We start from the raw sequence: 264,425 nt of genomic DNA on the forward strand, positions 1-264,425 counted from the left end.
GGCAGAGAGGCAGGCAGGAGAGGGGAGGAGAAGAAGCAGGCTCCCTGCTTAGCAGAGAGCCTGATGCGGGGCTCAATCCCAGGACCCCGGGACCATGACCTGAGCTGAAGGCAGAGGCTTTAAACCACTGAGCCACCCAGGCGCCCCTGAATAGTTTTTGATAATTTTTTTTAAAATTTTTTAAAAAGATATTTATTTATTTATTTGAGAGCGAGAGAGCACAGAGGGAGAGAGAGAGTGGGAGAGGCAGACTCCCTGCTGAGCAGAGAGCCTGATGAGGGGCTTGATCCCAGGACCCTGGGATCATGACCTGAGCAGAAGGCAGACACTTAACCAACTGAGCCACCCAGGTGCCCCGATAATGATTTTTTTTTAAGATTTATTTAAAGAGAGAGCACAGGTGTGGGGAGGGGCAGAGGGAGAGAATCTTTCAGGCAGGCACTGAGACACACACACACACACACACACACACACACACACTGGGTCGAGATCAGAGTCCTCCTGGGGCTGGATCACACACACACACATACCCCACCCACCAACACACACACCCACACACACTGGGTTGAGATCAGAGCCCTACTGGGGCTGGATCCCAAGACCCATGAGATCATGATCTGAGGGGAAACAAGAATTGGACACTTAAATGACTGAGCCACTCAGACACCCCATAGTGATGTTTTTAAAAAATAACTTTGTTCGGGGGGCACCTAGGTGGCTCAGTGGGTTAAAGCTTCTGCCTTCCACTCAGGTCATGATCCCGGGGTCCTGAGATCGAGTTCTGCGTTGGGCTCTCTGCTCTGCAGGGATCCTGCTTCCTCCTCTCTCTCTCTGCCTGCCTCTCTGCCTACTTGTGATCTCTGTCAAATAAATAAATAAAATCTTTTTAAAATAAATAAATAAATAACTGTTGGGGGTGCCTGGGTGGCTCAGTGGGTTAAAGCCTCTGCCTTCAGCTCAGGTCATGATCCCAGGGTGCTGGGATCGAGCCCCACATGGGGCTTTCTGCTCCGTGGGGAGCCTGCTTCCCTTCCTCTCTCTCTGCCTGCCTCTCTGCCTACTCGTGATCTCTGTCAAACAAATAAAATCTTTAAAAATAATAATAATAATAACTTCATTCATTTGAAATAGTTTTCCACAAAGAAGCATATAATACAAGTGAGGGCTGTATCCTTACCGTAATGTTGTTTTTATTTTTCCTTATCACAGGAAGAACATTTTCTTTGGCTTCCAGGTGCTTTTATATTCATCTTAAGAAGAAAGCAAAAATCTGAACTCAGGATTTGGCAAGTGAGTAATAGGGGCTGATGCTTCCAGATTCTGTTCAAGCAGCTTGGAAAATAACTAGATGGAAGTAGAACAGTAAGTTTCAACAGAAAATGAACATCAAAAATGACTAGAAATTTGTTTTTAAGCTTTTATTTATTTGAGAGAGAGAGCAGTAGAGAGAGAGAAAGAGCAAGCACGAGAAGGGAGCAGAAGGAAAGGGAGAAGTAGGCTCCCTGTTTACATGGGACTCTGTCCCAGGACCCTGGGATCATGACCTGAGCCGAAGGCAGCTACTTTACCAACTGAACCTCGCAGGTATCCCATGACTAGAAATCATTTACATCTAAGCAAAATTTTATGTTTTCAACAAAAAGAGTGTATCAAGTATTTAAAAAGAACTTGATCATTTGCCCAAACCAGTAATTTTTATTGGATAAAGAAAAATGCTACAGATTTAATTAGATTAATGATCAAATGATAAAATATAAATGCTACTAGGCAAGTTTTAGAATATATTCACTTGTTTTAATTATAGATAAATACTGATATTTTAATCTTTAATTTCTAAAGCTTTCCAGTAACTTTTAATATTCCTAGGTTTTAGTCTATTCTATTCCAAGTGTTGCTATTTTCTGAATTTACCACAGATGTATGCTCCATTGCTCAAAGAGCAAAAGATAATACATGCTTTAATAATTGACAGTAACCTTATTTGTAAAATAGGGTTCATACTTACTATATTAGTTTCCTAGAGCTGCTGTAACAAACTGGGTGACTTAGAAGAAAAGAAATATATTGTCTCACAGCTTTGGAGATCAAACATCCAAAATCAAGGTGTTTGCAGGGCCATATTCCCTTTGAAGGTACTAGAGAAGGTTGTGTTTCAGGCCGTTTTTCTAACTTTTGGTAGTTGTTTGGCTTGTAGCAACATGACTCCAGTCTTCACATGGCATTCTCCTAGTGTGTCTGTGTCCTAAATTCTCTTTTATGAGAACACCAGTCAAGTTAGATTAGGGACCCACCCTGCTCCAGTATGACTTCCTTTTTACTAATTATATCTGCAATGACTCTATTAACTCTAATTCCAGATAAGGTCACATTTTGAGGTACTAGGGATTAGGACTTCAGTTTATGAATTTGGGGAGGACATAGTTCAACTCATAACATCTACTTAGTCATATACATTGATTATATTACGTGGAAATCAGTGTACAGCTGCTTTAAGAATTAAAATATTCTATACCACTTACAGAGGTACTTAAGAATAGTCAAAATCGGGGTGCCTGGGTGGCTCAGTGGGTTAAGGCTCTGCCTTTGGCTCAGGTCGTGGTTCAGGGTCCTGGGATTGAGCCCCACATCAGGCTCTCTGCTCAGCGGGGAGCATGCTTCCCCCTCTCTCTCTGCCTTCTGCTCTGCCTACTTGTGATCTCTTTCTGTGTGAAATAAATAAATAAAATCTTTAAAAAAAAAAGAATAGTCAATATCATAGAGACAAAAAGTAGGATGGTGATTACTAGGGGCTTCAGGAGGGGGATATTGGGAGTTACTATTTAATGGGGGCAGAGTTTCAGTTCTGCAAATGAAAAAAGTTCTGGAGGTAGAAGGCGGTGATACTTGCACAACAGTATGAATGAACTTAATACGACTGAACTGAACACTTAAAAAGGGTGAAGATGATAAATTTTATATTATGTGTATTTTAACACAATAAAGACAAATTTTAAGGGATGCCTGGGTGGCTCAGTTGATTGGACGACTGCCTTCGGCTCAGGTCATGATCCCGGAGTCCCAGGATCGAATCCCACATCGGGCTCCCAGTTCCGTGGGGAGTCTGCTTCTCTCTCTGACCTTCTCCTCGCTCATGCTCTCTCTCACTGTCTCTCTCTCTCTCAAATAAATAAATAAAATCTTTAAAAAATAAAAAAAAAAAAAAACAAATTTTAAGAAAAGGTAAGTAAAAATTTCCATCTATACAGACAGTCCCTGATTAATGATGGTTTGCCTTAATAATTTTATTTTTTTAAGATTTTATTTATTTATTTGACAGACAGAGATCACAAGCAGGCAGAGATGCAAGCAGAGAGTGGGGGAGGGAAGCAGACTCCCTGCTAAGCAGAGAGCCCAATGTGGCGCTTGATCCCAGGACCATGACCTGGGCCAAAGGCAGAGGTCTAACCCACTGAGCCACCCAGGCGCCCCTGCCTTAATGATTTTTTGCCTTTCCAATGCTGCGAAAGCAGTACACATTCAGCAGAAACCATATTTCGGTTTTTTTTTTTTAATTTTTTAAAAGATTTTATTTATTAATTTGACAGAGAGAGAGAGATCACAAGTAAGCAGAGAGGCAGACAGAGAGAGAGCGAAGGAAGCAGGCTCCCCACGGAGCAGAGAGCCTGACGAAGGACTTGATCCCAGAACCCCGAGATCATGACCTGAGCTGAAGAAAGAGGCTTAACCCACTGAGCCACCCAGGCGCCCCATATTTCAGCTTTTAAAGTTTCATCTTTTCCCTGGATAGCAGTATGTGGTGTGATGCTTTTTTTTTTTTTTTTTAAGATTTTATTTATTTATTTGACAGAGAGAGATCACAAGTAGGCAGAGAGGCAGGCAGAGAGAGAGAGGAGGAAGCAGGCTCCCCGCTGAACAGAGAGCCCGTTGCGGGACTCGATCCCAGGACCCTGAGATCATGACCTGAGCTGAAGGCAGTGGCTTAACCCACTGAGCCACCCAGGCGCCCCTGGTGTGATGCTTTTGTGGTGCTGGACACTGGAAGCAAGCCACAGCTGTAAGTCAGCCATGTGATCCACGAGGATAAACAGTCAGTACACATACAGCTGTTTTCTTACTTTCAGTACAATATTCAATAAACTATATGAGATATTCAAAAATTTATTATAAAATAGGCTTTGGATTAGATTATTTTGCTCAACTGTAGGCTAATGTAGTATTCTAACACATTTAAGGTATAAGCTATGAGGTTTGTAAGGTGAATTTTTATTTTATTTTATTTTATTTATTTATTTGTCAGAGAGAGAGAACAAGCAGAGAGAGTGAGAACAAGCAGAGGGAGTGACAGGCAGAAGAAGCAGCAGACTTCCCTGCTAAGTAGAAAGCCTGATGTGGGACTTGATCCCAAGACCCTGGGATCATGACCTGAGCTGAAGGCAGACACTTCACCAACTGAGCCACCCAGGCACCCCTAAGTTAGTTGTATTAAACCCATTTTTGGCTTAGGATATTTTCAATTTAGGATGGGTTTTTCAGATCATAAGGAAGATCTGTATTATGATATAGAAAAGGAAAGGAATAAAGAAAAGGAATAAAAGAAAAAAAAACTGCTGGGACAAATTCAGGTGCTAGAGTCTTTATCAGTATGCCTTTAGAACAGAGGCTTTGTTACTTGAATTTAGAACCTTAATTAAATCCACGTAGATAGAGGGCCTCTAGGTGGTGCAGTTGGTTAAGTGTCTAACTCTTGGTTTCAGTCTTGGCTCAGGTCCTGATCTCAGGGTCCTGAGATTGAGCCCCACATTGGGCATTGTGATGACTGAGATTCTCTCTCTTCCTCCTCCTAGTGTGTGTCATGTTACACGCACACTCTCTCAAATAAATAAATCTTTTAAAAAAATAAATAATCCAGGTAGATAGTAATAGAAACTTGACATTGGTATAGCACAGTATTGGTAACAATCTAAGTATGTATCTGCAGGGAACTGTTGTGAATAAATTTAGGTACTTCTGTATTTAAAGGGTATCTTTGGAACACCTGGGTCACTGAGTCGGTTAAGCGGCTCAGGTCATGATCCCAGAGTCCTGGAATTGAGCCCACGTTTGGATCCCTTCTCAGTGGGGAGTCTGCTTCTCTCTCCCCCTATGCCTCTCTTCCTACTCACACTTTCTCGCTTGCTGTCTCTCAAATAAATAAATAAAATCTTTTTTTTTTTAAGGTAGCTTTAATTCTGATACAGAATGATCACTAATATAATAAATAAAGGGAAAAGCAAGGTGTAGAACATAGTGTATAGTATACTTTCGTTTGTAGGGAGAAAATAAATCTACTTACACAGCTGTTATATAGCCATTGAATATCTAAAAGGATATGGAATTGGGTGATAGGCAGTAAGGAGCGCAGGTGATGTGATGAGCACTGGGTGTTATATGCAACTAATGAATTATTGGACTCTACATCTTAAACTAATGATGTACTATATGTTGGCTAATTTAATTGAAATAAAAGTAAATAAATAAAGGATATGGAAGAAACATTGTATATCCTATTGTACCTTTTCTTTTTATGTGCTTTATACCTGTTCAAGTAAATAATTTTAAAATTTTCAAAGAAAGGAAGCACTCAGTAAATGTTGAATGACTGAGAAGTTACATTTTTGCTCAGGCAGTGATTTTACATTAGTAGAGTTATCCATATCTGGGGGCAGAAACTCCAACAGGCCCAGCACTATTTTAATGAAACACTTAAAAACTTAACTGGAATGATAAGGATATCCATTGTGTTTTATAAAATGTGTTCTGGATTTGCATAGCAAAGTAAGGAGAATTTTTATTTTTTAAGAAAGGAGTAATTAGGGGCGCCTGGGGGGCTCAGTGGGTTAAGCCTCTGCCTTCAGCTCAGGTCATGATCCCAGCATCCTGGGATCGAGCCCCGCATGGGGCTCTCTGCTCAGCAGGGAGCCTGCTTCCCTCTCTCTCACTCTCTGCCTACTTGTGATCTCTCTCTCTCTCTCTGTCAAATAAATAAATAAATAAATATCTTTAAAATAAAGAAAGAAAGAAAGGAGCCATTCTGTCTGCCTGTGCTCGCTCTCTCCCCCTCTTTCTCTCTGATAAAAAAAAAAAAAAAAATCTTAAAAAAAAAAAAAAGAGGGCGCCTGGGTGGCTCAGTGGGTTAAGCCGCTGCCTTCGGCTCAGGTCATGATCTCAGGGTCCTGGGATCGAGTCCCGCGTCGGGCTCTCTGCTCGGCAGGGAGTCTGCTTCCTCCTCTCTCTCGCTCTGCCTGCCTCTCTGCCTACTTGTGATCTCTCTGTCAAATAAATAAATAAATAATCTTAAAAAAAAAAAAAAAAAAAAAAGAGTCGCATGCTCTATGGACTGAGACAGCCAGGATCCCCAAGATTGCCCTCACTTTAGAAGACAGCCACACTTCGGAGGATTCCCAGGCCTCCTGCACTTCTGATCAACTGGCTGCAAATTTAGGGGTTCTCACAACCCTGGTAGAACTGAATTTTGGTTTCATTGGTTTTCTCTCTTTTTTTGGTTCTGCTCTGATACCTGATACTTACTTTTTCCTTTGTTCTGGCTAGCTTTGGGTTTAGTTTATTCTTTCTCTAGTTCCTTAAGGTGTAAAGTTAGGTTGCTGATTTGAGATCTTTTTTATTTTAAGCATTTTTAGCTATAAATTTCCCTCTTAGCACTGCTTTGCTGCATCCCATAACTTTTGGTTTGTTGTGTTGTTTTCATTTATCTCAAGGTATTTTCTAATTCCCGTTGTCATTTTTCTCTTTGACCCATTAATTGTTTAGGACTCTTGTTTAATTTCTGCTGGCTCATTTACTGTAAATTCCAAGGATTTCGAGTTTCTCTCCCAGGACAAAGGCCAGTCACATTCTTTATCATACCCTGATTCATTGTTAGAGGAGACTACAGGAGGATGTGATTACCAGGAGGCCTGGGCATCCTTCTAAGGGTGGCTGTCTTCTAATGTGAGGGCAGTCATGGGGTTCCTGGCTGTCTCAGTCCATAGAGCATGCAACTCAACAAGAACTGGGGCCCGTCTTGGAAGCTGACTATACCCAGAGTCGTTTGAGGCAGGTCTGGTTAGCCTCAACTGTACATTAAAAATTCTGTTTTCAGGCGCCTGTCTGGCTCAGTGGTTAAAGCCTCTGCCTTCGGCTCGGGTCATGGTCTCAGGATCCTGGGATCGAGCCCCGCATCGGGCTCTCTGCTCAGCGGGAAGCCTGCTTCCTCCTCTCTCTCTGCCTGCCTCTCTGCCTACTTGTGATCTCTGTCTGTCAAATAAATAAATAAAATCTTTTAAAAAATTTATTAAAAAAATTAAAAATAAATAAAAATTCTGTTTTCCCTTTTTTTCCTCCCAGTAAGTTAGATTTTCTTTCTTTCTTTCTTTTTTTTTAAAGATTTTATTTATTTATTTGACAGATCACAAGCAGGCAGAGAGAGAGGAGGAAGCCGGTTCCCTGCTGAGCAGAGAGCCCAATGCGGGGCTCGATCCCAGGACCCTGAGATCATGACCGGAGCCGAAGGCAGAGGCTTTAACCCACTGAGCCACCCAGGCGCCCCTAAGTTAGATTTTCTAATACAAAGTTACTTTATTTGTATAATCAACAGCACTAAACAAGTGACCTCAAAGACCCAAAAGTGCTGTATGTAAGTCATCAACTTTATAAGGATATATTTGAAGATTTTGTAGATCAGTGTGTATAGTTTTGGTTTCATCACTTAACTTCAGAACCTATTTACATTTTAACTCTTGTTGGCTAAATGTATTTAACAGCCCTGCTCTTCATTCATTTATTCAACAAATTTTTATCAAGTAGTTACATGGGTCACATGCTAGTCTGGGTGCTTGGGATTCATTGGTGAACAAAACAGTTTCCTTCTGGATGACACTTACATGTTATGTTACATGTTATGTTCCGTTATATTAAGTTACATTATTTATTAAAGATTTTATTTTTATTATTTTTTTTTTTTAAGATTTTTTATTTATTTATTTGATAGACAGAGAGAGAGCACAAGTAGGCAGAGAGGCAGGCAGAGAGAGAGGGGGAAGCAGGCTCCCCGCCGGGCAGAGAGCCCGATGCGGGGCTCGATCCCAGGACCCTGAGATCATGACCTGAACCGAAGGCAGAGGCTTAAACCACTGAGCCACCCAGGTGCCCCAAAGATTTTATTTTTAAGTGATCTCTACACCCAGCATGATGCTCAGACTCATAACCCTGAGATCAAGAGTTGCATGCTTCACTGACCTTGCCAGCCACGCACCCCAGGAGCTTATATTTTAGGTAACACAGTAAATGAGAAACATAACAAATACCTTATGAAGTAGGTTAGTTAGTGTTACATGCCATGGATAAAAGAAAAAGTAGATAGGGTAAAGGGGAATGGTAGAAGTATGTCTGTGGGTGGGACTGAGGGACAGTATAATCTTAAACAGTGCTCAGGGTAGGCTTTACTGAGAAAATGACATTTAAGTTAAGACTTGAGGGAACTAGCTATGTGGATACCTGGTGAAGGGTCCTCACAAAGGGAGTATTAATTCCAAGGTTATGAGGTTGGAGAATGCCTGACATTCTAGGAAGAGCAAGGAGTCCAGTGTGGTTAGAGCACATGTTGGAAGAGGAGATAGAGATAGAGTTGGGGTCAAAAGAGATATGGTGGAAGGTGGTGTAGATCTTAGGGAGAATTGTAGGTCGAGGTCAGAACTATGGCTTTCGTACTAAGCTACTACTATTCATTCACTTTTCAGTAGGTTCTACAGTTGATGACCCATATTTGTGTTTAGAGTTAAAATTGAATGATGACTGAGTCTCCGTTTGAGCGCGGCCGAAGTGGCTGGCTCGCTTAAGATGAGGTTTCTGCTAGTTCTCCTGGTGGTGGCGGCAGCGGTGATCCGGAGCGATGCCTCGGCCAACCTGGGCGGCATGCCTAGAAAAGATTAAAGATGCAGTACGCCACGGGGCCGCTGCTGAAGTTCCAGATTTGTGTTTCCTGAGGTTATAGGCGGGTGTTTGAGGAGTACATGCGGGTTATAAGCCAGCGGTACCCAGACATCCGCATTGAAGGAGAAAATTACCTCCCTCAACCCATATATAGACACATAGCATCTTTCCTGTCAGTCTTCAAACTAGTATTAATAGGTTTAATAATTGTTGGCAAGGATCCTTTTGCTTTCTTTGGCATGCAAGCTCCTAGCATCTGGCAGTGGGGCCAAGAAAATAAGGTCTATGCATGTATGATGGTTTTCTTCTTGGGCAACATGATTGAGAACCAGTGTATGTCAACAGGTGCATTTGAGATAACTTTGAATGATGTGCCTGTGTGGTCTAAGCTGGAATCTGGTCACCTCCCATCCATGCAAGAGCTTGTTCAAATTCTGGACAATTAAATGAAACTTAATGTGCATATGGATTCAATCCCATATCTTAGATCATAGCCCCACCTATCAGCACTGAAAACTCTTTTATGTTAAGGGATTTTTTGCAAGAGCAGCGTGACTGACATTATGAAGGCCTGTACTGAAGACAGCAAGCTGTTAGTACAGACCAGATGCTTTTTTGGCAGGCTCGTTGTACCTCTTGAAAAACCTCAATGCAAGACAGTTTTTCAGTGCTGGCACATTTTGGAATTCTGCGCATTCGTGGAGTGCAATAATACTGTATAGCTTTTTTTTCTTTCCCAAATCCACTCAGTTAACAGTTTTTAAAAAATGTAGACATTGCCACTTGTACCGTTTTTTCCTTAGTCATATTTGGAAAAGTAGAAAATGGAGTTACAATTTGACTTTCTTTTCAAAGATGTCTGTTAAATCTGTTGTAATTTTATATGAATTTTCCCTTTTTATAGTTTAAAATTGATCTTTTTGGGAATACAGCTGAAGTTCCCAAATACTTTATAAGAGTATATCAGGCATCTTTAATTTGGTCATTTCCAATTTATAGTTTTCAAAATACTGCAGATTGTGAACAGTGCATTATATGAGATTATGGGGGGAAATCCTATATCCAGAGTACTCTACCAGTTTGTGTGTATGTGCATGTGTGCGTGTGTGATTACCAGAGAATTACTAAAAGACCAACTGCTTTTTAAATACTGTTATGTAGTTCAAGTGTCTTGCCTTGACCAATCTAATGAGTTGATTAACTGGGCCTTTATACTTAACTTAATAAAAAACTAAGCAGATGTAAGTTTAAAAAAAAAAATAATGAATGGTGACTGAGTGAATGTGAAACTGGTTATTTGGGTTGTGGGGTTTGTTTTTTTTTTTTTCTTAAGATTTTATTTATTTGAGAGAGGGAGACACGGTCTCCCCACTTAGCAGGGAGCCCAAAGTAGGACTTGATCCCAGCCCCCTGGGATCATGAGCTGAGCCAAAGGCAGACGCTTAACCGACTTAGTCACCCAGGCGCCTGAAATTAGGCCTTTTGAAGAGAAAACAGGCATATGATATTCTAGCATTATTGCCTAATATGAAGATATAGATTGGGGGGAAGGTGGGGTTTATATTATGATGAATGTATACATTTTTATTTGTAGGTATTGTTGAAGGAATTTGTTTGTAAGATAGTCTAAAAAGGTTCCCTTTTAGGAAAAGGTGCTCTTTCATGTTTATTTGGTTTACATAGAATTCTTTTAGCATATTTCCTCCTGGAAGGAACTAGTGTGTATCTTCTTTCCCCCTCAACATTACTGCGAGTTATCTTGCCCTTAGAATTGAACTGCAGGGGATACCTGGGTGGCTCAGTCCGCTAAGCAGCTACTTTCTGCTCAGGTCATGATTTCAGGATCCTCCTCAGCAGGGAGCCTGCTTCTCCCTCTCCCTCTGCTGCTCCCCCTGCTTGTGCTCTCTTGCTCTCCCTCTCTCAAATAAATAAAATCCTAAAATAATAATAATAATAATTGAGTTGCAGAACAGTCTAATGGCTGGTGCAAGCTTTGAATTGGCCTAAGTAAGGTTCTGTAATGAAACGGCTCTATTGCCCATGGTGTTTCTAAAGGCCCTTCTGTGGATCTTCTCTATTTTTTTACTCTAACTTCTGTTGCTTTTGCAACAAGTGCAAATTCTGTGATTCTCTTCCTCCTGGTTTGATTCTGAATTAGTTTACATTTGCCTTTACTTTAATTCAGGTATAGTTTACATAGTGTTATATTAGTTTTAGATATACAGTACAGTGATTCAGCAGTTCCATACATTACCAGGTGCTTATCACCATTATCCTCTTTAATCCCCATCACTTATTTTACCCATCCTGCCACCCACTTCTCCTCTGGTAGGCATCAGTTTGTTCTCTGTAGTTAAGAGTCTGCTTCTTGGTTTCTCTTTTTCCTTTGCTCATCTTTTTGTTTCTTAAATTTCACATATGAGTGAAATCATAATGTATTTGTCTTTCTCTGATTTATTTCACTTAACATTATACTCTTTTTTTTTTTTTTTTTGACAGAGCGAAATCACAAGTAGGCAGACAGGCAAACAGGGGGAGAGAGAGAGGGAAGCAGGCTTCCTGCCGAGCAGAGAGCCCGATACAGGACTCAATCCCAGGACCCTGAGATCATGACCTGAGCCGAAGGCAGAGGCTTAACCCACTGAGCCACCCAGGCGCCCTTACATTATACTCTTGAGCTCCATCCATGTTGCAGATGGCAAGATTTCATTCTTTTTGGCATGTTCAGCTTTTTGGCCTTTTGACTTTCATTCAGCTTATGGCTGAATAATATTCCATTGTGGGTATATATATACCATATCTTTATCCATTCTTCTATCAGTGAACACTTAGGCTGCTTCCTAATTGGGCTATTGTATATAATGTTGCTGTGCTATAAACATAGGGGTGCATATGTCCCTTTGAATTAGTGTTTTTGTATTTTATGGGTAGATATCTAGTAGTGCAATTACTGGATTACAGGGTAGTTTCATTTTTAACTTTTGAGGAACCTCCATACTGTTTTCCACAAAGGCTGTACCAGTTTGCATTCCTACCGACGGTGCAAGAAGGTTCCTTTTTTCTCCAAATCCTTGCCAACACCTGTTTCTTACATTTTTTTTTGGTCATTCTGACAGATGTGAAGTGATACCTCATTGTAGTTTTGATTTTTATTTCCCTGATTATGAGTGATGTTGAGCATCTTTTCATGTGTCTTTTTGCCATCTATATGTCATCTTTGGAGAAATGTCTGTTCATGTCTTCTGCCCATTTTTTAATTGGATTTTGGGGTTTTTTGGTGTTGAGCTGTATCAGTTCTTTATGTATTTTGGGTACTAACCCTTTATGGGTATGTCATTTGTAAATATATTCTCCCATTCAGTAGGTTGCCTTTTAGTTTTGTTGGTTGTTTCCTTCGCTGTACAGAAGCTTTTTGTATAGTATAGTCCCAATAATTTATTTCTGCTTTTATTTCCCTTGCTGTAAGAGACCTATCTAGAAAAATGTTACTGTGGCTGATGTCAGAGACATTACTGCCTGTGATCTCTTCTAGGATTTTTATGGTTTCGGTTCTCATATTTAGGTCTTTAATACATTTGAGTTTACTTTTGTTTACAGTGTAAGCAGGTTGTCCAGTTTCATTCTTTTGCATGTAGCTATCCTGTTTTCCCGACACCATTTATTGAAGAGACTATCTTTTTCTCATTGGAAAGTCTTTCCTGCTTTGTTGAAGATTAATTGACTGTATAATTGTGGGTTTATTTCTGGATTTTCTATTCTGTTCTGTTGACCTATGTGTCTTTTTTGTGCCTGTTTTGATTACTGCAGCTTTGTGATATTCTTTTTTTAAAGATTTATACATTTGAGAGAGAGAGTGCATGTGAGCATGTTGAGGGGCAGAGGGAGAGATAATTTCAAGCCGAATCAGTGCTGAGCCCGACATAGGGCTCTATCTCACAACCCTGAGATCATGACTGGATCTGAAATTGAGTCAGATGCCCTGACTGACTGAGCCACCCCGGAACCCTTGGACATGTGTATCTCTCATTTTATAATACAAGTTTTTACATAAATCTAACTTTTTTGTATTGTGCTTATATATTTTTTCTGACTGTTGCTGCTTTTCTGATGACAGTACTGAATTTGGTGTTATGATTGGACATTTTCTTTTTTTTTTTTTTTTTTAAAGATTTTATTTATTTATTTGACAGAGAGAAATCACAAGTAGATGGAGAGGCAGGCAGAGAGAGAGAGAGAGAGAGGGAAGCAGGCTCCCTGCTGAGCAGAGAGCCCGATGTGGGACACATACATCGATCCCAGGACCCCGAGATCATGACCTGAGCCAAAGGCAGCGGCTTAACCCACTGAGCCACCCAGGTGCCCAAGGACATTTTCTTTTAGGGAGTGTGTATCTAAAATATATTTAAAATATCTTTCCTTTCTATGTGTTTTTAAATATCATCTTTAAAAGTGAGCTCATGCAGAAGTACTTGTCTTAACCTCCCTGTTTTTAATTTATTTTTTATTTCCAGGTATTCTGTCTTGTCTCCTGGAGTAGGTAGTCGTTTTATCCAGCCACTTGTCCTATTCTTGAAATGTGGATATCTCTTCTCTACATGTTTTACCTCCATGGTTTGGATTGGAAAAGGCTGCTTTTTTTTGTTGTTCCTTTTCTCAGATTCAACATTGAGAGGCTCCTAGGATGCAGTTCTCTTGCCAAGTTCTCCAGAAAGAAAGAAGCAACTGATGTACATGTTCTGCTTTTTGCTTAATTACAAAGAAATTATTTTGGAAGCTGAAACTGATGCTTAATTTGAAACAGGTGCTTAGATGTTGGTGTATGTTAATACTTTACCTTTTGTTCCAAACAGGAAGACTAAATACAGAGCAAGTATGGATGGTTTCATGGGTTTTTTGTTGTTGGTTGGGTTTTTTTTTTTTTTTTTTTTTAATGTCTTCCATTTTCGGCCACTGTCATAAGCACAGTCAAATCTGCAAGGAGTACATTCCAAATATGTGTTCTAATATGAAATGAAAGAGATGCTTCAAAACTACAAATATTAAATATCTAAATCATGACTCATCCTTTGAAGTACATTTGCTGGAAAAGAACAAAAGCCCAATTTTGCAATAAAACCTTTGATGTGATAAAGAAGCATAAAGACAAAATGATTCAAGGTTAACAGAGTCTGTCAAATATACGTTTATATGTGCAAATCTACATTTTGGACGAGAAGCGGGATTTTTCTCCTAGAGAAGGAAGCTGTTGCTGGTTTCTGTCTTGAGAAGTCTTTGGACATTTCATATTTTTAAATGATTTTTCACTTTTCTAAGGAAGGACCACATTGTACATTTGCTAACCGAGTGAATGCATGGTTGAGTTTACTGAAAGTTCGGAAAAGGAAACAAAACAGCTTCAAGTCCAGTGATGGAACCCTGTTCACCTCCCTCAGATGAGAGACTCCTATATTGCAAATTACTCCATTCTTTTTTGTGGATTCTTACATAGCACTTGAGACATGGAAACATGCTGCTAAGCAGGAACAAGTGTGGCTTAAGTGGTTTTTCTGTTCAGAAAATATGGTGGATTCTCTATTATGACCTGCCTTCAACTTTGGGCATGGAGGAATGGGGAACAAAAACATACCCAGAGAATTCCTTTCTCCTGAGAAAAAAGCAGCAAAAATGCCTTATGCAGCTCCATCTGACTTTATGGCATCTTACATTCTGTAGCTCCTGTTTTCTAAAAACATAAATAACTTTGTTCCTTTGACCCAAGATGGGTACTCAGATGTTTGGTTTATTTTTTTAGGTGAGATGTAATGTTAGGCTGTAAAGACTGGGACTCAGGTAATATTGCCCAGTTGGAACTGAACTTACTCATCAGAGAATGGACTTCAGTAGCAATGTTCCCAAATTCGTGGTTGATTTAGAAGAAATTCAGGGTCTGGAAAACACCTCAAACAAGAAAAATAGTTCAATAAAAATACGGATCTTCCTCTTCTCTGTAAAGCTTACACCATGTGATGAACAGACTGTAATGTAAAGCTATTGCTTCCATATCAACAGAAGACCACTGTATGAATTGTCAGCTCTTTACATAAGAAGAAAACTGAGTCTTTGTGAGAAAAAATTTGAAACTTCTTAGATACAATTAAGAACAAATTGCCTTAGGTCATAATCTGTGATTTAGGGAATTTGCCTAGGGTCACTCATGCTGTGATACTAAAAACTTAGGGCAAATTTACCCTAAAAAATTTAGCAGTGACAGAAATGGCCAAAAGTGCTAATTATTGAGTACTTTTAGTGATTAAATTGGTCAACCTGTATGAATTGGCATAAGAAAGCTTTTTAGTAAAAATAATTACATAATATAGATAAAATTTCCTTTGAGGGCAAATACTGAGTGGTACAGCATAGAAATAACTTTGGATAAAGGTAACTTTTCTCTAAGTAACTTCTCAGTCAACTTCTTGATACTTGCTTTGACTATTTTGGAGTTCTTAAAGACAGAAAGGAACCTCCATACATGAGTCCCATTGGTATGTTGAGAATTTATATCTTTAGTTTCCTGTTATCCATCTTCCCCATGTCCTTTTTGCAGTGTTTTGGGTAAGATCATTTGGCAGGGGATAGGGACTTTATACTGTCAGCTCCAGTGAAACCATCTCTGTTCCATTTGTTTGAGTATATATCAGACTCATCTTCTCCAGTTGCTTTGTATTTTTTATTTCACAGCTAAAACCACTGTTAAATGCTCTCATTCAAGTTCTTTTGCATTTTTAGTGGTTGTCACCAGAAAGCATCTAACAAAATGGGTCTATGCCAGTTGTACTAGCCCAGTGTTTACTTAATATTCCTACATTTTCCCCTTGGGCTATTTTGTTCCCTTCTTGATGGGAAAAGCTGTAATTTTAGGCAGGACTACGCCTCCATCAGTAGCTGTGCCTACTTACTTCCCTTTCTTCATCCATGTCAGCTGGCAGTTTTTCTTTTAAAAAGTTAAAAACGGGATATGTGCAATAGAAATATATATATATGTATATTTTAATACTTGTGGACAAATGTTACAAGTTGTTTAAGAACAACAAAATCACCAATGTCTTCCATTTTGAGATGTGTATAGTTTTGTAAGCATTAGTGCTTGGTAGCATATTATAGTGCCATGTTAGGGGTTAGTGCATGAGCCTAGTAATAATTTAAACTCCAGGATGAATTATTGATAATAACCAATAGTGTAAAATGAGTGGAAAATCGAGACTTTTCTTTTATTCATAAATAGCAGAATCATGATATTCTCCCTGGGGAAAGGAGATTAAGGCCAAAAAGACTCATTTATGAATAGAACTGTGGGATCACAGTGTAAAATACCATGTCTGAGGAGAGTGAAGCTTTCTCTGAGGTAGCTGGAAACCAGCTGCCTTCGTGTCTTATGAAACCTCATATCAAAATGAGGCCCCATTTCATGATTCTGCTTTGTTCTCTTAGTTTGAGAGGAGATTGTTCTTACGCTGTTTTCACATGGTGTGTCTTGTAAGTAAAATTTATTATTTAATCCACTCCTTTTGCATCAAGAAATTATTTTTTATTTTGCATGTGTTACTGAGATGCTGTGTTAGTCACGTACTTTTCTAACCTGCAGACCATTTACATTTTCTGTCTGCAGCATGCTAATTGTTCTGGAAGAACGCTGGTCAGTAGTTCAGTGTCCTACATTAATTTGTCACAGGCTTTTCCTGTTTCACAACCTGAATTGTGTGTTGATGGGACTCCAGACCTTTTCATAAGAATTGGAATGTAGCTAGATGGAGCCTGAGCAGGTTGTCATGTAATAATCATGTAATAACTGTCTCTCTTGCTTGGTTATAGTAAGCCACCTCAGACAGCCTTCACTTTTTCCTGCTTGTAAAAATAAAAGTTGTTTTGTCCCGAAAGCACAAGATAGCTTTCTGTGGAAAAGAAATTCCTACCTCTAAAAGCTGCATTGAGAACTTGGAAAGAGCAGTTTTCTGAGGTGATTTTTAAATCTCAGTATTATGAGAGTTCAGGATTTATTGACACAGATTCTATAGTTACCATGATGAGACACAAAACTAACGTGTCTCCAGTACACAAGTAGCTCAAGCAAGTAGACTCTGTAGCAGCAGATATCCAGGGACCCCGGTTTAGATCAGAGTGTACTTAAAGTAGTTGTACTCTTGGCTCTAGTAGTTCAGCGCCTGGGAGAATCCATTTCCAAAAAAGCATTTAAATATTTTGAAAAATACCTCTGAAAAGATAATGAATGCAAAATAGCACAGTATATAGGAAAGGATATTTCCTGTTGCAAAAAAATAAAAAATAAAAGCCATAAAACGAATAATGATTTTCAAGAGGTAGAATCTTAGTAGCAATAACAGTTTTGCATGTATAGCAAATTGTATTAGCAATGTTGTACAATAGAAATAAATATTACTACTTGAGTTGGTGAAGCTCTGTGACCAGCAGAGTTGCACCAAAAGATGATGTTTTAGGCAAAGAACATATAAAAGGTACTTTAAAAACTGAATGTATATGAATATATCATTGTGTGAGAAATAGCAACTTCTGTTTAAGCTAAAGGTTAGAGACCCTATTTGTTTCCGAAAGCAGAGGGTTAGAGCCATTGAATGAAATTTTTCTAGTGGTTAATTAACCTGGAAACAAATGTACTCCTACTGATGTAGCCCCGTGGATGCCATCGAGTGGGGATTTTGCTTATGGTGTACTTTTCAGCAACAGGCGTTTATAGAAGAGCCTACTTTGGGCTCTGTCACCTTTTCTTTTCTCCTTTAGTTCTCTGGGTGCATTTTAAGAATGGAAAAGTTTGGGAGTGGTGTGTGTGTGTTTGGGTTAAAAACAAACCAAGAACTTGGATAGCTGGCTTTTCCTTGTATGCCTGTGGTTAGTTTAAGGGAGTTAGAATTTAAGGATGTAAAGCAGAGGATTGAACGAAACAGCCAAAGACAGCATGTTGGTTTTATAAACCTTGTCTGATATACATGTGCTGAGGATTTTGGTCTGTGACTCTTTATTTTAATAAGAGCCCAGCAAACTAGTGTTTTGATACAAGGAACCTCACATCTCCCATCAGGATATAATAGTAAAATGGAAGCTGACTTCTTACTCCCTTTTACCTTGTGTTCATTTTGGCCATTTAGCACCTTGAAGGTGCCTGAAAAGATTAGGTCTGTGTTCCCTTGTTTTCCAAGGGGAAAAAACTAAAAGTAGAATGAATCTTTTAAAATAGTGCCTCTTGAATATTTAATTCTTCTAAGGCAACTCCAGAGGATAGGGAGAAGGCTATTATATTAAATTGATTATAGCTCCTCTTTAAATGTCCTACGCCATCAGTTGGTGTTAGAGACATTGGAATAACCAAGCAATATTCAGTCATCTGCACGATCATGAGGACACCGCTGTGTATTATAGTGATGTCAACAATTTAGTTACTTAAAACAAAGACTACCCTTAACAGCCACGTTAATACTTGTAAATGCTAAAATGTGCTACAAGTTTTTGTAGTCTCTATGCGGTTATTACTTTTCAATGTTGTTGTAGTCTGATGTTTACTCTTTTGTGTACCTGTGATATGCAAAATATGAAGAGACCCTTGGCCTCCAGGAGTTTACATTCTCATGGTGCTGCTGGTGCAAGCAAATTGCTTCTAGTTTATTCAGAGCATTGCTTGGCTGTTAACCATACCCTATTTGGAAGAATCCCTTGGCGGATAGTTTTCAAAGCAGGAGTCCATGCTAAATTTCAGGGCATTGATTTTGAGTTTACATATATCAGCTCTGCTGTTCATAAACTACTTTTCCCCAGGGGCTGTGCAGATAAAGTTCATTAATGTGACTCAGAAATCATTCTGCGTAAGAGCATCTTCACCATCTTTACACAACCTGTGCTCTTCTATGCTATAGCTGTCAATAAATGGCCAAGAAAACTTACTGCTCCAAAAGACTGTACATCTCTCAATTCTCTTTCTTTTCCCAGAGTTTTTACATCATTCTCTACCCAAAAGGGCCAGCATTTGCAATTAAGCTTTTTGTAATTAAGTAGTGGTCCTCATTTTAACGTTTTTGTGCATGACTGTAACTCTATTCTGAAGCAGCATTGTGATGTGGAGCATCTGCCCTGCCTGCATTTCTAAGCAATCACTTTCTTAACCCACATTTTCAGTTGAAACTTGCATGAATCCTTGTTATTGCCCCTAATTCCTCTGAATCAGGGGGTCTTCTCTGCATGTTTATTAAAACTGGGTCTGAACAAAAGTGCAAGCAATAGTGGCAGGCCCAGAACTCCGATTTTAGAATACTGCTCTTCTAATGCATGGTTGAAAATGTCCAGTGTTACGTGGTGACTAGTAGATATATTTATGCATTTATTAATGAAGCAATAGAGACTTAAACCAATAGTCTGAATTTACTGTTTGGATTATTTTCATTTTCTAATTAAAGATTATCTTAACTTCCATTGAAAATGGAAGCTAGAAGATAAACAGGGGCAACCACAAGACATTCAAACTGTCAGGAATAGAGAGCATGACAGTGCTCACCCTCTAACCTCTTGCCTGGTTCCCTTATTCCCCAAGCATGTTAAAAAGCAAAACAAAGGCACAAACTAAGCATGTTAAATAAATAAGCTGCTATGGCTATATTAATCAGAAAGGTGCAGAGTTTCAGAAAGAGTATGAAAGTAGGGAATTAGCAGTGTAGAATATATAAAATAATGAAGTATGGGCTTTGTCTGATAAAATTTACGTGTCTTATGTTTGGATCTCTTAAAACTCATATCTTGGAAGTGAATGGAAGCAATACACACGTATTTCAGATGTTCCAGGATTTTCGGATAACCAGCCGACTCTTCAGGATGCTGCTGGTACCAACCAGCCCAGCCATGAAGGTTCCCTGCAGCAAAGGAGACTACTCCATTGTGTGGAAACAGTGCTAAAAATACCAACAAATCTTTGGTTTGGATTTTCTTTTGTTACTGTATTATAGAAATGTTTTGTTTTTAAAATTTTATAGCCAGGGGTTTATCCATGATATTTTTGCTCAGACTGCATAATTTGTTGCCTAATGCTTCTGATGCCAGGTAAACTGCGGGTTTTTCCACTTTTGAAAAAAGGAAAAACCTTGCCATTTATTTCCTTGCTTGATGAAGAAAATAGATCAATTTATTGTGATAGCTTAAGATTTTTTATTAGATTCCTGACTTTGAAAATAACCCTGTTAAGTGCAAATGATCACGACAAATAATATACAAATGGAATTCGTAGCTGAATGGCATAAACAGAAGATAATTCAGAGTTAGATCAGATGACTCATGCTAGGCCCCTCCCAGGTTTCATGTTCTCTGATTGAAAAATAATTTTTCTTAAGCCATTTTAACCTGTTCTCTTTGCTGTGGGATTTCACTCCAAATGCCTTTGGGAATATTGAAGTGTAAGTGGTAACTTTCTAGTAGTTCAGAACTGAATTAGACTTAAACGGTCATTGCAGTGTTTAGTGTCCACTTAAGTATAGGCTGTGAGATAATTATTTCCCATTTGTAAATTTGCTTCTTGTCACTTACTTATATCTGCCAACCAACAAAACCAGTAAAGATATAGGGAGGAGTTTCTCTCAGCTCTGTGCCCATTATTCCACAAAAGCATATAGTTAAAAAACCAAACATTACAGATTTCTCTAGGAACTTTTATGCCTAAACCTCCTTTAAAATCAAAATAGATATCGTAAAGTTACTGACAATTCAAAAAGTTTTTTTTTCTCCCTTGCTGATTGTATGCCGTGCCATCAGTTTTCCTCCCAGAGATAAGAATGGTATTCTGGCAATACATTATGGTCAGTCCTTAAATAACAGTAAGAGTCTTGGCACTTACCTTAAAATGACCTGTCACTTACAGAGTCCTACTATATTACAGTATCATTCACATACTTTTATTTAGCATCCTCCAAGTACAGTTGCTCACTATTTCTACTTGCTGTTCTGTATTTTCTTCATTACACCATTGGTATACAATGTTAAAAAGAATTTCACTGAATGTTTATAAAGTATTACAAAAGGCAGCTTTTTAATCTATGCATCCTTGGGACTTCAGAAATTTTATTCTTTGATGTAAAAGGAAACTGCTATACGAGTTGGAAACTCTGCACCTATGTGTGTGCGCGCGCGTGTGTGTGTATATATATTTTGGCAATAAAGCAGCATGGGCTGAGAATGCACTGAAACCACTGTGTTACTCATTACTTGGAATGGGTAATTTTTTTAAACTAATTTTTTAAAAGATTTTATTTATTCGTCAGAGAATGGGGAGAGAGCATAAGCAGGGGGAGAAGCAGGCTCCCCGCTGAGCAGGGAGCCTTATGCAGGACTTGATCAGAATGGGTAATTTCTTTTTTTTTTTTTTTTTTTTTTAAGATTTTATTTATTTATTTGACAGAGATCACAAGCAGGCAGAGAAGCAGGCAGAGAGAGAGGAGGAAGCAGAGAGCCCAATGCGGGGCTCGATCCCAGGACCCCGGGGTCACGACCCGAGCCGAAGGCAGAGGCTTTAACCCACTGAGCCACCCAGGCGCCCCATAGAATGGGTAATTTCTAATAATGCAGTAGATTATTGAGATGGGAGGAGCCAAACCAGAGATCTGGGGAGGTAGGCTCCAGATGTTAGGAAAGACTAAAGATCTGGGTGTTGATACCAAGTTGTAGCAATCTCTGCTGTAGACCAAGGGAAGTGGCATCCATGTGAACAAAGAGGCATTCCATTTAAGGTTAGGTCATGCCCTATTTTTTTTTTTTAACTTTTTTAGATACTTATTTATTCATTTGAGAGAGAGAGCACAAGCAGAGGGAGAGGCAGAGAGAGAGGGAGAAGCAGACTCCGCTGAGGGAGCCTGATGCGAGCTTGATCCCAGGACCCTGGTACCATGGCCTGAGCCGAGGGCAGACACCCAACCGACTGAGCCACCCCAGCATCCCTCATTCCCTGCCTTTAGAGCTAACCTTATACTAGGTATGAGCAAATGTTTAGTTTTTTTAAGATTTTATTTGAGAGAGAGAGCACAGTTGGTGGAGAGGCAGAGGGAGAAAAACTGCCCATTCAGCAGGGAACCTGACATGGGGCTTCATCCTGAGCCGAAGGCAGTCATTTAACTGAGCCACCCCAAATGTTTAGTTTTTGATAAGGAAATAGCTAAGTATAATAATGTTTAAGCTATTGCAGGGAATCCTTCCTATCTAAAATATATAAACCATTTTAAATGCTTTGTATTGAATATTAGCTATCTTTTTTTTTTTAAGATTTTATTTATTTATTTGACAGAGATCACAAGTAGGCAGAGAGGCAGGCAGAGAGAGAGGAGGAAGTAGGCTCCCCGCTGAGCAGAGAGCCCGATTCGGGCTCCGATTCGGTCCCCAGGACCCTGGGATCATGACCTGAGCCGAAGGCAGAGGCTTTAACCCACTGAGCCACCCAGGCGCCCCAGGGGAAAGTTTTTAAGTTTAAAGTAAGAAAGTACATGTTACAAACTTCCTTGGGATTGGCTCCTGTCAAGTAGAGAGGAACAAAAGCTATGTGGTTTTTGTAGTATGATTACTAATGTAATAATAGTTCCTTCCTGTGATTTATGACTAATCATTTAGCAAACACTAATATACTCCACTCCCAGGTACTGTGTTAGATGTTAGGGTTACAAAAATGGGGATAGTTTCTGCTGTTAACTCAGGAGTTTAAAAGTTTACAACTCAGGTAATTTTTTTTTTTTTAAGATTTTATTTATTTATTTGACAGAGATCACAAGTAGGCAGAGAGGCAGGAAGAGAGAGAGAGAGAGAGGAGGAAGCAGGCTCCCCGCTGAGCAGAGAGCCCCATGTGGGATTCGATCCCAGGACCCTGAGATCATGACCTGAGCCGAAGGCTGTGGCCTAACCCACTGAGCCACCCAGGCGCCCCTCAAAGTTTACAACTCAGGAAGAACTTAAGTATGCAGTTTTACTTTTCTTAAAACTATGGAATTTTTTTTTTTTTTTTTTAAGATTTTATTTATTTATTTGACAGACAGAGATCACCAGTAGACAGAGAGGCAGGCAGAGAGAGAGAGGAGGAAGCCGGCTCCCTGTGGAGCAGAGAGCCCCATGCGGGGCTCGATCCCAGGACCCTGCGATCATGACCCGAGCCGAAGGCAGAGGCTTTAACCCACTGAGCCACCCAGGCGCCCCAAAACTATGGAATTTTGAAAATGTTTTTATTCAACATATACACAGTGCCAAATTATTGCAAACTGTAGCAAAGTAGACTTAGTATCTGTTAGTATCAGTCAATCATTGATGTTTGAAAGACTTTCATAGGAACCCTTATACCACCTGAAGGCATCCTTTAAAAGGATTGTTTAAAAAGTCAACCATGTGTGAGACTATCAATTAGTCTCATAAATTAACATTTATGAAAGACATAATATCAGAATTATAAATGGACATGCCCTTTGACTTTTCCCACTGTAAGAATCACTCCTACAGAAATACCAGTACAGATCTGTAAAAATAGGTATAAGGATCCAATATAAGATGGTTATATTTTGATATATTCACTTCACTGAATCATGTAGGTAGTTTGTGTATTGGCTAGTATTGAAAATTGTGACATTTATTGTGTAAAATGCAGGTTGCAGAATAATATGAAAAATGGAATTGCTTTTATGTCTATCCATGTACATCCATATGCATAAAGATTATTATTTACTGAGCACCTAGTATGTGCTAAGCACTGCTGTAATTCTATTAGATGCATTCATTAATTCATTTAATCTTCACTATACCCGTTTTTTGGTTTTTGTTTTTTTAAGATTGATTTATTTCTCTCTGCACCCAATGCGGGGCTTGAACTCACAACCCTGAAATCAAAAGTTGCACTCTTTGAATTTATTATTATTCCAAGTAGCTTCATTTTTAAATTTAGCTTTCCAACTCTGTTTTTGTGCTTTCGACACTTTTGCAATGATTTTCTGCTCCTCACTAAGTAAATCACACTTGCTTCTGCACACGTGAAACTACTCCAGGCCCCGCTGATGTGTTTTCTCGTTCTAGACCACCTAGTAAAAACTGCAGGTCTCACTGAATTGGCCTTCCTGAAGTCAGCCTATGTATATCCCACATGTGGATTTAGGAGCTTTCGTAAAGATAAACGATTCTATTACCAGGGATTTGGGACAGCCTAGTTTTGTTAGAGGCTGTATTGTAGGACAGCCTTCAATGGTATGTCAAATGCTGCACCATTCTGAAAGCCTATGGATGCTGTCACCAGAAAAGTAGAAACCAACCCTAGTTGTCAATCCCTATTTTACAGGAAGAGTTGAAATAAATTCTTCATGTTCATGGCTAATATGTATCCAGACCACAAAGTGAATCCAAATAGTTTGGCTCCAGTGCCTGCTCGCTTCCCAGCATGCTCTCCTATGCCTTTCAAAGATGAAAAGGGAAGTGTACTTTGCACCCTTTATTTTGTCTGTCTTACATGTATGAAATTTTTTTCTAGAGTAAGCATGTAATTTCTATTTGGGGGGGGGCACTATTTAAAACCAGCCAGGTTAATTTGATGTTCAGTTTAAGCATTTAACTTTCCATTAAATTTTCTGACAAATCAGCAAATCCAGAGTTTAAGCAAAACAAGAACATACCCACAAGGGGAGCCCTCCTACACTGTTGGTGGGAATGCAAGCTGGTGCAACCACTCTGGAAAACAGCATGGAGGTTCCTCAAAATGTTGAAAATAGAGCTACCCTATGACCCAGCAATTGCACTACTGGGTATTTACCCTAAAGATACAAACGTAGTGATCCGAAGGGGCATGTGCACCCTAATGTTTATAGCAGCAATGTCTACAATAGCCAAACTATGGAAAGAACCTAGATGTCCATCAACAGATGAATGGATAAAGAAGATGTGGTATATATACACAATGGAATACTATGTAGCCATCAAAAGAAATGAAATCTTGCCATTTGAGACCACATGGTTGGAACTAGCAAAATAAGTCAATCGGAGAAAGACAACTATCATATTGATGAGGGAGCACGAGGCTGGCTGAAGACAAAACAAAAGCTGGCGCCTTGTGCCCCCCCCATCCGCTCCCCCTCAGTCCTATGTGTAGCATCCCTCAGGCAGCCCTGACTGCCATGAACAATAAGCAAATAGTTAACTTACAGAGCTCACAGTCCGGCTAGACAGGAGTCTCCCTTGGCTTAGAAATGTCCTAAATCTCACTAACAAAGACGATTGATAGCAGGATTGTGACAACCCACCAAAAAGTCTCCCAACTATCTTAATGTTAATGGCTGGTCTAAAGACATCATTGATCCAGCTGCAAGGGGTAGGCGGGGGACATCCTAGCACCTCCTAGGCCCTCGTTAGCATATGAAAACTCCATTGAAACCTCCCTTCCCCTCACCTTCCCCCAACCGCAGGGTACACAACCTGCTATCCCTCACAACCCGGGGTAGCAGCTCTTCCTGCCCATGGGTCCTGTCCCCGTGCTTTAATAAACCACTATTTTGCACCAAAGATGTCTCAAGAATTCTTTCTTGGTCATCGGCTCCGGACCTCAGCCCACCGAACCTCACCTAGGTTCTAGAACTTCATCAATATGATCTCCCTGATATAAGGAAGTGGAGATGCAACATGGGGGGGTTAAGGGGGTAGGAGAAGAATAAATGAAACAAGATGGGATTGATGAAGTTCTAGAACCTAGGTGAGGTTCGGTGGGCTGAGGTCCGGAGCTGATGACCAAGAAAGAATTCTTGAGACATCTTTGGTGCAAAATGGTGGTTTATTAAAGCACGGGGACAGGACCCATGGGCAGGAAGAGCTGCTGCCCCGGGTTATGAGGGTAGGCATGTTATATACCTTGCGGTTGGGGAAAGGTGAGGGGAAGGGATGGGAGTTTCAACAGAGTTTTTCACATGTTAAGGAGGGCCTACAAGGTGCGGGGGGGGGGGGGGGGGGGGGCGCTTGCCCTTATGGCTTGATCAATGTCATCTTTAGGTCAGGCATTAACATCAAGATAGTTGGGAGATTCTTGGTGGGGTATTATGATCCTGCTATCATTTACATTCCCTTCTACCTCAGCCTCCTCCAGTTTATGGGGGGGGAGAGAGACATTAGGGCTTCAGGAACTGAGAGTTATTTGCCTCTGGAAATTTGTGCTATTGATAAGGTAACCTCCCTGTTTAGATCTCTAGGACATCTGTAGAGCAAGGGAGATTCCTGTTCTGCAGGATTGTGATCCCTGCAAGTTAACTATTTATCGTTTTATGGCAGTCAGGGGTGCCTGAGGAATGCCACACATATTAGGGAAGGGAGTGGGTGGAGAGGGGGGTGCAAGGCGCCAGCTTTTGCTTTGTCTTCAGCCAGCCTCCTGCTCCCTCATCAGGATTGAGGGGGAGACAAACCATAAGTGACTCTTAATCTCACAAAACAAACTGAGGGTTGCTGGAGGGAGGGGGGTTGGGAGATGGGGGGTGGGGTTATGGACATTGGGGAGGGTATGTGCTATGGTGAGTGCTGTGAAGTGTGTAAACCTGGTGATTCACAGACCTGTACCCCTGGGGATAAAAATACATGTTTATAAAAAAAAAAAAAAAAAAAATTAAAAACAAAAAAACAAAACCCACAAAAACAAAGAACAAAAAAAAAGAAAGAACATACCCACAGACAATAAAAACCCCAATAGTATTAATTTATTAGGTCCATTCTTTAGGAGTAGAAAGTAAAAGTTCTTCTGGTACTGAGTCTTCACCCTTATTTATGGAATCAAATTTTGCAACTCAAAAGCATAAAGTAATTCAGAATTTACTTGTTTAAAATATTTTAAAGGGAAATGGCCTCAAGGCAGTATAAAGTGGAAAGAATGGAAATAAGAAAATGGCTCCTAGCTACATCTGCACCAAGTCCAGTTTTCTATGCACCAACACTTGGCTAGACCATGTCTGGATTGTGCTCTTGCCAGCCCCTCAGTGGTCTGCCTGCTGCCCCTATAAACCCATTCTCCACAACTGTTATGAAGTTCTACACAAGTGAAGCCAATCCTGCTGTAGGTGGTTGCCTCTAAAACTCTGCAAGGGCTTCCATTGTTCTTGGGATTAAAACATTCTTCAGGGGCGCCTGGGTGGCTCAGTGGGTTAAGCCACTGCCTTCGGCTCAGGTCATGATCTCAGGGTCCTGGGATCGAGTCCCGCATCGGGCTCTCTGCTCAGCAGGGAGCCTGCTTCCTTCTCTCTCTCTCTCTGCCTGCCTCTCAGTGTACTTGTAATTTCTCTCTGTCAAATAAATAAATAAAATCTTTAAAAAAAAAAAAAAAAAAAAATAAAACATTCTTCAGGAGGCCAGCAAGTCCTTGCACCCTCTGGTTTCTGGCCACTGGTGCACCTCCTGCACATCTTTTAAGGGCCTTTGCACAGGTTTCCCCCTCCATTCCCTAATCAACTCCTACTCTTTCAGACCAAGGCTGAAGTGTCACTTCCTCAAAACAGCCTTCCTGACCACTGCCCCCCAACCAGGTCTGTTACCTCCCATAAATGCTGGTAGCTCTATGTCCCTTTTCTTCAAGTCAGAGTAGTAATTTCACATGTATTCATGTGGTTATTTGAATGTCCACCTCTAATGAGATTATAAACTCTGTGCAGGTAGAGAGTGGCTCTTTTTGCTTTCTGTCTTTTATCCCCAGAAGTCAGTATACTTTAAATAGATAAATAATATGATAAGGTACTGAACCTAAGTGCTGCATAAAGCAAAACAGGAAAAAACAGCATTTTGGGAATGTTTGATGTTTGGCATTCCTCGCATTATCACCCAGTTACCTCTCATTGTCATTCCTCTCATTATTACCTACTTTAGAAATGAAAAGAGAAAGAGAAATTGTACATTATCCAGTTAGTTTATTGAGTATTATCTACAGAATAGGTATGTACCAATATTTTATGTAAGAAAAAATATGGTTTCTTGGTCTTCACCATAACAACTGCTCCATTTAGAAATAACAGTAGTCAACATTTTTTTTTTAAATCTATTTATTTAACAGACAGAGATTACAAGTAGGCAGAGAGACAGGCAGAGAGAGAAGAGGAAGCAGGCTCCCCACGGAGCAGAGAGCCCAATGCGGGGCTCGATCCCACAGGACCTGAGCCAAAGGCAGAGGCTTTAACCCACTGAGCCACCCAGGCGCCCCAACAGTAGTCAACATTAAATACAACTCTATTTTCCTAACAACCGTGCATCTTTATATCAGACCATTCACAGGACATTGCTTCCTAATCAATCTAAATTTGCAGTAAAATAGGTTTTCAGAAATAAGTACTTATGACATTGACAAGCTAATATGTTCGTAAGGCAAATAGCTATAAAATCTGGACAGAAGCTTCCTTAGTTTCTCATCTTAAGAAGCAGCTTCTCAAATCATTTGGAAAATGAGCCTAGAGGTAAGCACAATAAACCACAGTTCCCATCCCTTCTTGAAGCCGATCTTTCTTGAGAATTGATCAAATAGCACCCGTTGATAGAAGATAGTAAAAAGGCCTGAACCTGATACTTAAGCTTTAATTCTGGATCAGTTTTCTGACTTGGGCTGGTCCGGAGTTACTTCCTTCAGAATCTTCATCAGTGAATATAATTGAGTATGTGCTAACATTATCTTCTCTTTCAGCTGAGAAGGAAAATGAACAGGTATCAGCCATCTTTTTTTTTTTTTTTTTAAGATTTTATTATTTATTCATTTGACAGAGAGCAAGCACAAGTAGGCAGAGTCACAAGCAGAGGGAGATGGAGTTGCAGGCTCCCTGCTGAGCTGAGAGCAGATGTGGGGCTGGATTCTAAGATCCTGGGATCATGACTTGAGCCGAAGGCAGACACTCAACTGAGCCACACAGGTGTCCCTGCCACTTTTTTTTTTTTTTAAAGACTTTATCTATTTATTTGACAGACAGAGATCGCAAGTAGGCAGAGAGGCAGGCAGAGAGAGGAGGAAGCAGGCTCCCCGCTGAGCAGAGAGCCCGATGCGGGGCTTGATCCCAGGACTCTGGGATCATGACCCGAGCCGAAGGCAGAGGCTTTAACTCACTGAGCCACACAGGTGCCCCTCCCAGCCACTTTTTTTAAACTTGTGATTGAGAACTGGCAATGTCTGAACACATTACATAAATACACTTTTCCTATTTCTGAAAGAACTTCATGTAACAAATCCAGAGCACAGTAAGATCCTCAGATACAAAGTTTCATATGAAAAAAGACAGCCACTGCTGAGCATCACTGCTTCTGTCTCCTTCCTTCCTATGGCTTTTCACCACGTCTAAATGGCAAGTATTAGGAAGAAAGACAAGAATAAGGCAGGTAAGAACGTTTGTGGAGAGCAGCATCAACTAGTCTTCCCCTCCTTTTCTAGTAGCAAAAATCTAACTTTTTTCCTTCTTTGTTTACAGTAACAAATGCCTTTCTTCAATATTCTGCTAAAGGCCTTCAAAAGTAGCCCTGGTTGTTGGGTTAAGGACCTGTGTTTATTTGGGGGCCTGGGTGGCTCAGTGGGTTAAGCCGCTGCCTTCGGCTCAGGTCATGATCTCAGGGTCCTGGGATGGAGTCCCGCATCGGGCTCTCTGCTCAGCAGGGGAGCCTGCTTCCCTCTCTCTCTCTCTCTTTCTGCCTGCCTCTCCATCTACTTGTGATCTCTCTCTCTCTCAAATAAATAAATAAAAGCTTTAAGAAAAAAAAAAAAAAACCTGTTTATTAAAAAAAAAAAAAAGAACAACCTGTGTTTGTTGTAAATAGGTAATTTTCAATAATTCTATTGAACTATAATTCTGTTGAACTTTTGAACTATAGCTAGTTCTACTTAAATCAAGAACCAAACTTAATGGCATTTAGCATACAACATATGCTTAGGAAATAAAGTTATCACTGAATATAGAATTACGAATAACAATCTTATGTTGAAACCAGGTTAACAACAAAAAATCTTTTTTTTTTTTTTAAATTTTAAAGGTTTTATTTATTTATTTAACAGAGAGAGATCACAAGTAGGCAGAGAGGCAGGCAGAGAGAAGGGGAAGCAGGCTCCCCGCTAAGCAGACAGCCTGATTCGGGGCTCCATCCCATGTCCCTGGGACCATGGCCTGAGCCAAAGACAGAGGCTTAACCTACTGAGCCACCCAGGCACCTCCAAAAATCTTATTTCTGACATAATTGCACCATACACTAAATCTTTTTATTATCACACAGGATACAAAAATAAAATTCAAGAGATGCTGCTTAAATTAAATAGGTAACTCTAGAACCTCTTAGTCATATTGGAGTACCCCTGGATATGGTAAATCATTTCTCTGTTGCTTTTAAGATTTTGTTTCTTCCTCATTTTTACTATGATGTGTTGGGGTATGTATCTCTGTGTTTATCCTACATGGACTTGTTGAGGTTTTGGATATGTAAATTAATGTTTTTTCATCAAATCTGGGAATTTTTCTATTTTTTCTTTGAATATCCTTCTTACTTCTCTGTACTCCTTTGGTATGTATTCCTTTATCAAAGAATATTTAGGCATGCTTGATGGTGCCCAAGAGATGTCTTAAATTCAGTTCATCTTTCTTCATTCTTTTTTCTTCAGGTTCCATAATCTCATTAATCTATCTCCAGTTTACTCATTCTTTCTTCGGGCAACTCAAATCTGTTGTTGAGTCCCTCTAGTGAATTTGTCATTTTAGTTATAGTCCTTTTCAACTTCAGGATATCCAACTTTTTTAATTTTTATTTATTAAGATTTTATTTATTTAAGAGAGAGAGAATGAGAGAGAGCATGAGAAGGGGGAGGGTCAGAGAGAAAAGCAGACTCCCTGCTAAGCAGAGAGCCTGATGTGGGGCTCAATCCCAGGACTCCAGGATCATGACCTGAGCAGAAGGCAGATGCATAACCGAGCCATCCAGGTGCCCCAACTGGTGCTTTTTTTGTAATTTTTAACTCTTTAAGAATATCCTCTATTTGATGAGATATTGTCATCATACCTTCCTTGACTTCTTTAAGCAGTTTCCTTTAGTTTTTTGGACCTATTTCTGCTAAGTCCAATATCTGGACCCTTTCATAGGCAGTTTTAGATGCCTGCTTTTTATCTCATATATGGGTCATACTTTCCTCTTTGAGTGTTTTCTGATTTTTGAGTGTTTTCTCATTTTTTGTTGCAAACTGGATATTTGCAAAAAAAATTTTTTTTTTTACTATTTTAAGTAACCAGCATGGGGCTCAAGCCCACAAACCTAAGATCAAGAGTTACACATCCTCCAACTGAGCCAGCAAGGCACTCTGCAAACTGGACATTTTAAATAACTTATTACAGCAACTCTGGATACTAAATACCCATTCCTCAGCTTATTGTGTCTTCCTATCTGTTTCAGTGAGTGGGCTAGGCTATTCAGTGATACCTGTCTTCCCCACCATGTGAGACTGCTGTCAGTCCTCAGAGAACAGAACCTTAAGCATGTGCAGTCACCTGGAAGAACTTGGGTTCAGCAGGCTCTTTCCGTGTCTCCTTGATCTTCCCTGATCTGTGTCCAGCTATTCACCTTCACTAATTGCTGGACTGTTGCCCTGGAGCTTTTGACAATGCCTTGGGACAGAAACTGCTCAGTCTAATCCAATTAAATTCAGGACCTCCCTCCCCGCATTTGCAGGGGTAGTCTTTAAAAGATCCGGAGCCATTCTTTTTGTTACTGTTCTTACCCCAAGAGGGCTTTTCTTGGCTGTCTCTTCCCTGATTCTGTCCGGTAACCTTCTAACTAATCTATGGCTTAGCTTATTGCTATCATGGAACTATCAGCTTCCTCTTAATTGCTTACCTCAAAATCTCCACTGTTTTGGGCAGCAGTTTCCACCACAGCAGTGTGGTGGGGGAGCAGTTTTTACAATCTGCCTCTTAGCCTAGGAGTGTCTCTGGGAATGACACCCTCGCTTTACAAGCAGAGTGCTGGGTATAGGCGCCAACTTCTGTTCTTGGCTTACCTCGGCCATTGTGACACCTCTGCCCTATAAGTAACCTGAGGGAAGGGTGAATGGACTCCTAGTACTTAGCCTGCTGTGCCAGTGGTAGAACTTGCACCTGTTAAGCGGCCATTTTTGACAGGAACAGAGCGTCTGATGAGAATTACTGAGAGCCTGCCCCTCCTGGGAAGATATCACACCCCTCAGCTGGAAGCTAGAGTAAAAACCATCCCTGTGTTCTTGGCTACAGCTGCTCAGAGCCTCCATTCTTCTGAGATAGAGAGGCATAAGAGGGAGCAGGCTCAAATGCCACAGGTTTCACTATTCTTACAGAGGTTTTGTAGGTTTTCGTAAATAAATAAATATCTTTTCACTTGCTTTATGCCTTGAGGAAAATTTCTTAAGGCTTAAAATGGTTGTTTCCTTTGTAATTTTATTCAGTTACAGCAGTTTTGCTGGGGTGGAGTGGCCACAGAGTTCCTCAGGCTGCCCTTCTAGAAGTTATCTCCCATAACAATGAAAATAGTTCCTGACCCCTCTCATCAGGTTGGGTGCTTAGAGCGACAGTTGGCTCACGGTGACTGGATAACCTGCTGCCCATTTATGTAAATAAAGTTTTACTGCAACCCACCCACACTCATCTGTTTCTATATTGTCTGCAGCTGCTTTTGCACTACAAGGGCAGAGTTAAGTACTTGAGAATGAATGGTCACAAAGCTGAAAATATTTGTCATCTGGTCCTTTATAGAAAAAGTTTGGGGCACAGTCAGTTAAGCATCTGCCATCTGCTCAAGTCATGATCCCAAGGTCCTGGAATGGAGCCCCGCATTGCATCAGGCTCCCTGCTCAGCGGGAAGCCTACTTCTCCCTCTGACTGCCACTCCCCCTGATTGTGTTCCCTCTCTTGCTGTGTCTCTCCCTGTCAAATAAATAAATAAAATCTTTTTTTTTTTTTTTAAGATTTTATTTATTTATTTGACAGAGAGAGAGATCACAAATAGGCAGAGAGACAGACAGAGAGAGAGATGAGGAGAAGCAGGCTCCCTGCTGAGCAGAGAGCCCAATGCGGGACTCGATCCCAGGCCCCTGGGATCATGACCTGAGCCGAAGGCAGAGGCTTAACCCACTGAGCCACCCAGGCGCCCCAAATAAATAAAATCTTAAAAAAAAAAAAAAAAAAAGAAAAAGAAAAGAAAAGAAAAAAAGTTTGTCAACACCTGGCTTAGAACATGGTTTCATGAGCTTAGCAAAACAATACTCCCAAAAATCATTCTTCCCTTGTCCTAAAAGATACTTAAACTTTGGGAAATACATGCCATTGGTTACAAAATGTATAATGAGCAAGGAATAAACAATTAACAATACTAAAAACAAAATGAACAGTAAATTCTAAGGTTGTTCTTCTGAGGTAGTACAGTTACAGTCAAATTTCCTCCACTAGAAAGAGAGGCTAGTAAGCTACCAAAACAAAGCTGCTTTCTTCAACTTCCAAACTACCAACCACCTAGGAAAATCCATTTAACAAGAATTCCTGATGTTTCACCACTCTTTACTGAGACAGGTAAACATGAAGTGCCTACGGAGAGGACAGATCTGAGGCACCTGGCTGGCTCCTTCGGCAGAATGAGCTATGACTCTTGATTCCGGGTTTAAGTTCAAGCCCTACGTTGGGTGTAGAGATTATTTAAAAATAAAATCTTTTTAGAGGCACCTGGGTGGCTCAGTGGGCTAAAGCCTCTGCCTTCGGCTCAGGTCATGATCCCAGCGTCCTGGGATTGAGCCCCGCATCGGGCTCTCTGCTCAGCAGGGAGCCTGCTTCCTCCTCTCTCTCTGCCTGCCTCTCTGCCTACTGTGATCTCTGTCAAATAAATAAATAAAATCTTAAAAAAAAAATAAATAAAATAAAATCTTTTTAAAAAGAGAGAGAAAGAAAGAAAGGACAGACAAATCTAAGAAAGATAATGGTGTCCATTTCCAGCACAGAGGTGAAAAGTATGGGACATACAGGAGCTAAGCGGCTTCCTTCTTCCTCCTGAACTGGACCTTACAGTATCTGGCTTTGTGTTCAAATTCAGTGAGGAGGGGCACCTGGGTGGCTCAGTTGTGGTATGTCTGCTTTCGGCTCAGGTCATGATCCCAGCATCCTGGGATCAAGCCCCATGTCAGGCTCCCTGCTCTGCGGGGAGCCTGCTTCTCCCTCTCCAGCTCTCCTGCGCTTGTGTTCCCTCTCTTGCTATCTCCCTCTGTCAAATAAACAAAATATTAAAAAAAAAATTCAATAAGGAATGTCAAAGCAGGCATAAAGGATAATTGGAGTATTACACCATTTCATCACCACCATATTCTTTGGAATAAACTGTCAAGAGTTGTCTATACAGGCATACTTCATTTTCTTGTGCTTTGTTTCATTGCACTTGAAAGATACTGTGTTTTCTACACATTATCTTTGCGGCAACCTTGTGTGAGAAAGTCTATTGGTATGATTTTTCCAACACCATTTGCTCACTTCATGGCTCTGTCTCATTTCAGAATATCTCAAATTTTTAATTAATGTTATATTTATTAGGGTGATCTATGATCAAAAATTACAACTCCCCAAAAGCTCAGATGATGGTTAGCATTTTTAGCAATAAAGTATTTTTTAATTAAGGTATGTATATTTTTTTAGACATAATGCTATTGCACCCTTAGTACACTATAGTATAGTGTAAACATAACTTTTATATGCACTGGGAAACCAAAATAATAATCTGACTTGCTTTGTATTAAGGTATTTATTTCACTGTGCTGGTCTGGAACTGAACCCACAACATCTCTGAGGTATGCCTGTATTACAAGAAACATCCAACCATCATGAAATTTTACCTCTGCAACTTTTTCTGGTAGAGACAAGTTGTGAATGTCCATCTCAGATGCATTTACGATGGCTTTTGTTTTTAACTGATAGCTGGATAGAAAAATATATAGAGAAAATATTAGTATCATACTACATACAAGATAATCAATGAACCAAACTTGTCCTCTAAATTAATGTCAGGCAAAGACAGTCTCCTTACAGATTTTCATTTCAACATTTATATTGTATTTTGTAGGAAAAACAAATTCTCAATTAAGAAATCATCTGAGGGCGCCTGGGTGGCTCAGTGGGTTAAGCCGCTGCCTTCGGCTCAGGTCATGATCTCAGGGTCCTGGGATCGAGTCCCGCATCGGGTTCTCTGCTCAGCAGGGAGCCTGTTTCCTCCTCTCTCTCTCTCTCTGCCTACTTGTGATCTCTCTCTGTCAAATAAATAAATAAAATCTTTAAAAAAAAAAAAAAAAAAAAAAAAGAAATCATCTGAGACTGTGTGTCTCATCTCACTCCTTGCCAGCTGGGAATACATGAAAAAAATTATCCCATGACAAACACATAAACCAGGTCACATGAATAAGTAAATTGTATAGCGGTTAGAAGAAAAGTAATCGTATGGTGACAGACACTGTTGGTTGCCTACCCCATTAGCCATTCCTAACTTCTTTGTTGTTAACAGAACTCAGATTTTGTTTTATTCATTTTATTCATGAGTTTATTTTTTTATTCATTTTATTCATTTATTCATGACAGACAGAGAAAGAGAGGCAGAGGCAGAGGGAGAAGCAGGGAGCTTCTCTCCACACAGCAGGGAGCCCCATGTGGGACTCAATCCCAAGACCTGGGGATCATGACCGGAGCTGCAGGCAGATTAACTGACTGAGCCACCCAGGCACCCAGAACCCAGATTTTATTTAAGGAAGTAGTATGCTCAATCATAGGACATGAATCAGAACTGTTCTGAGCCAAGTGCCGCAATCTTATTCCTTTCTCTCACATATTTGCTTTCCCACTATGTCATGTGACATAGTTTTGGCCAATAATAAGGATATTTTTGATGATAAAATAAGACTATTCCCTCTGTTCCCACTTCCCATGTCCTTTTCCTTCTGGTTGGGGATGGTACTGGCTATGGATATAACACTTATAACTGCAGTAGCACCCAAGAGGAAAAGGCCAAGAGAACCAGAGATGCTGATCCAGAGCCCTATTGTGGCTGAGCCACTGGAGGACTCCTGGAGTGGCCAATCACCCCAAGCCTTACTTCTTAAATCCACTGTCAGTCTCGTTTTCTTTTGCTAGCAATTCATCCTGATGTACACAGACATAGATTTATTATCTTCCCAGACTCAGGCTAGCTATACTTGCCTAATTTCTACTTAATCAAAAAGAATATACTGACCTCTGAGTACAACTCCTCATTTTAAAGCTTAAGAAATTACTTAAATTCCTATTATACTTTAAAGATTTATATTAAAAAAATTTTTTACAACAAACTTAACTTCCCTAAGCAAAAAATCAATTAGAGCTCAACTGGAACAACTACTTGTAACTGTTTTTAAAGAAGATTTGAGGTTACTAATAGCACACATTTATAAATACCTCCCCCCCCCCTTTAAATTTAATTTTAGATAGAAATTATTTAAGGGCACCTGGGTGGCTCAGTGGGTTAAGCCTCTACTTTTGGCTCAGGTCGTGATCTCAGGGTCTGGGATGAAGTCTGCACTGGGCTCTCTGGTCAGTGAGGAGCCTGCTTCTCCTGCTCCCTCTAACTGCCTCTTTGCCTACTTGTACTCTATCAAATTTATTTATTTTAAATAAAGTCTTTAAAAAATTATTTAAGAAGAAATTGATTGAAAGTAAATTTTCAATCCATTTCAAGTATATATTTCCTGGTGAAAATCTGCAGTGAAGCAAAAAAAGAAAATTTGCAGTGAACAAAATAATGCATTTTGGACAACCTCATGAATGAAGGACAAGCTTTACTTATGAGTTTTATTATTTAGTCATACATAGCTCAGCTAGAAACACTGATCTAAGCACATTAAATGAGAAAAAGAATACTCTATGTTTAATGAAACGAAAATGAGCTTTGAAGATAAGACACAGGTTAAAATCTCAGCTCCTTCATCTCTGAGTCCCAGTTTTCTTCTATTAAGAACTCAGTGAGGTAAGTGTAATGACTGGCACAAACTAGGTCATCAATGGCTGTTTTTGGGTTTTTTGTTTTTAATGGTCAAGGAAAGACTAAGATAGATGTTCCAGTTTGTTATAATAAACAAAAAAAGCTTAAGTGATAGTAGTATTAGGAAGATAAATATCCAAAGTACTACCTAAGAAGGAACAAGTATGGTACTTTATCTGATTCTATTTTTACTTTTTTTGGGGTAACCATCAGCTTCAGTCTTTTTTGCAGATAAGATTTCACCCATCTACATGCATAACATAGAAAGTAGCAACCTTAAACCTTGAGCTTTCACTTCCCAACTTCAGCCCCATTAACATCTACAAATGACCTGTGTCTCTGGATTCTTCCTTCAAATTCCTAGAGTAGAAAATCTGTTGGCTTAGCTTATGTCAGGTATTCATTCTTGATCCCATCACCTAGGAGTGGTATCACACATGATAAAAAACGTGGCCACAAGGTCCCACTCTACAGGGAAAGAAAACAGGGGCTGGGCATAAACCTAGTAAGTATCTATTACAACATTATTTTGCAAAAAACTTAGCTTCCAGAAGTTTCTGTAACAAAAGAATATCCTCTCATTTATTTGATGGTAAGCTTATTAAGACACGGTATGATTATAAGACATCTAAAATGAGCATAATGTTATGAAACTATATTTTGGTCCCACTGCCTTGCTTTACCATTTTCTTTGGGACAAACATTCTGGAAGCCCTTTTAAAATATACTTGATAAAGAATATCTAAGTCAACTCACCATGCCATTTTGTTACTGGAAAGGCAAAAGTGACCTCTCAAGGCAGCCAGAGCAGCATGGGTAGAATACAAATGGAAACCAATGGGAATCCCACAGGAAGTACAGAACAAAAGGTTGTAAGTGCTGGAGTGAAAAACAGAATATTGGTAAGAAAATCAGAGAAGAAATATAAAATAACCAGTCTCTGGAACCAGTTCTCCTAAAAACTGTGCTATAATAGGACTGAGACTAAAGAAATGTCATATTCAAGAAAGGTTAATTCAGCTTTTCATATAATTACATCCTAGATTATTATGGATGTACAACTGTCACTTATAGAATAATTTACATTTGAAAAGGAGAAAAAAGAGCTAACTAATCAGATTAACATTTGAACATATAAAACTAAACATGAACATATAAATTAGCTACAGTTCAACCAACCCTAGCTTAAGAAAAAATCGTGTTGATTGTGATTTACTAAAATATTTATTAATCAAACTCAAATCAGGATTTTTCTTTTGCAGATATAACAAAAAATTAACTTAAAAAAATACCCAGACAGGGGCACCTGGGTGGCTCGGTGGGTTAAGCCTCTGCCTTTGGCTCAGGTCATGATCTCAGAGTCCTGGGATCAAGCCCCACATCGGGCTCTCTGCTCAGCGGAAGGCCTGCTTCCCCCTCTCTCTCTGCCTGCCTCTCTGCCTACTTGTGATCACTGTCTGTCAAATAAATAAATAAATATTTTTTAAAAATACCCAGACAAAATACCAAAAGAGAAAAAACAAAAATGCTATTACCTTACCAAGCCACCTATTTTCTTTTCTTTTACCCTCTCAAAGATTACTAGATGAGGAAACAGGTAATGATTCTAGTTACACTACTTGGGTAAATCACTTAACCATATCTGCTGGTCATAAAACACACCCAAATACTACAAAGAAATGTTTTATTGTTTTTTTAATATCTTATTTATTTGTTAGAGAGGGAGAGAGAGAGAGAGCGCACATGCGCACAAACGGGGAGTGGCAGGCAAAGGGAGAAGCAGGCTCCCCAGTGAGCAGGGAGCCCAACACAAGACTGGATCCCAGGACTGTGAGATCATAACCTAAGCCAAAGGCAGATGCTTAACCATCTGAGCCACCCAGGCATCCCAAATACTTCAAAGAAATGTTTTTTTTTTTTTTTTTTTTTTTTTTTTTTTTAAAGATTTTATTTATTTATCAGAGAGAGAGGGGGAGAGAGCGAGCACAGGCAGACAGAACGGCAGGCAGAGGCAGAGGGAGAAGCAGGCTCCCCGCTGAGCAAGGAGCCCGATGTGGGACTCGATCCCAGGACGCTGGGATCATGACCTGAGCCGAAGGCAGCTGCTTAACCAACTGAGCCACCCAGGCGCCCCCAAAGAAATGTTTTAAGAAAAAAATTAATTATGTTTCATCAGGCATGTACTGAAAATTATTTATTTACTCTCTACACACAATATGGGGCTCAAACTCACAACCCCGAGATCAAGAGTTGTATGCTCTTCCAACTGAACCAGCAAGACATCCCCGAAAACAATTTTATGGTTTGGTAAGGGAAAAAATTATTTGTATAAACATACTATGCAGTAAAACTGCATCAATAGAGTATAAAATCATATGACTATAACAAAAAAGATTCACGTCAATGGATACTAAAAAGGACCAAGCAATACAGTATCCCAATTCATTGGCAAATTGAGTCCTGAACCACACATATAGTACTGTATTTTTGTGAATACAGTAATCCGAAAACAAGCCATGAAATAAGGCTGCATTAATTTTAATTAATCCCTAGATAGCAATTAATGGTACCAGATAAAGCACAGTACTTATAGAAAAATGTCTGACAGAAACTAATTTATGGCACAGGGCAGAAATGTGAAAAAAATCTCAAAATTATGCTTATGTGTGTAATATAATATATTTCATTGAATATTAGTCTGCTAATGGCTCAAGTCCTTCAAAATGAAGGTTTGCATTACCACACCGGTTAAGGAACTATGGCCAGCGTGTGCTTGCTGAAGGCAAAAGGGGATACAGATAGTCAGTCAAAGAAGGTAGTTACAAATATAGCTATGACCAAATGACTAGTTACAGAAATGAATACTGTAATTGCCATGAGTATTTCCTCCTTTGTTATGAGTAGGGTTTTTTTTGGGGGGGGGTTGTTTTTGCTTTTGTTTTTTAAAGATTTTATTTATTTATTTGACAGACAGAGATCACAAGGAGGCAGAGAGGCAGGAGAGAGGGAGAAGCAGGCTTCCTGCCGAGCAGAGAGCCCAATGCAGGGCTCGATCCCAGGACCCTGAGATCACAACCTGAGCAGAAGGCAGAGGCTCAACCCATTGACCCACCCAGGTGCCCCTATGAGTAGGTTTGTAGTCTGAGTGTTTATCTCTGTTCTTCTCTATTCCCTTTTTATATAACATAAATCATATTTTATATCATACTATTATATCAAACAATATAATTCTATTTAAGTATTATTTTTTATTAAGATTTTATTTATTTATTTGACAGAGATCACAAGTAGGCAGAGAGGCAGGCAGAGAGAGAGGAGGAAGCAGGCTCCCTGCTGAGCAGAAAGCCCGATGAGGGACTTGATCCCAGGACCCGGGGATCATGACCTGAGCCGAAGGCAGAGGCTTTAACCCACTGAGCCACCCAGGTGCCCCTCTATTTAAGTATTATTAATTTTATATCACAGTATTTAAGTTATGATAAATGAAAGAAATATAAACATTATTTAAGGACTTTAATTCCTTTTCTAGAGAAAGGGTTAGTGTGTTTTCTTTCTTTCTTTTTTTAAAGATTTTATTTATTTATTTAACAGAGAGAGAGATCACAAGTAGGCAGAGAGGCAGGCAGAGAGAGAGGGGGAACAGAGAGCCTGATGAGGGGCTCGATCCAGGACTCTGGGATCATGACCTGAGCCGAAGGCAGAGGCTTAACCCACTGAGTCACCCAGGCACCCCTTGTAACTGTCTTTATTTGGAGATTGAGTATGGTTTTAGGAGATGCATATGGGTGCCAAGTTAACATGGGATGATTACATTTTATAGTCTACATGGTACCCAGTTATTAGGTCAAACATTATTCTGAATGTGTTTATAAGAATGTTTCTGAATGAGATTAACACTTGAATCAGTAGACTAAGTAAAGCAGATTGTCCTCCCCAATTGGGTGACCCTCATAATCAGATGAAGGCTTGCATAGAACAAAAAGGCTGACCCTGTCAGGAGTAAGGGGAAATTCTTCTTGCCTGACTGCTTAAAGCTGATACATTGTTTTTTCCCCCTGCCTTTAAACTTGAACTGAAATATAGGCACTTCTTCAGTCTAGAGCCTTCTGGCTTTTGGACTGGAACTTACACTTTTGGCTCTCCTGGTTCTCAAACTAGGGGACCTGGACTAGATCTAAACCACTGCTCTCCTGTCTCTCCAGCTTGCCAACTACAGCTCTTGGGATTTCTCACCCTCTATAATCACATGAACCATTTCTTGGTAATAAATCCCTTCCTGCCAAGTCCCATGGCTCTCCTAATTCTAAAAGTACACAAATACTTGGAATTTCCCTCCAGTGTTTTATAAACCATCTAGATCAGTAATTCTAGTAGAGATAAAATGTGAGCCACATAAGTAATTTAAAGTTTTCTATTAGTCCTGTTAAAAATAAATTCAAAAGAAACATGTGAAATTAGTTTTAATACATTTTATACTACCTAATATATAAAAAATATCATCTTAACATGTAATCAATGTTTTTAAACTATTAATTTTTTTGTATCAAGTCTTCAAAATCCAGGACACCTGGGTGGGTCAGTAAGTTAAGTGTCTGCCTTCAACTCAGATCATGACCCCAGGGTTCTGGGATCAAGCCCCATATCAGGATCCCTACTCAGTGGGGAGCCTGCTTCTCCCTCTGCCTGCTGCTCCCCCTGCTTATACTCTCTCTCTATATATCAAACAAAATCTCTTAAAAAAGGAAGAGTCTTGGGGTGCGTGGGTGGCTCAGTGGGTTAAAGGCTCTGCCTTCAGCTCAGGTCATGATCCCAGGGTCCTGGGATCCAGCCCTAAATCAGGCTCTCTCTGCTCAGTGGGGAGCCTGCTTCCTCCTCTCTCTCTGCCTGCTTCTCTGCCTACTTGTGATCTGTCAAATAAATAAATAAATAATCTTTAAGGAAAAAAAAAAAAAAAGGAAGAGTCTTCAAAATCCAATGTGTATTGTGCACTCACAGTATTTCTCAATTCAGGATGGCCACATTTTAAGTGCTCAACAGCTACATGTGGCTAATGGTTACAGTATTGGACAGTATGTGTCTAGATGCATTATTCTATTCTAAGAAAGATAATTAGAGAGCTTCTGCTTCTGGCCCAAATAACCCAATTACAAGTAAGCCACCACTCTTTTCCTCCCTGTTCCCTTTGGGTGGAAAGACACTCTGGTAAGGACAGCTAGTGTCTTTCAGTTGGGAAAGAGGAACTGTAAAACTCTTTCTGGTTACTGAGTAAAGCAACTAAGAATTCCTATACCTTTTTTAATCCTAAAACTGAGGTCAGAATGAATTATTGTGCTGTAAAAGCCAACGCTCAAAATTAAGGAGCCTTGTAATAATTCACTGAGCAATTCGTTGTCACTTGTAGATCACAGCACAGAATAGATGCAAAGTTTATCCGCAGTATTCAAGTCTTTAACATTCAACTTGTGTTCTTCCCTAGGTTCGCTAGATGACAGCCGAAATATTCCTACCATGGCTTAATACAAACTCCAAGTAAAATGCATATTTAAAAGTCCTAGTTATCTCAAAGGACTGCAGTTTATAATGATTCTCACTATACACCAAAAGGTACATTTCTCCCTTTTCCCATACTAGACATAACCTTCTTAGCCTCAGTTAACCTACACAAACCATTAGAGATGTGGCCCTCAGAAAGATCATAAAATCTACACACAAATACAATCTTGCCATTTCATTAACACATCAAGTTCCTACAAGTCTCAAATAGGTAAAAGAGACATCCTTCAAATTCACTGTAAGAACGAAATAAACTTCTCTTCTGGCGCAAATAAGAACAATTTCCCCCTTGTGCATGTCTGTTCCACGCTCCTCGGTCTTACTAAGTGAGGGACTAGAATCCAGCTCCCCGTACGTACCTGCCTTTGAGCGAACCATCAATTCCAACTAGGAAGGGAGCTTCCAAAACCACGTTATTTGTGACTCCTAGGAAGACAAACACAGGTCAGAAGGAAAGAGTACTGGTGAAGCTTTGAAAGGGAAAACGTACCCGCTACAGATAGATTCATCTTGGCCACAAAAATCATGAAAAGTTGTCCTCACCCCTGGCAAAGGGGTTTCCTTCCAAATCTTCCCCCCAGTCTTTTTCACCACTCGCTCTCGACGGCCCCGTGAGAAAGCGGGAACCCCCTCTCTGGCCCTCCTCCGCTTTCCTCAGACTCTGCCCCCACTCACTGGAGAAGACCACGGCTCCGAGGGACCGCGACAGGTCCCAGGCGAGGTGCACAGAGTCAGCGAGCACCGCGTAGCACTGCGCGCACTGGAACACCGCGCACCTCTCAGGCTGCAGCCACGACGGCAGCCGCGGGCCAGATGGCAGCTCCTCTGTCCCCAGGTTTGCGGGGCCAAGCGGCGAGGACCCGTTCACTACCTGCGTGTCCCACTCCATAGAAGTCGTACAAGAGTGTTTGTCACTTGTTTTCTTAGCGGCATCACAAAAATCACCCCCCGGAAGCTGTGCACACCGCGAACGATGCCGCCGCGGCCGAGCCGCCATCTTTCCGCAGCCCGCGCCTCCGCTTCGAACACGTACCTGGCCCGCCCAAGCACGATTCCTGCTTCCTCATTGGACATCGTGAGCCGGGGACTCCGCCCCAAAGCGTTGTTGAGGGGTGGGGGAAAACGTGCGTCAGATGCGAGAAGAATCTTCGTTTCTGTTGGTCAACGCCAGGAAACCCCGCCTTCGGAGTATTTTTAACCAATAGAAATGCAGCATTTTCAATTTAAACTCTCTAGAAAATTCGGTTTTGGTAACGCTTAGAGTGGCGCCAGAGTTTTGAGCTGTGCTGCAGAAGGTGGAGTACGAGTCCTCACTGTGGTCGCCTGATGCAGCTCGCCAGGGCCGTGTCCTCCCTTGAGGAGCTGGACTCCTTCAAGTACAGCGACCTTCAGATCCTAGCCAAGAATCTGGGCCTCCGGGCTAACCTGAGGGTACGGAGCGGGTAGCGGGCGGGGTTGTGTGAGCTGCCTCCGGTAGACATGGTGGGGAGGGACGGAACGGGTACCACCCCGGGGACTGAGCCTCCTGTTCCTCCAACTACGCAAAACGGAGAGGGGGCCATAGTATTCACCTTATTTTGAGGCTGATTTTTCTGAGGGTTCACATAGGCCTTGATTTCAAAAGGATTTGTTCGGTTTGGTGTTAATTGGAAGTACTCTGGAATTAATTTAGGAAATGCACGCCCTGAAAACTCAGGGATGCTCTAATTCAGGTCGTTAGGCAGTCGCAGAAGTAATTGCTTTGGCTTCTGGGAAATTCGAAACAGTCACAATCCTGTGAACTGTAAATGAGCCCCAAATCTCTTAATACTTTACTGGAGGATCTGGAAGAAAGGATGACTTTAAGAGGACCACCTCGTGGATAGATTTTTATAACTCAGGCCTGACCTAGAACGATCATTCTTTTGTGATTACCGTTGCGGTAATGTACTGTTTGCTAACTTTGGTCCTTTGGCCTCAGATTCCCCTCTTTCTCTGTCGTCTTTATTTACATTAATAATTTCCAACTGCTCTTAAGAGTCCAACAGAAGTATCACTGACTTGACTCTTCATGTCCTCCGCTTCAGTCCCTTGGCCACAGGTCCATCCTAGTAATCTCAGGATCCTGTGTGCTTTTAAAGCTGTTTAATGTCAGGTACTTTCTTTTCTTTCTTTTTTTTTAAGATTTTATTTATTTATTTGACAGAGAGGGAGATCACAAGTAGGCAGAGAGTCAGGCAGAGAGAGAGAGAGAGAGAAGCAGGCTCCCTGCTGAGCAAAGAGCCCGATGCGGGGCTCTATCCCAGCACCCTGAGATCATGACCTGAGCCGAAGGCAGTGGCTTAATCCACTGAGCCACCCAGGTGCCCCAATGTCAGGTACTTTCTTTGAGCGTTTGCAGGCTTTCACCTTACACTGTAGTTATTTGTGTATTACATTATCCTTTCCACTACATGTTAAATTCCTTGAAAAAAGTCTCAGCCACACTCCTTGGAAGGTCTTTACAACACTAACTGCAGTATATGGGAGATGCTAAATAGTTACTTTCAGTCACTTGTTGGCAGTACTAGAATAATGCTCCAAATAGTGGCAAGAGAGTTACAGTGGAGGCTTCCTGTATTCAGAGCTCTTGGTAACATTAAGGCCCTGCATGGAGCAACTGGGTGGCTCCGTGGTTTAAGCCTTGGGCTCAAGTCATGATCTCCTGTCCTGGGATCAAGCCCCGCATCTGGCTTCCTGATCAGGAGGGAACCTGCCTCTCCCTCTCTCTCTGACTGCCTCTCTGCCTACTTGTGATCTCTCTCTATCAAATAAATAAATAAACATTAAGGCCCTACAACTATTTGGGTCTCTGAAGAGTCACTGCAACAGAGATCTTTTTCTAAAAGCCCCACCTGTCGTTCGTTCTCTTGAGGAACCTGATCTGGGTTAGCCAATTTATCCCTTGTTTTCAGAGTGGAATAGTGAATGAAGTATTTCTGGTCACTACAGACCCCATTACCTACCTAGCACACAGTATCTGACACACAGTGGGCAATAAAGACTTTTTGAGAGGTACCTATTTTCCAGAAAAATGTGACCATGTAAGGCTTTATTATAAGCGGCTGTAGAAAGATGGTTTTGAGGGGCGCCTGGGTGGCTCAGTGGTTTAAGCCGCTGCCTTCGGCTCAGGTCATGATCTCAGGGTCCTGGGATCGGGTCCCGCATTGGGCTCTCTGCTCGGCAGGGAGCCTGCTTCCCTCTCTCTCTCTCTGCCTGCCTCTCCATCTACTTGTGATTTCTCTCTGTCAAATAAATAAATAAAATCTTTAAAAAAAAAAAAAAAAGATGGTTTTGAGACAATTGAAGAAAATTAAACTTGAACTAGTTATTAAGTGAAGGTATTGTGGGCTTCCTGCTCATCAGGGAGTGTGCTTCTCCCTCTCCCTCTGCTACTCGCCCCTGCTTGTGACCTTTTCTCTGTCAAATAAATAAAATCTTAAATAAATAAAGGTATTGTTCATTTTGTTGGGTATAATAATAGTGTTACATTTATGTGCCCCCCCCCTTTCTGTACCCAACCAGCTGATCCTGCCTGGAGAAAATCACCTAAGCTTGTTGACTGAATTTCTATTTAAACTTATATTTATGACCATAAATCATAAAATGAGCATTTGATCCCATATGCTTCCTTGGTAGTCATTAACTTTCCCATTTTTGAGAACAATTAAGTGCTGTCTTCTCACATTGGCTCCCTTCCCTCACTTGATGACTTTTCCTCATAGGTCATTGGAAAAATAGATGGAGTTAGCGGAGAGTTTCCTCATCTTTCTACCATCAAACCCTCAGGCCATCCCCCAGCTGTCCCATTGTACTTTCTGTTCTTCTGAGGGCAGCCTAGCCATTTGTGCCAGGGATCCTTGTTGCCGCCTCCAGGGCTTGCGTACCTGCACTTAGCTCCTCCCCTACATCAATTTCTCCTGCTCAGCTGGCTCAATTCCCTAAAGGATGCTATCAAGTCTTAATAGTCCCCATCTTAGGGGTGCCTGGGTGGCTCAGTGGGTTAAAGCCTCTGCCTTCGGCTCAGGTCATGATTCCAGGGTCCTGGCATCGAGCCCCGCATCAGGCTCTCTGTTCAGCGGGGAGCCTGCCCCCTCCTCTCTCTGCCTGCCTCTCTGCCTACTTGTGATCTGTATTTGTCAAATAAATAAATAAAATCTTTTAAAAAGTCCCCATCTTAAACAAAAAAACCTCTCCTGACCACTTGTCCTTCGTCTTCTGCTCGATTTCTCTGTTCTTTTCCACTGAAACAGCTCTTACCAAGGCCACAAGGCTCTGCATCTTCCAAAGCTTGTGATACATCTCTGTCCAACCCTGCTGTTTGGCAGGTTTGAATCTTCCTTATTTGCTTAAACCACTTTCACCACTTTTCACTCCTGAAATCTGACCTCTGCTTACCATCACCAGTGCTGCAGACCTAGGCCACAGCCTGTCTGCGGCTCTCCTGCCTCTTCTTGCCTCCGGGTAGTTACTCTCTTGTAATCAAGGCAATATTTGAAACGTTGAACACGCCACTATTTCTGCTCAGTGCCCCCCCCCCCGCCATTGACTTGCCTCACACCTAAAATAAAATCCAGACTCCTACAAATGTAATGTGAGAAACTGGGTTTGATCCTGATTTGAAGGGGAATTTAAAAAAAAAAAAAAAAAAAAACTAAAAATTGAGGCAGTTGAGGAAATTTGAGGGATACATATCGGAGGATTTTAGGAAATTAATATATTTCCTAGGTATGATAACTTATTAGAGGTTATGTAAGAAAAACCCTTGTTTTTGGGAGATGAGGCTGATGTATTTAGTGGGAAAGTATGATGTTGGCTGGAACTTATTTTCAAATAAGTTGGCAAGAAATACGTTACTATAGAACTACCATGAGACTGTTAATGATTGCTGAGTCTAGGTGGGGAGGATAAAATTGTTTATTATACTATTTCAACTTTCCTATGGACTTGACATTTTTTTTAAAGGTTTTTTTGTTTGTTTGTTTTAATTTGAGACAGAGCATGAACAGGGGAGAGAGGCAGAGGGAGAGGGAGAATCAGACTCCCCACTGAGCAGGGAGCCCGAAGCAGCATCCATCACCATTCTCCACGACACTGGCTTCCTTCTATCCTTATAATTCACCAGCCCACCTCAGGCCTTGGTGCACCCTCTACTTGGAATGCTCTTTCCCACATCTTGGCCTGCTTCTTCTTCGTGTTCACATCTCCATTGAAAAGTCACCACCTCTGAGAGGCCTTTCCTGACCCTCCTAACTCAGGGTCAGGGTCCTCCAGTCCCCAGGTTAATTTTCTGGTAGCCCCTGATATCCTATCATTTTTTGAGCTTCATTAATAGACAAGCCCACCATGGGAGGTTCCTAGAGAGTGGAGACCTTGTGTTTTTGGCTCATCACTGTCTCTCCTATGCCTGGAACCGTATGCAGTGTGATCAGTGCTTGTTGACCTGCTAATCCTAACACCTGTACTTCCTGCTTGGCCCTCATGAGCCTCACCCAGAGCACTGAACCTGATAAATGCTCTCACCTGGCTCTGCCATGGGCACCTTTCATCATTGTCACATGTCTGATGAGGTTTTTGTGGTATTTTAAGTCTGGAAACCTGTACAATATAGAGCCTATGATTAACATGACTGTATGGTCTACTTATTTTTCTTAATTTTTAAAAAGATTTTATTTATTTATTTGACAGAGAGAGATCACAAGTAGAGAGGCAGGCAGAGAGAGCACGGGAAGCAGGCTCCCTGCCGAGCAGAGAGCCCGATGCGGGACTCAATCCCAGGACCCTGAGATCATGACCTGAGCTGAAGGCAGCGGCCCAACCCACTGAGCCACCCAGGCACCCCTTTATGGTGCCTACTTAAAAATGTGCTGTCGTGGGCACCTGGGTGGCTCAGTGGGTTAAGCCACTGCCTTCGGCTCAGGTCATGATCTCAGGGTCCTGGGATCGAGTCCCACATCGGGCTCTCTGCTCGGCAGGGAGCCTGCTTCCCTCTCTCTCTCTCTCTCTCTGCCTGCCTCTCCGTCTACTTCTGATCTCTCTCTATCAAATAAATAAATAAAATCTTTAAAAAAAAAAATGTGCTGTCGTCTTACATGAAGGGTTCTTAAAACCAAACAAACAAAACAAAAGACAAAACGCAGAGTGGGTGGTAGGAAACTGTTGGTGACAGAGAAGATTATGACAGTGGTAATGGTATCACAGGTATATATTTATCACCAAACACATGCCATTGTGTATATTAGATGTCTGTAGCTGTTTGTAGGTCGATCATACCTCAGTGAAGTGGTTGATGAAAAAAATGATTGAAGAACCAAGAGTGCCTGAATTCTGCCCTACCAATGACCCCCTTCACAGAGAAGGCCCCAAGAGACATTCAAGGAGCAACAGCAGTAGAAAATAAAAACCACTTTATTACTAGCTGGTGTGGTGCCTGAGACCTTGACGCAGGGCATACTGGTAAACCGGCTGGGGGATGGGCTTCACACCCTAAGCACAGCCTCTTTTGTCCCCTAACGCCCCAAACCAAATCCGGATCCCTGCCTTTCTCTCCTGGACACCTGGTCAAAGGTAAATGGCATGAGCTGTGGTGGCTGGGCCCACACTGAGAAGGAAATATCTGGTTCTCAGCTTCCTGAGTGGAAGAATAGGAAAAAACAAGCCAACCAATACGCTTGACCTTTCAAACGCCCAAGAAACTAATCAATCAGATTAGTATTTCTCAGGAAGGAAGGGTTTCTCAGGGTGAAAAGAGAAACTAGGAGTCCCTTCCCCCAGGGACCTGGAATCATCCTCCCACCACAACCCCCCCCTCAAGCCTGCCTGTGTTTGGAATTCTGGTCTGAGAGATCCCCACCATGTTACATCAGCTGCCCAAGCCAGGAGCTGGGTGTAATACGGTTTCACTGTTCCTCAACCCCTGTCTTCATACTGACTTGACTTCCTAAAAAGGTTTTGAATCTGTCCCTATTGCCTTAGTCCTGCTCTAGCTCAGGCCATAGTCCTTCCTGGTTTCCTCTCCTGGCTTCTCAGCTGTTTTGCTGGCTTCTGCCTTTCTGTCATCCAGTGCATCCTGCATGTGGTCCTGCTGGAGTGATCATTCTGAGTAATGCAGAACTGGTCACTCTCTGGCACTACTAGACTCTTCCAAAGCTGCCCTTTGCGGGTAAAGCTCCTATGCTTAACAGGCTTACAAGGTCTGGCAGGATCGGCCCCTGCCCACTTTCTCCAGTGTCTTCCCTCCCCTTCCCTGAGCAGCTTCATGCTCCAGCCACACTGAACTCGAGTTCCCCAAACTCTACCCTCCTTCTTTCCTTCCCAGGCAATTTACCCCTTCCCTGTGGCCACCTCTGCCCCGTTTATCCTTCAGACCTCAGCAGCTGCAAACATCATGTCTTCATCTTAGAACTGGTGTGTCCAGTTACCTGCTCAAGTCTATCCCGGCTGTCTAGACCTTGGCCGAGCCCAGCTGTCTCCTGCAGAACAGCCTGGGTATCCTTATGTTGGCGCTTAGCCCAGGGTATCTGTTGTCATTGCCTCTCAACCTGTCTAACTTCCCCATTCTTCTGTGGAGCCTGCCCAGAGGACATTTAAGGAATACTAGAACAGGAGAATAATAATCCTCAAAAACGGGAAAGTTAATAATCTATCTTTTTTGCTTACTTGTTTTTTGTCCCTACTGATAAAGTCTTGAACTCTCCTGCAGGCAGACAAGTTGTTAAAAGCCTTGAAAGCCCACCTTAAACATGAGGCAAAAAAAGAAAATGAGAATCAGGTAAGTAATATATATATTTTTTACCACCTATTAAATACTAAGACAATCATATTTAATTAATAGCAGTAAACACAACCAATGATGACATGCTATTTATCCCCAAAGAGATCATTTTAAGTAATAATAAATCCTTTGATAATAACTATTTGCTATTTAAAAAAAAAAAAAAAAAAAAAACCCTGTCTAGTAGTGAGTAACCTGCTGAATAAGATGTTCTCATAAAAATGTAAAGGTTATGAATTACTAGTTGCCAAACCTTACAAGAGCTAGCTTGGAATGAGCAAGGAAGGAACAGGATTTGAAGCCCAAAAAATCCACGTTAAGTAGCAGTTCTGTCATTTCTTTTTATGTGATCTTGGAAAACTGAAATGCCTTTATTCTTAGTTTCCTATTCTTTACAATGGAGACAGTACTTGCTCTACTGAATTGAATGTTACAAAAACGAAATGAAGTAGGGCCTGTGAGAGTGGTTTGTGGTGCTCCGGAAACCAGAGTGGTGGGAGGGGGCTGTAATGGCTGCCTCAGGTTTTGACAGGGCCTGACCTAGTCCACAGATGCTGCGTTAGGGTGAGGATTCTAAACTTGAAAGAGAGGAAAATCCAGAAAGGCCTTAAGGCCCTGTGCTTTGAAGAGCATTCATTATCTATCTGGAAATGGAGATAAATGTAAATATGAATTGAGAATCTAGCTACTACCTCCCCCTGTCTTTATCATCTTTATATTCCAAGTTATAAACATTTAAAACTGCTAATACTCAAAATTCTTTTGGGGTGCCTGGATGGCTAGACAGTTGAGCATCCAGCTCTTGATCTCAGCTCAGGTCTTCATCCCAGAGTCATGTTCCAAGCCCTGCACTGGGCTTCATGCTGAGTGTGGAGCCTACTTAAAAAATAAACATAAGTAAAAATTAAAAATGTACAGCAAAATTCTTGTGATTCCAGGTTTAATTAACTTAAAATAGACAACAAAAAAGGATCAATTTTGAATTCTAGCTTTAAGATTTTATATCAACTAAATCTCCATCTCTCTTTTTATATTTAACTCTCTTAATGATTAAGAATACATGGTTAAGAGGTGCCTGGGTGACTCAGTGGGTTAAAGCCTCTGCCTTCGGGCTCAGGTCATGATCCCGGGGTCCTGGGATTGAGCCCGGTGTCGGGCTCTCTGCTCAGCAGGGAGCCTGCTTCCTCCTCTCTTTCTCTGCCTGCCTCTCTGCCTATTGTGATCTCCATTTGTCAAATAAATAAATCTTTAAAAAAAGAAAGAAAAGAACGAACACATGATTAAGGAGCGCCGGGGTGGCTCAGATGGTTAAACGTCTGTCTTTAGCTCAGGTCATGATCTGCAGGTCCTAGGATTAAGCCTCATGTCAGTTTCACTGCTCAGCAGGAGTCTGCTTCTGCCTCTCCCCCTGCTTGTGCTCTCTCTGTCTCTGTATCTCTCTCAAATGAATTAAAAAAAAAAAAAAAGGTGATTAGTGCCATTTGAAATCAAGACTTTAGTTTGGGTGGTAGTTAATAGAGTAATTAATAGTTAATTAGTAGTTAATAGAGTAAAATCATCCCCTATCTATCATATTTCAAATTTAACATCTCAGGGGCCATTCCATTTTGAAAAAATTTCACAAAAGCATGATAGTCCAAATTCAGTTAGATAAAGAACTCCTAAGTGTTGGATCTAAATAGTAAGCTTAGGGCGCCTGGGTGGCTCAGCCAGTTAACTGTCTGCCTTCAGCTGGGATCATGATCCCGCGGTCCTGCAATCGAGCCCCACATCAGCCTTCCCTTTCAGTGGGGAGTCTGCTTCTCCCTCTCCTTCTGTACTCCCCACCCCTGGCTTGTGCTCTCTTGCTCATGCTGTCTCTCTCTCAAATAAAATCTTGAAAAAAAAAAAAAAGTGGGCTTAAAGGTTTATTTATTTTTAGGGAGAAACGTGTACATAAGTGTGTGCAGGGGGTGAGTTAGAGATCGGGAAAGAGAATCCTTAAGCAGATTCCCCAATAAGCAGCACTCAGTCCCAGGGCCCCGAGATTGTGACCTGAGCTGAATTCAAGAGCTGGCCGCTCAAACAACTGAGCCACCCAAGTGCCCCTCAATAGTGAGCTTAGATGGGAAGACCTGATACAAAAAAGAGTTGGTTTTTCTAAAGCTGCAGGGGGAGTCAACACAGCCCAAGTGCACAGCAAAGAGATCACTGATGCTACCAATGACAGATGTGTAAACTTCTAGACCCCCCCAAATCTTCCCATAGGGAATGCACAGGTGTTGGTCCTATCTGAGTGAGTGGGACATCACACCTTACCGAAGTCTTATTCTTGCATTTCGGGTCAGCCTTAACTGTAGGAGTTGGAGCAGCTTGGTATGTGGGTTCGTCTGGCTGTGTTCCAAGGACTACCTTGTCTGTACCAGGGGTCCTCCGTCAGTCTCGGAGTTAGGCAAGTCTGTTACAGGTGCATCACGGTGCATTGGGAATGAACACCTCCCTGATCACTGTCCGCCTCCCAGACTAGCCTGTGTTTAAGGTGCATGGGATTAAAACTAGTGATATTCAGGACTGTGCTAACAGACATCTAAACAGGACAGTCTGGGACCTGTCCTGCCCTCTTCTAATAGGGAGTCCCTGCAGGAGGGCTAAATAAGCACTTTAAAAGTGTCCCTGTAGTCCAACGGTACGAGTAACCTGAGGGTGTTGCTTGTATAGTGGAAGCAGCTTCTTTTTCTTCACCATGCCTCTCCAGGGAGTTGGGAAGCAGGATCCAGATAGCATCTTTCTCCTTTCCTGTATCCCCACCTTTTTTTTTTTTTTTTTAAAGATTATTTATTTATTTATTTGACAGAGAGAGAGAGAGAACAAAGTAGGCAGAGAGGCAGGCAGAGAGAGAGAGAGGAGGAAGCAGGCTCCCTGCTGAGCAGAGAGCCCGATGCGGGACTCGATCCCAGGACCCCGAGATCATGACCCGAGCCGAAGGCAGCGGCCCAACCCACTGAGCCACCCAGGCGCCCCCTGTATCCCCACCTTTGAACTGATGTTTTCACCTGTCACTTGCAATGAACTCACAGGTGCAGCTCGGTGTGCTGTACCATGCTCTTGTCGTTCCTTAGCTCCTGTACCTTTCCTTGCCATTCTTCATCCTAGACCTTGCATCTCTTGCAACTGTGTCACTTCTGCAGTATTTTGCCTCGTCTAAAATCTGCTGTTCTGCTCTCTGAGCCTCATTATTCTTGGACTTCCACATTTATTTTATATTGTGGCTCTTATTACAGGATATATGGGTGAGTCATTTGAGGAGATTTTTACAAATAGTTGTAGATAGAACTCCTCATACTCCAGGCCGGCTCAGTCAGCTCTCAGAGGGTGGGGTCCAGGCAGGGTGCAGTGGAGTAAAAATAGGATACAAAGCACTCTACCCACCACTGCCACACGCAGAGCACCAGGAGGACCAGGTAGAATATTGGAAGGCTTCTCTGCAAGGAAATTTGATGGCATCGAGCTCCGGCTTCTGTCTTCTGGCATTCAGTGGCTCCCTTGTATAACAGCCTCCTCCTCAAGTAAGGACCCTAGTGGATCAGGTCCTGCCAGATAAGGCCCTGCCACACATTCAAGCCTCTGATGAAGTCTGCCTTGTTTTTTTGAAATAGGATAGACAGCCAACAGTCACCAGACATTTGAGGGGCAGGCTGCAGTGGGAGAGAGCTGAAGATAAAAAAAAGAGGACCCTAAAGGAGACCCAGATGACCCAGAAAACAAACAAAAAGTTCTAAGAAAAAAAAGCCTTTCAAGAACTAAATGATTTATCAGCTAGAATCAAGCTACACAGACACGGCACAGATGATTCAATTAAGGTTATATAACAAGCTGTAAATGTTAACAAGTTAGAGAATAGATGACATTGAGCAAAAAAGGAGGACAAGAGGTGAAGGAAAGTATAAGGATTCTGTAATTAGATTTTACAGGAGGCTTTGTGTAGGTGTGGGACAAGATGTAAAGGTTTCAGAGTCCCTTAGGGAGCAAAAGTAATAGAGTGAAGGGGTACATTGCTCTTGGAGGAAGATGGGAGAGGAGCGTGGGACCAGTGAGCTAAACTGTAGCCCATGATAGGCACTGAAAACAGTTGCTGCAGCCACAAATGCATAGGCACCCCCAACCCCGGCAAAACCCATGTGATCTGTAAGTGACCACCTAAAGCAAAGGAAGCCCTAGAAATGGGAGGGCTGGGGTGGAGAAGCAACTGCTTTCCATTAGAATCTCTTCAGTACTTCTTTACTTTTTTTAGCCACAGGTGTATTTCAGATCAGCTCCTGATTAGAATTTAGTGTAAAAACAAAAACACCAGAAGCAAATCAAACCTCTCCTCTATACTGTGTAGGTAAGACAATGTGCTGAAGACAGGCCTTCCTCATACTCATGATCATTACTCACTTACTTTTTTCCCTAGTGCTTCCATAGTTTCATTTTTACATTTAAATCTTTTACCCAGGGGTGTCGAGGTGGCTCAGTCACTTGGTTAAGCATCTGCCTTTGGCCCAAGTCATGATCTCTGGTTCCTGGGATCAAGCCCCACATTGGGCTCCCTGCTTAGCGAGGAGCCTGCTTCTCCCTCTGCCTCTGCCTCTCCCCCTCTCATGATCTTTCTGTATCTGAAGTGAATAAATAAAATCTAAAAAGAAAAAAAAAATACCTTTGACCCATCAAGATTGCATTTGTGTGTGAAAAAACAATCAAGTTTCATTTCCCTCCTCCTACCAAAAAGATAAGCAGAGTTAATTTTCTCTGCATCATGCGTTGAATCATGAATCTAGTCTCCCCCCCCCATTATTATAAAGTGCAACTGTTATCAAACAGTGTGTTCTTACATAAGCAAGTCTATTTGGGATAATCTGATCCTTGTACCACTCTGTTCTAATAATGGAGCTCTTTTAGTTTCTGTTAGTAGTGGTGTCATTCTTACCTTCCTCTCTTATTCTGGCCTTGGACAAGTTACTTTAGACTCTCTAAGCCTCAACTTGCCTCTCTGTGAACTGGGGATAATGTTAGTGCATATCATATAGATTTTGAGGGATAAGTAAGATAACCCATATAAATATGCCAATGAAGTTGTGATATTAGCTGTAATTATTGGAACATACTGCCTAGTACTCTGCTTTGTGTATATTCAAAAGAAAATTAATGCTAATTTGCTTACTTACTCACATTAAGAAAACTTTGAATTCTTTCCTAGCCTAGTTTTTAAGCTGGGCTTATTAAGTGTGATTGTTTTTTCTTTTTAAGATTTTATTTTTTGGGGCACCTGGGTGGTTCAGTCGTTAAGCGTTTGCCTTTGGCTCGGGTCATGATCCCAGGATCCTGGGATCGAGTCCTGCATCGGGCTCCCTGCTCAGCAGGAAGCCTGCTTCTCCCTCTCCCACTCCCCCTGCTTGTGTTCCCTCTCTCACTGCGTCTCTCTCTGTCAAATAAATAAATTCTTAAAAAAAAAAAAACTTTATTTGTCAGAGAGAAAGAGCACAAGCGGGGAGAGTGGCAGGAAGAAGGAGAAGCAGGCCCAACACAGGACTCGATCTCAGGACCCTGGGATCATGACCTCAGCCAAAGGCAGACGCCTAACCTACTGAGCCACCCAGGCATCCCTGATTGTTTCTTTCCAAAGGCTCTCAAATTCGTGTCCTGGCCTATACTTTAGTACAAGAGTGTTTTAAAGTTACCTTTTGAAAATGTTTTCTATTCAGTTTAAATTCTGATTCTTCCTGAACACTGTAACTCTAAAAATAGGACGTGACAGATGAATGTCTTTCTTTCCACGATGGAAGTCAGACCTCTGCATCATCCTGTGAGGAGGCTGAGCTTCAGAGCCATGGCCAGGAACAAACTGAGAGGGAGCCGCTTGGTCATGGCACCAAAACCAGGAGAAGGTGCAGGACAGTCCTCAGGAACCCTGACACCCAGGTGAATGGACATGTGCAAATTCTGACCACCACCTGTGCCAAAATTGAATTTGAATTTCCTTATGATACCAAACGGTTGTAAACTCTGTGCTGTGAGCTCCGTGAAAGCACAGACCCAAGTCTGGACGGTCGTCACACCCTGGGTGCCAGCACGTGGGAAGTACTCACTGAGGAGTAAGCACAAATTCAGTATGGGTTGAGGAAATAGGAAAGTGAGGGAAGTGCTCCCCTAAGTGAGGGCTGGTAAGAAGGAAAGAGAAACCAACATTAGTAGGATTCTTTTTTTTTTTTTTTTTTCCTACTGGCCTCAGACCTAGGGATCACTCTTCTGTTGGTCATTTAGCAGAATGGTCCTGGGATTAGCCAGAGCCTTCCCTCAGTTACTTGGAGAAGACACTGATTTTACTTTTTATCCTCTCATTCAAATGTAACTTTACAGGATATAGTCCTAATTTTTATTTTCTAGCCCCATAGAGTCCCTCAGCCACTAGACTATCCATTTACCCCCTAGAAGAGCTTATCTTGCTATTTAAGCTTTTCAGTAGGCCCTAGTAGGTCCTCTTCCCAGCTCTGCCACTCAGAAATCTAATTCTCTCCTACTTTTCTTCCTTTAGCCCCTTTCCAATGTGGGTGCCAATCTTTGGAAGGCAATGGTGACTTTTCATCATTTTAATCCTTTCTTCCCTTCTAATACTTGTGGCAGGATCATTCGGAGATAAAAGTAAGTGATCACACTGAATTCCAGAATCAAGAGAAGCAGGAACACCAGGATCTCAGAACAGTTGCAGAAGTGTCTTCACCACCAGATGAGAGCCAAGGAGAGGAGAATGCTGTTTCCTCAGGAAAAAGAAGAAGAAATGGTATGCCAAATAAGGAAAACCAAAACGAAAGCCTGAGATTCCAGGGGTATCCCTGTGCATTCATTTCCTAGGACTGCCCTAACAAAGTACCTCAAACCAGATGCTTTTTCCTCAGGTCCTGTCAGGGTCGCTAAAGGTTAAGACTTGTATATACCGTTCTGAAGAACACAATTCAAACCAGAACACCATGCTGTAAAACTAAGTGTTCTACAGTGACAGCCGAAGTGAAAACTAAACACAGTCGACCATCAGGTCCTCTTCAGTACTGTTGTGGAAAAACCAGGGTAATAGTGGTAGCTGGAAAGTTTAGGCAAGTTGATATCTATGCAGATAAAATGTGGGTTCTCCTCCTCCCCACCAGCTCCTTCAGGCCTGCTCCAGACACCAGTGCACAGAGATGCGTGCGTGCCTGCTCCCCCCCACGACTCCTGAAGGGGAGCTGCAGAATATCCCTTTTGTGGGTGGGATGGGGGGTGCTTTTATTTTGGTAAATGTATACTTTCCTTAGTTTTTAACCTTCTAAAAATCTCTTCCCCAAACTGTGTCAACTAAAAGTTTGTTTCAAGGAGACCAGAAGCCTTGAGATCCCCCAGACCCAACAGGACTGGCGGTTTCATGAGTTCCTTGCCCAGGAAACCTGCCCACTGCGCGGTGTCTCATGTTTACTTCCCCACAGCAGCCCTGTCTGCGCCCCAGGGCAGGGCCTGATGGAGGGGGAGAAAGAAAGTGACCCACTCCCATGGCCTCCATGCAGTGATGCAGAATTTTTAATGCTGACCCATTCTTCCTTCCCCAGAATTTGGACTGTCTTACTAAACGTCGACAGTTCCTGGAGGTAGAGCTGCTGATTCTGACTGAGACTGGGAGCCTGCAATTTTTTTTTTTTTTTTTTAAGATTTTATTTATTTGACAGAGATCACAATAGGCACAGAGGCAGGCAGAGAGAGAGAGGGAGAAGCAGGCTCCCTGCTGAGCAGAGAGCCCGATGCGGGGCTTGATCCCAGAATCCTGGGATCATGACCTGAGCTGAAGGCAGAGGCTGAGCCTAACCCACTGAGCCACCCAGGCTCCCCAAGCCTGCAATTTTTTAATCAACATCCTGGGGAATTAAGATGCATATGCCTCCTAAGCCCAGTTTAAAATCATGATTTAGAGCAAGATATAAAGAAATGTGACCAAGAGTCAGAAGTAGGGGTGGAATTACCAGCATCCACCCCATTGTTTTGTCAGGGAAACTTAGCTGCAGGACCTGGTTTCAAGAGCATGGAGAAACGGGGGAACACATTAAGTTCCCCTAATGAAACACATGCTATAGGGAGAACAAAAATGGGATCACATAGTTTCTGGTAAGAGCTTTTTTTTTTTTTTTTTTTTTTTTTTACTTTTTATTTTGACATAATTTCAGAACAGTACCAAGTGTTGCTATGTTCTTGATCTCCAAAATGTTAACATTTTGCAGCATTTCCTTTGGTCCTTCTCTATTTATATTTCTATACACATATGCATCCATGTAGGTATTACCTACATTTTGTTCCCTGAGAGTCAGATGCAGAAAAGTGTTCCTTTAGGCTTTAGGGGCACCTGCCTGGCTGGCTAAGTTGGTAGAACATGCAGCTCTTGATCCTCAGGGTTGTGAGTTCAAGCCCCACGTTGGGCTTAGAGCTTAAAATAAAACAAACACAGGATTTTCTTGTACAAGTGTATGGAGGACAAAAAGCCCATTGGAAGGGGTTCATATTCCACGTATGCAACTAACCTTTAAGAAACTACTGTTGTTGGGTCCCTGGGTAGCTCAGTGGGTTGAGACTCTGCCTTCGGCTCAGGTCATGATCCCGGGGTCCTGCTCTCTACCTGCTTGTGATCTCTCTCTGTCAAATAAATAAATAAAATCTTTGGGTTGGGGGGAGAAACTACTGTTTGTCAAGTGGTACTTAGCATTGTATCAGAAAAGACTATTCACTGTTCTCTGAAAAGGCTTAATATTACAATACTCTCCCCTTTCAAACACCTGTTTGTGGCAAGATTTGTTTTCATGTACTTCAAACAAAAAAATACATCATAATAAAGTGTATGCAAAAGCAGATAAGAGAATCCAGCTGTCTTTAAGTCAGACATTTGGTAAATGGTGAAAATATACCATCTTCTCACTATTTTTATCTTAGAAATTTTAGCCATTTTTCTTTTTTTTTTAAGATTATTTATTTATTTATTTGACAGACAGAGATCACAAGTAGGCAGAGAGGCAGGCAGAGAGAGAGAGAGGAGGAAGCAGGCTCCCTGCTGAGCAGAGAGCCTGATGTGGGGCTCGATCCCAGGACCCTGGGACCATGACCTGAGCCAAAGGCAGAGGCTTAATCCACTGAGCCACCCAGGCGCCCCATTAGCCATTTTTCATAAATGTTTTTGTTAACCTATAACAAGTACATTTTTTAGTGTATCAAATTTTTTAATGTTTTAACTGTAATATCTACTGGCACATACTGATAGAATGTAAACAAAAATAGGGGGAGTCCTTCATAATCTCTAAAAGTCTAACATGATCTTGAGACTAGAAGTGCAAGAATTGCTACTCTGTTCTAGAGATGACGTCATTCAGGTTTCATGAGTTATTCTAGTCATGCCCATTAAAGCAAAGGAAAATCTTGGTTCTGGGAATTCAGTGTCGTATCTCTTTAGTCTACTTTAATCTGGAACATCTTCAAATCTTTGAGGATTTTTTAAAATTTTGGATGTTTACATTTTTTAATACAAGCCAGTTTTGTTGGGTCCTTGGCCTTGGTTTGTCTAGTAAATGCTGAGGGTTAGATTTAGATGCTGGACGTGCAGCAGGATCCCACAGAGTAATCCTCAGTCACTGCTCCCAGAAGGCACAGGTGGTGGCTTGTGATGACCTTAAGAAGTTGCCCCTTTGTGAAGTGCCTTTTTTTTTTTTCCCATTTTTTTCCCCATCTGGCGAGGAGTGACTCTGGCTCCATAAATATCCTGTTATGCATGGAACATTACCTTTCTGGTTTTAGAGGCCAGCTCCAAGCAAAAGCCTCTACAGGCCCTCCTGCCCTACCCCGGCACTCTTTGATGTCTTATGGACGCACTGGGAAACCTCCTGTCTGAGGGACGTGATTATACGTAGTAGTTCTTGAAAATCCATTTGGATATTTTTAAGTAGATTGCTTCAAGTTGGAAAAGATAACAGAATGTGGTCATAAGTGAAGGGAAAATGGCCAATACATACACCCTGATTTCAACAGGATTTAAAGAATAAAAACTAGTAGGGAAGAGGAGGACCTAAGGAAATAGGCCGAAATGCTCATGGGTAAGGATGTTTCTTAGGCTGGTGGGATTGTGTGTGGATGTGTGTGGGTGTGTTTTTAAGATTTGATTTGTAAGAAATCTCTACACCTATTTGTCTAATTTGGTGATTGAACTTACAACCCTAAGATCAAGAGTCACACACTCTACCAACTGAACCAGCCAGCCATCCCAAGATTGTGGGATTTTTACTGTTCGAGTTACAATAATCTGTTCATAGCAAAAGTTTTGAAAAAGTTTTCTTAAATTATTAATTAATTAATTAATTATTTGAGAGAGAGCATGAGCAGAGGGAGAAGCAGACTCAGCACTGAGCAGGGAGGCCAATCAAGCCTCAATCCCAGGACCCTGGAATCATAACCAGAGTTGAATGCAGATGCTTAACCCACTGAGCCACCCAGACACCCATTAAATTTCTGATCTATTTACATAACTTCTATACAAGGAAGCATAAAATTTCTTCCTACTTGAAGTGTATGAGCTAAAATTGTAGTGATGCTACAACTACTTCTTTGTGCTCATTTTCCCCACCATCTTAGCATACCCCATCACATGAAAGTGCCATGTTAACTTCTAGACCTTTTTTTTTTTTTTTTCCTTTTGACAGAGATCACAAGTAGGCAGAGAGGCAGGCAGAGAGGAGGAAGCAGGCTCCCTGCTGAGCAGAGAGCACCATGTGGGGCTCGGTCCCAGGACCCTGGGACCATGACCCGAGCCAATAGCAGAGGCTTTAACCCACTGAGCCACCCAGGCATCCCGAGACCTTTTTTTTTTTTTCTTTTAAGCTTTATTTATTTTAGTGATCTCTACACCCAGCATGGGAGTTGAAATTACAACCCTGAGATCAAGACTCGTACACTCTGACTGAGCCAGCCAGATGCCCCCAGCTTCTAGACGTTTCTTAATAGGAAGAACTTGTTTCAAAATCTTTGATTAGTTCTGTTTCTTTCGATTTAGGTAATGAAGATTCGAAGGTACCTTCAGAAGGAAAGAAGTCTCTCTACACAGATGGGTTTTCCAAACCTGGAAAAAGCAAAAGAACTATAAGCACAACTCCAAGTAAGTTTTACCACACACAGAAATAAAGTAATAGTTGGCGCCTTTGGGATAACACCGAATACGCAGTGTGCAGGAACAGCTGAAGGCCTGAATGCTGGAATTGGGCCTGCATTCCATCTTCTCTCGTTTTCTAGCTCTGAGACCAGGGGCCTCTTAGCCTCGGTAAACCCACTTCCTCACTTTCCAGTGGGAGTGCATATACTACCTATTTTGTCAGGTCGATGAAGTTGGCCCTCCAGTTCCAGATCCCCACCTAAAGCCATCACTGCAGTAAAGTGAATCCAACGGGTTTGTGTCCTCGGGATGGAAAAGTTCTGTAGATGCTGTACTATAGTTTGTTAAGTGTGTGATAAGTGTTACGTCTCAAAGAACAGTGCACATATTTTAATTAAATAATTCATTGCTAAAGAATGCTAGCCATCATGTGAACTTGCAGCAAAGTGGTCATCTTTTTGCTGACCAAGGGTCTTGCCTCAGTGTGAATGGCTCTGAATGAGGGAGATGGATAGTGGTTGCTGAAGGTCGGGGTGGCTACAGCAGTTTCTAAGAACAAGGCCACAGTGAAGTTTGCCCCAACCACTGACTTCCTTTAACAAATGATTTTTCTATAGAGTGCAGTACTGTTGATAACATTTTACTCCCAGTAGAACTTCATCCAAAACTGGAGTCCATCTTCTCAAACCCTGCTGCCGCTTTATCAACTGAGTTTATTCTAAATATTCTAGAATATTCCAAACCCTTTGTTGTCATTTCAACAGTCTTCACAGTGTCTTCACCAGGAGTAGATTCCATCGCAAGAAACCACTGTCTTTGCCCATCTGTAAGAGGCAACTCCTCATCCATGAGTTGTATCATGAGATGGCACCAAGTCAGTCACATCTTTAGGCTCCACTTCTCATTCTAATTCTCTCGCTCTTCCCACCACATCTGTAGTTACTTCCTCCACTGAAGTCTTGAGCTCCTCAGAGTCATCCTTGAGGTCTAGAATCAGCTCCTTCCAAACTTCTTCTTTTTAAAGATTTTATTTATTTATTTATTTGACAGAGAGAGATCACAGTAGACAGAGAGGCAGGCAGAGAGAGAGAGAGAGAGAGAAGCAGGCTCCCTGCTGAGCAGAGAGCCCGATGCGGGACTCGATCCCAGGACCCTGAGATCATGACCCGAACCGAAGGCAGCGGCTTAACCCACTGAGCCACCCAGGTGCCCAGCTCCTTCCAAACTTCTATTTGTGCTGATATTTTGGTTTCTTTCTTTCCTTTTCTCTCTCTCTCTCTTTTTTTTTTTTAAGATTTTATTTATTTGACAGGCAGAGATCACAAGTAGGCAGAGAGAGAGAGGGGGAAGCAGACTCCCTGCTGAGCAGAGAGCCCAATGTGGGGCTCCATCCCAGGACCTGAGATCACGACCCAAGCCGAAGGCAGAGGCTTAATTGACTGAGCCACCTAGGCACCCCTTGGTTTCTTGACATGAATCACAAATATTCTTTTTTTTTTTTCTTAAAGATTTTATTTATTTATTTGACAGACAGAGATCACAAGTAGGCAGAGAGGCAGGCAGAGAGAGAGAGGAGGAAGCAGGCTCTCCGCGGAGCAGACAGCCCGATGCAGGGCTTGATCCCAGGACCCTGGGATCATGACCTGAGCCGAAGGCAGAGGCCTTAACCCACCACCCAGGTGCCCCGAATCACAAATATTCTTAATGGCATCTAGATCGGCACACCATTTCCAGAAGGTTTTCACTTTTGCCCAGGCCCATTAAAGGAATTACTGTCCATGGCAGCTATAGCTTACAAAGTCTATTTCTCAAATAGGACTTGAAAGTCTAAATGACTCCTTGATTCATGGCTGCAGAACGGATGCTGTGTTAGCATAAAAACAACATTAATTTCCTACATCTCCCACTGAGCCCTGGGGTCACCAGGTGCATTGTCAATGAGCAGCCATATTTTGAAAGTAATCTGTTTTCTGAGCAGTAGATCTCAACATTGGGCTTAAAATATTCAGTAAATTATGTTGTAAACATGTGCATTCCAAGCTTTGTTATTTGATTTCTAGAGCACAGGCAGAGTAGGTGCATTATATAATTCTTAAGGGCACTAGGATTGTCAGACGGTAAATGAGCATTGGCTTCAACTTCAAGTCACCAGCTGCATTAGCCCCTCTCAAGAGTCAGCCTGTCCTTTGAAACCAGACATTGACTTCTCTGTAGCTGTGAAAGTTCTAGAGGTCATCTGGAAATAGAAGGCTGTCTCAGCTACATTGAAACTCTAGTGTTTATACAGCTGCTGCCTCCATTACTCCTCTAGCTCTCCTGGCTCATATGCTGCAGCTCCTACATCAGCATTTGCTGCTTCACTTTGTACTTCTGTGTCCTGGGAGAGACATGAACCTCACAATCTGACCTCTGCTAGCTTCCAGTCTTTCTTCCGAAGTTTCCCCAACTTCCTTAGCCTTCACAGAATGGAAAGGCATTAGGGACTTGCTCTGGATTAGGATTTGGTATAAGGGAACGCTGTGGCTGGTTTGGTCTTCTAACCCAGGCCACTCAGCCTTTCTCTGTATCAGCAATGAGGCTATTTCACCTGAAAACCTCAAGGCCACCGTGGGAGCAGATGAACACACAACATTTAAGTTTGTGGTCTTATCAGGGCACTGCTTGTGGTGCCCCAAAACAATTACAATAATAAAAATCAAAGATTGCTGATCACAGATCACCAGAGCAAATACTTAACAATAATGAAAAAGTTGAAAATTCTGCAGTAATTACCAAAAGGTAATACAGAGACATGAAGTGAGCCAGTACGGTTAGAAAGCTGGCTCTTGAAAGGGTTGTGAGAAACCTTCAATTTGTAAAAACAAACAAACAAAAAAAAACAGTATCTCAAAGTGCCATAAAACAAGATATGTTTATATATAGATTGATACTAGTTTTCTACCTCTGATGACCTAGCATAGCACCTAGCACATGGCAGGTAGTCAGTAAATCTCTGCAAATGAATGTCTATAAAGTACGTTGTACAATCTCCACCTTGTAATTATGTTTCTTAAAATTTTTAAAGTAATCTCTACCTCCAAATTGGGGCTTGAATGCACAATCCCAAGATCAAGAGTCAAATGCTCTATTGACTGAGCCAATTAGGCACCCCTAAATTTTTTTCAGTAATAAGTTTAAGGGATTCCATATCTAAAAGTGTAATTGCTTGTTATCTATTGTGTGGTACATAGCATGTTGAGGTATTGTGTATTTATAGTACTTAGAATGCTGCTCAGCACATATTAGAAATATATATACTTGGGGCTCCTAGGTGGCTCAGTGGGTTAAGGCCTCTGCTTTCAGCTCAGGTCATGGTCTCGGGGTCCTGGGATTGAGCCCTGTATTGGGCTCTCTGCTCAGCAGGGAGCCTGCTTCCTCCCTCTCTCTCTGCCTGCCTCTCTGCCTACTTGTGGTCTCTGTCTGTCAAATAAATAAAATCTTTAAAAAATATATTTAAAAAGATATATACTTAATGGTTAATTAGAATTTTAATTTTTAAATTTTTTTAATATTTGTTATTTTTTTAAAGTAATCTCTATACCCAACATGGGTTTGAACCCACAACCCCAAGATCAAGAGTCACGTACTCCTCTGACTGACCAGCTAGGCCCCTCAAGTATATTCTTTTTTTTTTTTTTTTTTTTTTTAAAGATTTTATTTATTTATTTGACAGAGAGAGATCACAAGTAGGCAGAGAGGCAGGCAGAGAGAGAGAGAGAGGAGGAAACAGGCTCCCTGCTGAGCAGAGAACCCGATGCGGGACTCGATCCCAGGACCCTGAGATCATGACCTGAGCCGAAGGCAGCGGCTTAACCCACTGAGCCACCCAGGCGCCCCCTCAAGTATATTCTTAATCAGAATAGCACAGAGCAGGGACAGGCAAATTGCTGCCAGCCCTGGCCTGTCTTAAAATCCTTAAGCTAAGAATGTTTTTTAGTTTTAAAAGATTATATTTAAAAAAAGAGAGAGAGAGAGATCATACCATGTGGCCACAAAGACTAAATAAAATATTTACTGTCTGACCCTTAACAGAAAAAGTTTGCCAATCCTTGGTATAAAGCTTTCTAAGCATTGTAAAATGTTATATTTATGATTAAGTAAAGGCCATTTGATTAACTGGTGAGGGGAGATGAAAAATCTTACTCTTTTCTTGTTCTGTGGATTAAACCAAGTTGTCAGTTAGCAATGAAATGGACATAGGAGAGCAGTACACGTTGAATAGTTAATAAGATAAATATACTTTGTCCCTGAGTTTACAAAAACTGAAAGATTTGAAATTAAAGTTTTAGCAAAGATGATGTTGAAGTTGAATGTCAGGGATGCAGAGAAGAGAATAAGTGTTAACAGAAAGACCAAGGAAAGGTGAATTAATGGATTTGTCTTGTTATTAATTGTTACATTTGGGGGAACATTCTAGACTTTAAGAAGCTTCATGAGGCTCGTTTTAAGGAAATGGAGTCCATCGATCAATATATTGAGAGAAAAAAGAAAAATTTTGAAGAACACAATGCATTTCATGAACTGAAGGTATGCTGATAAAATTATGTGGGTTTTTTTTTTTATTGTTGTTGTTGTAGTTGTTTTAAAATTTGTTTATTTGAGAAAGAGAACAAGCACAAGCAGGAGGGGTAGAAGGAGAGGGAAAGAGAATCCCAAGCAGACTCAGCGCTGAGCATGGAGCCCAACTCAGAGCCTGGTCTCAGGACTTGGAGATCATGACTTAAGCTGAAACCAAGAGTCATGCTCAGTTAATGTGCCACCCAGGTGCCCCCCAAATTATGTTCTTAATGGGACTGAACTATTTGACTTTATGTTTTTATTTTTGTCAAAGTTTTTATTTATTTGAGAGAGAGAACAAGAAAGCAGAAGCAGGGTGAGTGACAGAGGGAGAAGCAGGTTCCACGCTGAGCAGGGAGCCCAATGCAGGACTTGATCCCAGGACCCCAGGATCATGACCTGAGCCAAAGGCAGATGCTCAACCGGCTGAGCCACCAGGTGCCCCAAACTGTTTGATTTCCATGTCAATACCTTAGCTAATACAGCCAGCTTTTTATTGTTCTACCAGTGGAATGGATTTGAGTTTAATATATTTCTTTATTATCAGAAATTTCTTCCCCCACCATAAGAATTTTCAGAACTCTCAGAATAAAACCGGGAGTACTCACTATAAAGAACTAATTCCAAAACACCAGTAAGTTGTTCTGTTTTCAGCGCTCACACATTGTGCTTATTACTTTTGTTGAGGACGGACTGATTTACAGGTGAAAGCCTTTTCATTCCCGGTTTCTCACGTAAAGGAAAAAGGACTGAGTTGCCGTGGCTTACTTATGGCCTCCCTAGTAACTGAGCTCCTGCGGTCCCTTTAGTCCAGGTGCTGGGGGACTCAAGGTCCCTTCGAGTTAGAAAAGGTGATGAAGTCAGCCCTGAGGCTGACTTAGAGCAGTGAGTTGATAATATCCTGTTACTCTTTTATGTGGTCTCCGGTGGTCAAGAGGAGCCACACAGAAGACTGGGGAACATTTATTTTAGAATTTCATTAATACCTACAATGTGCTTATTTCTCAAGAGGAATTAGAGGCAGTCTTTGGTATTTCAACACAAAACAGTATAAAGTTGACTGGAAAGGGGCAGAACATGAGCACTGTTAGCAGGGACAGTATCTGCTGTATCAGTCAGTTGAGTTTTCAGTTTCCTGATACAAATGCCAACACAGAAACACACTAGGTGACAAGTTCTACATAATTTAAAAACAACAACAAAAAAAAACACCATAAGCTTCTTAGAAGCTGAATCAACATTTCTTTTTCTTTTTTTTTTTTTTTTTTTTTAAGATTTTATCTATTTCGGGGTGCCTGGGTGGCTCAGTGGGTTAAGCCTCTGCCTTCGGCTCAGTTCATGATCTCAGGGTCCTGGGATCAAGCCCTGCATCCAAGCCCTGCATCGGAATCTCTGCTCAGTGGGGAGCCTGCTTCCCCCTCACTCTCTGCCTGCCTCTCTGCCTACTTGTGATCTCTGTCTGTCAAATAGATAAATAAAATCTTAAAAAAAAAGATTTTATCTGTTTGACAGAGAGACCGTGAGAGAGGGACCACAAGCACAGGGAGCAGGAGAGGGATAAGCAGGCCACCCTAGAAGCTAAATCTAAAGGAATAACATTCATTTGAACTCTTTATAAAACCACTGCTAACCTAGCATTTCCCAACCAGCTAACAGGGACAAAGCCAAGCCATGGCATTGGAAGGCCTCCATTGCTGCCTACTAATCCAACAGCGGGGTGTGGAAATCGGCAAAGAGATATTCAGTGTGCCCCTAATAACACTTGCTTAAATATTAGCAAGGGCTAGGTATCACTACATTGACAGTTGAATACCTGGCTTTTGCTGATGATTTACAGGAAGTAGACCTCTAGTTTTGTTTTTTGCTTTTGTTTTTCCATGAGAACGAGCTAGCTGCACATAGGCCTACAAGCAGGCATTTCCTCACCTTCCATGAAGCCGAGTCTACTAAAATACTTGATTGAACAAGTTTTCTATACTACATAATATGGGTTATTCAGTTTTCCAGGCAAAAAATAGGGCAGAACAGGTGTCTCAACCCTAAGCTTGAGTGTAGCCCTGAAGATGTGTTTAATAAATGAGTAGGTCATCTTATTTTTTACAGCTACCCCCCCCCCCCCGAATGAGTTTAGTTCTAAAATCTCATCCCCTTTCCCCATTAAGGAATAGATCTCTCAGATGGGTTATTTGGTATGATCTATTTGGAAACTGGAAAATAAAAAATAATTATAGTGATGTCACTGTAGCTGATAGGAAGTTTTTCTTGACAGTTGACATGTTTGGGGATTGATCATTGGTCAGTGTTGGATAATAACGAATAAGCAGAGATTCTAGACAAAATCATCCTGGGCACAACCTGTTTCTCCTTGATTTTTACAGTTCGGTCAGGGGAGACCTATTTGATTTAGTTGCCAGATGGCCCTCTTCAAGCATCAGTAACCTCGTGCCCCAAGATGCCTATTTATCTTGCCAACAGTGGGAATGATGAATTTTTAAAATCTTTATTAATGTAATATGAAAAAATTCCAGTTGACCTTTCTTTGATCATATGTTTATATAATTGACTGGGATTTTTTATGAATTTATTTTTTCTTAGTTTTTACCCATCTGTTAGCCATTTATATTAATGCTATATATTCTATATTATACTTTCCTTCAGTTTATCTTTTAACTATATTAATGGTATCTTTTATACCATTGTATAAAAGGATTGTGAAGGATTTTTTGTGAAGGATTTTTTCTTAAATTTATCCAACTGTGAAGGATTGTGAAGGATTTTTTCTTAAATTTATCCAACTGTTCTTTTTAAGGGTCTGCGTTTTTTATTTGTCACACCCTGCCTCTGCCAAGATCATAAAAATAAGTTATGTTTGTACTCTTTTTATTATTTTCCCCCTATATTTAATCCTTAACCCACTCTTTTTTTTTTTTTTTTCAAATACGGTATGATTGACCTCTTTGCTTTGTTAGGATTGAATGGGGTTTTTATTGCTAAAAGAAAGAGGAATTGGTTACATATTTGCTAACAAAACAAGTTAGTACTACTAGAACCAATGGCTTAATATTCTACCTGAAAAAAAGTCAGGTGGGTAAGGGCTAGTAGACTCATTTCTGCATTATAAGTAGTTCAGAACAAAGAAGCAGAGCTGATGGTCCTGACACCAAGTGAACTCTGAGGAGACGCAGCATGGAAAGTAGGAATCTTGGGGGAAAGATAGAAGGCAACATAAAAAGTGTGATTATCTTGGGGGAAAGATAGAAGGCAACATAAAAAGTGTGATTAAATAGAACCATGTGCTTAATACAGCTAACCTGGGCACTGGCCTTATGGTATAGATGTGTGTTTACTAAGTATTTTAGTAAGTTTTAACTTTGTGTCACATTAGAATCTCTTCTGCTTATATGTTGAGAAGTTGACTTAATTCTCTCGAGTGCTTGTATTTCCTAGGATATCATCAGAATTTTTCTGTCTTTGGCTTCACCTCGTCGACAGGAGTAGCAGCACCACTGTTGTCCTTTCACAAAGTTGTATTTATTTTTGCTTGTAAGAGCTTAAACCAGTGATAGACATCATTATTCTTTATGCTCTGGTAATATCTAAAAAATGATAACCTAGGTGGACCTTCCCCAGCCATTTCAAAGGGAGGGTTTCCCTCCCTCCCTCTGTTTGTTTCTGTTTTTTTTGTTTTGAAGAACTTTAAGAACCCGTTAGGGGGTGGTGCTTTGGGGACAGGAGTGAAATTATGTGTAGATTCTGTGTGTTAATTACATAATAGGTGGTTCTTTGAGTTTGTATTTAATAAACTGCTTCTCACATTCTCAAAGATACTATATCCAAGAGAAGCTATTTATCCTTCCTTTCTGGCCACAGGAAACTTAACCACGTTTAAGCCACATTCTTTAGTCAGAAAATACCTGGGTTCATGGCAGCTGGGAAAGGCTCTCTGTAGCACAGGACTCAGCACAACCAGAATTTATTTCTGATTCGGTCGCCATAGCGATACAGGTACAAGCAACTGCCCTGCCCACCTGGCAGGGAGGAAGAGGATGAGGCGGTGAGAAGGAAAGATAACAGGTGGGGTTAAAAGTGGTAACAAAGGGGCCCCTGGGTAGTTCAGTTGGTTAAGCGACTGCCTTCAGTTCAGGTCATGATCCCCAGTCCTGGGATCAAGCCCCATATCGGGCTCCTTGCTGAGCGGGGGAGCCTGCTTCTCCCCTGCCTGCCATTCCATTCCCCCTGCTTTTGCTTACTCTCTCCCTTTATGTCAGATAAATAATTAAAACAAACAACAAAAAAAGTGGGGATGGAACAACTGGATGAATGGAGCTGCTCTAGAGACAGTGCTAAGAAGCCCAACTTGAACATGGTGTGTTGTCTTTCTGCAGAAGCAGCCGGCCACCAAGGGCGCAGTGGTGACTCCAGTTCCTCTCCGGGGAAGGCTCCCCTTGGCTTGCACTCCCACCAGCCAGCGCCGCTCGCAGGGCCAGCCACTGGGTGCTGCGGGCAGGAGCACCTTGTGTGGGAAGGGCTCTGCCAAGCGTTCTGTGCTCTCAGCAACTAAAATGAATGTCAGGTAAGAAGAGCTCCAATATGTAATGGAGTACAAGGTCTCAAAGCTTTACTGCCTCCTGATCGTTTCAGGTGGGCGACATCAAGTATGTTTAAAGTTGATGAAGAAGGCGGCAAAAGGGGATTAGAATGGAGAGTAAATAGGGCACCTGGGTGGCTCAGTGGGTTAAAGCCTCTGCCTGCGGCTCAGGTCATGATCTCAGGGTCCTGGGATCGAGCCCTGCGTTGGGCTCTCTGCTTGGCAGGGAGCCTGCTTCCTCCCCCTTCTCTCCCTCTACCTGCTTCTCTGCCTACTTGTGATCTCTGTGTGTCAAATTAAAAAAAAAAAAATTATAAAAAAAGAATGGAGAGTAAATAAGTGGATGGTTTTTTTTTTGTTTTGTTTTGTTTTTTTTTTAAAGATTTTATTTATTCATTTGACACAGAGAGATCACAAGTAGGCAGAGAGGCAGGCAGAGAGAGAGGAGGAAGCAGGCTCCCCGCGGAGCAGAGAACCCGATGCGGGACTCGATCCCAGGACCCTGAGATCATGACCTGAGCCGAAGGCAGCGGCTTAACCCACTGAGCCACCCAGGCGCGCGGTTTTTGTTTTTATAAGCTCTTTTTTCTTTAAATTTGTCTTGGGTTTTCTTAAACTTCTCTAAGCTCACATTGGCTTTGTAAGTAAAGATAGAAGGTATATATGGATATTCATTTTATTAGTTTAATGTATGCCTATAAAGACATGTAAAGAGAAATTTTTCCATTGACTTAAGTGTAGAGTTGAAGCCAAATACCTACAGAAAATAACTGATTAGACCTAAAGTGTAACTTTTGTAACCCACTGGGTACTGCAGTGAGTTACCCTGTGCCCCACAAACCCGTTTTCTTTTTGTACTTTCCCTGACACACGGTAGTCCCCATTTTTTTTTTTTTTAAGATTTTATTTATTTATTTGACAGAGAGAGAGATCACAAGCAGGCAGAGAGGCAGGCAGAGAGAGAGGAGGAAGCAGGCTCCCTGCTGAGCAGAGAGCCCGATGCGGGGCTTGATCCCAGGACCCCGAGATCATGACCCGAGCCGAAGGCAGCGGCTTAACCACTGAGCCACCCAGGCGCCCCCGGTAGTCCCCATTTTAACTTTCCCAGAGATGAAGATCTTCAGGCCTCCTTTATTTATTTATTTTTTAAGATTTTATTTATTTATTGGACAGACAGAGATCACAAGTAGGCAGAGAGAGAGGAGTAAGCAGGCTCCCTGTTGAGCAGAGAGCCTGATGCAGGGCTTGATCCCAGGACCCTGAGATCATGACCTGAACCAAAGGCAGAGGCTTAACCCACTGAGCCACCTAGGCACTCCAATTTTATTTTTAAGTAACCTCCACACCTGGTGTGGGGTTCGAACCCACAACTCTGAGGTCAAGAGCTGCATGCTTACCAACTGAGCCAGCCAGGCGCCCCTATTCTCTCCTTTTTAAAGGGTGTTCGCAACGTTTAATAGTGTTGGTACCTGGTGACACTTCCCCAACACCTGCAATTATCTGATGTAGTGTTTAGAGCTTAAAAATGCCCTGAAGTTTGGAACCCTATTGAGTTAGCGTGGAATGTGAGCTACCTCTACGTGGCAGTTCTGACTGTATTTAATAGTACTGAGGAACAGCATGGTCGGGGCGAGTCCTTGCTCCAGTGTAGTGTTCACAGCAGCCTGGACTTCATGGCACCTCTCCTAACATGCAGTTGTCTTAACTGGGTCGAAAGGTAATGCTGATACCTCATAATTTGGGGTGCTGATACAGGATTACTGCCACCTCTTAGTTGCAAGTCTGGAAGTTGTCTTCTGTTAACCTACCACCACCACCATCGTGTATATTTACATCTGTCCTTCTTGAGTTTCGCTGACTTCAAGACACCATCAATGGAGACTCATCATTACTTTATGAACCACTAAGAAAAAAACCACTGCCAGTTATCATGTGTTACTAATTATGAAACACATCCCAATTTCAGATGTTAAAATGCATAAGAAATATACATCATAATCAGTGGAATAAATTTATGGCAATTTGCCAGGAGAACAGGGTTATGTACCATTTAAATGAATGACCATTTACTAGGAAGACTGTCCCCATCACTTATCTGGCATAGCAGTCTCCTGTTCCCTGACAGGCAGTCACCAGGAGGAGAAAAGGGGGAGTGGTTGAAGTACCTCCTAAACTGTAATTTGAGCCCCAAAGGCATTCCCTTGGAGCTCTACCTTGTCCTGTCACTGGGCAAGGCAAGGAAAGCAGCGAATACAAAACTGTATTTTACAAATCAAGTGTTGTAAAATGTTTATTCTGCAAAAGAGGTTCATTCATGTAAGAAGTCCATATTTGAGCCCTTTCACAGGTGGTTTTGCTTTTATGCTTGACACAAGTTACTCTTCATACAAACACTGATGTTTGGTACTCCACTGTCCTGTTCAGGTTTTCAGCTGCTACCAAAGATAATGAGCATAAGCGTTCACTGACCAAGACTCCAGCCAGAAAGTCTCCACATGTGACCATATCTGGGAGTACCCCGAAAGGCCAGGCTGTGCTCGGGATATACAAGATAAAGACCACAACTGGGAATTCTGCTTCTGGTAAAACAAAAAAAACAACTCTGGTTCATCTTTAAGCCATGTAACTTCCTCAAATTATTAAGTGTATTTGTTTACTGAAAGCTTCCCCATAACTATAAATCCAAAGCAAAAATCTAAGCATAGCATATTTTTCATTCTGTATGGGTGAAGAAAATGCCAGACACAAACAAAAAACAGGTATCTGCCTGAGGACTCCATCTTGCTATAAGGAGTCCTAAGATGGTGACCCTCCCTGAAGAGCATTCAGCCCATTCCCTGACTCCAGGATTAGAAGGAGGATCATAGTATTCATTACAGCCTCTGACTGGCCCTCCAGGATTGTGAAACTAATAGGATCCCAGAGTTGGTGGAATAAATGCCACACAATGGACTAATAGATTATGTAAGCCAGAATAAGCCATATGGACACTCTTCTACACACGGTCTACTTAATCACCTAAAAGGACTAGGTGGTTTTCAAAAGAATACTAGAGTAGCAATACAAAGTTAAAAACAAACAAACAAAAAACACTACAATCAGGAGATTGAGGCCTGTATTAGAACTATGTCAAAATTCTCCTGAGAGTCCCATTGAATACGTCAGCCAAGAGCCATGATCACATAGAACGGCTTGCCAACTCCTCTGAGACTGTGTCGGTTAAAAATCTATGTAGAGACTTTATGAGAGTTTCCTCATACCTTAAAGACAGGAAGGTGAGGCGGACAGCTAACATTTTAAGCGAGTCCAGAAGCAGTATATATGTGGGTATTTCCAGCTTTTGTTTGGTGTCATGACCATTCTTAACAATGTCTCCTGTATATATGAGAGCGCTTCTCTGGAGCTCAGATGGACTGGGGTATACTGGCCAGCTTGAATGGTAGCTCCTGAAACTGGTTGGCATTACAGATGGCCCGTGTTCCCCCACTGCTGGCACCTGACAGCCACACCATGGGATGATACGCACGGGGGTTTTGTGTTTTTCTCACTTAACTGCATGGTCCTAGATCTTAGTTGCTTATTCATACTTACATGCAAGTGCTGACATTCAACAACAGCCTGCGATGGGTGAGAATTAATAAAATGTGCCTGATACATGGTGCCCAACTGTAGCGAAAATTTGGCTTACTGAGTCCTACCATTCTGGTATATTAACTTTACAGTACAAAAATTCACATTTTTAAATAACCACTTCTATTACCTGACAACATTTTTTTCCGAAGACATTTCACTTTGATTTTGAAAGGTAAAATGAGTGTTCATCATAGAAAACTTGAAAAATACAAAAAGTTATAAAGAAAATATAAAGAGCGCCTATAGTCCTGCCCCCAGAGATTGCACTGCTGTTTCCTCTGATCCTGTGATCATCACTGAACTATTAACAACATATTTTTGAAGGGTAAATAATATGAGGAACACAGCCTGAACATTTTACCCAATTATTTAAACAGGATTTTCAACTCCCAGCTGATTCTAGGAAATATCCTAATATTGAGACTATTTGGGGAGCTATTCACAAGGGAAGCCTCAGTGATTAGCTTTCCTTAGTTATTTTCCCCCTTCTCCTTTTTAAAACTACCTGTTTGAGACTGTTCACAGAGATGATCTATTTAAGACTGAGAAACAGTACTTTAACAAAAAAACATATAGGCCTTTTATTTCCCCCCTAATTAAGCCCTGGGGTTTTGTTCCTTGGTTTTGTAGTCGTTACACCATTCAAGCTGACAACTCAGGCAGCACAGACTCCAGTCTCCAGCAAGAAGCCAGTGTTTGATCTCAAAGCAAGTCTGTCTCGTCCCCTCAACTATGAGCCACACAAAGGTACGTGCAGATGCTCTGAGATACAAGACATGCCAAAGACACAGGATTAAACAGTTCTACGTCTGAGGATGTGGAAAATTCTAATGCCTCAGCGGAAAGCTGTACTTGGCCACCTAGATTTCTTCCCCCTGGGTCCACATGACCCATAATTTAAAAAAGACTATACACTAAGTGAATGCTAATCAACTCACATTTTTGTAAATCAAAGCCATAACTTCTAATCAGGCAAAAATCAAGAAACTTGGAAATTGGCCTATGGACAAATGAATGTTTTCTTTACAACTTTCGAAGGATTCCAGGCTGGAATCCACCCACCCAACAACCTGGGACATTTACTGGCTATATAAATGCCCATATAAATTGGGCATACATTAAAGTATCCATATATCCATTTAAAACGAATACTAACAACCACCACCATCACCACCACCAATACTTCATGTGGCCCTTCCATAATTCCAGAATTGTTTATATAGATCTATTTTTTAAAAAATTTTGTCAGGGGGAACCACAGAGGGAGAAGCAGGTTCCCTGTTGAGCAAGGAGCCCGACGTGGGACTTGATCCCAGCACCCTGGGATCATGACCTGAACCTAAGGCAGATGCTTAACTGACTGAGCCACCCAAGGGTCCCTAGAATTGCTTTAAAAACTTTAAGACTTCTCTAGGTGCCTGGGTGGCTCAGTGGGTTAAGTGTCAAACTCTTGATTTCAGTTCAGGACATGATCTCAACCCCACATCAGGCTCTGTGCTCAGCAGTCTGCTTGAGATTCTTTGCCCCTCCAGGCTATGTGTGCACACGAGCTCTTTCTCTTAATAAATTTTTCAAAAAACAACAACCTTGTTTTTAGGGGGAAAAAATACAATTTATATTTTGTGAAATAGGAACTAAAACTAATGGAATTATACAAGCAAATGTCAATAAAAATGAAGTATAAATATTCATAGCAAGTAGCCTCAGATGAAGAGAATAAAATAGGTAATATAAATAGAATATTCTTAAATCTTTCTCTCCTAAACCAGGCAAACTGAAACCATGGGGTCAATCTAAAGAAAATAATTCTCTAAAGGAACATGTAAACAGAGTTAGCTTCCACAAGAAAACTTACAAACAACCTCCTCTCCAGACTAGGTGAGTACATAATTACCCAGTTCTACAGTAATTTTAATTTTGAAAGACTGTATGTAAAAGCAAAGCCTCTGAGGTACAGAGTGTCATTAACAGTGGTGTTTAAGAAAAGGGTAGTCGTGGGATCACATATAGGACTTCTTGAAAATATACATGCCTAAGGCCCACCACAGTGGTTTTTTAATTCAGTAATTGGGAGGAGGGGCCCAAGGAACTGAAGTTTCCAAAGCTGGACAGGTGTTACACAAGGAGACACTGCTCTCACATGACCTACCAGCCCCAACAGTGTACCTGGATATCCCCCCAGATGCCGATCCACATGTGCAGGTGTAAGTTCTTCAGTCCCAGGGAAACCAGGCTTACTAGGCTTCAAGGCCCTAGCCAGAAGAAATCCCCAGATGATCCTTAGAGGCTTCCTTCTATGTGAAAACCGAAGCCAAAGCTTGCTGTGGGTTTTAGCTGGTCCTGGCTGAGTTGATTCCCTGAATGAAACCATCCTGATACAGGATTACCCATCATTTGACTTGCCTATATCCAGCTCCCACCAAGACATTTATTTACTACCTATATTTGCTATTAAGATTGTTAACATAGGGGCATTTGGCTGGCTCAGCTGGAAGAGCATGTGACTCTTTATCTTGGGGTTGTGAGTTTGAGCCCCACCTTGGGTGTAGCGATTATTCATGATTTTTTTTTTAAGTTTAACATAAAACTAGCCTCCCCCAACCCTCTTAACAATCCCCAATCCCTTCCAGAAACAGAGCGGCTTAGATCAGCAGACCCTAGTTCTAGTACTTCCACCAGACTTTGATTTTGAGCCTGACCTCTGATTTCCAAAGGCAGAGATTTCTCATTTAAAACAAAGAGGTGTCTTTTGTTCCAGTTCCATGCTTAATTTTAGAATGCTGCATTAACATAAAAAGGAAAATACCAGTTTCCTAGCCCTTTTAACACAAGTGACATAGAGCTGTGGTTTCCATAGGGTACTAGCTAGAGGACAGTGTCCTGTAAGTGTGTTTTGTACAACTATACTGGATTTCAGCTTAAGCTTAGATACTAGTCTGACAGGTGCTTTAAAGTGGACTTTTGTGGAGCTTCACTAGACCCTAATGTGTACATGTCCCTCTCTTTAGGGAGGAACAACGGAAACAACATGAGCAAAGACGAAAGGAGAAGAAAGCAAAGGTTTTAGGAGCTCGGAGAGGCCTCATTATGGCTGAAGATTAATTTTTTAACATCCTGTAAAGAGTATTTTATTCTGAACCCTTTCTTTAGTGTAAATATTTTTTTCTACTGTCTTCCCCACTTTAGTCAAAAGATTCTTCTGCTTTGTTCACTATCTATGTAGCGTTGGTGGTTTTCTTCACATGCCACATCCCTGAAAGATGTTACTAACCTTAAAGCTCACAGATTCTTTCAAATGATTTTTACCTATCTCTGTACAATTCAAGTTTTGCATTGATTCATCCTATAGATTCTTGACCTAGATTTTTAACATCAAGTTCCCTCTGCTGACAGAATTGGAATCCTCTTCTAGACAGAAGCATTTACCTGATGGGAGGTAGTTCTCCCACAAACTTCAGTAGAACTTGGAGCACTAACAAGCTGAGAAAGCCACCTCTTCCTCCTCTGGAAAATCAAGTAGTCTTAATGAAACAAGGAACCAAATGGGTTAGTGATGGCATATTCTACTTTGAGAAGTGTTTTGTTATTTATGCATGTTTGTTCAGATCACTTGATGTAACTGCTGTCACTCAGTATATTCTTAAAAACTCTACAGTTCATTCTAGCCTGACTTATTTAAAAATAAACAGGGCCATACTGAAATCTGAGGATTGCTGCTTCAAGGATCGTTCTGCTCTGTCAGAGTTACTTCATAGAAAAGACTAGAGTTGCTTAGCCTCCTAGCCATGCTTATTGCACTGAGGTGGACCTTCTGAGCTTTGTACTGTTCAAGAATTTCATAAATGTTTTCTCACGGTGGTAGATTCTTTGTAATTACTTCATGATTGAGTTGACCAGCTAAGATTAACAAGCTTACTTATACTCTGTGCATCTGTCCTGACTACCTCTTCTCACCCTAAGGAGAAATGACCAGGTCATCCCCTTGTATTTTTCACAGCACATGTCCAACTCTGTTATACTTACTGTTAAACATATATGAGCCCACAGAAGGTTGGCATACTCCTGATGACGAATAAACTCAGATTTTGCTCTTTTTTTTTTTTTTTTTTTTAAAGATTTTATTTATTCATTTGTCATAGAGAGAGAAGTGAGAGCAAGTACAGGCAGACAGAGTGGCAGGCAGAGGCAGAGGGAGAAGCAGGCTCCCCGCCAAGCAAGGAGCCTGATGTGGGACTCGATCCCAGGACGCCGGGATCATGACCTGAGCCGAAGGCAGCCGCTTAACCCACTGAGCCACCCAGGCGTCCCCAGATTTTGCTCTTAAGCAGATATCCAATCAATTAAATCACCGTCAAATGCACTGCAGCTAAGAAGGTTAAAAGGATATAATCACTTTGGAAAACAGGTTGGTAGTTTCTTAAAGTTAAATATGTCTACCACAGGGGCATCTGTGTGGCTCAGTCGGCTAAGCAACTGCCTTCGGCTCAGGTCATGATCCTAGGGTCCTGGGATGGAGCCCCTCACTGGGCTCCCTGCTTGGTGTGAAGACTGCTTCTCTCTCTCCCTCTGCTGCTCCCCCTGTTTGTGTTTTCTCTCAACCAAAAAAGAAAACCTTTAAAAAAATATATATATCTATATATCTATATCTGTATCTATATATATCTATCTATATATATATATATATATATCTACCACATTACCCATCATTGGCATGTGTAACACTGAAGCACAAGAGGCACATGATCTTCTATTCCTAAGTATATACTCAAGAAAAAGAAGCACATGTCCACACAAGAACTTACAGGCCGATATTTACAGTAGTAGTATTCATTGTAGCCAAAAAGTAAAGAAAATCCAGTTGTCCATTAATAGATTAAAAATGATGCACTTAAAAGGAAATAAAGTCCTAATAAAATATTACAACATGGATGAATCACAAACACTATGCTAAGTGAAAAGAAGCCAGCCATAAAAGATTACATATTACATGATTGTCTTTGTGGGACATATCCAGGTAAGCTGAACCTATGGGAAAGCAGATCAGCAGACACCTGGGGCAGGGGGTGGGAATTAAGAGTGCCTGCCGAAGGGGTATTAACGTTACTTCTAGGGCAGATAGGAATTTTCTAAAATTAGCTTGTGATAAAAGTCGACAAGTCTGTGAATATACTAAAAATCACGGAATTGTTTAGCAATCTCCTTTCCTCCAACAATGGATTAGAAAACACAAGAACCTACAAGGAACAGAGTAGGAGAACGGACATCAACAGTCTGCTTGCTTTGGCAATGCGTATGTGTGTAGGAATTGTTCCTAACAAATCATTTTAACCCAAAACAGTTAAGTTCTTTACATAGTACCTCCACATCAGGACTTGCATCAAGTTATAGCTTAGAATCTAGTTTCATGCTGTGTCTCCCTATGTGGCCCCTCTTGGCAACAGCATTTACCTTTGGCTCAGGGAATACATACCAGCTGTTGGATGAAAGCCATTAAATACTTTATTTGTCTTGGTCATCATGGATACTGCTACTCTTAGTCTGGTATTACAAAATTACCATCTCTATTTAAAAAGTCTTGGGTTAAGCTCTGGAGAATTTTCATAGGCGAACTCTTCTGTGTGGGCTGGATCTGTAAACACTCCAATAAAATCTATTTCCAGGAAGAATGGACCATCCACTTTATCAGCCAAGGTGAATCCAATAGAAGAGATCTACATTTAAAATAGAGAAAATGATTAAAATCTCATACACTGACATTGTTCCTGGAGTTTAAGTTCCATAAGGTGATTAATATAACTGGGTCTTTACACTATCAGGCCTTAACAAGTATACCATAGTTCTATGCTATAGCAAATCGTAAAAGGAAGTGAAGGGCTGATTTTCTTTCTACTCCTCTAACCTTTCTTTAAAATAGTGCCACTTAAGACTGGTGAGGACAGCATGGATATCTAATGGAGGATCCTTGAAGTCCTCCTGAACTGGAATACTGTTCTCTTATTTTGGAGCTAAATTAAATGTAGGCAAGCTGAAAAGATGACCACACTACAAGTCCTCCTGCATGGATTTGGTTCATAGAACAGGTCTGAGTCAGTCTGTGTGTGGAATACCAGGGGTGACCTTGTTAGGAATTTTCATCCTTGGGACGCCTGGGTGGCTCAGTTGGTTAAGCAGCTGCCTTCGGCTCAGGTCATGATCCCGGGGTCCTGGGATCGAGTCCCGCGTCGGGATCCTTGCTCGGCAGGGAGCCTGCTTCTCCCTCTGCCTCTGCCTGCCTCTCTGTCTGCCTGTGCTCACTCGCTCTCTCTCCCTCTGTCTCTGACAAATAAATAAATAAAAACTTAAAAAAAAAAAAAAAAAGAATTTTCATCCTTCATTTGCCAACCCTCAAAAATGGACTTGAAATCCTCACAGGAGTTTCGTTTCACTAAAGATCACAGCTCTGAGTTAAAGTACAGGAAAATACTACCTTGTCAAGCAGAAGCTGGTACTGGGCGTCCCGAATTCTTCCTTGATTAGAGAAGAAAAATTTGGAGAAAGGAATCTGAAAAGAGAAACCATTTACTTCAGAGCTAATACAAGCAACTGAAGCATCTGTATGGAACTGCAGTGATAGTTTAATTCTAACATTATTTATTTATTTATAAAGATTTTATTTACTTATTTGACAGACAGAGATCACAAGTAGGTAGAGAGGCAGTCAGAGAGAGAGAGAGAGAGGAGGAAGCAGACTCCCCGCCGAGCAGAGAGCCCAACGAGGGACTCAATCCCAGGACTCTGAGATCATGACCCGAGCCGAAGGCAGAGGCTTAACCCACTGAGCCACCCAGGCACCCAAATTCTAACATTCTTTAATTCTAATCTTATAGTTCTAATTTACATAGTTATGACAAGTGGCCAGGCATCTGGATCATAGAGATATATATATATTTTTAAAGATTTTATTTATTTGACAGAGAGAAATCACAAGCAGATGGAGAGGCAGGCAGAGAGAGAGAGAGAGAAAGGGAAGCAGGCTCCCTGCTGAGCAGAGAGCCCGATGCGGGACTTGATCCCAGGACCCTGAGATCATGACCTGAGCCGAAGGCAGCGGCTTAACCCACTGAGCCACCCAGGCGCCCCATAGATATATTTTTTTAATTGTATTAAGTGTTAGATGAAAACCTTTCTAAGCCAGAAATCCCAAATGAAAAATGGTAAGAGTACAATTTAATTTTTTGACAGCAAAGGCTGTCGCAGAGAGCCCGATGCGGGACTCGATCCCAGGACCCTGAGATCATGACCTGAGCAGAAGGCAGCAGCTTAACCCACTGAGCCACCCAGGCACCCTCAAAGGGGTGTCTTGATGGCTCAGTCATTGAGCGTCTGCCTTTGGCTTAGGTCATGATCCCAGGGTCCGGGATTGAGCCATGCATCCTGCTCTCTGCTCAGCGGGATGTCTGCTTCTCCCTCTCCCACTTGCTCTGCTGGTGTTCCCTCTCTTACTCTCTATCAAATAAATAAATAAAATATTTAAAAATAAAAATTTTTTAAAAAAAATAACACCTCAAAAAAATTTTTTTTAAACTTAAAGCAGGGGCACTTGGGTGGCTCAGTGGGTTAAAGCCTCTGCCTTCGGCTCAAGTCATGATCCCAGGGTCCTGGAATCAAGCCCTGCATCAGGCTTTCTGCTCAGCGGGGAGCCTGCTTCCCCCTCTCTCTCTGCCTGCCTCTCTGCCTACTTGTGATCTCTATTAAATGAATAAATAAAATCTTAAAAAAAAAACCAAACTTATAGCAACTGGGAACAACCCAGTATCTATTAATAGAGGAATCAACTAGAGGATTTCCATGGAACCAAAAATACCAAATAAAATAACAAAAAAAGGAGAGTAACTCCACACATTGATATGGAAGCTCTCTGGGATTTAAATTTTATTTATTTTTTTAGATGGGTAGGGTTGCAGAGGGATAGAATCCTATGAAGGCCCCACACCCAGCAGAGAGCCTGATGTTGGATTCGATCTCATGACTCTGAGATCACGACCTGGGTCGAAAACAAGAGTCGGTCGCTTAACCACAGAGCCACATAGGCACCCCTAGGATTTAAATTTAAAAAATAAGCACAGAAGATGCCCAAAGCATGCTATTTTTATTTTTGAGTAGGAAAAATTGGAGAAACTAGGAGTAAGTACTTATTTTTGCTTATATCTGCATAATGTAACTGCCAAGCTACTCAAGAAACTACTGAAAAGTGACTACCTACCCCGGGTGGGCAGGAAGAGGGTGGATGGGGACACGAGTGGGAGTGAGACTTCTCACTGTACATTACTTTAGATTTTGATTTTTGAGCCAAAAAATATAAATGTTTAAAAAAAATGGGCTGTTGGGCGCCTGGGTGGCTCAGTGGGTTAAGCCGCTGCCTTCGGCTCAGGTCATGATCTCAAGGTCCTGGGATCGAGTCCCGCATCGGGCTCTCTGCTCAGCAGGGAGCCTGCTTCCTCCTCTCTCTCTCTGCCTGCCTCTCTGCCTACTTGTGATCTCTCTCTGTCAAATAAACAAATAAAATATTTAAAAAAAAAAAAAAAAAAGGTGCTGTTCAGATTATTTATCACCGAAAGCACTTGTTGACATAAAAACAAACTCAAAAATCAGATTCAAACCCACCACTATACAAGATCACACTGCTCACACAGCAGATTAAAATGCAGTCATATCCAGGGGCATGTGGGTGGCTCAGTCAGTTAAGCACTGGACCCTTGGTTTCCACTCAGGTATGATCTCAGGGTGGTGTGCTGCATGGAGCCCTGCATCAGGCTCCCTGCTCAACACGGAGTCTGTTTGAGATTCTCTCTCCCTCTACCTCTCCCGTTCATGCTCACTCGCTCTAAAATAAATCTGAATAAATAAATGTAAATAAATAAGTCATAAATCAATAATACATACATACATACATATATATGGTCACATCCTAGTTCCCCCGCTCCCTTCATTCCTGTCAAACAAACCTGGAGAGGTCCCCCCGCCATCAGTTTCTCATTTTGCATCCTAGTTTGGCAGTTCGACTACCTCATTATTCAAAACATATTGTGGAAATGGAATCAAGGCTACCTGCTTATCATGTGTCATGTGTCACATACTACACCATTCCGCAAACTAATCTCTTCTGCCTTTTTGACACAATTCTCTAAAACCACTGTCTACACGAGGGAACTGGATATTTTTGGCTGGATAAAAGCTAAGAAGGAACACTACATCTTTATAAAAGAAAAGGATGCACAGTTCTTTCTCTACAAGTGACAGTAAACTATATAATTTTTCCATCATTTTCCTGTTTTCTCTCCATAATCAGAGTAAATATTTGAGCATCTCACTTTTATTTACTACAGGAGACTTATTCATGAACAACCGAACAGCAATTAGTAACATTTAATTAAAAACCTCTTGAGGGGTGCCTGGTTGGTTCAGTGGGTTAAAGCCTCTGCCTTCGGCTCAGGTCATGATCTCAGGGTCCTGGGATGGAGCCCCGCATCGGGCTCTCTGCTCAGCAGGGAGCCTGCTTCACCCCCTCCTCTCTCTCTGCCTGCCTCTCTGCCTACTTGTGATCTCTCTCTGTCAAATAAATAAATAAAATATTTATAAATAAATAAATAAATAATAAAAACCTCTTGAGCGTCTGGGTGCCTCAGTCGGTTAAGCCTCTGCCTTCAGTTCAGGTCATGATCTCAGGGTCATGGGATCAAGTCCCACATCAGACTCCCTGCTCAGTGAAGTGTCTTCTTCTCTCTCTCCCTCTCCCACTACCTGTGCGATCTCTGTCAATAAATAAAATCTAAAACGAAACAAAAACCTCTTGGGCACCCGGGTGGCTTAGTCTGTAAGTATCTGCCTTCAATGTTTGGGATGGAGACATTGGGCTCCCCACTCTGGGGTGTCTGCTTCTCCCTCTCCATCTGCCCCTCCCCCTGCCGATGCAGGCTTACTCTCTCTCTTAAATAATAACTAAAAAAAATTTTTTTTAAGATTTTATTTGTTTATTTCACAGAGAGAGAGATCATAAGTAGCCAGAGAGGCAGGCAGAGAGAGAGAGAGAAGGAGGCTCCCTGCTGAACAGGAAGCCCGAGACAGGGCTCGATTCCAGGACCCTGAGATCATAACCTGAGCCAAAGGCGAGGCTTCACCCACTGAGCCACCTAGGCACCAATAATAACTAAAATCTTAAAAAAATAAAAACCTCCTGTGACTACACTTAATGGTGGTGAGCACTGAGTAATATATATAAATGCTGAATCACTATGTTGCACACCTGACACTCATATAACACTGTACTTCAATAATACTCTAATAAAAGAAAAATCTCGGGGCACCTGGGTGGCTCAGTGGGTTAAGCCGCCGCCTTCGGCTCGGGTCATGATCTCAGGGTCCTGGGATCGAGTCCCGCATCGGGCTCTCTGCTCGGCAGGGAGCCTGTTTCCCTTCCTCTCTCTCTGCCTGCCTCTCCGCTTACTTGTGATCTCTCTCTGTCAAATAAATAAATAAAATCTTAAAAAAAAAAAAAAAGAAAAATCTCTTCCCCATCACTTTCCCTCAATAATTTAAAGAGAGCTGTTGCAAACAACTGTTCTTTCCAGACAAAGATTAGGACTCTATGTATTTTCAGGGAAGAAAGTAATCATTAACAATTAAATAGTAATACTATAGAATAATCTGGCAATGTGCAAATGCCTTAAAAATAAATCATTTATTCTAGGAATGTTATTTCTAAGAATATATCCTAAGAAAATAAGGTTATCTACTTCAGAGTTTGGTACAACAGTACAAAATTCTGAAAACAATCTAAATGTACAATAATAAAGGATGAAGCAACTAAAATCTGGTTTATTTTATAGTAATGTAAGCAGAAATTAAAAATGTAAAAATATTTCAGCAGAAAGTTATATGTAAAACTCAGTGAACAATGTATATTATAAAACATATAGGATCATGACCTGAGCCAAAGGCAGATGCTTAACGACTGAGCTACCCAGGCACCTCAAATCAATAAATCTTAAAAAAGAAAAAAGAAAAAAAATCCAGGGTAATGTTACTCAAAGTAACTGGGTTAGAGGGTACAATTCTAGCTACAGGGATCAGACGTCTTTGAGGTGAATTTCGACCTGACAGGTGAATGACAGAAAAGAGGAAGCAGGTGAGGCTATGGGGGAAGAGCATACCAGAGATACACACCAAGAGCAAAGGCTCTGAGAGGGAGGTGAGCTTGTTGGGTGTGACACACAGGAAAGGGGCCATTATGGAGGAGGGAGGGAGGTGGGAGACACAGGATCAAGACAGGGGTCCAATACTATAGGCCCAGTAAGCCATGTTAAGGAGTTTGGGCTTTAATCTGTAAGGGGAAGCCACCAGAGGGTTTTAAGCATGTGAGTGATGTAATCTGCACTATGCTGTTGGATCACTCTGGCTGCTATGTGGAGAGTGGATTTTAGGAGGCAAGAGAGCAAAGGAAACCAATAAAGCAGCTGCTGTAGTAATCCAAAGGCACTGGGATGACAGTGAGAGAGATGGGCGAGAAATGATCAGACTCTGGGTGTATTTCAGAGGTACAGGTGATAAGATTTGCTAACAGGCTATATGTGGGATGAGGAGAAAAGGAATCCAGAATGACCCTTAGGTTTAAGTTTAAGCAAAATGGGGACTTTCTTTTGAGTTTAAGGATTAAAAATCTTTCAGTAGGCAGAAGAAAAGAATGGGCAGTTGAAATTCATTCCCTGAATTTCTATTTATTTTCCTCCAGGCAAACGTTTTTTAACTTCTCAGAGCTTCTTCTCACAAAGTATTGTATTACCAAGAAATAAATAAAAATTTCATGATTGTGAAATAGGAAGCATATATTGCTCTTAGGGAGTTGCGTGGAAGAGAGGATATGGCAGAAACTTAAACACCTACTTGCGCCCAGAGCAGACATGTACCCATGACTTAGCATGGACCTAGTCACAACTTTATAAAAAATATTTACTGATTAGGAAACTAGCATTTATATTAATGAAAGAAAAAATCAATTATATAAATCTTACCCTTAAGTCAGTTATCTTCTTTCCCTTTCCACACCTTCCAAAAAGGATTAATAAGGAAAACAAATGAACCAAACAACAACGTAACCATGATCTCAAGACTTCATTTTCATACACAGTAAAGACTTGTGCTGTTACCTTGACCTCCTGCCAGTAGGGCCCCCCACGGGTGAACATGAAGTAACTGTACATCTGATTCTTCCTCTGGATTATATCCGTGTCCTCTCGGATATTCACCATCCAAGGCCGACCATCTCCACGCACACGGAGATACAGAGTGTTGAACTGGGACCAATCATAAGCCCTCTTTTTCTCAAAAGGGCCCTACAATACAGAAAGGAAAATTAATTCATCTCATTTTCCACCAAAAGCAAAATGTGAGTCGTTATCTTTTGCAGCATCAAAAGGATCCACTAGGCATTTTTCTGACTTTTCTACCACCATTAGGAGGCAGACAAATCTGGTGATTCTTTTTTTTTTAAAGATTATTTATTTGGGACGCCTGGGTGGCTCAGTTGGTTAAGCAGCTGCCTTCGGCTCAGGTCATGATCCCAGCGTCCTGGGATCGAGTCCCACATCGGGCTCCTTGCTCGGCGGGGAGCCTGCTTCTCCCTCTGCCTGTGCCTGCCATTCTGTCTGCCTGTGCTCGCTCTCTCCCCTCTCTCTCTCTGATAAATAAAATCTTAAAAAAAAAAAGATACCTTTAAAAAAAAAAAAAAAAAAGATTATTTATTTATTTATTTGACAGAGAGAGAGAGATCACAAGTAGGCAGAGAGGCAGGCAGAAAGAGAGAGAGAGAGGAGAAAGCAGGCTCCCTGCTGAACAGAGAGCCCGATGCGGGACTCAATCCCAGGACCTTGAGATAATGACCTGAGCCAAAGGCAGGAGCTTAACCCACTGAGCCACCCAGGTGCCCAAATCTGGTGATTCTTATGTTAGTACAAAATATTGACACAGTTTTGTTTCTAAAGTTATGTTCAAGACATGATTGGCCCAGGACAGTGTTGACGTGTGGTAGGCACTCGATTGTATCAATGAATGGAAATGAATTACACTATGTACCTTTTTACCCTGGTCCTATGGAGCAATGGATTTTGAGTGTACATGACAGCTGCCTTCCCATAGATCAGAAAACCTATGAAAGAGGTGAAGTTTTAAAACTGCTGTTTTATAAAAATAGCTACTATCCATGGAAAACTTACCCTAAGCTCTCACTCTGAGGGCAGAATTTCATCCTCATAGCCCTATGAGATAGGTACTATCATTGTGCTCTACCTTACAGATGAAGAAACTGAGCACTCAACTAGGAAGTGGCAGATCCAGTGTCATTTAACTCCAAAATTTGTATTCTTAACAACTATCTATACCGTTTCTTTTTTTTTTTTTTTAAGATATTATTTATTTATTTGACAGAGAACACAAGTAGGCAGAGAGGCAGGCAGAGAGAGAGGAGGAAGCAGGCTCCCTGCTGAGCAGAGAGCCCGACGCGGGACTCGATCCCAGGACCCTGAGATCATGACCTGAGCCGAAGGCAGCGGCTTAACCCACTGAGCCACCCAGGCGCCCTCTATACGGTTTCTTGCAGGAAAAGTGGAACGTAGTGTTAATTAACAAAGGTGTTTATTTATACCAATCTCAAAGGTAATCTGATTTCAAGAAGAGCAGTGCTCACATATGAACTATTATTTACTAGCTGTATAACTTCTTTAAAGATATTATTTGTTTATTTTATGAGACTGACGCGCTACCTACTGCGCTAACGAGGCACCTTGTTTATTTTAAAGAGAGAAAGACAGTGGGACACCTGAGTGGCTCGGTCAGTTAAGTTGGTGGGTTAAATGGGTCATGATCCCAGGGTCCTAGGATAGAATCCTGAGTTGGGCCCCTTGCTCAGCAGGGAGCTTGTTTCTCCCTCTCCCTCTGCCTACTGCTCCCCCTACTTGTGCGTGCGTGCACACTCTCTCTCTCTTTTGGACAAATAAGTAAAATCTTTTTTTTTTTTTTTAAGATTTTATTTATTTATTTGACAGAGAGAGATCACATGTAGGCAGAGAGGCAGGCAGAGAAAGAGAGGAGGAAGCAGGCTCCCCGAGGAGCAGAGAGCCCGATGTGGGACTCGATCCCAGGACCCCGGGATCATGACCTGAGCCGAAGGCAGAGGCTTTAACCCACTGAGCCACCCAGGCGTCCCTGGACAAATAAATAAAATCTTAAAAAAAAACAAAAAACACCACCAACAACAGAGAGTGTGTACACATACCAAGCATGAGGAAGGTGTGTGTGGAAGAGGGGCAGAGGGGGAAGGAGAAGGACAAGCAGACTCCACATGAGGTTGGAGTCCCACGCGGGGCTCAATCTCAGATTACCATCTGAGCAGAAACCAAGAGTCCGTTGCTCTACCAACTGAGCCACCCAGGTGCCCAAGTAGCTATATAACCTTAGACAAGTTACTAAATCTCCCAAAGTCTCAGTTCCCTCATCTATAAGATGAGGATGACCACACCTTGGAGGAGAGTTGGGAGGAATTAAAGGGATGTAAATATATATAGAGAGGGATATAGATAGATAGATGTATATATTTATATACATTTATGTATAAACATATATAAAGTAGCGCAAGGACTGGCAGGGCACACTTAATAAATTTTATCACCTATTTTCAATACCCCCCAGTGTGTATCTAACTGCAGAATTATTTTCTTCTGTGGATTTCAGGCACTGGAAAAAAAAATCTTTGAAAGCATACGTCTCTCCAACAACACATATCTTTCATTCTCATCATTATCTGGATATAGGAAGCCTAAAACTACGCCTAACATTTGCCATTCTCCTTAGAGCACAATATCCAAGCAAACATCCAGGGGCTGTGGCCAAGGCCAGGCATGGGAGCCTGTGCAGGCAGCCCTGGAATAACACCTGGTCAGCAAATTTGCAAAAAGCCACAGGTTGATGGTAAGACAAAGGAGTCAACCAAAGTAACTGTGGAAAACAGTGTTCTGATTAGGAAACTATAAGGCTAAAGACAAAAGAAACTATATACAAACACTGTATTCTGGTTGGTAAGCTTATTTCTCACAGAGTTATGGGTTAAAAGTTCTAAAACTGCTCTGCATGTACCCTGGGGTTGAATTCATAGGTAAACTGATGGTAAGTGATGGGAGACAGGTTCCCCACTAATATAGAGGGAAATTAAAGATAAGCAAGAGGGAGAAGCCCAGGATGAACCACTGGTACTGGATTAGAGTCAGAGCACAGCATGAACTCATATTTAGTGTACTACAGATACAGAAATATTTACAGGCATGTTTCCACATCTCTAGATGGGGTTGGTGCACATCCTTGTATTTCCTGCCGTTTCCACTAAGAGGTCCTGGAAGTAATGTCAAACCAGTAGCAAGAAGTATACCCAAGCACCCACAGCTCCAAAAAAACAAACAAGGGCTCCTTCAAGAAATGGCTAATTCTAGTGTTGGGACAGAGAAAATACAAGATGTGTTTAGAGTATCCTGTAGTGCAAGAAAGTGCTAAAAAACAAAAAAATAGAGGCATGTCAAAGGAACAAAACCCAACCTGCCAATGGCCACAGTTAAAACAATTTGAGCAACAAAGTAAATAACATAGTACTGGATTAGAACCGGAAGTTTGAGAGCCATACAAAATGACTTCCTGACTAAATAAGTAAATGTGGGAGAATAAATCAATCTTCCTTTCTGAAGAATCCCAAATAATTTGTGTAAATACCACTCCTTTCAAGAGATACAACTTAATCCCATGCCCTACCCCATGACTTGAATATAGGACACACCTACTGACTTGCTTCCAAACAGTGTATGGAAAGAATAAGAAAAAAAGTAATTTAACAATGGAGTACTGTAAGAACACTATCTTGGCCAGGTGGTCATGGTGAACCCATCAGTGTTAAGTCAGGTTGCTAGCACGAGCCCCTGATAAGAGGTATGAGAAGGGTACTTCAACTCTATAGTATTCTTCCTAAAAATCCAATAACCCAGACCTACCAGGAGAAAAAAAAAAAAAAAAGAAAATCCCGATTTGAGGGGTATTCCACAAAATGCCAGGCCAGGATTTCTCACATCCTCATGAAAAATAAGTAAAGACTAGAAAATTATCGCAGACGAGAGGAGACTAAGGAGCCTAAGGAGACATGACAACTGGATGTAATGTGGTGTCCCAGGTGGGATCCTGGAACAAAAAAAGGAAAAATGGAAAAACTGGTAAAATCCAAATAGTATCTGGAATTAGTTAATAGTATGTACCAATGTTGGTTTCTTAGTTGTGATAAATGTACTATAGCAATGTTATGATGGCAACAGTTGGAGAAAATGGGTGAGGGACACATGGAACTTTCTGGACTCTATGTACAATTCTTGTGTAAAACTACAACTATTCTAAAATAAAAAGTTTACTTAAAGAAAATAAAGCCACAGGTGACCCTCCATCTACCCTAAGGAACCCCTGACCATCACAGGATCTGTGATCTATTAGAGAAGATGCAAATCTCCACAAATCATTGTTTAAACGTCTGACTTCTCAGGACTCCTCAAACTAAGAATGGCCCCACCCTGGCCCAAAGTGATGCCTAGAAACAAGTACCCGTTCTTCAGGAACCACATCCCCCTTGTGCTTCGGCTTTATACCTGCGTCCAATAGTTACTTAACGCCATACACAGATGACCTGCCAGGTGTGTTCATTTACAGAAACAAAAGCCATATGCTATGGTTCTATTCGGGCTACAGTGAAATTCACCAAAGTTCACTAAAAAACTGAGGCTCTGGGGCTTCACTTACCCTTGGAATCCTGGATATCATTGCACAGTACCCACTGCGGCCACTTTCCCCATCCTTAGGCACCTCAGAGCTCAAAGTTCCATACAGCAGTGCACTCTGATTATTCTTGCCCATTTTCAGGAACACTTCACTTCTGCCTCCAATAGACTTATCAGAAGTCACTACCCACTTATCCAAATCTTCTTTTCCACGGAACTGCCAGACAACCTTGGCTTGTTCCATCAAGACCTCATGCAGAGGGCGGCCTTCAGGGCCTATCCAATGATTCACAATATCATCCTTCAAACGCCTAAAATTGTCCTTTATTTCATCTTTAATTGCTTTATCAAAACTAACTTCAGGCTTTTCTTCAGGAGATGCTATATCCAAAGCAACTTCTCTCTGGTGATGTCCTTGCAAATCCCCTTCAGATTTCCTCTGAGAGGAGGTTCTACCAGAAGCAGCCACAGGTTTCTGAAGACTACTAGAACAATAGTCTGCAAAGCGGGTACCCAAATATGGGCATGAGGCATATGGCTTTGGGCAATGTCTGAAAATATAAGCGCCATTCAGAAACCTGAGAACCAAAGCCATGGTAAGATAAAGTCCAGATGTAAATTTCTCCCTGGGCTATGAGGGAAAGAAACTTCAGCAAACGGGCCAATTCCACCTAGAACAAAAAAGATACTGAACAGTTACCAGGGTAGCAATGAATGCATCACAATTTCAAATGTAACACAGATCATGTATTGTGAAATTCAGGAACTTATTTTCTAATTCTGTAAACATTTACCCAGGGCCTTACTATGAGCAGAATATTGTTTGCAGAGTATGTAAAGCATCCAATTACCTGGAGAAAAAATGCCAAAAGGGAAAGAAACAGGCCTCCTTTATGGAGTTATTTACCCCAAAATAATTCAATTACACACTTCAAAAAGTTGTGTCAATTTTTTTTTTTTTGAGATTTTATTTATTTTTCAGAGAGAAAGAGAAAGAACATAAGCAGGGAGGAGGGGCAGAGGCAGAGAAAGAAGCAGGCTCCCTGCCGAGCAGGAAGCCTGAATCAGGACTTGATCCCAGGACCCCAAATCATGACCTAAGCCAAAGGCAGGTGTCCCAAGGTTGTGTCAATTTTTTTTTTTTTTAAAGATTTTATTGACTTATTTGAGAGAGACAGTGAGAAAGGGAACACAGGCAGGGGGAGCGGGAGAGAGGAGGAGGCCTCCCACTGAGCAGGGAGCCGGACGTAGGGCTCAATCCCAGGGCCCTGGGATCATGACCCAAGCCAAAGGCAGATGCCCCATGACTGAGTGACCCAGGCAACCCGCTTGTGTCAATCTTAAATTTTTATGCTGGATTTTTAAAGAAATCATTGATTCCTAAATAGATATTCAACTAATTCACTGCAGACCTAGGCTAAGTGACATTTTAGCACTTCATCTACAAAAAGAACTATAGTGTGCACTGTATGTGGAGTCAGAAAACGTGACCACTTATTAGGTTATGATATTGTGAATACTGGCAATTTCAGACTGCTAAACCTAATCAACTTCTTTATCCTCAGGTAAAGCTATTGATCTTTAAGTCTCTAATTTCTTGGGGGTAGGCTGTGTTAATGTGTCCTCTACCTACCTTAAGGCATTCTTCTGAAGATCAGATGGAATGACGGATATAAGAGTGTTCTCTGATAACATCCCCAAGAATCTTCATGTCTACAAAGCTCCACACTTTGGTCCACACTTTGAGTAGCAAGGATTGGACTCAGTCACTATCTGAGCTCCCCAAATCTAGAACCTAAACAGTAACACTAATACCATCACATTTAAATGTCATTCTTAATACTCTCAAACCACCTGACATATTATCTCACTGAATGCACACAAGACTCCTGTAGGACAAGTCAGGTAGATATTTCCTTCTTCTAGGAAACAGACACCAACAGGTGAAGTGATTAGCCGAAGCTCACAACCAGTACGGAAGCTGGGACCAGAACCCTAGTCTTAAGCCCTTCTACTACATGCTCCTGCCTCTACATGTAAAACAACAGCAATAGGGGCACCTGGGTGGCTCACTGGGTTAAAGCGTCTGCCTTCGGCTCGGATCAGGATCCCGGAGTACTGAGATCCAGCCCCTCATCAGGCTCCATGCTCAGCAGGGAGCCTGTTCAGTTTCTCCCTCTCCCTCTGTCCCCCCCACCCCTGCTCGGGGGCACACATGCATGCGCTCACTCTATCTCACACGTGTACTATCTTGCACTCAAATAAATACATAAAATCCTTAAAAAACAACAACAAAACATCAGCAATGTAAGTTCTATAGCTCTGGTAAAATAACAACTTTGGCTAAATAGTCCTCTCTCCTACTTACTCCAGCCACCCCTAAAAGAAATAAAATATGCACTGTCAAATTATTTGTCTTTCTCCTGTCTTGGCCCAAAGACCAGGAGAGAGGAAAAACAAAAATTCATCTCCCCAACCTCACCTGAGTCCCATCCCCATTCTCTACTCCAACACTCACAAACACTCGCAGTCCAACAAGTGCCAACCAGTAGTCCCTCTCTCAGCTTCAGGCCTTGACAAATTGCTGCTCCCAGGACTGGAGGGGCCTCTGTGGAATTTGCCTAGCTAATGTATCCTCTGAAACTCAGCTCAGACATCCTTCATCTTCATTCCTAACAATCTCCCAGGTGAGGCCCTTGTCACTGGCCCATTAGACACTCTTTAAGTACCAAAGCACCCCTGACTCTGATCTCTACCTCAAACCATCCTTTGCCTGGCAACAAAAGGAATTTGTCTAAATATGACTGTACTCCCCTTATAGTAAGTCAGCAATAACTCCCACACACACACACAGAAATTCAAACCCCTAAAATAGTGCACAAGGCCCAACTCCATGACCTAACTTCTACTCACATCCATGGCCAATAACCTTAGCTCTATTAAGGCCAACTATAGGGGCGCCTGGGTGGCTCAGTGGGTTAAGCCTCTGCCTTCGGCTCAGGTCATGGTCTCAGGGTCCTGGGATGGAGACCCGCATCAGGCTCTCTGCTCAGCAGGGAGTCTGCTTCCCCCGCCTCTCCCTCTACCTGCTTGTGATCTCTCTCTCTGTCAAATAAATAAATAAATATCTTTGAAAAAAAGGGGGGGGGGGGCACCTGGGTGGCTCAGTGGGTTGGAGCCTCTGCCTTCGGTTCAGGTCATGATCTCAGGGTCCTGGGATCGAGTCCCGCGTCGGGCTCTCTGCTCAGCAGGGAGCCTGCTTCCTCCTCTCTCTCTGCCTGCCTCTCTGCCGACTTGTGATCTGTCAAATAAATAAAGTCTTTAAAAAAAAAAAAAAAAGACCAACTACAGGGGCACCTGGGTGGCTCAAGGAGGTGAAGCATCTGCCTCTGGTTCAGGTCATGATCCCAGGGTCCTGGGTCCCAGCCCCTCACTGGGCTCCTTGCTCAGCAGGGAGTCCGCTTCTTCTGCCCTCTGCTTCCTCCCCGCCCCATGCTCTCTTTCTCTCAAATAAATAAATAAAATCTTAAAAAAAAAAAAAATAGGAGAGAACTAGGAAAATTAAAAAGTTGATCTGAGGTCCTGGAATCATAGATAATATTTCAATTTTCCTCACTGATGGTGTTTAATTTTACCTCTACACATAAAGGAAGTTGGGAAACAAATGATAATTCCATAAAATGGAATTTGTACTATCAAAAATGATTCCTGTGAACCCCATCCATAGGTTACACTACTAAGTGGCAAGTAAGGAGGAATCAAAATTGCATGTAAACTAATATTACAAGCATAAAAATGTACCGACAAAAAAAGATTTGAGGGAGGGAAAAAAAGGCTTAAAGTCGTATGCAGGATGATGGAATTATGAGTAACAATATTCACCGTACCTGCGAAGTCCTCAGTAGTGCGTTACTTCTCTAATAATATAACGCTAATTATAAATTTTTGTTTAGTATTTTTACCAAAAAACATCAAGTAAAACCCTTCATCAACTGGATGACCGCTGGCCGAAACTGGTAATTTTTGACCGCCGCGTTACCCACGGAGCTAGAAGAGAGCTGTCTTCGTCCAGACTGTATATCCAGCGCTGATCACGCGTCCGGAACCGTTGCAAGTATCGTTCACTGACGCCTCACAACCACCCTGAGAGGTTCTGTTATTATTCCGATTACAGAGACGAGGAAAAGGAGGTTCCAAGAATAAATGACGAGGTCACACAGCCAGTAACACGCAAAACGAAACTCTGGAGCCCCGGTCTTTAACTCCCCGTCTGATTCAGGGGAGCGGTCCGGAGCAGGCCACCGCGAGGCGACCCCCTCAATCCTCACCTGCTAGGGCTGTTGCTCCCCACACCCCGCCGGCGTCCGCTGGTCTCCCCGCCGGTGCCCGACAGCGCCTTCCACCCGCGTCCCCGCTTTTCCCGACCGGGTACTCCGCTTTTCTCGTGCGGGTCCATCTGGTTTTCTAGCCCGGCGTCGAACTCGGCCTTAGGGCACTAGGGTTCCGGCCGAAGTACAAGCGGGAGAAGAGTAACAAGGTTCCCGGGGCCCGGCGAATTGAAGCTTTCGGTCGATTACCCTGACAAAGGGCTGGGCTTCCACCCCTCCGGATCTTTTCTGCTTACCCAGAAAACAGGGGAGAATTTAGAAAAGCCTTTTTTCTCCTTTCCTTTCTGCATTCCTCCTTCAGGCTGCAAACTCTACCTCGCACCTTTCAAATAGGACCCAAATATTGCGAACATCCTTTCGTCCCCGGGCGCCAGGGTTACCCGGGGCCTCCATTCTCCATAACCGCCTAAGAGCTATCCGTGGCCTCAGAGGACTTGATCCCCTGGAATCACGCGGAATCTCAGGAGACCCACCTGGCACCTAGACTGCAAACCCCGCCTCCTTTAGGAGGCCGCCCACCCCGCAGGACTTCTGTATCCTGTGCACCCCTCAGTTGGAGCACTTTCAACATTGTATCTTAAGTATTCATTCACTTCTCACTTCCCCTGCCACACCGTGAACTTTTAGGGTCCAGAACGGTGCTCTTCCTCCAGTCCTTAGCAATTAGCATTGCACTAGCAGGAATTAAGCTCTCAGCAAACATCTGAATGACAATTAACTCCGTTCTTTTCCAAGGTTAAGACCTCACCAAACACAACTGGCTTTTCCAAGTTTCCTCCACCACTTGTTTCCAGGCCACCTCTTCTTTCTTGAAATCCTGCTTTTGACTTTGCTACACTCCGCACTTGCCTAGTTCCCTTAGCCTTCTCGAACCTTCCCCCAGCTGCCTCCTCCACTGATTCTCTTACCACAACGTTAAATGCAGATTGTCTCTAGAGCCCAGACTATGCCTTCCTCTTTTCTAGTTTCAGATGAGTTATGCGCAATTTGATCTCCCGTAAATCCCAGCATATATTTCCAAACTCTTGACAGCAGTTCCAGCTGTGGGATACAGCACTGGCATCTCAAACTCCATATGTTTGAATCTGAATGGATCATATTTACCCTAACTCCTCTTACATTCCATTTCTTTAAATGCCCACATCCTTCTAAGCTGGAAATCCTTGCCTTAAAAACCTCTTAAACCTCTTCTCACTGACTCTAAAGCCTATCTTTGCTATCTTTCGAGCTTTCACTCCCTCGCTCCAAACGCAGTCACACCCTGATAGCTACTGCTCTTATACAAATGGACATTCAGTCTAGTGATTGCCCTGCTCTGGGCACAACAGTTTATCTTTTTCCACTTTAACACGTGGCACCCAGAGCTGAACACCAGATTCCTTTGGCCTCTAGATGTTCCACTGCATAAATTCTAAGCCCTCCATAATCCCCTACTCCATGTATGTTACTCATACTTACCCTCAATTTCTCAGCCCAACTGGTATCTGCCTAAACCACACTCATTCCTCCTCATAATCAGTTAACACTGTTTCTGCTCAGCATTTCTTCCTTTTCTGCTTCCCCAGCAGTTGGTCTCAAGGGTCTCTAGGACTCCCTCCTCCTGCTTTAGCTGATTGGTCCAGTGGTCAGGCAGATCAGGTTATTCCCAGGGTTTTTCTGAAGTAAAACTGGAAAACACTCCTTTTAACCCTGATGTCTCCTGCTGAGCTCAGGAACTGATTGGTAATACCGGGAAGGAAAATGGTTTGCAGCAAGAGAAAATAAAAACAAGGTACAGAGACAAATAGTAATGGCAGGATTAAAGACCCATTCAGAGGGCACTTGGGTGGCTCAGTGGGTTAAGGCCTCTGCCCTGGGCTTGGGTTGTGATCCCAGGGTCCTGGGATCGAGCCCCACATTGGGATCTCTGCTCTGCAGGGAGCCTGCTTCCCCTCCTCTCTCTCTCTGCCCGTTTCTCTGCCTACTTGTGATCTGTCTGTCAAATTAAAAAAAAAAAAAAAAAAGACCCATTCAGCATTTATATTGCCAGTTCCAGTAGTTCTTGAGGCCCAGCTGTATCTATTACCTTCCCATGGCTTGGCCATTTAGTCTTCCCCTGATTTCTAAGCACAATAAATTCTTTTTACCTAAATTAGTCTAAGTTGGGTTTCTACCACTTCCAACCAATAGGTCCTAATTGATACAGTGACTCCATCTACTCTGAACACATCTTAAATCCCATCTTCTCCTTAAAAACTTTCCCTAATGCATTCATCTCATAATGACTGCTCTCCTTCTTCTCCTTCTGACACCCTATAATATTTATGCTTTATACTGTGACACTGGCACTTATGTACAAGTGAAAACTAGATTATAAACATGACTAAGGTGCTCATTCATTGCTCTAGGCATACAAGCCTTTTCTCTCGATCGGGAGGGCAAATACCTTGAAAGTAGTGATTTTTTGTCATGTACTTTAAAATATACTTTTTCTGTGGCAGCTGGGTGGCCCAGTGGCTGGTGGCTCATACCTCTGCGTTTGGCTCAGGTCATGATCTCAAGGTCCTGGGATCGAGCCCCACATCGTGCTCTCTGCTCGGCGGGGAGCCTGCTTCCCCCTCTATCTCTGCCTGCCTCTCTGCCTACTTGTGATCTCTCTCTCTCTGTCAAATAAATAAATAAAATCCTTTTTTTTAACTTTTTTAAAAATATTTTATTTATTTATTTGACAGAGAGAGATCACAAGTAGACAGAGAGGCAGGCAGAGAGGGAAGAAGGGGAGCAGGCTCCCTGCTGAGCAGGGAGCCAGATGCGGGGCTCGATCCCAGCACCCTGAGATCATGACCCGAGCCAAAGGATGCGGCTTAACCCACTGAGCCACCCAGGCGCCCTTTAAAAAACTTTAAAAAAAACTTTTCTATAGTAATCTGCACAATTTTTAGACCCAGGGTGGGGGCTGCCTCAGGAGGCTAAACAAAAGACAAACTCCGTGAAAACCTTCAGGAAGGGCTGTGGTGGCACAGGTCAGCAAAAAATATTTCAATATTATTTGAAATAGGATTCAACAGTTGCATCTCTCAGTGGAGTCCCATCAAGTCTGAGGACAATGAGGGTATGGTCCAGGCCAAGGAACTGAAGTATCTCAGGGAAGTCTGGGATCACGGTGGTGTCACTACAGATCATGGTTCGATCTCTGCTTTGCTAGTCCAGGAACTTAGTTTTATCACGGTGGTGTCACTACAGATCATGGTTCGATCTCTGCTTTGCTAGTCCAGGAACTTAGTTTTATCTGTTTCCTCAGAGGATTACTTCATGCCCAGCAACTTCAGAGGAAGGGATATAACAAGTCAGAATGTCCATTTATTCATCTACAACAAAAAATGGGCCCGATTTGAGAGCCAAGGCCGTCTATCCAGGACATTCCCTCCTGCTGGGGAAGCCAAACTACTAGGTAAGAAGCATCACATAATTACAAAGACAGAGAGTGTCTACACAGATTTTCCATGAAACAAAATAAATTTTCTGTTCTTCTCTTGGGGTTATTCCTATCTGCAGCATGAAGATCAAGCATTTGCTGGTGCCACTTTAATAAATTTCTGAACACAGACAGGTTCTTTTTCTTTTCTTATTTTTATTTTTTTTTAAAGATTTTATTTATTTATTTGACAAAGAGAAATCACAAGTAGATGGAGAGGCAGGCAGAGAGAGATAGGGAAGCAGGCTCCCTGCTAAGCAGAGAGCCCGATGTGGGACTCGATCCCAGGACCCTGAGATCATGACCTGAGCCGAAGGCAGCGGCTTAACCCACTGAGCCACCCAGGCGCCCTATTTTTTTTTTTTAAAGTATTTACTTATTTGACAGAGAGACATAGCAAGAGAGGGAACACAAACAGGGGAGTGGGAGAGGGAGAAGCAGGCCTCCCACTGAGCAGGCATCACGCAGTAGGGCTCCATCCCAGGACCTTGGGATCATAACCTGAGCTGAAGGCAGAGGCTTAATGACTAAGCCACCAAGGTGCCCCCTCTTTTCTTCTTTTTAAAGATTTTCTTTATTGGGAGCCTGGGTGGCTCAGTGGGTTAAGCCTCTGCCTTAGGCTCAGGTTGTAATCTCAGGGTCCTGGGACTGAGCCCCACATCCGGCTCCCTGCTCAGCAGGAGGTCTGTCTCTCCCTCTCCCACTCCCCATGCCTATTCCCTCTCTTGTTGTGTCTCTCTCTGTCAAATAAATAAATAAAATCCTAAAAAATAAAAAAAAAAGAATTCCCTGCCTTTTCTGGGGCCACTGGGTGGCTCAGTTAAGCATCTGCCTTCAGCTCAGATTATGATCTTAGGGTCTTGGGATCGAGCCCCATGTTGGGCTCTCCACGCAGTAGGGAGTCTGCTTGCCCCTCTCTCTCTGCTTCTCCCCCTGTTCATGTATTCTCTCACTCTCAAATAGATAAATAAAAATTTTTAAAAAGAATTTAAAAAAGAATTCCCTGCCTAATTAGGTTGACTAATATTCCATTGTATCTATTTACCACATTTTAATTTATCTATTAAATCACTTAATTTTGAGATTTATTTATTTTACCGGGGAGGGGCAGAGAATCTCAAGCTGACTCCGTAGTGAGCGCAGAGCCTGACAACTAGGCTTGATCCCATGACCCTGAGATCACTACCTGAGCCAAAACCAAGAGTCAGACACTTAACCTAGTGTACCACCCAGCTGCCCCGTCTATTCATTATTGATGGCAAGTTGGCTTGTTTCCACCTTTTGCCCATTGTGAAAAATGTAACTATGAACATGAGTGTACAAATATCAGTTCAAGTCTCTACTTTTACTTCTTTTAGGTATTAAACCCAAACTTCTTTTAGGTAGTTGTATGTTTGTTTGTTTGTTTGTTTGTTTAAAGATTTTTCTTTATTTATTCGACAGACAGAGATCACAAGTAGGCAGAGAGGCAGGCAGAGAGAGAGAGGAGGAAGCAGGCTCCCTGCTGAGCAGAGAGCCCTAGTTGTATGTTTAATATTTGAGGAATCAGGGGTGCCTGGCTGGCTCAGTAGGTAGAGCATGCAAATCTTGATTTCAGAGTCATGAGTTTGAGCCCATGTTGGATGTGGACATTAATTTTTTTAAAAATTAAGGAATCAGGGCGCCTGGGTGGCTCAGTGGGTTAAGCCGCTGCCTTCGGCTCAGGTCATGATCTCAGGGTCCTGGGATCGAGTCCCACATCGGGTTCTCTGCTCCGCGGGGAGCCTGCTTCCTCCTCTCTCTCTCTCTGCCTGCCTCTCTGCCTACTTGTGATCTCTCTGTGTCAAATGAATAAATAAAATCTTTAAAAAAAAAAAAATTAAGGAATCACCCTCTGTCTTCTGTAGTGACTGCACCATTTCATAGTCCCACAAGAAGTGCACAAGTGTCTTATTTTCTCTACTTTTTCAACACACTTGTTATTTTCTGTTTGTTTTTTCATAAGAGCTATCCTAAAGTGTGTGAAGAGGTATCTCATAGTGGTTCTGATTTGCATTTCCCTATTCATTAACTGTTTGTTTAAGTATAGCAATCCCCGTGTGTATTCATTAGCAGTGGGGAAGCAGAGGCTGAAGGGAGGGAAATTGATCAAATCAAGAAGGAAGGCCATGAGAATGGCAGGCAAGAGAGAGGATGGAGGCATTATGGGAAGGTTAACCCAGCCAGGTCTTTGCCGTCTTCTTTCTTAGCCTCCCAGGAGCTCCTCTGTAGTGGGCTCCACCAGAGCTTAAATGTAGCTTTGATCATAACAAAACTGAAAGGCACCCAAATTAGAAATGGAGACAAGGAGAACAGTTTATCTATTTGTAGACACAGGGCAGCCAAACACCAGAAATAATATGACAAAAGAAACAAAGTGAAGCAGATCAAGAACTGGCCACAACAAAGAGAGAGGTTCCCTTACTCAAAGTGAAATGAACCTTCAAAGCATCATCTGGAAATCTAGAACCAGAGGACACTGAAGCTGCTGCATATCAGGACATTAATGAGTAAAGCTCTGCAGTCAGCTAAGTTGCAGGGAGAAAAGAGGCAGAGGTGTTGTCCAGCCTTGGCCAACCTTAGCGGGTAGCAGGACCTTGATGGAATTTCCAATTAACATTAAGTGAGGGGCACCTGGGTGGCTCAGTGGGTTAAGCCTCTGCCTTCGGCTCAAGTCATGATCTCAGGGTCCTGGGATCGAGCCCCTCATCAGGCTCTCAGCTCAGTGGGGATCCTGCTTCCTCCCCTCTCTGCCTGCCTCTCTGCCTACCTGTGATCTCTCTCTCTCTCTCTGTTAAATGAATAAATAAAATCTTTTAAAAAAAAACAGTAACAATAAGTGAGATAATATATGTAAAGTGTTCAGCATAATCCTTGGGATTTTTTAAAAAAACTCCCAAGCTAGATATTAAGAAAAAAAATCTCGATATTATTGTTGTACTCTGGGACAATGCTCAGCAAGTACATAGTCTAGCACAGGGCATGGCACCAAACAAGTAAGAGCAGCACAATGCGAGAGAAATTACAGTAGAGGCAGGTACCAAGTACAGGGGTGGCGCTAAGAAGGGTGTCATGAACACTTAGGGGCCAGTGAATTTAACATCTGGGGGGCATTTTCCCTTTTAATCCTCACAATGATCCTGTGAAGTAAGTAGGAATGTCCTACCTATTTCACAGGTGAGTAATCTTAGTCTTAGAGATGTTAAGTCACTTGTTAGTCGCAGGCCTTCATAGCTGATGAAGTGGTGGAGCTGGGATTCGAACCACATCTGCAGGCTCTCTACAGGGTACCTGCTCATTATCCACACTCCTCTGTATCGTAACTGCTTATTTGCTCACCTTGGGGAGCAGTTCCTAGAGGAAGGACGCGATCTGAGTACTGAGATAAGGTTTTTTGGGTTTTTTTTTAAGATTTATTTATTTATTTGACAGAGAGAGATCACAAGTAGGCAGAGAAAGAGGAAAAGAAGCAGGCTCCCCACTGAGCAGAGTGCCCAATGCGGGGCTTGATGCGGGGTTCAATCCCAGGACCTTGGGATCATGACCTGAGCCAAAGGCAAAGGCTTTAACCCACTGAGCCACCCAGGTGCCCCTAAGATAAGGGTTTAACAGGCAGATGAGAGGAGGAAAATCAGTCCAGGTAAGGAAGCACACAGGCCCAAAGGCACGGAGTTATGCAACAGACATTACATCTAGAAAAATGTAAGAGTTCCTGACAGAAGGGGGACAATTTCTACTGACCAAATTCACAGACAGAGTCAAGCCTGGATCCAGAAATTTACTATATCATGTCTCTCATGCCTTACCACAATCTCGTAAGGCAGATACTATTTCGCCCCTCAGAGGTCTGATGAGAGTGAAGCTCAGAGAGATTAGGTGACCTGACTTTCACAGAAGCAGGGGATTGGCAGAACTGGCCTCTGAGTACAGGTCTGCTAATTCTCCACAATTCTTGTGACTGCTGGGTGTGGGGAGGGCAGAGAGAGAAGAAAGCGGCTGAGCATTTTCTCAGAGTTTTTTACTGGAACCCGCAGTAGGAAATGAAATGTGTTATGATCAAGTCATATAATTATTAATACAAGGTAGAATTTTCAAGTGTTCATCAAAATCTAGTTTTTCTCTCCCTCCAGGTACATCAGAGGATAACACTTCCCTGCCTCCTTATGATTAGGCAATCATTCGACTAGTTCTTGTCAAAGGTTTAGGAGAAGTGACATTTATTAATTTCAGGCCAGAGCATTTCATTTCAGTTTCAAGACCATCCGATATTCTCTCTCCCTGCTGTAGTTATTGTGAAAGCATTTATTGAGAAGGATGCACCACAACATTGAAACCCCCTGCATCGCTAATCCAACAAGAAGAGGACCGTGATTCTAGAGCATCTCTGAGAGCCACAGTAACAGACTTTGCCTGAGTGAAAATAAGCTTTGCTGTGCTTCTTAGGAAAGTTCAATAACCACTCTATTAGATCGTAACCATGGACGGTACATTGTTCACCTCTGTTTCTTGGCACCCGGCTCAGTACCTGGCATCGAGCAGGTTCTCAGTTGAATGTGTGACACCTCAATGTGTAAGTCAGGGAATCCTGTGTTGCTAAATAAACCACAAGTTTGGCTTTTGATAAAGTATGAATTTAAATTACGGAATTCATTTGTATTCGTGTTTCTGAGTATGTCACAATCAGTTTTGATACAGGTCTCAATTAATGAATAATCATACTTTAAAAAGTCACCAAATAACTTATAAAAATAATTTTTAAAGACATAAGGTTATTGGGGGAACCTGGGGGGCTTAGTTGGTTAAGTGTCCAACTCTTGGCTTTGGCTGGTTCAGGTCATGATTTCAGGGTTGTGAGATGGAGCCCTGTGTTGGGCTCTGTGCTCAGCAAGAAATCTGCTTCAGATTCTCTCTCTCCCTCTGCCTCGGCTCCTCCCGGCTTGTGCTCCCTCTTTCACTCTCTCTCAAAATAAATAAAATCTTAAAAAAAAAAAAAGATATAAGATTATCCTTATGGAAACATCCTGTTCACTCACTGGGATTCTGATGTGCCTTCTAGAAGTGTGTGTGTGTGTGTGTGTGTTTTGATTAAGGAGGACAATTCAGGGTATGTACATTCAAATATAGAGAGCATCTGTTATGTGTACTGAGGTAGGAACAAAAGGTTATGAATCATGCAGCTATACTGAGAGAGGCCAGAGATAGGGCTGTCTTCATAACGTCTGAAAATCAGTTCTCACTTAGCAGAGGGAACACTTGCATGCAAGGAAGCCCAGGTCCCATTGGACATGCGCAACTTAATACATGCACGCAGGCAGATGGAGGTAGACATTACCTTGTAGTCTCCCAAGGTGTTTTCTCAGACCCCCATGTACCCCCTAGGGCTGGCTGTCAAGCCAGTCTAACACTGCTGGGAGAGGTTATATTATAGGATAATACACATTACCCAATTCTGGTTTTGGATGTGTTTACCTATGTGTCCCAAAAGGTCTGGCACAATAGATATCAAATTGGTCCTACAGTTACTCTTAGGGAGTGAGATTGGGAGAGAAGGAGTATGAGGGTGAGAGCTTCCTCTCTGGGAGGAAATATACTGCTGTATTTGAATTTGTTATTTACAACAGGCATGTGTTAATTTTGTACTTCAAAACATAAATTTAAAAGGGCCTGCGAGTGATTGAAATACACCTCACATTCTCCACCCAACTCTCCAAATTATACTTTACTCAAGGGAACAGAATCTAGAAATGTGTGGCACTTGCTGGCATCCAAACAAACCTGTTGAATGAATAAAGACCCCAGAGGAGACGCTGAAAGAAAACTTGGTCTTAAGCTCTGCCCTCCACACAGCAGGAGTTGACCTTCTTCCTCGCCTTTTGATTTCATCTTTTCCTCTTTTTTCCCTCCTCCTCTTTTTCCTGTACTCCATCTTCTCCTCTTCAAGCAAACAAACAAAAACCAACAAAAACCCCACACAACAACAGCACAGTGCGGCAAAGGAGTTTTACCATGCCATCCGCTAGTAGTAATAAACACAAAGTACATGAGTAGTGGGTAGGAAAATATGATCTCATACTTACAATGGGGCATTAGGGGATGACTTTGGGTTGAAAAGTAGAGTCACCCAGTCCAAGGCAGAGAGGTAAGAGGCAGAGAGAAAAAGGAAGGAGCTGGGCAACAAAAGCATAGTATTATGCCTGGGGAACACTGAGTTCAGAGTCTCCCCAGGCTGCCACTCTCTTCTCTACTCAAAGTCAGCTGGTCAGTTCATTACTGAAAAGTGACCGGACTCTGAGGAGCCACTTCTTACTAACCAAAGAGCATGGTTTACAAGACTGACTAACAACCTACCATGAGACGTATGTTTGCCAAGAATACTTGTGTCAGCCAAGCAGTACAGCCTCGTCCCACAAGGGGAAACCTTCTGGGATTAAGGGGGCTGTGTGGAGAACAGGGGTCTCAGTGTAGATGGATTTGAAGGCTGTGAGGTGACATTTTCTCCAAACTATGAAAGTCTGGAAAGTCACTCGTGGGCTCCCGGGAGACTATGGCCAGAGTGATGGACAGGACATGGCAGCAGCTCAGGGCCCCTCTATCCTGCAGCTCTGGAAAAGCATCAGAAAACTCTCCCTTGGGGCACCTGCGTGGCTCAGTTGGTGAAGTGTCCGACTCTTGCTTTCCACTTGGTCATGATCTCAGGGTCATGAGATCAAGCCCCCATGGGGCCTGTGTTGGGGCTCCACACTCATGGAAAAGTCTGCCCCTACCCCTGCTCAGGGGTGCATGTGCATGTGCATGTGTGTTCTCACTCTCCTTCTGTCTGTCTCTCTCAAATCAATCAAGTAAGCAAGCAATTTTTAAAGAAAGAAAAGATGGACACCTGGTGGCTCAGTGGGTTATGCCTCTGCCTTCGGCTCAGGTCATCATCTCAGGGTCCTAGGATCAAGCCCTGCATCAGGCTCTCTGCTCAGCAGGGATTCTGCTTCCCCCTTCCCCTCTGCCTGCCTCTCTGCCTGCTTGTGATCTCTCTCTCTCTGTCAAATAAATAAATAAATCTTAAAAGAAAAGAAAGTAACTCTCTCCCTTGCCTTGCCCCCCCTTTCTGGCTACTGTGTTTATACCTCCCTACCTCATCTTGACCACATTCATGATCTTGCTCCTGCACCTGCCTTCCCCTAAAGTTCTTTCCTGCCTGCTGGTTCCTGGTTGCTCCAGGTTAGCAGGCTGGAGTTGCTTATCTGCCACACCAGGGAGAGGCACAGAATTGCTGACAGCAGTTAAGAGCACCACCCTAGAGTCAGATACGTTCCATTACTTACTGTGTGGCCTTGGGAACCTCTCTGTGCCTCAGTGTCCAGAAGGACACAGAGATGTGACATCCAGTAAAGAGGACTTGCTGGCCCAGCTGACGGCCTTTAGCTTTTAGATACTTTGGCATCCAGCTAATTACAGAGAGAGAGACCCTGTGCTCAAGGTCACAGCCTTCCCACATGGCCTATATCTAATGAATGACTGAGGCAGGGTGATAAAGGTCTGAACATTTCAGCACAGTGTGGGACAACTGACCATCTATTTTGGCTTCGGATTACCCATGTGATTAGTTGACGCTCTTGTCAGGTACACACTACAGCTCAACTTCTCCCACTTTTCTCTCCTTCTGTGGCTGTCAATTCCCAGGAACACTCTCTGGTAAATATTCTGCACACTAAATTCCATCTCAGAGTCTGCTTCTTGGAGAACCCAACCTACAACGATTGGTACTGGGATTGATCCAAGAAAGCAGGCAATGAAAGGATGTATAGAAGCAAGGTCACTTAACACACAGCTGGAAATGAAGATCTGGTGATCCAACTGTTAAATATTTTATCATTGGTGAATAGGGATACTATACTGGCAGAAGAGAATGTACTAGTTGGTGGGATGTACCAAATAAATATAGGGGCCAGAGTAACTATAAGAATAGTGAAATTGGGTCACCGTGACTGAAAGCCAAATGTGGAAGCCAGAGGGCCCCCTTAAAGGCATATGAAGAGGGCTTCATCACCTGTAGTGGGAGGGCAGGGAAAGCTGAGGGCCAGGATAATTATCAGAATAGTCTAAGATCCAATGATGTTAAACTCCCAAGCAAGGCAAGCTGGCTAAAGACCCTAGTTGAGAAATAATGGGAATATGACATGTGGGATGGAGATATCCGATCGGTGCCCCTGAAGATCTTGAATTCCCAATTTCTCCTACACCCTCTGAATGTGCAGAAATGGCCCATCATCTAGTGCTTCCCTCTTCTTTGTAGACAATGCAGAAGACCAGACCCTGTAAGACTGCAGGTACCCTTCTCAAAGTCTGCTCTTACCTCCCTGCTGGATACTAGGCTGATAACCAAAGTTAAAACAGTACATAACCCAGTGAGGGATTTATTGGGACTCATTAAGGTGCTATCCCCCAAAGGAGCTACAAGAACTAGCCACACATAAAATGCCAGGAGCTGGGGGAGTAACAAGGGACTGGATTCTGCAGGTGCTTAATCAAGAGGACCAGATCACAAAATTGGGTTAGGGAGAATTTATTGATTTGGAAACATTCTGCTGAGATACAACAGTTATCACTCTGCCAAGGCCCCAGGAAATGCTACCAGAATGGCTCTTAGGAGCATGAAAAACTACAACCCATACAAAGAGGGGGGAAAAAAATGTCAAAACTGCCAGGACACATTGTGTAGGAATAGATTTAAAAACTCAGGGAAGCACAGTGAAGTAGATGTACTGTAGGAAGGCTGGAAATCCCACTAAACGATTACATTCCATGGGAAGATCAAGAGGGATACTCCACTTACTAAAGCCAAAGGGAATGAGATGGTAAAGAGCTGCAACAGCATCACTGAAATTTTACTACATGCTAAAAATGCAGGTCAGGACTGACAGTAGGAGAGACTGTTACAAAATCAGGCTCACAACAGTAATGGGGTGATAGAACTTGCAACAAGAGGCCACGTGGCAGCACTTAACTACCAGGTAGTTAAGGAGCCAGGTAGATACAATTATTCTAATAGCAGAAAGGGCAGCGTGACAGCCAAGGCTGCCTGAACCTCAGAGATTAATGGAGATGGTTTACAGAATACAGCATCTCCAAGGGCTAACAGGGTTAATTTTCAATTTTCAATCAGAAGAAATCAAGGTCAGGTGATTAACGGGCTGAGGGCAGCTGCCCCAATAAAAAGTGACATCCTTCTCCCACCTTTGCATCTGAGCTAATTTTCAGACCCTCAACTCATTAATTAAGAAAAGGTCTGGTATTGTATGCAACTGATGAATGACTGAATTCTACCTCTGAAATTAATAGCACAGTACATACTAATGAAATTGAATTTAAATAAAAAACTTAAAAATAAATAAGTAAATGGTCCACTAACCAAAAGAAGGACCCTGCAACACTGTGTAGGACCGTGTAGCCATCCTGGGTGGCTCAACTGGTTGTGTCCCCCTCTTTTTTTATTTTTATTTTTTTAAGATTTTATTTATTTATTTGATGGACAGAGATCACAAGTAGGCAGAGAGGCAGGCAGAGAGAGAGGAAGGGAAGCAAGCTCCCTGCTAAGCAGAGAGCCCGATGCAGGGCTCGATCTCAGGACCCTGAGCTGAAGGCAGAGGCTTTAACCCACTTAGCCACCCAGGTGCCCCTCTTTTTTTATTTTTAAGATTTATTCATTTATTTATTTGAGAGAGAGGCAGAGGGAGAAGCAGGGCACCCAACGCAGGGCTCGATCCCAAACAAAACCCTGAGACAATGATGAGAGCCAAAGGCACTCGCCCAACCCACTGAGCCACCCAGGCAGTTGGGCTCTATGCCGGGCATGGAGCCTACTTTTTTAAAAAAAGGGAGGGGGGCACCTGAGTGGTTCAATTGGTTAAGCAACTGCCTTTGGCTCAGGTCATAACCCTGGAGTCCCGGGATTGAATCTCACATCAGGTTTCCTGCTCAGAGTCTGCTTCTCCCTCTGACCTCTCCCCTCTCATGCTCTCTCTCACTCTCTCTCTCTCTCTCAAATAAATAAGTAAAATCTTTTTTATTTTATTTATTTATTTGACAGATCACAAGTAGGCAGAGAGGCAGGCAGAGAGTGAGAGAGGAGGAAGCAGGTTCCCTGCTAAGCAGAGAGCCCGATGTGGGGCTCGATCCCACGACCCTGGGATCATGACCTGAGCCGAAGGCAGAGGCTTTAACCCATTGAGCCACCCAGGCGCCCCATAAGTAAAATCTTTAAAAAAAAATTTCCATCTAACCTTTAAAACAAAACAGAAAAACCACGGTAAACATACACAGTAATGGTTTCCCTAGACTTGCTCTCAATGTTCACATACACGCACGTATTACCACATTCTTTCTCCCCCCCCCCACTAAGGTTTATTTATTTATTTATTTATTTTTTAATTTTAATTTTTATTTTTTTTAAGATTTTATTTATTTATTTGACAGAGAGAGAGATCACAAATAGGCAGAGAGACAGACAGAGAGAGAGATGAGGAGAAGCAGGCTCCCTGCTGAGCAGAGAGCCCAATGCGGGACTCGATCCCAGGCCCCTGGGATCATGACCTGAGCCGAAGGCAGAGGCCCAACCCACTGAGCCACCCAGGCGCCCCCTTAAGGTTTATTTTTAAGTAATTTCTCCACCCACTGTAGGGCTGGAACTCACAACCTTGGGATCCAAAGTTGCATGCTCCACCAATTGAGCCAGCCAGGTGCTCCAGTAGGAATAATTTTTATAGTGGGGGAAAAAATTTCTATTTCCACAAAACTGTTAAAAACCCATTATGAGGGATGGCTGGGTGGCTCAGTGGGCTAAGCCTCCATTTTCAGTTCAGGGCATGATCCTGGGGTCCTGGGATCTAGTCCTGCATTGGGATCCCTGCTTAGCAGGGAGTCGGCTTCTCTCTCTACCTGCCACTCCCCCTGCTTGTGCTCTCTGACAAATAAATAAATAAAATATTTTAAAAAATCATTATGATAAAAAATTCATTCTCAATGTATAAAGCTCAAACAGCATCAAAGTGTAAAAATTAAAAAATAAAAATCTCCTATCTCAACCCTCTTCCTACAGTTCCTCCCTAGACAATTATAGCTGGCATTTACTGAGTGCTTACTCTTTGCCAGGAAGTACTCTAAGCACTTTTTCAACATATGTTAACTAATCTAAACCTTATTACAACCCAAAGAGGCAGATATAATCATTATCCTCACTTTACTAAGGGAAAACTTGCACAGGTTGGGTTCTCTGGAAAGCCAACTCAAGAGGAAATTTAGAGTATAATATGTTTATTCATTCAATCTAGACACTGCTTACTCTCGGGCACCAGGGTGGCTCAGCATCTGCCTTTGGCTCAGGTCATGATCCCAGGGTCCTGGGATCAAGCCCTGCATCGGGCTCTCTGCTCAGCGGGGAGCCTGCTTCCCCCTCTCTTTCTCTGCCTACCTCTCTGCCTACTTGTGATCTGTCTGTCAAATAAATAAATAAATCTTTAAAAAAAAATCTTAAAGACAGGGGCAGCTGGGTGGCTCAGAGGATTAAGCCTCTGCCTTTGGCTCAGGTCATGATCTCAGGGTCCTGGGATTGAGCCCCGCATTGGGCTCTCTGCTCAGCAGGGAGCCTGCTTCTCCCTCTCTCTGCCTACTTGTGACATCTGTCAAATAAATAAAATCTAAAAGAAAAAAGACACTGTTCACTCTCAATATGGACTAACTTCAGTATATGAATCATTTGATGACTCCTTGAAGAAAGAGCAAAATCAATAGATTTCACTCAAATAAAGAATATACTTTTTTGGTTTTATATTTTTTTATTTTTTTTTTAAGATTTTATTTATTTATTTGACAGAGAGAAATTACAAGTACACTGAGAGGCAGGCAGAGAGAGAGAGAAGGAAGCAGGCTCCCCGCTGAGCAGAGAGCCCGATGCGGGACTCGATCCCAGGACCCTGAGATCAGGACCCTGAGATCATGACCCGAGCCGAACGCAGCGGCTTAACCCACTGAGCCACCCAGGCGCCCTGGTTTTATTTATTTAAGTAACTTCTACACTCAACATGGGTCTCAAACTCACAACCCCAAGATCAAGAGTTGCACACTCTCCCAAATAAGCCAGTCAGGTGCCCTAAAGCCTATCTTTCTTAATTGCAGTCATAGGTCACTGACAATATTACGGTCTTTTAACATGGAGCTTGAACTCACAACCCTGAGATCAAGAGTCAGAGGCTTAACCAACTGAGCCACACAGGTGCCCCTATTATGGTCTTTTAAGTTTTGGGTTTTTTAAAAAGATTTATTTATTTATTTATTTGACAGGCAGAGATCACAAGTAGGCAGAGATGTAAGCAGAGAGAGAGAGAGAGGTGGAAGCAGGCTCCCTGCTGAGCAGAGAGCCCAATGCGGGGCTCAATCCCAGGACCCTGGGATCATGACCTGAGCCGAAGGCAGAGGCTTTAACCCACTAAGCCACCCAGGCGCCCCTTAAGTTTTTTTTAGAGAGAGAGCACATGTTCGAGATTGGGCAAGGTGGGAGGGAAGGAGGGAGAGGGTGAGGGAGAGTCTCCACCATCAGCGTGGAGTCCAACACAGGGCTCTCACAACCCTGATATCATGACCTGAGCTGAAATCAAGAGTCGTTATTTAACCAACTGAACCACCCAGGTGACCCTTGGTCTTCTTCTATTAACACATTTAAAGAGGGTCCTCACAGAAAGGCATCAAACTTCAGGGTGGCTAGAGATAGGGAAACCGGCTTGGTCATTTGAGTCATTGTTGCCATGGGGTCAGTTCCAAGAATATGTTGGAGGAGAGAGGTCAAGGGGTTATATCTTAGGAAAAATCTTTTGGAGTAAAAAGGGAATTAAGCCTTAATTTTCTCTAAATCCTGAATGCATTTTCAAGCTAACTGGCAGCAAACTGGATATCTTGGTATGTGTTTAGTTCCAGGGATTCCTCTAAGTCTGATATATTCTTTTATTTCTATTCTAAGGCATACACACTTATGATGCTATAACTTACTGGAGAAAATAAAATTTAGACAGGAAAGGGGAAAAGAAAAAACGAGGCGGAGAGAAAAACTTATCAGCTTGCCTGTGTCCAGTAATGCCCAGGGAAGACTGGGATCTAACTCCCAAGTTCACTGCAGAACAAAGAATTAATGACTCCCCAAAAGTTTTGAGAACATTTTCAAATTATTATTGCCAATGTTCCCTATCTCATATTCTAAATCCCACAAAGAAATCACCTCTGAAATTGCCCTTTATTTATTTATTTATTTATTTTAAAAAGATTTTATTTATTTATTTGACAGAGAGAGATCACAAGTAGACAGAGAGGCAGGCAGAGAGAGAGAGAGGGAAGCAGGCTCCCTGCTGAGCAGAGAGCCCGATGCAGGACTCGATCCCAGGACCCTGAGATCATGACCTGAGCCGAAGGCAGCGGCTTAACCCACTGAGCCACCCAGGCGCCCCTGCCCTTTATTTTTTAACGTAATTTCTATGTCCAACATGGGGCTCAAACTCATGACCCCAAAGTCAAGAATCATATGCTCTACAGACTGAGCTAGCCAGGTGCCCCTGAGGTTGCTCTTTTAATTAACTGACCTCGGGGTGCCTGGGTGGCTCAGTGGGTTAAGCCGCTGCCTTCAGCTCAGGTCATGATCTCAGGGTCCTGGGATTGAGTCCCGCATCGGGCTCTCTGCTCAGCAGGGAGCCTGCTTCCCTCTCTCTCTCTCTCTCTCTCTGCCTGCCTCTCTGTCTACTTGTGATTTCTCTCTGTCAAATAAATAAATAAAATCTTAAAAAAAAACATAATTAACTGACCTCAACAAGCAAAAAACTGAACTTTTTTCCTTCATACACCAGTTTCCCAAACCTCCTTTACACTTGTGTTTCTCATATTGATGAAGGGCCCACTCACCATCAGCTTCCTAAGCCAGGATCTAAGACATCACTTGTGCTTGGGACCTCGCCTTACACTCTCTCCCAAATAATATTAGGTCCTGGTAATTCTACCTTCCAAATTATGCAGAATCCATCCACTTCTCTTCATTTGCATTGCCTCTTCTTTGGTTTGGGGCACCATCATCGCCTGCCATAATGACACCAACAGCTTAAGTGGCCTCCTCGCCCTTGGGCTCCCTTCCTTCTCATTCATTCGCCACACTGCTCCCAGAGTAATCTTTTTAAAACACAAAGCTAATAACGTCGTTCTTCAGTTTAAAATCTTTCAATACTGAGGTTCAAACTTCTGAATATAACTTATTAGGCACTGAAGGTTGTGGCCCCTAAGTCCCTCCACACACACCATATTCCCTGTTCCATAATTAACTTTCAGTTCCCTGAACCCAATTTTTTCAATTATCTACGGGCCTTTGCCCATGCGGTTCTCTGCTTGGGACAACCTTCCTTCTATTCTTCTTTTGGGTAACTCGGATGCATCCTCCACGTTCCAGCTCAGGTGTCACCTGCACAGCCCAGGTAGGCAGGCTTTATCCCTGACCGGTGCCCTCTGCGTGGTCCAGCCGACTTGTGTCTTCCAGGCGGGCAAGCCCCTGACGACGCACTTGACACTCCATCAGTGCAGACCAGTTGTAAGGCTTGTCAGAGCAGACCCAGATGATTGCAACGCCAGTTCACTACAGGTACGTAGCACACCAAGCTCCAGCCCCGCACAGGAGACTCACCCAAATCTTCCAGAGGCCGGAGCAGAATACAGGACCACTGTCCACTGTCCGGAACCCAACCCTCTACCGGGGCCCGCCTCCCACGTTGCGTCGGGGGTGGGGCAGGGCGGGGCACCGGGCGCCGGCGAACGGCGTGCGACGAGCGGGGGGCGGGGCCAGGGGCGGAGCGGAGCGCGCATGCGCGGTCGCCTTTGTGTGGGTCGAGCGGCGGCGGCGGCGGCGGCAGTGGCGGTCCCACTGGCAGGCGGGCAAGAGGGGAGTCCGGGCGGCGTCCGGCGTGGGAGCCGGGGGACCACCATGGTAAAGAAGCGGAAAGGCCGCGTCGTGATCGACTCGGACACGGAGGACAGCGGCAGCGATGAGAACCTGGATCAGGTGAGGGCAGGCCGCGGAGGCGCGGGCCGGCGGAGCGGGAGGGCTGAGTCCGGGCCACGGGAGCCTGGAGCCGGCCGGGCCCGGGGCCTCCCGGCCGGAGCTCCCGGCCCGCCCCGTGCCCTGATCTCCGCTGCCACCTCTTTCTTGTCCTCTCCGCAGCACCAGGGGCCCTCAGAGTCCGGCCGGGGCCTGGAGTCGGAACCCCGAGGACTTGGCGCCTTGGGCGGGGAGGCGGGGCAGGGACCAGGCTGGTGGGCCTCGGGCTCGGGGGACCAGAGGGGTCCATGATCTGCCGGGGTCAGATCGGGGCGGCGGGCTGCAGGCCTGGCGATCCGGGCCCAGAGAGATAGGAAGTATCGCCCGCCAACCAGGGAGGCTGGGAGATTTTGGAGGAGGTGCAAGGGTGAGTGTGGGGGTGGTGGGGGCGGGGGGCGAGATGGTGCGGGCTCTGGAAGATGAAGTTTTTCAGATTAGAGGTGTGGATCTGGAGGAGAGACACCCTTAAACGTTCCGGGGAACTTATGCCGTGCTTGATGAGGAAGACTTAGATGTGAGCGCAAATCTGTTTGGCAGCTAGGGTCGTTAGTGGTTGAGAAGGGTCCCCGTTGAGATGTCAGACCAAAGAAAACTCTTGGGAGAAGGAAAGAGGCCAAAAGTGGAGAAATATATAGGAAAACTTGGAAGGGCTATGACTGAGGCTTTTTGGCTCTTTTCATGCAGCATCCCAGAATTCTTTCTTACTTGAGGATTGTGCAGGATTGAAAGTAACTTTTGGTCTCACTGTCTTGGGGTTGAACTGTTTTTATGCTCTAGAAAATATTGTAGGGAGGAAGCTGTCCTTTACAGCAGTGCTCTAGTGATACTAGAAGAATGAAAGAGTACCCCCCCACACCATGTTTTGTGAACAAATGATACAAAGAGTATGTAAGAGGTAGTAGCTTTATAAGTTAAAAAGAGAGAGTACTGAATTTAGAATCTGAAATTTTGAGTTCTAGGCTGGCTCTGCTGTTTTCTAGCTATGTATCTTTTGTCTGTAACTGTAAACTCTAGATACAGTATTAGCCTTGAGTATCTAATTGGGCTATTAAAAGGATCAAGTATTTGTAAGAATTAATATTGGTATGAACACTTGCAAACTAAGGCTTTTGTATAAATGGCTTCCTGGGGGTTCTTTGTATTAGGCCACAGGTCTCAGGACTAAAGTATTAGGGCATGAAATGGGTGAACTTTAAGAAGAAGGGCCTGGAAATGTGTTTAAGAAAAGAGGGCTGTTTTGAAAATGGTATGGAGGTGGGAAAGTTGTGGGGTTTCATCAAAGGGAGAAAACCTTGTTTGGGGATAGGTATTGAAAGGTAAGTTGAAAATGTTCTCACTGAAAGGCTCCTGAAATTTATGAAAGGCTCCTAAAATTTACAAAAATATAAAAAATATATTCTTGGCTGGAAAAGTTTGATAATTTTAGATTGGCACTTTTTTAAAATTTAGAAATGTGGGTATTTCCAGTAAAAACACCAGCTACCATTTACGTAGTGCTTGGGTTGAACTAGTCACCTCAAGTGCTTTATTTATTTATATTGTCAAGTTTTCAGATTATGGTGAACTTTGTGTCATTTTCTGCATTTTACATATGAGGAAGATGGAGGTTGAAGAAGAAATTTACCTAGATTCACACAACTTATTACTGGTAGAGTTAGAATTTGAACTCCAAATCTGCACGATAGTAAGGCACATACTCTTCACTATACCAGCTCAATTTGTTAGTCTTTTAATTTTTCAGAGTGCAAAATTAGAATGATGTTTTGTGGTCATTTTACTTGTTGCTAGAATTCAGGTTTGTAAAGTACATTCAGTAGTGTGGAGGAAATTGTTATAACAATTAAAAAGATTATTTGGGAGCTTCCTTGGTAAAGCACTCTAAGACATCTGTTCTGATGGTGAATGAACTAAGCTGCAAATTACTCTGTCTGTAATGATTGCCCACAGAATTCTAACAAATGAAATGAGTTCAGAGCTCCCTTTTGTGGTAGAGAGGTTTTACCTGATCCACAAAGAGCTAGCTCTTCCAAAGTGGATACTGGAAGGGATTGCAACTTTAAACCCAGCTCTATCTGTTTATAAAAAGAAATTAGCATAAAATTTGTAAGTAATACCTGATAGAATTTAACAGCAATTTCAACTTTCTTCTCTTCAGCCACGGTTAGGTGGCATTCTTTTATCAGATGGGAACCAGATCAAAACTCCCTTTCCCTCCTGCACATCCTAACAGAGGCGCTTGTGCCTCTGTCTGTTCAGCAATCAGGCTCTCAGAGGACTGAAAAACAAAGATCTCTGCCCTCTAGAAGTTTTCACCAAAGACCTTTAGGAGAAAATCAAAGTCAGACTGGTTTGGGGGTCTTTGGAATCCTCAGAATAAAATCAGTGCATCTGGGCCTTTCTAACCAAGATGCGTTGGGCTGCTCCATCTAGTTCTAGGTCTTCATTGTGGGTATAACATCATATTTGCTATCTACTGTAAGGTCCTTGTGGAAAAGACAAAACCATAAGAAATCTCTGAGTGTCTAGTGTAAGAGTGAAGCAGTTAGAAAAGGAGGTTCTTGTTCCCAGGTTTTCCAGATGGGAGTAGAAGTCATTATGTTAGAAATGTTATTTCCAACTTAGTCCTTGTTGAAGGTAAGGCAGGTGAACCTACTATGCTGATTTTTTCTGATGGTGGGAGGAGGACCATCTGTGTCAGAAGCTGCCTGGGTTGCTTGTTTAAAATGTACTTTGCAGGGGCTCCCATCCCAGACCTACTGAATCAGACCCTCAGGGGATAGAGCCCTGGACTCTGCAGCTTTACCAGATACAGCCCAGGTACTCATTTATATTAACGACTGAGACTACTGTCTGTGTGCAAGCTAATCTTTTTGGTAAGACACTAAGTCGTTTGGGAGAGAAATAGCCTTCTGTCCCATCTATAGTGTGCGCACAAGAAGAAAACTGGACAAAGATGTTTGAGGTAGCAAAGCTCTTGGCTATTCTAAATCTCGAAGCTGTTTGAATTGTTGGGATGCTTTTTATTGAGACCTATTTCCTTTTTTCCTTTCATGATGGGACGAGAGGTGTGTAGGAACTGAATTGGAGTAGTTTAAATTGTTTTAACTTTGAAAGATTTTAAAAACTCAGACCTTTGAGAATTTGAAGGATTTCTTTTTTACATGTGACCTCTTAGTGACCTTATTTTTTATGTTGGGCATACCCTTCAACATTTTTTTAAAGGATTCCTTTATTTATTTTAGAGAGCTAGCGGGAGGGGCAGAGGCAGAGGGAGAGAGCATCTTAAGCAGATTCTGCACTCAGCGCAGAGCTGGATGCAGGGCTCGATCGCATGGCCCTGAGATCACAACCTGAGCCAAAACCAAGAGTCATATGCTTAACTGACTGCACACCCCCCCCCCAGGTGCCCCATCTTGAACATTTTAAAATTGCAAATCCTTAAGATACTTGCTTTTGGTGCCTTTTGGAAAAGAATTTGAGGCAAACCTATGGTTTTGTTGTTTTTGTTTTTGTTTTTCTACCCTGTCATGTACTTCCATGGGTATAACGGATGTGAGTCATTACGAATAATATTTATGCAATGTGTCTTATAAAATGAAAAGCATCCAAGATAATAAAGGAATAGCGTTCTCTGTTCAGATCAATACAACTCAGTATTTAAAAAAACTTTACTCTGCCTTAAGAAAAAAAATTGGGCTACTTGCATACTGGAATGCTTTATTTCATAATATCCTCTCTTATTTAAAATGGTGATGTTGTCATGTCCTCTTTTTCACTGCTTATGATACTTGAAGTAGCAATAATTAAATTTGTCTTTGAAAGAACAGGCCCGGGGCGCCTGGGTGGCTCAGTGGATTAAGCCTCTGCCTTCAGCTCAGGTTATGATCTCAGCATCCTAGGATCGAGTCCCGCATCAGGCTCTCTGCTTAGCAGAGAGCCTGTTTCCCACCCCCTCCTCTGCCTGCCTCTCTGCCTACTTGTGATTTCTGTGTGTGTCAAATAAATAAATAAAATCTTTTTTAAAAAAAGAAAGAACAGGCCTGTAAATATTTTCTAGCAGTTATTTTTAGATATATGTAAAAAATAAAATACCATTGTTACAAAGTATCCTTCTTCCATAAACCTTCCGCATAAAAGTTGGGAAGTTTATTATTTTTTTTAAAAGATTCTGTTTATTTGAGAGAGAAGAAGAGAGACCACAAGCCAGGGGAGAGGCAGAGGGAGAAGCAGATTCCCCACTGAGCAGGGAGCCCAACACAGGACTCATCCCAGGACCCTGACCTGAAGGCAGATGCTTAACTGACTGAAGCCATACAGCGAGTTTAAATTTAAAAGTTGTGCCTCTTTTGTAGTCTTTTTTTTTTTTTTAAAGATTTTATTTATTTGTGTGAGAGAGAGAGGACTGAGAGAGAGAGAGAGAGAGAGAGAGACAACATGAGAGGTGTGGAAGCTGGATGTGGGACTCATCCCAGGACTCCAGGATCCTGACCTGAGCTGAAAGCAGTCGCTTAACTGACTGAGCCACCCAGGCACCCATGTGGTCTTTTTTATATTAGAGCAGAATTTCGTAGAAGTCTAGGATGAAAAACTTGCGAGAAGAATGAAGTTTTTGGTTTTGGGTTTTTGTGGCTTTTTTTTTTAAAGATTTTATTTATTTATTTGACAGAGAGTTAGTGAGAGAGTGAACACAAGCCAGGGGAGAGGGAGAAGCAGACTTCTTGTTGAGCAGGGAACACGATGTGGGACCCGATTCCAGGACTCTGGGATCATGACCCAAGCCAAAGGCAGATATTTAAGGACTGAACCACCCAGGCACCTTGCTTGTGAAGCTTTTAACTTGTGTCCTAATGTTGCATCCAGCTTGATGTAACTCATTTGTTAATTTCACTCACCTTTTCTGTGCAGGAAGATTGAGTCTCATGGGAGCTCTAACAGAGAAGCTTTTAGGAAAAACTCAACACCAGATCTGTTGGTGTATTTATTGCTCCCTTCCTAGACTGTAAGATCCCCAAGGGCAGAGATTGTTTATCTTTGAACAAATGTGTTAGACAGTGTTAGGCACTGAGGCTACTGGGTCAACAAAATGGAAGCAGTTTCCACTTCCAAGGAGATTAGAGGAGACAGAGAGGAGGGGGTGAGTGTGGGGCAGGCATTGCTCAGAGTCATTTCATCACAGTTTCATTAGAGGCTGTGAGGGAAGAGCAGTGATACTGTGAGAGCATGGCAAGTGGCCCTAGACTACTCTGGAGGGAGTAACACACAGATTTGGAATGTGTGTTAAGGAAAAGATTAGGAGATGAAGAGTACAGAGATGTGTTGCGTGTTCATGGTTGAGGGACTGGCATGCTCAAAAGCATCGAGGCAGGAAGGACCTAGCACCCTAATGAAACTGAAAGAAACACACAGCGACTGGAGTATATATAACAGGTTGGAGAGAGAAGGTACAATGAAACTGCAGTAGACCCTGTTTGGAGCCTTTGAAGATGGAAAAGTCAGTTTAGTGAATCAAAACCAGCCTTTAAAATGAAAATGAAATTGAATCAAATAGAAAACATCGGGGGTGCTGGCTTAGTCAGTAGAGCATGTGACTCTTGATCTTGGGGTTGTAAGTTTGAGCCCTGTATTGGGAGTAGCAATTACTTTAAAAAAAGATCTTAAAAAAGAAAACATCATGGTCAGACTTAGTAAAAAGGAGTGTTGTTTCCTGTAACCTGTATTTTGCATATATACACGTATGAGTATACTGGCTCATGAGGTAGAATTTATCTTACTGTGAGCTGGGGTTAAAAAGTTTTAAAGTTTATTGGTAGGGCCATGTTGGCAATGTTAAGGACTTTGGACTTGTTTCTGAGGGAAATGAGAAACCACTGAAGATTTTTAAGCTTGAAGAGGTGGTCAGGTTTGTCTTTTAAAAAGTTTGCTTAGGGGCACCTGGGTGGCTCAGTCTGTTAAGCATGTGCCTTCAGCTCAGGCTGTGCTTCCCAGATTCTGGGATCCAGCCCCACGTCAGGCTCCCTGCTCAGCCAGGAGCCTCCTCCTCCCCCTGCTTGTGCTCTCCCTTGTGTGTGTGCATTCTCTCTCTCTCTCTAAAGAAGAACAAAGGGATGCCTGGGTTGCTCAGTGGGTTGAGCCTCTGCCTTCTGCTCGGGTCAGGATATCAGGGTCCTGGGATTGAGTCCCGCTTCGGGCTCTCCGCTCAGCAGGAAGCCTGCTTCCCCCTCTCTCTGCCTGCCTCTCTGCCTACTTGTGATCTCTCTCTCTCTGTCAAGTAAAGAAATAAAATCTTTTTTAAAAAATAAAGAAAAAGAAAAACACTTTGCTTAGGCTGTTATGTGGAAAGTAATTTGGAGAAAGGACATCAGTTAGGTGGGGCAGAGAAAGGAGTCCAGGTGAGAGATGGTGGAAAGCATTAGTTCCACTAGAATGGAAGCTCCAGGCAGGCAAGGCTGTTTGTTCACTATAATATCCCTGCACCTAGTCCAGTGCCTGATGTGCAGCAGGTATCCTGTCAGTGGTTGCTGAATGAATGCCTGACTTGGACTGCTTTGGTACTTAGAGAGACAACTGAAGTACTTTTGATTGGATGGAAAGGAATATTCAAGATAAAACGAGAGGACTTGGTGACTGATTGTTCCTGGCATGAGATGGGGAGCCTGGGGGAAGATGAGGTTTAAAGGTGAAGATTTTAAAGTTGTCTGTGATAGATCTAAGGGGAGATGTCGAGTGGGTAGTTGAAAATAATGCCTGGGCGCCTGGGTGGCTCAGTGGGTTAAGCTGCTGCCTTCGGCTCAGGTCATGATCTTAGGGTCCTGGGATCAAGTCCCGCATCAGGCTCTTTGCTCAGCAGGAGCCTGCTTCCTCCTCTCTCTCTCTCTCTGCCTGCCTCTCTGCCTACTCGTGATCTCTCTCTGTCAAATAAATAAATAAAATCTTAAAAAAAAAAAAAAAAGAAAAAGAAAATAATGCCTGCCTGGGCTGCCTGGGTGACTCAGTTGGTTGAGTGTCCGACTCTTAACTTTGACTCAGGTTATGATCCTAGGGTCCTGAGATCCAGCCCTGCATTATGCTCTGCACTCAGCTCAGAGTCTGTTGTTCTCCCTCTGCTTCTCTGTCTCTCTGGAATAAATAAATAAAATCATTAAAAAGAAGAAAAAATAATGCCTGACAGGGAGTAAGCACTTAATCTTTGTTGAATATGCAAATGCTACTTGGCCTATCTGTGGTGGGAAGTGTTCTGACTTTTCTGGTTATAGCAGGCTTACTCAGAGATAAGAGTGTCAATTTGGGAGTTCTGACTCCAGCCCCTCTACTATAATACTGATACCCTTTTAAAGGGGTAGAAGAAATGTGCATTAGTTAGAAAGTATATTAGAAAAGGGAACCAAGTAAAAACAAGTAACAATAGTATAATTTTTTTTTTTTAATTTTAGGTACCTTTTAAATGGGTTGAAAAATGATTCTGTCAGTTCTGTAATGTGGGCATTTATACAACTCAGTATTTTATTTACAGTTATAATTACTTGGCTGGAAATTTGAAGGGGAAGTTGCCACATTTAGTGGCAATCATGTGAAATATGAAACATTGTTATACTGCCACTTTGGAATTCAGTCAGAAGGGCATATATATATATATATATATATATATATATATATGCATTGTTTGGATTTATTTTCTTTCAATAAAAATAGTAGAGGGGCATCTGGGTAGGTCAGTATTTAAGCGTCCAACTCTTCTTTTTTTTTTTAATTGAAGATTTTATTTATTTCTTTGCCAGAGAAAGAGAGAGAGTGTGTACAGGCAGAGGGAGCAGCAGGGGGAGGGAGAAGCAGGCTCCCTGCTGAGCAGGGACCACCCACCCCCACCCCCCCAGCCAAGGTTGAACCTGATCCCAGGACCCAGGGATCATGGCCGGAGCCTAAGGCAGACACTTAACAGTCCCTAACCCTAATCCCTAAGCTTCTGACTTTCTATTTCAGCTCAGGTCATGATCTCAGGGTCCTGGAACCAAGCCCCACATCAGGTTCCGTGCTTAGCAGGGAGTCTGCTTTTCTCCCTTTCTCTCCGTCTCCCTCTGCCCCTTCTCCCGCTTGTGTGCACATACACTCTCTTGCTCTCTCTCAAATAAATAAATATATTTTTAAAAAGCATGAAAAAATAAAATTAGTGTGGGGCACCTGGGCGCTCAGTTGTTTGAGTGTCTACCTTCAGCCCAGGTCATGGATCCTGGGATCCTGGGATTGAGTCCCATGTTGGGCTCCCTGCTCAGCGGGGAGCCTGCTTCTCCCTCTGCCTCTGCTGTCTTCTTTCTCTTTCTCCCTCTCTCTCTGACAAATAAATAAAATCTTAAAAAAAAAAAAATAGTAGATGCTTGCTGAAACAGTTCCAGCAAAACAAATACCTCCATGTCCCAAAAACATACATATACACCGTAGCTCCATTCCTTACTCCTGAAAGGTAACCAAGTGTCCACTTTTGGAATCCTGTTCCTCTACGGATAGTTTTGTTATGAAAGAAAGAGTAGGAATTAACATCTCAAAAAAATTTTTTTCCTAGGGTGGGGGAAGGGAGAGAAAGAGAGATGAGGAAGGGCAGAGGGAGAGGGAGAATCTTTTTTTTTTTTTTTTTAATTTTATTTATTTGACAGAGAGAGTAGATCACAAGTAGGCAGAGAAGCAGAGAGAGAGGGAGGGGGAACAAGGCTCCCCACTGAGCAGAGAGCCCATTGTGGGTCTCAGTTCGCAGGACCCTGAGATCATGACCTGAGCTGAAGGCAGAGGCTTAACCCACTGAGCCACCCAGGCACCCCCCCCACACCTTTTTTTTTTTTTTTTAAACATATAATGTATTATTTGCCCCAGGGGTACAGGTCTGTGTATCTTCAAGCTTACACATTTCACAGCACTCACCATAGCATATACCCTCCCCAATGTCCATAACCCAGCCCCCCGCATCCCCCCAGCAACCCTCAATTTGTTTTGTGAGATTACGAGTCTCTTACGGTTTGTCTCCCTCGCGATCCCATCTTGTTTCATTTTTTCCTTCCCTATCCCCACAGCCCCACACCATACCTCTCAAATTGGGAGAGGGCGAATCTTTTTTTTTTTTTTTTTTAAGATTTTACTTATTTATTTGACAGACAGAGATCACAAGTAGGCGGAGAGGCAGGCAGAGAGAGGGGGAAGCAGGCTTCCCGCCGAGCAGAGAGCCCGATGCGGGACTCAATCCCAGGACCCTGAGATCATGACCTGAGCTGAAGGCAGAGGCTTCACTGAGCCAACCAGGTGCCCCGAGAGGGAGAATCTTTTTTTTTTTTTTTTTTAAATAAACATATATATTTTTATCCCCAGGGGTACAGGTCTGTGAATTGCCAGGTTTACACACTTCACAGCACTCACCCCAGCACATAACCCTCCCCAATGTCCATAACCCCAACCCCCCTTTCCGAACCCCCCTCCCCCCAGTTTGTTTTTTGAGATTACGAGTCACTTATGATTTGTCTACCTCCCAATCCCATTGTTTCATTTATTCTCCAAGAGGGAGAATCTTAAGCAGGCTCCATGCCGTGCAAAGCCCAGCATGGGGCTTAGTCTCAGAACCCTGAGATCATGACCTGAGCCCAAATCAAGAGTCAGACATTTAACCTACTGAGCCATCCAGGTGCCCTAATATCTCAGATTTAAACATATGTGATTTACTACTCTTTCCTCATTATCTTTCTAGTTCTTCCTCTTCTCTTTGTTTCTGTGACTACTTCTCATGTCCAGGTCACCATCCACTCTGATGACATTCCTATGGATTCCTTCTGACTCCTTCCCACACTTCTGCTCTGGCCCCTCTGGTCTATTCCTCTTCTGTCAGAAAGCTCTTTAAGAAACCCTCTGGTGGGGTACCTGCGTGGCTCAGTGGGGTAAGCCTCTGCCTTTGGCTCAGGTCATGATCGCAGGGTCCTGGGATCCAGCCCCACATCGGGCTCTCTGCTCTGCAGGGAGCCTGCTTCCCCCTCTCTTCTCTTCCTGTCTCTCTGCCTACTGTGATCTCTCTCTGTCGAATAAATTTTTAAAAAATTATAAAAAAACCCCAACTCTCTGGGGATGATTACTCCACTTAAAACCATTTGGTGACTTACCATTGCCTTCAAATGAGATGCTTGTTCCTGGTCCTGTTTTATAAACCCTGGAATGATCTGGTTTCTTCTTAACCTGTAACCAACCTTTCGCTGTTCTCCCTCTTGCCTGCCAAGCTCCAGTCCCACTGGTTCTTCTTAGTTATTTGACTAAGCCAAGCTGTTCCATCTGAAGATGTCTGTCCAGAAAACTGCACCTCTCTTCCCTCCTTCAAAGGTCCTAGTCTCAGCCTAAATGTCGCTGCTTCAGAGAAGCCTCCTCAGATCACTGTATCTCAGATACATTCCCCATTCACTTGATTCTCTTCTTCTTAGCACTTATCATGAGATGTAATGAGTTTTTTCTGTTTATTATTTGTCTCCCTCACTCAGTTTTAAATTTCATGAGGTCAAGGACTCTGTATCCTTTTTCTTGACTGTCTCCCCAGGGCTTGGTGGTACATGATAGGTGCTGGTAGTGAGGTGACTATCTATCCCAGTTTCCTGGAACTGAAGAGTTTCCTAGAATTCAGGACTTTCGGTGCTAAAACCAGGACAGTCCTGAGCAAACCAAGATGTTTGGTCGTACTAGCTGGTAGAAATTATTTATAGTAGTTAGTTTGTGGAATATTCAAATAAGGGAAAAAGAGCTCAGCATGCTAATTAGCCATAAAAACCTCTGAGGCCCATCCATAGGGTTTAGTCTCATTCTGGGGTGCAGAATATTTATCCCACTTTCATGTGATCATGGGACGTTTGATTAAAGAGATGAGGTTTAATTTCCTTTAAGTAAGTGAGAGGGAGCTAGGTTGCTTTACTACCAGTTGATTCTGATATGACATCACAAAGTGTACACTGTGAATGATGGGGAGGGGGATTAAATGTTAAGGTTTATGAATCTTCACATATTGATGGGATTAAAAGTCTAAACTTAACCAGAATAATGCTAATTTTTTAAAAAGATTTTATTTATTTATTTGACAGATAGAGACCAAAAGTGGGCAGAGAGGCAGGCAGGGAGAGAGAGGGGGGAAGCAGGCTCCTGCGAGCAGAGAGCCCAATGCGGGGCTTGATCCCAGGACCCTGAGATCATGACCTGAGCCGAAGGCAGAGGCTTTAACCCACTGAGCCACCCAGGTGCCCCCAGAATAATGCTATTTTAACAAAGATTACCTTAGTGCTGTGAGACTTGCTTTATTTTAGGGTCTCAATTTTGGCAGTGTATGTTAATGTTAAATACGGCTTTTAAGCAATGTTAATGTTCATGAAACTCTAGAAGCCAGATGAGGCATCCTACACAGCCATACCTGTAGTATATTGGGCATTAGCCTTAATTTAGCCAGATCTGTAGTTTGGCTTAAATTTTATATGCCATGCTGTCACCCCCGACTACCATTCCCTTAGATGAATACCGAGATAGGTAGGGAAGGTTTTTACTGGATGAGATGAAATAGGGACGGTGATGGGAGAGAGCCACTGGACACACAGACTTATCTCAACAGCATGGTACAGTTGAATCCAGCTGGCAGGAGAGAGCTGCCAGTGGACCTACAGGCGGTGCGTGAATCAGTTCTAGATTAACTTTCAAAGTCCAGGTGTTGAATCAGTTACCCCTACAGGTGGTCAGTCTGATGGTCTTTTCACATGTGCATGTTCAAAAGACCTTTCTGTTGCACATTGTTCTGTTTACCTGTACTTACAAGCCCTAAGTAGATTAGCAGACTTGACCATAAAGAGAACCTTGACATGAGTTCCCCCAGTAACTTCCTGCACAAATCTTAACTTGTGGAAAGGGTATATATCACACTATTAAAAGGTCTTTGCTGGGGCACCTGGGTGGCTCAGTGGGTTAAGCCTCTGCCTTCGGCTCAGGTCATGACCTCTGTTCCTGGGATCCAGCCCCACATTGGCCTCTCTGCTCAGCAGGGAGCCTGCTTCCCCCCACTCCTCTGCCTGCCTGCCTCTCTGCCTACTTGTAATTTCTTCTCTGTCAAACAAATAAGTAAAATATTTAAAAAAAAAAAAAAAAAAAAAAAGCTCTTTGCTGTCACCATACTATGGTTAATATGGTATTTGTGTCGTGGGAGGTCTGTGTCTATCAGATGCAGTTGTTCATTGATGAAGGAGAGCCATTGTTAGGTTTTTAGTATAGAGGGGAACTTTAACAGGAAGGCAGTATTAACTTTTTAACACTTTAGTTGTAGTAGCTTTTAATGAATGTCTACTAATAGTTAATGTTTCAGGATAGGATTTGATTGATAGTTATCTAAATCCCTGTTAAAATGAGTTGGTATTAAAACAGATTTCTAGGGGCGCCTGGGTGGCTCAGTGGGTTAAGCCTCTGCCTTCGGCTCAGGTCATGATCTCAGGGTCCTGGGATCGAGCCCCGCATCGGGCTCTCTGCTCAGCGGGGAGCCTGCTTCCTCCTCTCTCTCTGCCTGCCTCTCTGCCTGCTTGTGATTTCTGTCTGTCAAATAAATAAATAAAATCTTTAAAAAAAAAAAAAAAGACAGATTTCTAGTGCATCTCTGAACCTCAAAGGGTCAGGAAAGAGATTACTTACCAGAAATCTTCTAAATTTTATAAATTTGCATTAAGATAATGTAGGGGAAAAGATAACAGTAAAGGCCATATGCCAGTTACCATGTAACCCAGTAATCCCACTTCTAGGTATTTACCCAAGTGAAATAAAAACTTACATTTAGGGGCACCTGGGTGGCTCAGTGGGTTAAAGCCTCTGCCTTCACTCAGGTCATGATCCCAGGGACCGAACCCGATTCCCAGACCGAACCCAATGCCCGGACCGAGCCTGCTTCCTCCTCTCTGCCTGCGTCTCTGCCTACTTGTGATCTCTGTCTGTCAAATAAATAAATAAAATCTTTAAAAATATATATATATACGGGTGCCTGGGTGGCTCAGGCAGTTAAGCATCTGACTCGATTTGGGCTCAGGTCATGATCTCAGGGTCTGAGGATCAAGGTCCACATTGGGCTCCAAGCTTAGCAGGGATGAGGATTTTTCTCTCCTACTCCCTCTGGCCACCCACCCCTTGCCCGACTCAAGTTATCTTGCCAACACACACTCTCTTTCTAAAATAGATTTTTTAAAAAAGATTTTATTTATTTATTTATTAAGATTTTATTTATTTATTTGACACAGAGAGAGTTCACAAGTAGGCAGAGAGAGGGAGGGAAGCAGGTTCTACACTGAGCAGAGAGCCTGATGGGGAGCTCGATCCCAGGACCCTGAGGTCATGACCAGAGCCAAAGGCAGAGGCTTAGCCCACTGAGCCACCCAGGTGCCCCTTTATTTATTTATTTGACACAGAGAGACAGTGAGAGAGGGAGTGGGAGTGGGAGAGGGAGAAGCAGGCTTCCCACTGAGCAGGGAGCCCGATGCGGGGCCGATTCCAGGACCCTGGGACCACAACCCAAGCCAAAGGCAGATGTCCAAGACTGAGCCACCCAGGGGTCCCAAGATTTTTAAAAAATTTATTTAAGAGAGAGAGCATGAGCAGGGGGGAAGGGCAGAGAGAGAGGGAAAGGTTGAAGCAGACAACCCCCTGAGTAGGAACCTTGATGCGGCTTAGTCCCAGCCAGGACCTGGAGATCATGACCTGAGCTGAAATCAAGAGTTCGATGCTTAACCAACCGAGTCACCCATAAAATAAATCTTAAAAAAAAAAAAAAAAAAAGCCTTACATGTACATAAAAACCTACATATGAGGATGTAATTGCCTCCAAATGGAAACAACCCAAATGTTTTTCAGCTGGTGAAGTATGGTACATCCAGACAATGGAATACTACTTAACAAGAAAACAGAACAAACTACTAATATGTGCTGACACATGGATGAATCTCAAAGGCATTATGCTAAGAAGTCAGACCCAAAAGGCTGCATACTGTATGATTCTATTTATGTGATAGTCAACAATAGGCAGATTTGTCTTTAGGCGCAGAAAACAGGTCTGTGGTTGTCGGAGGATGGAGGAGGGATATAAAGAGCACTGACTTCCTGAAAAGGCTAAAGATCGTGAGAACATTCTACTTGTTTTTAAGACTGAAACAGTAACTCCTCTTGACCAAATGTAAATTATAGCAATATTTGTGGGGATGATAGAATTGTCCTATATCTTGATTGTGGGAATGGTTAAACTGCATGTATTTGTCAAATTCTTAGAATTTATACATAAAACAGGATAAAATGTACTATATGTAAATTACACCTGGGTTTTTTTTTTAACTTTTCAATTTTATTTATTTATTTATTTATTTAATCAGAGAGCGTGAACACAGGCAGGGGGAGTGGCCGGCAGAGGGAGAAGCAGGCTCCCCGCAGAGCAAGGAGCCTGATGCGGAACTTGATCCCAGGACCTTAGGATCATGACCTGAGCCAAGGGCAGCTGCTTAACTGACTGAGCCACCCAGGCATCCTATTTATTTATGTTTTTAAAAGATTTCATTTATCAGAGAGAGAGAGCGCGCGTGCGTGCATGTGCCTATGCACGTGGGTGGATGGAGGGACAAGGGAGAAGGACAAGCAGATGCTCCACTGAGCACAGAGCCTATTGGAGGGCTCAGTTCCAGGACCCAAGATCATAACTGGAGCTGAAGCCAGATGCATAACCAACTGAGCCACGCTGTTGCCCCTGTTTTTGTTTTTGTTTTAAAGATTTTATTTATTTGACAGGCAGAGATCACAAGTAGGCAGAGAGACAGGCAGAGAGAGAAAAAGAAGCAGGCCCCCTGCTGAGCAGAGAGCCCAATGTGGGGCTCGATCCCAGGACCCAGGGATCATGACCCTAACCGAGTCAGAGGCTTTAACGCACTGAGCCACCCAGGCGCCCCTTTGTTTTGTTGTTTTTAAGATTTTATTTTTAAATAATCTCTATACCCTGTGGGGGCACTCAAACCCACAACCACAGGATTAAGAGGCATGCTGCATGGACTAACCCAGCCAGGTGCCTCTTCAAGTCTTTAAAACACAGTAAACACACATACTTATTGCTGTAATTTGCATTTGGTCGATAGGAGTTACTATTTTGGAATGAAAAAGTTGAGTGTTCTTATGATCTTCAGCCTTTTGAGGAAGTTGGTGTGGTACCTCTCTTCAGTGAAATGAGAAGAGTAACATTTCATGACTGCTTATGAAGGAAGAGAGCGGGTCAGCTGTTAATCTGAGAAGGTCATTTCTCATTCTGGCCAGGGGAGTATACTCCTAAAATAGAAAGAGACTGGAAGAAGAAAACAGATACTTTATAGCAGTCTATTATTTTAAAATCCATCTTGGCATTTGACCTATAATTGTATAGCACCATCATCATCAATAAATAACATTCTAGTATTTATTAGTTGTATTTTCTCTTTGTTGGCAGAAGGGAAAATGTTTTAGAGTGGTAGACCGTGACTGAATTACAAGGTGGGTTCTATCTGCCCTGGTTTGAATTCTGGCTCTATCATGTACTAGCTGTGTTACCCTGAGTAAGTTTCTAACCTTTCCTGCTGCTTAGTTTCATCCTCAAATGGGGATGATGACAATACTTACCTTCAGGTTGTCATAAAGATTAAATGTTAGATAGGGCAGTATAATTTCAAACTGGTACTGATATTACAGAGGGCAGGAACTAGAGAAGTTTCCTTTTGTAGCATGTTTGAGTGACTGGACTGAGTTGGTGAGAAGTAAGAGGAGAGAGGAACCATGTGAAAGCAAAGTCTGGTTCTAGCCATGACACTTAATGGCACATCCCTCCCCCTGTAATCTGTCATAAATCACCAGGACAAGGCATAGTCGTGAATGGGAACATTTGGGTTGTCAAATTAGGATACTGAGGTAGAAGCCAGAACACTTACTGCTGTTGTCAGGCTCTGGATTAAACACCAAAAATAGGGGTGCCTGGGTGGCTCAGTGGGTTGAGCCTCTGCCTTCTGCTCGGGTCATGATCTCAGGGTCCTGGGATCAAGCCCCACATTGGGCTCTCTGCTCAGCAGGGAACCTACTTCCCCCTCTCTCTCTGCCTTCCTCTCTGCCTACTTGTGATCTCTCTTTCTGTCAAATAAAATAAATGAAATATTAAACACCAAAAATATACTTATTTCCCCCCGTGGTTCAAGCATTCAGAATAAAAGATGGCTCCTGGGTGGCTCAGTTGGTTAAGCATCTGACTCTTGATCTCACATCAGGTCTCGATCTCAGGGTCAGGAGTTCAAGCCCCACTTTGGGCTCCTTGTTGGGTATGAAACCCACTTTAAAAAAAATCCTTAGAAAATTGTAGTTTGTCAGCTTTATTCAGAATAGTCCCACAAATCCAGTTTCTCCATGATTTACATTAAGAGGATGCTTGGAGTATTAGTTAGCTATACCAGTAAGAACAGTGAGCAAATTACCTTTAAAAATATGGTTCTCAAATTAGTTCCAAAGAATCAGTACATCTGTAGCTTATAGAGGAAATGATGGCAATTTGGGAATAACCTCCAGTTCAGTTTTCCAGTCATTTTCCCATTTAAGATGTACATTTCCCTTTAAGAAGAAAGGAACAAATTTTGAAAACATTTCTTTTTTTTTTAAAGATTTATTTATTTATTTATTTGACAGAGAGAGAGATCACAAGTAGGCAGAGAGGCAGGCAGAGAGAGAGAGAGGAGGAAGCAGACTCCCTGCTGAGCAGAGAGCCTGATGTGGGACTCGATCCCAGGACCCTGAGATCATGACCTGAGCCGAAGGCAGCGGCTTAACCCACCGAGCCACCCAGGCGCCCCTTGAAAACATTTCTTTAGTGCTTAGGAATACTGGCAGCCTGTCTACTCGGGTGATGAAAGTTCCCATGATGATGTCTTTTGATTAAAAGCACAAAGAGGTAGAAGAGACCTAGGGAAGGTGGGCATTTTGCTATTCTTGAATGTTTTTTCTGTGTTGAACAAAACTCATGTGTCTGCTTCTGCCCTGTTAGGAGCTCTTGTCCCTGGCAAAGCGGAAGCGGAGTGACTCTGAGGAGAAGGAGCCGCCTGTGAGTCAGCCTGCAGCCTCCTCAGACTCGGAGACGTCCAACAGTGATGACGAGGTGGGTGTGGAGGGCATCGGCCCAGGGACTGAGTCGTATTTGAGGGCCCTGAGTTGGTGACTCCTGACAGCCTCTTTTCCTTAAACTGAGACCTTACTGCCTGAGATGTACCAGAACTTCTCAGGGACAAAAAAATTGTGTAAGGAAAGCTTTCAAATTTTCATGTTTCCTTCCGCTGTCTGTTACCTGGTAGGCCCCTCTGCATGGCACTGGCCACCATTGTTTAGTCACTTGTTTCTAGCCCTGTTGCAAAAGAAGAAGCACAACCTGTTAGTCTTCATCTCTTTATTTTATCTTTTTTTTGTCATTGTTTTCATTCCACTCCCATGCTAGAAAAGAAATTCTGGGGACGCCTGGGTGGCCAGTCAGTTAAGCACTGGACTCTTGATTTTGCCTCAGGTCATGATTTCAGTGCTTAAGATCAAGCCCCCCCTACTGGGCTCTGTGGTCAGCAAGGGGTTTGCATGAAGATTCTCTCCCTTTGTCCCTCCCCCCCACTCATATGCAAGTACTCTCTCTCTCTCTCAAATAAATAATGAAATATTTTAAAGAGAGAGAGAGAGAAAGAGAGAATGCCTTATGCTGGGGTGGCTGGCTGTCTCAGTCAGTGGAGCATGCAACTCTTAATCTTAGGGTCCTGAGTTGAAGCCCCATATTCACTGTGGCTTAAAAAATAAATAAATAAGGGGCGCCTGGGTGGCTCAGTGGGTTAAAGCCTCTGCCTTTGGCTCAGGTCATGATCCCAGGATCCTCGGATCAAGCCCTGCATCGGGGTTTTTGCTCAGCAGGGACCCTGCTTCCCTTCCTCTCTCTCTGCCTACTTGTGATCTCTGTCTGTCAAATGAATAAATAAAATCTTTTTTAAAATAAATAAAGTTGGGGCGCCTGGGTGGCTCAGTGGGTTAAAGCCTCTGCCTTCGGCTCAGGTCATGATCCCAGGGTCCTGGGATCAAGCCCCACATCGGGCTCTCTGCTCAGCAGGAAGCCTGCTTCCTCCTCTCTCTCTGCCTGTTTCTCTGCCTACTTGTGATCTCCGTCTGTCAAATAAAGAAATAAAATCTTTTTTAAAAATAAATAAATAAATAAATAAAGTTATTGAAAAAAAACATACACAAAAACCAGAATTCCATATGTTAGTGGGAAATACTTTAGCAAGACAAGAAGCTTGCTTTGGACAGATTGAATCAACAGCCTCAGGGTGATGGTGGTAATTTTTCAGGAGGAAAATTCAGCTGTTGATTGTTTGAACCAAGGTGACTTTCCCAAACTGTGCACCACCAAACAAAGCCCTAAAAGCTCTAGAACCTTAATGGAAGAGAGGGATGAAGGGAAAGGTCTTGGAAGACCTCCTATGTGTTCCTCATTTGATTTATTTTATTTATTTATTTACTTTAAAGATTTTATTTATTCATTTGACAGAGGTCACAAGTGGGTAGAAAGGCAGGCAGAGAGAGAGGAGGAAGCAGGCTCCCTGCTGAGCAGAGAGCCCCGATGTGGGACTCAATCCCAGGACCCTGGGATCACGACCTGAGCCGAAGGCAGAGGCTTTAACCACTGAGCCACCCAGGTGCCCCTCCTCATTTGATTTAAAGTATTTTCTTCCCTTTAGCAATTTCCTGGAGAGAGGCTAGATACCACCTTTCTTTTGAATCTCATACCCTGAAGTCTTGGGGGTGGAGTGGGGGACGGACGGACACACACACACATACCACCCCCACCACCCCCAACCCCCTACCCCTGCTAGCATGGGGTTTGAACTCATAGCTCTGAGATCAGAACCCAAGCTGAGATTTAGTCAAACACTTATGTGACTGAACCACTCAGGTGCCCCAGGAAAAAAAAATTTTTTTTTAAGATTTTATTTATTTATTTGACAGACAGAGATCACAAGTAGGCAGAGAGACAGGCAGAGAGAGAGGAGGAAGCAGGTTCCCCACTGAGCAGAGAGTCCTATGCGGGGCTCGATTCCAGGACCCTGGGATCATGACCCGAACCGAAGGCAGAGGCTTTAACCCGCTGAGCCACCCAGGCGCCCCCCAGGAAAATATTTTTAACAGTGTACTTATTTTGTTTTAAAGTTCCACTGAAGTAAAAAAATGTCTTTATTATAATGAAATTTAATTAACATCTAGAATAATATTTATCAGTGTCCTGCATCTGCAAATTAGGAATGATTGTATTCTGATTGTAGTGAAGTTCTCTTAATCTTTTTTTTTTTTTTTTTTTTTAAAACAATTTTTTTTTTTTTTTTAAATATTTTATTTATTTATTTGACAGAGAGAAATCACAAGTAGATGGAGAGGCAGGCAGAGAGAGAGAGGGAAGCAGGCTCCCTGCTGAGCAGAGAGCCCGATGCGGGCCTCGATCCCAGGACCCTGAGATCATGACCTGAGCCGAAGGCAGCGGCTTAACCCACTGAGCCACCCAGGCGCCCTGAAGTTCTCTTAATCTTAAATAATTTAATCTAAAATTGCTTTCCATAGCAAGAGGTAATGAATATGTGGGGTTTTTTCTTTTTTATTTTTAATATACTATATTAACTAACTAAAGGAATAATAATTCCTCTCAAATTGATAAAATAACTGAGTCTTTTAGAAAAGCAGTAGGCTCACTGGGTATTTACCCTAAAGATACAAATATAGTGACATGAAGGGGCCTGTGCACCCGAATGTTGATAGCAGCAATGTCCACAATAACCAAACTATGGAAAGAACCTAGATGTCCATCAACAGATGAATGGATAAAGGAGATGTGGTGTGTGTGTACACACACACACACACACACACACATATACGTACACACAATGGAACACTATGCAGCCATCAAAAGAAATGAAATCTTGCCATTTGCAATGGCGTGGATGGAACTAAAGGGTATCATACTGAGCAAAATAAGTCAGTCAGAGAAAGACAATTATCATATGATCTCTGATATGAGGAATGTGAGAGGCAGGGCTGGGGATTGAGGGTAGGGGAGGAAAAAAATGAAGCAAGATGGGATTGGGAGGGAGACAAACCATAAGAGATTCTTAATCTCACAAAACAAACTGAGGGTTGCCGGTGGGGGGGGTGTTATGGACATTGGGGAAGAAGCCCCACATTGGGCTCTCTGCTCAGCTTCTCCCACGCCCTGCCTGCCTGTCTGCCTACTTATGTCCTCTGTCTGTCAAATAAATAAATAAAATATTAGGAGCGCCTGGGTGGCTCAGTGGGTTGGGCCTCTGCCTTCGGCTTGGGTCGTGGTCTCGGGGTCCTGGGATCAAGCCCCGCATCAGGCTCTTAGCTCGGCAGGGAGAAGCTCTGCTTCTCTCTCTCTCTCTTCCTGCCTCTCTGCCTACTTGTGATTTTTCTCTGTCAAATAAATAAATAAAACCTTTAAAAAAAGGTAAAATAAAAAATAAATAAAATCTTAAAAAAAGAAAAAGACACAAAAACATGGCAGATCTCATAGAAATAGCTTCAGCTAGATAAGAAGGAGGCCCCAATTTCCTTACCTGTTACTAGTAAAAATCACATTGAAAAACCAAAACCCTTTTTTTAATTCAGAATCGAATAAAACTACATTAGACAAAGTAAGAAACAGCTGAATTATCTTCTAATACCCTCTGCCTAAGCGAGAGTTATGTTTTAATGTTTCGTGTATAGTCTTGTTTTGAACATTTTTGAGAAATAAAAGCATTTGGCTCAGCCCTGTAGTAGTTGTCACACCTGTTTTTTTCTTCCCCAGAACTTCCGACAGTCTTCCTGGTGGCAATTATGCCCCCACTCGCCTCTTTGAAGACATTGCTCTCCTCTTGCTTCCCCCCCCCCTTTCATTTTGCTCTACTTTCTTTCTGAAGCTTCTTCTCTTTTCTTCTTATCTGATCATTCAGATTCTCTCACTTGGATCTAGTTGCACTCCTATTCCCACTCTCTTATCTCTTGCTGGTTCCAGTATTTTTATTAATAGAACATTTTGAAAATGATACAACTTTTGCTTATAAATTCATTTAGTAACAACTTCTCGGGGAAGTCGACCTAGATATCCAAGAGCATGTTGTGATTGCTTTACCATACAGATAATACCTAATTAGCACGAGCTCTCAGAAAGGCCTCCCTTGCTAAGCTAATATTTTCCTGTGTGGATATTGGGTTTAGTGGAGATTTCGTGCACACCATACCTCTAGAACAAGATGTTACATGTAGATGAATTACCCCAGTACTGTTGAAAATCTAGACAGTCACTCTACTTGAAAAATCTTTTGCTAGGTATGGTTATATAGTTTTCCTTGCTGATTTAGTCATGACTATGAATGGCACTTCTTGCATTGTGAAATAAGGACTTCCAGAGTACTGAGCTGTGTGTAGTGCATTCTGCACCTTTTCTTTCTCCTCTGTGAGTGTAAGAAGTGGCCACTGTTCTCCTCTTTTGGTAGTCTCTTTACTCCTAACTTCCTGCATCTGATCTCTGGGGTTAGGAACCCAGGTGACCTACAAATACTCTGCTTGAGTACTTAATTTCAGCAAAAGCTTTGTGGATTGCTTACAAGCATTTTTTTTTTTTCACATGTTGGTTCTTGGCTATGTAGGTAACCACACAGTAGCACCTCATTTGTCTAGATACCATAAAATCTCATCATAAGAATCTGGGAAAAATGAAGTCCTTTTCATGGACCACTTGCTCAAACTTGTTTACATTCTGACACTTCAGCCAAGCAGTGGAATGGAGTTACTGATTATCTTTTACTTTTTTGGGGGAAGGGTGTGACTGCTGTTTCACTTTTGTTTTTATGTAAGTTTTTGTGACTGAATGTAGGGATTTGATGTCAAATTTTCCAGTTAAATATATATGATTGTGTGATTACGTGATTGTGTAATCACGTGTGTGATGCGTGATTGTGTGATATGTGATTGTATTTTGATTATTAGACAGTAGAAGGACAAAGAAAGCTGAGCTACCCTTCATATTCTTTAGCTATCCTTCATACTCTTTAATATTCTGTTACATTGCATTTACTCTTAACTCCACTGACTTTCAGGGAAAAAAACATCATGATCAGGAACCCTGTCCTCCCCACACACTCCTTTGCTGGCCACTGTCAGTCTAGAATAATGACTATAGAATCCTTTTGATCGTTGTTTTTTTTTTTTAAAGATTTTAATTTATTTATTTGACAGACAGAGATCACAAGCAGGCAGAGAGGTAGGCAGAGAGAGAGGAGGAAGCAGGCTCCCTGCTGAGCAGAGAGCCCGATGCGGGGCTCGATCCCAGGACCCTGGGATCATGACCCGAGCCGAAGGCAGCGGCCTTAACTCACTGAGCCTTAATATATCACTCAGTTCATGAAGATTCCTACAACTTTAAAAATCTAAGGCATCATAGAGATCATGTGGACTCCCCCTATTTCAGATACGATATTAGAACATGTTAATAAAAGTTCTGGTTTTCTTTTCCCATCATAAAATAGTATCCTGTCTTTATATAGAACTTTATGGTTTCTGATGTGCTCTGTGTACTTCTCTTACTCTGTCTCCTTTGAGTCTCAAACTACCCTGATAGGTGGTCAAGGTAATATTATTATTCCTACTTTACAGATAAGGAAACACTCTCAGGTGAAGGGCTTGGACTATATTCCCATTCTTTTAACCCCTAATCCCAGTGTGGTTTATCACTAGCCCATCTGTTCTTGAACACTACTTACCTCGATGTATTTCATTTTACTTGTAAACTCATTTCAGAGTAACTGCCCTGCTGTAGTTTCTACTCTGGAGCCTGAGACCTAGAATATGATCTTCCTTGCTCATTAGAGATAACCTCTCTGAAGTCTTAAAGTTTCTTTGCTTTTCTGCCCCAGGATGCATCTCAGTGCTACCCAAGTCCAGAACAACCACTTGCCACCGCGTGTTCCTCCACCCCAGCCGGGTGCCAATAAGGTCAACTGCTTCCCAGAGTAGGACCTGCTTAGACCACCTCCACATGCTCAAGCTAGCACAGGGCTGTGTAGTACTAACCCTCCTTGTATCATTAGATCATGCTGCCCATTATAGTATCTGTTACATCAGTGAGAGTCAAAGTGCTCCTCTCATGTAATTTAGTAGTTAAGAACATACCTTCTGGGGCGCCTGGCTCAGTGGGTTAAGCCTCTGCCTTCAGCTCAGGTCATGATCCTAGGGTCCTGAGATCAAGCACCACATCAGGCTCTCTGCTTGGCAGGGAGCCTGCTTCCGCCTCTCTCTTTCTGCCTGCCTCTCTGCCCGCTTGTGATCTCTGTCAAGTAAATAATTTTTTTTTTTGAATCTTAAAAAAAAAAAAGAACAATCTTCTTTCCAGTCTCTGTTTGAGGTTTTCTTGCCTGCTTGTCTACATGATGCTTCCCTTGTGGTATGTGTGGGCCTGCCTCCATGTAGGAGGTCCGGGCAAGCAGGAAGTCATGTGTGTGACAGGCCTGACTGGAAACGCATCCTCGCCCTTTCCCAGATTGTTTCTGAGCAGCTCTCACTGGGGTCACTCTTGCTTTTGTATGCAGATGTCCTTCCACAGGCACTCATCTTCTCATGCTTGCCTTCCGTGTGGCACTTGCAAGATCATAACAGAGCCTGCCTTTCAGTAAAAGAGTCAAAATTCCGCAAACACATTTTTAAATGCCAGTTGGGTGCCTGGGTGGCTCAGTTGGTTAAGCATCCGACTCTTGGTTTCAGCTCAGGTTATGGTCTCCTGGTTGGTGAGATCAAACCTCGCCGTAGGCTCTTTGCTCACCAGGGAGTCTGCTTGAAGATCCTCTCTCTCAGGTAAATAAATCTTTTATTTTAAGGATTTTGTTTATTCATTTGTCAGAGAGAGAGAGAGACAAGCAGGGGGAGAGGCAGACAGAGGGAGAAGCAGGGCCCTGCTGAGCAAGGAGTCCAATGCAGGACTCGATCCCAAGACCGTGGAATCATGACCCAAGCTGAAGGCAGCCGCTTAACCGACTGAGCTACCCAGATATCCCACAAATAAATCTCTTAAAAAAAAAATAAATAAAATGCCTGGTCATTTCCTGTACTCCCTGCTGGATGGGGAAAGCCTCAGAGCATTCCTTTAATCCTGTCCTTTATTCTTTAGACTCCATTTACTAACACACACTGGCAATGAAAGAAGGATTCATATACCTTCTGTCTTAAAGTCAGCAGAATAAGTCTTTTGCTGGGACAGGGGAGCAACCTCTGGGTTATAAAACTGGATTAAGATATTTCTATATTTATGTTACATGCCATAAGCTTTGACCCTGTCCTTTATTTATCAGAGGCTGTGATCTTGGGAGAAGAGATACTGGGTAAATATTTAAAATAGGTGCTTAGACCAAAAATATTCAGGAACCTATAGTTTATGGGAGTAAAAGTAAAATATAACAAATGTGATCTGAAACTAATATAACTGTATATTAACTATACTGGAATCAAAATAGAATAAAATAAACAAAAAATAAACATGATCTATTCTCCAGAAAAAATATCTTTGGAAGATTATTGGAACTCATTTGAGTTTATTTCTCTATATTAAGTAGTAATACGTAAATAATAATTGGACTGGCCCCCCAAATTTTTTAAAGATTTTATTTATTTGACAGAGACACAGCGAGAGAGGGAACACAAGCAGGGGGAGTAGGTGAGGGAGAAGCAGGCTTCCTGCTGAGACTGGCCCCAAATTTCAAGTTATTATTTATCTTTGGGCGGTGAAATAGCAGTTTGTTTGTTTTTGAGATTTATTTGTTTTGGAGAGAGAGCATGAGCAGGAGGGGCAGAGGGAGAGAGAATCTCAAGTAGACTGAGCTAATAAGCATGGAGCCTGTCAAGGGGCTTGATATTGATCCTGAGATCACCGCCTGAGCCAAAACCAAGAGTATGACGGTTAACCATCTGAGCCACCCAGGCGCCCCAAGAATCTGTATTATAAAGTAAAATCACCTATGTCACTATAATTCCCCTGAAGCCCTGTCGCATATACCTGACACTGGATGTTTGAAGTGGCATGGCAGACCCTATTGAGTCAGCATCTTGGCAGATATGGTCGTTTTATTGTCTCATTTCTTTTGAAATTGTTGGAAGGAAAAAAGAGGTTCCCTTCCCACTCAGATTCAGCCAGGAAAGCCCTTTTGAAGTCAAAGCATTTTATTTTCTTCTATTTTTACTCTTATCTTTCCTCCTCCTCCCCCAAGGGATAAACATGGTAGACTGCAAATGAGCAACAGTTGCTAGGCTCGGGTAGTAGCAGATTGAAGCAGGTAGAGGGGGAAGGATAAGGAAGCCAGGGAGCTTCCTGGCACCTCCTAAATTAGACTCACCTGTGTGACTTGATTTAACATTCATCTTTCTTACTCTCATAGACACTTTTGTCCCACTTCTAGGGAGTGCAGAATTGACTCTGTTGCCCATGAGAAACCCAAATCTGTAAGGCAGAAATAGACCTAGCCACTCTTAACACACATATGACACTGGGATCTCCACCTCTACCCTCTCGGCCGCTTCATATGTAGAAGGACAGAGGGCCACAACACCCTGTTTGGAAGAGGTTTCATAACCAACCAGTAACTGCTGACTACTTACTACCTGTGTGGTTGTGCTATTTCTTGTAACCAAAGCCAGTAACAAAGGTGTATTATACATTATTGCCTGTAGAGATATGTGTGTTGTCAGCATAGGAAGTTGATACATTTTAGCTCAGTTGACTAAGAAATTGAACCCTTTGGATTCTTTCAGACTGACTTAATAATTATCTTCTTGAGTGATTAAAATTTGAAATGGTTGAAGAGTAGACTTCAGAAGTGAAGCATTGGGATTTCTTCCTAAATAATAATTGAGGTGTTGAAATGTTAAAGTTTGAGAGGTAAATTCACTTATAAAGAAATTTCACTCATTTAATACATCTTTCTTGAACATGTGACTTTTTTTTTTTCACTTTTCCCTTCTTCCTGGCTCTTATGTACAAAAATAAGTGGCAATTAAAATAACTAAGAGTAGTGGCGCCTGGGTGGCTCAGTCGGTTAAGCGTCCAACTCTCGGTTTCAGCTCAGGTCATTACCTCTGGGTCCTGGGATGGAGCCCCGCATCAGACTACAGACTACCCACGCAGCAGGGAGTTTGTTTTTCTTCCTCTCTCTCTCTGCGCCTCCCCCTGCTCATGTGCATACACATATGCACATTCCTGCCTCTCTCTCCCTCTCAAATCTTTTTTAAAAATTAAGAGTAAATTAAAATGTGAAAGCAATTTTAATATTTTGATTTTTCAGTATTTTAATCTGGCAGACTGTGGGCTTTTAAGAATAGCGCATAAGGACTTTTCTAGGATGGAAACTCCAACAGAACTACCCCTCTACCACACCACCCCCCAAAAAACCCTCCAAAATAAATTCACTTATGATCTTAACTATTGTGAGGTAGGAAATTAATTTATCATCCCATTATAGGAAAAGGAAAAACTATACTTTTGTTAAATAGTAGATGTAGAAATTTTCTGTTAATACTAGATCTGTAATTCAATGTGATGCTGGAAAGATGAAGATTATTTTTTGTAGTACATAAAATAAAGCGCCCAAGTAAAGTACTTTTCACCTAAAGTCATCCTCCTAAAATTGGCAAGTTAAACTATCAAATGAGGTATGGTTTAATATAACTCCATAGTTTTAACAGTCTTTTTTTTTTTTTTTTTAAGATTTATTTATTTAATTGAGGGGAATGAGAGGGAGAGGGAGAAAGAGTCTTAAGGCAGACTCCGTGCTGGGTTGGGAGCCTGACACAGGGCTTGCTCTCACAACCCTGAGATCCGACCTGAGCTAAAACTAAGAGTCGGGTGCTTAACCCACTGCACTACCCAGGCACCCCAATATAATCAAATAGTTCTTGTGAATTTTAAAAACAACCAATATAATCTTTCATTTCTATAATTCAAGTGCTTGATGAAGACAGTCTTATTGGCCTTGAGGTGACTGTGTATTGCCTGCCTGTTATTTGTTAACCCAAATTACAAGCTCCTTAGGTCTGTAGGATCTCCTGTTTTTGATCACATTTAAACATTATGTTATCGTGTTACATATGCAGTTTAAAAAAAAAGATGCACACATGTGTGTGTATGAATGTAGTTTACTCTCTGCCTCCTTGAGTTTGGTACCAATGCTATCATCCATGCCAGAGATTGGCCTTCATCCTTTCTCCCTGTGCTTTCTGCAGTTTTCTCCTACTCACAGGCTTTATCCCCTGCCTTCCTGGGACTCTTCAGAACTAAACCATCCTGTGTGTATTGAAACCCAGACATACTAACCCTTAGCAATGACTGCCCTCTTGTCATTAGAAACATTAGAATCTGTGTTCTTTTTATTTTTTTTTTTTAAGATTTTATTTATTTATTTGAGAGAGAGAGCACAAGCAGAGGGATCTGCAGGTAGAGAGAGAAGCAGGCTCCTTGCTGAGCAGGGAACCCAGTAGGGGACTTGATCCCAGAACCCTGGATAATGACCTGAGCCAAAGGCAGACACTTAGCCACTGAGCCACCCAGGCCTCCCATAGAAGCTATTTTCTGTACCATCTGAGTTCGTTAGCTCAGTTGACTTGCCATAAGGTTCATACCTGTTTTTTCTGTTTTGATAAAAAATACTTTATTTAAATTTTATGTTTGTTATGTCCATTATCTACCATCTCTAAGAAATTACAAACTGGAACTTAACAAATTTTGAACAAAAGTTTTTTAAAAAATCCATCTTTCTTTATATACAGTGTATTTGTTTTGGGTTGAAAGCAGTAGAGACTCTTAGAATCATTTTGATGATTATCAGAGATTTGACTCTTGACTCTTCCAGCTTTTCCCAATAAAGTCCCTGTTTCATTCAGTTTTCCTCTTTCTTTTCTCCTTGTAGTGGACATTTGGGAGCAATAAAAATAAGAAGAAAGGAAAGGCCAGAAAAATAGAGAAGAAAGGAACCATGAAGAAACAAGCCAACAAAACTGCTTCCTCAGGCAGTTCGGATAAAGACAGTTCTGCTGAGAGCTCAGCCCCTGAGGAAGGTGAGCCATGTGGCCCAGACCTGGGGGTGAACTCCCACTCTTGTCAGGTTGAACTACAGAGTCAGAACTGGGGCAGGAGGCTTGGGGCAGGGCTGCATTACAGCATGGCCTCCATCTTTATTGCAGCGGTCCCTAACCTTCACAGTGCTCATGGATCCTTTGAGAATTTGAATGAAGCAAGAGAAATACACAGTTCCCAAGGGTTAGTGAGGCGCCTAAAGCCCATCCAGCAAACCTGTGAGGAGTCCCTGCATTAGAGTCTCCACGCACTTTACAAATACCCTGCATTTTCTTTCCTTCCTCTTGGTTACACATACGTGATCTGGCTGAAGAGGAGGATTCTTGAACCACCTACAAAACTCAGTGAAAAAATTTTATGTTCTTATTTTTATTGAAACCAGTTCCAGAATTTTTGCTAAACCTAGGATGAAAGTGAACTTGTTCCAGGACTAGAATGATAAACTTTACCTTTCTCTTAAGGAATAATAACATTTATGTACAAACTGGCTTGCATAGAATGGGCCAAACCTGGTTTTAAGGACATTGCCTGTGAATGTTAGCTTAAATTGAGTCAAGCAGAGTTCTTGTTAAATTGCTGGTTTAACTTAATACTCATTTATAATGTATACTGCCTTTTTCCATCATCCTTTATCCTGTCAAGATCCAGTTTCATTGAGAATTCACCAGTGTAATGACTCATTAAAACATTGAATATTTTAAATGCCAACTAATAAATATAGAAGAACTTGTTGAAAGTCACCATTTTTCAACCCTCATGATAATAATTGGTTAACTTAAGAAATTATGAGCCTGAGGAGTGCCTGGGTGGCTCAGTCTGTTGAGCATCTGACTCTTGATCTCAGCTCAGGTCTTGATCTCATGGTCGCGAGTTTAGGTCCTGTGTGGGGCATAGAGCTTACTTGAATACAAGGAAGGGTGGCAATGATTATCAACACTGTGGGGTCATCTCTGTGGCCTCAGGCTTCGGTAACATGTTCTAATCTTATGTTTGGGCCTTGCTGTAGGTGAGGTGTCAGATTCTGACAGCAACAGCTCCTCCTCCAGTTCAGATTCCGACTCATCCTCAGAAGATGAAGAGTTCCATGATGGCTATGGGGAAGACCTCATGGGTGATGAGGAAGACCGGGCCCGTCTGGAGCAGATGACAGAGAAGGAGAGAGAGCAAGAACTGTTCAACCGCATAGAGAAGAGGGAGGTGTTGAAAAAAAGGTAATGTTGTAATTAATTCCTTAATGATAAAATTCATACTCAGAGCCCCATCTTCCCAGAATTCAAGACTTGAAACTTCTTAAAATTTCTTTTTTTTCTTTTTAATTTTTTACTTTTTTAAAAGATTTTATTTATTTATTTGACAGACAGAGATCACAAGTAGGCAGATAGGCAGACAGAAAGAGAGAGGAGGAAGCAGGCTCCCTGCTGAGCAGAGAGCCTGATGTGGGGCCCAGTCCCAGGACCCTGGGGTCATGACCTGAGCCACCCAGGCACCCCCTTCTTAAAATTTCTAAGTTAAGTATCCTTCCAGCATAGTTTTTGTTGTTGTTGTTGTTGTTGTTTTGAAAACTTAAGTGTTAAATTGCTCTTTTGATAGTCAAAAGCTGCTTCAGTATTTTCTTCTTTCTTTCTTTTTCTTAAGATTTTACTTATTTATTTAACAGAGAAAGCAGAGGCAGAGGGAGAGAGAGAAGCAGGCTTCCCACTGAGCAGGGAGCCTCACACACGGATCAATCCCAGGACCCTGAGATCATGACTTGAGCTGAAGGTAGACACTTAACCAACTAAGCCACCCAAGTACCCCACTTCAGTATTTTCTGAATTACTTTTGCCATATTTAAATGACCAGACTTCTTCCTTATCTCATAACGTAATCTCACAATAAAAATAAACGTGTTTGTTTCCTCTAGAAATTAAATAGTTCTCAGAATGGCACCTGGGTGGCTCAGTGTGTCAAGCCTCTGCCTTCGGCTCAGGTCCTGGTCTCAGGGTTCTGGGATTGAGCCCTGCATCAGGCTCTCTGCTCAGCAGAGAACCTGCTTCTCCCTCTCTCTCTGCCTGCCTCTCTGCCTGTTTGTGATTTCTTTCTCTCTGTCAAATAAATAAATAAAATCTTTTTTTTTAGGAAGGCAGTTCTGAAGGTTTTATTTACCTATTTTTAAATTTATTAGACTAAAAAAATTTATTTCACTTAAAAAAATTATTTTAAGGTGGATGCAGGTAGTTTTAAAGGTAGTTTGTGAAAAAAAAAAAAAAAAAACCTGACATTTGTCTAGGCTCAATTCAGACTCATTGGACAGGTGATCTGAATGAGTCACTTACCTTTTTCCTGCCTCAGCTTCCTCCTTGGGATTATTATAAGCCTTGAGTGAGATGATACATTTAAGCATATTGTGTAAATAATAAGCTATTAACTTATTAAAATAACTTCATTGAGATACATTTCACATACCATAATAAATAATAAGCTATTAACTTATTAAAATAACTTCATTGAGATACATTTCACATACCATAATCTACCCATTTAAAGTGTAAAATTCAGTGGCTTTTATATATTCACAAAGCTCTTTATCTCAATAAATTTCAGAACATTTTTAACACCCTGGAAGGAAATCCTGTATCCCTACTAGTCATTTTCTATTTCCTCCCAAGCCTTCCAGCCCTAGGCAACCACTAATCTACTTTCTATCTCTACAGATTTGGCTATTTCTGGACATTTTATGTAAATGGAATCATTCAGTATGTAGTCTTTTGTGACTGGCTGCTTTCGCTTGGCACATTTCAGTATTTCATCCATATAGCACATCAGTACTTCATTCCTTTTTATGGCTACATAATATTTCTTTGTATATAAAATGTATATACCACATTTTGTTTATTCTTCTATTGATTGACATTTGGGTTGTTCCCACCTTTTGCTACTGTGAACATTCACGTACAAATATTTGTTTGAGTACTTATTTTCAGTTCCTTTGGATATAGACCTAAGAGTGGAATTGCTGGGTCATATGGTAATTTTATGTTTAATTATTTGAGAAACCAAACTGTTGTCCACAGCAGCTGCACCATTTTGCACGTCTCCCAGCACTGTGTATGGGTTCTAGTATCTCCACATCCTTGTCCACACTTGTTACTTTCCCTGCTGTTTGATAATAGCTACCCTGGTGGATATAAAGTAGTATTTTGTTGTGGTCTTTATTTTCATTTTCTTGTTGACTCATGATATGAGCGTCTTATGATACCTTTGTTGACCAATTATGTATCTTTGGAAAAACATCTGTTCAGATTCTTTGCCCATTTTTTAACTGGGGTATTTGTCTTTTTGCTGTTGTGTGGTAAGAGTTCTTTGTATAGTCTGCTTATCAAATCCTTATCAAATATATGACTTACAAATATTTTCTCTAATTCTATAGGTTGTATTTTTCATTCTCTTGGTAGTATTGTTTGATACACAAAAATATTTAACTTTGATGAAGTATAATTTTTTCCCTTTCTTGTTCAAGCTTTTAATGTCATATCTGAGAATATGCCAAATCCAAGATCGTGAAGATTTACTGCTACGGTCTCTTGTAAGAGTCTTAAAATTTCAGAACCTTGATCCATTTTGAGATCATATTTTTTATGTGTTGTGAGGTAGGGATCCAGCTTTATTACTGGCATTTCAGTATCTAGTTGTCTCCGTGACTTTTTTTTGTTTTTAATTTTATTTATTTATTTGACAGAGAGTGGGAGAGCAGGAACACAAGCAGGGGGAGTAGGAGAGGGAGAAGTAGGCTTTCTGCGGAACAGGGAGCCTGATGTGGGGCCCGATCCCAGGACCCTGGGATCAGGACCTGAGCCAAAGGCAGACGCTTAATGACTGAGCTACCCAGGTGCCCCGTCTCTGTGGCTCTTAAAGAGACTGTTCTTTCTGCAGTCTTGGCACACTTGTCAAAAATCAATTATCTATATTATAAACATTATATATATGTAATATATATACATTATATAATTATATATTTTATAAACACAAAATATATTTATGCTTATTTGTTAACTCTGAATTCTATTCCTTTTATGTATATGTTTGTCTTACACAGTTTTGTTAACTGTAGCTGTGTAGTCAGTTTTTAACTTGGGAAGTGTGAGTACTCCAACTTTGTTTTTCTTTTTCAAGATTGTTTTGGCGGGGCACCTAGTGGCCAAGTGGGTTGAAAACTTCTGCCTTCGGCTCAGGTCATAGTCTCAGGGTCTTGGGATCGAGCCCTGCTTCAGGATCTCTGCTCAGCACGGGGCCTGCTTCCACCTCTCTCTCTGCCTGCCTCTTTGCCTACTTGTGATCTCTCTCTGTCAAAATAAATAAAATCTTAAAAAAAAAAAAGAAAGATTATTTTGGCTACAGGGGGCCCTTTACATTTCCATATGCATAATAGTATTAGATTCTCAATTTCTGCAAAAGCAAAAAAGGCATTTGGGATTCTTACTGAAATTGTGGATCAAATTTGGGAGTATTGCCACTTTGACAGTGAAGTCTTTCAATCCATGAACCTGTTATCTTTCTATTTATTTAGGTATTTTTTAATTTCTTTGAACACTTGTCTTCCAGTTTGGGGTGTAAAAGGCTAGCACTTTTTAAATTTATTCCTAAATATTTTGTTTTTTGGTTGCTATTATAAATTGGATTGCCTTCTTTGTTTCTTTTTGGGATTGCTCGTTGTTAAGTATATAGAAATACACCTAATTGTTGTATATTGATGCTGCCCCCTCCAACCTTGCTGAGCTCATTTATTAGTTTTAATAGTTTTTAGTAGATTCTTTAAGATTTTCTATGCATAAGATCATGTGAGCTACAAGAAAGACAAAGTTTACTTTTTCCTTTCCAATGTGGATTCCTTCTATTTTTCTTGTCCTCCAGTATGATGTTGAGTAGAAATGGTGAGAGTAGCCTTGTCTTGTTCCTAATCTGTGGAGAAAAGCATTCAGTGTTTCATCATTAGCTGTGGTTTGTTTGTTCTTTCTTTCTTTCTTTCTTTCTTTCTTTCTTTTTTTAAGATTTTATTTATCTATTTGACAGACAGAAATCACAAGCAGGCGGAGAGGCAGGCAGAGAGAGAGGAGGAAGCAGGCTCCCCGCTGAGCAAAGAGCCTGATGCGGGGCTCGATCCCAGGACCCCGGGATCATGACCCGAGCTGAAGGCAGAGGCTTTAACCCACTGAGCCACCCAGGCGCCCCTACCTGTTGTTTTTTCATAGATATATTTTATCCATTTGAAGAAGTTCCTTTCTATTCTTTTTTTTTTTTTTTAAAGAGATTTTATTTATTTATTTGACAGAGATCACAAGTAGGCAGAGAGGCAGGCAGAGAGAGAGGAAGGGAAGCAGGTCCCCTGCCAGGCAGAGAGCCCGATGTGGGGCTTGATCCCAGGACCCCGGGAACATGACCCGAGCCAAAGGCAGAGACTTTAACCCACTGAGCCACCCAGGCACCCCATTCTTTTTGATTCCTAGTTTGTTGAGAGTTTTTATCAAGACAGTTGTTAGATTTTGTGTAATGCTTATTCTGGGTCTGTTGAGATAATTTTGAGGTTTTTGTACTTTATTAATAATAGTTATATTACATTGATTTTCTTATGTTGAACCAACCTTGCATATCTGGATATATCCTACTTCGTGATACGTATATCCAGTTTTTTATAAGTTGCTGGATTTAATTTGCTGCTATTTTGTTGAGTTTTCTTTACTTACTTTTCTGGTAATGTCATTATCTGGTTTTGGTTATCAGGATAATACTGGCCTCAGAATAATTGTTTCCTCTTCTCTTTTTTGAAAGAGTTTGGGAGAATTGGTGTTTGTTCTTTCTTAAGTGTTTAGGAAAATTCTCCACAGAAGCCATGTGGGCATAAGCTTTTCTCTGTAGGAAGTTTTAAAGATTTTTTTTTTTTAATTTATTTATCAGGGGGCGGGGGAGAGAGCGAGCACAGGCAGACAGAATGGCAGGCAGAGGCAGAGGGAGAAGCAGGCTCCCCGCTGAGCAAGGAGCCCGATGTGGGACTCGATCCCAGGACGCTGGGATCATGACCTGAGCCGAAGGCAGCCGCTTAACCAACTGAGCCACCCAGGTGTCCCATCTGTAGGAAGTTTTAAAACCACTATTTCAATCTCTTATTATGGATCTATCCAGATTTTTATAGGTTTTTTTTTTTTTCTTTTTTTTCTTGAGTAAGTTTTGGTGGTTTGTCGCTTTCTTGAGATTTTCTCCATTCCATCCAAATTACCTACTTTGTTACCATATAATTGTTCAGGGTGTTCCCTTATGATATCTTTTATGTTTCTGTAAGGTCCATAGTGATGTCTCTTCTTTCATACCTGATTTTAGTAATTTTAATCTTCTGTCATTTTTTCTTGGCCTGTTTAGACAAAGTTGTGTCCGTTTTGTTGATCGTTTCAAAGAAACAACTTCTGGTTCCATCGATTATTGTTTTGCTATTCTGTGTTTTCGTTAGTTCCTGCTCTAATTAATTCTTTTTTTCTGCGTGCTTTATATTTAGTTTGCTCTTCTTTTTCCACTCTGTTAAGGTAGAGGTTAAGTTACTGATTCAAAATATTCTTTTTTTTTTTTTTTTAAAAAGTAAGCTCTGTACCCAACATGGGACTCAAACTCACAACCGTGAGATCAAAAGTCACATGCTCTGTCAACTCAGCAAGCCAGCCAGCCAGCTATCCCTATCTTCCTTTTTAATGTAGGCATTTATAGCTATACATTTCCCTCTAGGCACTACTCTAGCTACATCCTATAAGTTTTATTATGTTGTGCATTCATTTTTAGTCCTCAAATTATTTTCTGATTTCCCCTGTGGTTCCTTCTTTGACCCATTGGTTATTTAGGACTATGTTTTTATGTGGGCGTTTTTTCTTTAATGTTTTTGTGTTTTTTTAAGAAATTCATTAATAGTGCTTCTTTATATCACATTACAAAAGTACATTAACAACCCTAATTATGAATGTAAAGGATATAACAAAAGAGACTTGTGTACTGTGTTAAAAATTAAGTAAAAAAAAGATAGTTGGGGTTATTTTAAAGTGTTATGAAAAGAGTTTAATGTTTATTATATTCCTGTATTCCTTCCATAATGTTCCTTGAATTCATGCCTCCCAAAACAGTTTTGTTTCATAAGAGCCTGATTTTTATTATAGGGAAGGAGCTTAGATTGCATTTGTTGAAGAAAATAGTGTATTTATTCACAGCATATTTATTCATTGTGTTTGCTGGTGTGGAGGTGAAGGGGGGAGGCATTCTTCCTAATGAAGAAAGATGGAGAGTGGTGGTTTTTTAAAGATTTTGTTTTTATTTATTTTTATTTTTATTTTTTTAAGATTTTATTTATTTATTTGAGAGAGAGAGACAGTGAGAGAGAGCATGAGCGAGGAGAAGGTCAGAGGGAGAAGCAGACTCCCTGCCTGATGCGGGACTCGATCCCGGAACTCCGGGATCACGACCTGAGCCAAAGGCAGCCGTCCAACCAACTGAGCCACCCAGGCGTCCCAAGACTTTGTTTTTAAATAATCTCTACACCCAGCATGGGGCTGGAGCTCATAGCCTGGAGATCAAGAATCGCATGCTGTACCAACTGAGCCAGCCAGGCATTCCAAGAGTGTGTTTTTAAGATACACAGGTTTTGTCCTGACCAGCTTAAAAAATGTGACAGTAGGGGCACATGGGTGGCTCAGTCATTTGAGCTTCTCGGGGCTGTGAGAGCAAATCCATGTCAGGCTCCAAGCTCAGAGCAGAGTCTACTTGGGATTCTCTCTCTCTCCCTCTGCCCCTCTTCCTAGCTCTCTGTCTCTCTGTTTCTCTGAAATAAATAAATCTTAAAAAAAAAAAAAAAAAAAGGAACAGTGGCTCTCTGTAGTTTCATTCTGTTTCTAATGGAACATCATTGCAATTGATCCAGAAGTCAACTGTTTTCTGTTATGTTAAGATTGAAGGAGAGCTGTGTGTTACCAACAGAGTACAATAGTATCTTGAATATTTTCTGTCATTTTTTTTAAAGATTTTATTTATTTATTTGACAGAGAGAGATCACAAGTAGGCAGAGAGGCAGGCAGAGAGAGAGAGGAGGAAGCAGGCTCCCTGCTGAGCCGCTCCCTGCGGAACTAGATCCCAGGACCCTGAGATCATGACCTGAGCCGAAGGCAGCAGCCTAACCCACTGTCATTTTCTGTCATTTTAAGTCTGTTCCAGCTTAATGCATTCAAGTACTTCTGGTATACTTTCGCTCAATTTTTTTTTTTTTCAAAGATTTTATTTATTTATTTGACAGACAGAGATCACAAGTAGGCAGAAAGGCATGCAGAGAGAGAGGAAGAGAAGCAGAGAGCCTGATGTGGGGCTTGATCCCAGGACTCTGGGATCATGATCTGAGCCGAAGGCAGAGGCTCTAACCCACTGAGCCACCCAGGCACCCCTACGCTCAATATTTTTAATGTACCTATAAGGTACATTGGAGTTTCTTGCAGGAAACCAAGACATTCAACTGCTTCCCCTACTTACTTCCTTTATCCTATCTAATAGAAATCGGTTTTTGTTAACACTTCATTGCCATCTAAAAACCAAACAAATATCTTTTAACCAGATTTGAAATCAGGAAAAAACTAAAAACAGCCAAAAAGAAAGAAAAGAAAGAAAAAAAGAAAAAGCAAGAAGAGGAGCAGGAAAAGAAAAAACTGACACAGATTCAAGAATCTCAGGTAGGAAATTCAGTATTCCTTGTTATCCAAAAAATAAACCTCAGTTTTGAGAGAGAGAGAGAGTGTGTGTGTGTGTGTGTGTGTGTGTGTGTGTGTGTAAAAGATGGTTTTATTTAGGGAAAAAAAAAAAAAAACAAAGATGGTTTTATATTAATCAGCCTAGTTCAGTTCATGCAAGACATACTGTCTTTATCTTATAGGTTCACCAGTCTCTGGACCTACCATTTCACCATTAGCCATGCTCATTCCTTAGGAATTCTTCACCCAAGTCTGCTTTTTATTTTATATTATTTTTTTTTTTTTTTAATTTTTTCCAAGTCTGCTTTTTAAAAAACAACTCACTGGTGTGTGAGCATTCCATAAGGGAAAGTTGATAAACGTCCTATCCCAGGTAGCTGGATTAATTCTGAGGTTTACTCAGGTGTGTGTCATCCTGGACTTGGTAATAAATGCAGCTGAGAAAATTAGTCATCTCTGCATTCATCATAGAAATCTTGTTAAAAATATCCACAAATATGAGCCATCTAGGGTGGCCTTCCAGAAAGTGCTTATTCCTATAATTCTTCGGCTTTCTGCTTATTAGCCAGGTAAGACAGGAGTTGACTTTGTGCTCTCTCCACTTTGTCCACTAGAGGATGCTCGCTTCCCCTAAACAAGTTTCAGTTTCTGCAGCCTGTATAGATTCCCATTGGAAAACTGAATGATTGTTAGGTACAAAGAATGTTGTCACTGGCTGTTAATAAAAAGAGCCATCCTACATATTTTTCCCTTCCCAGGTAACATCCCACAACAAGGAACGGCGTTCCAAACGGGATGAGAAACTAGATAAGAAATCTCAAGCCATGGAGGAGCTAAAAGCAGAGCGAGAAAAACGGAAGAACAGAACAGGTCAGTGGGGAAAATGTAATGGCTACTTTGTCTCTATAATCATATGATTTGATGCTCTGGTACCTGGTTACATTTCTCACCCCCTTTTATAAGCTCTTTTTTTTTTTTAAGTCCTTACTATGGGTAATTCCAAACACATGCAGAGAATAGTATAATGAACCTTCATGAACCTGTCATCCAGCCTCAACAATCAACTCATAAACAGTCTTGTTAAATCTATATTCCCCTCTTTTATTGGGTTATTTTGAAGTAAATCACAGCATCACCGTATTTCAACCATAAATATTTCTGTACGTGTCTTGAAAATATAACCACTTTTGTTTTAAACGTAACTACAGTATCATTATCACATCTAAAAAATAGTAACAGTGACTTTCTTAATATTATGAAATATCTAGCCAGTGTTCAGATATCTCTAGTTGTATAGTTAAAATATACTAATTTGGTTGTTCAAATCAGAATCTTAAAAAAATCCACACATTGTGATTTGTTAGTATGTCCCCAAAGTTACTTAATCTGTATAGGTTTTCCTGTTCATCTCTTTTTTCCCCTTGCAGCTTACTTTGAAGAAACGAGGTTCTCCATCTTATAGGTTCTCAGATGCTGGGTACATCCCATAGAGGTGCTGAATGTGTTTCTCTGGTATCTTGAATTTTCTCTAATTTGTAGTTAGAGCTAGGGAATTGGACACATTCGGATTGGTTCTGTTTCTGTTTCAGTTTCTATGTGGCGGGTTTTAGGTTGTGATGTATACTTCCATCAGGAAACACATAATACCTCTCACATTTTGTGATATTACCAGCTCTGTCATCTGTTTTTGCCGCAATAACGTCAAATAAAAGACTGCTCCAAACTCATAAATACGCCTTTGCTCCTGCTTGTGGATCTGCAGTTGAGCAGTGGGTTACCTCATATGCATGTTAGCTGGGATAGTCTCCAGGCTGCAGGTTGGGACCAGCAGTCTCTCTCCCTGTTATACCTGTCTCTCTCCCTCCTCAGACCAATATACCTCGGGCACATTCTTCTCCTGGTGATCGTAGGAAGGTAATAGGGCAAAGCAGAAATGCGAGATAACTCTTGAGGCCTAAACTTGACATTGGCACATGTGGCGTCAGCTCTTTGCATATTCCATTGGCCAAAGCAGTCACATGACAAGCCCATTGTTAATGGCTCGGAGGACTCCTGAGTCACATGGCAAAGGGCATGGGTACAGAGAAGGATGAAGAATTGGGAAATAGTAATATGTTCTATCCCAGCAGCCATTGGTAATCATTACCTGGATCATTTAACTCATTATGATTTGCAGAATGGTGATATTCTAATCCCTCATTCTTCGTTTATTATCTGATCTACTTTTCATAAAAAGAAACTTCTCATCAGCTATTTAGTTATCATTAGGTACATTTTGTATGAAAAAGGCAGAATAAATGCTGGATTTATTTTTTAACCTTTTATTACTAGTTTTCAAAAGAATAAGATAGTACCTTAGCAGATTCCAAATGTGACCTCTGTTGTTTCTTTGCTTATTGTGTGTGTGTGTGTGTGTGTGTGTGTGTGTGTACATATGTATGTACTTTTTAAAGATTTTGTCTATTTATTTGAGAGAGAGAGCACAAGTGCGGGGGAGGAGAAGCAGACTCCCCACTGAGTAGGGGGCCCCCACACTGGGCTGAATCCCAGGACCCTGGGATCATGACCTGAGCTGAAGGCAGAGGCTTAACTGTGACTGAGCCACTCAGGTGCCCCTATTTGCTTATTTTGAATATCATGTGAATTCATGGATTTAAACATCCTTTTGTGTATTTTAGTCCCTTTCAGTTATTATTGACTCTCAAATTGTACCATCTTCAGTCACTAGCCTGAGTCCTTTTGATGTGAGACCTCAGTAGTCATTAGTTTCTTTGCTTTCTGGATTTTGAATCTGCCATTTCTCTAAAGAACCTTTTTATGAGAAACTGTTACTAGACACCATAGTCCAGACATAAGGAGGGCTCATGCTACTGGGTTGGCTACTACTTCTAAGCCTTTCAGTACAGCTAGCTTTTTTTTTCTTTTTTTCTTTTTTAAGGATAAATTTTACCCTTATGAGCTCCATATTGATAAGTCCATTTCGGAATCAGAGGGAAAAGGTTTTGGTTTTGTTTTTTATAACAGCGTTATTGAGATAAAACAAAGGTAGCAGGATGCCTGGGTGGCTCAGTCAGTTAAGCATCTGTCTTCAACTCAGGTCATGATCCCAGGGTCCTGGAATTAAGTCCCGTATTGGGCTCCCTACTCAGCAGGGAGCCTGCCTCTCCCTCTACCTGCTGATTCCCCTGCTTGTGCGCTCGCTCGCTCTCTCTCTCTCTCTCTGACAAATAAATACATAAATAAAATCTTTAAAAAGAAAGAAAAGAAAAAGACAAAGGTAGCATACTCTTCACTCATTTAAAGTATACAAGGCAGTGGCTTTTAGTATATTCACAAAGCTGTGAGATAAAACTCAGTAAATTTTAGAATGTTCCATTACTCCAAAAAGAAAATTTGTATCCCTTAGCCATCACTGCCCCCCGCCCCGAGACCTGTCATCCCCCAGTCTTAGGCAACCTGTAATTGACTTTCTGTCTCTGTAGAGTTGCTTGTTCTAGACACTTCATATTTCACTTAATATTTTCTTTAAAAAGTACATACTATTTCCTAGATTTATTCATGTTGTAATATGTATTAATTCATCCGTGGATGTATATGTTTATTTTATCCATTCACCTGCCAGTGAACATTAGGGTTCTTTCCAGTTTTTGACGATTACAGATAATGCTGCTGTGAGCATTTGCATATAAGTCATTGGGTAGACATATGTTGTCATTTCTCTTGAGTATTTGCTTAGGAGTGAAATTGTTAAGGCATATAGTAGCTCTGTATTTGACCTTTGAGAAACTATAAGACTGGCACCTGGTGGGTGGCTAAGTAGGTTAAGCATCTGCCTTGGGCTCAGATCATGATCCCAGAGTCGTGGGATCGAATCCTGCATTGGGCTCCCTTTCCGCTGGGGAGCCTCCTTCTCCCTTTACCCTCCTCCCTGCTTGTCACCTCTCTTTCTCAAATAAATAAAATCTTTAAAACGGAAAGAAAGGAACAAAAGAAACTACCAGACTGTTTTCCAAAGAGGTTTTTTTGCATTCCCCCCAGCAAAGTATAAATGTTCCAGTTTTTCCACATCTTTACCAAGACTTGTCTTTCCGGGAATGAAGTGGTATTTCTTTGTGATTTTGATTTGCATCTTCCTAGTGATTAGTGGCTTTGAGCATCTTTTCATGTGCTTATTGATCATTAGGGTTTCTTTGCTGAAATGTCTGTTCAAGTTCTTTGCCCATTTTGTGTTTTGTATTTTCAAAGATTTTTATTTATTTATTTAAGAGAGAGTGAATGAGAGAGAGCATGAGAGGGAGAAGCAGACTCCCCATGGAGCTGGAAGCCCGATGCGGGACTTGATCCCGGGACTCTGGGATCATGACCTGTGTGGGTTTTTTATGTTTTGTTTTGTTTTTTATTTAAAGATTTTATTTATTTATTTGACAGGCAGATCACAAGTAGGCAGAGAGGCAGGCAGAGAGAGAGGAGGAAGCGGGCTCCCTGCTGAGCAGAGAGCCCAATGTGGGGCTCGATCCCAGGACGCTGAGATCATGACCTGAGCCAAAGGCATAGGCTTTAACCCACTGAGCCACCCAGGTGCCCTGACCTGTGTTTTTTTTTAATCATGTTCTTTGTTGTTGAATTTTGAGTTCTTCAAATATTTTGAATATTAATCCCTCATCCTAATCATAGATGATTTGCAAATATTTTCTTCCATTCTGTAGGTTTCGTTTCACTCTTGGCTAGTATCTTTTCATTGCACAAAAGTTTTTAATTTTGATGAAGTACAATTTAGCTTAATGTTTTTTCTTTTGTTGCTTATGCTTTTGGTGTCATATCCAGGAAATCATTGCCAAATCCAGTGTTGTGAAGCATTTCCCTTATGTTTTCTTTTAAGAGTTTCATAGTTTTAGCTCTTACATTTAGGTCTTTGTTTTTTTGGTTTTGGTTGGCTGGTTGTTTGGTTTGATTTGGCTTGGTTTGGTTTTTAGACAGACAGGATGGGGAGGGGCAGAGGGAGAGGGGGAGAGAGAATCTTATTTGGAGCCCTGTCCAGGGCTCCATCTCACAACCCTGAGATCACTGAGCCAGAATCAAGGGTCAGACGCTTTAGACTGAGCCACCCAGATGCCCCACATTTAGGTCTTTGATTCATATACAGTGTAGAGTAAGGGGCTAAGTTCTGTTTTGTTTTGTTTTGTTTTCACATGCTATGTTCAGTTTTCTCAGCACTGCTTTTGAAAAGACTTATCATTTCCCGCATATATACCCAACAAGGGGCTTGAACTCATGGACCCTGAGATCTTTAAGGAAACAAAAATCTTACTTAACGAAAGAAACAAAACAAAGTTTCCAAATCAAAGTCCTAAAGAAGATATATTCAAAGAGATTTAGTATCTATACCTTTCTATTTCATCCCCAGCCTCCCTTCTGTAACAGGCAACCTTTTAAACAAATTTTTTATATCCTATCCTATCCTTTTTTTTTTTTTTTAAATGAAAGGAGGCAGATTCACCTTCCATCTTAGATTAATGGTAGCTCACTATGCATACTTTCCTCTACATTGCTTTTTTCACTTAACCACAGATCCTAGAGCTCACTCCTTAGTTTTTATATCACATAGTGATTGGTAGATGACTTTTTTTTTTAAGTTTTATTTTATTTAAGTAATCTCCACACCCATTGTAGGGTTTGAGCTCGTGACTAGAGATCAAGAGTCGCATTCTCCTACTGAGCCAGCCAGGCGCCTCTAAACTACCTGGGTTTTTGTTTTTGTTTTTTTAAGATTTTATTTATTTATTTGACAGACAGAGATCACAAGTAGGTAGAGAGGCAGGCAGAGAGAGAGGGAGAAGCAGGCTTCTTGCAGAGCAGAGAGCCCGATGTGGGGCTCGATCCCAGAACCCTGGGATCATGACCTGAGCTGAAGGCAGAGGCTTTAACCCACTGAGCCACCCAGGTGCCCCTAAACTACCTGTTTTTGAAATAGAATTCTATTGGAAAGCAGCAATGCCCATTTGTTTCATAATTGTAGCTGCTTTTTATCTATAGCAGCAAAGTTGAATAGTTGAAATAATGACCACATGAAGCCCAAACCTAAAATATTTACTGACTGGCCCTCTAAAAAACATTTTCTAACTCAGGATGTAGTGTAATGACTCATTCCTTTTTTTCTTTTCTTTAAAGATTTTATTTATTTTGGGGTACGTGGGTGGCTGTCAGGTAAGCATCTGCTTTTGGCTCAGATCATGATCCCAGGGTTCTGGGATCGAGCCCCACGTTGGGCTCCTCGCTCACGGGGAGTCTGCTTCTCCCTCTCCTCTCCACTCTTGCTCTCTCTCGCTGTCTCTCTTTCTCTCTTGCTAAAATAAAGATCTTTTAAAAGATTTTATTCATTTATTTATTAGAGTGTGCGCACAGGAGGGAGAGGAAAAGAGAATTTGAAGCAGACTCAGTGCTTAGTGCAGAGCCCAACCTGGTGCTCAGTCCCACAACTGTGAGGTCATGACCTGAGCCAAAACCAAGTGCCAAACATTGAACCTACTACACCACCCAGGTGACCCTGGTCCCTCCATAGCTGCATAGTACTCTGTTTAGGTGGATGTACTAGAGGTGATTCAGCCACTCCCCTGTGCAGATATTTGCATTGTTTTCAGTCTTCTGCTAATTCAGATAGTGCTTTAAATTGCAAATAAAATTTTTCTCCAAGACTCTCTGAAGACATCACAAAATTTTCCCCATCTTTCTTGCCCATCTTCAAACATCTGGAGTGTAATATAGGTAACTCATTAGAGTTGGCAACCCTTTCTGCCCACTTAGCAATAAGCTTCCAGCCCTTTTTTGTCTATTAAAGCTCGACAGTTGGTGCCTGAATTTTGTTTGTTTGTTTTAAAGATTTTATTTATTTCTTTGAGAGAGAATGAGTGAGAGAGAGCATGAGAGAGAAGGTCTGAGGGAGAAGCAGACTCCCCAAGGAGCTGGGAGCCCGATGCAGGACTCGATCCTGGAAGTCCAGGATCATGACCTGAGCCTAAGGCAGTCGCTCAACCAACTGAGCCACCCAGTCGCCCCGCCTGAATGTTTTTAACTCCGGTTTAACTCGGTTCTTTTTGTAACCCCGGTGATCACTGTGCAGTCCAGAGAGGATAGGGCTGTCTGTCGAGTCCCTTCCCATGTCCTGGTTCTTTTTCAAGCATAGAAGATGTTTCAGTTTCTTATTGAGAGAATGTGGATAAACATTTCCCCTTTCTTTTTAGCTGAGCTCCTCGCTAAAAAACAGCCATTGAAGACCAGTGAGGTGTACTCTGATGATGAGGAAGAGGAAGAGGATGACAAATCCAGTGAAAAGTCAGACCGCTCATCCCGAACATCATCATCTGATGAAGAAGAGGAGTAAGCTTGTGTATATTTCGGTCTAATAGTCAGGATAGGTGGGTTCTTTGGGGAGAAATTAGTGTAGTTTCCAAAGTCTTCTTGTTTGGGTGGTGAACTTCGATTTGGTTCAGTACCCTGAATCATAGAGCTGAGTTCCCAAACATACCAGTCCAAACATGTGCTCCTGCCTTTGGCTCCTAGCCTGCACCTCTGGACATTTTGTCTGGGCCTGGCAGGTAGGCCCTGACTTCATGTCACCCTCAGACTGGCCTGAAGTTCCATTACTTTTCTTACTCTGGTAGATTATCTGGAATGACAGCCTCACTGAAGACAGTTCATAGGAGCAGGGTTCTGTTACCACTCTTTCCTATGACTTCATTTATTTCTCTTACGGTTAATCCCATGTACTTTGGTTAAGTGTTAAGAAGTCGGTAGTATTTCTGTATCTTGATCTGATTTGTTGTTGTTTTGTTTGTTTGTGGGGTTTTTTGTTTTGTTCGGTTTTTCCAGAAACAACACATGCTGGAGGCTGGGGGTGGGGAGGGACTGAGGGAGGGAGAGAGAAAACCTTAAGCAGGCTCCATGCCCAGTGTGGAGCCCAACATGGGGCTAGATATCACAACCTTGAGATCATGACCTGAGCCAAAATCAAGAGTCGGGGACACTTAACCGACTGAGCCACCCAGGCACCCCTTGGTCTGTTTTTATGAGGAACACTTTTCCCATTACCCTTTATTCCTCACAGGAAAGAAGAGATCCCTCCCAAATCACAACCAGTCTCCTTACCCGAGGAATTGAATCGGGTTCGATTATCACGGCATAAGCTAGAGCGTTGGTGTCACATGCCCTTCTTTGCTAAAACGGTGACAGGATGTTTTGTACGGATTGGCATTGGAAACCACAACAGCAAACCAGTTTACCGGGTTGGTGTTTCTTTCCATGGACAATTGTCCATGTTTTAAATATAATGATTCTTGACTGGGAGTAGGAGCTGCTGAACAAGTCTGTCACTTTTCTGCTTCCATTTGATGGGAAAATAGACTCTAATTGAGATGCCTGTAGAATAATGACAGTCTGAGGTAACCAGAGATCGTGCATGACCTGCTGCCAGAAGGAGTCTTTGGAGCCTAGTGGCGGGGGGTTTAGATTTAGAATAACTCTCTTTATTTTTCCTTTCATATAAAAATGAGGAGAGAGACATTTAGGGAGTATTCATTGGGAGTTACATAATCTGGAAGCTTTGTTCATTTGAAAAATAAATAAATGAAAAATTTCCATGTTACATACTGAATGACTTCTGAAGCAGAATTATATTGAGTTAAAAACAAACACAAAAACACAGAAAACCACCCTCCAACCTAATAGAGGTGGTTTTGTGAGTTCTGGCACTGCCTCTATGATCTGAATGGCTGGAACATAGCTGTTTGATTATTTTTTTTCCTTTTCTTTTTGTTTGTTTTAGCCTGGGTTGTACGGTTTTAATATGTGTTTACCTCCTTCTGTGAGGACCAGCAGCCATGCTGTGTCCCAGAAAGCTTGACAAACAGAAACTGACTTCTGTGGTCTTCTTACTTGCTTTATAAAAGTGACCTCTGAGATCCCAAGCACATCCCCTTAGTAAGGTAGAATGAAGTCAGAGGGGACGCTCCTGACGGCCACAGCAGGCTAACTGCTGCCTCTCCTGGCGCTTGCTCACTCTGTGTTCGGGGCTCTTGGTGCTTGGCCATCCGAGTTCTGAACCTGAGGAAGGGGCCCAGAGCACCTGGCAGCTGTGGGGTCCTCTCAGTGCAGGGTCACTCATCTACAGCTTAGGTGGGAGTGCGGTGGAGAGCTCTGAAAGGGTCTCTTTTTAACTGGCTTCACTGTCCTTTCACTTAGGTGGCTGAGATCACAGGCGTTGTGGAAACCGCCAAGGTTTACCAGCTCGGTGGCACCAGGACAAACAAAGGGCTACAGCTACGGTAGGAGTGGCGCTGCTAGGACGGCTTCTACTCCTGCTGCCCACGGGCACTGCCTAGTGGGGCTGCCATACTTGCCCCATGGGGCATTTCCTGTTAGAGGGAACTTGGAGGGAAGCTTATTCTCCCTTTACCTGTAGGGAAAGGTAGGGGAGATCTGGGACAAGAAGTGGGAGGACACAGAGAAGGAAGAAGGCAGCTTGGGAGCTCCCTGCCACCCAGAGCCATGCGGGCATGTCCTTGGTGACCATGGTCAAGAGGCTTGCTTCTGGTCCTGGCTCTGTCCCTCACTAACCTGACCTTTGACAGTTCAAGCCACCTTTCAGGACTTGGTTTCCTCTTCAGTAACATGATCCTTACCGAGTACCTGCTACGTGCCACTGTTCTGGGCATCAGGATAGAGGCAAAAACAAAGTAGATACACTTAAATCCCTGTCCTCTTGGAGCCTGAAAATTCTAGAGATCCAGTGTAAGAAGTAGAAGCAGTTTGCCAGGATCACTGCAGGTAGCAGCTGATGGATTCGGCTGTACGGTGGCCTCATTTGGTCTCTGTGGTCTCCACTCCCTTCTCCTGTCCCCATTATCTTTCCTGGTCTGTTTTAAAAGAGCCAGTTGGGGTAGGCAGTGACCATGACATGCAGAGAGTGACTATCCCTAGGAGAATGACACTGACTCACTTAATTTTGCCACCATAGGAGTTAGTCAGAAGGCAAAGTGCTTTCTCTCAAGGGAATGGAGTTTCCCTGTCATTCAGGTATCTTCATAATATTTCATACTCTTGCTGCCGGATAACTGTGACAAATTTTATGGTAAATGGGCTTTTGAAGCACTGGCCAGGTGCATTTTTTCCCCAGTCCTAGCTGTGATTCTTTATCCTGGCTGCCCATTAGAACAGCCTGGGAGGTATTGTTTATTTAATTCATCATTCTGATTCAGTTGAACTACAGTGGTGCTTTCACATTAGAATTTCTACAGATCTTTCTGGGTGATTCTAAACGTCAGCCAGGGTTGAGAACCACAGAGATGGGTGGTTCACAGTCTGGTTGGGTTGCCTTGCTGCTGCTGCAGGTAACATACCCATTCTTGGAGATGCTGTCTCTTTTTTATGTAGGCATGGCAACGACCAACGAGTGTTCCGCCTAGAATTTGTCTCAAACCAAGAATTCACTGAAAGCGAATTCATGAAATGGAAAGAAGCGGTAAGTGGATAGATGGCACCTAGCACTTTGTGAAAACTCTGAGAATGTTTCCAGAATCTCTTATTAATGACCTTTTGTCGTGTTTTGGTCTAGATGTTCTCTGCTGGCATGCAGTTGCCCACTCTAGATGAAATCAATAAGAAGGAGTTGTCTATTAAAGAAGCTCTTAATTATAAATTCAATGATCAGGACATTGAAGAGGTAAGAAACCTAGTGCCCCAGAGACTGGAGATTTTCAGTAAGAACCAGTATTCAAGAAGATCGTAACTTTCTTTCCTTTCCCAGTATCTGGGCGTTTTTATCTGTGCTACTATTGCAGAAGGATGAGAGAATATTGCTATTACTACCTTATTCATAGTTCATCCAGATATTCTCTGTACATTCTCATTTGAAGTCCTAGAGTAACGAAGTGTACTTCAAGTTCAGGGATCTGTATTCTGCTAGGCTTGGTCCTTCAAGAGTTTCCTTTCTCCAAAACCTTTTGGTAAAGTTCTTTGATCTCTGTTCTCTTGGACAGTGGCTAGCCTTACAGTACCAGGTCCTTGGGCTGCTGCTGCTTATTGGTGCATTTTCCTTCAGACTGTGCCAGAAGAATCTCCGTGACCCTGGAAGCAGCATAGTATTCCTTGGAATGAACTCGCTCTGTCTTTCTGGGGCTTGACACTGCTATAGGAAGAGCAGCCCCCTTTTAACTAGCTGCTAGCCTCCAAAATGGCTCACTTACCCTGTCTGCAGAAGTAGTGTAGGAATACCTCACTGCTGGTATCTCCTCTCTGGTACAGATTGTGAAAGAGAAGGAAAGGTTCAGGAAAGCTCCACCCAACTATGCTATGAAGAAGACTCAGCTGCTAAAGGAAAAGGTGAGGACTTGCACTTGAATCTCCTTCCTTGTCTTGTAAGATGTGAAAATCAGACTTGTTCATCCCCTGCTCAGTTAGTGGTGGCAGGATTGGGCTCCAGAGGAAGCAACACAGTGCCTTCCTGGCACCTAGGCACCATCCCTTGGCCATATTTCTTTCTGTAAATTGTGTCTGTTCCATTCCCTCTACTTTCCTAGTCCCTTTTGTTTTGTGTGTAATAAGACAGAAGCCAGGGTCCTCTCAGCACTGGGTCTGAACAAATGATGCTGCCATGCCCAGCTGAGGTGGGTGGCTTTCCATTTTTCACATCAGGATGGAGGGTGAGCCTTGGTAGGGTGAGTGAGCCCCATGAGGCCTGAGTTCTAAGGTCAGTGTTACACATCCCTGTAGCAGGGGCCCCGGGCCAGATAGGTTATGGCAGGGTGTTAACTACTATGATAAGAATTATACCTTGCATTTGTAAAGTTTGTTTTCAGTGTCCTTTCATATTTCCTGTCATTTGTTCATCACATGAGCTGTCTTGCCTGTGCTGGAAGTAAGGGGAGAGATGATACAAGGCCCGTCATAGCCAAAAACAAACACATCTCTCTGTGTGCAGGCCATGGCTGAGGACCTGGGGGATCAGGACAAGGCCAAACAGATCCAAGACCAGCTGAATGAGCTGGAGGAGCGGGCAGAGGCCCTGGACCGCCAGCGGACCAAGAACATATCCGCCATCAGGTATGTTACAGAACCTTGGGCTCCCATTCTGAATGCACAGACCTTGCCACAATCATCAGGCCAGCCTGTGGCCTTGCACGTGCAGTGCTGGCTCCATGTGGCTCCAGGGTCAGGGCTAAGGGCTTCCCTCCCTTCTTCCACAGCCCACTGACTCACCCTCTTACTCCCCCATAGTTACATCAACCAGCGGAACCGGGAGTGGAACATTGTGGAGTCTGAGAAGGCCCTTGTGGTGAGTAAGACAACTTTATTTAGATCACTGAAAACAATTTTAATTAATAAAATGATAGGAAATCTTCTGTACATCTTGTTCCCTTTTATTTTTTTAATTATTGACGTTAACATGTACACTTCACATACACGGGCTCTGGGTGCACACACAGACCCATAAGATTGATCGATTGACGACAAGCAGTAGTCTCCTGCCCATCTTACCCTCCCCATCCCTTAACCTCTGCTCCGCAGGTGTTCATCTTTATCGACTTTTGCTTTCGTTCTGTTGTTGCCCCCAGACCATATCTGCTCTGGTCTTGAAGGGAAGACGATGATAGACCACTTTTGACTTTCTTTAGCCCTTGAAAAGACTGTTATTTATACGTAAGTTTAGGATAAATGAAAGACAAGGGGGAAAAAAAAGACACAGTTCTGTAATGCATGCTCTCTGTTTTAGGCTGAAAGTCACAACATGAAAAACCAACAGATGGATCCCTTTACCAGGCGGCAGTGCAAACCTACCATCGTTTCTAACGTGAGTGCCGAAAGAGGACGTTTTTAGTCAGGACCTAGATTCTAGGACATAAAATGAATTCCATTAGGAGATTAATAAGGAAGTTAAAAATAATGTTGTCTTAGTGGGATTTGCATGGCTCGAACTCTTGGGTCTGGCTACCTCTTTTTTTTCTTTTCAGTTTTTTAAAATCTTACTGTAGGACGTGCCGAGAGTGAAAACCTGGCATGGATTTCTAGACACTTCCAGACTCCCTGCTCTGTCTGCCCCCACCACCACCCCTGCTGGTGTCAGGGTGGGTTTACCAGTGCAGCAAACATGAGGAATGTGGAGGCTGGGCCACCTAGAGCCAGGCCAGCTTGGGGCTGGGCTTCAGAGCTTTAATTGCTGCTCTTTGCTGCCTTGAGGAAAACCCCACTGAGCTGCTGATGGGTCCACTGTGGTGCTTGTCATTTTAGTGGTGGTTGATGGGAAAGAATCTGGCGTAGCACTGTGTGAGTGTTAAATACTCTCTGAAATAATGTAATCTCTCTCTCAGTCCAGAGACCCAGCTGTTCAAGCTGCCATCTTGGCCCAGCTGAATGCAAAATACGGTTCTGGAGTATTACCAGATGCTCCGAAGGAAATGAGCAAGGCAAGTACGGTACTGCCCTGAGGCCCGCAGAGCAAGGCTACTGGCCCGGATGCTCGGCCTGCCGTAGACCTGACTCATCCCACCCAGAGGAACATCGCCTCCCACTTGCAGTCCATTCTCAGTCCTGATTCTTGATAAATACGATAAACAGCTACTGAACTTTAGTCGGACAACCTAAATGCTAAACCCAATGCCACTACTTAAGTAAGGCCTGGATTACAGCATTAGGTGACTGACACGTAGACCTCTGAACCACATTTTCTCACGTGTAAAATGGGGGTAGTACTCTATCCTCTGTCTCGTGGGATAATTAGGAGAAGCTAATGACACATAAGGATCAGATGGTTGTAGAGGTGAAAGCTCTTTGAAAACTAAAATGTTAAACGGAGAAACTGCCCATTTAGAAGCAGTTTTTCGCATAAGTTAGATCTTTTCCTGTGGAGCCCAAACTGTCCCAGGAATTTCTGAAATCTTGGGTCAGAAGGTGGCTTACTGTCTTAAGCCTCCCCCCGCATCCCCCACACCACTGAAATGAGCCTTCCCTTTCCTGTCGTAGGCTTCAGAAAAGAAACCTTTTGTGGCCTCTCCTGTTCTGAGAGAAGGAATCGGAAAGGGGCCTTCGCAGAGAGAGCTAATGAACTTGAGCCAAAGCTTTTTTACCATTAGTGGCTGCTGCTTCTTGAAGTCTGCTTGCATTTATACTTTTATAATGAGTTTTTCTCTTCACATTGCAGGGTCAGGGAAAGGATAAAGATTTGAATTCTAAGTCAGCCAGCGACCTCTCAGAAGATTTGTTCAAAGTACATGATTTCGATGTGAAGATTGATTTACAAGTTCCCAGCTCGGGTAGGTGAGGGTGGGGGAGTGGAGCTGGCTGAGGACCAAAAGGCATCAGGGCTCGACTTGGCCAGCAGGGAGGCCCAGTGTTCAGGAAGCAGGGCGGGTGTCCACTCGTCCGTATCTGTAGAGGCTACAGTAAGCGCGGCTGCAGGCGTGTTTGAGAGGGAACAGGGCCAGGCAGGCAGGCTGCCGGAAGGAGTGCCTCGCAAGACTAAAAAGGACCTGGTGGTCTCCTCAGATGCCAATTGGCTCTTCTCTCCCACAGAGTCAAAGGCTTTGGCCATCACCTCCAAGGCTCCACCAGCCAAAGATGGGGCTCCACGGAGATCGCTCAACTTGGAAGACTACAAAAAACGACGAGGGCTTATTTGAGCGCACCCAGCCTGCTGCTTCTGACCCTGCATGCCCCATCACAGTGTCCTCTTTTCCTCTTTTCCTTTGATTTGCCCTCTTTGGGCTGGAGCAGCAGTAGAACTGGGAAGAGACTCTAGAACTGCCAGTCATCTGTACTATAAACCATTTGCTGTATAGACCTCCCTTGTCTGCACCATCTCCCACCCACCCCCCGGGCCTCTCACCCAGTGTGGGCCTGGGCTCTCGGGCTTTATCCATGTCTTTAGATTTGTGTTTGCCCTTTTTTGTTTTGTTTTGTTTTTGTTTTTGTTTTTATTTTTGTTTTTGTTTTCAAACCAGCACAGTTCATTGGCCACTCTGCACACATTCAGTATTAGCGTGGAGCTGGGATTCCTGCTGGAGCCCCTGGAGGCGACAGCAGCAGCACCAGGCAGTCTCCCCCGCGGGCTGCCTCGGACCCAACCATTGACCATTTGGCCCCGGACCCTTGTGGAGGGAGTGGGGACTGGGCACCTGCAGTCCTCCTTCCTCTCTCCTCATCTTTCTCTTCTTCCCATCTCTGCAGAAGAGAGGTTTTCAAATCCAATTTAGTTTCCAAAAAGTGTACATTTGTGGGGGGGGGGGGCTGTTTGAGAGAGAGAGCGTGAGCGCGCGTGTGTGTGTGTGTCTGTAAGTGTGGATTTTTTTATCATTTTTTAAAAAATGCAGTACTCTTTGTATCGGTCTGTCATGGGTCTATAGCTGTTTCAGATATTTTTCAGCTGTACTTGAGCATCTGAAACTGCAAGAAAGAAACTCATTAAATGTGATTCTTCTTACTAAACAGGCCTGACTGCTGTAGCTATGTAACATCCCCTCCCCCACAGCCCTTTCCCCACTCCGCTCCCTCCTCAGAGAAAGCCTCCCCACCACACACTCCTCACACCCCTACCCCTGTGTGGTCCCTGCCCTGTAGGCTGCGTCCCAGCAGGCAGGTGGGAACCCCCCTAGCCAAGTACCAGACAGGGCAGTGCACGTGTCTTGCTCCCCCCATGGGGACGGCCCACAACTTCTTGGATGCACATAGACTGTCTTTTCCCCACCCCCACGTACTTGTCTCTTCCTAGTGATTCTGTTTTGCTGTTTCAGGAGGAATGATAATTTCATTTTGTTTCTTTGAAGAGAAAGTATTCCACGTGACTGTGGCAAGAATGAACACCAAAAGGTCTCGGTTGCAGATGTTACAAGCATGTGCAGTTTTGTGTGTGTGTGTGTGTGTGTGTGTGTACCTATATATATGGTAAGCATATATATTGTTGTGCAGCTAGGGGGAAGCCAGCAAAGAAGTGTGTATGTCTTTATGAAATGTTTGAAAAGAGATAAGCTGACGGCTTGATAATCATTCTCAGGTGTAAAGCTCCAAGTGTAAATAAAAGTGGCATTTAACAAATCTTTTCAGAACAAAGTACAGCTGACTATATATACCAAGAACTAAGCTAAAGAAACAGCTGAGAGCGGCCGAGTCCCACGAGAGGGAGAGGAACTTAGAGGCTCTGCTCTGTACTTCTTCACCCTACTTTTCTGTCAGGAAGTGGGATGACGGGAAATCACAGACTTTGGTTGTATGTAAACGGAAAAATGAACTTGATGACTCTTCTGGGTTTAGTGGAGCCTCGGTGTTGCTTTAACTTAGTTTACACTTTTTTATTTGAAAACGAAGCAGCAATGGATGGTTTTTAAAAAAAAAAAAAAGTATTGTGACTGTAAACCTGGTGAACTGTGACTGTAATCCAGCTCTGTGGTGGCTGTGCTGCAGTTCGGTTGGGCAGAGGTGGGCAGTGGACTCATTAAAATCATCTATACTTGAACAGTCCATTGGCCACAAGCCTTTACAGACTGTTGTGTAAATGTGGAATCACAGACCGCGAACCGTTGCCCAGACTCCGGCGAAGTCCTGGAGGCTGCTGGGACACCTCCTATCATGACGAACCTGGACTGTTTTCTCTTTCTGGTTTTCAGAGACATGAAATTAAAGAACCCATCTAATTTGCTGGAGTCATTCTGATCCACCATGTAGATCTGTATTTAGTATCATTTGGATTTGGAGAAGTGTCGATTACATTATGGCTGTGTAATAAAATTTTTATTAAAACTGCATCACACCTGTAGCCGCTTTACCCCCACACCCCACGTGCAGCTGCGGAAACTTGGGCTCCTGAGACACCAGCACACGGCCAGGAGAAAGGCCACCCAGCGGAACCCCTGAGGAGTCTCCTTGGTGGTTGGAGTCAGGACCGAGGACTCCTCTCCAATCTCCACTGAGGCAGGGCCTCTGAACCGAGACCTTGACCAGACGAGACCTGGACCATACATAAGCGATTGGCTTGGTCTCCCACCCCACCCACAGCGGGGTTTTTCGGCAGTTCTTGGTATATTTCTTAGGCTGGGGAGTTGATGCCATGGCGCCCTGCTCCACGCCTCCCCCCACCCCCACCTCCCGTGTGGTTTCAGTGTTGAAGGGTGCGGCACCTAAGGCTGTTTTATACATTTTTCACTTCCTTCCAAGAAGCAAAAAGGCCAATGTCCATAAGCCTAGCTCATGATGTATAGTTCTGTTTGTCTGTCTTGGTTCTGACAGGTGCAAGGAAACTCGACTGCCTACAGCTTCCCTTCAAAATGCTTTTTTCTCTGTTTCTGTGGAGGCCTGACCTGTCACTCAAACTGTACAGATATTTGTAAATAAACTTTCAACCCTGTTTTAACAAGGGAATCAGATTCAGTCTGAGGATTGCATCCCAAGTGGCAACTCTCAGAGTCATGTTTTGGAAGTCCAACAGAGCCTCTCTTGTGCTTGGTTTCTCTTCTTCCCCTTCTCTTAGCTTGACACCTCCCTAACCTGAAAGTGGCTCTTTTTAGCTCTTCAGCAGCCTGGTTCCACAGAAGTTTCTCTGGAAGCTGTCTAGGGCCAGGGAGACCTCCAGTTGGCTTGGAACTTGGAACCAACCAGCTTTAACAGAACCTCGTAGGACCCTCATACTGCCCCACCCCAAGGAGAGGCTGCTGCTTCCAGCTTTCAGTGACCTGGGCACAGTTCCTTTGCTCTCCTGTTCCCTGCTTATCATGAGTGCCAAGGGGGAGCCCAGGCACTGGAAGCCATGGAGGAAATACTAGTATCCTTTTCTCAGTCTCCCAAGATAGGGAGCTCTGTAAGGGCTTCACGGCCCCACAGGACGATGTGTTTCGAACTTTTCTGACCATGGTTTAAGAAGCAACATCCTGGATCTACTTCCCTTTTGAGATGGGAAGGTGGGGGAGGTGACAATTCCAATGGTAGGAGCCCAGTCCAAGTCCACCTCTGGTGTTGGGAGAGGTGGGTCCCTGGGGCTCACCCTGCAACTGTGCCAGCGAGGTTTTTCTCCCAACTCTGTAACACTCCCACTGCCTGACTGCTGGGAACGGTGGGATCACTAGGCCCTAAAGAGTGGGGATTCTTACCAGAGGACAACCTTATCTGTGCATTTCCCAAGATCCAGTGCCCTAGGACAACCATACCCCAGGACAGAAAACTGACTGCCACAGGCTGAGGGGAGAGAAGGCCTTGGTGTGGGGGGCTTTTCTTGGATAATCCCATGTTCCAGTTTCCGGCAATTCTTGGGACCCAGGAGACCATCAACCCCTTGCACAGAGTTTTTCTGTGACCTTACTGACCACTGGGGACCTCTGAGTTCCCTTGAGGAGTGAAGTGTTGGACTGGAGGGAACAGCACCACTGTGAGAGGGCCAAGGAGCAGCCTGGCTTCTCTGTAAGGCTCCCCAGGCCAGCCCCAGTCCTGGCTGAGTGGAACCTGGAGGTGGACTTTAATGGCCCTGCACAGCGGGCTTAGCTACTGCACCTTAGGCACATTTAGGGATTCCAGAAGGTGCTCTGGGCCCAGGGGAGACCCAAGAGTCACAAGGCACTGCAAGTTCACATCCCAGTTCAGCCAACTCACTTCCTAGGGCTGAGCTAGTTAACTCCTCTAAGCCACAAATTTTCTGTCTTTAACATAAGATCTGTTAGGATCCTGTTAAAGATTAAGTGTACCTTCCCCCAGAAGCGGTTCAATAAATGCCATGGTTAGAGCAGAGGCTGCCTGGAAGGAGAGACTTCGGGGGCAGAGTGGCTGGGGTCGGGGTCCACATGGAGTGGGCAGGGGGCTGAGGGAGGGGGTGTAAGCGGTAGGAGACCAGCCAGAGTGGGGCAGCGGGGCTACCAGAAGCTGGAGCGATTGGCTTGGAAACTCCAGGCAGCTCCCACCTCTGGGGCCAAGAAGCTCTGCTTCCAGGTTGAGATTCTGATGGGTGGGCACTGAGGCGGGCATGGGGAAAGTCCAGAGGAGCAGAGCTGCTTTTCGGCCTGCCCCAGATGGGCCAATCTGAAAGTGACTGGGAAGACCACCCCACCTCACAATGCCCCATCAAAAAGATGGCGAGGTTCCACCTACCTACCCCCACCAAAAGCCATTAAAACATAGAACAATACCAGACCGGAAAATCCATGTAAAGAAGACTAAAGTTCTGATCCTTCCCACAGTGACAACCTCAATACCCTCTTTAAAATATCAAATTTTTGTGAGACACCTGGGTGGCTCACTTTGTTAAGCCACCAACTACTGATCTTGGAGTCATGAGTTCTAGCCCCACGAAACCTATTTCTTTTTAATTAAAAAAAAAAAAATTTTTTTTTTTTTTTCTTTTTAGCCGTCAGGGACCCTGCTTTGCAAAATGCGCGGAGGCGGCATCTTGCTCGGCTCACATTCACTTCTGACCAGGAATGCTCGCGTCTGTCTCCAACCATTTTCCCTTGAGAACTCCTCACCCTTCCGCGCTCAGCCCGAAGGTCACCTCCTTCGGAAGCCTTCCTTGACCTCCCCTCCCACTCGGGTTTGGGAGCATCTTCTGCTGGCTCTCCCTAGCGCGGCACTCACTACGCTGTACTGTTAGTATTTATGAGTCTCCACCTTCAGCCTGGAAATGACTTGTGTCTGCCGCGTATCCCCAACTCCCAGCGCCACCCGGCACTTAGAGAACGCCCAGTAAATGTGGTGGAGGGAAGGGGAAGGAAAGGGGGCAAGGCGGTTGTCCAGCTGACCCGCTGCGTTCTGGGGCATTCGATCCCCACCTGTCCCTCCCATTCTGCCCCCAGACCGCAGCGCCCGCGGGTCTGGGACCCAGGCCGCCCACCCTTTGAGTGCGCCCCAAGACTTCGAGAAACGCGCCTGAGGCAGATGGCAGCGGCTCGCTCACCCGGGGCCTGTGCGCCGCGGGGCTCCGACGAACCTACAGCCTCGGCCTCTGCTCGCCCACTCCGGGCCCCGCCGCCTGCAGGTGCGCGCGCTCCTCCAGGCGTGGCCTCCAGTGGGATGCGGGCGACTTCCCGGGTTTGAGAGCGCGGTCCGAGCTTTCAACGCCCGCGGCCGGCGCGGAGGAGGAGCGGCACCAGCTCCCCGCGCCCACCTTCCCCGGTGGCTCCTCGTTTCTCCTGGCCACCGGACGTTCTGCGGACTCGGTGGCTGGGCACCCGGCGTGGAAGTCTGGCCGGCAGAGGTATCACCAGTGGAATGAGGGGAGGCACCCACGCCATCCGTACAAGACTCCGGGAAGTCCCCTAGTGGGGACGTGGGGTATGGGGCGTTCTCAGATCAGTCCCCTCGACCGGCAGCCGCATCCTTGACCTCAGATGCTCTCGGTCCCCTCTGCCTCCACTTGGCCACCGGGAGACACCTGTGGGTTCTGAGTTCTGGAGAGAGGGAGGAGGGAGGACCACAGGAACACAGACTCCTGGGAGGGACGGGAAACCTTGCTTCTGAACTGTGTCAGGAGAGAAAAATGTTCTTACTGCGCATACACAGGCGTGGTGGCACATTTTGTTTGTTTTAAACCAGTGATTCAGATGGTGAAGGGTCAGCAAACGCTGCTGGATCCCTAGCCCTGCTAAACTGTCCTAGCCGGCAAACCCAGCATATTCCCACCAGGTGTGTCGATAATGGAGTGAGAGATTGCATGGGAAGGAAGAGACACCCAGGAGCAAGGAAAAGGCTCTAGGGTTGCCAAGTGAAAACAGCCTTTCACTCCTTATCCTGGAGGAAGGAGACCTCCAATTCTTACCTCCCTCCCCCCAAGTTGCCATTGGGCCCTGGCTCTGGCCAGCCCTCCAGCGCCCTGTCTAGTATGCTCTGGGCAGAAAAGGGCATCAGACTGAGGGGGCTGGGGAATGGGTGGGACGCATGGAGCAGCTGAAAGGGCAAGGTCTCACCGACAGTCCCCCTCGGAAACAGCCATTTAGCATCTTGGGGCCTGTTTTCTGGTTGGGTCCTTTCTGGCTTCCTTCCTCCAGAAGATGATGTAAAGCACCACCACCCCAAGTAAGGAAGGGAGGTCATTATAGGAGCTACTCATTCCTGTGTCCCTTTCACCTAGCCCAATGCCTGCTTTGAGGAAGCTGCCCAGTGGAAGTTTGCTCTGTGAATGAATGAATGAATCACAGGTATTGCCACAAAACACTGGAAACCCCCGGGGTCAGTAAGTCCCTTGGAAGACACCAAGTCCCACAGAGCATGTCTCTCAGAGTTGCTGACCAGAATGAGACCTTGTACCACTTAGTCCAGGGGAAGATTTGCCACCACCCTGTTCCTCCCTCTCCCCACCCACAAACACACAGAGACACACAGACACACGTACCAGGGAGGCTCTGTTCTCCCTCGGAAGCTTTCAAGTTCCCTCAAAGCAAGGGCTGTGTTCTATCCTTTTTCCCTCCCTGCCTGTGGGTCTTGCAAAGAAGAGACTGGCACTCTGCCAGGCCAGGGGTGGTGAGCAATGATTTTACCCTGGTGCCCTGCTATCCTGGGAGTGGAGGGAGCAGGGGCAGAGCTAAATGAGGCAGGCTGGGGAATGAAACCAGGCCCCCAGAAAACCCTCACCTCACACACCCTGTTTTCCAGGCCTCCCCCTTTTCCCAGCTCTCAGTGCCCAGTGTTGTTACCTCCTAGGAGGTATGTAGCTCCCAGGCCTGATAAATCCTGAAGGCCATGGGGAGGAGCAAAGACTCAGATACTCCAGGGAGCAGGCCTGGGGTGGGGGGATGGTGTACAGGGGATCCATGAACTGAGATGAAGAACAAGAAGAAAGATTATTTTTTTCCTCAGATACACATAGCTGGCCTTGTGGATAAAGCAGTGGGACACCAATGGCTTCTCTCAGATCAGCCACCTCATGACCATCGAAACCTTGAAACATTCCTCTCTGCCCCCGCCCCTGTTTTCCATTTTTACAGCTCAGAAGAGGCCATTCCTCCATCTACATAGTAGTCTGATTTTCTCCACAGCCTTCTACGTCCTTCGTTCTTCGCAGAGTCATTTACTCACAGCCTCAAAGACTGTGGAAACTGAGGCACAAACAACAGGATTCCAGGTTGTGAAATGTCATTCCTGGCTCAACTAAGAGGACAAGAGAACCCCCTCACCTTGTCCTCCAATGGGTGAGCCTTCTGCCTTCTACCTTTTGCCTGTGGGAGGTAGAGGCAGACTCTCCCTTCATTGGATAAGGAACTAGAGACTGAACTACAAGATGCTAATAAAAGAAAGTAGGCATGGCACAGGAATAGAACTTAGGGGACCTAGCCAAGACACTCTCTGGCTTTTCCACCAACTAGCTCTGTGGCCCTGTGCAAAGATTTTAACCTTCTGGTATTGAGCCATCTAACTACTCCTTTGTTACTTACCCTGTATTTTGAGAAGAATAGGGTGCATCTAAAGGCCTTTCCCACTCTAAAATCTGTGAAATGCACTCTCATTTGAATACCTATTCCCAGGTTTTCCCTCACCTTTCCACTGTGGGATACCTCCTCAGTATGGCAAAGAGCTCTTCTTTGGTTGCCGGGCTTAGGACAAGTGCCTGCTACAAGAAGAAAAGGAGTTGCCCCTGAGTTTTCTCTTGGCAGCCAGGACAGAGATCCATCTCCTGCCTTGTCTGTACCTCTAGCACTGTCCATACATTGACTGGCAAACAACTTTGACAGGTGCACAAAACATGGTCCCTCCTTGCTGGCTCCCTCCACCCTGGATTTGCCCCCAGTCCTCCCCTGCCCTGACCCAGTAGGAAGGTCCTACCGAAGACCAGGGTAGCCTCCAAAGAGGGAGGAGGTGAATGCAGGAGACATGGTTGCTTCTGGGCCCTCAAGCTCTAGATTACACCCCTCCCACACACCCAGGCTCCCAGAGAACTCCGTGTCCCAGAGGAGGTCGCCATGTGATTTCCTAGACCCTTCCCAGAGGACCTTAATACTCAAACTCCTGTATTTCCTTCTTTCTTTCACTCCTGCATTCCCTCCTTCCCCTCCACTCATCCTTCCACACTTTGACTTTCTTCATCAATTCCCCCAAGATCTTCTCCTTTCTTCTCTGTTGGAGCTTTCCATTCTCTCTCTGAACTCTCCTTTTCTCTCCTCCTGGGCCATCCTTGAACCTGGCTGAGAGGAGATAAGCGATGGAAAGTGTCTCCTTTTGGTCTCCATCAGTATCAGAAGCAGTCCTTCTGGGACACCGTGCCACAGGGCACCCAACAGGCACTGGCCACCTGAGGAGGGATCTGCACCAGTGGCATTTGGGGGAAGACAAGAAATATCGTGAAATACAAACTTCGACTCAAAGCAGCCTTGCAGTTAGCTGACCACTAACTTGTCAAGTGTCTGGAGACCTGAGCATCCCGATGCCACCATGAGCACATCGCAGTGTGTGAAACCCTTGACCAGCAGCAGGGTTCTCTTCTCCCATCACAGCCATAGCTCTGGGTCAGGGGAGGGTCTCCTAAATCTACAAAGGGAAGAGACTGCTTAAGATCACATCTAGAGTGTGACCAACCTGAGACTGGCTCTTTCTACCACCCACACTAAAACTATTCCAGGGTTTTCTAGATTTTACATCTTTTCATTTGATTGTATTCTCACAGCAATCCCGTGAGGTGGACAACAGCCCTGAGGAGGAGAAGCAGTAGTTCAAGGTGAGATAACTTGCTTTTATGGTCACACAGCGGACTCCAAGCTTCTGAACTCCATAGGGGAAGGAGGAAGAAGGGCTGGGCGCCCCCGCCCACCAGTAGCCAAAGGATGCTGCCCAAGACTCCGCCGGGACACCCGGAGAGACTCAGGCCCCGCCCCCTGACCTTGTTCTCTGCCCGCTGGGGAGTGGGGAGCTTGGGGGAAAGAGGCCTCAGGTCGTTCCCGGGACAGAGTCCTCACTTAGGCACACGCCTTGGGGTGAGGCTTCTTCGGGAAGCTGATGGCCTTGCATTCAGCGCAGAAGGGGCCCCGGGAGCGTAGGAAAGCCCGGAAACCTGGAAGCCTTGGCCCAGGGATGGATGGAACGCGGAAAGGAGCCGGAGGGACGGGGCGGGAGAGCGAGAGCCGGACCATCTCTAAGCCCATGGGGCCCGGAGGCGGGGCGACCCCTCCCGTCTCCTCGAGGGCGGGCACAGGGGGCCCGCGCGGGCCAGGCCCCTGCTTTGTGTCCGCAAGGTCTGGGTTTCCCAGGCACCTGGAGGAGCGACAAGGAGCTTCCCCGCCCGGCAAGGGCCCTTGGAGGCCCGCGCTTTCTCTGAAAGTGAAAGGAGTGGGCGGGGGGCGCGGCCGAGGCGGGGCCCAGGAGGGCAGGCCGCGCAGGCTCCGCCTCGGGGCAGTCTCGCGCCGGGGGCGCCGAGCGTCTCCAGTCCTCGCCGCGGCGCGGGCTGGTGGGCTCCGCTGCGGCTCGCTGGCGGGGAAATGACCCTGCCCGGGGGCCCGACGAGCATGGCGCGGCCGGGAGGCGCGGCGCCCTGCAGCCCGGGGCTGGAGCGGGCCCCGCGCCGGAGTGTCGGGGAGCTGCGCCTGCTCTTCGAGGCGCGCTGCGCGGCGGTCGCTGCCGCCGCCGCCGCAGGGGAGCCCCGGGCCCGCGGGTCCAAGAGGCGTGGGGGACAGGTCCCTAACGGGCTTCCGCGGGCTCCCCCTGCCCCGGTGATCCCGCAGCTGACTGTGACAGCTGAGGAGCCGGACGTGCCCCCGGCCAGCCCCGGGCCGCCGGAGCCGGCTGGTGGCTGGCTCCCGGCCGGGGGCTCCTCGCACCTGCAGCAGCCGCGCCGCCTCTCCACCTCGTCGCTCTCCTCCACTGGCTCCTCGTCGCTGCCCGAGGACTCAGAGGACGATCTGCTGAGCGACAGCGAGAGCCGAAGCCGCGGCAACGTGCAGCTAGAAGCCAGCGAGGACGTGGGTCAGGTATGGGCCGCGGGGGCGGGGCCAGCGCGGGGCGCGGGGGCTGCGCACGGCAGACCCAGCTCGGAGCTGGCGGAGGTCTGACCCCCGCGCTCAGCTCCCTCCGCCAAGGTCTGACACTCACTTCTTAGCGGGGGCACTGGGGTCGCAGGGAGGCGCCGGGCGGACCTCCTGCCTTGGCAGTTTTCTCCGGGCTTCCATCGGCGGGTCTCGGCCCGGGCCCTAGGGCGTCTAAGAAGGAGAGGCGGGAGGAGTCTGCGACCTGCCGTGGGCACCAGGTGGGGCGGAGGTGCAGATCGTGACTTGCGAGCCGGGAAGTGGGGCCGGAGAGATCGGAGGGGCTTGGACTTGCCCGGCGAACTCTCGGAGAGAGAGGGGCGAACGAGTCTCCCTCTTTCCCCGCCCCCTCTTCCGCGCGGCGGCCCCACCCCCGCCGTTGCCACGGTTTCCCTCTCCTGAGTGGGAGTGGAGCGGCGCTCCAGGCTCTGCTCGGGAGCTGCCGCCGTCTGCTCCCCGCGCCCGCACGAGGCGTGGACTCAGAGAAGGGAGGGGCTCGGGGTTGGGGGCTCCAGCAGAGAGTGGAACGCAGCCCTTCTCCGCTTTACTGCTCCTAATTAAAGCCGGGAGAAGGTAAACTGAGGCTGGTCGCCTCTGGTAACCTGGCTGTTCGGGGCCAGGTTTGACCCCCGGATAACCCCGGTCAGGGTGCAGCGGAGTTATTCCCAGTGCCTGCCCCTTAGGGGTGTGCAGCGCCTGGGATAGCCATCTTGTCCCCTCTTTTTAACCAAGGCCAAATATTTTAAATAACTACCCGCGGTCAGGGTGAAGGAGTTGCTCCAGATCCACGTTATGCAAGTGTCCCTGGAGCGGAGGGAGAGGCGAAGGGCGCCCCGCAGGCTCTGGTGGCTCCCGGCCCTCCCAGAAGGGCGGTTAAGAGCTGCGGACGCACGCGGGGGTGGCCTGGGCGCGGTGCGGAGAGCCCTGAGACGCGGTGTGGAGAGCCCTGAGACGCGGTGTCCGCCTGCTGAACCCGGGCTTCGCAGCTCTGTCGGACTGGACGAGGCGGAGGAGCCCCTGTAACGACTTGCAGTTATCTGACTCAGTTACCCGCTGAAACTTACATTACCCAGAGGGCAACGTGATTTTTAAGGGACACAAGGGAAAAAGGTCTCCTAGAGCAGGAACACACACACGCGCGCGCGCGCGCGCCACCCGCAGGTGTAGGGTGCTGGGAGTCCCTCTCTTCTCCCCCGGAGCTAAGGATACCCCGATCCGTGATCATTCCTAGTACAACCCCGGCTCCTACAGGGATGCGGGTGCCACAGAGGGATTTCCAGGGCGGTGGAATGTGGGGCAGTGAGAGGACTCCTTTCCCACCTCCTCCGAAATGTGGAGCAGTAGGTCTGGGTGGACCACTGCCCTGGTCCCATCTCTGACAAGCCGAGAAGCGGGTGCAGAAGAAATTACGCCAGAATCGCAGCCCCCCTCCCGCCCCCGCTTCCCTCTTCAGCCCCCAGTCGGAGCAGCTCCCGCGGCCCAAGCCTGCCTGCAACGTAGGCAGCCCGGCTGGGGTCAAGACTTCGGGGACCAGTCGGCAGCTGTGCCCCGGCCGTCTTCGGCTGATCTCTCCCTCCCCAAGTTCCGCGGTCTTCCGGCCTGGCCAGGAGCTGGAGCAGATGGCCGCCGAGGGCCCTTCCAGCTCCAAGGCTGCGGCTCCCAGGCCTTCCCAACCCCCAGCCCGCCGGGGCCTCCCCGAAGGCAAACAGCCACGGCGGTGGCAGATAAGCCAGAAGCTGTTGACAGAGGCTGCCTGCGTCCGCGTGGAAGGGCCCGGCGCGGACTTTGCCTCGCTGCCGTCCGGGAGAGGCACAGAGCGCCGCCCAGGTTGCCTTTAGGGCTTCCCCCGATCAGAAACCGGAGGCCGTGGGAGGGCGGTAAAGGATGTGCCTGGGAGAAGGGTCATGCAGCAGCCCTGGGAGCTGCCGGCTGGCCAGCCCCTCACACTTACACTCGGGCCTAGGCACCTAACGTGCTAGCTCAGATCGAAAGGCCACCGAGAAGGCTCTGCCTTGCCTCTGCCTGGCACACAGTCACACGTGGCACATGGTGTCTTGAGTTATGTCTTGGGTTCACTCAAGACAGAGGCTCCGTCTCCTAGGAGCACCGCACATTCTGTCCAGAGCCTGGGGCTGGGCTCCCTCTCCACCCCCCCTCCCAAAGTAGTTAGGACTGGGCAACCTGCATCCCTCCTGGGGCCCCTCTTCTAGAGGAGAAAGTTGTGGGCAGGGGAAACCCAGACACTTCAGGAGAGGAGTTGGGGACCTATCCCCAACAGCAGCTGGCAGGACTGTATTCTTAGGCCTTGTTTGCCTCTTAAAAAACAATGTTGGGGTGTTGGTGTAGCAGAAGACAGGGTGATTAGCTCCCCTTCCCTTGGTTCTCTTCTTTCAGGACTCCAGGATAGGTAAGGAGACCTCGATGCCATCCTGTCCTGGACCCAGAACTCCCACACTTCACTTTTCACTAATTATAGAGCTGAATTTAGGTTAACAGACTTCCTTTTTAAAAAGCAAATGCCCCTGGGAGGGTGAAGTCGTGGGTCACTTATACCTTAGTGCAAATCATTTTATAAATTTAAACTGATTGCTCTCACTACCCCACCACCACAGGGAGTGCTGATTTGATAGGGCAATGGGAACATGAGGAGGGTGTTGGGCTGGGAGAGGGCTTCAGCCAGAGATGGAGTGGTTAGAGGTAGGGAGTGGGAGTCAGGAGGTATAGGGGACCAGGGTCCATTCCAGCAGAAGATACACTAAGTATCTGGTGTGATTTAAGGAGTCCTCAGGCCTTCCTTCCAAAAGCTTGGCTAAAGGAGCGTGGGAGGGTAGTGTCTAGCGGTGCCCTTCCCAGAGAGAGATGCTCCCCTGTGCAGCCCCAAGGGTGGAGACCAGAAGGGGCCCCTGTGACTTCCTCAAAGACTCACATAGTCAGCTCTACTGGGTTTTTGGCCCCAAGATGCCAAGATGCCTTTGGCTGTGAGTCGGTTTCCCAGACTAGGCTCAGTAGGAGGTCAGGGCTTTGGCCCTCTTTCCAGCTAAATTTCACTCTGTAACATAACAAATCTGCTTTCTGATATCCATACAATAAAAGCCTTACCTGCTCAAAAATATCTTCCCTGCTGTTGTTCGTATGCCAAAATCCCCACCCACTGAAGAATGACTCTTCAAGAGCCTTTTTGGATACATGCATTTTTATCTGCATTCTGTTCCCTGGAGGAGGTAGCTCCCTAAGATGGGTGGTGGTGAGTTCATTGATGCTTGCATAAACTCCTTCCAGGTTTGGCCATATCCATTCGCTGGCAGGGGAGCTAAATCCTGTCCTCCCAACCTCAAGGGGTGGCTTGGGGGGAGGGGCTCAGATGAAAGCCCTTTGTAATTTGCAGGGCTGGAACCAGCCATAGTTGCAGGAACTAAATCCTCTTCTACTGACCCCACTTCCCATCTTCTGGCTCCACTCACTGCTCCTTCAAGATCCCAGAAGAAAGGACGGTGCAGTTCTCCCTTTGCACCTCACCCAGGGCTGTCTCGCTTTTCCACTGGGTTAACTACAGAACAACTGAAGGTCCCTCTAAGGACATTTGGGCCCCACTGACCCCAGAATTCTGCCAGTGGGCCCCTAAAGCTGCCTGAAACCCTACCATTAAACCCATTCTTTTGGATGAACACAGAGGTATCCATCCAACAGAGGGGGTCCCCAGGCTGATCTCAGTGTGTCCCGAGATAGCAGACATACCACCTTGTAGCTGCAAATTGCTTCAACTTATATAGAGCCATTTTATTTTAAAAAATAATAATAATTGGGCGCCTGGGTGGCTCAGTGGGTTAAGCCGCTGCCTTCGGCTCAGGTCATGATCTCAGGGTCCTGGGATCGAGTCCCGCATCGGGCTCTCTGCTCAGCAGGGAGCCTGCTTCCCTCTCTCTCTCTCTCTCTCTGCCTGCCTCTCTGTCTACTTGTGATTTCTCTCTGTCAAATAAATAAATAAATAAAATCTTTAAAAAAAAAAATAAACATCATTTAAAAAAAAAAAAAAAATAATAATAATTTATTAAATTTATTTTTTGTTTTTATTATTAAATAGTTTATTAAATTTATTAAATAATGATGTAGGACTCCATCCCTCTCCAAAGGCAGAGGCATAACAACTGAGATACCCAGGTGCCCCTATTCTGTTTTATTTTAAGAAAAGCACCAGCTGGGAGGGGCAGAGGGAGAAGGAGAGAGAGAGAGAGAGTCCTAAGCAGGCTTCATGCTCAGCACAGAGCCCGAAGAGAAAGAGGGGCTGGATCTCCTGACCCTGAGATCATGACCTGAGCTGAAATTAGGAGTCGGACACTTACCCAATTCAGCCACCCCCAGGCACCCCCTTCAAAGCTCTTTCTCACCCAGAGTCCCATTTGACCCCCAAAGGGAGTTTGGGCGGTAGCATGGATTCCAGAAACTGCCAGGGTAATCGGAACATGGGGAGGAGGTTGGGCTAGGAGAGAACTTCAGCCAGAGGCTGGGCTGCTTGAAGGCGGGGAGTGAGGGGATGTGAACTCCTCCAGGCCTTGACTTCCTTCTGCAAAATGGCAATAATGTTACCACAGCAGGCACTTGATGTTCATGTGCTCGATTTGAAAATCACAAGTGGGGGAAGAGGGTATAAGACGGCGCCGCTGAATACACATGGCACATACATCTTCCTGGAATTTTACTTGAGGATTTGGAGGTGGGAGAGTTTTATAATAAAACTTGGATTTATTATGCAGCAGAATGCAAACCCTGTATGTATTTAAAGAGGAAAAAAGGGAGTTTAAAAGAGATGTCATGCTTCCAGTGGGCTGCTTCTGGCTACACCCCCAGATCCCTGGAGGTTGGACATGTGATCACACCCTAGTGTGCCATGTAGGAACTTCAGTAGGAAAACAGGAGCAATGCTTTCTGATGGAAGATGAGAAGCGCCTGGCAGGCAGTAGGCGGTCAGTAAATGGTGGCTCGTGTTATGGCAGCAGTTCTTATCCTCCCAGAGGAAACAGGCTCACACGGATGAAATTCTCACTTGGGTTCACTCAGCTAAAAAGTGACAGAGCCACCAGATTCCAGTGCTCTGTCACTAACCCCCACCGCCTCCCCATGGGAAGGGGCTTTCTGGTCAACAGCCTTCCCTTGCTTAGGCCACTGTACCTGTTCTCCCTCTCTCATTCACCTTCCTCTGATCAGGGAGGCTGGATTTCTAAGTTGAGTTCCAGTCCTTTAACTCTTGCAATGCATACATAACTTCTCTTAGACAAGCATCCCTGGGAGGAGGCAGCAGACACAGCGTGGATGAGTGAACCTGTGTACTTCAGAGGTTGGGCACAGGACTGATGAGTCTTGGGTGAGAAAAGGAAAGGTCCAGAGTCTGAGAGCCTCTCAGGATTGGGTGGAGGCCAGAAGCAATGTTTGTGAGACAAGCGGTACACCAAACTCTCCACTTCCTCCACAGTTTCATGTGAGATGACAGGCTCTTGGGTTTCTGGGTCTGGATTAAGACCAAGGGTAGGGGCGCCTGGGTGGCTCAGTGGGTTAAAGCCTCTGCCTTCGGCTCAGGTCATGATCCCAGCATCCTGGGATCGAGCCCTGCATGGGGCTCTCTGCTCTGCAGGGAGCCTGCTTCCCTCTCTCTCTCTGACTGCCTCTGTGTGTACTTGTGATCTCTGTCTGTCAAATAAATAAATAAAATCTTAAAAAAAAAAAAAAAAAGAAGAAGAAGAAGACCAAGGGTAGCCTGGCCCTAGCCAACTAACTGGTGGGGAGGGAGATGGCCTCCAGGAACAGCAAGAGGGTCTTGGGAAGTCCCCAGTCATTCTTTTCCCAGGCCTTGCCAGGCTAGCCTCTCTGCTCTGGGCCTTTGCAAAGATTTGTTTTCATGTTTGTCTCTCTAAATGAGAGTAACCACTGGTCCAAAATGAATGAAACAATATCCAGATTTGTCCAGCTTATGCTTCAAAAGGGGTCCGTGAGGGAGGCACAGGGGTGGGAGCCTGTCACACTAAAGCCTCATTTGCTACTCATAACAACCCAGTGAGAGTGATTATTTCCCCATTTTACAGATGAAGAAACCGACCCTCAGAGAATTCTCAGGCCCCAGAATCTCCTGAGGCATTGTTAGAAATGCAAAATTTTTTTTATTTCACCCAGACCTACTCAGAATTTCCCTGAGGCAGACCTGAGTGTCTGCATTTTTTGAACATGGGTGACCATCAGGTGATTCTCATGCTCAGGAAAGTTCTAAATCCTTGACAGAACACTTTAGTAACCTACCCACACAGCTGGAGAGCAGACCTGGGGTGAAAACCTTCTGACATTAAGTCCAGGGCTCTTTTCCGCAGGAAATGGAGAAGCTGGATGTCTGCCATCACCCTGTGCCCGTCTCAGTATCCTTTGCACAGGCTCACAATACACTTTCCTTGAGTGAGGGAGTGATTGAATGAATGAATCATGGGGCCCTAGCTGCTTGCGGTGGGCTGGGGCAGAAGGAGACCCTACACGAAGGGAAGGAAAGCTTGTGCATTGCTGAGATGCCAACGTGCACGCCGGGACCCTGTCGCTTTCAGAAAAGCCACTGGCAGAAGATCCGGACCATGGTGAATCTGCCCGTCATGAGCCCTTTCAAGAGGCGCTACGCCTGGGTGCAGCTGGCTGGGCACACGGGTGAGCACAGGGCAGGCGCCGGCGGGGCGGGCGGGTGCCCGGGAAAGGAAGGGACCGGGCAGCGCTAACTGGTGCCAGTCCGCAGGGAGTTTCAAGGCGGCTGGCACCAGCGGGCTGATCCTGAAGCGCAGCTCGGAGCCGGAGCGCTACTGCCTGGCGCGACTCATGGCGGACGCGCTGCGCGGCTGTGTGCCCGCCTTCCACGGCGTGGTGGAGCGCGATGGCGAGAGCTACTTGCAGTTGCAGGACCTGCTCGACGGCTTCGATGGGCCCTGCGTCCTGGACTGCAAGATGGGCGTCAGGTACACGTGCCCAGCCTGTCCGGGCCGGGGCACAGAGCGGGGAGAAGCGCTCTCCCGGGTGCCCGGAACCGCGCGGGACGGGGTCCAGGTCTGCGTTCCCTCACGCCCCACCTGCCTGCCCCTCCGCAGGACTTACCTGGAAGAAGAGCTGACCAAAGCCCGCGAGCGGCCCAAGCTACGGAAGGACATGTACAAGAAGATGCTGGCGGTAGACCCCGCGGCTCCAACCGAGGAGGAGCACGCGCAGCGCGCGGTCACCAAGCCACGCTACATGCAGTGGCGAGAAGGCATTAGCTCCAGCACCACGCTTGGCTTCCGCATCGAAGGCATCAAGGTGGGCCAGGCCCACTTTGCTCTGCAGCGCCCTGCCCCCCGCCCTGCCCTAACCCCACCGCGGTCTGTCCTCCCTGTGGATCCCCGCCACGAGGCCTCCTCTGGCGGCCTTCCCGCCTTCCCGCCTTCCCCGGCAGCCCACGCCCTGGGAGGTACAGCCACTCTAGCCGGATCCTCTCCCCTCGAGCAAAGGAGAGGCACGGGAACACTGACACTTCCTGTCCCACTTCCTTCAGAAAGCCGACGGCTCCTGCAGCACCGACTTTAAGACCACGAGAAGCCGGGAGCAGGTGATCCGCGTCTTCGAGGAGTTTGTGCAAGGGGACGCGGAAGTGCTGGTGAGCGCCGGATTCTAGAACCCTGAGTTGTTGGGGAACCTGAAACCGAGGGTTGCCCCCTAGATCATCCGGTCTGGTGCCCTCACCTGTCACCCCCATCGTAGCATTTATCGCACCCGGGGGCTTATGTCTTCCTTACCATGGTATCCTCCAAGCCAAGCATGCATCGTGGCTCCTGATGCTAGCAGAGGCTCGATTAGTATTTGGTTAAATCTGCCCTCCTACCCTATCCCGCCCTCTCCAGAGGAGGTATCTGAACCGCCTGCAGCAGATTCGCGACACCCTGGAGGTCTCTGAGTTCTTTAGGAGGCACGAGGTAAGAGGGGGTAGGTCCAGGTGCGGGGCCTGTGGTCTGTGAGGGCTACAGCGGGAATGGGATGGGGATCTTCTCCAGGAAAGAGCTGCGGCCTGACCTTGTGGGGCTCGGCAGGTGATCGGCAGCTCGCTACTCTTCGTGCACGATCACTGCCATCGAGCGGGTGTGTGGCTCATCGACTTCGGCAAGACCACGCCCCTCCCCGACGGCCAGACCCTGGACCACCGGCGGCCCTGGGAGGAGGGCAACCGCGAGGACGGCTATTTGCTGGGGCTGGACAATCTCATTAGCATCCTGGCCAGTCTGGCAGAGAGATGAGGCTGAGCCCCCGTTCTAACAGACCTTCGGCTGGGTCCCCGCCATGCATGCCAGCGAGAGACTGAAACCCCGCGGTGCGGGGCGGTTTACACTATTCTGCAGGGCCAGGTGCCAACCACTATGGGACGCACTACACGCGCTGGGGGCTGTCCCCCATACAAGACCCAGAGTTCCCAGAAACGATGGCACTAATTAACGGGGGTGGGGGGTGGGGGAGGGGTGGCTGGGACAATGGGCTCCTTCCTGGGCCCAGCTCTTCTGAGGGGGCTGTATATCTCTTTAGAGAGGCCAGATAACGAATTTTATTTCGCAGGCACTAGATCTATTGGTCTAACCTCCCACACTACAATGGACAGCCTTTCCCAATAAAACTCAAAAACACCAGCTTTGGTGACTCAGGCCTCCTCCCCTCCTTCCTCTGGTCTCTTTCTCACTTCTCTGGCATCCCTTATGTCCACTCAGATCACTGGAGGGTTTGCGAAGAGCTCTTTACTGGAGGCATCTGTAGGACTCGGGGCTGCCCAGATGAAGAATGCTCATGGGGGAAAGGTAATCCAGAGAAGGCTTCCCGCAGGAGGCAGTTTCTACCTCTGGTCCCAAAGATCAAAGGCTGGGAGTGGCCAAGCTCTTCTCCAGGAAGCCTGAGCTGGTTTCCAGGATGGAGGGTCCAGTGGTGCCAGGCTGGCCTGAGACAGGCCCAGACACATAGCACAGACTCCAGGGGACAGAAGCTACTGGAATAATAAGCTCCCTAAAAGCCTGAGGAAGAGTGCAGGGAGAAATCACTGTTACCCATAGCACCTGAGTCCTCACCTTCAGGGCCCCTTGGGGCCCGAGAGCCATAGGGGGATTCCTCTGGATTCGTTTGGAATACCCTCTGAGGTTGGAAGTCCTTGGATTGAGGGGTTTTGAGGCTAGAGGGTAGGCAGGGGTCAAGGAGCCTCCCTCCCTAGCATTTTAAGCTCTCCAGATTCAGTTTCTAGGCGTGTGGGGCTCTTAGGCCCTCCAAAGACCTGCTCTCCAACCCAGAAGTCCCTTCCTGCTCCAGGATGGGCCCCAGGTCCATTGGCAGGGGTGAATTTGGCACATCAGGGTCCTGTAATGGCGGGGCAGGAGAGCAGGGAACCACAGCATTGTTCCGTGACTGCCCTCCTGACCCTCAAGATCAACATGGTCAAGGTGGGTCAGGGGCCACACCTGAATACGGTATCTGAGATGCTTCGAGATGCCAGCAAAACTGGGGTGGAGTTCAGGCTGGTGCTGCCAACACTGGGTAGAGGCAGGAGTTCATCCCACCCATGGCTGTGAAGGACCTTTCTCTCTGGACAACACTCCACATTCACACAGGCCCTGGAGAGCCCTGGGGAGGGCTCATCCGTCCACCTCCAGCAACGAAGTACAGCATGTCCGGGTTGGTGCACCCAGGCTAGGGGATGTAGCCTAATGAGACTTCCCAGAGCAGTACCCCCAAAAGATCTGCATCATGAATGGAGGAAACTGAATGAAGCCCATCAGGCACAGCCCCCCCTTTCTCTCACATGAGGTGGCCCAAGGGTAGAGAGGGGGTTGGGTGGGTTATCACCAGGAGTCTGTCTTGGATGTGAAGATGCCCTCCAAGAAGGCCTCTAGGACATCCACCTGCCTGGCAGCCCTCTCTGTGATAAGCAGCTCTTCGGGGAGGGAGGAGGAGCACCATGAGCTGCTCAAGTGCCACCAGAGGGCCTGTAAACTCCCTTGGAGCAGCAGCCTTCCCCACCTCCCCAGACCCCACACCTGTAGATATCTCTTGCCATCCCAAAGTCTCTAATCTTGGCCACTCAGCTGGGCCCAGTACAGTTCAGCAGGCAGCTCCTGGCGGCAACATTCTTGCAGGCAAAACATCACCACCAGAACTCAGAAGCTCTTGCCCTGATCTGTTTCCATTAAAGTTATATGGAAGAGCAGTTCCTTGGGGAGAGGGTTGAGCCACTCCCCCACACCCTGTGAGTCAGGATCACTCCCAAAATGTGGATGAAGTGATTTTCTTCCAGGTAGTGGCAGACCGGGACTCTGTCTTGGGCCAGATGGAGCAGGTCACGCATGGCCAGAGGTAATGGCTGGCCATGGGTAGGGCCGAGTGCATTAGTCCATGTGTGTTTTAGGACACAAGGACAGGGTCTTTATTATTATTATTATTATTTTTTTAAGTAACACTTTACTTTGAAGATTTTTATTTATTTATTTGACAGAGAGAGCTCACAAGTGGGCCGAGAGGCAGGCAGAGAGAGAGAGAGAGAGAGGAGGAAGCAGGCTCCCTGCTGAGCAGAGAGCCCGATGCGGGACTCGATCCCAGGACCCTGAGATCATGACCTGAGCCGAAGGCAGTGGCTTTACCCACTGAGCCACCCAGGCGCCCCTTTATTATTATTTTAAAAAAATTTTATTTCTAGAGAGAGAAAGAGAACATGAGCAGGAGTTGGGGGAGGAAGGTGCAGAGGGAGAAGTAGACTCCCCGCTAAGCAGGGAGCCCAACATGAGATTCGATTCTAGGACCCTGGGATCATGACCCAAGCTGAAGGCAGATGCTTAACCCACTGAGCTACCCAGGTGCCCTGCCCATCGCCCACTCTTCAGACAGGGTGTATAGATGGGCTCAGTGGGCTGGGAGAAGGGTCTTACCAAGTGTGGCTGGTTGTTCCTCAGGACACTCCTTACATCCTCTCCAGACATCAACTGGAGCAGAATTAGGCGAGGGGCAGTCCAGAGGCGGAGCCCCACACAGCACACAGTGTTCTGATGGCTGAACTTGCTGGGTGGGGGTGCACATATCCGAGCTGCCAGCAGGGAGGGAACCAGGCTGTAGGTTCCACAAAACTGGAGACAGGCTCTGTATCACTAGGCCTGCTACCTCTCACCCCAGGGTGAAGAGCAGCTGTCCTGAGAGGGAGTTCTGCTCCCACTCTCCGCCCCGGCTGCTAGCCCCAGGCGCACCCGATGGTGAGCCCTCCGTGAGGAAATCAGCTCATCCTGACCAGAGCAGAGTTCTGGCAGGGTCTGGGGAGGAAGATGGCTCCTGGGCTCCCCCAGACACTTCAGGAGAGTGGGCTGACCCTAGCTCCAGCAACTGTTCCAGAAGTTCCACCCCTCTCACCTTGACAGCCACCTGCAGGGGGCTGGGGTCCCCAGGAAGGCCAATTACCAGTCCCTCATGGACTTTTCCAAAGGTACCATGGCCCAGGGCTCTGTAGGAAAACAGGTTGGAAGGGCGTGGGTGGATGGGCCTGGGGAATGGTCCTAGAGGTGCTAGTGCCTACTTTCCCCTCTTGCCATCCCCTACATGCCCAGGTGGCCCTATCTGAGGACTCAAGTCTTTCAACATCTCCCCAAGTACAAGCCCTACTGAGGCGATGTTGGCTGGCACAGAACCAGGGCAGAAGAGAGAGAAGGTATGGGCTCAGGGTGGAGATGGGAGTCTATGATGGGGTTTTCCTTATGTCCTTGCAGACATCCTGGGTAGAGGCAACTCTTGCTCCAAATCATAGGGTCCCCGCCATCCCAGAATTGGGGATGACAGCTGACTTTGGACAGGTTACTCTGCCTTTTGGAATTTCTCTGACTTCTGTCTCCTCCACACAGAGGTTTGGGGCCTGATGCTCTCTATGAACCATAATTTAGCACAGCAGGGCACAGGATGGGAGTGGGAAGGATTCAGAGGGCATAGATTCCCAGAGGAGGGAAAGAACTTAACCAAGCAGGCTGACATTGGCTGGGGAAACTTCTGTAGGCCCTGGGGGCAGGCCAGGGCTGGGCCTAGCCATACCCCGCCTAGCAGTAGTAGGGGTTGAGGGCTGTCCTGATGATGGAGGTTCAAGGATTGCTCAGCTCAAGCTCAGGGCCTGGCAGCCTTGTCCCCCACAGGCCCTAACACTTCTTATGGTTCACTGAGGAAGAAGGGCAAACTCTCTACCTACTCATCTGGCCCACCTGCTTTGCCACCCCTCCACCCAGGACATCTCTCCAGACACCCATTAAGGCAAACGTCTTCCCTGGGCCTGCACAGCTGCTTCTACACTTAGAATCCCAGAGGAACCCATGCTGGAAGGAGGGATCTTGAAATCAGCCATGTCTGTCCCTGGGACCCCACACACAGCTCAGTGAAGAGGTGGGCAGCTTTGAATCAGCCATGCCTCCTGGATGTTCCTTACCAGGAATCAGGACCCCACACACCATAAGGAGTCTCAGTGTAGAGGTCACAATGACAATCACCAACAGAACCAGAGGGCCTGGTAGAGTGGGCAGGTCTAGGGAGAAAGACACCTCTCTGTCTTTGGGACAGAGTGGGAAGCTCCTCTCTGTCTTCTTCCCCAAATTTTACCCATACCACAAGATTCAGCCCAAGTGTTAACTTTTTCATGATGTTTTTTTCCCCACTGATCCTAGATAAAAGCAACCTTTCCCTCCTGAGAAACCCTAAAATACTTTAAGTCTCCCATGGCAATTGTCATGTTAATAGATATCTATATGTAAATCTAGATACATATCTGAGTGCCTGGGTGACTCCATGGGTTAAGAGTCTGCCTTCAGCTCAGGTCATGATCCCAGGGGCCTGGGACAGAGCCCTGCATTGGGCTCCCTGCTCAGCAGGGAGTCTTCTCCCTCTCCCTCTCCCCCCTGCTCTTTTTTTTTTTTCTTTAAGATTTTATTTATTTATTTGACAGACAGAGATCACAAGTAGGCAGAGAGAAAGAAAGGGGGAAGCAGGCTCCCCGCTGAGCAGAGAGCCTGATTCGGGGCTCGATCCCAAGACCCTGAGATCATGACCCAGCCGAAGGCAGAGGCTTTAACCCACTGAGCCACCCAGGTATCCCTCTCCCCCCTTCTCTTGCTCTCTCTCATGTGTGTTCTCTACCCCCTCTAATAAATAAACAGAATCTAAAAAAAATAAATCTAGATTCATATCTAGATAGAAAAATAGGTAGGTAGATAGATAGGTATCACCCCTCCACACTAGACCACTTGTCTACATGCTCCTTGAAGACAAAGCATATGCTGATGAAGCTCCGCCCCGGGAATGGTGCCTGGCACACACCAGTCATCTCTCCCAGTTCCCTTACACCAGTCATCTCTCCCAGTTCCCTTCTGCTCCTCCTAGCCCATGGCCCCAGGAGTCCTGACCGTGGACAAAGGCATTCATTTGGCTAACCAGAGCCCTGCCTGCCATTGGCAGTCTTTCAAAAGGCAATGACCAGACCTGAGGTGCGATCAGATCTCTACTTCTCCATGGCTCTCCATGACTGAGTAGAAGAATGGATATTGCAGGGTGAGGGTGGCAGACAGACACACTTTTCCAGCCACATGGTGAATTCTAGTCCTGGACTTTATTTTATTTTAAGATTTTATTTATTTGACAGAGACACAGCGAGAGAGGAAACACAAGCAGGGGGAGTGGGAGAGGGAGAAGCAGGCTTCCCGAGGAGCAGGGAGCCAGATGAAGGGTTCGACTCCAGGACCCTGGGATCATGACCTGAGCCGAGGGCAGATGCTTAACAACTGAGCCACCCAGGCGCCCCTGGTCCTGGACTTTAGAACAATGAGCAGTACCTGGCATTTAAGAGGTGGGGGGAGGGTCTGGAGGACTTCTGTCAAGCCTGCATACTTCCTCTTCTGGGATCCTTGAGCTCACAGGTTGAGCCTGAGTAGGAGAGTACCCCAGAATGCCCCATACTGGCATCACAATTGACAGCCTAATTCTCGAGGACTCCTGTGTGTGCAAGAAACAGACAGTTCACAGCATAGAGCTGGTGGCTCAAATGGGAGTGGGTTCTGGGATTGAGGAATAAGGCTAGGCCAGGCTGAGAGGTGGGGTACAGGAGGGTTAGGGGCCAATACCTGCCAGAGGCTATAGGTAGGATTCACTGCAGGGGTGTATGAGGGATAACCCATCTTCCCCATCAACCCAGAGGATATCACTCTCTGAGGCATCACCCCCTGGAAATTGAAAAGTGATAGAGCGTTTGGCTACAAAATGGGGGGAGGAAGCGGCACACAAATGGGAAGTGAGCTTATGAATGGGGGGAAGCTGTTGTCTCCAGGTGCAACTAGTGTGGCCCTTTCTACGCTAGCATTACAACACAGGTGCTCCCCACTCCGAAGTAGGAGCCAGGAGCCAGACAGGTGGGTGGGAGTCATCAGCAGGAGCCTAAAGGCCTGGCTCAGGCTGGCTGGGACAACCTCCTTGTCTGCCTGAAATCCTCTGACTTCATGTCCTCAGCTACAGAATGGGCCAGGCCCAATCCACATGTTCCATTTTTGTGAGAATGGAGAAGATGTGTATAAAGTACTTCTGAACAGGATGGCTTAGACAGACTCAAAGGCTTTCGCTCTTTACACCAGTGATTTCCAAACTCTGGAGTGTATTAAAATCACCCAGAGGACTGATTAAAACACAGAAGGCTAGGAGTGTTACTTAGAGTTTCTGATTCAGTAAGTTGGAGAGGGACTGAGAACTTGGATGTCTAACCATTTCTTAGGTGGTACTAATGTTACTGGTTCAGAAACCACACTTTGAGAACTATTAACTTAAATTACCCCTGCCTGGGGCACCTGTGTGGCTCAGTCAGTTGGGTATTGAACCTCAGGTATAGAGGGTATTAGGTATAGAACCTCAGGCACCGGGATCACCACCCACCTCCCCCTGCTCCACACTTGGTCTCTTGATTTCGGCTCAGGTCATGATCTTAGGGTGCTGAAATGGAGACCCAGGTGGAGCCCCCAGGCAAGACCCACCACCCGCTCTGTGCTGGGAGTGGAGACTGCATAAGATTCTCTATCTGCCCTCAGCACCCCCTCCTCTCCCTCTCTCTCTCTCAAAAAAAAAAAAAAAAAAAAAAAGAATAAATTATCCAGGCCTTTCTGCCTCTCTGCTCAGTTTGCTAATTCAGCCAGCTCTAAGTTCGTGGGACTGCTGTAGAGCAAGGAGACCTGTTGTGATTAAAAAAAATAAAAAGGCCCCGATTTAAATGAAAATCTAGGGAATCCTGTCTGCTTGTGTGATTTGCAGCTTACTTGATCTCTTTTCTTTTTTAAAAGATATTTTAAATTTAATTTTTTCAGTGTTCTAAGATTCATTGTTGCTGCCCACACCCAGAGTGCCATGCAATAAGTGCCCTCCTTAATATCCACCACCAGGCTCATCCATCCCTCCACCCCTCTCTTTTCTATTTTATTTATTTAAATATTTTATTTATTTATTTGACAGAGAGAGATCACAAGTAGATGGAGGCGCAGGCAGAGAGAGAGAGAGAGAAGCAGGCTCCCTGCTGAGCAGAGAGCACGAAGCGGGACTGGATCCCAGGACCCTGAGATCATGACCCAAGCTGAAGGCAGCGGCTTAACCCACTGAGCCACCCAGGCACCCCAACCCCTCTCTAAAAGTATGAGAGAGAGAGAGAGCGGGCGTGCACGCGCTCACCAGTGGGGGAGGGGTAGAATCTTAAGCAGACTCCACACTCAGTGTGGAGCCCAATGTGAGGCTCAGTCTCATGATCCTTAAGATCAGGACCTGAGCTGAAACCAAGAGTCAGGCACTTAACCCACAGAGCCACCCAGGATCATCTACTTAATCTCTTTTCCAAGAGCTCTTTTTTTTTTTTTTTTTTTTTTTTAAGATTTTATTCATTTATTTGACAGACAGAGACCACAAGTAGACAGAGATGCAGGCAGAGAGAGAGGAGAAAGCAGGCTCCCCACTGAGCAGAGAGAGCCCGATGCGGTGCTCGATCCCAAGACCCTGAGATCATGACCCAGCCGAAGGCAGAGGCTTTAACCCACTGAGCCACCCAGGCGCCCCTTTTCCAAGAGCTCTTAACTCTACTTGTCCTGGGGCCCTGAGCGGGGCTCAACCGCTTCCCCACCTATCCTTCAAAGGGTATGTTCTAAGGTTCCAACGACACTTCATCCTGGGAGCCCCTGAGCTCCCCTCCTTGAGAGCGCACCTACCCGGGTAGCTGCCAACTACTGCACCCGCAGTACAGGCCCCACCGCCGCCCCCGGAGCCCCGGAGTGCGGCCCCGCGCAGCGTACCCCAGGCCTCCGCGCAGCCTCGGCCGCATTCCGCCCCCTCCTGCGAGGAGCGGCCGGCCAGCGGAAAATGGGCCCCGCGACTTCCAGCCACCCCCTGCGTCTGCGGGACGACAGCGTGATGGCCCGCACCGGGGACGGGGAGCACGCCCACCTCCCCCGACCCCGCCTCCCGCGCCCTCACGGGCGGCGCCGCCTTTCTCGCTGCTCCCGGGCGCCGCCGAGCGGTTCCCCAGTTTCTCAGGTGAGACCTGAAGCCGGCCTCGGTCCCCGCGCCGCAGGTGGGTCCGCCCTCCTCCTCGGGCCGCCTCCAGCCCGGGGCTCTAGCTAGGCGGCGTGCGGCTACCGGACCTGCGGCGCGCCAGCCATCGAGTGAGGACCGTCGAGTAAGGGAACGGACTCCAGGCAGGGCCCAGAGACCGGGAGCCCAAGGACCGGACGAAGAGCTTGTGTGGGCGCGCCCGCAGCCAGAAGCTTGGGACCCCAACGCGGATTGCTGGGGGCGGGAGCTGACCACGCTGAGGGCAGCACGTACCCCGCCACCCCCGCCACCCCCGCCACCCCTGCCGCCTTGCGTCCAGCGCCGTGACCCCGAGACCCCTGCGGCCCCCTCTGTCGCCGCGTGCTCCTCAGCGACCCAAGATTCTCCGAGGCAGACGAGGTGGCTCTCCGGGCTTTCCTGCGGGCAGCGGGCGCCAAATTCGGCGGGGTCCGGGACGCTCCCCTCACAGCGCGGGGGTCTGGACCTCGAGGAGAGACCTCGGTCTGCCCGGCCCTAGCCCCGGTGAGCTTGAGCTGCCTCATCCCACTGGCTCCGCTCGCTCCGGGACAGGCGTCCTCTCCCTGCTGCCCAGCTAGGATGTAAAGCGGCTCCCGGCGACCAAGGGAGAAGACGGCAGAGACGAAGACGCCGTGCGCCCGCGACAGGTGGTTCTCCGCGCCTTCGGCCCCCGCAGGTAGGTAAGGTGAGATCCTACGGAAGCGGGCGCGGAGTCCGTGGTCCTCCCGCTGCTCGCCTGGGGCACATGTTGGTGAAAAAAGCGGCTCCAGAATTTATCTGAGGGGCTTAAGAGGCTGTGGTTGATTTTGAAAAGATGGGGAGACTAGATCCGTACGCCAGATTAGATTTTACACTTATCTTAGGAGGCTTAATGGAGATGGGGGGTGGTGGTGTGCTCCAGCCACCGCTTGGCGCCACAGCTGGTTAGGGGCTCTCCAGTGGCAAGCAACAGGCTCCTAGGTACTGGGCTAATTCAGTGGCGACCATTACCTCCGACCCTGGTTCCACTGGAAGAAGGGACAAAGTCGCTAGGGCCACACAGGGTTGTGGAATATACCCTACAACAATGTGGTCCCCTGAGGCCTTCTGTCCCCTGACTTTAGAACTTCAGACACCAGGGTCACCACCCATCTCCCCCTGCTCCACACTTAGAGGTACTCGCTGGTGGCTGGCGCCCACCACACCTGCATACTTTTCTGAGATTCCGTGGTACCCACTGTCACCATCACTCTGTTGCTGGTGTGTGACTTGTTGCACTGTTTGTGTGGGTCCTTGCCCGCCACAGGCCCACGGGATGAAAACAGCCAAGTCCTGTCAGTGCCTTGGAGCAGGGAGGGAGGAAAGAGTCATAGAACATCTGACCTGGCCTGGTAAGGTGAGCAGAGAAGGGAGGGAGAGCCTGGAGCTCACCTGGAACTAGGGGAGAAACTAGCTCTAAGCAACTAGGTGGGGCGGTGACGTTCGCATCTTGAAGCTGGCAGTGACAGGGGCAAGGATGGCAGAAAAGCTGCCTGGGACCCCGAGTTGGAGCAAAGAATGGTTCCTGAAATGTGACAGCGAGACAGCGGGGTTGGGAGAGGGGGCCTGTGGTTAAATGGGGACAAGAGATAAAGATCGATAAAGAGATAACCTCTCAACATCTAGCCCTTGTCTCTTGTGGTCAGTCACGACGTTCCTAAACTCACCCAGCCAGGGCACACCAGTGCCTGGAAGCCAGCCCTGACCAAATCCAGTCACTGAAGTGCCTCTGGGTACCCACTGATACCTCTGTAAATTTCTCCCCTGGGGAGTCCTTCCCAGTGAATGACTTGGGGGCTGCCCTGAGTTTGGTCTTGCAGGCTCCCCAACCTTTCCTCAACCTAGCTAGGTGGTCTCACCCCCAGGTGCTCCTGAGACCCTAGGGCCTGTCCCTCCTTCCCACACTGTGTGATGGGGAACCTTGAATTCAGACCCGCACCATGCTTCTGGGCCCACTCACCAGCAGCACTGACCCAGAAGCACCGGCCTTGAGGGCTCTGGGCCTCTGGTGGAGCCACTAGGACCCAGTCTTCTCAATTACTGTTACCAAGCCTCGGAAGATGCCTCTAGCCAGATGTTTCCTTGACTGACAGGAGGTACTTAGCTGCTGCTTCAAGCCACAGCAGCCGTGACCCTGAGCAGTCCATGGCTTGTTCAGCCTGCCACAGCTAGAGCTGTGGACTAAGACCATGTCACTTCTGCCTGACCACCCTACTTATAGCGGAGTCCAGCAGCTTGCTAGACACTGTCGTCCTAAAGCCAGCCTGGCCACTCCCACCTCAGACCCCAGGATGCTGAAGGAGGGAAGGGCGGGCCATGTGGGCAGCAAGGTCCCTAAGCTTCCTGGAAGAGCCTTGTGAGCACCCCTCCCAGGGTTGTTGCCTGGATCCCAAGGTAGGGGAGAAAGTGCCCCCTACCCTTTTGAGGCAGGAGGTGAAAAAAGGGGCAACCACACCCCAGACATCCTGCTCAGGCTTCTAGGTTTTTCTAGTTCTCACATCAGGAGCAATGGAGTGAGTGGTTCATTGGTGGTGGGGTGTGGGCATGTATAATAACACATAGGAAGTGCTCTTTTTTTTTTTTTTAAGATTTTATTTATTTGAGAGGAGAAAGAACACAAGCAGGGAGGAGGGGCAAGGGAGATGGGGGAGCAGACTCCCTGATGAGCAAGGAGCCAGATGCTGGGGTGCTGGGGTCGATCCCAGGGCTCTGGGATCATGACCTGAGCCGAAGACAGATGCTTCAGTTTAACTGACTGAGCCACCCAGGCGCCCCAGCAAGTGCTCTTTTAAACTGCCCCAAGTAAGGCATCATTACTCACCACTGTTTGTGTCTTTTCCGTACCTTTGTGACTGAAAGGCTGAACCTCCAGAAATCCTCAAACCCTCAGAAACATGAGTCTTTAGGTTCACCTCATACAACTCCACTGTCTGTCTTAACACTTTGCACAATTTTTTTTTTTTAAGATTTTATTTATTTATTTGACAGAGAGAGCGAGAGAGCGTGAGCAGCGGGGAGCAGCAGAGGGAGAAGGCAAAGCGGGCTCTCCACTGAGCAGGAAGCCCAATGTGCGGCTCGCTCAATCCTAGGACCCTGGGATCATGACCTGAGCCAAAGGCATGCTTAACCATCTGAGCCACCCAGGAGCCTCCTTTGCACAATTTCATACTATGATGGGGTAAAAGCCTGGATCCTGATCTCAAAGATCTAAGCGCTATTACTAGCATTTCTAGTCAACATGATGGTGCACAGGTTGCACTGTTCTGAGACCATTTCCCCACCTATAAAATCCTATGAAGGGGAATTGCTCTGTAAACCACAAGGGACCCTATAACTGTGAAGGTCCTCAGCCTTCAGGTGGTCTTGTGTCTTCCTTAATTTTTTGTCCGAAATACTAATTTTAAAGGCTGAGGCCTATATACAAAGCACTGGGAAAAAAAGTGATAGTGGTTAGCTACTTGGTTGTCTAAGACTATAGTGCTAAGTAAAGATACTACAGTGATTCTGAAAGCACTGTAGGACCCATGCTCTATTGAACTCCGTGGGTATCCCACTGTGAGGTCCCAGAATTTACTTGGTAACATTCCCCTAAGCCAGTGGTTCTCCAATTGTGTTAGGGCCTGGATAGCCCCATCAGCACCACCTGGAAATCTGTTAGAGATGCAAATTCTTGGGTTTCACCCTAGATCCACTGAATCAGAAACATCAGTGAAGGGCTGGGCAGTGTGTTTTAACACATTCTTCCCACAATTTTTGTCACATGGGTTTGGGGACCAATCTGTTTGCAGACGCAGTAGTTGCTTATAAAACCTATTGTATTATTCTGTGTCCAGCAGCTCTGTTCATGGGAAGTGGTTCTCTCTACCTACTGACAGGGCACACTGCACTCACTCCAATGACCTGTAAACATGGGGGATCCCACACAGAAAATGACACTGTAAGAAAGCTTAAGTGTTAGAATTTAGACAGAAAACCAAAAAACTGTACCAAAAGAGATGAACCAATGAACCAGAGTTCATGGTGATCCACTCCTTCCCAGCTCTTCCTTCCCTGGTACCACTGAAGTCCACAATGGAGGGGGAGTTGTAGGACAGAACTATAGACTGTGTCCACTCCCCCCTCCTCCAACCAAATTCATATGTTGAACTCTAATACCCAGTGTGAGGGTATCTGGAGGCAAGGCCTCTAGAAAGTGATTGGGTCATAAGGGTGCCACCCTCATGGGTGTCTTTATTAAAGAAGCCGCAGAGGACTCCCAGGTCCCTTCAACCATGTGATGGCTGTCCACGAACCAGGGAGTGGGCCGTCACTGGAGACCAACTGTGCCAGCACCTTGATTTTGGACTTCCCAGCCTCCAGAAATGTTAGAAATGAACTTCTGTTGTTTATAAGGCATCCAGTCTATGGTATTCTGTTACAGCAGCCCCAACGGATTAAGACAGACAACTATTGCACAGTCTGGTTTTTGCTTTCTTCATATCTCAGGATAGCAGTTAATGGACCATATGGAGGTAAGATGCTGACCTCACTAAGGATACTTCTACTCCAAATGGACTGCTGGGAGTCCTTTAAGAAGTACCCCTTCCTGGGGCACCTGGATAGCTTAGTCATTGGGCATCTGCCTTTGGATGAGGTCATGATCCCAGGGTTCTGGGATCAAGCCCCACATCAGGCTCCTTGCTCAGCAGGGTGCCTGCTTCTCCCTCCCACTCCCCCCCCCCCCGCTTGTGTTCCCTCTTTCTGTGTCTGTCAAATTAAAAAAAAAAAAAAAAAAAAAAAAAGGTAGTACCCCTTCCTAAGAGAATTGGTCTGGCCTGGCTTGCCTCCGGAACTGGGACCCACATTTTAGTTGTCCCAGATGTGGACTTAGTTTTTACTTCCCCATCTCTCACAGAAGTCCTGCTTCTCCTCTGGGACAGTCCATCCCTCCATACTAATCCTGAACTAACATGTCTGAAATTAGTCCAAATCAGATTCCTAGGAGATACAAAAATTTTTTATTTCAGTACACATCTACAGCATTCATATATCACTCACAGTACAGACCCTCAGAAGGCCCAGATCCTGAGCTTCACACAACAGTATATAATGGTAGGGCTCACCCTGCTCCAAAAAAGCTCCAATGGCCTGCTTCCAGGAAGGCAAACCTTCTGTTCCTTTGTCTCTTGTGCACCCATAAGGACACAAAATCCTTTTGTTTGGCCAGGCACGTATTGGTGAACCCCAGGAGAATGTATCCAAGTCTCCATCTGTAGCAACTGTACTAGGCCTTGGATACCCCATTTTGGAGCGTCCCTGAGGTCAGTCGCTGGAGGTACTGCTGACGCAGAGGGGGCAACTGGGGATAGAGCTCAAAGCCTTCTGGGAGGGCAGAATTAGGGAGCTTATAGTGGAGAAGGTGCTGCCGGAGACCCTGCAAAAAGGGAAGAAATTTTATGAAGTATCTACTGAGATCCTGTTGAGATCTCTGTCCCCAAGACCTACTATTTCCCCCCATCCAGGATGTGCGCCATCCTACCTCATCTGCCAGCAGCCAAGTTTTCTGCAGCATGCTTCTGCGGGCAGCCTTGACCTCCTCCTAGAGGCAGAACAGGGAGGGAGAGATGGCACTGAGCCCAGGGCTGACACCCATCACTGCCCTCATCCAACCCTCATCTCCTCCTCAGCTGACCCGGAGGCAGCTCAGCTGCAGTCTCTCTTACACCCTCTGGTGATGGGGATGTTAACTTACTGAGCTCTTGGGGTCCTGGGAGAAGATGAAGCTGTTGACATGAGCCATGGCCACAGCATAGAGCACAGGGCACCAACGTGGAGAGAGGGCACCAGTAACCAGAGCCCGGAAGTAGAGCTGAAGAAGGGCCAGGTTGTCTTCGGGAGGCTCTGTATAGCACTCCAAGGACACAGGCAGCTGTGACAGGGGGAATGAGACCTGCTGACAGTGGGAATGTTTATCATGGGACAACAGGGTGGAGGCCTGATGGTCACCTGAGCCAAATCGTGAGGCAGAGATAAGGCCCTGGACAGACATTCATTCCTGTCTAGCATAAGAACGGAGGTTAAAGACTGAAGAGCTGGGAAGTAGGGGAAACTGCGAAATTGGGAAGCAGTAGTAAATTTCTACTGCCTACCACTACTTGTTTAATCTGCTTAAAATTAAACTTGCAAAACTTTCATATTCAACTGCTCAATTTTATTATGAAACCTTTCTAAAGTTCCTTTTTTTTTTTTTTAAAGATTTTATTTATTTGACAGACAGAGATCACAAGTGGGCAGAGAGGCAGAGAGAGAGAGAGGGGAGGATGCAGGCTCCCTGCCGAGCAGAGAGCCCGACGTGGGGCTCAATCCCAGGACCCTGGGATCATGACCTAAGCCGAAGGCAGAGGCTTTAACCCACTGAGCCATCCAGGCACCCCTCTAAAGTTCCTTTTCTTTGGACCAGTGACTCTCTAAAAAAATCACTCTCAATTCCATGCAGAAATGATTATGAGAAGGGCACCTGGGTGGCTCACTCAGTACAGCATGCAATACTTGATCTTGGGGTTGTGAGTTCGAGCCCTACATTGGGTGAAGAGATTATTTTAAAGAATAAAATCTTTAAAAAAAAAAAAAAAAAAGGAGGGATGCCTGGATGGCTCAGTTGGTTAAGTGTCTGCCTTCAGCTCAGGATCCTAGGGTCCTGGAATCAAGTCCCACATCGGGCTCCTTGCTCCTTGCTCAGTGGGGAGTCTGCTTCTCCCTCTCTGGTTCCCCCTGCTTGTGCTCTGACAAATGAGTAAATAAAATCTTAAAAAAAAAAAAAAAAGACATGATTATGAGAGAAAGAGATAAAGTTTATATCCAGTGGTGTTTATCATAGTGTTACTTCAAATAGCAAAAAATTAGAAAACCACTGTCGCTGGGAAGGGCAGAGGGAGCAGCAGATTCCCCACTGAGCAGGGAGCCCAGTGTGGGTCTTTTTTTTTTTTTTTAAGATTTTATTTTTATTATTTATTTGACAGAGCACAAGTAGGCAGAGAGGCAGGCAAAGAGGGGAATGGAAGTAGGCTCCCTGCTGAGCAGAGAGCCCAATGCCAGGCTCGATTCCAGGACCCTGGGATCATGACCTGATTCGGGGCTTGATCCCAGGACCCTGGGATCATGACCTGAGCTGAAGGCAGAGGCTTTAACCCACTGAGCCACCCAGGTGCCCCTGTTTTTTTTTAATTCTTAAAAATATTTTAAGTTTTCGGGGTGCCTGGGTTGCTCAGTGGGTTGAGCCTCTGCCTTCAGCTCAGGTTGTGATCCCAGGGTCCTAGGATCGAGCCCCGCACCGGGCTCTCTGCTCAGCAGGGAGCCTGCTTCCTCCTCTCTCTCTCTCCCTGCCTCTCTGCCTACTTGTAATCTCTCTCTCAAATAAATAAAAATCTTTAAAAAAATTTTTGTTTTTTCTTTAGTTCTTTATATAAAAGACTTATTTTATATATAAGTGTATTTATTAAAATATTTATATTTTAAGTTTACCAGAATAAGTTATAAAGAAAAAAAACCCCAAACCTTAAGAAAGTTAACTCTCTACAGCTTATACAAGTTTAACCATTTAGTCTGATTTTTGAGGCTCTCTAAGACTTTATTAGGCTTGTTTCCAAGAAGTTCCTAAACTGAAATTTGGCTCCTCCTCCTTCCCACCCTGTTATATTCTTTCCTGCCTCTGAGCTTTTGCTGATGGTGTTCCACTAGGGACATACTATCCTTATCCCCAACATAAAATTCTACCCATCCTTCAGTACCCAAGTCAATCCCTGCTTCTTCCCCAAAGCTTTCTCCTTATGGGAAGCCAACTTTGATCTTTTCCTTTCCTGAATCCTGACCTAACATCTAAAATGTGAATAACTTAGAACTGTTAGGTTTTACTATGTCTCTCAACTAGATTGTGGCTTGCTAATAATAACCAATACATCCTATATGCCAGATACCCTTTTAAAGCCTTTCCATGATTCTGTTAATCTCGTCAAAATTCCCCAGAAGGTAAGGAACCTGAGGACCACCAAAGCTCCCCACTGCTCAGGACTCCCTCCCAGGCCCAGCACAGGAAGGCCACAGCAGGTTCTGCTGGCCTGAGAAAGTACCTGGGTCAGAGGCAGGCCCAGAGCTCGCAAGGCTCCCACATGCTCCCCAAAGAGGGCAAGGCGCAGAGTGACGCTGAACCGGCGCTGCAGGGGAAGGAGCACCAGGGCTCCAAAGAGGTGGTCCCCATAAGAGACAGCCTCAAAGTGCTCCAGGAAGCTGGCATAGAGGTCAGGGAAAGACGCCAGGCCAGGAAGTGGGCAATCCAGCTTGAGGTCCAGCAGAACTTGAGGCTGGCAGAGCCGGGCCAGGAGCGCGGCCACCAGATGTTGTACTGGGGTCTCCCGGAATAGTTCACTGTCCACGAGGAACACACACATGAGCCGTGCCAGGCGGGCGGCGGGAGGCACGGCCCAGAGGGCCTGAGGGCGCCAGCTCTCCAGGACCAGCACCCACTGCAGAGCCCGCAGAGCCGTGCCTATAGTGTCAGCAGGAGGGAGCCCCAGGGAAGTGTCTGCGGCCTGGTGGTAGAGGTGGATCAGTGGCAGGAAAGGCCAGTCGGTGGGCAGCAGCGGCTCCTTCGGCACAGGGAGCAGCAGGCCGGGGACTCGCTGCAGCTCCCCTCGGTATGAGGCCTGCGAGGCTAGCAGGCTGGCTCGGGCCAGTGAACAGTGGGTCAGGTAGCAGCTGCGGATGCTGGGGAGGTCCTGGCAGGCCTGAGCCAGCAGAGCGCCTCGCCCACACCCCGAGTCCTTGTTGTTCCCTAAGGACAGCCGGTCAGAGAAGTCAGCTGCCTCCAGACCCCCTGATGCTCTTTCCCTGCAATAGAACCCAAAAGCCCAAAGTGACCGCTTGAACCACAGTGCTCTGGACACCATGCCAGCTCTCCAGGGCTTCCCAGAGGTTCCAGGTCAATCCTGCTCTTCCCTGTTCCCTAATCACTTTCTATGTAGTGCATGCAGTAATTAAGAGGGTGGGCATCAGAGTCCACTGCCTAGGGACAGGCTAACGGGGCTTCTCTGTGCCTCAGTTTCCTCACAGTAAAATGGGGATAACAGTACCTATCGCATAGTACAGGAAAAACACAAGAGAAGTACTTAAGAAGTGGCCAGGTACAGAGTAAGCACTCGGTCCCCATTAGCTGTTACGTGTGTACAGCTTGTTTATACGCCACTTCTTAGCTGAGCGGTCATACGGGAATCTCAGTTATTCTCTAGCGTGGGTATCTTCATCCCACTTTACTGACGAGAAACAGAAGCTCTGACACGGAGAGCACAATCCACGAAGAAAGGGGATTAAACCCAGGGCCCCTGGCTCCATATTCAGGGCTGCTTCGTCAACACCCACAGCAGCCTCTGAAAGGGCCGAGTTGATGTCACCAAGCCTGGACTCACGGGAGGAACTCCAGACGGAATACACAGCTCAGCAGGAGCTCATGGGCAAGGTGCTCACTTCCGGGCAGCAGTCGGCTCAGCAAGGCCAAGACCAGACTGTGATGGAGGGCAGTGTTGATGGCCAGATCTGGCTGGACTGTTGCCTACGAACAGAGAAGCGGGGTATGAGAGGGACAGAACAGAGAGATGTGAGGACACGTGCACAGAGGATAGCTACCCAGATCATAGGCATGTCTAGAGCAGAGGAGGGTGTGCATGGACTGCCAGAAGCAGCACAGGCTCCAAAGAAGGTGGGGAGGGGTAGTGGTTAATGGGAGGTGGGGGGAAGGACAGCGGTACGGAGGATTGGGCTGTACCTACCGCTTTCTGTGCCAGGATGAGTGCCAGGTACTGCAGGTGGTACTCGTGGCGCAAGGCCCACGCAGAGAAGGGCGTGAGGTGTGGGGCGGCCATGGGAGCCAAACACTGGAGGAAGTAGTTCTGGAGTCCCGGGGCGGCCAATATGGCAGCCAGCTAAAGGAAAGAAACAGTTCTGAAGGGACTTTGATCTTTCCTGGGGTTCCTCAGGCGGCTGCCCCTTCCCCAGACAAACTCACAGAAATGGGGGCTGGCAGGAGAGACCTCCCTTCCCCCAGTGGTACCTTTTGTTTTGACTCTTCCCGTATAGCCACTCCATGCCCCTCACCGCCCTGCCTGACCCCAAACCAGGCGCCTAGGTCTCACCTGGTCACACAGCCCCTTGTGGATCCGGGCCAAGGTGTTGAAAAGACAGAGAAGGGCAGTGAGGAACGGGAACGGTGAGGCTGAGCCAGCCAAACTGAGAGAGAGGCGGCCTCCTGTGCTGCCCAGTGACACGAGGCTGGGGAGAGCTTCAGGGGCCCGAACACAGAACTGCGGGTTGCAGAGAGGGGAGCAGCTCCTGGAGGCAGAATGAAGGAGCTGAGAGGGCTCTGGCCTGATGTGTGCCAGGCCAGGAAAGAGCTGCTTGGTCTGCCACCAAGCCCAGCAAGAACCTGGCTATATGGACCAGTACCCACACTCCTCAGAGCCCTCAAGTGCTGCCTGCGAGGGAGTCAGGGTTCTTCTGGCTGAGAGGTTCTATTTGGGATGGATGAGGGAGCTGGACCCAGGAGTCCCACAGGGAAAGAAGCTGCCTCCTCCCCGCTGCTCCCACTTCCCAACACCCCCCCCCCACAGTACATACCCAAAAGTACATAATCCTCCCCCTTACCCCCACTTCCCAACCTCCACCCCCACATACAGTACATACCGAAGAGAATCCCACAGGCTGCCCAGAGTGGGTGTGTGCAGCAAGGGTAACAGCAGGCTCTCTGACAGGCGCTCCATATCCTGTAGCCAATCCCCTGGGCACAGGCTTGGCTGGGGGACCAAGGAGCTCACTGAGCTAAGAGCCCAAGACACCCGTTCTCCTAGACCCTGGGTCCCCAGGCCAAGCCCATTACTATAAGAGCCCAAGAGTCAAGTGTTTGGAGGCTTCTGCCTTCTGACCCTCTGGAGAGAAAAGACCCCGAGGTTGTCGCAACACCCACTGTCTTCCTCCAGGGAGACAGAGCTGCTGCTTGGGGGTCTCTGATCCCACCAACACAGCTCCTTTGTAGCTCCAACGGATGTGGAGGGGGAAAAAGGAAGAAAGGTGGGAGGAAGAACACGGAGAGCAGGAAAAAGCAGAATGGGGAAGGAGGGGTGGAGAGGTAGAAACAGAGAGGGAGATGGAGGGTGGTGTGTAAAGACAGAGGCAGGCATGCAGGGCAAAGAGAAAGGTTGGCAGGCCACACTCACCTGCTGGCTCCAGGCCTGGTAGTATGCATCCAAGAAGAGCAAGCAGGCAGTGGGCACTGGGCCCAGGGCCTGCCACATCTCAGGTCTGGGCAGCAACTTCAAGGTCTGTCTTAGACAGGGCTCCACAAGAGGCTGGAGCCCGGACACCTGTGTCCAAGTGATTGAGGAAGGGGTGGCCGACACACTGGCCCCAGCACTGTCACTACAGGAGTGCCAAAAGGGGTCACAGTGAAGGTCTGGATGCCTCGAGGCCCCCATAAGCTCTACCCACCTTCTCCCTCTGAAGGAGTGCTTCTCCCATTTTGGAGCTCAGAGCTATCTATAACCCACCTGCTGGGTTCAGGGGTGGTGCTGCTGGTGGCCAGGGTCAGCTGGGCAAGGAGAGTGAGCAAGGACGCTATCCGCTGCATGGACAAGGGCCGAGCAGGCTGTGTGCTGAGTTCCTCTGGCACGGCCTGCAGGGCCCGCATCAGTACTGGGTACAGCTCCCTGGGAGAGAACAGTTATTATCCATCAGTGTATGAAGACCCTGCATGGGAAAACAGGAGACACAAGGCAGGGTGCTCCCCCAGGGATCTGCAGGCTGGTTAAGGTGGTTCCGGAGGCAGAGGCCCCAGATGGGTACTTGTGGAAGGCTTCAGAGGGAAGGAAGGCTGGGGGCCAAAGGAAAGGAGGTAGACCTTTCAGGCTTCCTCCCAACAGGGGATTTAAATCGGATTTCACCAAGCTACCGAGGCTCTCGTGCACAGAATATGGTTACCTCAGCTTTGTTCTACTGTCCCCTGGCTAGTCCTGGCCCCCAGGCTTCCTTCGTTCCTCCCAGAATCCCCTCCTCCTCTTTCTCAGCATCCTTATGAGCTGGACTCATTGAGCAAGGCTGGGCCATCAGATTAGGCCCGAGTGCACAACTGGAAGGGTCTACAAGGGAGCCTCTTCCCATCTCTCCTCACCTGTAAAGGTCAGCACCTTGGCCATAGGAGGCAGCCACAGCCCACAGACGGAAGGCCTCGCTGCTTAGAGCCTCAGCTTCCTCTAGGGGCAAGGCCATTTCCTGGGGAGCCTCTGCTAGAAAGCGGCTCAGGCGGCTCCGAAGATCAAAGCTGCTCAGCTGAGGGCGAGAGGGCAGAGTCTGGCATCCCATTCAGCTGCGGGCCCAAGCAGCCTCAGGTTCTCTTGCTATGGCGATGGGCTCAATTCAGCCCTGTTCCAGGCCCCTCCTGTACCACGGGGTCTTTGCTCTGGGCCAGGATGAAACTACCTCAGCCATCCCTCCCTCCCCTCCTTCTTTCTAGCAAGCACTTGCTAGACACCTTTTCTAGGGCGACTAGGCTATGGGTGATGGCTGCCCATCTCTACGTGGCTCTCCTGGTCAGGGAAGAGGGAGCCTTTTAGGTAATGAAAGTACAGTGGGCCTAGAGAATACACTAGATTCCAAGTGACTAGGTTTCCGGCTGGTGGTTCCTATTGCATTTCAGAGCAACTGGATCAGAGGTGAAGAAGAAGAAGATGGCATGAGCCAGTTACCCAGAGCCCAGAGGCCATGCTTAGCCCTCAGCCCAGCCCTGTCATCAGCCCTTTATCTCTGCACCTTCGTCCTGCTCACCAGTCGGGCAGCGATGTTCCTACCAGCCGAGGCCAGGACACGAAGCAGTTTCATGGCAGCGGCACAGGGCACTCTGTGTAGGCTGGGGGCAGGCCCCGCTCTCACGGGGTACCAGCTGGTGGGCAGGAACTCCCGAACCACGGTCTCTATTAGCCGAGGGCACTCTAGGACCTGTGGAGAAGAGGAAGAAAAGGGAGGCAGGGAGGCTGAGGGTCAGGGCCAGGCCCAGCTAGGCTCTTTGCCCATTCCCCGTCTCCTCTCCTCTTTCTCACCCTTGTGGCTGACTCCAGGGAATGCCGGGCCAGACGGATGAGCACAGCTAGGATGTCAAGAACCACAGAAGGTGCTGGGCAGGTGACCTCTAGCAAGTAGCGCAGCCGAGGCAGCAAGTTGGTAGCCAGAAGCCCCTGGTGATCAGAGATAAACCCAATGCCACACACAGCTGGGCCCCAAGCCCCGATGACCATTCTTGCCCAAGATGTGCTTGCCCTGTGGGGGCACTGATGTGGAGCAGTCTGTTGAGTGTCCAACTCTTGACTTCAGGTCATGAACTCAGGGTTGTGGGATCGAGCCCCATGTTGGACTCTCCTCTGGTCATGAAGCCTGCTTGGATTCTCTCTTTCTGCTCTCCTCTGGTCATGGAGCCTGCTTGGATTCTCTCTTTCTGCACCAACCCCCATCCCCAAAAGACGTGCTCGCCCTCAAGGTTGGGGGACAGGTGCAACTGCCCAGCATCTTTACCTTGATGACATCGTGTCGAGCCAGGTCAGATGGAGGCCGGTTTCCTTGCTCAGGGCTCTTCCTTTTTATTTTCTCTGCTGGAGGCTCTTCATCTTCATCCTCATCGTCGTCTTCCTGGCTGGGCATCAGAGGGAACACCAAAGCTCCACGGTACCAGGAGAAGGTGCTGTCAAGGAGCTCCTGCCATAGGGAAGAGAAGGGGGTGGGAAGAAGAAGAAGGAGTCAGGCCCCAAAAGGGCCTAGGAGTAGTCAGCAGAAGCCTTGCACTAAGAAAAGAAAACAAGGCTGTTGGGTGTAGGGGCTCTTAGGAGAAGACAGTGCCGCTGCCATCCCCTTCTCTGCTCTGCCGGGCAAAGGCTTTGCAGTGGGGGTGTGCGCAGGAGCAGGGGGTAGGGACCCTGATGTCTCTAAGCTCCATGTCTATCCCTGTGCACCTCATCTCCAGGAGCCACCAGCAGAGCCCGAAGAGCCCGGACGGCAGCTGCAATGACTCCATCCACTCTGTCATCCAGGGAGAAGCGCAGCAGGAAGAGGAAACCAGCATCCAAAAGGAGGCGCAGGACACTGCCCACTAGCCGGTCCCCGAACTCACCAGCCTGGGCCTGGGGGGCAGGGAAATACCTGGCTGAAGATGCTGAAGTTATAGAGTCTTTGTCCTAAGCCCTACACTTGCCCACCGATGATCCTGGGTTTGTCCCATTCCCAGTCTGCCCTCAGGGAGAGCTGCTATATGGGCTCCTGGGGTCAAATAAAAAGGAGGTGGGGAAGTCTAAGGTCGGGGTTAGGGGGCGAGGCATGGGGGCAGGCAGGACCGGGCGGGCAGTCCACTCACCCTGCCGATGACCTGGGCCAACACGTGCAGCGCTAATGCTCTCTGCTGGGACACCTGGCTGCGCGTCAGGTGGAAGAGCTCCTGCAGGGAGTACCCTGCTCTCTGGGGCAAGGACAAGAGGTCAGAAGAAGCCAACCCACGGGGCAGCAACCCCCAAACAATAAACAGAAACCCCTATATTCCTAGGCACTGCATTAGTTGTCAAGGGGAAGACAAAGTTAAGTAAGTGGTTATCTCTTGCCTCTTCTCTCCATGGAGAGAAACTGGTAAAGAAGGTAAGATTTGCACATAAGTAACCATGGCATAAAGCAGACAGGGAGAAATGCAGCAATCTGTGTTTAACTTGCAACAAGGGAATAGGAGAGAGAGAAAGGGGGGATGTGGGGGCGCCTGGGTGGCTCAGTGGGTTAAGCCTCTGCCTTCGGCTCAGGTCATGATCTCAGGGTCCTGGGATCGAGCCCTGCATCAGACTCTGCTCAGCGGGGAGCCAGCTTCCTCCTCTCTCTCTGCCTGCCTCTCTGCCTACTTGTGATCTGTCAAATGAATGAATAAAATTAAAAAAAAAAAAGGGGGGGGGATGTGGAAAAGTGGTGTTGTCTCAGTGGGTAGAGGGAGCTTCCAATGCCTGGAGCCCTGAGCCCGGAGGTCCCTGAGCACACTCTGTATTTGGGGGAGAGAGCACCACAGCGGTGAGGCGGGAGTGAGAAGGCAGAGCTAGAGGGTCAGCAGGCAGACACTATTGAAGGGCTGCCTCGCCAGGCTAATGAGCCAAGACTATTCTGTGGGCAGAAGGGAGCCAGGAAACTTTCCAAGGCAAGGTGTGGCCTGGGCTGGCCCAGAGGGAATCAGTATGGCCGCCCCGTGAGGGCTGGATGGGAAGACATGGTGACCAAACAGTTAAGAGGAAGCAAGCCTCTTCTGTAGAAAGCACCAGGGGAGGTGACAGACATAAAACTGGCAAGTTTGGGCAAGACTGGAATGTGAAGGGAAGAGGAGAAACATTTTGAGCTTAAGAATCTACGGACAGGGCGCCTGGGTGGCTCAGTGGGTTAAGCCGCTGCCTTCGGCTCGGGTCATGATCTCAGGGTCCTGAGATGGAGTCCCACATCGGGCTCTCTGCTCAGCAGGGAGCCTGCTTCCTCCTCTCTCTCTGCCTGCCTCTCTGCCTACTTGTGATCTCTCTCTGTCAAATAAATAAATAAAATCTTTAAAAAAAAAAAAAAAAAAAAAGAATCTACGGACAGCAAGGCCATGAAATGGAACAGGCTAGAGAAGGCCCAAGGCAAGTGACCAGAGGTCCCCTTCCATACGGCGGATAAAGGCACTTGCTGAGAACTGCCCAATCCTCCCTGGGCCCATGCCTCACCTCTGCCTCTTCTCCATGGTGGTGTAGCCCCAGATGGGTGGGCAGGTCCACGTCGGGGGCCAGGAGCTCTCCCTGAAGATTAAATCGGGCTTGCATCCTCTAATGGGAAGAGAAAGAAGACTGTAGGCTGGGGACACAGCAACTTCCCTACACCCACTCCTCACCCTACCAGGGGACAGGCAGGGTGATGGGAGAGGAGGAGGACTGCAAAGGAGACATGTTCCTCAAGCTCCAGGGATTTGGAAAAGGGCCTGAGTTTGGGTGCAAGAGCATGGGAGAAAGAACAAGTGATGTGGTCCCAATGGGTAGGGCTTCCACGGCCACTCCCAGCCTGCTCCCCGCCTCGTAGGCTGGCCGGCCCTCCTCACCTCCTGCGTCCGCTTCTTCCGGAGCGGAGGCAGATCCTGGGTCCAGTGCAGCTTCTCCAGCTCCACGGTGTCCATGTGCACCCATTCTTTGTCGGGGGTCACAGGCAGGGCCAGAGCTAGGAAGATGGAAGTGGAGCGATATTCTCTAAGGAGCTCAGCTGTCCCAGCCATTACCCCGCAGCTGCCACACCTACCTCTGCCCAAGGGTCTGGCAGCTACTGCCTTTAACTAGAGTTAAGTGGCACAGCCCAGGGGCTGGAACTCTCAGGAACTGGGCAAATATCTCAGATATGGCAGAACACATCCAGGCCTGGGCTCTACCCTTTGCTGACCCCAAGTACTTGCTGGGAGGGGCAAGAGAAAGAGACGAGGTAAAGAAAAGGAGAGAGATGGAGCAAAGGAGGAAGGGAGGACCATATATATCAAGGAAAACACAGTTCTCTACTGTCTAGTACTGACCTTTTTTTTTTTTTTTTAATTCATTTATTTGACAGAGATCACAGGTAGGCAGAGAGAGAGGAGGAAGCAGGCTTCCTGCTGAGCAGAGAGCCTGATGCGGGGCTCGATCCCAGGACCCTGGCATCATGACCTGAGCCGAAGGCAGAGGTTTTAACCCACTGAGCCACCCAGGCGCCCCCAGTACTGACCTTCTAAAGAAGCAGGGGAGTGGGGCATTGAGGGGCAGCAACCCTGCTTCTGTGGGGCAAAATACAGAAACACACATCCGGGAAACCCTCCTTTTTCTCCCCCAACCCTCACCTGACCTGCTCAGCTGGCCTGGAGCTCACCGAGCGGCAGGAGCTTCCTGGCTTTCATAATCTAATTTCTTCTTTTGTTAATCACTAATAAAATAATCCAGGTCCTGGGAAATGAGTGCTCCCACTGGCCTTTCTGCTTTAGGTCTGGCATGTTCCTAAGACTTGCGTCAGCCTCTTCTCCCATTGCCCCGGCCCTGCCATCTCCCCCCTCAGCGTGGACAGCGGAGGCAGAAAACTGTGGGGTGGACAAAGCCAGAGCTGGGGTGGATGGGTGGTGGGTGGAGATGATCTGCTGTGGGAGGGTTCAGCCGTCACATCCTGTTGCCACTTACTGGGGGAGGGAGAGAAGGAGCATTAACAGGACAAGAAAACAGGAAGCACAGGAAGAAAGAACATACATATCAACAAATAAAGACTGATTTCCAGACAATAATGAAGATTAATGTTAGATGTGCAAGGACAGAGAAGATTCTCTTTTCCCATATGCCAGGCCTAGAAGAAGGGATACTTTCCTCTACTTTTATTCCCCCAAAGATGTCCCCTTTTGTCCAAACCTGGGGCTCCTGGATCCAGATCATCTTCCTGCCTGGGCTCACTTGCAAAAGTTGGCACAATGGGTTCCTCTCCAGTGACCTCAACAGAGGGTCCTCCTGGCCTCTGCTCCTCTGTGGTCTTCTCTCCTGCTTGCTCATGGGTGTGGCTGGGAGACCTCAGGAAGGCAACCAAGCTGGGATCTAGAGGAAAGAATGGGAGAGTGAGTGGTGACAGATCTTCCCCAAGCTCCTGTAGACCTGAAACCTGCTGAACACTGCCTCTCTGCCGGTGCCAAGGCCAGGACAAGCCCCTTCCCACACCTGGCCTGAGCCCCCTGGGTTCTCTTGGGACCTCAATGACCCATACCTGTCACTAGGACCTACCCACCCACCTTTCTGTCCATTCTTCTCAGTCCTCTGGCCCACCCAGGTTCCTGCCCGCCCCTGTGCTTGGCCCCAGGTCAGAGGCCCAAGGGGTGGCTGTGGAATAAATGAATGAATGCTGACTAGGGCCCAAGAGAAGGCATTTCAGGGAACCATTTCTCTGGCTTTCAGCTAATTTATTTACACACAAATATTTACTGGAACCTAATCTATGTATGTTCTATGAAGGCATTAAGTACACAGTTTGGGACAAGCCCAAAGTACAAGTGGTACTGTGGGGGTGAACAGAAACCAGGAAGGTAGGGCATCCTACGAACATGTCACAGCTGTGCTAGAGAGGGCGCAGCTATCACACAGCATACGTATCCTAGAGTAGTACAGCATACACAATATAGTGGTTCAGAGCAGGGCCTGTCAGACCCGAGACACCTGGGTTTATATCTCATCTGTGCTCCTTACCAGTCATGTGACCAGAGGAGAATTTCTTCAAGTTTTGAGGCTCGGGTTTTTTTCCTAAGTAAATGACTCGAATACTAGTATATACTAGTATACTACCTACCTTCCAGGACCTATTTGAAGACAGAATGAAATAATGCATTCAAATACCCAGCAAAAGGTCTGGCCCTCTCAGCAGGCCTTCATCAGTGAGTAGTGGTTCTTTCCGAGACCCGGCCCGGCAGGAAGCCTGGTGTGCCATACCGAGCTGAGCCAGCAACTGCTGCTGCTCCCGCAGGATCTCCTCAGGGGCCATGGCGTGCAGTTTTGCTATATTCTCTTCATGGATGGTCTGGGCTTCCTGCTCAGCATTCTTGCTCCCGAGCCCCTTCCCGGTGACCAGATGGGGTCCCTGGAAGCCACAGCTGCCCCAGGGAAGCTGGGAGCCCTGCTTCCGAGGTGTGAGTGCTTCACAGGAAGCAGCACCTGGAACAAGTGTACCATCGGTTTCACTGCCTTGCCCCAGCTGGGCCTTCTGGCCCTCTTCCCTAACCCCATTAGTCCTGGAGACAGATGGAGACCCCAGAGATTTCCCAGGCACAGAGCAGAGACATCCCTTTGCCCAGCCTCCCACCCCCCAGTAAGACAAACACAGGCTGGATTAGGTAGAGACCTCTCCACTCATTTTTCCCCTTTCTGAGGGATATTTCCCTAAGAAACATCCTACTTTCTGACTCTTTTCTTGGGTGTCCAGGTAGCCGTCTGCCTCCAGAAGCCTGCCCCCAGCTCTTTTGCTAATTAAATCATTACAGGAATTCCAGCCTACATCTTTATTTTACAGTCTCTGACAAACACCTCTGTCTCCTTCCTTTCGTCTAGGGTCGAATAATGGCCTGCATTTCCCCTGCACTTAAGATCCGGATGTAGACCCAAGCCACTGGTAAGTGGGGATAATGGACAGCTTTCTCTTTAGATGGCTCAAATGCCATCTAAATACGCCTTCATATTTGACACAGGGTAGACTTATACCCTAAGGTGACTCTATGATTGTGTATTACAAAAAGGCCAAGCTCAAGTCTTTTCAAACCCAGCTTACCATCTGGTGGATCTGGGGTAGACACTTCTCTAACTGGTGGGACACTGGTTTCAGACGTTCTCTTTGCTGCAATTTCTTGGGCAAAGATGCTTCTCTTACCAGATGTTGCAGACTTCCCCTATGGGGCAAGAAGAAAACTCAGAAGACTGATGGCTCACTACCCCCTTTTCTTCTCAACCTCTTTACACTAAGGCCACTGGAACAAAGAGATAAAACAACTTGCTTAGTCTCCAAGGATCACAACCCTAGTCCTCAGAAAAAGCAGGGCTCTACAGGAGGACAGGCCTTGAAGTCTGTCAAATTTGGGTTGGATTTCTGGTTCCTCTACCTATTAGATATGTGATGTTGGACAAGTTACTTATCTTTTCAGGGTCTCAGTGTCCTCATCTGAAAAATGGGGATGATGTTACCTACCTTACAAGGTTGTTATGAGGATTAAGTAATGTGTACAAAGTACTTAGCATGGTGCTGCCTTAACAAGAGAAACTGCTTATCATTTTTCAGATTATCTGCCTGAAGAAGAGGCACTATGAGGATCACCTAATGTCTCCTAAATACCACCTAAGCACCTTGCCTACCTGTCTCTCCTGTGAGCGATGAAACACAGGGGGGAAAGCAACACCACTGGGCACAGGCAGGTTCACTGCCACTGAACTTGTATCTCGTTCCTGCAGCAACAAAGCACAATGTAGTGAAGATACTGAGATTTCCCCAGGCTGAACACTATCCCACTAGCCCCAATTCTGTATGACTCGGAATCTCTCTAGGGAGTTATGAATGCACCTTGCTTCTTTGGGTACAGTGATTCTAAAGCAGCCCCAAACTGACTGCAGGGGGATAAATTCCCACCTTTCTGAATCACCCTCTACTCATACGGCTTACCACACCCACCCAATATCCTCACTGCCCCAGGATGCCTCATCCCACTCAACCAGGGTGAGACGCACAATAATCTTAGTCAAGACGGCAGTGATGTGCTGATCATGCCTGTTCAGCCTCTCTTCAGGGTCCTCATGTTCAGGCAGGGGGCAGCCAGGGCTGGGTCTAGCTCTCTTCGGGGGAGCAGGGACCAAAGCTGGGGGCGAATCTGGGAGGTCTGAGAAAGAAAAAAACCCCGGATGTGAGGATAGTCATTCTTTCCCAGGAAGAGACTGAGGGCAGGAGGAAACCAAAGAAAGAAAGGCAGCTGCTGCGGGGTCCTGGCTCAAGCTGTGTCACCCTGGGCAAGATATTTAACTTCTGTGAACCTCAGTTTCTTCATATGTCAAATGGGGCTGCAGCGACAGAGGTTATGCAGTGTTTGAAATAATGATGGGGAAAAAAATCCAGCCACATCAGGGAAAGGGAGAGGACCCTGAGGCCACACCCTCTCTCTTTCTCAGCCTCACATCCACAGCCACTCACTGTCCAGTGTCACCACATCCCGATGGTCCTGCAGCAGAGGCTGGTCCAGGTTAGTGTTGCCACCTCCCCTACTTCCTTTCTTCACCAGTTGTACTGCTGGAGCTGCACCAGTTGCAAGAAACTGACTCTGGAAGCGCAGCAGGTCCACCTCTGACTCCCCTGGCTTTGGTCTTGACAGCATCTCGACACTCTAGCTGTTGCTCTCTTGCAGTTCTTTCCAGTACTGCTTTGGTGTGGGGACTGCCTCTCATTCGACCCTACAAACAATAAAGTTGATGTGCCCTCTGCAACTGAACCCTGACTCTCTTTATTGTGCATCAGAAAAGACACATCAACTCATTCCTTCTCATTCATACCTTATTGCCACCCCCTCCCTGTTTAGCCCTTCTTGAAGTCATCAGCCTAATAATATTTACTGCCAACTGAAGATTGTTTACAATCTGTGGATGATAAAAAGTCTCAGGAACAACTGTAGGGAATCTAAGAAAAATAACATCAGGAGCCAGGCAGATAGGGAATAATGATTCTGTATCAAACTAGAGAGACTATGCCTGGCCTAAAGGTGTTCAAATTATTAAACCAACCAACCAACACTTGGGCTATAAAAGGTCAACATATTAAAATCATCTGTATTTCTATACACCAGCAAAATGAACAATCAAAAAATGAAATTTAAAAAATAATGTCATTTACAATCGCATCAAAAAGAGCAAAGGGACGCCTGGGTGGCTCAGTTGGTTAAGCAGCTGCCTTCGGCTCAGGTCATGATCCCAGCGTCCTGGGATCGAGTCCCACATCGGGCTCCTTGCTCCGCAGGGAGCCTGCTTCTCCCTCTGACTCTGCCTTCCACTCTGTCTGCCTATGCTCGCTCTCGCTCGCTCTCTCTCTGACAAATAAATAAAATCTTAAAAAAAAAAAATCATTAAAAAAAAAAAGAGCAAAATAGGGACGCCTGGGTGGCTCAGTTGGTTAAGCGGCTACCTTCGGCTCAGGTCATGATCCCAGCGTCCTGGGATGGAGTCCCACATCGGGCTCCTTGCTCGGCAGGGAGCCTGCTTCTTCCTCTGCCTCTAGCCTGCCACCTGTCTGCCCGTGCTTGCGCTCTGTATCTCTCTCACTCTCTCTCTAACAAATTAAAAAAAAAAAAAAAAAAAAAAAAAAAAGAAAGAAAAGAGCAAAACACTTAGGAATAAATTTCACCAAAGAAGTACAAGACTTGTACACTGTCGGGTCCGACACCTGCCCCTAGGGGTCTGCGGTCGCCGACATTTCTGGACCACCCGCATCAACAGAGAAATCACCGAGTCTCAAGTTTATGCAGCTTGAGGATGGAGGGCCGGGATCTCCACACCAAAGAGGCCGAGGCCACTCCAGTGTAGAGCAAAGACACTCGGGGAGGTTCCCACAAAGGAACCGGATACCCTGTAGCCAGCCCTCAGCCAGGGAACTCTGAAGTCCGTCCCTCCAGCGTCGCCCCTTACTTACTCTAAGACCTCCTGGGCGCCGCCATTTTGCCCCGCAAGGGCCGCCCTTCCGCCGCCGCCAGATTCGAGCTTCCGCCCCGCACCCCAGCCACGCCTCTCGCTGGTCCGGCTCCACCCCCTCTGGGGTTTGCCAGTTTGGCGCTTGGACACACACACACCCCTTTTTAAAAAACAGTTTATTTAGTTAAGTGATCTCGACATTCATTCTATGTGGGACCCTAGCTCCACCCCGTGATGGAGAGCCGCATGCTCTTAAGAATGAGCCAGCCAGGCGCCCCTGCACTCGGAACCCTTGAGCGCCAAGATACTGGGCTATCCCTGCCATATCCCACCACGTAGGCTCTCTGCTGACACTGAAAACACTCATCCTTTGGATGTACGGCAGACACAAGCCCTTTTGCACATACGACACCCGTGACAGAGGCAAAGTGTACTTCAGACATCCCTCTGCACTCACCAGCCCGGATAATATCATCCTAAACCTAGCTCGCGGGCAGCACCCAGAAACCAGCACACACCAAGGTGACCTCCCCACTGCGTTTATGGGTGAGCAAGAAGGTAAGCATGTAAAAGGAAAGTTGAGGCTTAATGAAGAATTGTAGGAATGGCAGTGGTGAATTGCCCACGAGGTGATCCCCTTCGTAAGCAGCCCACCTTTGCTCATTCAAGTGTCTCTTCTTGGAAATTCTCCCTTTCTTCTCTCCCACCTCCTACCCCCATAGTCTTTACCTTCCTTTAAGGCCTAGCTGGAAGGAACCCTAAAATCTCTGCCAACCAGGCCTATTCACTGAACTTTCCATGGAATCTTCCACCATACCACTTGCTGGCTTCTTCGGAATGCATTGCCAGTTATCAGCTCTTGCTGGGTCACCTTTCATAAGTATATGTGCTGTTCTCTTGAATAGACTGTGGGCTCCTTGGGGGCACCAGGCTTTCTTTTTGGCATCCGTAGGACTCAGCATCCAGCATATTGCCTTGAATTTAGGATCCTTAGTAAATCATTGCTTGACTGAAGACCATCTTAGTGCAGCCAGTGTTAGTCCATTGGTTCTCAAACTTTAGCAGGCATGAGAATCACCTTGGGGGCTTATTAAAAACAGACTACTGGGCCTCACCCTCAAGAGTTTCTTAAAAATCTTTAAAAAAAAAAAAAAAAAAGGGCGCCTGGGTGGCTCAGTGGGTTAAGCCGCTGCCTTCGGCTGGGGTCATGATCTCAGGGTCCTGGGATCGAGTCCCGCATCGGGCTCTCTGCTCGGCAGGGAGCCTGCTTTCCTCTCTCTCTCTCTGCCTGCTTCTCTATCTACTTGTGATTTCTCTCTGTAAAATAAATAAATAAAATCTTTAAAAAAAAAAAAAAGAGTTTCTTTCTTTCTTTCTTTCTTTTTTTTAAGATTTTATTTATTTATTTGACAGAGAGAGATCACAAGTAGATGGAGAGGCAGGCAGAGAGAGAGAGAGAGAGAGAGAGAGAGAAGCAGGCTCCCTGCTGAGCAGAGAGCCCAATGCGGGACTTGATCCCAGGACCCTGAGATCATGACCTGAGCCGAAGGCAGAGAGAGGCTTAACCCACTGAACCAACCAGGCACCCAAGAATTTGCATTCCTAAGTTTCCAGGTATACTATAGCCTCCTTCTTTAGTTCTCACGGTCTCTGCAGCAGTAAATTTCAGCTACTAGGTTTTAGCCATCCTTGGGGTCCAAAATAGTACTGTACCTGGTCAGAAGTTTTGGGGAGTAAGGGAGGGGAGCTAGAGCTAGAAATCCTGGAAGAACGATAGTAGAAAATCATTGTTTGCAACCACTGATGAAATAATTGTTCCAGGCAATGATCATCAATGACTGATAAAACTATTAGGTAAAAGGTTGATGAGGATTTTATATATGATGGATCAGGTTGCCAATTTATGAATATCACTAAAAGTGAGACTAGTGGACATAATGTGCTTCCGATGAAACTGGAAGTTATAAAACACCTCCCAAGTAAACCTTCCTGCCAGAAATTGAATTGAATCTAGTGAAGGATCTAGCTCTAACTATTAGCCTACAGGAAATATGTGTGGTAGAGGAACATGTTAAATGATAACACAAGGATACAATTAAACAAACCCAAATTGTAGAAAATTCTACAAATGACCCAGTGTTTTCTATAAATTTCATGTCCCAGAGAGAAGGCGACCTTTTACATATTTACAAATACATAAGACACTATCAATTAAATATATGGTCCTTGTTTGGATCTTGATTCAAATAAGCCTAATGTAAGAAGATGTTTTTTTGAGACTGTTGGGGAAGACTAAACACAAATTGGGTTTTATAGTAAGGATTAAAAAAAATTATTGGTTATGGATGTGGTTTTTTTGAAAAATAAACTTTATTTTATAATATTTTTAAGGGACGCCTGGGTGGCTCAGTCAGTTATTCATCTTGCTTTGGCTCAGGTCATGATCCCAGGGTCCTGGGACTGAGACCTACATCAGGCTCCTTGCTCAGTGAGGAACCTGCTTCTCGCTCTACCTGCTGCTCCCCCTGTTCATGCTCTCTCTCCGACAAAAAAAAAGGGGGGGGGGAATAGTTTTAAGATTTTATTTATTTATTTTTAGGATTTAGTTAATTTATTTGAGAGAGAGAGAGAGCATGAGCCAGGGGGAGGAGCTGAAGAAGGGAGAGGGAGAAGCAGACTCCCTCTGAGCAGGGATCCCGATGAAAGGCTTGATCTAGGACCCCGCGATCATGACCTGAGCTGAAGGGAGATGCTTAAGTGACTGACCACTCAGGTGCCCCTTTATTTATTTATTTTTTAATATAATCTCTGTCCTCCAATCTGGGGCTCAAATTCATGACCTCAAGATCAAGAATCACCTGCTCCACTGACTGAGCCAGCCAGGAGCCCCTAAAATAGTTTTAGATTTATAGGAAAATTACAGTTTCCATTTACTCCAAACATAGCTTCCCCATTTCTTAAAAAGATTATTTATTTATTTTGATAAAGGGTAGGGGGAGAAGAGGGGTAGAGGGAAAAGGAGAGAGAAAATCCCAAGCAGGCCCCATGCCCAGAGCAGAGCCTGACACAGGGATTGGTCCCACCACTGGAGCTCATGACCTGAGCTGAAATTAGGAGTTAGATGCTCAGCTGACCGAGCCACCTAAGCACCTCCAAAGATTTTATTTTTAAGTAATCTCTCTCTACACCCAATGTAGGGCTCAAAGCCACAGCCCTAAGAGCAAGAGTCACCGGCTCCACTGACTGAGCCAGCCAGGTGTCCCCCATTTTTTTTTTAAGATTTTATTTATTTATTTGAGAGAGAGAGAGAGAGAGCACAAGTTGAGGGGAGGGCGGGGGAGAGACAGAGGGAGAAGCAGACTCCCGCTGATTAGGGAGGCAGATGCCACTCAATCCCAGAACCCTGGGATCATGACCTGAGTCAAAGGCAAACGCTTAACTGACTGAACCACCCAGGTGCACCATTTTGGTGGGGGGGATAAAGTTTATTGAATGATAGAGTACGAAGCCCCCAAAGAGGGAAGGCACCTGAGAGGGTTGGCCTTGCCTCCCATCTTTTAAAAAAGTTTATTTATTTGAGTAATCTCTATTTGAGTAATCCAAAGTGGGGCTTGAACCCACAACCCTGAGATCAAGAGTCACATACTCTTCTGACTGAACCAGCCAGGCATCCCCATGTGATAATTGTCTCTCTCTGATTGACTTATTTCACTTAGCATAATACCCTCTAGTTCCATCCACGTCATTGCAATTGGCAGGATTTTGGAGGTTTTTTGATGGCTGCATAGTATTCCATTGAATATATATATGCCACATCTTTATCCATTCATCTCTTGTCAATTTTTAAAGTGAGCTCTACGCCTGATTTGGGGCTTGAACTCAGGACCCCAAGATCAAGAATCACAAGCTCAACCTACTGAGCCAGCCAGGTGCCCCATTTCCCCTGTTCTTAACATCTAACATTAACTGGTTACATTTGTTAGAATGAATGAACCAGCATGCCTGGTTGAGGGAACCAGGGAGCCTGCTTGAGATTCTCTTTCTCTTCTTCTGGCCCTCCCATCTCTTGTGTGTATGTGTGTATGCATGTGCTCCTAAGACTTGCTTTTAAAAACTCAAGGAAGGGGCATCTGGGTGTCTCAGTCAGTTAAGCATCTGCCTTTGGCTCAGGTCATGATGGCAGGGTCCTGGAACTGAGTCCCACAACAGGCTCGCTGCTCAGCAGAGTCTGCTTCTCCCTCTCACTCTCCCATCTGTGCTCTCGCTGTCTTTATCTCTCTCTCTCACGCACACACACGCATTAATAAATAAAATAAAATAAAAAGCCTAGGAAAACACCAAGAAATGGGACAATAGAAGACAATTAGCTAAGATAATCATTGAAGCAGAATGATTCATTATACTTTCCTCTCTATTTCTGTTTATGTTTAAAATATTTCATAATCGGGGGTGCCTGGGTGGCTCAGTGGGTTAAGCCGCTGCCTTCGGCTCAGGTCATGATCTCAGGGTCCTGGGATCGAGCCCCGCATCGGGCTCTCTGCTCAGCAGGGAGCCTGCTTCCCTCTCTCTCTCTCTCTGCCTGCCTCTCTGCCTACTTGTGATCTCTGTCTGTCAAATAAATAAATAAAATCTTTAAAAAAAATTTTCATAATCGAAAGTTTTTTAGGGGCTGCTGAGTCGATTAAACATCCAAGTCTTGATCTCAGTTCAGGTCATGATCTCAGGGTCTCAAGTTCAAGCTCCACATTAGGATCCACATGCAGCGTGGAGCCTACTTAAAAAAAAAAAAAAGTAAAAAAAAATAGAACCAGAAAAGTATCACTTGCCAGGCTGTAAAAAGGGTCAAAAAAGGAAACACAGACAGCTAGAGTGTATTCAAACAAACACACTCACACTCACACATGTATTTCCTTTTCCAGGTGACAAGGGCCCTCAGGGCCATCCCTAGGCGAAATTTTGAAGAGGAAAATTTTTTTCTTTCATTTGTTCAGATCCATGTGCTGTTTCAGAAACCCCAAACTTATTGTTCTCTTCCAGCCTCCTCAGTTTACTTCTAGGAAAAAAATCTGAGCATTTGAAAGTCCCTTAGTGACTGTACATCGAAGTTCTGTCTTTCCTAGGGATTCACCTTTCCACTCCATCTTCCCTTGGGCAAGGCATTGCACTGATTCCGACTCAGGAATTTCAGGCAAGCAGTGTTCGGCAGGCATGGGGGCCATCCCCAGCACTCCTGCTATCACACTGGCAGGCAGTTTGCCTCCAAGCCCTGAAGGAGTGGCCTCCTGGCTTTCTCTAAAGGGATGTGGAGCACAGTCTGCAGCCTGCCCATTCCGGACGCGGCATGTCCCAACTGACCTCTTGACAGTAAGTAATCCAGAAAGAATGGATCCTTGCTCACAGGGCAGCAAGACTACGTTGACCTCATGGCTCACCTTGGTTCCCTCTTGGTCCCTTCCTCCTCTTCCCTGAATGGAAAGCTGAAGCAGCTTCTTCCTGAGACTGATGGAAATTGCCATCAGGGGATTCTGCTACTATGGGCAGATGGTTTTTTGTTTGTTTGTGTGTTCGTTTGTTTGTTTTAGAGAGAGGGGGTGGGGAGAGGCAGAGGGAGCGGGAGGGAGAATCTCAAACAAGCTCCATGTCCATCTCGAGGCCACCATGGGGCTTGGGGTTGGATCTCAAGACCCTGAGATCATGACCTGAGCTAGAAGTCAAGAGTTAGACACTTAATTGACTGTGCCACCCGGGTACCCCAGGCAGATGGCTTATCTTTCCAGGTTTGTCTGTGTCTTCTCTCTATCCTTGGCCTCCTTGGGCAGGCCTGGATCATAAAAGGCAGAGTAGGCAGATACTTACTTCACCCAAGAAGGGAGATGCCAGGGCCCAGCTCAGCTCAATCCACAATAAGGGGCTGCTGCTGGCCCTTCCTCTCCTCTGTGGTCCCTTCTTACTCCCTTGGGGTAGATCATAGCTGGCTCTGGTTCTGTTCTGAGGACAGGAACTCCTGGGACAGCTGCTCCTGCATTTTGTCAAATACATTTCCTGTTGATTTGATTAGTTTCCTTCGAAGCAATGCATTTATGAAAGAAAGGAAGATTTTGCAGGCATGTATTTGCACAGGCAGCCCACCTCCTTCAGTCACACACACGCACACACACACACACACACACACACACACACACATACACTTACTTTCTCCCCATCCACCCACAAAGTGTCAGTCACATTTAGAGTTTGCACAAATGCACACCCTCCCTCGTACATCACAATGCACACCCTCTCACCCACCTACACACTTCTTCCATAGAATCACACCTGCTCATATACCCTTAAAGCACGTTCCTATACCATGCTGAGAAAAAGAGAGAGAGAGAGAGGTTAGGAATGTGTTGCTACAGCTCAGGAAGGCAAGCACTCTGTGTGGGAACTAGAAAGTCAGAAGACCAGGACCCCACAGTCTCCCCTTCCTCCTGCAAATAGAAATACTAAGAATAGAGAAGGACTCGAGAGCAGGGGTAAAGAAAGCAGACTCAGAGCTCCTGGCCCCACCAGGAAAGCGAGCCGCCCCAGGGTAACAGTGATGTGCCTGAGGCCTGCACTGAGATAAGAATTTGTCTAGACTGTGAGCGCAGAAAGCAGTGGCATCCACGTGTCCAAAAAGCCCATTTGGACTGGTAGCTAAGGGTCATCCTCAGGCTTGGATACCCCATTGGAGCTCAGGAAAGGAAGGAAGAAATGAGGGGAGAAGGGAAGTGGAAGGTTGGGTTTGGGCTCTGCGTTCAACGTCCTCTGGGAGAGAGTCTTTCCAATGTCAACCAGAGTCAATAGGAGAAGGCTTTCTGCAATGGAAACTTGAAGTCCCCTGGAGAGGGGAGAGATGTGGAGAGGGCCCCAAGGGGTGATGAATGCCCAAGTGCAGAGCTGCGGCAGCCACTTTGGCGCAGTAGCAAATAGGGCCCCAGTGCACCTGGCTTCAGCCCCAGACTGCCCTCTGCCTGCCCTGACCCGACTCAGCCCAAACTCTGTGGATTCTGGAACAGAACAAGTCTTTTCCTTTAAGAAAGGGTCCTGGAGCCCACCCACAGCACCCAAGGAAACTGGCAGAACGCCAAGCTACACTGAGACTTCAGGCCCCTGCCATCCAAGTCTGACAGCCCTGCTGGAGTCTCTCCTGGTGTTGCCACCTGAGGGCGCCTGGAGCTGGGTCTGAGGCTGCTGCCGGCGCTGCTGTTGTTATCATTAGGATAATTAATAAACATACACTGACGGGGCCAAGTGGAGGAAGAGGAAGGACCCTGCTGCTCATGAGAATCCCTGGAAAGATCCAGTGAGGCTGTGGGGGAACAGGGGACTGAGTAGCTCGTTCCTCCTCCCTTCCCAGGACTTCTGGAAAGGGCACTGGGGACTGGTTTCAGGGGACAGGTAGAGAGGCAAGGGCTAGGGGAGGGCAAACACTTGGTAGGCTGCATTTGGAACCTGCCCTGCATCTGCCTGACAGGATGTCTTTGGACACAGCCACCCCCGTGATTACTGGTTGTGGGGCAGGCCAAACTCTTGAGGCAATTATTCATTAATTTAACAGGCATCTGTTTATTTATGGAATGCCTACTGTGTGCAAGGTGGTCTGCTAATAATAGCTGAGGTTTTATTGGATACTGTGAGGACACAGCCAACTTTCACACCATGTCCTAGGGGATGGGGGTGGGGAGCAGAAGGAGAGGAAGCAACTAGGAAGAATGATAACCCCCAAAGATATGGACCATGGGGCTTTGGCCTGTGTGGTGTAGCAGTGGGGGTGTCAGAGATAAAACGTGAGGATTACCAAAAAGATCTTGGAAAACTCGAGACCCGAGGCCCAAGATCCTGGAGGAAAAGGGGTGGGAAATGGAGCACGGATAAGGGAATTTTGGGTGAAAGACTCAAGAAAAAGGCAGGAAGGAGTGTTAGTCCAGTGGGGGGAGTCTTGAGTCACGATTTCGGGGGCTCTGACGGTTGGGAATTTAGGGGAGTGAGATGCTTCATGTCCTGAGATGGGGGACGGGATTCTGGCATCAGAGCCTGGACAAAAGTTGGGGTGCGAGAGGTTTTAGCGAGATTTGAAAGCAAGATCTGGAGTGCTGGGTTTGAAAGGATGCTGGAGAGAGTTAAGGGAGAGGAGGGGCGTGGCTGAGTGCGCCACCCGGGCAACACGGCCGATGCTCGGGTCGGCCTTGGGGAATCTGGTCCGGGGTCCCGCCGCTGTTGGGGAGGTCGGCGGGCGGGGGCCGGCCGGGCAGGCGGCGGCAGGGTAGGCGCTGGGAGCCAGCGGCTCGAGGCTCCGCGGGGGGGCGGTACGAGCTCAGGCTTGCGGGCGGGCGGGCGGGCTGGGGAGGAGGCGGCGGCTCGCAGAAGAACATGAATCAGCGGCGGCGGCGACGGCGGCGACTGCTGTGGAAGAACCGCGGTGGCCCAGCGGCGGCCCCGGGGACCCCGCGCTGCTGACGGCGGCCGGGGCGACTCGCAGCGGGCGCGGGTCTCGGAGGCGCGGGCCCCAGCGCCGCCCCCGGTCCGGCCCCCGCCCCTCCCGCGGCCCTCCTCTCTCGTCCCTCCTCCTCCGTCCCTCCTCCCTCCTCCCTGGTCGCTCGCGGGCCGGGCCCGGCATGGTGCGGCGTCGCCGCCGATGGCGCTGAGGCGGAGCATGGGGCGGCCGGGGCTCCCGCCGCTGCCGCTGCCGCTGCCGCCGCCGCCGCCGCCGCTGCTCCTGGCGGGTCTGGCCGCTCTGCTGCTCGCGGAGCCCGCGGCCGCAGGTAGGGGTTGGTCGGGAGGCGGCAGAACGCGGGGGGTTGCGGAGGGGCGCGGCCGGGTGGGCGCCCAGGGACCGCAGCGGAGCGAGCCCCGGGCCTGGGCGGGCGAGAGACTTGGGTGGGGGGACCCACGCTGGAAGGCCGAGGCTTGGGGGCTGGGGGAGGGGGCGCAGCGCAGCGTCCGCTGCTGGTTCTCTGGCCGGAGCCCCACCCCCAACTTTCTCGCGTCCGGGGCTCTTCTGGAGGGGTGGAAGGGAAAGGAGTAGGGCTGTGGGCTGAATGGTCGGGGGAGGGGGGCGGTGTTAGGAACTGGATGTTCCCGCCTCGACGTATCTAGTTGTTTGCTTCCCCCCTCCCAGTCCTGGGGACCCCATTCTGCCCGCCTTACACAGGAAAGTCCCACTCCGAAACCGCAGGGGCTGGACTCAGCGCCCAAGAGGCACACCTACACCATTTGGGCACAGGGGCTGTGAGGGTGCCCAGTCGCAGAAAACATCTGGACACATGCTAGTTCCTGTACTCAGAGCTTCCTGAACCCGGGAATGCTGGCGAGGATGGACCGAAGCAAGGTGGCCGGTCCTTGTGGGGGTTATCCTTGTGTTCCCCCGTGGCCACTGAGACATTTGCGGGTGGTAGGAGCGAGTGCTCGCACCCTGCCTCTCCCAAGTTCACACGACACACCTACGGGACTGTTGGGTGTGTATGCGGTGTGAGGTTATCCCCTCCGTGCCCCGTGACCTGCGCTGTGTCACAGGCTAAAGCAGCAACAACAGAGCTGGCACATGATTTTGGGACTGAACTCCCTGCCATATGAGATAATCAGGGAAGGGAAGGCAGAGAGTGACAAGTATTTACAAGACGGGAAAGGTGTGTATCTCTGGATCAGAGAGCCCAGGAATTTGCCTAGAGTCTCACAGCAATGGCAGGATGAAGCAGGACTGGATTCAGCCCTGTGGGTAGTTCACCTGCCCCTCTGCTTAAAAACACGACGGGAGCTCAGGAGAGGGGTGTGTGTGTGCATGTGTGTCTGTCTGTCAGCACGCGGAGGGTAGTGTTCCACAAAGTGGCTCCTGTTGGTGTGACAGTAGCTCAGGGGTCTTGGGCTCCCTGCTCAGGGCCCCTCCCCTCCCTCCTCCCTCCCACCTCCCTAGCACCCGCCCCTGCACACATTCAGGTATTAATAGAGCGGGTGGCTGCCAGGAAGGCTGCCATGTGTTTGATCTGACGTGGTTCTGCAGCCATATGTTCTCCACTTCAGGGGAGCACCCCCTCCTTCTCTTCCTCAGCCTCCTTTCTTTTGCTGGGGCAGGGTACAGGGGGATGCCAGCAGCAGTGTGAAGTCTGGCCAGATACCCTGGGCGGGCAGAGAGCTGGCCGCCTGTTGATCTCCATGGGTACAGCTGTCATTCTCAGGACAGTACCTGCCCTAGGTGTATAAGAGGGCCCCACCTTTTTAGCCTGGCTTGCCTGCCTTTTGGTGGTTGCGCTCGAACTTCACACCACCTAGTCAGGAGGTGTGGGGAAAAGGTCACTTCCTTAGAGCTGGGTGGGAACTTGGCAGTAGCAGAATTGGTGCCTGGAGAGCTTGTCATTTTCCTTCCCCCAGCCTAAGCCCAGGCCACCTTCCCGCCCACACTGTCCAACCTCTGTTTTCTTGACCATTAGCTGAGGATGAGCCCTCTGACCCAGAAACTAGGTTCTGGAAGCCGATGGGGGACATTTCCAGAGACAGTCTCCCTGTCAAGTGGGCTGACACCTTCTCCTTCCCACCTCTCAGGCCTGAAGCTCATGGGAGCCCCGGTGAAGCTGACAGTGTCTCAGGGGCAGCCGGTGAAGCTCAACTGCAGTGTGGAGGGAATGGAGGAGCCGGAGATACAGTGGGTGAAAGATGGGGCTGTGGTCCAGAGTGTGGATCAGGTGTACATCCCAGTCAGTGAGCAGCACTGGATTGGCTTCCTCAGGTGCAGGACGGTGGGGGAGGGTGTGGCATGCCAGCCTGGGGGCAAGTTGTGCTTTTTCCTTGGGCTTGGGAGCTGGGGGCAATGCTGATGCCCAGCGGTGTGGGTTTTTTTTTTTTTTTTTTTTAATTTGGCAACCTAAAGAAACTTCCAGAAGTGGGGGCAGGCTCAACCCACTGAGTCTGCCCAGCATAGCTGCGCCGTCCCCCCCCCCCCCCCCCCCCCCCCCGCCATCCTAGGAGGTGAGCCTGGTATCCTGTTTTCACAGCCTAAAGTCAGTGGACCGCTCTGATGCAGGCCGGTACTGGTGCCAGGTGGAGGATGGGGGTGAAATGGAGACCTCCCAGCCAGTGTGGCTCACAGTAGAAGGTGAGGAAGCAGAGACATGGGTGGGCATGTCGGCCTGATGCATGTACTGCTAGTGACCACACCTGTGCGGAAGAAATTTCAGTGGAAGTTGATTTGCCCCATTGCCCTCTGGAGCCTGATTGCACCAGGCTCCAGGCCTACCCCAGACATGGGAAGATCCTACTCACTGGAGTCTGGGTATTTCACAGCTAAGGGGGCAGTAAGGACCTCCAATCTATGGGGTGCAGTAAGTTTCAGTTGTCTGAGCCACAAGCCTAAGCACGCATCTGGGGCTGGACCCTGTTCTGCCAAGTGGCCAGGCCAGGATGGGGAGGCGGGCTGGGGGAGGGGAGGAAGGATCCGCAGCTGTGGGAGCTCAGAGCTGTTCAGCCCAGGAAAACAAAGTGACTAAGAAAGTAACAAAGGACCCTGAATGGGATCTGGGAACTCTGCTAAGGCTTCCGCCCACTCCCCCTCCCTTCCTGACCCTCCCCCAGCTCCTCACCCTCTGCCTCCTCCCCTGCTCTGAGAAGGCTGTTGGAGCAGGTCTGGGAAGAGCCCAAGGGGACAGCATAAAGGGTATTCCTAAGATGCCCAAAGAAGAGAAGCTCCCCCATCAAGCTAGCCACCTGTTTGGCGGTTGACCCAACCCTAAGGGGACCTGTAGGACCTTCTGCATAGAGGACTGTAAATGGTAGCAAACTTGTGGTTTGGGTAGTTGGAAACCGGGAAGGGGCAAGGTTCATTCCCCAACCCCCTTTCTCCTTAGGTGTGCCATTTTTCACTGTGGAGCCAAAAGATCTGGCAGTGCCACCCAATGCCCCTTTCCAACTGTCTTGTGAGGCTGTGGGTCCCCCCGAACCTGTTACCATTGTGTGGTGGAGAGGAGGCACGAAGGTTGGGGGACCGGCCCCCTCTCCTTCTGTTTTAAATGTAACAGGTGAGCAGCTGCAGGAGGGGGCTTTGAATAGGGGTGGTGAGACTGGGCAGTGTGCAATCTGTAAATCACCCGGTCTGCTGTTGTGAGTGTCTGGAGCCCACCCCGGGGCCTGGGGACGTGAGCTGCACCATTACTAAGCTGGTTAGTCAGGTGTGCAGGGCTGGCCAGGTGAGCTGATTAGTGGTGATCCTACCGGGTGTGCTCGAGGCCACTGGAGCCTCTTTCCGTCCTGCACAGCAGCTCCGGCCGTGCACAGCTGGCCCTGGGAGAGGAGTCATGTGAAACCGGGGGCACCCATTTCCCCCACCCCTCCCAAGGGAAGAAGCCAGGAACCAGCCCACGCAGAGCTAGCAGGAGTGTCTGGCCGACTTGCCTAGAAGACAACAGTCTAGGGCTGCAGAGTGGGGAATGGCAGGGAGAAGCAAAAGGAGGGAGGTGCAGCACAAAGAAACAGGAGCCTCCTCTCCTAATGGCCCTTTCCAGAAATTTCTAGACATTTTCTCAAACAACTGTATTTATCCATACCTCCACGCAGCTAGACCCAAAGCAGCAACACCTGCACACCCACCTGGGTCCCAAGACCCTCAGGCATTTAACGAGGCTTGTGAGGCTCACTTCTCTGTGAAATGAAGCTAATGTTCCTGGTCGAGGCTTGAACTGACTCAAGAAGTTGGGAGTCTGAGCTGGGTCTCACATGCTGGATGGTGGGAGGGATAGGTATGGATGTGTCAAGTCCCCAATATGAATCTTGAGAAGAGGTGGGCTGGGGGTTCTGTTCAGGAGGTGCTGGGTTGGAGCCCATGAGAGGGAAGGTTCGGTTCAGTTCTCTCCAGATGTGCGTGGTTGGGACCCTCCCCGGCAGCCCGCAAGATAATAAGCACTCACTGAACTCCTACTCCACACACCACACTGTGCTAGGCACCACGGGGGATCGCGGGAATACAAAAGAAATAGAAGCCATCAATCCAGCCCCCAAGGAATTAGTGTAATTGGGGAGACAAGACACATGCATAAGGAGCTGAGAACTATTGCAGGGCAAAGAATGCAAATCAACAATGATAGGGCTGCCGTGTAGAGCAAACTGAGAAGGGCTCTGGAATGTGCAGTAGAGGCGTGAACAGAGAGGGGAGGCAGCTTTGTGCCATATGTGGGAGGTGGGATTGAGGCAGGGGGAGTAGTATAACCTTTCTTGTGTGTTTCGTGTGTGCCACACACTTTAGGTGAATTCCCTCATTTGGTTTGCACAATTCACCCAGTGTTGGAGATGAGAAGACAGAGCACCAGCACTGGGTATAGCCAGGCTCGTTAGACTCCAGAGTCCCTGGTCGTACCCAGTGTCTAGCCCCTTCCTCTGACTGGAGGGACTAATAGGATATTCACATCCAGAGCCTGCATAAACCCCATTCCCTGGTCCCAGGCTGAATGGGAATTGCTGCTTGGGGGTGGGGGGTGCTGACTGAGGTTTTGTGGCATCAGGGGTGACCCAGAGCACGGTGTTCTCCTGCGAAGCTCACAACCTTAAAGGCCTGGCCTCTTCTCGACCAGCCACCGTTCGCCTTCAAGGTAGGAGGATTGGCGGGAGGGAGGGTGAGTGAGGCAGGGGCCAGGGGCCCGCGCAGCAGATGAAGTACAAAATCATTTGGTGTTCCCTGTTCCGCCTTCCTGAGGCCCTGCTGGGATCTGAGGGATGAAGGGTTAATTGGCAGAGCTCCATCCCTAGTGAGAGCACCTGAGACCCTGCCATGGCTGAGATGAGAATAGAAACCTGACGTCACAGCAGATTTCCCATCACGAAGCAGAGTCCTTGGGAGGGAGGCAGAGAGGGAGGTGGAGAGGGAGCCAGCAGGAGATGGTCAGGGCTCATGCCCAGCCTTGCTTCTGCCAGTCACAGTGGAGGGAATGGGGCTGGGGAAAACCGCCAAGCAGGATAGCAGAGATCCAAAGGGTTGGTATGCATAAAGGGAGAGAAGAGGGGAGGGTGGGAGCCAGTGTGTGGGGGAATGGGTTGTGGCTGTAGGGGCTGCCTCTCATTTGTCTCTCCCAAGGCGAAGGTACTGTGCCCCCCACCCCTGCGCCCCTACCACACCCACTATCTTATCTTACTCCTTGGTCAGATAGAGTCCCTGATTCAGAGAGAGGCGACTTCTCCCCACAGCCAGCCGACACACTCCCTGGTATGAGCAGCTCTCCCCCACTGGCTTCTTGGCTTGTTTATAATTGTAGTTCTGGGAGTGCTGAGTAGCCATTGTCAGGTGTGGGGGGAACCCCAGACCTCAGGGAGGGACTTGAGGCTTGATGCCCCTGCTTTCTGCTTCCTCCTGTCCTTCCCGAGCACTGAAGTCCAGGGTGCTGACTGTCCCTCCTGTCCACAGCACTGCCTGCAGCCCCCTTCAACATCACAGTGACGAAGCTCTCCAGCAGCAATGCTAGCGTGGCCTGGACGCCAGGTGCCGATGGCCGAGCCCTGCTCCAGTCCTGTACGGTCCAGGTAGGGAGCCGGGGGGACAGGCTCTCCTGGCCATGTTCCTTCTGTGGCTGCCTCTATGGTGCTCCGTTCGCGGTGGTATCCCATTGACCTACACTTGTCCGCAGGGCTGGGTCCCTAGCTCTCTCCAGGTGTTACTGTCCCCTTTACCAGGAACAGCCCAGCCTGCCCCTTCCCACAGGGTGCTCTGGCCACCAAGTAACTGGGCAAATTGTCTCAAACCCATACATTCTTCAGGCTGGAAAGCAGATCACTAGAGCAGATTTGAGATGCCTGGAGGGGTGTTTCTTCTGTCGGCAAAACCCCAAACCTTTGATTTAGCTGATACTCTCCTTCCCCATCCCCTGACTCATGCCAAAGAGAACAAGGCGATTGGAGGGGGTTCGAAGCCCCAGAGAGTAGAAAGCCTGGGTGAGGTGATACCAAAAACAAGAGGCAATGCAGCCTTGTTTATTTTCATCTGTTTACTCAGAGGTATTTAAGGAGCGCCTTTGAAACTGTTGTAGCCAGTTCCCCCAGGCAGGAGAGGCCCCTGCTCTGGGCCGGACAATTTGGAGGACCCTGCTCTGGCCCTCCTTTGGCTGCATTCCTTGCCTCTGGGCAAGGAGGCTTTAGAGACTAGGGGACATGCCCATCTAGATCATGAGGCTACCTGCCCCCGATTCCCCCAACTGCCACCCTATACCATTTTCTAGATACTCAAGACCTCCTCCCTATGATCCCCAGTCTGCTTCTAGGACCTGTGTAAGCCTCTTCCCTGGTCTGTCCTTAGGAGGGCTTGGTTTGTGCACCTCAAGTACATTCCTTAGGGGAGTCAGTATGCAGGCAGCACTGTCCATACCCGCGCATTTGGTGTTCCCCTGGGTATAGACCCTTGGCCCACAGGCTGGCTTTTCTTATGCCACCACATTCTGGCTTGGGAATCCCAGGGATCAGGGGATTATAAATGCAAAACTGATCTTCCAGGTTGTTTTGAAGCTTTATTTGTCCATATACCATCATAGGAAATATTTTGTTTAATAATTTGTTAGCTGATTCTAACATTTACATACTTAGCCACATGGTATGTGGCTCTCCATTTGTACTCTTATGGTGGGCGTCCTAAAAAATGTGAGGTGAAGGTCTGGTTCACGATGCCCCTAGAGTCCCAGTTACTCTGCCCTTGAGAAACTGACTCTTTCGCACTGGCGTGTAGTTATAATAAATGGGAGCTCTTCTAACTGAGTTATGTACCAAGCGAGAAAGGGTATGAGTTTTCTGGAGTAGTTGGCAACGTCCTTGGCAGAAAAAGTGGTGTTTGCACTGAGTTTTAAAAGATGAGTTGGGCTTTGCTAGGAAGAGCAGTTCCAGGCCATGGAGCAGCATTTGCAAAGGCGTGGAGGCGAGGATCCTTGTGTTATTAGAGTGGGGGCAGGCGGGAGGGGGTGGGTTGCAAGTGTTTGCTGATAGGCTTAGAGGAGGCATTAACTCAAGATACACCCCCCTTTCTGGGCACCCTGCTCCCACCCAGGCCTGTCCCACCTTCTGTCTCCCTCCTCTTCATCGTTCTTTTGCTGTTCTTCTGTAGGTGACACAAGCTCCAGGAGGCTGGGAGGTCCTGGCTGTGGTGGTCCCTGTGCCACCTTTTACCTGCCTCCTCCGGGACCTGGCACCTGCCACCAACTACAGCCTCAGGGTACGCTGTGCCAACGCCTTGGGGCCTTCTCCATATGCTGACTGGGTGCCCTTTCGGACGAAGGGCCTAGGTAAGAGACTTAACGGGGCGGAGTGGCTGGGCAGGGCCTGAGTGGGGAAAAGGCAGTGTTGGCTTCAGTTCTGAAGGAAGTTGCTGGAGAGAGATGTTACCTGAAGGGAGGGTCCTGCCTCCTTCAGCAAGCACCCAAGTGTCTGCTGCATACCTATGAACTAGATGAATCCCGCCCCTTCCCCTGCAGCTTTAGTTCTAGGGGGTGGAGCAAACATGCAAATTAGGAAAGATCTGATAGTATGGTGAGGAAGAGTGCTCCCAGGGTGGTCTAGGTGTACCCCATAAAGAGAAGTTTGATAAGGAACAAGCCATACTGAGGCTAGGGGAAATCACTGTGGAAGACGGCATGGCAACTGCAAAGTTCCTGTGGCAGGAACTTGCTTGGAGTTCTCTTACCAATTGCTGAGAGTTGGCAGGACTATGAGGGGGAAAGGGTGAAGGATGCTGCTGAGGCAGTAACTAAGAGCAGCGCTGTACCTAGTGGGGTGCTGTGGGGCTTGCCATTGTTCACCTCTCCTCCACAGGACCAAAGGTGAGAGCAGTCAGAACTGGGAGGCCGGTTCTAACCCATACCTGTAGCTGTCTGAGCTGTGTAGCTCTTGAGAGTTGGTTCCAAAGGCTAGCACGGGATAGTGATGATGGGGAGGGCAGGGCTCTTAGCGGTATTCTGTCTTTGGGTTCAGCCCCAACCAGCGCTCCCCAGAACCTCCGTGCCATCCGCACAGACTCAGGCCTCATCCTGGAGTGGGAAGAAGTCATACCTGAGGGCCCTTTGGAAGGCCCCCTGGGACCTTATAAATTGTCCTGGGTTCAAGACAACGGCACCCAGGTAAGGGGAGATAAACCTCAACTCTCCAAGGGCACCAGAGTGCGCTTTCAGGGCTCAAGACCTTCAGAGCTTCCGAATGGCTGTCTTTGGTGGGCCCCCGGGACTTTGGTGGGCTGGGCTTCCCAGCATCCCAGAGAGTCCACTTTTCCCCACCTTCCCCTGCAGGCTTCCCTCCTTACTAGATTGTCTCCTGTTAGAATTGCATCCGGTGGTGACCATTTCATTCGTAAAGCAGGAAGCGCATTCCTGAACAAACTGGGGGAGGGCACAGATAAGGCTCTTATCCCCAGCCTGTTTCCCTCCCAGCACCCCCCCCCCCCCACACACAGGGACTGAGCCTTGTTTGTTGTGTTCAGGGGAGGCTTCTGCAGCCTGGAAGGGGAATGTGATGACTCAGCAGGTTGTGTTCCTGGGGTCCCTGAACCCACAGTGTCCCTTGCCTACTGGGTTCCTAGCTAGACCACTTTCTGCATTCAGGCCTCTCTGAAGGCCTCCTCCTCTGACTCAAATGTGGGATGGGGGCTTTTCCTGGCCCTAGGGTGAGCTGACAGTGGAGGGGACCAGGGCCAACTTGACAGGCTGGGACCCGCAGAAGGACCTGACTGTGCGTGTGTGCATCTCCAATGCGGTTGGCTGTGGGCCCTGGAGTCAGCCACTGGTGGTCCCTTCACATGACCATGCAGGTGAGGCCTGTAGGGGAAGGGCAGACGGGTCATGGCTTTCAGGGGCAGCCTAGATTGGTGGGAGGAGCTGGGCAGAACCTTTGCCCCTAATAGATCCAAAGACTCAACTGTTGAGGCCAGGATTGGTATTTGAACTATATGCCCTTCTCCTCCCTCTGCCCCAGCACTAGCATAGAAGTCCCTGATAGATTTGTAGGTTCCAACAGCCAGGGCCTGTCACTGACAGGGTAGGAACTCTTGGGGCTTCCTTTGGGCCTTCTTTCCACTTGGGACCTTTTTGGACCCAAGAGAACCTCTTGTCCAGGCCAGATGGCCATCACTGGAAAGTTCTAAAGGGACTCATTTTATTAGCCTCGCTCATGCCACTGGCTCTGTCTCCTCCCATAGGCCAACAGGGTCCTCCCCATAGCCGCACATCCTGGGTGCCTGTGGTCCTGGGTGTGCTGACAGCCTTGGTGACAGCCGCGGCCTTGGCCCTCATCCTGCTTCGAAAGAGGCGGAAGGAGACACGGTTCGGGTAAGGGGGTAAGGATGAGGGAAAAGCAAGAGGTGACAGACGACCTTGGAGCTGACTCGACTCTGGGGTTTCCCCTTAGGCAAGCCTTTGACAGTGTCATGGCCCGTGGGGAGCCAGCCGTTCACTTCCGGGCAGCCCGGTCCTTCAATCGAGAGCGGCCTGAGCGCATCGAGGCCACATGTGAGTATGGAAATCTTAGGAAACGTGGGCTGCCTTCGTGCCCCTAGCTATATTCTTTTTGCCGGCTCATGGATTTGGCCAGTGTGTCTGAGCATCCATGAGTCCTGAGCACACAACAGTGAAAAGAAACACAGACCTACCCTCATGGAGATTTACCATCCTGGCTGTGGGAGAGCCAAATGAAGCTCATGTCTGCTCTGAGGGCCGAGACTGGGGTGCAGGTCAGGAGTCCAGGAGGCCCCTCTTCTCTCTCCCCACAGTGGACAGCTTGGGCATCAGCGATGAGCTCAAGGACAAGTTGGAGGACGTGCTCATCCCTGAGCAGCAGTTCACCCTGGGCCGGATGTTGGGCAAAGGTGTGTGGGGCTGCGTGGGGCTGCGTGGGGGTTAGCTGAGTGGAGGTTGTCTTCGATGGCTCCACGTGCTTTGAGGGTGTGGGCTTGGGGCAGCTCCTGTGAACAGGATATGCTTGAAGACTCCTGAGTGTGGGCTGTTTGGAGGAATGGTGGCTGGAGATGCAGACAAGGGAGTCTTCCTGCAGTGGCTAGTGATTTGTGTCCCTGAGGAAGGTCACCTTGGAGAAAAGGGGCTGGGGGGGGCGGTGGGGCAAGGACCCTCACCGTTGTTTGGATCTGTTCCTAGGAGAGTTCGGTTCAGTGCGGGAGGCCCAGCTGAAGCAGGAGGATGGCTCCTTTGTGAAAGTGGCCGTCAAGATGCTGAAAGGTGAGTGAAGAGTAGAAGACACGGAGTAAGGTGTGGCAAAGGTGACTGAGCCGGAAGTAGGCTCTGCTGTGCCCCTAGACTTTCCAAGAAGAGTTAGTACTAACTAGGATGCTGCCTGTGCCATGTGAATAATTCAAAAGCATAAACCCACACACGTTTGTGCCCTCGCCTTTGCTTTCTGCCATCAGCAGTGACTGTCCTCTGGGCTCCTTCAGGGTGATTACAGCTATCCGAACCAAAGGGAAGACCGTTAGCAAGTGGAGAAATGGTTGGAGAGCCCCACTGCATGTGGACTTAGACCAGAATTGGGGGCACATCTCCCTTCTTTCCTCCCTGCCGTCCTTTTCTTCCAGCTGACATCATTGCTTCAAGTGACATTGAAGAGTTCCTCAGGGAAGCGGCTTGCATGAAGGAATTTGATCACCCACACGTGGCCAAGCTTGTTGGTGAGCTCCTTCCTCAGGGGCGACAGATACACAATAGGGCTAAAAGTGTGCTCTCCCAAGGTGGGAGGGCAGCCTGTAGGAGAGAAGTTCGGACTTAGCTGGTGAGTAAGCAGGGAGCAAAATCACGAGGAGGGTCCTGGCTGAACTCTGATCCCCCTCCAGGTAAGGGATTTATTGTGTGGGCCCTGTACCAGAGGTCTGCACTGAAAGACTGCTCATGTGAACAGAGGAGAAGGAGGGGACAAGTAGATGCTGCAGAGATCTGGGGGCAGCCACATCTTAGGTGGTCACCAGTAGGTAGGCCAGTGTGGACTTACAGAGAGGGAAGTAACAGAGTTAGGGCTGGAAGTAGGGCCTAGCAGGTGGGAGACTCATGCAGACTCCTGAGCCATCTCTTGACTGCTGTGTGCCCTGCTCCTGACTCTCTCTTGTCCCCAGGGGTGAGCCTCCGCAGCAGGGCCAAAGGTCGTCTCCCCATCCCTATGGTCATTTTGCCCTTCATGAAGCACGGGGACCTGCACGCCTTCCTGCTCGCCTCCCGGATTGGGGAGAATCCCTTTGTGAGTGCCTGGGGTGGACTGGCTGGGAGTTGGAAAGGGACAAAGACCCTGGGAGAGAGTTTGGCTTGGTGGGCAGGGCCGATCAAGCTGGTTAGGAAGAGAGGCAGCCTGGCTTCGACCCTTTCGATGTTAGAAAGCTTCCTTCTCCCTCACAAAGCGCTGCTGAGAATTTTAGGCTGGGCCAGGGCCATTCTGGGAGAAGAGACCTCTGGAGCTCCGTTCTGGGAGTGTCTTGACTCTGGGATGCTCCATCAGGTCTCCCAAAACTTCTTTGCCTTGGGAAGCCCCGCTAAGTCTTCTCCTTTTAGTAACCCCAAGTCTTTAGGCTTTCTGGCTAGGGAAACCCCTTCATCCTACCCTGCCTGGGTAGGTGAGCAAATCGGGCCTGAACTTGCCCTGTCTGCCCACCAGAACCTGCCCCTGCAGACCCTGGTCCGGTTCATGGTGGACATCGCCTGTGGCATGGAGTACCTGAGCTCCCGGAACTTCATCCACCGAGACCTGGCTGCTCGGAATTGCATGTATGTGAATTCTAGAGGGCTGGGGGGTGGGGGCCGGGGGCGGGGACAGAGCAGCTTGTGACAGGAGGACTAGCTTATGGTCAGCTCTCACCTGGGACAGTGTGTGCTGTGTGTGGGGACAGCTGGGGAGCCAAGATGCCATAGTTCTGTAAGGCTGACTCCATCCTCCAACACCCCTCACAGGCTGGCAGAGGACATGACAGTGTGCGTTGCCGATTTCGGGCTCTCCCGGAAGATCTACAGTGGGGATTACTATCGCCAGGGCTGTGCCTCCAAATTGCCTGTCAAGTGGCTGGCCCTGGAGAGCCTGGCTGACAACCTGTATACTGTGCACAGTGACGTGGTAAGTTGGGTGGCACAGTGAAGTCTGGTGGGGATGCCGGCAGTGTGGCCGGCCCTGTAGAGTCCTCAAGAACCTAGCCTGGTCCCTTCTTTGGGCTTGGGCTGCCTGCTTAGAGCCCTGAGGTATGTTCGGCTTAGGGCTCTGCCCTGCCCAGGAAACCTAGTGACATCTCCCCTCCAAACTTGCTTGCATCCCAGTGGGCCTTCGGGGTGACAATGTGGGAGATCATGACTCGTGGGCAGACGCCGTACGCTGGCATTGAGAATGCTGAGATTTACAACTACCTCATCGGCGGAAACCGCCTGAAACAGCCTCCGGACTGTATAGAGGATGTGTGAGTACCCTGGGAAAGGGATTTGGGGAGGAAGGAATTTGGGGTTTCAGGTGCTGGCTGCCGCCACAGCTGCTGGTCCAGTAGGAACCCAGGACCTCAACTGGACCTTTTGTTTAATGTCCTTGTCATTAGAGGGAGGACCAACCCCCACCCCAAGCTGCTTCTTCCTCTGCCACCTCCCTGTTTTCTTTCTCTCCCCCTTTCCCATCCTGTCATATTTTTGTTCCACCTTTTCTTACATTCTATTTTCTCCACTTTCCTGGAAGAACCAGGAACCCCAAGGGCAGAAGGTACAGGGTTGAGCAATAGTGCACGATTCTGTCACCTTCTTCCCACCCCCACTCCTTCTCAGTCCCCAGCTAGTCTAAGAAAACCTCCCAGGCTGAGCCCTCCCTCCCCCTCAGAGAAGACTGCACCAGGGCAAGAAAAAACTGCTGCTGTATTACATTCCTCCGCTAGACAAGGAGGGAGTGCGGGGGTGCGGGAGGCTGGCCTCTTCTTAAGGGAGTGGAGACACCCAAGATGCTGGGGAGAAGGGAACTGCCTTCTTTCCTTTCTGAAAGCCCGGAGCCCTTGGGAGCCGGGTAGGGTCGGGATACCCGCCCAACCAGGGGAGGGTTGTAAACCCCTCATGACTGGAAGACTAGCATTAGCTGGGTAGTTTACAGGCATTCTTTCAGGTAATCCCCTTCTCACCCTATAAGGAAAAGACTCTCATTATCGCTATTTTGTAGATGAGAAACTAAGATTAAGGAGGTTAAGTAACGTGGCCAAGGTCACACAGCTATTAAGTAGCTGAGTTGGGATGTGAACCTAGATCCCTGTGATTTTAGAATAGGTGCCTCTTAACGATGACGCCAGACATACTTTGTCCATTCTAGTGTTGTATTTCCCACCCTGTGCAAGCCAGAGTTTCCCTGTGGCCCTGGAGGACGTTTTCGCTAGTACCGGGGGAATTAGTCCACAGTGATCCGGAGAAGGAATCTGCTCCCTATTTCTTGCTGTGGGCCAAGAACAGAGACAGGCACAAGAAGGCCCAGCCTGAATGGCGGGGTGCTCTTTCTCTAGGGCAGTGGGTTTGAAGTTAGAAGGTTTAAAGGAGATCCTGGACTGTGGATGAGAGGGAGATCTGAGGGTGAGAGCCAGACCCTACCCCTCCTCCTTGAGCACAGCTCAGGGTGTGGCAGAGGCAGGAGCTCAGGTCTCCCTGTAGTTGCAGCCTGCTTGGGCATCTGGAGCAGCAGAGGTTCCACTGGGCATCGGGGACCAGGCCCCAGCTCAGCTTCCTCCTGGGCCAGAGCTAGTGTTGTCAATAGGGCGGGTGCTGGCCTCCTACCAGCCAGCCTGGTGGACAGGCGCCAATTGGCTCCTAGCACAGCCTTGACAATGTAGCCCAGCTGGGCCACATCCCCATGGCCCCGGACCATTTCCATGGCCTCTTCGATGTCTGGCACCATTCCGCCCATCACTGGGGGCCTCTGGCAGGAGGGCCAATGAGTGGGACAGTGTTTGGGGCTTCTGTTTGTGGGCACAAGAGAGTCAGGCATTTGCTCTGACTGCGTCTGTTCTCAGTCCTCTTCCATTAGTTCTTTTTTTTTTTTTCCTTAAGCCTGAAGCGTTCCCCTGGAACAGGAATAAGACCTCAGGGAATCTGTAAGGCTCCTGAAAGTGTGTGTAAAAAGTGTTCCTTCCCCAGGGGAGAGGGCTAGAAGCTTTTCTACATACAAAGATGTCCATGAATAATGAAGATTTAAGTCATCCTGAGTGGGTGGGGATTTAGGACAAGGGGCGGCTGTTCAAATCCTTGCCATTAAAATAACAGTGACTCCTGCCAGGTTCTGCAAAGCAAAAACACTCCTCATCCCCCCCTCCCCCCCACGTTGCCTAGGACAGAGCCAGCTCCATCACTTTCCACCTGTGTGACCTTGGTTGAGGTTCTTAACCTCTCTGGCCCTGTTTCCACAGTGGTAAAATAGGACTGATTTATTCCATAGGGTTATGGTGAGAATTAAATAGTAAATATAAAATACTTAGACGAGGGCCTGATACAAAGTGAGTATGGGCTCTGTATGGGCGTGTTTAGGAAAAGTTTTCCAAATCCTGGTTCTGTAGGCTTAAGGGGCCTCTGCCTCCCCTTGTGGTTTCTTACTGCCTCCCCTCCTGCTTCTCTCACCCCAGGTATGAGCTCATGTACCAGTGCTGGAGGGCCGACCCCAAGCAGCGGCCGAGCTTCACATGCCTGCGGATGGAGCTGGAAAGCATCCTGGGCCACCTGTCCGTGCTGTCCACCAGCCAGGACCCCTTGTACATCAACCTGGAGAGAGCCGAGGAGCCGGCCGAGGGAGGCCCCCTGGAGCTGCCTGGTGGGGACCAGGCCAGCAGCGGGGCCGGGGATGGCAGTGGTGTGGGGGCAGTGGGGGGCACCCCCAGTAGTGACTATCGGTACATCCTCAGCCCTGGGGGGCTGGCCGAGCGGCCCAGGCAGGAGGAGCAGCAGCCGGAAAGCCCCGTGGGTGAGGCCCAGAGGCTGCTGCTGCTGCAACAAGGGCTACTGCCCCACAGTAGCTGTTAGCCCACAGGTGTCCGGGGCCATGCTGCTGGCCGATGAAGCCCCGGCTGACCCTAGTCCAGGCAGCATGGCGTGGAGGCTCCTGTGGTAGTCCTCCCGAGCTGCGCTGGAAGCCTGGACTGACCAAATGGCCCAATCCCAGTTCTTCCTGCGGCCACTCTGGCCTGCCTGGCATCAGTTCAGGCCTTGGCTGGGTGGAGGTGGGCCAGGCCTGGTTGCCTAAACCCAGGGAGCTGGCAGGAGGGGGTGGTTATGTTTCCATGGTTACCATGGGTGTGGAGAGGAGTTGGGGGAGGGTAGATCCAGCCCTGTGGGCCCCTACTCTCTGGCCCAGTGGCCCCTGCTGCTTCAGTGCATGCATTGAGGTGTCTCTGACTGCCCCCCCACGGGGGGCCCAGCCCTGCCTGTGCTTGGGGTTCAAGTGTGCGGGTTGCTGCTGCTCACAGAGAGATGCCCTTGTGTTATTCCCCTGTAGGTGAGAGTTGGTAAGGGTTTGATGCAGTCAGGTCCCAAGTGCTGCTGTAGGAGGCAGTGGGGCACTCTAAGGTCTGAGTCTGCATCCCCTTCCTGATGACCCATCCCACCTAGGCCAGGAGTCATGTGCAGCTGACCAGGTCACAGCAAGGCATGCTGAATTTCTGCAGGCTACTGTTTGCCCAGCCTGTAAAGGTAGTCCACCCAGCCCGGCAAGAGGAAGGGGTGCTGTGGGCCCTGCCCAGGAACGCGTGAGGCCAGAGAGGAGTCCCAGAGCCCCTCTTTACGCCCTCCCACAGTCTGTCTGAGCATGCTACCAAATCCCAAAATATCCTAAGACTAACAAAGGCAGCTGTGTCTGAGCTCAATCCTTCCACGCAGCATCCCTTAGTCCCAATTTTCCCTCTCACTGGAGACCCTCTTCTGTCCCAAGTCTCCAGATGCAGAGAGAGTATAGGCCTGATGGCTGGTGTGGGTGAGAGGGAGTTACTGGAGCCTAGACCCCAGTCCTGGCTAGGGGAGCCCCCGGATTGCATGGGGCAGGCCCCTGCTGTTAGGGATATTTCCAAGCCGTTAGAAGCTGTTTAAAAACAGAAATAAAATTGAGAACTAAAGACCCAAGGCTTTGTCTCTTAACTGTTTACTTTTTTCCAGATCGCAAAAACGAAGCATCTCTGCGTAGAGAAAAATCTGGAAAGACATATGCCAAAATGTTAACAGCTGTTATCTTTACATGATGTGAGTTAAAGGGACTTGTTTTCCTTTGTGCCTTCCAAGTTTTCTGCACAGAGCACAAAATGCTTTTGTAATTACAGAAGACCCCAAAGAATGGTAATTAAAGATAATACATGGTCATTGTAGACAATAAGGAAAGTGTAGAAAATCATTTTTAAAAGTGCCAGATACCTGTATTTCTACCACCTAGAGATAGCTGCCCTTGACCTTTTGAAAATGTAAATATTTTGAAAAAGTTCTTTATCTTGGAATAAGGACAAAGACGGCTTTGGCTGTCTCTTCCTCTTTCAGACTTTCCTTCTATCCTTGGGTGTGGAGACTTTGTTCTCACCTGTATACCATTGCTGGGAGCCAGGGAAAAGGCGGGGGGGGGGGGGGGGGGGGGGGACGGCAAACAGAAAATGTATGCCTCTAGTGTGCTAGAAATAAGACCATGAAGTTTGCTTCCAACTATTTCCACCTGAAATCTTTAATTTAGAAGCTTTATTTATTTATTTATTTATTAAGATTTTATTTATTTATTTGACACAGAGCACAAGCAGTGGGAGTGGTTAGGCAGAGAGAGAGGGAGACGTAGACTCTCTGCTGTGCAGGGAGCCCTATGTGGAATGTGGGGCTGGATCCCAGGATCCCGGGATCATAGCCAGAGCCGAAGGCAGACACCTAATCACAACTATTTGACCATCCATGCACCCCATGGCTTAGAAGCTCTGCGAGCAAGCTCATGGGAATATGTAGCAGGAGGTATGAGAACTGGGCCTTTCTCTGTGGAGGGGTGTGGGAAGACAGGGAGGGACACAGGTATTGCCCTGCTGGCTCAGGGCAATGGAATGGGGTGGGTGCTTCTGAAAGCAAATATCCTGAAAAACCTGGTGCTGGTACTCGAGATTCTGGTTCCCACGTGGATCGTGGATCGTGGATCGTGAGACCTGAATTCACTTGCAGGGAAGTGGCTTTCAGAATGTTTCCTGCTGTGATTAGCTTTAACTGCAAGTAATGATTACTTGTGAAGTAATGTTTGGGAATTACTGATGGAGAAGAGCTTTACTCTCAAATACTCGGCTGCCGTTAATGGACTCCCATGATGTGCCAGGCACTGCACCAAGCACTTCATATATATTATCTCACTTAATACAAAGAGCATTCCTACAAGATGGCAACATAATGATCGTCCCTGGATAGGACAGAAATGGGGGTTAGTAACTTGTCCAAGGTTATATAGCTATGAATGGTCAATTCAGGCTTGAAACCCGCAAAGTCAGAGAGCACAGCCTGGGCTCACTCTCCCACCAGCATTCCAGAGGGCACCCTTAGGCAGCTCTGTCAGGATCACGTTATCTTTTGGGTGAATGCAGGTCAGTAGAAGGCACCTTTTAAAACATACAGGAGGCTCCCAGGTGACTCAGTCGGTTAAGCATCCAACTCTTGGTCTCAGCTCAGGTCATGATCTCAGGGTTGTAAGTTCAAGCCTTGCATTGGACTCCATGCTGGGCGTGGAGCCTACTTAAACAAACAAACAAACAAACAAACAAACAAAACAGGAGTTCTAGTATGAGTGTGTGTGTGTGTGTGTGTGTGTGAGTTTAAGTGGGAGTTACCTACCAGTGATTAAATCTATGTCAATAATTTTCTCAGCTCAGTCTCTTTTCCCTTAGCTTCTTGGCTCCCCCATGGTCAAGGAGTTTGAGGTAGGTGATAATAGTAGAGTTTTTGAAAACCTTTTTTTGAAGTATAGGAAACATGTAAAAAAAAAAAATAGACCAACCCGAAGTACACAGTCCTTGAGAATTTTAGCAGTCAGATCCAAATAACCAGCAACCAGATCAAGAGACAATATTACCAGAACTCTAGAAACAACCTTTGGGGCCCCCTCCCAACCTCTGCCTCCTCCCACCTCCCCAAAGGTAACCTCTCTCCTGACTTACAACATCATGGATTAGAGTAGCTCTTTTTTCAAAGTTCATATAGAGTCCTATAGGGTGGATTATTTTGTGTTTGCTTTCTTGTGTCCCACAATATGTTTTTCAAAATCATTGAAATGTAGCAATTTTGAGAAGTGGGGGTCAAAAAAAAAAATACAAGAGTAGAACAGTGGTTCTGTTCTGTTTTATATTTTTCTTTTTTATGTGCCTAGCTCAGTGCCTCTCCTGCCTCAAATAAGATCCCCCAGACAAATCCCCCGAGAATCTTGTTAAAATGTAGACTCCTATTCAGTGGGTCTAGGGTGGGGCCTGAGATTCTGCGTTCTAACAAGTTCTCAGGAGCTGCTGCTGCTGCTGCTGCTGCTGGTCCACACTTCCTGGGGCAAGCTGCATCAGTAATTGGAAAGGGTGCAGCATATATTTGAAAAATCATTCAGTGCCTCCAATATATGGTCATTCTAGCAAAATCACACTGTTTGAGAACATGAGAGCATAGTTTAATTTCTACATCTTAAAAATGTAGTTACTGGGGCGCCTGGGTGGCTCAGTGGGTTAAGCCGCTGCCTTCGGCTCAGGTCATGATCTCGGGGTCCTGGGATCGAGTCCCGCATCGGGCTCTCTGCTCAGCAGGAGCCTGCTTCCTCCTCTCTCTCTCTGCCTGCCTCTCTGCCTACTCGTGATCTCTCTCTGTCAAATAAATAAATAAATCTTTGAAAAAAAAATGTAGTTACTTTTTCTTTATGTGTATCTGATTGATAGTTTTCTACTTAAAAAAATGAGTTCATTGGGATGCCTGCATGGCTCAGTTGGGTGAGCATCCGACTCTTGATCTCAGCTCAGGTCTCGGTCTTAATCTCAGGGACGTGAGTTCAAGCCCTGTACTGGGCTCCACATGGTATGGATCCTACTTTAAAAAGAAATAAAATAACAGGGATGCCTGGGTGGCTCAGCAGGTTAAGCCTCTGCCTACAGCTTGGCCATCATCTCAGGGTCCTGGGATCGAGCCCCGCATCTGGGCTCTCTGCTTGGCAGGGTGTCTGCTTTGCTCCTCTCTGCCTGCCTCTCTGCCTACTTGTGATCTCTGTTGGTCAAATAAATGAATAAAATCTTTAATAAATAAATTAATTTATCTTTTGAATAGATGTCAAATACCCATGGTAAAAAATTTTAAAAGTACAGGAGGGTAGATGGGGTGGACGGAAGGAAGGCAGACTATGAAAAGGCCTTGCCCCTGGCGCCTCAGTTTCTCTTTCCAGAGGCAGCCACTGTTTACTGATTTGATTGAAATTTTCAGTAATCTGTATACTTATTTTTCTTTTGCATACATGGTAGGTTAATGTACAAGCTGTTCTAACCCTTTGCTCTTTTTATTAACAGTATATGTGGGGTGCCTGGTTGGCTCAGTCATTGCAGCGTGTAGCTCTTGACCTCAGGGTTGTGAGTTTGAGCCCTGTTTGAGTACAGAGATTACTGAAAAATAAAAAAAAATCTTAAAAAAAAAAACCAGTATGTATAAGTAAATAGCTAAAATACTTTAAGTGCTTTTGGTGTTTTGTTTTGTTTTGTTTTAAGATTTTATTTATTTGAGAGAGAGACAATGAGCTGGGGAGGAGGGGCAAAGGGAGAGGGAGAAGCAGACTCCCTGCTGAGCAGGGAGCCCAATGTGGGACTCGATCCTAGGGTCCTAGGATCATTATCTGAGCTGAAGGCAGATGCTTAACCTACTGAGCCACCCAGACATTCCTAAGTGCTTTCAGTATTTTATTTTATTTGTTTTTATTTTTTTTTAAGATTTTATTTATTTATTTATTTGACACAGAGAGAGAGAGAGACACAGTAAGAGAGGGCACAGAAGCAGGGGGAATGGGAGAGGGAGAAGCAGGCTTCCCGCTGAGCAGGGAGCCAGATTTGGGGCTCGATCCCAGGACCCTGGAATCATGACCTGAGCCAAAGGCAGATACTTAATGACTGAATCACCCAGGTGCTCCTCTTTAAGTATTTTAACTATAGTTTTCACAACAACCTTGTGCACTAGGTACAATTATTGTTTCTATTTTATGGATGTAATTCAAATCTAGTATACCTTCTAGAACCTCTGTATTATGAAGATTTTTTCCTACCTGTCATCTGCATCTCCAGTCTTCTTTGTGCTATGTCATAATTTAACAAGTTCCTTATCAGTGGACATTTAGGTTGTTTCCAATACTTGGCTATTACAAATAGTGCTGCAATGAATTTTTTAGGCATATATCCATAGGAATGTATCCATAGAAAAATTCCTATAAGAAAAGTTGCTGAAGGAATCTGCATTTTTAAAAAAGATTTTATTTATTTATCTGACACAGAGAGAGAGAGAGAGATCACAAGTAGGCAGAGAGGCAGGTGGGGGTGGGGAAGCAGGCTCCTCACTGAGCAGAGAGCCTGACGCAGGGCTCGATCCCAGGACCCTGAGACCATGACCTGAGCCGAAGGCAGAGGCCTTAACCCACTGAGCCACCTAGGCGCCCCAGGAATCTGCATTTTAAATTGATATTGCCAAGTTGCCTTCCAGAGGTGAGTTTTGCCCATTTGGTAAGTGAGAATGATACTTCATTGTAATTTTAGTTTCCATTTCTCTTATTATAAGTGAGGCATCTTTCCATGTTTAAGAGCCATTTTGATCTTCTTTACTGTGAACCGTTTGTCATATCCTTTTCTACTAAGTTGTCGGTCCCTTGTTACTAATTTGTAAGTGCTCATTTTATATAAAGAAAATTATTCCTGTGTGATATGTGGCGTAGGTGATGTTTTTGTTGCGCTTGTTCAAATATGTCTGTGTGTGAGTGTTTATGTGTGTGGCTTCTAGGTTTTGTGTGATACTTAGAAAGGATTTCCCCACTCCAGGGGTGTTTTTAGAAACCTGCATTTTCTTCTAGTGCTTCTAAAGTTTTTTTCAGTGTTTCATTTTGAGTTGTCTAAAAGAAGTGAGATACAGATCCAATTTTTTTTTTCCAGGTGGCTACCCAATGTCTCAACACTGTATGTTGAACGATCTATATAGTTTCTTTCTTCCTTTTTTTTTTTTTTTTTAAGATTTTATTTATTTATTTGACAGAGAGAGAGGTCACAAGTAGGTAGGGAGGCAGGCAGAGAGAGGAGGAAGCAGGCTTCCTCCTGAGCAGAAAGCCCTACATGAGGCTGGATCCCAGGACCCCGAGATCATGACCCGAGCTGAAGGCAGAGGCTTAACCCACTGAGCCACACAGGTGCCCCCCAATCTATAGTTTCTGAACACTTGTTTAATAATCCATCTCTATGGGGGCACCTGGGTGGCTCAGTGGGCTAAAGCCTCTGCCTTTGCTCAGGTTGTGATCCCGGGTCCGTTCAGGCTCTCTGCTCAGCGGGGAGCCTGCTTCCCTTCCTCTCTCTCTCTCTGCCTGCCTCTTTGCCTGCTTGTGATCTCTATCTGTCAAATAAATAAATAAAATCTTTTAAAAAAAAATCCATTTCTATGTATCTCCAGGGTTTGCCATATATGTCATACACATGCTCACATGTGTATTGGGGTTTATTTCTAGGCTCTATTCCATGTATGTGTGCTAGTACCATCACTGCTACACTACTGTAGATGTATGGTGTAGTTTCCCTACATATCCCTCTTACCCTTTTTTTTTGCAATATTCCCTCAAAGTTGAAGGAGCACCATCATAGGGCATAACATGACAGCAGGCTAATGAAGGAATGCAGGTCTCCCAGGGCTTTACAGAGTGATTTGCCCATGATGTCACCCAGCAAGAAGGGGCATAATTAGGACCAGACCCCAGGAATTTACCTAGTTCCTCTATCTTTCCAGTGTCCCAGAGTTGGGGGGTAGAGGTGGTAGAGAGGCTGCACTGACTTTTCAGTCACCATTCACAATGAACAGGTTTCTAAGTTCTATTGATTCCACTCTTTTGAATGGGTTCTTCCTGCCATCAACATCCTCAGATCTCCCCTGTTCCCCAGACTACTGTAACAGTTCTGGAAGCTTCCTGACCTCTCCCAACCCAGGCCAGGTCATGCCCCCCTGGTTATAAAGCTCCATTCTTTGGCACCTGGGGAATTTATCTGCAGGCCTCTCGTTCCCCTTTTGTAATTAATTAGTTGTGATTATCCACCCTATCCCCCATGGAAGCTGGGTGAGCACAGGATCTTGTCTGCTTTATTTATTGCAGTATTCCCAGCCCCTTAGCACAAAATCCTAACCCCAGTTTTACAAAAATGGAAAAGTAGAATGGGAAAAATTTATTTCACATATCCTTTTGAGGATTAACTGAAACAAAGTATCTGTGGGCTGTAAAAGGGCCTGGCACGTATGTAGCCAAGGTTCAGTAAATGATAAGCACAATTTCTCACCTTTTCCCCCAAATTACTGTTTTTCCCAGTAAAAAAGAGTAACGCAAAAAGGAGAGGTTGTTTGGGTCCTCCCTAAGATACTGAGAGGAGGAGGACCCAGGATTATTCAAAAGGAGAAAGGAATTTTACATCTTGACCCTTGAGAACCCAAAAGACCTCAAGTCAGACAGCCTGGGCTGAACTTTGCTGGCGGGTTCCCAGAAATCCCGAGTGAAGGTCCTTCTACCCGCGTTCCGACAAGGGGGGCCGGGGCCTAGCGCAGCCTAACGCGCTGCCTCTGCAGGTCCACGAGGGACCGCACCACACTCCGGGCCACGCGCAAGGTCACGTGCGGACTCGCTCCGCCCTGGCCACGGTGGAGAAAGGCTCGGGCCGGGCGGCAGAACACAGGCCCCTTTGTCCGCGGAGCGGAGGGGCCCCAGCTGCAGACTCGCCGCGGAGCTCGGCGCGGCCGGGGGAGGGCTTCCCGGGCGGGAGGGCGCTGAGAGCCGCCGGGAGGGGGAGCCGTGCAGCTCCAGGTTGGCGGGGTGGGGCCTCCGCCGCTCTGCACCGGGCGCCTGCGTCGGAGGCCTCAGCGGCTTTTGTTAAAGCTGTCCGAAGTTTGTCCTCTCTGGAGGTAAAATTTCTTTAAACCAGGACTGACTTGGCCGCGAGGAACAGAAAAGAACCGTGAGCTCTAGTTTTTCCGCCCTGGGAGCTCAGGCTCTGGGAAAGAAGGAAAGCACCCCGAGTTTGTCCAGAAAGAGCTAAGGAGCAGTGTGGACAGTAGGCGCGCCCCCGGGAGGGCAGAGGAGGGGAGGGGTGGCTGGAGCCAGCTGGGCAGAGTGGAGGCTGGAAGGTGTCCTAGCCAGGTGGCTGGAGTGATGGCCAGGCCACATGGAAACGAGGGCTGCAGACACTTACTGGGCAAAAGATAGCTGAAGACTTGGAGGAAACTGCTAAAGCCAAAGGAAACGAATATCCAGCTCAATAGACAAGTTTTCATTTTTTATTTTTTCAGTTTCATAGCAGCAATCTTTTATTACCATTAAATATTATGTATAACGTCCATATATAAATTGGATGAAAACATGCTGTCCTCCAAACATTTAAATCTTCTTCCTTAGGAAATACTTTCTTCTTTGTGACCTTGAGGGACCTTAATCCGGCCACTGAGGAAAAAAAAAAAAAAAAAAAAGCCGGAGTCATTTGCTGCTTGCTGAAACTTCCGTTGTAAAACGGAGCATGTATTTCTACCAGCACTATCTCACAGTACTCTTGAGTTCCAGACTTGGAAGGAGGAAAGTGTCAAACCTCATGAAGATTGAGTTTTACAGTGCATCGATAATGTCTTCTAGAAATACAGCGAATATTACTGGAACTGGACAGCCTTTTCCAACCCTACTATTTTTTTAATCAGCTCGTGGCCCCTTTTTTGATACTTAGAAACTATTTGACATTTAGAATCATTGTTCTAACAGTCTCTGTTCAAGCATGTACTACATACCAGGTACTCTTGGACATTTGTAAACTTTATTATTTTTAATCCTCAGCCATGGTATGTTTTAGCTTGGTTAGTGAACACAACTGTTTACTTTGTGATTGTTTTATTTTGTTGGGGAGTAGGGAAGCACAGAAGGAGAGAGAATTTTTTTTTTTTTTAAAGATTTTATTTATTTACTTGACAGAGAGAAATCACAAGTAGATGGAGAGGCAGGCAGAGAGAGAGAGAGGGAAGCAGGCTCCCTGCTGAGCAGAGAGCCCGATGCGGGACACGATCCCAGGACCCTGAGATCATGACCCCAGCCGAAGGCAGCGGCTTAACCCACTGAGCCACCCAGGCGCCCCAAGGAGAGAGAATCTTAAGCGCTTAACCCACTGAACCACCTAGGAGCCTCAACTCTGTGGGGTTTTTCTTTAAAAAAAAAAAACAAAAAACTTCATACTGGGTGCCTGGGTGGCTCAGTGTTAAAGCCTCTTCCTTGAGCACAGGTCATGAATTTTTTTTTTTTTAAGATTTTACTCGTTTGACAGATCACAAGTAGGCAGAGAGGCAGGCAGAGAGAGAGGAAGGAAAGCAGGCTCCCCACCGAGCAGAGAGCCTGATGTGGGGCTCGATCCCAGGACTCTGGGATCATGACCTGAGCCGAAGGCAGAGGCTTTAACCCATTGAGCCACCTAGGCACCCCTGCAACAAACATTCTTGCTTAGGTCTCCTTACATATACAAGAGAGATTCAGGCTGGTTTTTAGGAATGCACATCTCCAACTCTGCTAGATATGGCCAAGTTCTCACAATGGCTATAAAAGTAGCATTTTCACCAGCAGCAACTGAGAGTTCCTTTTACTTCACATTCTCAGTAATACTTAGTATCGTCAGATGTTTTAATTTTTAACAGTCTGATGAGTGTGAAATGATATCGCGTTTCTTTTTTTTTTCTTTTTATAAATTTAGTTTAAAGATTTTGTTTATTTGAGAGAGAGACAGCAGAGCTAGAGAGAGAGTACGGGTTTGGGGGAGAAGCAGAGGGAGAGAGAAGCTGACTCCTGGCTGAGCTGGGAGCCTGACTGGGGACTTGATCCCAGGACTGTGGGATCATGACTTGAGCCTGCCAAACGCTTATCTGACTGAGCCACAGAGGCGGCCCTGATATCTCATTTCTGTCTTAATTTCTATTTTCAGACTTCCTCGTGAGACTGAGCATTTTTTCAAATGTTTATGGGACACTGCGTTTTTCTTTCTTGGCTTTGTTTATAGTCTTTGCTCAGTTTTATTTTACTTACTGATTATAGATAATCCTTACATATTCTTGGGGCGCCTGGGTGGCTCAGTAGGTTGGGTGTACAACTCTTTATTTCTGCTCAGGTCATGATCTCAGGGTCTTGAGATGGAGTCCCTGTTGACTCTGCCCCAGACATGGAGCCTGCTTGAGATTCTCTCTCTCCCTCTGCCCCTCCCCTCTCACATACTTGTGTGTGCCCTGTCTCTGTCTCTGTCTCTCTCTTTCAAAAAAAAAAAAAAAAAGAAAAATTCTTCACGTATTTTGGACTAATCACATATCAGCTATGTAAGAGGCAAACAATCTTCTCCTGGTTGCAACTTGTCTCCCTCTCTCTCTCTCTCTCTTTTTTTTTTTTGGTACAAAAGTTCTAAATGTCAATGTAGTCAAACTTATTAATATTTTACTTTATAGCTTTTTGTGACTTTTTAAAGAAATTACTTCCTGGAGCGCCTGTGTAGCTCAGTCATTGGGCATCTGCCTTCGGCTCAGGTCATGATCCCAGGGTCCTGGGATCGAGCCCCAAGTCTGGCTCCCTGCTCTGTGGGAAGCCTGCTTCTCCCTCTTCCATTCCCTCTGCTGTGTTTCCTCTCTTGCTGTGTCTCTCTCTGTCAAATAAATAAATAAAATCTTTTTTTTTTAAAGATTTTATTTATTTATTTGACAGAGAGAGATCACAAGTAGGCAGAGAGGCAGGCAGAGAGAGAGGAGGAAGCAGGCTCCCTGCTGAGCAGAGAGCCGGACACGGGACTCGATCCCAGGACCCTGAGATCATGACCTGAGCTGAAGGCAGTGGCTTAACCCATTGAGCCACCCAGGCGCCCAAATAAATAAAATCTTGAAAGAAGGAAAGAAAGAAAGAAAGAAAGAGAGAAATTGTTTCCTACCCTGGAGGTCATATAGTTGGTCCTATATATGTGTGTGTGTATATATATATGTATATATTTAAAGATTTATTTATTTATTTTAGAGAGAAAGCAGTGGGGAGGGGCAGAGGGAGAGAGGGAGAGAGAGTCCAGAGCAAATTCTGAGCTAAGCACGGAACCCGACTCAGGGCTCCATCTCAGGACCCTGAGATCATGACCTGAGATGAAACCAAGAGTCAGTTGCCCCCCCTGACTGATTTCATACAAGCGCTCCTCCTTTATAGTCTTTTAAAAGTTTTGAAGATTTTCTTTTCAAATCAAAGTCTTTATCTGGAATTACCTTTGTGAATGGTATAAGGTAATTTCATTTTTCTCTTATGCATATCTAACCCCAGCATCATTTGCCGACCAGACAAGAATAATTCAACTAAAAAACAAAACAGAACAGGGCACTTGGGTGGCTCAGTCGTTAAGCATCTGCCTTTGGCTCAGGTCATGATCCCAGGGTCCTGGGATTGAGTCCTGCATGGGGCTCCTTGCCCAGCGGGAAGCCTGCTTTTCCCTCTCCCATTCCCCCTGCTTGTGCTCCCTCTCTCACTGTGTCTCTCTCTGTCAAATAAATAAATAAAATCTTTTGAAAAATCCCCCGAAACAAAAAACAACTATAGCCTGGATGGGTATATATAGATTTGGAGAGAGCTCTAAAGGGGGGAAATGTTTCCTAGGGCCCACCCAAGTCCAGTCTGGGCTCAGGCACACTACCTAGACCATGCTGTTGGTCCTGGCCAATCTGTGGCATCAGAGGGGGATTTAGAAAATTCTGAGGAAGGCATTTCTGGTCACCCAGGCTCTTGGGGGACCTGGTTCTAACTGGGATTTCCCACCAGCTTGGCATTTGTGGCCCCAGCCATTCGTAGCCACTGAGGGCAGGTACATCAAAGCATGGACTCCCCAAGGCAGGGAAATGTCTGGGGCAGGGAGCTGACTTGGCAGGTCTAAGGGCTGTACTGACTAACATTATGGCTTTTTCCAACCAAGCATTTTCCCTGGAGCTAAAAGCTCCATAGATCTGTCTTCCAAGTGTTTTCAGGGAAGAGTTTTTCCAAAATCTGATGTGTCACCAAATATCCAGTTCTCAAAATCTGTTTGTCACAGGCTGCCTTACCAGTAAGTCAAAATTCCATCTTTTAGATTATTGTTAGGGTAGCAGCCCCATTTCCAGGTACCAATTTCTACATTATTAGGTTATAAGGTAAATTGATACAACAAAGAGACTACAAAATAGAGTGACTCAAACCAAACCTGAGTTTCTTTCATACTAATCCAGCTGTCTGGATGTGAAGAGTATTTGAGGTTTGTAGGCAGCTCTGTTCCAGCTGCCGATTCGAGGTCCAGGTTCCCTCTATCTTGTTGCCCCACATTTTCCTAAGGTGTTGACCTCTTAGGTGTGGTCAAAGTGGTTACTCATACAACTACACTCCAGCTGCCAATCTTCATGCCTGTGTCCCTCTGGTCTTTCTTTGGTTGATTTCTCTGAAAGAACTTATGGGAACAGCAGTCTCTGAGTGTTTGCAGTATTCTTAACAGTTTCTCTGTAGCCTTTTTACTTGAAGCTCAGTTTGGTTGGATACAGAATCTGTGGTTCACATTTTCTGTCTTTGTCTTAAATATGTTACTCCATTACTTTCTGGATAAAGTGTGAACTAACAAAAAGTGTAATATTTTTCCCCTTGGTCTTTTTTTTTTTTTTTTTTTTTTGCCTGGATGCCAATAACCATTTATTTTTCTTTCAAGTCCAATAGTTTCAAGAGACCATTTATTGGCCTTTCTGGAACTGTTTACCCAGATACGTGCCATGCTTTTTCAATATATGGTTCCAAGTTCTAGAGTAGAACTCCCATTTTTATTGTATTCACATAATGGCTTTAAAAAAAATATGGGGTGGGCGCCTGGGTGGCTTAATCTTTAAGCGTCTGCCTTCAGCTCAGGTCATGATCCCAGGGGCCTGGGATGGAGCCCGCATCAGGTTCCCTGCTCAGCGGGAAGCCTGCTTCTCCCTCTCCCCTGCTTGTGTTCCCTCTCTCTCTGTCTCTCTCTGTCAAATAAATAAAATGATTTAAAAAAAATAATAAAACTTAAAAAAAAAAATATATATATAGGGTGCCTGGCTGGCTCAATTGGTTGAGCATATGATTCTTGGTTTCAACTCAGGTCATGATCTCAGGGTTGTGGGATCAAGCCCCAAGTCGGCCTTATATTTGCCTTCGATTTTCTGAGATGTGCCTCCCTCCCTTTTATTTGGACCTTCTTCCTATTTGTCCTCCCTGGGATTTCATTCCTAGCAGTCACCCCTCATGGAAGAGCTAAAGAGTTTTGTCCCTTGGAAGGAGCTTTATTTGTAGTTCTAAGAGCTTGTAGGACCCAGTCTGTCCCATCATTATGAGACCTTATTGCATCTTTGTAGTCCTGCTGGACCCTGCAGGATCCTCTCCTGGCTTTGACAGAGAGTTGCCCATTATGGGTACCCCTGCTCTCAGGGTTGTCAAAAGCTGAGTTCCTGGGGCACCTGGGTGGCTCAGTGGGTTAAGCCACTGCCTTCGGCTCAGGTCATGATCTCAGGGTCCTGGGATCGAGGCCCGCATCGGGCTCTCTGCTCAGCAGGGAGCCTGCTTCCTCTCTCTCTGTCTGCCTCTCTGCCTGCTTGTGATCTCTCTGTCAAATAAATAAAATATTTAAAAAAAAAAAAAAAAAGCTGAGTTCCTTCGCTTTGCCTCCCTCTACACAGATTCTGATCCCACACGAGTCTTGTAGCCGACAGGGTTTATCCTTGCCAGCTTTGAATTTGTGGATCCAGAGGCATGCCTTGCCACCCGGATTTGTGGCGCTGTTATCCATAAGCCTTTTGTTTGCCGTCCCAGGTGCATTTTGCTGCCTCGGTAGTCTTCTCTCACGTCACTAGTATTGTCATATATTGCATTTATTATCCTCCAACTCTAAATCTTTTATTATGTACACACATTTCCTTTATAAACCGGTGAGACTAGGTCTCTGGATGCTTTTAGGAGCTATGTTTGTCAGTCTTTCCCCTCGGGTAGAGGAACTGTTGCAAGCCCTGGCTATAAGCGCTGAACTGGACTCTAACTCCTGACCTGGACTGAAGAACTTTTTGTCCCCTACAGTGCCTGCTGCCTCCCCTGCATCTCTACTAGGATCCTCACAGGAGGCTTCAGTCCTGTTCATGGCTTTATGTTTCTATTTAGTTCAGGGCCACAGAGATGATAATCTTGTGTTTGAACTCAGCACTATCATTTTGGTGTTTTCTTTTTTCTTTGGTGTTTTATCTCTCCCTGCTATGTATTTACAGCAGAGGAAGTAGCAAAAGAGCGAACTCGGAGAGCCATCTTGACTCAAAGTATCTCAAAAAAGTTTTTTTTTTTTTAATTTAATTTATTTATCTGATAGAGAGAGATCACAAGTAGGCAGAGAGGCAGGCAGAGAGAGAAAGGAGGAAGCAGGCTCTCTGAGGAGCAGATAGCCCGATGCGGGGCTCGATCCCAGGACCCTGGGATCAGTAAAGCCACCCAGGTACCCCTCAAAAAACAGTTTTGAATGAACAATACACAATGAACTGACAAGGCACCACCAGGACACAAAACTGAATCAGATGGGGCACCTGGGTGGTTCAATGGGTTAAGCCTCTGCCTTCGGCTCAGGTCATGATCCCAGAGTCCTGGGATAGAGCCCCGCATCGGGCTCTCTGCTCAGCAGGGAGCCTGCTTCCTCCTTTCTCTCTCTGCCTGCCTCTCTGCCTACTTGTGATCTCTGTCAAATAAATAAATAAAATCTTTAAAAAAAATAACTGAATCAGAAAGGCTCCTGCTCTCGAAGAGATAAGAGTCTAGTGAAAGAGGGTGACCCAGACCATACCACCATACTACAGACTGACAACTGATCTATTGGAAGGGATTAAGTAGAGCTGGAGACCCCAGGAAGAAGCAAGGGCTTGTGAGGAAGGGGATAAGGAAATCTCCTCAGAGGTTGTGGCCTTAGAACAGGTCATTTAGAGATGTGGTTGTGGGAGTGGACATGGCAGTTTGGGGACAGCTCCTTGAAATTGGAGCATGAGCTGCCTTGGAGGAGTGGAGGAGGTAATGAAGGAAGATGCTGGAAGTTGGAGCTTAGGTTGTGGAGTTCACACAGATTTTGTTCCAGTCCCGCCTCTGCCATAGACTAGAGGTGTGAGCCTGGACAGTTCACTTCACCTTTCTGAGCCTTAGTTTCATCTATAGAAAGGTAAGAGTATCTCTTGCCTCAGAGGGTTATAATGAGTATAATTGTTGGTAATGTACATAAAGACACAGTAAACTCTTAATAATTAGTACCCATAACTTTATAAGCATTATGAAGGGCCTTGAATGTCAAGCTATTAACTTTTTAAAGGCTTGGTTAAGGTATAATTTACATACAATAACAAACTAAGCACTTTGACTGCCACTTATTGGTCCTACTTCTACTCTCTGGAACAGTCCCTGGGATATTACCCAGACTGTGAAAGTGTTTGTGGCACCCAGGTAATGGCACCAAAGATGTCTACTTGTTAATCTTAGGAACCTGTGAGTATGTCAGGTAGCATGACAGAAGGGGAATTAAGGTTACAGATGGAATTAAGTTGCTGATCAACTACCCTGGAGATGGGCATATTATTCTGGATTATAAGAGAGCCTGTGTGGGTAGAAGAGGGAGGGCAGAAGAGGGAAAATCAGAGATGGTGTGAGAAGGACTCCCTGACTTTGCTGTACATGGTTTTGAAGATGGAAGGGGCCATGAGCAAAAGAATGTGAGCAGCTTCTAGAAACTGGAAAATACCAGGAACCAGATACCCTCCTAGAGCCTCCAAGAGATCACCACTACTAACTTGACTTTGGCTCAGTGAAACCTACTGTGGGCTTCTGACCCCCAGAACTATAGGTCATAAAAGCGTGGCATTTTATTTTATTTTAAAGATTTTATTTACTTATTTATTTAAAAGTAATCTCCATAACCAACATGGGGCTCAAACTCACAACCCCAAGATCAAGAATCACACACTCTACTGTCCAAGCCAACCAAGTGCTCCAAAAGTGTGTTGTTTTAAACCACTACATTTCTGGTAATTTGTTGTAGCAGAAATAGAGAACTAGTAGAGTCTTGAATAAATGCTTGTTGACTACCTGAATTAATGAATCAAGGACAAATCTTTTACCTTTTTCTTATAATAATCCTAATTTTAGAGGAGAGAAAATTTAGTTTGGATCATACTATCTCTCTATAAGGTACTCATATCTTAAATAACATGAAATCCCTGGGGTAGTGCTAAAGTGATTTTGAGATTGAAGAGTAGATGTTTGTATTTCTTCCAAATTCCTGTGTTGAAACCTAATTCTCAATGTCAGAGTATTTGGAGGTGAGGCCTTTGGGAAATGATTTGGTCATGGGGGTGGAACCCTTATGAATGGAATTAGTGTGCTTATAAAAGGGACTCCAGGGCACCTGGGTGGCTCAGTGGGTTAAGCCGCTGCCTTTGGCTCAGGTCATGATCTCAGGGTCCTGGAATCGAGTCCCGCATCGGGCTCTCTGCTCAGCAGGGAGCCTGCTTCCTCCTCTCTCTCTCTCTGCCTGCCTCTATGCCTACTTGTGATCTCTCTCTGTCAAATAAATAAATAAAATCTTTAAAAGAAAAAAAAAAAAAAAGGGACTCCAGGGAGCTCCCTTGATCCTGCCAGTATGGGACACAGCAAGATGACTCTCTGTGAACCAAGAAATGAGCCCTCACCAGACATTAAATCTGCTGGTGCCTTGACCTTGGACGCCCAGCTTCCAAAACTGTGAGAAATAGATTTCTATTGTTTATGATCCCACTCAGTCTATGGTATTCTGTTATGACAACATGAATGGATTAAGAAAGAGCTTGGGATAATTCCAGATTGGATGCACCATTGATATGATAATAATTTAAACCATATTCCCTTTGCTACCCCTCTGGGTGGACCAACAGAAGGCACACTGACCCCTACAACGCAGCTTGCTTTATTCTTCCCTCTGGGTGACTTCTTGGGCTGTGGTTCTCAAAGAGGCAGAGGGAGGAACATATCAGAGTTAGCTGGGTCATCTTACAAACTGTGAATGCACACTACCCTCTTCTTTCTTGTCTACTCAAGGGATCTGATTTGCCTTCTCCCCACCCTCCACCCCCTTGAGAATCATTGTCTTAAAGCAAATACTATATGGGCAGAAAGGAGAAGTATACACAGAAGAATACACCAAGAGGATTCTTCTGAATTAAAAAAGATCTAAAACAAAACAAAACGAAAAGATCCCATTCTCATTTAGAACAAGTTAGCTTGTTCTAACTCTTATCCTATATTCAAACTGTTGGCCTTTTTCCATGGCCAGAACCTCAGAGTACACAAAAGCCCCAGGAAGACTCCCAGATGTGAATTTCTTTCCTTTTGTTCCTTTCTGTGTCACCTCCAGTCCTGGGAAGGCCAGGTTCCATTAGCTAGTTTTCCTCCTGGATGCTGGAGAACCCAACCCTTCTGTCCTGCCTGGGACACAGCCATTCCTATTTTGCTTTGAGCAGGAACTTCTTTGTGCTGTGTCTTCTCTGTTGTGTGTGTGTGTGTGTGTGTGTGTTTTGGTTTATTTTTTAGTGTGGAGCCCAATACAGGGCTTGACCCCAAGACCCCGAGATCAAGACTGGAGCTAAGATCAAGAGTTGGACGCTTAACTAACTGAGCCACCCATGTGCCCCTTTTCTGGGTCGTTAGTAAATGGAGTGCCTTGGCTGCAGGCTTCTAATCTTGCAGAAGCCAGAAGCTTCCTTGCCCTTTGCCAGGGTTGTCAGGATCAAGACTTACTTTACTGACCACTGTTACCTCTCTGACTTGAAATACCCTGTCTGTAGCCCTTCTACCCCAGTATTTCCTAGTCCTGTAAATAAAAAGGACTCTCGAACTTTAGGTTCCTTCTTATCTCTGCGATTCTTGGATTGTTCTGTCTCCACCATATTCTCCAGCCAAATTCTTAGAGCAATTTCATGGATGAAGAAGTCTACTGGATTTTTCTAACCGAGTCTGCTGCTTATTTTCTCTAGAAGACACTGCTGTCAGGATAATTGCCATTTGCCCATGTCCTGACCATATAGCTGGCCTGTAGGCATCCCAGATACTTCTACTGTCATTATTAGTTGGGTCAAAAAAAAAGTCTTCTCCCTGTTTGTCTTTTAGATTCTCTTCTCTTACCTGTTCTGTCAGTTCCTCTGTTCCAACCCCAGGGCTGGCGACTCACACAACTCACATGGGGCTCATGGCCCTTAGTCCTGCCCATTCATTCCTGCAACCCCTTTTCTGAGCTGCAAACATCCACTCATTTGGGAAGAGGAAGTGGAAAATGGACTCCGTAAGGCCACAGTGTTGCCTTTCATAATACTTTAGAACAAAGGTTAAGCTAGAATACAATCAGCTCCCAGCCCCAGAACGGGCATCTTTCTCTACCCGGAGATGTGTGCATTTGCTCACCTCTGTCGTGGTGGCCTCAGGACAGCATTTTGGCTTCGAGCAGGAGTAGAAGTACGCAGAAGATGTGTTCAGCCCAGTCCTGTCCCTTCCTGAGGACCTTGAGCGTAGAGGAGCTTATCCTGAGCCATATTCCTTTCCAGAAGGAAGTTTCTGGGCTTTTCCCATTCCTACCTGCAAGAAGTAGCCTATGTCCCTCCCAGTCTTCAGTTCCAGCACTGACATTCCTCCCACCAGAACTATCTCAGGGAACTCCTGACCCTTGAATGAGGCCACATTGGATTCCCTGTAGGTTTAGGTTATGTTCCATCTATCCAGGTCTCAGATTCAACCTGATTCCAATTCAACAATTCTAGGGGTTTAAAATCAATTCTGCCTTACTATTGTTGGACCAGAGATTTTTCTAGGACCATCTGGACTCTCCGAAGTTGCTGCCCATAGGACAGCGGGGGAATGCCAGGCCAGCCCAGGTTGACTGGCTGTAGGATATCCGTGTGGTATCCCGTGATGTCTTCCACTCAGCAGGTCAGCCCACCACAGCCTGTTCCTTGGGTTTCAGAGCCTTAGAGTGGAGCCTTTTGGTTCCTCCAGGAGCACTGGAGGAAAACAGTGAGGAGGAGGAGTGGGGCGAGAAAGACTCATGCAGAAGAGGGAGAGGAAGTGAGTGATGCTGAGGGAGGAGAAAAAGGCCAATAGCAACAACAGCAGCAGGAGCAGGAAAAAAATTGGGAATGTGAGGGTGGGAGGGAAAGGCAGACAGGCAGGGTTCTGCTCATAACAATACTAACCCGAATTCTGGGGAACATTTTATAGGGACCCATGAAATACGTGTAGAAAATAAAGAAGGAAGTTTGCAGGTTTAATCAATGATAAAGCCCGGTGTTCCCATGGTCCCCTGCCCTGGGAAGAGCTGTGGGCTAACTTCCCAGGTTTTCTCTGCAACATGCCTGGGAGTTCAGAACTGGGGAGATTAGCAGAACTGAGTGGCTTTGCTGCATTCCTGCACCCCCACACGGGCCGGAGGGTCCCCTGTATCACAAAGTTTGAGATGCCAACAGCTCTCTGAAGACAGTGCACTTTGTCTCTTTCTTGCATTTTCCCACTCATTCTGCTGTGTGTCCTATTTGTGGACCCTCTTAACTCAAAAATGCTTTGGCCTTTTCACTAGAGTGCTGCAGAGATCGGATCAGTTCTCATAAAATGCTTTGCGTATCACAAATTACAATACAAGTATTAATTGTGATGGCTGTAACCTAGGACAAAGTTGCTTTCCCAGCACACAAGCCTGCTATCCCTCACTGATATGTTTTCAGAATTTCCCTATCTCCTAGGTCAGCAGGAAATGTTAATGAGAACTTGGAAAACCACTGCTGGGTCGCTGGGGTTGACATGAAGTCTGTCCTCTCAGTTAGTCTTGTTTTTGGCTCTATGGGAAATGGTCTACATTGCATATTCACAACTCACAGCCTTACTCTTCATTTGGGTAAGCAGGTATTCTAGGGCCAAATTCCTCAAGAGCTATGGATTCAGGCTCTGAATATCCATTTAGAATAAGTCCTTGGGCCCAGAACATCTGGACCTCATGTAAATATTGAGTGTGTGTCAGGGGCATGAATGTGAAATTTCTGTAGAAATAAATAATGGAGTAGGAAGGAGGGCTTTCCATATGATTACGGTGAGATAACTCTAGGAGAGTAGAACAAGATGACTAAGAGGAAAGAAGAGCTGATTTCTGGTAAAAATGTGAAGACCAAAATCTACAGAGCTAAGCAGTGATTAAGAGAAAATTAAGTATGATATAAACAATCAAAAAGAGGGTATTAGCCTGTCCAGGAGCAAAAGTAATGGGAAAAGACAAACTTTTATAAACGGTAGGATTGGTCTTCAGGACAATATAGAATCTTCTGGAAAAGACCTGCAGAGAGCTTTAGTTTAGATGGCATGATCACAAGCCATCCTCAATCTGATTTACTTGTGCATGTGGAGGCATAACATCTGTCTCTGATAAGATACAGTAGTTAGAACACTGTCTTCTTCGGCTTCAAGAGAGTATCTGCCCATACCGGAGGGGCGCCAAGGAGTGGGGCTGGATAACAATGGTTAAGTTGTTAATGGAATGGTTTGACAGTCTGAACTGTGTCTGCTTTCCTGTCAGGCACTGCTGATCTTTCCTGAGCCTTCTCGAGGTACAGTGAGAGTCACTATAGGCTTCTTGTCCCGGTACAAGACGAGACGTTGCCGTTAACCATTCTTGTGTCTGTCCACAAAGAACGAAGTAGGTCCAAAGGTGCCCATCAGTCCCTCTGATCTGACCTCTGCTGGAGGTCTCTCCGCAAGCTGCCCACTGGACAGCTCTTTCCCCCTCGCTGGAAAGAATTAGTTTTCCCTCCGCGTCCGCCAGGAGGAGTCAGAGAGCACGCCCGCTTGGGGGACGCGCGGTGCCGGGGTGGCGGGGTGGGGGTGGGGGGCAGCCTTGCTTCCCTGGGATTTGTAAAACTTCCCCCTACTTCCTTCCCTGAGAGCCAATGCAGAGGTTAGAGAGCCTCGGTTTGTCTCCCAGAGTGGGGAGGAGAGAAACGAGGGAAGGGAGACAGCATATCAAAATGCACTTCCAGAAGGAAAATGATTTCTGTAGCACATGGTGCTACCGAGGGAGAGGTGATGACAGCATCCTCCCATTTCAGGAACAGTTCCCAGAGTTGTCCGTAGGCGGATTCACAGGACACATTCTTAAACCCAATTTCATTCTGTGCTGTGTTTGCTCCTTGTTCGCAGCTCAGGAACAATGGATCTCTACATCTTTGTATCTGAGTTTGATTCCCAACTGGTTGTGTGGCTGAACAGCCGGGCTGCCCGGCTTATGATATATTTGTGCCATATTTGTGCTGGTATTTACCCTTTTAGGTCATGAAACCTCATCAAGCTAGCTCCGCCTGTGCTCGAGAATTGGAATACTGAATGTTGTGTGTGTCCACTGGGCAAGAGAATTATTACTAAGTTGCTAGTTCTTCACAGTGTTTTGATGTGAAAAAGTACTAATGCATATTGCTGGACGAGGTAATAGCGATGATGCAAATTTGCCTGGAAATTCTTCTGAATCCAATTTCCCCTTCTGCGAAATAAAATTTGGGTTGTGGCATTTTTTTGATTGATGTCTCTATATGAGGAGGTTTTTGGCTTTTTAGTGTTGCTGCTTTTCTGTTCTCACTGCTCTAAGAATCTTTGCCAACACACTACTGACATTTGAGGAAGAGAATAGAGACAGTTTGGCTTCTTGTAAATTCTTCTGTTTCCTTGGTGATGTAAATAATTATGGAACATATGAAAAGTTTTTAGCAAATTCAAGTTTCGTTTTGGAAGAGCAGGTTGGTTACCTGTGCTAAGGGCTCCAGGAACAATCTCAGCAAGAAATTCTCTTTTCCTCTTTACCTTGCTTTAAATTAGAAAATCTCCCTTGAAAGGCAGGGCCTATAGAGACCCCAATTCTAATGGCAATATTAGATGTGCACTTTATGAGTTTCCGTAAAATGGTCCATGCATGTGGGTGGCTTCAGGCCCCAGCTCTGACAGGACAATTCCCTGCCAATTCAGCTTTGCTAGGAGACTCCTGTCCAATGGGCAGACCCAGAGCCCAGGTACTGGAAAGGAAAGGCGGACTCACCTACAAACGAGTGAGGAATTACACAAATCTTGATTGTGGAATCTTCAAGGGGAGAGGTTCTGTGTATAGGAGAGAATAAGCAACTACCATTCAGGAAGAGGTCTGACTTTTGGGGCACCTGGGTGGCTAACTCTGTTAAGTGTCTGCCTTCCACTCGGTCATGATCCTGAGGAGTCCTGAGATTGAATCCCACATCGGGCTCCTTGCTAGGGTGGGAAGCCTGCTCCTCCCTCTTCCTCTGCAGCTCCCCCTGCTTGTGCTTCCTCTCTTTCTCTGTCAAATAAAAACAAAAACAAAAAAGGAAGCCATCTGACTTTAACAGCATTGGTAGCATACTTTTCGCGCTGGCTCTTGTAAAGTTTCTTTCTTTCTTTCTTTTTTTTTTTTTTTTTTAAAGATTTTATTTATTTTATTTCACAGACAGAGATTACAAGTAGGCAGAGAGACAGGCAGAGAGAGAGGCAGAGAAGCAGGATCCCTGCTGAGCAGAGAGCCGTTGCAGGGCTTGATCCCAGGACTCTGGGATCATGACCCGAGCTGAAGGCAGAGGCTTTAACCCACTGAGCCACCCAGGTGCCCCTCTTGTAAAGTTTCTTATATTCATCAGGTCCCCAATTTTTCCTTTTTCCTTCCTTTCTCACTGTTTCATGTTTCAATCTTGGCAAATCGGCCTCCTCCCTTTGCACCTCAGGGGTAGAAATATGAGCTCTGTTATTTATTACCTTTGTCATGTTGTTGAAGTTACTTCCCTCCTCGGTGACTCTTCAACTGTAATGGGCACAACAACAGAACACACCTTATGAGGAAGTGTGTTAACCAGTAAGGATGAGGTGCGTTAACATATAGACATTGTTTAGGCCATTGCCATGGCGAATGCTTAGTAAATGTTAGCTCTTAATATCATGGGGAAGGCAGAGGCCAATACCGCAGACTCCATCCAAACTCCTCTCTACCTGGAAAAAAATCTCTATCACTCTCTGTCCTTGCCTCAGAGTAAAAGACTGGCTTATTGTGGAAGTCTGTGCCATCCACCCGTGTCTGGATTCCATGGTTTCCCATCTCCTCAAGGGAACCTGTCTCCTGAATTCTCTTCTCCCTTATGCTTTAAATGGATTCCTTTTTCCTCACTGGCTTTTCGCATTCCCCATCAGACTCATTTCTCTTCTATTTTGAAAAAGGGCTCCGGGGCACCTGGGAGGCTCAGTGGGTTAAATCCTCTGCCTTCGGCTCAGGTCATGATCTCAGGGTCCTGAGATGGAGCCCCGCATTGGGCTCTCTGCTCAGTGGGGAGCCTGCTCCCCCCGCCCTGCCCCACCTGTCTCTCTGCCTACTTGTGATCTCTGTCAAATAAATAAATAAAATCTTAAAAAAAGAAAAAGGGCTCCATATAACTCCACTCTCTTTCAGCTACTGTTCCCCTTTCCTTCCTCCCACTGCCAAATCTGGTGTGCCCCCATGTCTTCATGACGAATGCTCTCATTCTCCCTCTGCCATCTGGTTCCTTCCTTCCATCTCACCCTCTGGCCCCCGATCTCATGTGGCTGTGTCAACGGTCATCTCCAGACTCAGAGGACTGCTCCCGGTTTCGGTCCTCTGGCTTCTTTGCAGTGGTCAGTATTGTTGATCGTCATCTTCTCTGAGGAGTGGTCTCCTCTCGTGGCCTGTGTGCAAGTCCGGTGTGCGGCAGCTTTTCCTCCCCTGTGGCCTCATTGTCTCATGCCTTTTACATGTTCCATTTCTGTCTTGACGCTCCTCAGCTGTGGGCTTGGAGACATGGTCAACGTGCAAACTCTCAAGCTGTCGCTGTGCTCTTACCCTTTGATCTCCTTTTTGTCTCGTGCCTTACCATTCTTCCTCTAAGCCTGGCCCCATCCCCATTGTTCGCACTTTGTGGCCTCATCATGCACTGTGTTTGCTCTCACTCTGTTTTGGCTATGCTGACCTTCTTTTAGTTTCTTGAAGGTGCTGTGGCCTGTGGGACAGAGGACTTCTGTTAGTGGTGGTGTTTCCCTCGCACTCATCTTTATCCTTATTGTCATCTCTTTCTCTCTTTAATTTTGAGATGTAATTCACATACTGCAACCTTTGCCCTTTTCAGGTAGACAAATCAGTGGATTTCAGGGTATTTGTAAAGTTATGCAGTCATCATCCATATCTCATTCTAAAACATTTTCATCACCTCAAAAAGAAACTCTAGGGACGCCTGGGTGGCTCAGTTGGTTAGGCAGCTGCCTTCAGCTCAGGTCATAATCCCATTGTCCCGGAATCGAGTCCCGCATCGGACTCTATGCTCAGCGGGGAGCCTGCTTCTCCCTCTGCCTCTGCCTGCCACTCTGTCTGCCTGTGCACTCTCTCTCTGACAAATAAATAAAAATAAATTAAAAAAAAAAAAAAGAAACTCTAGGTCCATTAGCAGGCACTCCCTTTCCCCCTTCCCTCCTAGCAATCATTAATCTGCTTTCTGTCTCTATGCTACAGGCTTTTACACATGCTCTTCCTTTGCTTCAAATCTTTTCCCTCCCACCCCCTAGTCAACTTCTACTCTCCTTTCGGCAGTCAGTGCCAGCTTCCTTGAAGAGGCCAGTTATTTCTGCTGTATACATTTCATAAGAATATGTACTTCTGGGTTGCCTGGGTGGCTCAGTCGGTTGAGGTGCTGCCTTTGGCTCGGATCATGATCCCAGCGTCCTGGGATTGAGTCCCACATTGGGCTTCCTGCTCAGCAGGGAGCCTACTTCTCCCTGGGTCTCTCTGCCTGCCTCTCTGCCGCCTGTGGGCGGTCTCTCTCTCTCTCTGACAAATAAATAAATAAATACATCTTAAAAAAAAACCCAAAAGAATATGTACTTCTATATTTATTATAGATTGCAATTTTATTTATTTAAAGATTTATTTTAAATTTATTTAAAAATATTTATTTTAAATTTTAAATGTATTAAATTTTATTAAAGATACATTTATTATCTGAGAGAGAACAGAGTGATTGAGAGAGAACATAAGTAGGGGGAGGGGGCAGAGGCAGAGGGAAGAGCAGGCTCCCAGCTGAGCAGGGAACCCAGTGCACGACCTGATCCCAGGACTCCGGGATCATGACCCAAGCTGAAGGCAGATGCAAACCCAGGTGCTCCATGCAATTTTATATTTATGTAAATAATTATTAGATTTATGTCTGTCACCTCAGTAAGTTTCCTGAAGGCAAAAACTATTTATTTGAGGGGGAGA

At 45.7% G+C, this 264,425-nt stretch overlaps 8 protein-coding genes, 1 long non-coding RNA gene and 2 pseudogenes across 18 annotated transcripts; 6 read left to right on the top strand and 5 right to left on the bottom strand.

Moving 5' to 3' along the window:
- Window positions 1–8,235: 8,235 nt before the first annotated feature.
- LOC116590927 lies at window positions 8,236–10,203 on the top strand (annotated as a pseudogene).
- A 13,658-nt stretch (window positions 10,204–23,861) lies between these two features.
- Window positions 23,862–24,237, bottom strand: LOC116590928 (annotated as a pseudogene).
- Window positions 24,238–28,113: 3,876 nt separating this feature from the next.
- On the bottom strand, window positions 28,114–43,571 carry OIP5 (Opa interacting protein 5). 5 transcript variants are annotated; one of them, XM_032343343.1, is made up of 5 exons: window positions 43,231–43,571; window positions 42,915–42,981; window positions 37,759–37,881; window positions 34,835–34,916; window positions 28,114–28,657 (listed from the first exon to the last, which is right to left on the bottom strand). In XM_032343343.1, exons 1-5 carry the CDS (start codon window positions 43,550–43,552, stop codon window positions 28,562–28,564), a joined length of 690 nt encoding a protein of 229 aa, XP_032199234.1. In that variant the 5' UTR covers window positions 43,553–43,571; the 3' UTR covers window positions 28,114–28,561. The 5 variants fall into 5 exon arrangements, with proteins under 5 accessions (XP_032199234.1, XP_032199231.1, XP_032199236.1 ...); XM_032343340.1 differs by having other exon boundaries at window positions 43,099–43,571; XM_032343345.1 differs by lacking the exon at window positions 37,759–37,881.
- Window positions 43,572–43,595: 24 nt separating this feature from the next.
- Window positions 43,596–78,021, top strand: NUSAP1 (nucleolar and spindle associated protein 1). Of its 2 annotated transcripts, XM_032343336.1 has the most exons (11): window positions 43,596–43,986; window positions 50,276–50,344; window positions 56,111–56,284; window positions 56,987–57,143; window positions 61,410–61,511; window positions 65,962–66,071; window positions 70,487–70,674; window positions 73,114–73,271; window positions 74,953–75,069; window positions 76,092–76,200; window positions 77,331–78,021. In XM_032343336.1, exons 1-11 carry the CDS (start codon window positions 43,882–43,884, stop codon window positions 77,422–77,424), a joined length of 1,383 nt encoding a protein of 460 aa, XP_032199227.1. In that variant the 5' UTR covers window positions 43,596–43,881; the 3' UTR covers window positions 77,425–78,021. The 2 variants fall into 2 exon arrangements, with proteins under 2 accessions (XP_032199227.1, XP_032199228.1); XM_032343337.1 differs by lacking the exon at window positions 56,111–56,284.
- Window positions 61,387–96,061, bottom strand: NDUFAF1 (NADH:ubiquinone oxidoreductase complex assembly factor 1). Of its 3 annotated transcripts, XR_004285785.1 has the most exons (6): window positions 95,480–96,061; window positions 91,174–91,822; window positions 86,505–86,690; window positions 80,789–80,863; window positions 79,793–80,033; window positions 61,387–61,475 (listed from the first exon to the last, which is right to left on the bottom strand). XR_004285785.1 is itself a non-coding variant. In XM_032343338.1 (5 exons), the coding sequence occupies exons 2-5, from the start codon at window positions 91,744–91,746 to the stop codon at window positions 79,884–79,886; spliced, it is 984 nt and encodes a 327-aa protein (XP_032199229.1). In that variant the 5' UTR covers window positions 91,747–91,822; window positions 95,480–96,061; the 3' UTR covers window positions 79,000–79,883. The 3 variants fall into 3 exon arrangements, 2 of the variants coding, with proteins under 2 accessions (XP_032199229.1, XP_032199230.1); XM_032343338.1 differs by lacking the exon at window positions 61,387–61,475 and having other exon boundaries at window positions 79,000–80,033; XM_032343339.1 differs by lacking the exons at window positions 61,387–61,475; window positions 95,480–96,061 and adding an exon at window positions 95,039–95,370 and having other exon boundaries at window positions 79,000–80,033.
- On the top strand, window positions 95,490–103,643 carry LOC116590929. Its single transcript, XR_004285786.1, has 3 exons — window positions 95,490–95,579; window positions 98,820–98,969; window positions 103,299–103,643. It is a non-coding gene; the product is annotated as an uncharacterized LOC116590929 (long non-coding RNA).
- A 10,226-nt stretch (window positions 103,644–113,869) lies between these two features.
- On the top strand, window positions 113,870–167,837 carry RTF1 (RTF1 homolog, Paf1/RNA polymerase II complex component). Its single transcript, XM_032343347.1, has 18 exons — window positions 113,870–114,084; window positions 131,171–131,281; window positions 142,146–142,293; window positions 143,319–143,523; window positions 150,921–151,035; window positions 151,812–151,923; window positions 158,292–158,427; window positions 159,155–159,332; window positions 160,288–160,370; window positions 161,479–161,566; window positions 161,660–161,767; window positions 162,349–162,426; window positions 163,025–163,146; window positions 163,321–163,378; window positions 163,817–163,894; window positions 164,412–164,507; window positions 165,242–165,353; window positions 165,613–167,837. The coding sequence occupies exons 1-18, from the start codon at window positions 113,887–113,889 to the stop codon at window positions 165,717–165,719; spliced, it is 2,133 nt and encodes a 710-aa protein (XP_032199238.1). The 5' UTR covers window positions 113,870–113,886; the 3' UTR covers window positions 165,720–167,837.
- Window positions 167,838–175,372: 7,535 nt separating this feature from the next.
- Window positions 175,373–184,708, top strand: ITPKA (inositol-trisphosphate 3-kinase A). The gene is made up of 7 exons (XM_032343348.1): window positions 175,373–175,961; window positions 182,594–182,690; window positions 182,776–182,992; window positions 183,122–183,326; window positions 183,562–183,663; window positions 183,908–183,979; window positions 184,094–184,708. The coding sequence occupies exons 1-7, from the start codon at window positions 175,473–175,475 to the stop codon at window positions 184,295–184,297; spliced, it is 1,386 nt and encodes a 461-aa protein (XP_032199239.1). The 5' UTR covers window positions 175,373–175,472; the 3' UTR covers window positions 184,298–184,708.
- Window positions 184,709–185,276: 568 nt separating this feature from the next.
- Window positions 185,277–194,275, bottom strand: LTK (leukocyte receptor tyrosine kinase). The gene is given in 21 exon segments (XM_032341798.1): window positions 185,277–185,393; window positions 185,495–185,599; window positions 185,643–185,769; window positions 185,877–185,922; window positions 186,012–186,162; window positions 186,277–186,399; window positions 186,956–187,150; window positions 187,428–187,518; window positions 187,591–187,690; window positions 188,038–188,072; window positions 188,074–188,101; window positions 188,482–188,577; window positions 189,285–189,354; window positions 189,476–189,570; window positions 190,166–190,264; window positions 192,540–192,678; window positions 192,891–193,034; window positions 193,178–193,371; window positions 194,046–194,107; window positions 194,109–194,178; window positions 194,266–194,275. Coding segments are annotated over 21 exon segments (2,097 nt in total).
- Window positions 194,276–197,681: 3,406 nt separating this feature from the next.
- RPAP1 (RNA polymerase II associated protein 1) lies at window positions 197,682–215,003 on the bottom strand. 3 transcript variants are annotated; one of them, XM_032343351.1, is made up of 25 exons: window positions 214,896–215,003; window positions 213,411–213,667; window positions 212,954–213,102; window positions 212,585–212,674; window positions 212,007–212,124; window positions 211,175–211,396; window positions 210,113–210,292; window positions 208,801–208,916; window positions 208,433–208,531; window positions 207,067–207,168; window positions 206,669–206,836; window positions 206,235–206,414; window positions 205,766–205,900; window positions 205,494–205,664; window positions 204,841–204,998; window positions 204,221–204,379; window positions 203,891–204,092; window positions 203,361–203,470; window positions 202,814–203,009; window positions 202,451–202,603; window positions 202,091–202,233; window positions 200,759–201,515; window positions 198,385–198,561; window positions 198,172–198,231; window positions 197,682–198,066 (listed from the first exon to the last, which is right to left on the bottom strand). In XM_032343351.1, exons 2-25 carry the CDS (start codon window positions 213,589–213,591, stop codon window positions 197,917–197,919), a joined length of 4,176 nt encoding a protein of 1,391 aa, XP_032199242.1. In that variant the 5' UTR covers window positions 213,592–213,667; window positions 214,896–215,003; the 3' UTR covers window positions 197,682–197,916. The 3 variants fall into 3 exon arrangements, with proteins under 3 accessions (XP_032199242.1, XP_032199241.1, XP_032199243.1); XM_032343350.1 differs by having other exon boundaries at window positions 198,385–198,638; XM_032343352.1 differs by lacking the exons at window positions 197,682–198,066; window positions 198,172–198,231 and having other exon boundaries at window positions 198,381–198,638.
- Window positions 215,004–223,292: 8,289 nt separating this feature from the next.
- On the top strand, window positions 223,293–239,981 carry TYRO3 (TYRO3 protein tyrosine kinase). Its single transcript, XM_032343353.1, has 19 exons — window positions 223,293–223,680; window positions 225,455–225,638; window positions 225,904–226,004; window positions 226,753–226,923; window positions 228,400–228,486; window positions 229,296–229,411; window positions 230,976–231,153; window positions 231,839–231,984; window positions 232,523–232,667; window positions 233,055–233,184; window positions 233,264–233,364; window positions 233,625–233,720; window positions 234,007–234,087; window positions 234,441–234,533; window positions 234,972–235,093; window positions 235,505–235,614; window positions 235,798–235,957; window positions 236,155–236,291; window positions 238,470–239,981. The coding sequence occupies exons 1-19, from the start codon at window positions 223,554–223,556 to the stop codon at window positions 238,861–238,863; spliced, it is 2,679 nt and encodes an 892-aa protein (XP_032199244.1). The 5' UTR covers window positions 223,293–223,553; the 3' UTR covers window positions 238,864–239,981.
- The last annotated feature ends 24,444 nt before the right edge of the window (window positions 239,982–264,425 follow it).

Source organism: Mustela erminea, chromosome 5 (assembly GCF_009829155.1).
Source record: "Mustela erminea isolate mMusErm1 chromosome 5, mMusErm1.Pri, whole genome shotgun sequence".
Taxonomy (NCBI): domain Eukaryota; kingdom Metazoa; phylum Chordata; class Mammalia; order Carnivora; family Mustelidae; genus Mustela; species Mustela erminea.

Bases quoted from the DNA above. Each gene is read 5' to 3' on its own strand.
- ITPKA (XM_032343348.1), top strand. From the start codon at position 175,473: ATGACCCTGCCCGGGGGCCCGACGAGCATGGCGCGGCCGGGAGGCGCG. The intron at 182,691-182,775 runs GTGAGCACAGGG...GCCAGTCCGCAG, and splicing joins GCAGCTGGCTGGGCACACGG to GGAGTTTCAAGGCGGCTGGC. The intron at 182,993-183,121 runs GTACACGTGCCC...GCCCCTCCGCAG, and splicing joins GACTGCAAGATGGGCGTCAG to GACTTACCTGGAAGAAGAGC.
- RTF1 (XM_032343347.1), top strand. From the start codon at position 113,887: ATGCGCGGTCGCCTTTGTGTGGGTCGAGCGGCGGCGGCGGCGGCGGCA. The intron at 161,567-161,659 runs GTAAGTGGATAG...GTTTTGGTCTAG, and splicing joins TCATGAAATGGAAAGAAGCG to ATGTTCTCTGCTGGCATGCA. The intron at 162,427-163,024 runs GTGAGGACTTGC...CTCTGTGTGCAG, and splicing joins CTCAGCTGCTAAAGGAAAAG to GCCATGGCTGAGGACCTGGG.
- NDUFAF1 (XM_032343338.1), bottom strand. From the start codon at position 91,746: ATGGCTTTGGTTCTCAGGTTTCTGAATGGCGCTTATATTTTCAGACAT. The intron at 86,691-91,173 runs GTAAGTGAAGCC...TCTGTATTGTAG, and splicing joins TGATATCCAGGATTCCAAGG to GGCCCTTTTGAGAAAAAGAG. The intron at 80,864-86,504 runs GTAACAGCACAA...TTCTCTTTTCAG, and splicing joins CCTACTGGCAGGAGGTCAAG to ATTCCTTTCTCCAAATTTTT.
- RPAP1 (XM_032343350.1), bottom strand. From the start codon at position 213,591: ATGCTGTCAAGACCAAAGCCAGGGGAGTCAGAGGTGGACCTGCTGCGC. The intron at 206,837-207,066 runs GTGAGTGGACTG...CCTGCCCCCCAG, and splicing joins TGGCCCAGGTCATCGGCAGG to GCCCAGGCTGGTGAGTTCGG. The intron at 205,665-205,765 runs GTGAGAAAGAGG...TCTTCTCCACAG, and splicing joins CCCTGGAGTCAGCCACAAGG to GTCCTAGAGTGCCCTCGGCT.
- NUSAP1 (XM_032343336.1), top strand. From the start codon at position 43,882: ATGCAGCTCGCCAGGGCCGTGTCCTCCCTTGAGGAGCTGGACTCCTTC. The intron at 57,144-61,409 runs GTATGCCAAATA...CTTTCGATTTAG, and splicing joins AGGAAAAAGAAGAAGAAATG to GTAATGAAGATTCGAAGGTA. The intron at 75,070-76,091 runs GTACGTGCAGAT...CTCCTAAACCAG, and splicing joins CAACTATGAGCCACACAAAG to GCAAACTGAAACCATGGGGT.
- OIP5 (XM_032343340.1), bottom strand. From the start codon at position 43,552: ATGGCGGCTCGGCCGCGGCGGCATCGTTCGCGGTGTGCACAGCTTCCG. The intron at 42,982-43,098 runs GTGAGGACAACT...TTGTCTTCCTAG, and splicing joins AGGAAACCCCTTTGCCAGGG to GAGTCACAAATAACGTGGTT. The intron at 28,658-34,834 runs GTAAAATTTCAT...TTTCCTTCTCAG, and splicing joins TACCAGAAAAAGTTGCAGAG to CTGAAAGAGAAGATAATGTT.
- TYRO3 (XM_032343353.1), top strand. From the start codon at position 223,554: ATGGCGCTGAGGCGGAGCATGGGGCGGCCGGGGCTCCCGCCGCTGCCG. The intron at 223,681-225,454 runs GTAGGGGTTGGT...CCCACCTCTCAG, and splicing joins CGCGGAGCCCGCGGCCGCAG to GCCTGAAGCTCATGGGAGCC. The intron at 228,487-229,295 runs GTAGGAGGATTG...TCCTGTCCACAG, and splicing joins AGCCACCGTTCGCCTTCAAG to CACTGCCTGCAGCCCCCTTC.